This window comes from Phymastichus coffea, unplaced genomic scaffold, assembly GCF_024137745.1.
Source record: "Phymastichus coffea isolate CEN01 unplaced genomic scaffold, Cenicafe_Pcof_1.1 PCOF00075, whole genome shotgun sequence".
Classification (NCBI taxonomy): domain Eukaryota; kingdom Metazoa; phylum Arthropoda; class Insecta; order Hymenoptera; family Eulophidae; genus Phymastichus; species Phymastichus coffea.
This window is the reverse complement of record NW_026706886.1, coordinates 869256-1143604: the sequence shown is the minus strand read 5'-3', so window position 1 is coordinate 1143604 and position 274349 is coordinate 869256. Positions and strand designations below refer to the sequence as shown.

At 39.8% G+C, this 274349-nt stretch overlaps 34 protein-coding genes across 65 annotated transcripts; 17 read left to right on the top strand and 17 right to left on the bottom strand.

Moving 5' to 3' along the window:
- Nucleotides 1-51265: 51265 nt before the first annotated feature.
- LOC131668229 (protein dimmed-like) lies at nucleotides 51266-68448 on the top strand. 4 transcript variants are annotated; one of them, XM_058942198.1, is made up of 7 exons: nucleotides 51459-51556; nucleotides 55527-55630; nucleotides 55705-55894; nucleotides 59888-60020; nucleotides 60911-61099; nucleotides 61831-61967; nucleotides 63645-68447. In XM_058942198.1, the coding sequence occupies exons 4-7, from the start codon at nucleotides 59892-59894 to the stop codon at nucleotides 63802-63804; spliced, it is 615 nt and encodes a 204-aa protein (XP_058798181.1). In that variant the 5' UTR covers nucleotides 51459-51556; nucleotides 55527-55630; nucleotides 55705-55894; nucleotides 59888-59891; the 3' UTR covers nucleotides 63805-68447. The 4 variants fall into 4 exon arrangements, with proteins under 4 accessions (XP_058798182.1, XP_058798180.1, XP_058798183.1 ...); XM_058942199.1 differs by lacking the exon at nucleotides 55527-55630 and having other exon boundaries at nucleotides 51266-51556; nucleotides 55705-55890; nucleotides 63645-68448; XM_058942197.1 differs by lacking the exon at nucleotides 55527-55630 and having other exon boundaries at nucleotides 51266-51556.
- A 911-nt stretch (nucleotides 68449-69359) lies between these two features.
- Nucleotides 69360-72214, top strand: LOC131668199 (leucine-rich repeat protein SHOC-2-like). Of its 4 annotated transcripts, none has more exons than XM_058942149.1 (5): nucleotides 69360-69563; nucleotides 69923-71278; nucleotides 71354-71496; nucleotides 71575-71663; nucleotides 71731-72214. In XM_058942149.1, the coding sequence occupies exons 1-5, from the start codon at nucleotides 69540-69542 to the stop codon at nucleotides 71907-71909; spliced, it is 1791 nt and encodes a 596-aa protein (XP_058798132.1). In that variant the 5' UTR covers nucleotides 69360-69539; the 3' UTR covers nucleotides 71910-72214. The 4 variants fall into 4 exon arrangements, with proteins under 4 accessions (XP_058798132.1, XP_058798134.1, XP_058798131.1 ...); XM_058942151.1 differs by having other exon boundaries at nucleotides 69361-69563; nucleotides 69948-71278; nucleotides 71572-71663; XM_058942148.1 differs by having other exon boundaries at nucleotides 69361-69563; nucleotides 71572-71663.
- A 282-nt stretch (nucleotides 72215-72496) lies between these two features.
- Nucleotides 72497-74310, bottom strand: LOC131668192 (uncharacterized). The gene is made up of 2 exons (XM_058942135.1): nucleotides 74006-74310; nucleotides 72497-73548 (listed from the first exon to the last, which is right to left on the bottom strand). Exons 1-2 carry the CDS (start codon nucleotides 74187-74189, stop codon nucleotides 73199-73201), a joined length of 534 nt encoding a protein of 177 aa, XP_058798118.1. The 5' UTR covers nucleotides 74190-74310; the 3' UTR covers nucleotides 72497-73198.
- LOC131668191 (uncharacterized) lies at nucleotides 74191-76408 on the bottom strand. Its single transcript, XM_058942133.1, has 4 exons — nucleotides 75170-76408; nucleotides 74930-75111; nucleotides 74702-74855; nucleotides 74191-74548 (listed from the first exon to the last, which is right to left on the bottom strand). The coding sequence occupies exons 1-4, from the start codon at nucleotides 75364-75366 to the stop codon at nucleotides 74326-74328; spliced, it is 756 nt and encodes a 251-aa protein (XP_058798116.1). The 5' UTR covers nucleotides 75367-76408; the 3' UTR covers nucleotides 74191-74325.
- Nucleotides 76409-79274: 2866 nt separating this feature from the next.
- On the bottom strand, nucleotides 79275-84823 carry LOC131668193 (globin). Of its 2 annotated transcripts, none has more exons than XM_058942136.1 (4): nucleotides 84665-84823; nucleotides 82878-83034; nucleotides 81761-81986; nucleotides 79275-80242 (listed from the first exon to the last, which is right to left on the bottom strand). In XM_058942136.1, the coding sequence occupies exons 2-4, from the start codon at nucleotides 83030-83032 to the stop codon at nucleotides 80111-80113; spliced, it is 513 nt and encodes a 170-aa protein (XP_058798119.1). In that variant the 5' UTR covers nucleotides 83033-83034; nucleotides 84665-84823; the 3' UTR covers nucleotides 79275-80110. The 2 variants fall into 2 exon arrangements, with proteins under 2 accessions (XP_058798119.1, XP_058798120.1); XM_058942137.1 differs by lacking the exon at nucleotides 84665-84823 and adding an exon at nucleotides 83725-84519.
- An 871-nt stretch (nucleotides 84824-85694) lies between these two features.
- Nucleotides 85695-87992, top strand: LOC131668190 (guanine nucleotide-binding protein subunit beta-like protein 1). Its single transcript, XM_058942132.1, has 5 exons — nucleotides 85695-85874; nucleotides 86359-86636; nucleotides 86707-86885; nucleotides 86952-87282; nucleotides 87354-87992. Exons 2-5 carry the CDS (start codon nucleotides 86493-86495, stop codon nucleotides 87654-87656), a joined length of 957 nt encoding a protein of 318 aa, XP_058798115.1. The 5' UTR covers nucleotides 85695-85874; nucleotides 86359-86492; the 3' UTR covers nucleotides 87657-87992.
- Nucleotides 87993-88087: 95 nt separating this feature from the next.
- LOC131668246 (uncharacterized) lies at nucleotides 88088-89490 on the bottom strand. Of its 2 annotated transcripts, none has more exons than XM_058942263.1 (3): nucleotides 89149-89490; nucleotides 88254-88886; nucleotides 88088-88184 (listed from the first exon to the last, which is right to left on the bottom strand). In XM_058942263.1, the coding sequence occupies exons 2-3, from the start codon at nucleotides 88884-88886 to the stop codon at nucleotides 88152-88154; spliced, it is 666 nt and encodes a 221-aa protein (XP_058798246.1). In that variant the 5' UTR covers nucleotides 89149-89490; the 3' UTR covers nucleotides 88088-88151. The 2 variants fall into 2 exon arrangements, with proteins under 2 accessions (XP_058798246.1, XP_058798247.1); XM_058942264.1 differs by lacking the exon at nucleotides 89149-89490 and adding an exon at nucleotides 89034-89139.
- Nucleotides 89491-90660: 1170 nt separating this feature from the next.
- On the top strand, nucleotides 90661-92832 carry LOC131668245 (large ribosomal subunit protein eL18). 2 transcript variants are annotated; one of them, XM_058942262.1, is made up of 4 exons: nucleotides 90661-90679; nucleotides 91519-91605; nucleotides 92040-92246; nucleotides 92500-92832. In XM_058942262.1, the coding sequence occupies exons 1-4, from the start codon at nucleotides 90677-90679 to the stop codon at nucleotides 92767-92769; spliced, it is 567 nt and encodes a 188-aa protein (XP_058798245.1). In that variant the 5' UTR covers nucleotides 90661-90676; the 3' UTR covers nucleotides 92770-92832. The 2 variants fall into 2 exon arrangements, with proteins under 2 accessions (XP_058798245.1, XP_058798244.1); XM_058942261.1 differs by lacking the exon at nucleotides 90661-90679 and adding an exon at nucleotides 91311-91380.
- Nucleotides 92833-93507: 675 nt separating this feature from the next.
- On the top strand, nucleotides 93508-102185 carry LOC131668244 (monocyte to macrophage differentiation factor 2). Of its 3 annotated transcripts, none has more exons than XM_058942258.1 (5): nucleotides 93508-94167; nucleotides 96980-97160; nucleotides 98179-98418; nucleotides 98729-98990; nucleotides 99371-102185. In XM_058942258.1, exons 2-5 carry the CDS (start codon nucleotides 97087-97089, stop codon nucleotides 99587-99589), a joined length of 795 nt encoding a protein of 264 aa, XP_058798241.1. In that variant the 5' UTR covers nucleotides 93508-94167; nucleotides 96980-97086; the 3' UTR covers nucleotides 99590-102185. The 3 variants fall into 3 exon arrangements, with proteins under 3 accessions (XP_058798241.1, XP_058798243.1, XP_058798242.1); XM_058942260.1 differs by lacking the exon at nucleotides 93508-94167 and adding an exon at nucleotides 94285-94871; XM_058942259.1 differs by lacking the exon at nucleotides 93508-94167 and adding an exon at nucleotides 96552-96626.
- LOC131668243 (uncharacterized) lies at nucleotides 101818-105417 on the bottom strand. Of its 3 annotated transcripts, XM_058942256.1 has the most exons (8): nucleotides 105058-105417; nucleotides 103852-104132; nucleotides 103457-103718; nucleotides 103263-103385; nucleotides 103031-103192; nucleotides 102754-102960; nucleotides 102487-102683; nucleotides 101818-102411 (listed from the first exon to the last, which is right to left on the bottom strand). In XM_058942256.1, exons 2-8 carry the CDS (start codon nucleotides 104037-104039, stop codon nucleotides 102246-102248), a joined length of 1305 nt encoding a protein of 434 aa, XP_058798239.1. In that variant the 5' UTR covers nucleotides 104040-104132; nucleotides 105058-105417; the 3' UTR covers nucleotides 101818-102245. The 3 variants fall into 3 exon arrangements, with proteins under 3 accessions (XP_058798239.1, XP_058798238.1, XP_058798240.1); XM_058942255.1 differs by lacking the exon at nucleotides 105058-105417 and having other exon boundaries at nucleotides 103852-104320; XM_058942257.1 differs by lacking the exon at nucleotides 105058-105417 and having other exon boundaries at nucleotides 102769-102960; nucleotides 103852-104320.
- Nucleotides 105418-105542: 125 nt separating this feature from the next.
- On the top strand, nucleotides 105543-109642 carry LOC131668242 (actin nucleation-promoting factor WASL-like). Of its 3 annotated transcripts, none has more exons than XM_058942254.1 (6): nucleotides 105543-105915; nucleotides 106361-106628; nucleotides 106931-107230; nucleotides 107307-107598; nucleotides 107692-108036; nucleotides 108149-109642. In XM_058942254.1, the coding sequence occupies exons 2-6, from the start codon at nucleotides 106498-106500 to the stop codon at nucleotides 108401-108403; spliced, it is 1323 nt and encodes a 440-aa protein (XP_058798237.1). In that variant the 5' UTR covers nucleotides 105543-105915; nucleotides 106361-106497; the 3' UTR covers nucleotides 108404-109642. The 3 variants fall into 3 exon arrangements, with proteins under 3 accessions (XP_058798237.1, XP_058798236.1, XP_058798235.1); XM_058942253.1 differs by having other exon boundaries at nucleotides 106348-106628; XM_058942252.1 differs by having other exon boundaries at nucleotides 106336-106628.
- Nucleotides 109643-109771: 129 nt separating this feature from the next.
- On the bottom strand, nucleotides 109772-116098 carry LOC131668220 (zinc finger protein 267-like). 2 transcript variants are annotated; one of them, XR_009302250.1, is made up of 5 exons: nucleotides 115710-116098; nucleotides 115008-115430; nucleotides 113773-114933; nucleotides 112620-113701; nucleotides 109772-111558 (listed from the first exon to the last, which is right to left on the bottom strand). XR_009302250.1 is itself a non-coding variant. In XM_058942187.1 (4 exons), exons 1-4 carry the CDS (start codon nucleotides 115848-115850, stop codon nucleotides 112889-112891), a joined length of 2538 nt encoding a protein of 845 aa, XP_058798170.1. In that variant the 5' UTR covers nucleotides 115851-116098; the 3' UTR covers nucleotides 109772-112888. The 2 variants fall into 2 exon arrangements, 1 of the variants encoding a protein (XP_058798170.1); XM_058942187.1 differs by having other exon boundaries at nucleotides 109772-113701.
- Nucleotides 116099-116833: 735 nt separating this feature from the next.
- LOC131668221 (mortality factor 4-like protein 1) lies at nucleotides 116834-118457 on the top strand. The gene is made up of 6 exons (XM_058942188.1): nucleotides 116834-116976; nucleotides 117064-117181; nucleotides 117260-117562; nucleotides 117637-117855; nucleotides 117931-118103; nucleotides 118182-118457. The coding sequence occupies exons 1-6, from the start codon at nucleotides 116943-116945 to the stop codon at nucleotides 118349-118351; spliced, it is 1017 nt and encodes a 338-aa protein (XP_058798171.1). The 5' UTR covers nucleotides 116834-116942; the 3' UTR covers nucleotides 118352-118457.
- A 146-nt stretch (nucleotides 118458-118603) lies between these two features.
- LOC131668202 (ubiquitin-conjugating enzyme E2 G2) lies at nucleotides 118604-119838 on the top strand. Of its 2 annotated transcripts, XM_058942157.1 has the most exons (5): nucleotides 118604-118622; nucleotides 118711-118746; nucleotides 118824-118905; nucleotides 118991-119109; nucleotides 119175-119838. In XM_058942157.1, exons 2-5 carry the CDS (start codon nucleotides 118731-118733, stop codon nucleotides 119432-119434), a joined length of 477 nt encoding a protein of 158 aa, XP_058798140.1. In that variant the 5' UTR covers nucleotides 118604-118622; nucleotides 118711-118730; the 3' UTR covers nucleotides 119435-119838. The 2 variants fall into 2 exon arrangements, with proteins under 2 accessions (XP_058798140.1, XP_058798139.1); XM_058942156.1 differs by having other exon boundaries at nucleotides 118611-118746; nucleotides 119175-119833.
- An 84-nt stretch (nucleotides 119839-119922) lies between these two features.
- On the bottom strand, nucleotides 119923-129299 carry LOC131668200 (monocarboxylate transporter 10). 6 transcript variants are annotated; one of them, XM_058942152.1, is made up of 9 exons: nucleotides 126296-126749; nucleotides 125641-125920; nucleotides 125426-125562; nucleotides 122906-123331; nucleotides 122681-122825; nucleotides 122449-122614; nucleotides 122105-122351; nucleotides 121842-122003; nucleotides 119923-120497 (listed from the first exon to the last, which is right to left on the bottom strand). In XM_058942152.1, the coding sequence occupies exons 1-9, from the start codon at nucleotides 126579-126581 to the stop codon at nucleotides 120382-120384; spliced, it is 1965 nt and encodes a 654-aa protein (XP_058798135.1). In that variant the 5' UTR covers nucleotides 126582-126749; the 3' UTR covers nucleotides 119923-120381. The 6 variants fall into 6 exon arrangements, 3 of the variants coding, with proteins under 3 accessions (XP_058798135.1, XP_058798136.1, XP_058798137.1); XR_009302249.1 differs by having other exon boundaries at nucleotides 119926-120497; nucleotides 120896-122003; nucleotides 126296-126748; XM_058942153.1 differs by lacking the exon at nucleotides 126296-126749 and adding an exon at nucleotides 127423-127553 and having other exon boundaries at nucleotides 119927-120497.
- On the bottom strand, nucleotides 129224-130973 carry LOC131668201 (deoxyhypusine hydroxylase). The gene is made up of 4 exons (XM_058942155.1): nucleotides 130748-130973; nucleotides 130099-130399; nucleotides 129693-130016; nucleotides 129224-129620 (listed from the first exon to the last, which is right to left on the bottom strand). Exons 2-4 carry the CDS (start codon nucleotides 130376-130378, stop codon nucleotides 129310-129312), a joined length of 915 nt encoding a protein of 304 aa, XP_058798138.1. The 5' UTR covers nucleotides 130379-130399; nucleotides 130748-130973; the 3' UTR covers nucleotides 129224-129309.
- A 654-nt stretch (nucleotides 130974-131627) lies between these two features.
- On the top strand, nucleotides 131628-139008 carry LOC131668195 (tuberin). The gene is made up of 25 exons (XM_058942139.1): nucleotides 131628-131860; nucleotides 131943-132079; nucleotides 132176-132369; nucleotides 132438-132816; nucleotides 132886-133228; nucleotides 133298-133446; nucleotides 133519-133691; nucleotides 133763-133931; nucleotides 134011-134235; nucleotides 134297-134549; nucleotides 134627-134745; nucleotides 134819-134995; nucleotides 135069-135234; nucleotides 135305-135501; nucleotides 135565-135681; nucleotides 135756-135913; nucleotides 135996-136635; nucleotides 136692-136863; nucleotides 136924-137116; nucleotides 137181-137367; nucleotides 137443-137607; nucleotides 137671-137843; nucleotides 137913-138405; nucleotides 138482-138652; nucleotides 138716-139008. Exons 1-25 carry the CDS (start codon nucleotides 131782-131784, stop codon nucleotides 138938-138940), a joined length of 5454 nt encoding a protein of 1817 aa, XP_058798122.1. The 5' UTR covers nucleotides 131628-131781; the 3' UTR covers nucleotides 138941-139008.
- Nucleotides 139009-139204: 196 nt separating this feature from the next.
- Nucleotides 139205-140602, top strand: LOC131668216 (protein canopy 4). Its single transcript, XM_058942182.1, has 5 exons — nucleotides 139205-139445; nucleotides 139530-139656; nucleotides 139728-139862; nucleotides 139940-140104; nucleotides 140177-140602. Exons 1-5 carry the CDS (start codon nucleotides 139352-139354, stop codon nucleotides 140304-140306), a joined length of 651 nt encoding a protein of 216 aa, XP_058798165.1. The 5' UTR covers nucleotides 139205-139351; the 3' UTR covers nucleotides 140307-140602.
- An 879-nt stretch (nucleotides 140603-141481) lies between these two features.
- LOC131668224 (organic cation transporter protein-like) lies at nucleotides 141482-146984 on the bottom strand. Of its 2 annotated transcripts, XM_058942192.1 has the most exons (10): nucleotides 146851-146984; nucleotides 145589-145768; nucleotides 144884-145100; nucleotides 144054-144160; nucleotides 143806-143960; nucleotides 143546-143735; nucleotides 143351-143477; nucleotides 142813-143164; nucleotides 142555-142739; nucleotides 141482-142324 (listed from the first exon to the last, which is right to left on the bottom strand). In XM_058942192.1, the coding sequence occupies exons 2-10, from the start codon at nucleotides 145711-145713 to the stop codon at nucleotides 142133-142135; spliced, it is 1650 nt and encodes a 549-aa protein (XP_058798175.1). In that variant the 5' UTR covers nucleotides 145714-145768; nucleotides 146851-146984; the 3' UTR covers nucleotides 141482-142132. The 2 variants fall into 2 exon arrangements, with proteins under 2 accessions (XP_058798175.1, XP_058798174.1); XM_058942191.1 differs by lacking the exon at nucleotides 146851-146984 and having other exon boundaries at nucleotides 145589-146824.
- Nucleotides 146985-147773: 789 nt separating this feature from the next.
- Nucleotides 147774-151587, bottom strand: LOC131668225 (senecionine N-oxygenase-like). Its single transcript, XM_058942193.1, has 7 exons — nucleotides 151214-151587; nucleotides 150997-151135; nucleotides 150371-150629; nucleotides 150157-150260; nucleotides 149979-150066; nucleotides 149746-149909; nucleotides 147774-149526 (listed from the first exon to the last, which is right to left on the bottom strand). Exons 1-7 carry the CDS (start codon nucleotides 151402-151404, stop codon nucleotides 149203-149205), a joined length of 1269 nt encoding a protein of 422 aa, XP_058798176.1. The 5' UTR covers nucleotides 151405-151587; the 3' UTR covers nucleotides 147774-149202.
- Nucleotides 151588-152122: 535 nt separating this feature from the next.
- LOC131668236 (RNA exonuclease 4) lies at nucleotides 152123-153554 on the bottom strand. The gene is made up of 3 exons (XM_058942241.1): nucleotides 153425-153554; nucleotides 152991-153352; nucleotides 152123-152918 (listed from the first exon to the last, which is right to left on the bottom strand). Exons 2-3 carry the CDS (start codon nucleotides 153285-153287, stop codon nucleotides 152364-152366), a joined length of 852 nt encoding a protein of 283 aa, XP_058798224.1. The 5' UTR covers nucleotides 153288-153352; nucleotides 153425-153554; the 3' UTR covers nucleotides 152123-152363.
- A 335-nt stretch (nucleotides 153555-153889) lies between these two features.
- LOC131668235 (uncharacterized) lies at nucleotides 153890-157031 on the bottom strand. 4 transcript variants are annotated; one of them, XM_058942238.1, is made up of 9 exons: nucleotides 156927-157031; nucleotides 156634-156809; nucleotides 156337-156485; nucleotides 156193-156276; nucleotides 155570-156094; nucleotides 155280-155414; nucleotides 155121-155204; nucleotides 154943-155054; nucleotides 153938-154865 (listed from the first exon to the last, which is right to left on the bottom strand). In XM_058942238.1, exons 2-9 carry the CDS (start codon nucleotides 156763-156765, stop codon nucleotides 154719-154721), a joined length of 1368 nt encoding a protein of 455 aa, XP_058798221.1. In that variant the 5' UTR covers nucleotides 156766-156809; nucleotides 156927-157031; the 3' UTR covers nucleotides 153938-154718. The 4 variants fall into 4 exon arrangements, 3 of the variants coding, with proteins under 3 accessions (XP_058798223.1, XP_058798222.1, XP_058798221.1); XR_009302253.1 differs by having other exon boundaries at nucleotides 153942-154277; nucleotides 154367-154865; nucleotides 156634-156935; XM_058942240.1 differs by having other exon boundaries at nucleotides 153890-154865; nucleotides 156773-156942.
- A 201-nt stretch (nucleotides 157032-157232) lies between these two features.
- On the top strand, nucleotides 157233-160287 carry LOC131668234 (phosphatidylinositol 4-kinase type 2-alpha). The gene is made up of 7 exons (XM_058942237.1): nucleotides 157233-157372; nucleotides 158082-158492; nucleotides 158822-158940; nucleotides 159017-159509; nucleotides 159596-159858; nucleotides 159933-160072; nucleotides 160151-160287. The coding sequence occupies exons 2-7, from the start codon at nucleotides 158198-158200 to the stop codon at nucleotides 160242-160244; spliced, it is 1404 nt and encodes a 467-aa protein (XP_058798220.1). The 5' UTR covers nucleotides 157233-157372; nucleotides 158082-158197; the 3' UTR covers nucleotides 160245-160287.
- A 282-nt stretch (nucleotides 160288-160569) lies between these two features.
- LOC131668233 (signal transducer and activator of transcription 5B) lies at nucleotides 160570-173004 on the bottom strand. Of its 4 annotated transcripts, XR_009302252.1 has the most exons (11): nucleotides 172759-173004; nucleotides 171401-171552; nucleotides 171169-171328; nucleotides 170593-171080; nucleotides 169858-170479; nucleotides 169264-169783; nucleotides 169031-169186; nucleotides 168703-168925; nucleotides 166656-166823; nucleotides 160774-160894; nucleotides 160570-160699 (listed from the first exon to the last, which is right to left on the bottom strand). XR_009302252.1 is itself a non-coding variant. In XM_058942235.1 (10 exons), the coding sequence occupies exons 2-9, from the start codon at nucleotides 171526-171528 to the stop codon at nucleotides 166658-166660; spliced, it is 2463 nt and encodes an 820-aa protein (XP_058798218.1). In that variant the 5' UTR covers nucleotides 171529-171552; nucleotides 172759-173004; the 3' UTR covers nucleotides 163262-163276; nucleotides 166656-166657. The 4 variants fall into 4 exon arrangements, 3 of the variants coding, with proteins under 3 accessions (XP_058798218.1, XP_058798217.1, XP_058798219.1); XM_058942235.1 differs by lacking the exons at nucleotides 160570-160699; nucleotides 160774-160894 and adding an exon at nucleotides 163262-163276; XM_058942234.1 differs by lacking the exons at nucleotides 160570-160699; nucleotides 160774-160894 and having other exon boundaries at nucleotides 164848-166823; nucleotides 172759-173001.
- LOC131668217 (uncharacterized) lies at nucleotides 161281-163797 on the top strand. The gene is made up of 6 exons (XM_058942183.1): nucleotides 161281-161364; nucleotides 161432-161700; nucleotides 161758-162078; nucleotides 162535-162781; nucleotides 162837-163108; nucleotides 163459-163797. Exons 1-6 carry the CDS (start codon nucleotides 161281-161283, stop codon nucleotides 163709-163711), a joined length of 1446 nt encoding a protein of 481 aa, XP_058798166.1. The 3' UTR covers nucleotides 163712-163797.
- A 2004-nt stretch (nucleotides 173005-175008) lies between the features above and the next one.
- On the bottom strand, nucleotides 175009-177756 carry LOC131668210 (major facilitator superfamily domain-containing protein 10). Its single transcript, XM_058942177.1, has 8 exons — nucleotides 177234-177756; nucleotides 176815-177173; nucleotides 176487-176749; nucleotides 176111-176402; nucleotides 175827-176047; nucleotides 175664-175754; nucleotides 175454-175591; nucleotides 175009-175377 (listed from the first exon to the last, which is right to left on the bottom strand). The coding sequence occupies exons 2-8, from the start codon at nucleotides 177074-177076 to the stop codon at nucleotides 175289-175291; spliced, it is 1356 nt and encodes a 451-aa protein (XP_058798160.1). The 5' UTR covers nucleotides 177077-177173; nucleotides 177234-177756; the 3' UTR covers nucleotides 175009-175288.
- A 16041-nt stretch (nucleotides 177757-193797) lies between these two features.
- LOC131668222 (small ribosomal subunit protein mS39) lies at nucleotides 193798-196991 on the top strand. The gene is made up of 10 exons (XM_058942189.1): nucleotides 193798-193913; nucleotides 194057-194186; nucleotides 194270-194467; nucleotides 194547-194803; nucleotides 194955-195060; nucleotides 195143-195479; nucleotides 195572-195780; nucleotides 195853-196194; nucleotides 196268-196486; nucleotides 196553-196991. The coding sequence occupies exons 1-10, from the start codon at nucleotides 193882-193884 to the stop codon at nucleotides 196682-196684; spliced, it is 1962 nt and encodes a 653-aa protein (XP_058798172.1). The 5' UTR covers nucleotides 193798-193881; the 3' UTR covers nucleotides 196685-196991.
- A 285-nt stretch (nucleotides 196992-197276) lies between these two features.
- On the top strand, nucleotides 197277-200538 carry LOC131668212 (uncharacterized). 2 transcript variants are annotated; one of them, XM_058942180.1, is made up of 5 exons: nucleotides 197277-197432; nucleotides 198516-199018; nucleotides 199262-199592; nucleotides 199669-199877; nucleotides 199973-200538. In XM_058942180.1, the coding sequence occupies exons 1-5, from the start codon at nucleotides 197415-197417 to the stop codon at nucleotides 200199-200201; spliced, it is 1290 nt and encodes a 429-aa protein (XP_058798163.1). In that variant the 5' UTR covers nucleotides 197277-197414; the 3' UTR covers nucleotides 200202-200538. The 2 variants fall into 2 exon arrangements, with proteins under 2 accessions (XP_058798163.1, XP_058798162.1); XM_058942179.1 differs by having other exon boundaries at nucleotides 199666-199877; nucleotides 199973-200534.
- A 188-nt stretch (nucleotides 200539-200726) lies between these two features.
- On the bottom strand, nucleotides 200727-206206 carry LOC131668211 (SWI/SNF complex subunit SMARCC2). Its single transcript, XM_058942178.1, has 10 exons — nucleotides 206034-206206; nucleotides 205448-205567; nucleotides 205254-205367; nucleotides 204818-205182; nucleotides 204501-204719; nucleotides 204165-204424; nucleotides 203352-204088; nucleotides 202907-203213; nucleotides 202318-202784; nucleotides 200727-202072 (listed from the first exon to the last, which is right to left on the bottom strand). Exons 1-10 carry the CDS (start codon nucleotides 206148-206150, stop codon nucleotides 201509-201511), a joined length of 3270 nt encoding a protein of 1089 aa, XP_058798161.1. The 5' UTR covers nucleotides 206151-206206; the 3' UTR covers nucleotides 200727-201508.
- Nucleotides 206207-207013: 807 nt separating this feature from the next.
- Nucleotides 207014-210918, top strand: LOC131668183 (GTP-binding protein SAR1). Its single transcript, XM_058942120.1, has 6 exons — nucleotides 207014-207226; nucleotides 207782-207907; nucleotides 208826-208945; nucleotides 209177-209242; nucleotides 209320-209555; nucleotides 209739-210918. The coding sequence occupies exons 2-6, from the start codon at nucleotides 207865-207867 to the stop codon at nucleotides 209853-209855; spliced, it is 582 nt and encodes a 193-aa protein (XP_058798103.1). The 5' UTR covers nucleotides 207014-207226; nucleotides 207782-207864; the 3' UTR covers nucleotides 209856-210918.
- Nucleotides 210919-211092: 174 nt separating this feature from the next.
- LOC131668182 (3-hydroxyisobutyryl-CoA hydrolase, mitochondrial) lies at nucleotides 211093-213344 on the bottom strand. The gene is made up of 8 exons (XM_058942119.1): nucleotides 212920-213344; nucleotides 212758-212839; nucleotides 212458-212498; nucleotides 212142-212383; nucleotides 211834-212075; nucleotides 211549-211765; nucleotides 211293-211480; nucleotides 211093-211232 (listed from the first exon to the last, which is right to left on the bottom strand). Exons 1-8 carry the CDS (start codon nucleotides 212920-212922, stop codon nucleotides 211093-211095), a joined length of 1155 nt encoding a protein of 384 aa, XP_058798102.1. The 5' UTR covers nucleotides 212923-213344.
- Nucleotides 213345-214632: 1288 nt separating this feature from the next.
- Nucleotides 214633-221430, top strand: LOC131668238 (eukaryotic peptide chain release factor GTP-binding subunit ERF3A). The gene is made up of 7 exons (XM_058942243.1): nucleotides 214633-215673; nucleotides 216664-216857; nucleotides 217133-217259; nucleotides 217339-217801; nucleotides 217957-218263; nucleotides 218340-218772; nucleotides 218994-221430. Exons 1-7 carry the CDS (start codon nucleotides 215367-215369, stop codon nucleotides 219035-219037), a joined length of 1875 nt encoding a protein of 624 aa, XP_058798226.1. The 5' UTR covers nucleotides 214633-215366; the 3' UTR covers nucleotides 219038-221430.
- A 782-nt stretch (nucleotides 221431-222212) lies between these two features.
- Nucleotides 222213-226023, top strand: LOC131668237 (sorting nexin-14-like). Its single transcript, XM_058942242.1, has 10 exons — nucleotides 222213-222609; nucleotides 222697-222925; nucleotides 223010-223393; nucleotides 223472-223784; nucleotides 223847-224002; nucleotides 224097-224221; nucleotides 224297-224361; nucleotides 224430-224852; nucleotides 224922-225346; nucleotides 225422-226023. Exons 1-10 carry the CDS (start codon nucleotides 222533-222535, stop codon nucleotides 225826-225828), a joined length of 2604 nt encoding a protein of 867 aa, XP_058798225.1. The 5' UTR covers nucleotides 222213-222532; the 3' UTR covers nucleotides 225829-226023.
- Nucleotides 226024-226226: 203 nt separating this feature from the next.
- Nucleotides 226227-235041, bottom strand: LOC131668239 (facilitated trehalose transporter Tret1). 2 transcript variants are annotated; one of them, XM_058942244.1, is made up of 3 exons: nucleotides 228594-229834; nucleotides 226927-228193; nucleotides 226227-226858 (listed from the first exon to the last, which is right to left on the bottom strand). In XM_058942244.1, exons 1-3 carry the CDS (start codon nucleotides 228648-228650, stop codon nucleotides 226599-226601), a joined length of 1584 nt encoding a protein of 527 aa, XP_058798227.1. In that variant the 5' UTR covers nucleotides 228651-229834; the 3' UTR covers nucleotides 226227-226598. The 2 variants fall into 2 exon arrangements, with proteins under 2 accessions (XP_058798227.1, XP_058798228.1); XM_058942245.1 differs by lacking the exon at nucleotides 228594-229834 and adding an exon at nucleotides 234792-235041 and having other exon boundaries at nucleotides 226231-226858.
- Between the last annotated feature and the right edge of the window lie 39308 nt (nucleotides 235042-274349).

Below are 274349 nucleotides of genomic sequence, written 5' to 3'. Positions count from 1 at the left end.
GAAACGGAATCCTTGCGCGCGCGCGAGGGAAAGGTGCCTTCGTACGTTTATCTACGCTCTTAGAGGAATTTCGCAAGCAAGCGTACGTTGCATGCGTAATCTAAGCTAAATTTTAGCCCAAATTTGTCAATGTGTGGCCTTGCGCCGTGTGCTTTTGCAAAATTAAAACCGCGGGCGTACGTATAGTCGTGATCTATATGAAGTAGCTTTTGATTGATGATTATCGTAAGCTCGGACAATGCACTACTCAAAACTTATGCTTAACTTGGCGTCAGCTGTTACTATTCTGTTTATATCGCCTGCACATGCTGAGTTCGGAAATTTTTCTCAGCGGTTAATTATAATCCCTTCAAACGTTTTTTTCCAACTCAGCGACGTTGCGTTGAATTAACGTCGGTCACCCTCACTTATATTAATTATCTTTGCGCCTGCAAATCACTGTCAATCTTCCTAAAGTCAAAATTTCAACCTTGCGGCTGAAATGAAACCTCTGCAACAATTCAAGTTTCGTGTATATTCTGGAAAAAATCATTGAGAACGGATTTAATTACGTGATCGACGGACACCTCCTTCAAGGTTAGTTGAAAAAAATCACTTATTAACATCGTTCGTGCAACATTTAAAAATTCCCACCTTGTGCATTACAACCAATTTTATCAACTTTTACAATCACGTTGATATTTTATTAGTTTTTCCGGATATAGAATCATTTGGAATCCAAATCAAATGATTCAAAGAAAAAGATTTGGGAGTAATGAGTTTTAATGATTATATCACAGAATTGAACAAGTTCTTACCCCAAAATCAACTATCTATAACGGATAAAGCGAAATTCTTATCCATAACGAACTCAGCACTTTTTTTCGTGAGCAATTTTAACAAGGGTCGGCTTATCAGACTGTAAAAATTCATCGTGTTCTTTAAAAAGCCTTGCCAAATAAACAATTTTTGCGCTTATGCGTAACGTTCATTTAATTATCCCACGTTACTGAAATCGAGACTTGTAAATTAAAATACCTCGAGAGATACGTAAAACAATATACCTTAGCAGTAATATGGAAATTGCAACATATAAAGGAATTAACAGAGATTACTTGATACCTATTTTAGATGATCATGCTGTTTATGCGTTCTTCGACACCAAATGTCTTTCAACGATTATGAACAAATTGGACAATTCTTAGTAGAAATTCCAAGTTAAATATAATTAACACAGAAATTTGGATCCCCTATTAGAAAGAATTTATAAGTCTCATGTATATTGAGTTATTTGAAATTTAATACTAATATGGTGCGTGAATAGTGAACAAATAAAAGATATGGATTTATTTTTTATTATAATTTTATCTAATATAATTAGGCTCGTATTTATCCGGCATAAAAACCCCAGTCATAAGTAGGGAAAAGCCATCTAAATATAAGCAAATACAGTCGACGAATGTACAGAGTTATGCTACTTATTATAGTTAATACATTTCGGCAGGCTCGCTTTGCCTGTGAATGGCCATTCAAGTTATAGACTACTCGCTTACCACACGACGCTAATTGCACCTTGTGCGAGAAGGAAGGTCGTCTCCTAGAGCAGCACAGTGCCAACGTCTTGGTCACGGGCACGGCCCGCACTATGCTGCCCCTAAAGTAGGGCCGAGTTGCTGCTGTCTGAGCTGCCCAGGGTCGGAGACGCCTCAGAGGATATCACGTATATCCTCAGCTAGGCCTACGGATGCCGGTAGCCCTTGTTGCGATCGTGGGTTCGACAGGTCACAAGATAAAATGCACGATACTGCAGGAACTCGCACTCACATTCAACACACACGTTACCCGTGAAGGCTAGCACGATAAACTAACACAACGACGTAACAATTGAAAGCAGCAGTTAACTGAGCGCAACTAGGTGACTGAAAATAATGCGACGAGGTGCTGAGATAGAGCTACGAGGTGTAAGGATCGAGTTCTCGAGAGCTACTGCTGCTTCCTCCTTCCTGAAGAAGGATCAGAGTTTTCTCCAGCATTGGGCCTGTTCGTGGAGACAATTAAAAAAAAGCAAGGTTTATAGTGCCGAATTTCCCTCCGAACGTTTACCTGCGCGACAATTGCTGGACGACCATACCGCCTGTTTTCTTTTGTATCGCGCGCGCACCGCTGGAACTGCCGCACGTGTTAATATTCTGGGTTTTCCCCATCCGCAAAAAAAGAGAGAAAACATTAAGCGACAAAGGACCGAATCTCTAAATAAACTTTCACATTTACAACCGCCAAAAAAAATTGTTATAAATTATTACTCGCTACTTTCGTGCTATGCACATGGAACGCAGATGCCGCGAACAGATTAATTACTTAGAAACTACACAGGGATCTCGGGATATTAATCAATTGGCGTTTATTCCTATAGAAGAGTAATCCAATCAAGTTTTAAATCACATAACCATCACGTAACAATAAAGTTGTCTTTGTTTTTTGAATGTAGATCTTCTCCGGTATCGTCATCGAGCCCTAAAATTCGCTCGGTCGACACGTAGCTAATTAGGCAAAGAGATGCGGCGGTACATATAACGTATATATGTAAAGAATGTATGCCTTTGAAACTTACTAATTAGCCTCTCTTCTCTACACCCTTAGCGATTTCGGCAAACTGCACTGCCGACGAGGTACTCTTTCAGCATTGTAATCCTCTCGCGTCACTTTAATTAGCCTCCGCGAGATTTTTTCCGACCCTCAGTATTCGGACAGAAATTAGTCTGGCACGGCAAAAATTTGGCGTAGGTGATATGTTCAGTTGCAATTCGTGGGACGCTTGTAATCTATTTTTTTATATTATTATTCGTTTTAAAGGCACGCAAAATGCCTTAACGATGATTTTAACGAAATGGCCAGTTACCAAATAAAAAATCAATCTGATTTTAGTTTAATAAAGCGATAAGTGAATGTGCCTCTTATTCAAGATTTCAAGATATGAAACAATCGATCGAATGCATAAGAATCGCAGTTTCGAAATAGCTAGCAAGATTTTTATATTTTTTTCCGCCTTAACATGCATGCGCGCAATATCGCGCTGTAAAACCGAGGAAATAACGCGCGCGTGCCTCGGCAATATTTAACTTTTAAGCGAAACGTGTCTCTCGCGTTTAGTCTATAAAGGCCGCCGTTCTAATTCGCTCGGTGTATTTGTGCTGTATGCCACTCGCCAAATGCATTTCTCCGCAACGACGATGGGACACACGCGGAATTATCCATTACGCTAATTAGACGAGAGGGAGAGAGAGAGAGCGAGCGAATGCAGCGTCACCGGCTCGGAAATCGCATCATCGGCTAGGCACGTAGTTCTCAACGCTCCGTCGCCATCAAGCTTCATTTGTTACGGGATATAACGATGATTTCGTTGAACTGCACGCTATTGATTTCGCGACACGCGAGCTTACTTCGTGATGTCATATTCAACGAATGATCGTCCTTTGCGCACACGGTAAGATGGCAAATAAACTTTTTGCTGGCTCATTGTCGTAAGCAAAGACTACTTCGTATTACGAAGTTTTCTTCAAATTAATATACGTTATGATGCAACAGAAACTGCATTGAGAATATTTCATCATGATGATAGAAACTACGTATGAAATATTGAGAAGCCGTTGTAAGATTTTAGTTATAAAAACAAAAACAAAGTGTAAGCAACGCTCAAGAGGTTTTCTACAATCGTGGTTACAATTCAGTTGTAGCTGAAGCTAATGGATGATTTACCGATAATAAGTTGACCAAAATGTGCATCAAGAAGCTCGCTTGGAGAGTTGTACGAATACTTATCGCGTACTAAGCACCAGGACGTAATGATCCTCGCGGAAAACATCCTATTAATAGACTTATGACGTAGTTGTGGCTTCAAATCTCTGTTTGAATTTTTCGCGTGGGCACGTGTTGCAAAAAGAGTGGGCAGTTAGTCCAGGGTTGACTGAGCATTCGGAGAGACATAGAGAGATTTGTAGCTTATCTGTCAACTGGAGCTTGACTCTCCTGGATGGCGAAAAAGCCTCGCCCTTTTTATGCTGGTTTGCTGGCAAGAGTTGACGACGCACATCCGCCCTCGTGATTGTTAAATAGGCAGAAGTTCGTTTTGTAAACTATTTGTATCGCAATGCATTTGCGATAGACTTGCGTGCTTTCCGTAGCAAGTTGCTGGTCTCTCATGTCCTACTTAGGCTTATTCATAAATGGTAGGCTTGACAGTAGAGGGGAGAACACTGCTCGCTCTTGGTTTATTTTTGGAATCCGTGCGAGCGATGGATAACATTATCTTGAGACTCCTCTTTTCACCTGCGTGTGCGTGTGTATGCGCCTATAAAATAAATGTTTAAACACAATTGTTCGATCGATCAAACGATTTCGTCATGACATGACATATTAATTATTCTATCCAGTTTATTTCAATGTAACGAAGTAATCCGATAGCTCGGATTAGAACGAGAAAATATGAAAAGGCGAAAAGAGAGAAAAAAAAGTCAAGTGCTTACGTAATAATACAACTAAATAAGCTACGCGCGCGTGGCAAAGTGAAATTGATAGATAAGCAAAGTGTCTTGATTCCCGCAGCGGCCGTATGATTTCGCTTTACGTAATTGCGGTCAATAACCCATTGGAAATCTTCTGCTGTAAGTCGTTCAACGCGAGCGAATTGACGAACGATCTGAAAGGACTTTTAATAAGCGCTGACGACGACGCGCTGATTGTAAAAGATGCGATGCAATTTGTCAAAGGCATGCGTAATCGTTGTCTCTCGAACGAAAATTCGCGCACTGAACTTTCGGCGCACAGCCGAGAGAGTTTTCCGTCGTATCATCGAAGCCAATTTTCCTCGCGCTTTTCTTCCGCGCACGCTGATTTGCATATTTGACGCTCGTCATTTATAAACTTGTTTTCAAGCGAAAACTTTCTCTGCGCGGCGATTCGCGATTACGCGCGGAGCTACATCGTCCGTCGTCGTTGCGAGACTGACCGTGTACATTTTTCTTTTTCAACTCATTACCCTCGAGACGCCTTTTTTCTTTCCTTCTTTCTTTATTTTCTTAACGGAATGCTCTCAAGTATTAAAATTTCAAACTGTTTATGCAACGTCAAGATGTTTGCTTAAAAACGTCAGCTATACTTAACTGGCTGTTAACATTTTAAGGGAGGTGCACCACATGTAAATCTCGACGATTTTAAGGCGAAACATTCAGATGAAAGTCCCCAACGATTTTTTTCAATTTCAACACATTCGGCCGCAACATTTATTTATCGGCAATTTCATGGCAAATACTTATCTCCGCTGCATGTGCAATTGTTGCTACCTGGATTTTAAGACGTTCAATAAATTAACCAATTTATCGTCGCAACTTTCGCGGTCATTGCAATAGTAGGAAGTTTCGACTTTTTTTTATTTAGCCTTTTTGGAGCAGAAAAGCTGTCGGAATGTTTAAAAGTGTTCCAAGAATCTCTTAATGCTCCAGCGAATATTTGTTCACTGAAATTTATTGTCCGAAAATTACAACGGTATAGTTTTTACGACTGCACTCCGCGGGAATCGGCTGATCGGTTATGCCGCCGCGCAACGTATTTTGTCTTTCGTAATCGGTCTCTGGCTGAAATTCACCTCTCTTTTTAGCATAAGTCATTTTTTTTACCATTCCAGTCTTGCGATGATATAATTGTAACTCGGCTTACAAGCTCGTACGAGCCCGCGCGCGATTTCTCGCGATGAGAATCGAGTTCGATAAGCGCGCGCCGAGTCTCTCATCGTTTCGTTACAATCTGCCAGCATCGCGCTCAAAATTTGCATTTAGTTTGTAATGGTATAAATTGCGAGAATAATGTTTCATCAAGGTTGCCGACTAAAACTGCGCAGGCAAGATTTTAAATTTAAGCATACCAGTGTAATTAGCATAAAGGACTATCGCGCTATCAGCACACGCGGGAACCTCGAAAACACGGTAAGAAGTGAATAAATCATTTGTTTTTAAGAAAAAAAGCAACCATTACCATAGCCTCCTTCGTGCACACATACAGCGGAAGAAATTCCGTGCTCACAGCCAATAAATTACGGCCGTCAAACTGCGAGTATACATGTTGAAACGTATGTTATAGTTAGCGTAGGCTACTTGAATTTCAGGCTCAAATACATTTATATATTATCTTTTTTATCGGATAATTGATTGCAACAATCGTAAATGATACAGTAGCCGCGTGTTTTATCGTTCCAGCTGAATTTTCAGCGTTTACCGAAATAATAGTCCGCCGCCGTGTGCGCGAGCATGAGATATACGAGTATACGCGTGTTGCACGCTCTCGAAGAGGCGGTTCGCGTCGTCGACGTTTCGATCGAGTGTGTTTCGACGACAGACGGGTCGCACTTTAATGGATTCCTTATCTGCCGGCGAGCACGCTCACAAACATTCGCCAGGAATATCGAATTTCTCCGCGAATAAACTCGCTTCCCTCTCTCTTCCACTGAAATTCATTTTTGCTTCTAGATATATATATATATACATATATATATCTCTCTTTTTCCGCCAGCTAGCACTTGAGTGAGACTAATAAAGATACTTGTAATTGAGAAAAAAGCTGGCGGTCCGTGATCGATCCTTTTCATTTTTTTAATAATAATTGGTAGACGATTGTTCTCGATTCGAGTTTTGCTGCGAGGAGAGAGATCAAGGCTCTTTTCTGAATTAACGGCTCGGTTTTATAGCGCTGGAAAAGTACTGATTACTGGTTATATCGAGGAAAAAAGTACACGCCCGATGATACTGCAATTCGGATTTCACTCGTAAAGAATCGCGCTCTCTCACGGGCGACACACGTTCGCCTTTCCGCGCAATTAATTATGCCACTGATCAAAATCAATCGGGGCTTTATTAACGAGACGCAACGAAAACCTTCGATCGTAAAAGCATTTTTTTTTTCCTTTTTCCCTCCAGGTGCGTCACCGCGCATATCACATCTCAATTTGGAACAGCCGATAAAAATGCACGACGTGGCAACGAAGAAAAGAAAGAAGCAAACCAACAAATCGCCCGAGCATTTCGTCAAACGACAATGGCATTTCGAGCGCGGCAATTGCGTGCCACCTGACGCGCAGCTGCGCTGATTCAATGTTTCATCGGCGGTATAAGTGCATTGCTCACGCGATCCGCGATCAGTTCGACGCATCGTTGGCCCCGGTGACGTTTCCGTGTCGCCGAAAAGAGGGAAAAAGGGAGCAGCCAGCGAGAAATCGAGACGACGAGCGAGATTTCAGCGTCGGAAAGCGCGAAGGAACGTATGAAGAATGTTGAACGAACTGCGCGTACATACAATGCGTAAATTATTCCACGCGCTTTGCTTTCTTTTTTTTTGCCTACGTCCGAATTTACGAGAATTCGCGATTGATTAAAACTGGCCTATAAAGGACCGTCGTAACTCTTAGCAAGTTTTCATCGTAAATTCGAAAATTATTAAGGTGTTATCGATTGACAAACGGCGCACGAGAGAGAAAGAGAGCCTTTTGTAATTAGTCATTTTCCATGCGTATTAACATATTTTAGCTGTATAGCAGAAGAATGAGCTTACCGCGCAATGAAATTATTCAAGTGCGCTGTGGCCGAAGTGTAAATTATGCGGGGGTATTCGAGAAAAAGAGTAATGTCTTTTTTCGAGGTGAAAGTTACAACCCAACCGCCGCCTTTTAAAGCATAATAATTATGAAGCTGTGGAAAATAAAATTGCATATAATTTAATTACCACGGGACGGTCGTATACATATAAATAAGAAAGAAATCTCATTCCCCAAGTTTGATACATTTTTTAAGTCGATACAAACTGCCGCGCAAATGCGCAAATGGAAAATTTCTCTTTTTGAAAGAGAAAGAGAAGGAAAAAAGACAACCGACTAAAGGATTCGCGCGCTCATGGAAAAATATGGTCGTGGTTTAATATTTATTATCCGAGTCTTTAACGATACTCTTGTAAAACACTAATTATTTCGAATTGTTGCGAAAGTACTTGACATAAATCACCGCTAACTATTAGAAACTTCCTTATATTTTTTAAAATAAAAATATCACATGCCTCACAACAGATACAGACATTATCATGTCCAATATATTTGGCAACCGCAGCGAAATTACTATATTGTTAATAAACTATAAAAAGAAATACCTGCATGCAATTAACGTGTGCTTTTTATAATGAGCTTCGCGTAACAAGGAAATTCATACGGCAAATTAATCGATTTTCAAAAGCCCCATCTTAATGTGTAAAAAATTAATCTCATTCTTCGCAAGCAATTATCTGTGCCGAGATAACTGCCAATATATCAGTCAGCCGTAGCATATACATGCACCACACTATTTATCTCTCGTCCAAAGCGTAACGAATGCGCCACCGCTGCGGATTGCGCAAGGTGCGTGCACATCCTACGTGCAACTCGGAGAGCCTTTCGCGCCCACGTGGAAAATGGGATCGCGAAAGAGAACCAAGGCATCCCACGCCGCGAGGACGATTAGCATCCGCGAAACATCGACGGAAAGCCATAGCGACTGTGAACGTTGATTGTCCGCGCGCGAAACTCGATCGTCGGATGTGATTTAGCGATGCGAGAGCTCAAAAACGAAAAATGATACGCGGATCAAGCAGAAAGAAAAGGAGGCAGAGACGAGTGTCCGGCGACGTGTAAGCGCGCGTATAGAACGAGCGCTCGCGTGCAGGCCGCTTTCTTCGCGGAGGTGACATCCGGATTCCGCGAACGTGTTACATACGTAAATCGGATTTCCAATTTCATCGGACACTAACGCACTTAGCGCGCACTTTTCCAGCTCGCCTTTTTACAGTGCGTCATTTGCAAACGCGTTTAATAAGGATACGCGTGTATACCTGCTCGGGAAATTTTACTTTCGCGGAAGCCCCGGAACATTGGTTTTTCAGCGCACTTGCGTGCCGGAAAAGAGCGGACTTGGTTTCGCTTTCGAAATCAGAATATTTAGCCGAATCCTGTGACCTGAATAATCCGCGCGCGGCCGATATCATTCACGAATTCACCCTTTCCTTTTCACTCAAGTTCGTGCAAAAATTTCACCTCGCGCGCGCGACGTGCCGGCCGTTAAAGTCCATTTCACGCGTCGGGTCGCCAATCTCCGATCGCATCCCATTCTCCGGTATGTGCGAGAAGAAGCCCAGGAATTTCGATGGTGTGTTTTATATTCTCCGATCTCGCGAGTTACCTTAGAATGCTAATAAATGCCTACCAAAAAGTACATCGCGAAAATAATGATCGGCTTCCGGAATATCTGCGGGAGTCGTTAATAAAGAGCTCGTAATCGTAGCTCTGCTCGAGCACGATGAAAAAAGAGGAAAGTACGCGTTGCCCTGTAAACATCGGACCAATTTCTCCGCAGCCGTTACGACGGAAGAAAAGTGCATTCTTCTCGATAGTCCAATTATGATGAAACAAACGAAACTAATGTATAAAATGCAGCTCGAAGCTGCTGTCCATTGTGTTATCAATCGTGACAATAATGAATTCTTCCTCAGGCGCGTCCACTCGTTGTTCTTGTAGGATTGCACGGTCCGCTCGGAAGCTGAGAATCAGAACAATGTTCCCGATAGCGATATCGCTAGACCTGCAAAAGAAATGAGAGTACTGTAACTGGAAAACACGCTTCAATATTTATGGATACACGGAAAAATGAAGAAACTTTATAGAAATCAATATGATAAATACAACACGGCGAAGAAAAGCTTGCCGAAGTTGTCGAGATACTAATCTGCGCCTTGTTCCCGATTACGTAAAACAATAGCGGTAAATCAATCAGAAGACTCGTAGTTAGTCGTAGATATTTCATGGTTTTAATGAGCCGGGGCGCGTGCTGCCCACTATCAATCGAAAGCCGACTGGGCCTACAGGGAATCATCGCAATTTTCACTTTGCGCTGGAAAAAGAATTCGACGTCGAGATCGTAATTCCCCTCGCGCGGTCGTTAAAATATCTCGGCGCGCAGCGTCGACGGCGAGTCGCGCATATTCTCGCGTCTAATTAACGCAGAAGAGTGTAAATCGATTGCGCGCGTGCCGGGCGTGGCCGCGCGAAAAACAGTCAAGTGGCGAAATAGAACGGCGCGCGCGTGACAGTGCTCGTTACGCGGTCGGCTCGTAGGACAGGCCCACAAAACGACGGGCGCCTCTAATCGTTCGGGCCGCGGCTCCAGATGCGAATTAAGTAGGCGAGCGCGGCTTGCTTAATATCGCGCGGCGCGTCGGAGGAATCCGAGAAATCGCTATAAGCTGTTGCGCGCGCTCGCCAGCTCGTTTCAATTAGGCCGCGCTGCGTGCCTGTTGCGTGTGGTAATGGCGTTGAAAGAGTTATTATCCCCGGCCAAATTGCGGATTACAACGCGAGAAAAGGTTTGCGCGGCTGACCGCATTCGACTGTTACTACTTGATTTTCATCTTTTTTTTGCCGCTTGCGTCGAGTGTGCGATGCGACAGAGGCATTCTTCGTTTTCTTATCTCGCAGGTATACACCAATTATCGTATAATTATGTGTTGAGAAACGCTTTATACAGCGGCACGTATGATGCTTACCTTGTCTGGAATAAAAATTGTATTTCTCGTTAATCGATTGAAAAAGTGGTATTATCTTTCGTAATGTCACAGGAATTTGGAAGTGAACATTTTTAATTGTTTACTTTTATGGAGATTTTTTTCTTGTTTTCGCTAAATTTTCATAAAATTTATTGCCATCGATGTGATATTTCAATTTTTACGTTCCATGTATATTTAAAATAAGTTTGGTTTATTTACCGAAGAATTATCACTGTCCACATGTTTTGTAAATAATGCAAAGATATATCACAACGATGCGGTCGAATGCCGCGAACTCCAGGAAAACAAATATAAACAATGTAAAGTGAAAAGTACATAATTGTGAAACTTGTAAAAAGAATGTGAGATGAAAAGTTTTGTTGGCAAAACATTGCAACTGCGCGACGATTGATTGCCAAATGATACATGATTACGAATGAAAGACGCGAAGTTACGCAACGACGAAATTCTGCTCGAGTTTATAATGATATTGTCGTTACGGGCCCGAACGCTGTAACAATAACGTAACATTGATCGATGACAATAGTCAATGGACGCGCGGAGAAAAAAGCAGAACGCGTCCGCAAGATGTTTACAATTGCGCCAAAGTTGTGTAGCAGCGAAATTAATGAAAAGCGTTGGAAACTCAATACCGAAATCGATTAAACGCACCTCGCTCTCTCTCTCTCTCTCTCTCTCACTCTCACTCAATCTCTCGATTTCTCTCCATTTATCTCAACCTCGTGCGTTGTTTACAATGACGATGTAAAAACGTGGAGGTCATTTGGATTGGATTCCGAAGCCTAATTCGAACGGATCTAATCTGGAATTGGATCGACAAAAGTAATGAATCGAGCTAACTTTCACGTTAGAGAAAGAGACCTACACGCAGCAAGAAAAACATTTAGGCGGTGCGTGGGAGTTGCTTGGCAATCCGGCTTATTAAAAACAAAAACACACAAGTTTACAAGAATATTAATAACTCAATATATCAGACGCCTGCATTTGCACATTATGAATGGTAGTCCGTTCGCGTGCTCGGCTAGTTTTCTACTTTGACGTTTACAACTTTGATATGCTGGCAATTAAAACCGAACGAATCTCGCATTATCAATCAGTCAACGGATTAATTTAATCTAGTTTTAAATTCAACATTTACTTTTTCGACTGCGAAGCAGTCATCAGGAATTTCAAATTGCCGCTCATTTGCGGGCGTACAGATAAGTGCGAGCACGTCAGTGATGAATCATTTTTAAATTATCAGGATACAAGACTGACGGTCAAATTGTGCGAAGCAAAAATCTACAAGTATTTCAGTTTTGTTGTATCGAAGATAATACAGCTAGCAGTGTGCGTGCGCGTGTTTATATGACAGATACGTTAAAAAGACAAAATCATCGCGACGATTCATTACTCAGTGCCATGTTTTCATATGTTAATCAGGCGTTCTTATTGATCTCATAGTCTTTTTTGTTTACTACTGGAAAGTAACGCCGTAGAAATGGCCGTGCAATGCACCAGGAAAGATACGCCTTCACCGCAGATCTCGTGAGTAATATGAAGTATGTCGTCAGTTTTCTTGAATTTGTCGTATGACTCACACAAATAAAGTATCTACCTCCTCTTTTAACCTCAGCAAAGTTATCGCGAAATGACAATTTATCAGTATCGTCTTTGTATCGGTCTTGCACTACATACACATTCTCCGACATTTGCTAAGAAATTTATTTATCTCTTGCGAGTTTTATTAAGTATTTTTGGAAGAGCTTACTACAGATATTTTTCTAAAAAGATGGGTGCTCGATTTTCATCGCATAGTAGCGATAAATCAACCAAACAGTCGTCTGATATTATGGTTCAGAGTGACGTCAAGTCCATTGTTACATTGGTATTGAAACTCACAAAAGATGGTACGTTGAAAATCAAGCTGTACGAAAGTTAATTAGATATTATTTCAGTTAATTATTTTATCATAACAGTATCAATATCGAAAGGGATACTAGATGAAATTCATACTTCTAATGATGTAAGACAGAAGATTCAGGGACTTCGAAATCAATTGTAAATATCAATGTATAGATATGGGTGTTTTATTTTTAATTTAAAGTAAAAACTAAGCTTTTTTAAATCTTGATTTCGCATCGCTTTTTCTCATTTTTTTTCGTTATCTTAGTAATCGAATTGGGCACGACATTGATGAAATTGTCAAAAATATCAAAGAGGTCCAACAACGTTTGGTTCAGGCTGGAAACGCACAGAATGGATTATTAAGAGACTTGCAATATCTAATGAAGGTTAACATAGTATGATTTTATTATAATTGCATTTTGAGCCGGACTTTAATAACCATACTATTTGCAGTCCCTAAATAGCTTGAAGGATGAAAATGCAAGTCTTTCGAGAAAAGCGGACGAACTGCATAATAGGTTATTAGAGACAGAAGCAGCTCTGATCAAACAGAAATAGGGCAGATATTAAAATATTTAAAAAGAATTTGAAAAGTAGTATCATTCGGTGATTCAAAATTATTAAATTACAAAAATTACAAAAATTTCTAATAAATATAATAACCGATGAAAATGTGAATTTTGCATGGTTTAAAAAGCAAAGGAACTATTATATGCAGTGTAACGACCATTTTTTACAAGTAACCAAATTCACGTCAATTACATGAATTTTGTTTTTATGACCTACATAGTGAATTAACTACAGCAAAACGGAAAACTGATAAGCTAGTTCGGTTGGTACAAGTAGCAGATCAAACGCAAATTATGCCCGGATTATCCACGCCCGTATGGCAATATGAAAAAATTATTGTGCAATTTTTGACATGCTTATGATCAATATACCAAAGTTAATTATGTTACTATCTGTCGCTATTTTTCGGGATTACGTAACCTTATGCATGATAATTATTAGAACTTATTGTAAATTTGAAAGTAGTTCTCGAATGTTGAAAGCGCGTTTGGCTTTCTTATAGCCCAAATATCAAACAGATTTCCAAAAACGATAGCAGTGTGCGTTTTCTTTTAGAAATCGATTTTACGATCTATATATTTTCCATCTCGTCTACTCAGCAATTTTACAGTATCGAGTGAATATTTGCTAAATGCCGTTTGTGTAGTTGCAGATGTATGACCTCAATTCACGAGCCGGCAAAAAATTGTGTAGCTCTTATCGAACGCGAGCATCCCACAACGTCGAATGAACAAGCTCGCGAATCCCCTAAAAAAAATAAAAGTTCAAATGCAGGTGTAATCCAATAGAGTCTACAGCGGTGTCATAAAGATAAAGACCCGCATGCATAATTATTCACTCTGACGTTATACAGCTCGGTCGGTCTGTCGCGCGCGTGACCGAGCAATCTATTACAAACCAAATTTATATAACGTTCGTGTACATATGCACGCGTGCGCGGGGGCCTCAATTTCATTGATACACCCGCGCGCGGTTCGCTGCTTATAGGTGTCGAGATTTGTTTATCGCTACTGCATGCTGCGATTCCAGCGTATAGCTTGTAAATTTTCTGCGCGTACAGATAATACGCTATTTATGAACTTCGCTGACAATCGATGTGGTTATTTTTTTTTTTATTTTCAATCTTGACGGCTTCCATTCTACCGAAGCGATTTTCAGGACCTTCTTGGACGGCTTCTTTCTCTGCTCGGAAACTAAGAAGAAAGCGCAGGAATATTTCTTAACCTGAAAATTATTATTAAATTATTGAAGAGTACAAGGAAATGTTTCGACGTGAAAAATCAAGTTGTCGAATGATTTTCAATCACGAAAAAAACACAAAAAGACAAAACTAATATCAGGACGTGTTCTGAAAACCTTGAAATGCTGATAGTTGATAAGACAAGCACGTGAATGATGGTGGGACGATTTTATAACATCAAGAATTTGTTTATTTATTTGTGAAAGTAGATTCAACTTTAGACTGGCTAACAGTACTGAAGTCATATTGCACTTTAAATATTTCAAAATTGAGGAATTATCGATACCAATCAATCTATTGATCGTAGACAATGCCTCATTGAAAGTAGAATGAGACTATTTTTAAGTACGAGCCATTTTCTGTTTGTAGCTTCGGGCAGATTAAAATTAGGTCTCATTTGAATAAAACCAGATGCTAATATGTATAATGACTATTCTCATCGAGAGAAATGTCCAGTCTAATTCTGGCGATTGGTTCAAAAAATCGCCTGCGGTTATCGCTATTAAATATGCACGATTAACTTTTTCAACGCTATATTCAAATGAAGCTTTTTTCTCGGTCTCTTGTAGCGGTGAAATCAATTGAAAGTCGAGAAATGGCGAGTTGGAGCGCATTTTTCTTCACGGCTATATACGCCATACGCAATTACCTGCGGTATCAAAGGCAAGCGACTTTTTGTAAAAACAACGAGCTCAATTTTTCAAACTCAGAAACGCATCTCGAGTACACATGCACTTTTTTCTGCATTCAATTAGCTGGCACTTACCGTCGGCTCCGCCTTTTTTTATTCATAATCGAAGGAAGTGATTTTTATCGTGGTAATTTGTCCACTCCTTTGTATTGCTAATTTTTAAGATCGATATATGTCAGCTTGTCAGAATGTCTTTGTATTGAGGATATTCGTTCGCCACAATGCAGTTTATTGAGCATTGCGCGCGATTGGTCGTTGCTTTTTAATTGAAACTTTTATGTCACTGAGCTTGTACGCGAAGAGCTCGTACACGCGGACACCTTTACTTTGAGTTATGGAAATTAAGATTTTTTGTATGGTTTTTCAAAAGGCTATAGTGTTAATTGAGCAAAAGGGCATTTTCTTATTTTTCTTGGGATTTTTTTTTTAATTTTACGACCTGCGAGAAGTGTTGTAAAGTAATACTTTACGTGCCACTATAATTTTAGCGAAAAATAAATGAACAAAACCGAGATTTTTCGCAGAACAACACTCAAGGATCGCTTCGTTATAAGCCTTTCGCTCACTTTGCCGAGTGCGTAGCTTGTTCAGATATTACATGGTACTTTCCAAAACCACACTATCTGTATCCGGAGCGAGTATGTATGGATAATGACAAAAGAATTTACACGAAGAAGAGGTATATCGAAATAAATACCTGCATTTGCTGCAGGATTGTGGTTCAATAAAATACGATGCACGCGACGAAATGGATGTTTGTTCTTCGGGGGAAATGGTTCGGTACACTCAGTAGGTCACGCTCGCTTAGATGAATGTGCTCGCGGAGCAAATTAAATAATGCGGCCAAATTTGTAAACGTAACACGCCCCGAATTTTCAACCGCAGAGGATAATTAATGCACACTTTCGTGATTATCTGCTCGACTGCACAGAATGTGGATTTTCCTTTTTCTGTAACTAAGACGTCAAAAGAAGTGAATGCAACCAGAAAGTTAGACACCAATTTTCACAAGATGATGTGATCTTTAATTATTATCATCAACGATGTACTGTCATTCTATTTCTACACGAAATTAGAGTCTGGCTGTTAAAGATAAGATTCTTATTCATTAGTCACATAATCAAGTACAACCTTTTAAAAATAATTTCGAAAATGACTTATTACTGCATAATTTACTTTCAGTAATTTTTCGGGTGACAAAGACGTACAACCATACCCGTATGGAGTATATATTTAAGAACTTGAACTCCTTTATCTGATTTGACTTTAAAACTTATGTTCAATCATTCATTTCCTTTTTTTCGAAAGTACAAAGTTATATTATACAGAAGACAATGATAAATTACCAAAGAAGATTCATTAACCATTATTTCCATTTATCACAGTGCAAAAGATATGCAAATGTGGCAAATATGGTAATCAAGGGTCGCGACAGCGGCCTGCGGCATGAATGCCGAAGGCGCGACTACGCGACTATAGACGCAACAGCTAGAAATTTTGTTATTTCTTCTTTTCCATTTTAACTCACTCTATATTAACATCATAAAGACATCAAGTTTCTTCTCGTGGTTCGAAAATCAGCAACTCATTTTCAAGCTAATACCTGGAAATTCTGAAATATGAAAATAAAAGAGTTAAGCAAAAAATAAGAGCGATTATCGAGCTATACGAGCGTAAGTCAAAAGGACAACCACGTTGAAGCAGTTGCATCTCGTTACTTTCCACTTGATTTCGACACGACGAAAGGAAACGAAGAAGTCCTCGCTCGCTCTTTCTCTCTCCCCTTGTTTTGCTTTTTCCTCCCTACTTTCTCGAGGCCGAGGAACCGGATTGTCCGCGATTGCAATTGACGCGTGGGGCGAGTTGTCCTTGCGTACTGTGGACAGCAGCCCTCGATCGAGTAAAGTCTTAATAGCCCAAAAATTTCAGTAAATTCTTCTGTTTTTTTTTCCTTCCTTTTCTGCAATGTCGACTGCAAGTCGAACGAGGCCGTAATTTCAGATGCGGCGCCGTCTCTTTCTCCCGGTTGCGCGTGTGTGAATTTGATGAAAAACCTGTTCCAAGCGGATGGAAGGGACAGCGAGCAGGCATCGAAAGTTACATTCGATGAGCAACGCCCTCGAAAGAAAGGTCTTGCTTTATTTTCTTCTTATTTTTCAAATATTTATTTTCTTTTTCTCTTCTTGTTATTCGAAAGTTGAAGGGTGACAATATCAAATAGACACTTGGCCGTATAATTAATTTCAATTTTTCTCTGTACGTACCTCAAAGAATTGTTGGCATAGTCACGTTTCTCAATTATCTTCTTAATTTTAAGCAGAATTTTAAGCAGGCTTAATTCAGAAAAATTATCAGTCGATTGTAAGCTCAACGAGTAACATCTTGCATCTTTCGAGTTCTTCTTACGCAATTCACAGCCTATACTTAACCGCGTCGAATTTCATGATAATAAAATTCGAAGAGTTTCGCCTTTCCTGTCTTGTCAAAGTGCATATAGCCTTTAAAAGCCTACACTCAATTCCAATTAGCGAAAGCCACGTTAAAAACCGTCAATCAAACTCCTTTAATAATCCAAATAAACTCAGTTCGGAGCATTTCATCGAAAGAACCGTATGTACGAGTACACTTGAAAGCTACACGTGAACGCCTCTGGTAATTGGGAGAAATTCATCTGGCGCTCGAAAGAGAGCAGAAAAAAGGGAGTAAGAAAAAAAATCGGGCGTCGCCTAATGTGGGCGATAAAGGAACGCGTACACCTGTACGGGGTCAGCGACCGGCCGGTTTTTTTCGGGGCCAACGCGCATATCGTTAAAACATCGAATGGTTGATGACCTCAGCAGCACGGTAAAGCTGCCAGGTTGGTAACTCGCGCCCCCACGCGCGTCTTTCTCGCACGCTATATTTGTTGATGTTTGATCTGCCTTGTAATTGAAATTTATCGCGAGCGCTTTTAATTGACTTTATGTATCGCGTTGCAGGCCAAAAAAATATGTCCTCATGCCTGATCCTTAAGTGATAAGTTAATTGTGCGTGGGTTCAAATTGCACGATTACGAGGCATAAAATAAACAGTGCCAAAATTTGCCAACACTTGGAAGAAATTGCGACAGACTTTAATTTCCTACGGAAATGAATATTAATTAGGATTTTGCAAAAAAATATAAAAATTAGAGAGGCTTCTTAGAGAGAATGTCCGAACGAGGATTTTCGAATTCACAAATTTGAATTTCAAAAAAGTCTGCAAAAACGAGAAGCTCTAGAAAATTCTAATTTATTACAAAGAAATCCTGTAATACAGGTGGTCCAAAAAATATTACGGTGTTACAAAACCGTTTATGAAACGCGTGCTTAAAATATATTATCAAACTCTTCATTCTTTTACCGTACGTGAATAAATATGGCTCGATGAATAACATTAATCGATACTACTGTTACCACTAGATGAATCGCCTATGCTTTCAATCTTGAGAAAGTTTATTATCACACATACTTATATATCGTATTTCGACAAGATTTGCAAAAGACCTAGGACGAACTTGCTGTCGTATTATTTCTTCTCTATCTACGGCTAGATCTATATAAGTTATTGATATTATAAGAAGGTTGGAACTGGTTAAATTCTATCAAAATTCTTTAAGCAGAAAGGTGTAGTCATTAATACCGATTAGAAGAAGACGTTTATCGCTCTATAAAGCTATTAATGAACTAAGTCCCAGTTTTTTTTCTTTTCGACTTGCAAATGATTCAGCATCTGACTCAAGTTTGACCTTGAATTTTTTACTCCATAAAAATAAATTTTGATATTTGAAATACACGTCGTATCCAGTAGCTTGGCATACATTTCGTCTGATATTGACCCAAAGTAAAACGGAGAATAAAACTTTCGAAGCCGGAATGGATCATGCAATTCAATCCGAGAAATCTGGATCTGTGTTCTTTTTTAACTGTCAATCAAAAATTAAAGAAACTGGAACGGAGACTTTGCCAGCAAAATCCGCACTTCCTTTTTCTAATTCGTTGCTTATCGACAGGTTGTTATTAAAAGCATTAGAATGGTAACACTTGATAAAGCGAACTTTATCAAAGGCTCGTCTATTAAAGCGTGGCCGCGTGTATATAATTACACATCCGCCGGAGATCTCGCGCGGTAGTGTGTTTACGACATTGCAAATTAACTTCGATTTAAAAGAACGCCACGCGTTTATTAATCTATTAATGATAGGCTATTAATAGACTTTGAACTTTCTACGATCATTTTTACCTTTTATTTTGCACGGTTCGTGTGTGTGCAAAGCTGCGAGGAGTGAAATATTATCGAATGGCGTGAAAGTCTGTGTAATTGGTTTTTGGTCATATACCTTTGATCTTTCCATTAGAAAATCAGTTGTGCAACGAAAAAATTCGAAAAATACGTTATCAGATTGCTCTTATCGACACTCAATTATACTCGGCTACTAGAAAGCGAATGAAAAAGGAGAGTATATATGTGTTACAAACAATTAAACGATTAAATTAAGAGAGAGAGAAAGAGAAAGAGAGAAAAGATCACGGAGTGATCTTTATCAATCGAAAATTGTTAGCAATATTGCGTTAAGCCTGATAAAGATTAAGACGAGTGTCAAGAACAGTGGAGAAAACCGATCGATCAAAAAGTGATTGACGCTCGACCGGCTTCCGGGCGCTACGCAAGCACTTATTTCTGATTGATGATATTAATTAGTATTGTCGCGTTTTATTTTCTTCATTTGAACGAATCGACTGCAACATTTTTCAACGACAAATGCTGTTTATCGAGAGATAGAGAGAAATCATCTATTGCTTTTTTTTTTGTTTTTTTTTTTTTTTTTTTAATGTGCCTCGAATCGCAAATCATTGAAGATATATCGCTAATTAGACCAACGCTTTATTCAATAAATCCCCGATATCTAAAAGGATTTTTCGCCAATTTCTAATCAAGTGCAATTGGCTCAGCAGTCAAACTTGATCAGGTTCATTGTTATCGGGGACGCACATGCATTGTCCTTAAACCAATTGTTGAACATTTTTCAACGCAAATTAAACAAACATCGTCGACTGACGTAAGAGAATTTTCCTGCTTGACGCAGATGTTTGTACACTTAAATATGTCTAGCAGAGTCAGTGAGCTTAGCTATAATACTTGAACGCGGTGGCCAGTTTGTGGCTTGTCTAACTTGTCGCGCGTTCACGCTTGAAATGCTCGCAACTGACGTGTCAATTTCGTTGGCTTGCCGCCATACTTACCTACCCTCGTAATATGCCATTTTCCATTATACAAATTCAGCGCTTTTTAGAGGAGATTTTAAATGAAAATTATTGCAATTCTAGTGAGCAAGCTTGGGCAAGGCTCTTTAAAAATGTTGTTTGAAAAAAGAATTAAAGAATTCTTTATTTTTCCTTGTAATTATGTAATGTATGGTAAACAAAATGTGCGGATATTGTTTGATAATGCTTCATTGATTTGTCGTTGGAAATAGCTTAATTATATTTATTTGGGTTTAGAAATTTTTTAATGTCCGTCCACACACTTAATGTGATCCAGTTGTTCTAATCTTCAAGAAAAATACGTGTAGCGGTACAGTTTCATTTGTGTGTCAATCTTCATTGAAACCGTTATAAACAGAGACATCGCGAACACGTTGTATGAAAAAAACATTTATCTGAAATGTCACGTGAAAGAAATGACATCGCCCGGCAATTGCGCATTGAACTTTCTCAAACTCTCTCACAGCTGACAATGCCGCGAAGAGTCCCTAGAAAAAAAAAGTAATCTTGCATAAACAGCGAAATCGTCGTAATTGATGAATGCATTAATCCGCAAAATAAAGCATTTTCAATGCTTGTAAAGACAAGTTTTAGTGATAATTAACAGTGGGCATAATTCAGAATCATGCGGCGTAATCAGCTATAAACTGAAAATGATTAACGGAACTATTGAGAAGAAAAGCAACAAAAAAACAGTTGGCTTACATACCAAGTAGTTTCGTTCGCAGCCGCGAAGCTAATTATTCGAAATGATAGCGGCGATCGCGCGCGAGTTTTCGCATGAACAAGCATAATTCTCCAACCGCTCATAGAAAGTTGTCTTTGTTATGGCAGTTATAAATACAATCTCGCTGTGCCACACGACACGAAAAAAAAGATAGATATATACGTGTATATGATCGGAAGGGAAAAAAAATCAATTTGATATAAATAGTAGTTTCGCTCGAAGCGTAACGGCTTGCACTTTCACCGTGGAGATAATAATAACTTTCGTTTGTTATTCGCGCGAAATATAATATATCGTTTATCAGTTTTCTGCGCAAAACTTTCACGGATGATAATCCGGGATAGGGCTCTTTTTTTTCGAGAAGAAAAAACCGGACGCATGCGCATAGATACACTTCGATTGCAGCAGCCATGGCAGCAAACGGCCTTGCCGCTGCTACATGCATTATACCACGCCCTGTTCTGGCATTCTCCTCTCGAATGTTGCTCCTACTACTAGCACCGCTTTACATATCTCGGCTAACTACGTTGTCTCGAATAGTCCGAAGGAAGGGAGGCGAGAAGTTTGGCTTACGCGAGCTATATGTCTCGTCGAAGAGTCGCTCACCTGCCGATGCTTTAAAATCAGATTGCTGATTTTCAAGGGGGATTAAGATGCGCGCAAGCTGTTCCGTGTGCATCACTGGCAATCCTTCAAAATCAATGACTTCCCTATGCGCAGATAATGCGCACTTCCATTCGTTTGATTTCATTTTGCTTGAAACCTAATGAGTTGAGAGGTTTCGGTTATACTTTCTAAGCATTGGCGCGTGAACGCATTTGCATGTATCCACACTGCGGTTAAATAACGTGGCGTCTGAACCGAGCAAGGAACTCGGCGCACGAAAAATCTTGCTCCTTGCAAGGGAAAATACATAAATACAAAGCCGGAAAAATTATGGGTGCGAGAAGAAATGGGAGCGCGTAACAAAGGAAAGAAGGAGATGGCGCGGGGTGAAACCTTCTCTCGAGGAGGAAAGTGAAAGAGGAAAAGGCGCGTGTGTTCACACTGCACGGCACACAATGGTCGAGAGAACTGCTGCATTGTGCACATCCCATGTTGTACGGCACGTGACACGTCGTAAAGATCTAGGCACACTCCTCTCTCCATTGCGTTCGGTAGATTTTTATTCGGTAATGCGATAACGGAACAACGTGGCATCTTTTTCCCTGTACGACGGTGCCGCTTCCATTGTCTTATCGCCGACGCGTGTACTTGACGTCTACTGATCCTGATCTAATTAAAAAGGTATGCGAGCTACAATTCTAAGATTCGCATGCCGATTTGTTTTGAGCGCGCGATAGACGCGCGCAAAAGAAAAAAGACAACAGCTCGCTTCAAGTTCAATGAATTGTGCAAATATTCGCTTTGCGCTATCGGTTACACAACAACACGATAAGGCTCGCATCAAAAATATGCTAAGCCAAATGACGGACTACGATGGTTACGTAACCGCGGCGTGATGCAGACTATTTGGCGGCAAATTAAAATTCTTGTGCCCCGCCAGGCAGCTTCCAGGATGTTTCGCGTACGCAAATCTTAGTAAATGGTGGTGGGCCTTTACAATGCCTCGCTCTCTCGCAGCGCATAAGAATCTCATTGTGTTTTATTATGGGACATATATTACTTCTAAATTATGCACAAATTCCTGCTGGTTTTATCGTGTCTATTTGTCTGGCTCGATTAGCTCTCTTGATTGATTGATGGCGAATTTCGCGAATTCTCTCGACGATTTAAAAATAACTAATTTCCATTGAAGTTTATTACTATACCAAAGTTAGTCATCTCTATTACCTCTTCGTCGGTTCAATACTATTTCATTCATAATCAATGCTCCGCTGAATTTTCATTTGAGCTATAATTAATATAATTATGATCGATCGATCGAACGAAACTTCCGTGCTTTTCACTCAAAATAAATATTTCAGATGGCAATTAACGTCAGACGTGGAGGTCGATATGTGTCTACAGCTAGCAATGATTTTCTAATTATTTTTTAAAGAGTGCGACATTAATACGACTGACATAAATTATTATGTTCATCGGATTTAATCAATAACACAACATATTATAGGAATACAAAGGTGATGTTTTGCTAACTTTTCGGCAACTATGTGAGCGCACGATGTAACAATGGTGTAGCTTGCTTTGGGATAACTATAGGTCCACTCGCTTCTGATAGAATTATTGCATAAAATACTATTTTCGTAATTAAAAAAAAAGAACTATTGCATGAGTTTCATAAAGTGAATTAATCGCTGGTGGCTTTCAGCTACTTTGCAATTGTAAAAAAGCCACATCATAAATCTTTCGAAAATAGCTAACTGAGTTTTGAATATTCCAGCGTTAATTTTCGAAAGTTCTATTTTTATATTTTCAAATTTTCACACCTCGACTCCATATACAAACAATAAACACTTCATTTTTTTGTATTAAAGTCAACGGATATATATTTATATAATTCAGGTAACAATTTTCGAAGATCAGAAAGGAAGCCAATGACAGATACTAGCCGACGGCAAAAAATCACTCTCCACGCCCTGATGAAAAGTCATTTTGCATAATGATCCAGCTAAAGAATTTTACGACACCAGGTACGTCGCCTATTGCATGACGTAATGAGCCAGAGAGAAAAGAAGTAAAACCATACGTGTTCGATTATCGTAGACACTTACATAAAAAAAGAGAGCATAACGAATGGTTGAGGATCGCAACGACGTTTAAAATAATAACCAAACGCGATACGCATAGCTTTTATAATTATTAATTTTCAGTTGCAACAAAGAATGCAACTAGTAAATATTTGACGACACACCGCGACACGAAACATATGTATACGCGTAATTCAGTACTGTGAAAAAATCCAATTAATTACGAAAGCGGAACGTGTGGGTGCGTTAAACATAATGACAATAGTATTAACATTCAATTGGCTTTGTGCGAAAGTTGGCCTTTAATGTACTCGGGATGCAATTACTTTTCGGAGCACGCATATAAATAACGTAGAGAAATTTTTTTTCCGGTACCTCGATTGTTCCGTTATAGTAAGTGTTCGGTTTCGATTTATATGGTACGTTTATTTTGAAATTTCAATTTAAGGTGTAGAGGCTTATTTCATGATTTGTGAACGCGAGTAAAATATTTTTTAATTAAATTACTTTGACGGTCAACTTATTTTCAATAGGCGCTTTTACTTTTAAACTGCGCTTCGAGTCAACGTTTACAGCTGTAAAATGCGACATTTCATTGCTAAATTTGGTATTTTGAGTAAATATTTTGCAAACAGTAATTTGTGCAGTGATCAGCAAAAAAGTGCGCGACTACCGAGAAAAGGCACCTGCACATTTCGAAGTAGCAAACACATCACGGGCAACGATAGCTTCTTGAAAAATTATCCATATCGCTCTGGACTGTCTCATTACGCTCGGTAAATACTCCTTTCGGATGTACGTAATGTAAGCACAATACAAAAAAAAAAAAAAAAAAAAAATACCAAACAGCGAAAAAAGAACTTGGATTCGTGACTTTCACACCGACTTATTGGGTTATTGTAGCCTCGGCAAACGTATTAAGTATCATTAATCAGGGATTTTCGAGGAGGAATTACTCGGAAGAAAAAAAAGAAGGTGGGGACAGCTTGTAGTGATTCTCACGCGAAGGCTTTCTTGGCACTGTGCTTATACAATAACGCCATGGGCACTCGAAATTCAAAACAAAAAACCATCGTGCACGATACTTTTATCATTTTCTCTTTGACTGATTTACGTACCTCGTGAAATTGATTTGATGAAGTTTTTTATGCACACCTTGTCCTTCGCGGGTTTTACAATAAAATTTCAAGTTGAACGGGTATTTTCAAAGGTGTCATATGTGTGAGCTTTCGCATTTCTTGACAACAAACGTTGACAAGTCGTATAATGATCAAGGCTATCTAGCGACCACTCAGAGTTGTAAACGTACAAATAGAAAGACATCGTTATTGGCTATTAGCGCGTTTACGCGTAGATAAGCTGAAATAGACGAAACTAGTCGGTGACACTTTTACACGCAGCATCATAACAAACGATTCGTCTAAATAAAAAATAAATAGAAATACTCCTCGGCAGTCTATCGATTGGCTACCGTAAGCAAAAGCTTCTCTCGTCGCATTAGAATATAAAATATACAATGTAAACGAGCGCTGATCGTTTTGATCGGCCGTTCACTTCTGAATAGCGATGCAGCACGATTCCATGAGATACTGCAAGGGGACTCGTACCAACGACACGTGCGAATGCAAACGCCACCCTCTCTACCTGCTTTTTGTACGAAATCTCTCTCGGAAGAAAAAAGAAAGCTCGACTCGTCCACGTGCACTGGAAGGAAAGGCGAGCCGCTGCTGAACTCTCCCCCTCTGTTCGCAGAGAGCGAGGTAGCCCCGAGGTCCTTGACCCAGATTAATACACGTGCTCTCTCGACTCTTGCGGCTACTCTGGCGAACGCCGATTTATATCACCTCTGTAACAGCAACAAAACCCACAGGGCTCGTACTGTTATTATTTTTCGAAGGATCGCCTGGACGTAGGATTTCCGTTTCAAATTTATTTTTCTAGTAACAGCGTGAAGCTTTGCTTTTTCTTCTTTTTTCTTATTGTATTAGAGGATTTCAAATAGAATTTCTTAGCGTTGTCGAATAGGTGTAAACTTGGAATGATGACATACCGTGTTTGTAAAATTACATGATTTCTCTCTTTTGCAGAGAAAGAAATGCTTACATGTTTGCGACAATATAATTTACGATGGTGTTGTTTTAGTTGTTAAAATTGTTTACAATTTTTCGATGTGAAAGTTCAATTTTATGTGCCACTGACGATACACATAAAAATAAAATGTCGTTAAAAGAGCATCAAATACAATTTTATAGCATTCAATATTCATTTACATGCAGAATTTATTAATCAAAGTGACTTTATTACATGTTTTAACGTATTTTATGTAATCTATTTTAATTGATATGTTTATCGAGATAAAAATGAGGAAAACGACGGAAGAAAATATTATCAGTAAGAATCGATTCCATGGATAGCAATCATTAAAGATACTCATAATTAAAAACAATTTATTTACTCACATAAGTTCAGATGTTCGACAGCATAAATGACACGTGTGCCATCATTTTTGTATAGACATCACAACACCAATGAACTGTCAATACACTTGATCAAACTTACTGTTTGCAAAAAAGAATATTAATAAAAACTTAAATATTTGACGAACGTCAGGGTCATATATTTTTCTGATAACATCAATTACGACAGTAGTCGACAAATTATTTGCGTTGTCTATTGCATATCTGGATTAATAGACAGGATGTCTAGCAATATTATCATATTTAACAGGCAAGATGACAACGCTATCTATGCCGTTGAAAAATATTTTCCGACTTAAATATATATATATACATATATATTGCCCGTTTAATTTACACACATTCAAACGTGTAAATTACCCAGTTGATATAGTTTTTTTATTATTTCTCCCCTCTTTCACGCTCGTATACATGAAGCAGACAAAACAAATATCGAAGCGAAATGAATAATTGAACTCGGCACGTTTCGTAATGTCTTTTTACCTGCGCGCAAGCAGCCCGAAAAAGAAAAAAAAGACACACAGCGCACGCGAGTACATCTCTCGCGTGCGGTTACGTAAAACTCGAGCATCAAGAACCATCGGGTCGTTTTTTCCTTCTTTCTTTTCAATGCCAAATCCTCCTTTGTGAAAGTTCAGCCGACCAAAATCAATCGAATTTTCCTCGCATCGATCAGCGTTACGTAATTGCGTGCAAACGTCGCTCATTAGAACCCTCCGAACAGGCACATCAATTCTCTTGGATTAAGCGGATAAAAAAGGTTCGTCTCCGGAATAATGAGAATCGATACGCGTGTCTCGCAATAGCGCCAGGCTCGGCGATCCCGTCGAAGCCACAGAAAAATTGAAAAATCGGAAAATGCCGCTTCGCCATTATTGAGCGCTGCAGAAGATGCATGCGTGTGCATGAATTGCCGTGGAGAATATTAGCGGGACATGCGCCATTTATTACGAATCGGGCACTCACGTCATGGAGAACCTTGGCGAAAAACACCTGTGTTCACGAGCTAGTAATGAGGCAAGCAATAGAAAAATTTACGGAAGAATTACCGTCACCGTCGCCAAGTCGTAAAACTTTCGCGTGTCTTTGCTAGTGTATTTCTTTTTCTTTTTGCTGCTGCTGTTTAAACGAAATGCTCGTGAAATACGACGCGAACGCGCATGATGCACGTTCAATAATTGCCATTCAAAATGTTTGCACAGACGAGTGACTTTATTATTGAGAATAATACTTTGGCTCGTTTTATTTTTATGAACTGTCGAGTAAAATTAATGTGCGAAGCGAACGTCGATCGCAGCAACAGCCAAGGGGGCCGAAGTTGCAAAGATGCCACGCCGAATCGTGAAAACTGGTTTGGCGCTGCGGTGGAGCAAAAGATTCTTGTCAAGTTTGTAAAAGTTCGGACAAGATAAGGGATAAAGGCTTGAGATTCTTTCCTCGTAGTTTTTGCAGATGATTCATATGCCGATTGTACGCGTCTTGAGGTCGCACTTAGACCTTCGACTGTAAGGAACAAGAAGGTGAGATGAATAAACGCCTTTTTTCAATTGTGTTTCATGAAATAAGATGGTAAATCGGTGCAAAAAGCGTGTGACTCTTGCATAAAATTAATCGGTGAAGGCCTGCGTTTCATATCCGTTTTCTTGAATTGCCATTTTAATTTAAGTTATTGCAGTCGAAATTTTTCAAGAGGGTAGCAAAAAGCACAAACTTGTTTCATTACACAAAGAGCCAACGAGATAGATCTACTCATTTGAATATTTACCGAGTCCAGTTATAGTGAAAATTTCATTATCTGAAATATAAAATTCCGAAGGCGAAGATAAAAAATTGGTATTTTTATTTAAAACATCGTAAAGTAAATTTTATTCGTCAGAGCAAACGATATGTTTGTTCAGTTGGCGCAGAAAAATATAATTGAGATAACGATGCAAAGTTCGCTCGTGTTTTTTCTCTCCTTGAAAATACTTAACGACGCTATCAAAGTTTATTTTCCTCAAAACTTTTTAACCGAATTCTCCCAATGATTCTTGAGAATACCAATTCAAAAAATAAAAAAGCAACGAAGGTATAATGATCAGCACACTAATTATGCGGAAACAACAATTCTATGAATGTCACTAATAGTACAACTTACGTCAATATTTAGAATGACATTAATTGATACAGTCTTTTCTTATCATATGCAAAACTCATTCGAACTACTCGACTTCTAAGAATTGATTTTTCCTTCAAAGTTTAAGCGCAACCAGAAAAGTTTTCAATAATTATCCTGGTAAACCAAGAAAAAAATATTTTAACTGTTTTATTAAATATTTACCAATATTTCGAATACTTGTTAGTGCGAATCAGAAAACCGTGAGTTCCTCCTCCCAAGTTCCTGTAACGTGCGTGCATCAATTAAAATTAAAAAGTATAATGTTGATGCGAGCACAAAATTCGGCGTCTCGCTTTTATTTCCAACCGTAATGTCCGAGAGAACTGGATTATCTTCGTTTTTAACGCCGCGAGATAACGCGGAAAGTTTGTACATAAAAGTGACGCGCGCGCTCGAACACCATAATGACTTGTTTTTATTCCACCTGCAGCAAGGTAACACGAAAATTTCGTCAATTTTAATTGTATATTGGTACGAAATTTTGAGGTAGCGAACTGCAGGTGTGTATATTGGTATATAGCGAGGCCGTTGCTCGTTTAATGAAATCGATGCCGCGAGACTTCCAAAAAACAGATTGACATTTGAAAATTTGGTTGCTTTTCTGTTTTTTTTTTTTTGACATTGCCGCATGTGTCGATCAAAATTATGTAGTTAGCAATGACTAACGTAATTCAACATGTTTCGAGCAGAGGAACAGGATTTTCAATTCGAGCTTGAGGCTCTTTAGTGTACACTTTTTTTTGAAAGGACTGGAACTGTAATTAAAATCGAGTTGCTAAGGTAAAAGCAGGTTTTTCTTTCTACAGACGAAAGTAGTCATGTGAGTTTAATTGTTCATCAAAAACTAATTTAAATTGTTTATAGAAAAATAATCACTCTATATTCTCAAAGTGTAATAATCGTACTTGATGACCGTGCTACCATGTAATGCCTCACAAAATTAATGAATATACTTTTTGTTTTTAAAAGCACCGTTGGAAAACATCCTTAACGCGACTTTCTACAAGTTTCTTATAAAAAAAGTCATATATTTCGTAAAAATACTACAGTCGGATTGTCGACATAAATAAATGTTTTGCATAGCATCCACCTTCTAAATTTCCTTTATCTTCGCACTCAATTCCAGCAGGGATTGCACATGACAAAACTATAAATGAGGGCAAACTCTGTCTCTCACGCCTCTTGTACGTGCGAACCTCGGCTGTTCCATTTTCGGAACTCGTATCGTACGAGTTAACCCTCGCTACAAAGGCCACCAAGCGCCAAAAGGCAGTTTCTCATTCCCGAAATAAAATACAAAAAAAGAAAAAAAAAGATATCTGACGCTATATGCTCGTCTCCTTCGCGTGCACCGCGAATACCGATGCGGGAGCACGCTACCGATGACATTGGGAGTAACAAGGGAGCGAGCTTTCGATTTGATTTTGTTTTTTATCACTGATGCGAATGACGCTCGCACGGAGAAAAATTAATTGGGAGGAACGGCATTTGTCGTGGGAAACATTGGAAGGATTTCACATAAATAATTGGTTTAATCGTTGTCTTCGTACGACTTTTGGCGACACACCTCGCTGCAATATTAATCGTATATAAGGGACTCGAACTTCGCGGAAATTTATTGACGCAAACGATGCGTATTGGGGGAAAAAAATATCTGTCTTATCGCAACGAGATAATTATACTTGGACCCCGTCTAAGGACGATAATTCTCGAAAAGCTGCCGACGTGGAAAGAGGCCATCAATTACCCCGGCGATGCACAAACAAACGGTAAATCTCTCTTTCTCGAAGCTATGCAGGCTGTTGATTTTCTTTACTTTCTGAAATCGAATTGCATAAACTACTCGGTGAAGTCTCGAGAAAGAGAGCTACCTGCAATCTGATTTCGCCATCTGTACAGAACGCGATTTACACTGACGTCATTCGCACGCACTTAACAATCGGCGCCGCGGCGCAGGGCGCGAGAGGCAAAATGAAAAAAAAACCAAGAGAGAAATTGGGGCGAATCTGGCCAAGTTTTGCTCTCTCTCTCTCTCTCTCTCTCTCTCTCTCTCTCTCTCTCTCTCTCTCTCTCTTCTGCAGTGAGAATGATAATAACGCTGGACGTGTCGCGCACTCGCACACAATCAATTAACCCGGATCTTTCGAACAGCTCGAGAGAACCTGTTTATAGGGATAAATAGGTCGAGCGAAATTACTTCGGCGAATTTAAAATGCCGCCTTTAAGTGCGCAGGTGTGTGTGTGTGTGTCTGTGTGTGTGTATACCCGTGTGTATGTTGATGCTAACGTACAATAAGATTGGAATTTATCGCTTATTCTTGTTCTATCCTACAACTTTATATTGCATTTTATTATGGAGTTATAAAATATTTTTTTGTTGCTGAATATTTCTGTTTCAAGTAACCAAGTCCATACAGCCGCCGATTGAGCAATGCATATCCGTAATAATTTTTTTACCGTCATGAAAAGCTAGCGTTTTTGAAAATGGCCGTAGCAACCTTCAAGGCAACGATTATCATAAAAATTACAGTTTTATCAGCTGCAAAAATACGCGCACGATATACAGTCTCTTTACGAACTAGATGTGAATTTGTTGTAACTTTGCACGAATTAGTCAAACATCAACGTCCAATCAAAAATGCCGATAGCCGCAGCATACAAAATTTACTGCTACAAATTGGAATTTCCAACTGAGCATTTTTCGAATTCGCGTGCGCGCGCGCATGCCAACTATCGTCCAGCAGGGAAAAAAAGGGAATTCATCTTGATACACAGTTATGCGTTTAGACGGCCGACTGCCAAACTAGATATTCGAGTTGCGCCTATAGGCGCTTTTTTCTCTTTCCTTTCTCCGAGCAGTCGCTAATCAGTATTTATATAAGCGCGCGACCAGGATAGTTATCGGCCGATGATTATCCGAAAATGTCTTGTGATACGCTCTCTATCCCTCGAAATATCGCATGCACTCGGAAAGAAAAAAAAACGCATTCTAATCAATCTCTACGACGCATTCATCAAATCTTGCATGAAATCTTAGTGCTTTTGTCGTTTCACCCGCGATGCATCTCAATCAATCATTGTATATACGAAGAACACTGTAACAATGGCTAACTATGCAACACAATCGTCACTACCAAGCCGCAGAGAGCGAAGAAAAGAGTGATCCTAATCTTGGACGCCGCGAGAAAGTCAGGAAATACTTGGGCATTAATTGTGACACTTGTAGTTATTTAACGATCCATTGATCATGAAGTTGCGCCAATCCTCGTTCATGATTTTTTCAGATCTGTATCCTCCATCGAAGCGCTGAATATTTTGTCCCGATATTCTGTCTCTGACTTTTTTTCTACAAACGCGCATTTTAATAGCTTGCCAAGACTCGTCTTCTCTTTGGAATTCTATATTCCAAAAATAGATTATACGACCCAAATACAAGTTAATTCTTTAACAAAAAAAAAAAGAAAGAGATATCTTACGTGAGCTTCATGCAATTTTAGATTACTTTAAATAAATAAATGAACATGTAAAGCACACATACCAATGAGCTGTCGGATGAGTATCAACAGAACGTGGAGTGAAAGATGATGGCTTACTCTAATGCAAATCGTTATGCGGTTACATAACAGCTTAATCTTAAAGGTACTATAATCCAGACATTTTAAAAAGCTACACTACGGATTTATGTAGTTTACGCTTATAAAATGCCTCGATTACGGTGCTAATACATGCACAAATCAAAAAAAGTATCCACGTAATCTGAATACGAATGAGAAAGTTGAATTAAAAGGTGCAAGAGTAGCATGCACAGCAAATTGGATAAGTACACGAGGACAATTTCGCCGACAAAAATAATAACAATAATTTACCGCGTACCTGTTGATTATCACACTCCGGCAAAAGAAGTGATATACGCACACAACCTTCGCAGTTCCGGCAGATAAATCAGTAGTCTCTCGCAGTACGGCTGAACCCTATAACTCAGCCTGGTGCGAACAACGAGGAATGCGAGCTTTTTGTCAATACACGCGATCAATCAGAGTAGCTGCTAGCAGAGTATCCGCGTTTCATCCTCGGCACCCATAATAATACCTCATGTGTGTATACTTTCGGCGTGTACATCTATCTTTTATCGGGAGATTGAATAAATCTACAGGTCAATCGATTTATGCATTCGAGATTTATAAGGAGAAAGCCAACACAATTGACTTCGCATTTATACCTCAGGCGGATGATAAACGAGAGGTATAGCCATTATACACACACAAGCATCGTGTTTTTTTATTCGTCTGCCAGAGTTACTAGGTCGCGCGTAAACAATCGGAGTATCCATCATGTAACTGTAATTCGGACAAGGATTCGGCCTCCAATACAGAGTATGGTTTGTAAAATTGACAAAGGAAGCATTTGTTATCCAACAACGCGTTACGCATCGAGAGATGTTTAAAGAAAAGCGGGGGAGGATGATCATAGTCGAGGAATGTAGCTTTGCATGACTGATTCAAGTCTGCTTAGATTGTTCGAAAGTTTGTTATTGATATATATGAGAAGCTACAGGCTTGCGCGCGCTCGTAATTGTCGATGCTTCTGTGGTGTTTCATGTGAATTATTGCAAGATTAGGAATACGTTGAATCTTCGTTGATGAGCTTCTGGTATTAAAAAGCTTTCGCTTTGATGACTATTTTTATTGACACAAGTTTATATTGCAATGCGCAGCATTAGCAATGTAACTTTCCTTATACCATGTCTAAATTTATTCGCCGTTAATACCTATAATATTTTTACGCGAGTGTACGTTTAATAATTAATTTTAATTAGCTAAAGAGCCAGAACTTACGAAAAAATAATTAATCTCCATTCGATAAAGGAGAAAAAAACTCACAGTAATAATGCATCATTCGAATCTCCCTTGCCGTCAACCCCAGCATCCTTGTCGCAAAGCGGAACTGGTTACCTCGCTCGACGACGCAAAGACATTTCTGTATATATCTCGAACTCATACATCATTTTTATCTGCAAATTCTCCCTGGCAATATAGAAATTCGTTCGTAATTTACGATTTTCCTCTAGATGCACTCTATAATCCGATTGTAAAAGATTTACGTAATGTACGACATGTACATGTACACAGAGAGGACCACCAGCGACAACAAAAAGGACTATAGAAGCGAACTTTTGTTTTGCCGTCTAGAGCTGTGATGATGATGATGATGATGATGATGATGATGATGATGCGCTATAGTCGAACAATGAGTGGAATTTCTGAATCGGCAAGAGAGACAGAGACAGAGAGAGAGAGAGAGAGAGAGAGAGCAGACAATGACGCATTATACTCGGAAAAAAGTCTCGTTGGGCAACTGCGTTGATGACGACTACGACGCGCGCGATTCTGACGCGAAAGAAAGCGATTACGGCTATTGTGAGTGTCGAGCGTGTGTATTATAACCTACGTCATGCGAGCGGGCGCTGCTATAGGCGAGATAGATGCGGTGCTCGCTTCAGCTTCGGATACTCAGCTGAGATCATACTGTGAACGAATCGTTTGCTATTCCTCTGTCAGATACTTTTTCGTTAATAACAAGCTCGCCAACTTTATCATGTCGTTTCTTACTTTGGCTGCCTTTGCAAAAACACCTTGAATAAAAACACTCGTCTCACCTTGTCAATCTACGCCAAGTTAAAGATACTCGTATAGAAGCTTATATAGCTTTATTTCTTGGTTCCTTATTCAATACATTGGAAAAAGCATTTGACAGAAACGGTATCAAAACAGCTTTATACATCCTGCGACCAAGCTAATTATTTCGTTCTTTTTTCGCAACAGATAACCGCAATCGAGCTACAAAACGTGCCTCGTGATTCGCGTCCTACATCGCGTTCCGCAAACAAACGTGCAATTATTTACCCGCACCAGATACATGTATACACATGCACACTCCGCAATTTCGGCTTTTTTTATCGCTCCATCGCCAAACAAAAAAAAGCAAGAAATTTACAAGCTCATCGTAAAATTATACTACATCCTCCTTAAACTTTAAAGCAAATTCATTACAAATGCATTCGCGCGAAATTGCCGAAAAAATATCGGCACGAGTGTCGAAGGCAGAAACATGCATAAAGCTTACGCAAGTCTCTCGGCGCGCATCGCGAATAATAAAAGCTCGCCCGGCTTTTATATATATCCACCGTATATATCGGGAGAGAAAGAGAGAGAGAGAGAGAGAGAGAGAGAGAGCTCCCCGCTAGGAGAGCAGTGGAGCAAGCGGACGCGATTCCCTTTCACTATGTACTCCGCGGATACTTGTCCACTTGTCGACATAGGCGCTCTCTCAGCTCAGCGCGCGGCTAAAGTCATTATCGTAACGGATTCGATGATTCTCTCTCTGTACACCGCCTCCGGCATGCGTGACTCTCTCCCGCGAGTGTAGTTTCGTGCACGCTGATCGATGCTCGCTCCGCGTAGTTTATTATTTTAGTATATTTTTTTTGGCCTTTATTTACTCTCACACGACAAAAATAACGTATTTATGTTAGTAACCAAGGTTTCACCGAACCGCTGCAGCTAGGAATATTCATGACGTGCTGCTTTTAATAGCTCGTCGTATGCAAATCATCGGTGTCTGTTGTATGTAGGTAAAGAGGGAAAAATTGCCGGTGATTTTATCATAATTATCCTATCGTGTGAGCAAGGAGGGGGGGGGGGGCGAAGCTGGAAAAACCCTCCATTATTTTATTCGTCATTTGAGAGAGTGTCTATCGTTAAGAGTAATTTTCAATCCAGGTATTCATAATAGTTGTGAGTCACTGCTGCGCAGAGCTTTTGTACGCCTTTGGTCTGAACTATACGCGGAATAAATCTTTTTCGGAGGTTGTGCAAATGAAGCAGCTTATGCAAAACACATCATCTTTGCCGCTTGTAAAACTTTTTGATTAATAAACGAGCTCGTTATTTTCACTTTCGAGAATGCATTGCGTATTCATCATTCGCATAAAGTTGTTACAGGTCTGACACGTAAATTTTCAACAGCAGCTGAAAACTTAAATGAGAAATAGAAAACTCTGGATGCTGATAATTACTTACACGGTTATGCACTTATGAAATACAGCGATAAGCTGAAAATTCGTATAACACCTGTGGCATGCGCCATATAAAAGATATGTGTACGTAAGAACGAACGAACGAACGAAGAAAAAATGTAAAGCGTGTCGCGTCCATTTCTCACTCAATCGCGTTGTCTCCACTCCTCCCACGAGAAGCTTCCGTTATACATGCCAAAGAAGAATTTGAAAGTCGATTGGTGCCCGGCCAAGTGGAGTAATTACGCGTTTCTATAAAAAGAAAGAAAGAAAAAAAAAGAAAACTTTCGATCTCGATTCGGTGTTATCGCGACGAGCGGACAAAAACTTAGCCCCAATTTTCCAGCTGTATACCTGACGAGCAAACCGACGAACAAAGACTGACAAGCGATTGCGGCAGAACTGTGCCGCCGTCGCTTCCGTGTTGCACGGCTGCTCGCAGAGAGCTTGCGTGCAAAGAGATACTTTACGACGGCGCTTCGTAATCGAAACTCTTTGCAGCTCCGCGAGGAGCATATGCGCGTGTGCGTATCTCATTTTGTCTTTAATGCGAACCAATTCGTTTGATGATCGCGGCCGCATATGAGGAGCGCGTTCAATTAAACGCCTTGCGCGCGCTGTGATTAAGTTATAGCTCGACTGAAAAACTGGAGCGCCGCGCGGGCAAATTTACAACTTGAAAAGCGCCATTACCGAAGTGTTGAAGTTCGTTAATCATTTCGACGGTGCGGCGAGATTCATTAGCGCGAGGATAATTATTTGGAAATAAGTGTTTTTGCGCGGCCCACGAATTGCACTCTCGAGCAAGATATAAACCTTGACTTTCGAAAGCAAGCGGTCAGTTAAACCGGGAAGTAAGGATGGAAAAAAGCCAATTTTCCGAAATTCCAACCGCAACGGTAGAAGCAGGCAGCGGTGGCAGCGGTGGCAGCGGCGGCAGCGGCGGCAGCGGCGGCAGCGACGGCGACCCGTCGACTTTCTAATCGAATTTTCACTCTGCGATAAAGTGAATAGGCCAAGCCGATCAGAAATTTAACAACAGCCCATGGCAAAGTCCCAGAGGCGACAGAGTGAAATCAGGCTTCTCTTCTTATCGCTTTGGCGAATGTAGCGAGTGAGCGAGAGAGGAAGGGAAAGAAAAAGAGATCGAGCGGGCCGTACTATAATACCGTTGCCTCGAGGGGATACCCCAAGTGGCCTATCAGCGCAATCGCGCCATCTCGAGCTTCTCTCTCGCCGCAATTAGACTAATTATTCTTTTAGTTTCGGGCCACTGACTTCCCGGCTCGCTTCTCGCTACGAGACACAAGGAAAAAAAATTATAATCAACACTACTATTACGTCCAATATCCCTATGCATCCGTCTGTATATTTAGGATCAAGGACTTTTCAATAGTTTTGATATTTTTTTGCGATCTTGAATCACGGGTACAATTATTTGTGAAAATATCAGAGAGTGAGAGCGCGAGGGAGAAAGAGAGAGAAGAGAAAAGAAAAATTTAAATCCGAGAAAGCCGCGATGGAAACGCATCCGTATGAATAAAACGAATCCTTTTGGCTTATAAACGGCGGGTTATCTTATACGCGAAGCTCGTTACTCAATCGCGTCCTTTCACAGATAAGCGGTGCGCGGCGAAAAACCCGTTGGCAAGGCCTTCGATAAACTTTTACTCTCTGTCTCTTACACACACACACACACACACACACACACACACACACACACACACACACACACACACACACACACAATAGAAGCCCGAAACGAGAGCGCGCAAGCTCGTTATCTTGATGCAAAGGCGGATCTCGAACTCTCTCGCGCGAGTGCGCTGACTTTTGCCACCAACGCACGCGTTATGAGCGATTGACCAACCGATAGCCTAATGGAACGGAGAGGGATTAATAATTTTGTGACTTGTGCGTTATTCGTGACAGGTTTTTCTTTTCTTTTCTGTTTCTAGCCAACGCGTGGCGTAATGGCTAATGGTTTGTCATTTTTATGGTAAAGTCGCGCCGTGCACGCGCAGTTATACTTTAGTCTTTAACGGACAATGGCTTTTAATACGTTTTACCAGCAACTTCACTCGAAGATTTGTTGCTCTTTATTGAAGGTAAAGTGAATAATTTGCGTTTTTGCGGCTTCAGTGAATTCTATCTCATTCTCATCGGTCTATTAGCCAAATTAGCCAAAGAAGTATTCCGTGAAAATGAACCATCTGCACACGCATAAAAGAAACGTCAAACTCGCAGACGGCACATACACGTGGAGTAATTGAAACAGAATGGTGGAAAGAGAAAGTATTGTATGCAGAGGATATATTCCAATTGAATTCCTCGAAACCACGCGACAAATAAATCAACTGCAGACAGGATCTCGCAACATTGCCATAAAAAAATGAAAATTCGCGCGTAACTGGGGGGGTAAAAGCAGTCAAAGGGAAAAGTCTGATTTTATCCTGCACACGATCGCAAGCGCAAGGCATAAAGAAACAAGCCAAAACGCGAAAAACTTTTGCCCGTGACTGATTACGCCTGTATAAGTACGCTTTCTTTGCCGACGACGACAAATTACGATGCGATACCCTTGCCCGATAGTTTCCAACGGCCGCGGCGGCGAAGGTACCGCACACGGCAATCTTTACGATCGACGCGCTCGCGCGCTGTTTCTACGTGTGTGTGTGTGCGTGTGTGTGCATGAAATTATCGAGGAAAGTCTCGAAGATTGTCCGCGATTCCGCGTATGGCGGCTGCTCTTTTTTTCCGTTTCGCGCTTGATTTTCCAAGGCGCGATTTTTACCGCTTTCCACGCTGCGCGTAAGATTTTTCAATGTGACCGCGCGACAACGTTCGCGGAAACTTGCGTTGCATTCCCGCTTGGCTTTCCGATGAATAATTAAATTGGCTTTCAAGATTCATTAGCATTCCCTTTGACTCTTACAATCCGATGTGCGTTTACCCGCGTGAAACGCACAAAATGCAAAACAGTTTTCATCGCGACCGTCGTAAAAATTTGGAAACTCCTCATTGTCTCATCGACACGAGAAAAGTTTTCGTTAACTCGGCGTCTTAGACGAGGCAAAGGATGCGCGTGCATTCTACATCCCACAACAAAGAGGAATTTCGCTTCTGTGAAATATGCTCATTAATTGAAGAGACCTAATGCAAGATATACGCACACTCGAAGTCATTAACACAGAAAATTAATACGCCGCGCAATTCACGCTATCGAAAACGTACAACGTATTGTTAAAGAAGGTTTTCACAAAAGTTCGCGAACGCAATCGTCGACTCAGAAAATTCGGTGAAGTACCGCCAGTCGATTGCAGTATGTTTTCTTTTCCGTAATTTCACAAGACTTACACGAGTATGTTTATCACTCGCAGTAGATATCGAAAGTTTATTATTGTTTGTGCACGAGGAAAGGTACGGAGAGAGATGACAAAACCTAAATCATTTACTCATTGAACGATAAAAGAGGCGTGCGTGTACCGTTTTATTTGCAAGTGATGTTACACACTATATTCGCTGCAAATTAGTTTCAAAATAACTCGTTCGTTGATTGACGCGTTGACGGATTTTTGCCGATAGCGATTATTCGTTTCCTGGCATCGAACGCAATACATCCTTATCTAGCGTGGCGAATCTTTACAACGGTGAATTTCTTAGTGAATTCTCGATAATGCTGTATCGTAAAATCACTGCTCGATATCATCATCTTAACGTCGCGGCGTCAGCTTCTCGAAGATCATCTAAGTTTTGCTGAAAGTTTCTTTTTTTCGGCGCTTTATCGTTGACAGCTGACCAAAGAAACGTGTATTCGAAACAAGCCAACAAACTATCATTTATTCAATAATACGAGAGAGAGAGAGAAAAGGCGCAAAGAAATACAAAGAAGAGAGAGACGCGATATTATCAGGGAAATAACTATTTGCGTAACATTTCCCGAGCGGCGAAGGTTACGCCGATAATCCTCGTCCGCGTATAACTTACGATTCGCGCGCGTGAAACTAGACAAGGAGTTTTTCCGTGTAGGCGTTTTGTTGATTCTGACGCGCACTTAGAGCCAACTTTCTACGTAAGACAACGAGCGCCTCGGATTAGCTTCCAGGTGAAGTGAAAGAGTCTCGAAGCTCTTCGAAGTGTATATTCCAGCTGATTTGTTAACTGACGTCAAAAGGCCGCGTGATTTCGTCTAGGAACGCCGCCGTCGCCGCCGCCGCCGCCGCCGCCGCACCGTAAGTGTTACTTTTACTTCGGTGAAGGCTGAGTGGAGAATCGGGTCGAGCGCGTAGAGCATTACATTGTACCTCAGCTGCCGATATGCCGCTCGAAGTTGGAGTCTATATAGCTGCACTGACGAAAATCGCGGCTCGATGAGAACCTCTTGGTTTTACTTATTTTACTTGAACACTTTCTTCCGATTGCAGTTGTGTCTAAACTCATGTTAAATGCGTTTTTGTTTCGAGTGATTAATCATCTTTGAAGAACTATCGATACGCTTCATCCGAAACGGGCTTTTTATTTAAATTAAACGAAATAGAGAGGAGGGAGATTATTTTGCCTCGCGGAAAATGCGAAGAGCGAAGATTCACATTTTGAAGCTTCATTGCGACCTGTTGCACGCTCAAACTAACTGCCAATTTCTAAGTTTCTCATTCGTCGTAAAGTTTTTCAAACATTAACGAAAAGCGTGCGAATATTTGATTTGCTAATAATCAACTCATTTGCCTTTCCAAGGCGCGCTTTCGCGCATTACGGTCGTGTCATAAACCTTATACAACGCTGTAGCTCGAAACTCGCTAAGACATAGTATATTCAGAAAGCTACATCGCAACCTATCCGATTGCACTTTTCTCGCGCAATCGGAATTTTAAAGATTAACGATAAGCGATGCTCTCGACTTACTCAAGTACCATAAAATCACTCAATATTAGCCACGCAGCGTTTACAGACGCACACGTGCACACCTCCTGAGATTCATATACAGAAGACGAGAGTGAAAATAAGGTAATATCAATTAGTTACTGAATCTTCAACTTCTAGTTAAAAATGCAGTTTGCATAAGTCGCTATTATCCCTAAATAGAAGAGAGAGGGAGAGAGAGAGAGAAAGCAACAACGCTACAGAAAACGAAAGTCCATATAGGCGATAAATCATCAGCTGAATTAATGTATGCGAGCGAGAGACTATCTACACACGCGAGATAAGTGTCAAGTACTTCCAGCTCGTTGAACGAGCTGTGCTTGTAATTACAGCGCGGAAGGTCAGGGCTCGAGCATCGATGCGAACACGGAAAAACTCCCCGGCGAGATTTCTCTAGTCCGATTAACTTGACGTTCGCGCGTTGCCTTTTTTTTCACTTCTTGGGACGTTGCACAAACGGCCAATTGGTGTATACCTTGTGTCTATATTTTGCAAGCGGTTTTTCGACAAGAGAAGAAAGATTGAAGCGAGTGTAATTATGATTAATTGGTTCGAATTTTATAGTTTCGGCCGCGGAGCTCTATATAAAATTTACGAGAATCGTTCATCGAAGCGGATAATGCATGGATAGATTTTTAAGATTTGTTGAATATACTTGCGAATGGCGCCACCTTTTTCGGTTGGTTCATTATTAATTCTTGAAGACATGGCAGTGAATAGCGGGAAGGCGTTTAAGACGTATGGTAATGAAAGAGTCGAAACAATTAAGCATCTTTCAAGTGAGCTTTCAAAATGTTACGCAAACTTTTCGCGAATCTTACAATGTATCAGTAATTCGAAGAATATTTAATGGTGAGAAAATGTAATACTACATTGATATAATCAGTGCTCTTTTGTTGCAATCTTGGGAATTTACTTTTAAAAACCTATAATTGTCTGATAATTGCCGCAAATAAAATTTTACACCACGCGGTTTATATGCCATTACCAGCTCAACTTCCAAAGTTTTCTGGATTCCATAATTCAAGAATATTATACTTCACGTTCATTTGATCAAGGAATTCATGTTTTTTCTTAACTTAACAACTGCAATTAAGTCAGACACAATCACATTTATTCGTAATATCAGATATTCAATTTTACATTCTGTAATCGTGATGATTGCCTAAAATAAAACTTTCGAACATTGTCTTCAGTCTGCTTTAAAATTCACAAACCGATTTAGGTAGAATTTTACGTTCAGATTTGAAGTTTTTTACTATTTTAGACTGATCGAAAGCGACGGTTTTTTCGGTATTCACTCTTAAACTTCAAATTCGAATGAAATAAATGTAATCGCGCAATAATTCGTGTCTGTCTGGTGAGTGAAGCTAAAAAGCCATCTGTCATTACGAAAACATCGAAGCAGCAAGGAGAAGTGTAATCTGGGCCAATCCGAATGACGTATTTTCATATGCAGAGGCGCACTCGAGAAAATTAACCGAAAGGGAGCAGCCGGATCTCAGAGCGCAGCGGCGCAGCCGCGCAGAAGTTGAGTATTTTTTTGGATGACGTTAATTAGAGCGCGTGAAAGTGCTCGAAAAATATAATACGAATGAGAAAAAAGAAACGAGAGCGTGATAGAGCCGTCGAGACAAAGGAGCAGCGGAAATACGCAGAAAAAAACTCGAAGGGGGAGAAGCGTCGGCGCGAAAGATTGATGAAGAAATCAGGATCTCACCGAGGCGCTAAAAACTCACCAAGCGATATGTAAGCTCTCACTGCGATGTGCTTCCGATCCCACCGAGTTTTATCTTACATTTGCACCTATGCTCTTACCGCTGAAAATTTTCTCCAAGCCCAATCCACTCTGCGTGGCGCGTTCAATAAAGACGTTCTATGTTAGCATTGGAAAGTTTTTGATTGCTATGTTATTATCCACTAATCTGACTTGAATTTGATTATAAATTTTTTGTACGTGCAAAAGGTTGTTTGCAGTGTCGTAAAAATTTAATAGTACATATTTATAGTCGGATCATTATTTGGCATGACAAGACCATCATCGCACACGAAACAATCAAATTCGATTTATTTTAATTAGAGGAAATAACTTATGTCATGCAGCCACTTTTGAATGACATATATCAGTGCGTATTTTGAGTGGCCTTGCTATAAATTTTTTGTTTTTGCATAAACTTCAATTGAAAAGCACTTCCCAAAATTTATTTTTAAGAAGACTGCAATTTTTGTATTGGATATTTCATTGAAAAGGACGCTCGTCAATCTGACTACAACTGACAGGGTCGTATTAAAATGAAATTATCAGTGTCGCCATCATCAGAAGTCAGAACTTGAAGTGAAGAAATTCTGCAGTCATTTGTCATAAAACTAGAAAGTGAAGCATAAAAATAGACTGTGATTCAATAATCGAAATGTAACGTATAAATCTCAGCTACCCTGAAACAAAACTAAAATAATCTTTTCTGAAAATTCAATGAACAGGAATAAAATTTACCCAGAAAGAAAGCGAGAGAGAGAGAGAGAGAAGAAAGCAATGGCAGGATCAACGCGAGAGAAGGCCTTGACCCGTAGAGACAGAACGGCTCGTTGAAGTATGTATTCCATACTCTCCCATAGACATACACTCGAGTCAAAGGACGACGACGGTGGCGGAATGTCGAGAGAAAGAGAGAACCCGTTGCTCGGCCGCATAGCTCGCAACATAGCGTATAACCTAATAATCCGCGCTGCACGCCACCGTCGCTGCTTTTTCGACTCGAGAGAAAGAGAAAAAGAGAGATGCCAGCCTGGCTTTGCGTAATCGCCACTCTCCAACAACAAGGGGGAATCGATCATTATTCTCTCTTGCAACTATTGCTACGCTTGCCAAACGCGCGAAAGGAACGCTTTTCAAATCATTTTTCCCGACTTTCTTCCTACTGCGGTGCTGCCTTTTAGTGAATTTTCGCTTTACGACTCCACCGTTAATTCGTTGCTATTTGCGATGGCAGAAAAAAAAAAAGAAAAAGAGAAAGAAAAAGTAACCGAGAGCCTTTTTCTGCGTGGATATATAATGGATTATAGTTGCCAGTGATTTGAAGTTCTTTGGCTTTTATTTTCGGAGCTACACTTTGCTAATAGTTGCGTGTTAGAGAACTCGGGAGTTTTGAAAAATACTTTGAGAGGAATGAATTTTAATGTGTGCATGTCGTGTTGTGACTTTTTACGCGCGGATAGTTAAATATGTTTTTTGGGCTTGGAGCCATTGCAATAATGCCGTGACGAAACATCAGTTCGTAAGGATTCTATTGAAAGTAATACTTGTAAATTAGTGTTTGTTTCGCAAAAGAAATGAAGCACTTTTTGTTTACACTTGAACTATCGTAATCAACGCGAGAATCGACCACGACAAAAAATACACAGCCGATATTTCACTGTGTAATTTTTCGGCGCTCTCGCCGTGTAATTTCGCAATTAAATCGCTGGTACATCTCGCGGCAGAAAAGAATTGAGATACCGGTTACACCTGACGATTAAGTGGTCTCGTTGGCCCGAGAAATTAATGGACTTGACTTCTCTTTACTTTCATCGCAACAAGATTGGCAGAGCGAAGTATAATTGAAGGGATGTGCTTCCGATATCTGACGGACATCCGTCGATGTGACGCTCTTGATTTATTAATGACTTACTCGCGACTGCGCGCTTTCGCCGGACATAGCTGGCATCTTAAAAAAGAGAAAATTTGTGTATCGATCGTACGAAAACAGCGCGCGATACCTATCCTTCTGTATCGATCAGCGTAGATAATCCTTGCAGCAAAACTCTACTTCGACGATTCGAAAGAAAAAAAGCTCGATCGCTATCTCGGTGCGACAATTATTAAGAGCGATAACACAGCTTGATGACATTCATCGATGACAACTCAGTCTATCGATACACGTGAAGACATCACCAGCTATCGAAAATATTTATCCGACAAAGGTGTTGCGCGCAGAACGCACGTGTGCTACCAAACAATTAGAAATCTCTCAACATCCGCTTCAATTACAAGTCAACTTTTTTCTTTACGTAAGCGAGACATTTCTCTCTCTTTCTCTCTCTCTCTTTCCATTGATTATTTTAAATGAACTAGGCATTTATAGTCGCTAACAGGTGTTCATTCGTAATTTTTACGACTTTGTGCAGGTCGCGGCAATAACTTTGAATTGCACGCTCGCTCACGTTTCATATTTTCGTACAACCAAACGCAAGTGAGCCACGCGAAAATTTCGTTGTACAAATTGGTCGAAGCCAAGAGAAACATTTTTTCTTTTTTATTTGACTTGTTTGTGATGAAAGATACGTGTTCTTGACAATTTTTCGTTATCGATTCGGTGCGCTGCACGCAATCATTGACAAAAAAAAAAGAACGAGATAAGACTGAAATGTGTCTAATAAATATTGATGACAATGACAAAAAAATTGATGATTGTCTTTCAGTTAAGTAATATTCCATTTGTTTGAGTGCTAAACAATCTAAAATTGTTAATAAATTTCTTTCAAAATCTACACTACAGTCTTGTAGGTCCACATACTAATAAAAAAATAGAATTCTGATCGACTCCGTGAAAACAATCGAGACTCGGTAAAAAAGGCCCAAAACGTGTGTGTGTATATATAAGTATGAAACTACGTAGAAACAAGCGAAATATGCAGTCGGACGATAGGGAAAACGTTCAGAGCAGATTCGTCTCGTCGATAAACGGCTTTCGAAAATCCTGGCGCCCGAAATGAAGGAAAAAAAAAGTGAACTAAAAATTTTCGCGCGACTAGGGCAAGGCTGTTCTCTTTCGCAAACTCCGCGATTCCGCGAAATAAGAGGCTTTTTTTCTTTTTCGTACAATTAATAACAAATCGGCAAGGGCTTGATTTACGGGAGTCTTAGCCGCGTTGTGTCATTAGCTGAAGTCGTTGGTAATTGGCGGCGACGACAAATCAATTATATTTCAGCCGCGCGGCGCCCAATTACACTTGTCGCGTGATTTTCTGTTACAGCTCGCTTGGGAACGCGGCCGCCGAGGCTTTTCCAATCGGATAATTCCGATAGACCTGCGCGCGCCGCGCCGTTGATCATTGCCCAACTCGCGGCCGCCGACACCCGACAACTTTCTCGTGTGACAGACAACGCGCAGGAGAAATGGCTGGATGTATAATCCCTTGTGCGATTAGACCCGTTGCGGAATATCGCCCCTCTTATCTGTAACAATGGACGGGATGTCGCAGACATACACACACACGCATTGCCGTTTCTACGTCATTTCATGAATTTCTCTTTTATTATATATATATACGCCGCACACTGTGGTATTATATTAAAATATCAAAAAATTATATTCAAAATAAAATATCTCAACTTAGAATTGACCGATTTTGATAAAATCGAGTTCAATGTAAAGCTAATTACTTATAGAATACAGGAAAACCTACAACGAGTGTCGAAATAGATTTCCTATCCTTCAAAAAGTTCGTAGAAATGCAAAATTTTTTGAGGCTGTAGATCTTTAGAGTAAAAATTAAAAATAATTGTATTTAATAAGAAAATATAAATTTAAAGATAATTTACTGAATAAATAGAAGTTGAAATTCATCGTATATTTTTATAGAATTTTTAAGTACTTTAAACACCCAGAAGTATAATTAAAAGTTCAATACTGTGATTTCCTTTGTGTGGCTTATTAAATACTTTTCAACTATCGGCCAAACAGAATTTTCATATTTAAATACAATTTTACCACCAAGAATTTGTTATTACCTGACATTTGATGAATTTCAACTTCTATTTATTCAGTAAATTATCTTTAAACTTATATTTTCTTATTAAAAACAATTATTTTTAATTTTTACTCTAAAGATCTACAGCCTCAAAAAATTTTGCATTTCCACGAACTTTTTGAAGGATAGGAAATCTATTTCGACACTCGTTGTAGGTTTTCCTGTATTCTATAAGTAATTAGCTTTACATTGAAATCGATTTTATCAAAATCGGTCAATTCTAAGTTGAGATATTTCATTTTGAATATAATTTTTTGATATTTTAGTATAATACCACAGTTGTGCGCCGGGGGTGTTGGTCTTTTCATTAATTTTTTTAAAGGGTGGGGGTTGTATTGTGTGATCGTAAAGAATCGTGCTATCTCATGGAAGGAGCAAATAGATCGGCTTTCACTTTTCAAAATGGACTTCGGTTTTCCTTATGGCGAAACCTATCAATTTTAGGTTTTTTTTAATAATTATAAGTTTAAAAAGTATCAATGGTATCCTGCAAATAGAGTACTGCGTTGATAATTTTAACAACTCTTATAATAACTTGATGTATTTTTTGAAACGAACTTAAAGTGAAAATTATGATAAAAAAAATAGCAATTTCTATGCAGTCCACGTAATTGATATTTTCCTCGAAGTTGTTATATTTGATAGTTTTTTTGAGTGGATAAAAATAAACTGTTTTTCACTGCTCCAAATTCTTTCTTCGTATACGGCTGATTTATCAGGAGCAATGAAACATCGAACTACGTCTATGATAAATGGCTCTTGCAAACAATTCTTTGGCATGACAAGCGACTGGACACGTTCGTTCTTTGTTTTCGAAAAGTTGATTGTAACCAGCAATTCGAAATTGGAAATAACATGATCTGTAGTGTACACGTATAAAAAATCAAAACCGCAACGAATTGTATATATAAGTCGACGAAGGAACGTCATCGACCTGATCGCAGCAGCCAGGCGCACGTGCCGGACTTTCTTTTCCTCGTATCGAGCAATATCGATTTTATTACGATGATATACCTCCCGCTGGCCGAATATTGGTTTGGGCGATTGCTCGTTGCAATACGCGGCGTCCGTTATCGTCGTCGTCGTCGTCGTCGTCGTCGTCGTCGTCGTCGTCATTGTCGTGAGTGCTAATTCGTTTTCACTTCTCACCGCCGCGTGGGTCACTGGGGGCACACTCTCATTACGTGCGCGCGTCGACCGATTATCGTGTTTGCTTAAAGCGGTTATGATGGAAAATTAATGAGCGCAACTCGCGCGAGGTTAATGAATGCGAGATTGCTCCGCTTAAAAAACTCTGAAGGCCTTCCATAAAGCCCTGATTTACGCGCGCCCTGTGCACTTTACGCGAATCAATGCCTTAATGGCATCGATACCAATTGAAAAACTAAACGACTCGAACGGTCGAATCGCCTCGATTATATATCGAGGGTACCTCAACAGCGAGGCTGGAATTCAACCGACACGATCAATTAAATCCGAAGGTAAAAATCATTTCTCACGATGGCCTTTTGATATACACCCAGCTTCGTGACAAAGTGCGTGCACGCTCGCTCACTTTTGCACTTGGACGGCGTAATGGACTTCCCTCTTTTTCTTTTCTCGTTCGTTGAACAATGAGCCGCGCGACGTTTCTCAAAGATAGACCTGTCGCGTTTGCCCACGAAAAAAAAAGTTGACGCACGCACGATTAATTTGCATTGAGAGTAACGCGTCAGCAAACTGAATTAAAAAGAGAAATTGGCAGACTTCTTATCTTCCTTTGCTGACGCTCGTGGTCATTTCTGATTTTAGTGAAAAGTGCGTTATACGGTCCTTTTTTTATTTCTGATTTGCGTATAGTTCGGACGCTTTCGGTTAAAAACCGTAGGCGTCCAATTCGTATTTCAATAGAAAACAGCAACAACAAAATTCTCAACTGCGAGAGTAGATTCATCCGAGTCTATACGGGTCGTTACGAAAAACTTCTCTTCGCGAAACTCGTATAATAACGACAAAAAAAAACTCGAATTGATAAAAGGCCGCCTCGAAGCAATTCCCTCGGTTGAAAAGTGATTCGAAAAGAAAGAAAAACAGCAGCAGCAGAACGAATTGTCAATCTATCGGGAAGAACAGCGCGATCGTAAATAACGTGGCAGAGGAGGGAAATTGATATGGACTATAGCGCGGCGGCAGGCAGCAACGGTGTTTCGCAACTCCCCATGAAATATATCGGCAATCATGCGCAGCGCGTTTCTGCGATCTTTATGCGCGCTGAAAAATTCATTGTGGAGGAAGCGAAGATTGATTCTGATCGATACCCGCGCGCGCTCGCTCTGCTTTCCCCGAATTTATCAATCAACTCTACGAGAACGTAGTCGGAAGGTTCGCCTTCACATCAATCACGCGTTAACCATCGACCACTGCGATTAGATACGTTGATGCAACCGTGCACTCGCGCTCATTTTTACATCTACTTCATTTTCGTTTTCTCTTGTTCTGCTGCACGGCCTTAAATTACTTTTCGGAGCTTTCCTTCCCGGGAATCACAATTGACCTTGCACGTGTAACTTCAAATGCGCTTTGAATGCCTGCACTCAAAATTAACGCGAAGATATAAACGTTTTGAACTTTCTTACACCGACGACTGCCAGCTTCTAATGCTCCAAACTGAAGGAACAATATAGTTTGGATTAATTATTATTTTCTCCGTTTACTTATGATTTTTAACCTAAAATTTCCCACATTGTACATTCAACAGACGTATAGCCACCAGCATTAGTCAATATCTTATCAGCTACATTTTCCAAGTTTCGAGCAAGAAAAAAAAATGTGTTCTTTTTTTGCGCACACAATAACATTTACCAAAGCTCTATTTCGCAAAAAAAGATCCTTCAATGTGCCTGTTGCGCAATTAATGCGGTGGCACGCTCGCACGTCTCTCTCCTTCTCTCTCTCTAATTTTATTTTTTAAGGCGCCATTAACATGTACGTAGCGCAGCCAGCGCACACACGTTTCTTTTCAGCCACAGAAAAACGTCCGTTTAACGGTTCCCAAAGTCACGACGCGCTTCTATCGAACGCTCTACGCGCAAAAATTAAGCCGTCCTTTACGCGATGATTTTGAAAATGTGCACCGCGATAAAAGAATAAAAATGATGACTACACGCCAAGTCTAAATAGTCGGTATCCTCGAGAAAAGCTATATATTCTAGCGTCGAAAAAGTAATATTTTAAAGTTTTATAACAACCTATTCGCGATCTTAATAAGTCAGTCAGCGCCGAGTTCTTAATGTCTGCGGGCGCAAAACATTGTTACTATGGAGGTGTCCGCTTCCATTTGATCACGAGAGGATATACACATGTTACCTTGACACTATAATATCGAGGTTGTAAACAGTTTCTCGTGGAAAAAAAATCCTGCTTCATTATCTCTTCGTTAGGCTTCATTATTTGCTAAATTTGGCTTGACGCAGGGAAATTCAATTCTGTTTACAACAAAGGGTTTTTCCATCTACATTAGACGTGGCTGTATCAGACTGCGCAAATTTCAACTGTACAAATGAAGCGTAAAACAAAGCTGCAAAGACTTTTCTTTTGATGAAATCCATCGCCGTAATGGATCAAGCCCCCTTCTGCATGACAAATCCTATCACTTAATAATTTCCTACTTCAACAATCAGCATTTGCAACAATCCCAATACCACGCGAACGCCGAGTTATTAACGATTAGCCATGAATGGAAAAATTCATTCTTAAGCGTGACAAAATATTTGCGTACATCGACATCGACGGTAAGCCTGCCAAAAAGTACGCACAGGTCATTAACACCGCGACATAATCCCAACTCGCTTGCAAAAAGTAAAGAGAACGAAAAAAAAACGATCAAACTCCGATCGAAGAAGGATTCGTTCCCACGCAGCATCCCCCCGAAAAGTTGCAGGTGCGCACCGCGGAGTTGTATGAGACAACGCGCGCGCACGTACACACACAGGTGAACCCGGAGGTAGAAAGAGAGAGATAGAGAGAGAGAGAGAGAGAGAGAGAGAGAGAGAGAGAGAGCAAAAGAGAAACTGGTTTAAAGGAACGCCGTGTGGCGAGGAGTGAGGGACCTCCTTCGCCTCGCCGCCGTGTCGCTGTCCCCAACGAATATACATTCGGCGGGGGCCGTTGTGCACTTTTTCCACTCGCTACCGTTCCTCCGAATGGCTTTCTTTCTCGTTCGCGCGCAAACCACCCAACGAAACATCACCAGCCGAACATTAATTTCAACGTTCGCCTGATTTTCGATGTAAAATTTTTTTTATTGTTTCAATGTCGCGCGCACTCGTGCAATCGCGTCAATCCATCGCACAATACTTTCTCGGCACAGCGTTCCTTCTCTCTCTCTCTCTCTCGCTCTCTCTCTCTCCTCGAGCCTCGGCTATCGTGCTTTTTTATGGGACGAGCTACTTTCTGCGGGATTCCCCAGGTATCGCGGAATTGTAGCAAACGCTCACACCGAGAATACTTAATTAGGTGGGTATTTCTGCGAGACGAAACTAATCGATCATAAGGAAATTGCACAACGCGTTTATTATGAAATCTATTCATAGAACGATCTTGCGTATGTATAGATTCCGAGCGGTTATTTCAGAAAATGAGATATACACGACGCACTGCCGCCTTATCGTCATCAGATTACACGAGACGAATTGCGATGCCCCAAATGTTCACTTGCCTACGTAACAATCTTATCTGTCCCAGCTAAGTAAGCTTGTTTTCAAACACCATCTGAAAAGCAAAGAAAAAATAAATAAAATAAAAGAATGGACGACAGTTAAAAGCATCACCCTGTCTCGCGCAAAAGCCTCTCACTTTCGCCCCTCACCTTCGCGCGAGTAAAAAAAGCTCTTTCTCCCATTGAACAAAGTGGAGACGAGGCCGTAAGCGTACGATCCACCGCCACCGCCGCCGCTGCCGCCGCCGCCGCCGCTTCGTCGTCGGCGCTCGAGGAGAGGGACATACCGGCTCCGTAAGTCTTGGGTATAAAGTACAAAGTGGTAGGGGTCTCTCTCTCTCTCTCTCTCTCTCTCTCTCTCTCTCTCTCTCTCTCTCTCTCTCTCTCTCTTTCGATCGAGCGGCGAACAACCGCAACAAGTAGTCGTTTACAGTTATAGTCAGTCCGTATCGGGCGCTCGCTCAGCTGGGACACACTAGTCTCTGACGCGAGCGCGTGCGTACCATTTTTCTTTTTTTTTCCTCTGCTGACCGCTCTCTCTCTCTCTCTTTCTTTCGCTCTCTGGCATTTGCGGCCGAAATTCGACAAAGGCAACGCGGTCAGCGGCAAAAACTCGGCGCTCGATTGGTCAGTGCTCCGTTCGGCCGCGTGTGACAACTAAGTGCGCGAGTGCGTCGGCCGTAGTACAACAAACACACGAAGAAGAACGGAAGAACTGCATTTGGTCGTCGCTGGCTGCTCGGACACGGTACGGCTCTCGAGGCGCAAAGGCCCGCCACTTGCCTAGAAATCGCAATTTCACCCGTTGCAAAACTGTCAGACGGCACGAGACTTTCATGCGCCCGCACTCGGCTGTCCCCGACGCTCGTGGAAACGCACAGCGAGGCTCGGTTTTCTCTTCTCGTCCCCGCAGCGCGCGCGCGACCGAGAGAGAGAGAAAAGAGTCGACGCTCGAGTTTAATCCGCCTAATCTTATTTGTCCGGCCTGCGTCTTGGTGCGCGCTCGCTGAATACGTGGACGAGCGCGGCACTGCTATCGTTCGAGCCGCGATTGTGAATGATTTATGCAATCTGCCAACACGCGCGCGGGCACGCGGCTTTTCCGTCGCCAATGTCGCGAGCATTATACGCTTACTTGATTTCGACAAAAAAGTACTGTCTGCGTGCGCGCGTTGCGATACCGTTATATAGACGGTTTAAATGGCCGGCAGGAAATCGAACGGTGAATCAAGTGCGCCTATGTGTCTCGTGCCCGTCTGTGTTCGCGTGCGAATGTGTGCGTGTCGTTAATTGATAGGTGCGATAAAAAACTTTTGCATACGAGAAGAACAACAAAAAAGAAGAAAAAAGTAATTGCGTGGAAAAAAAATTTTGTTTTCTCTCGCCACAGCGAGCTGGACTAAGCTCTTCGCTTCTGATTATTCGCCCGTCATGTCGCCTTTACATAATTCCGCCTGATTTGGTTATCTACATATATATGCGCACGTTCAGCTCGTTCGGCCGTGTCTTCTTTTTTTCTTCTTCTTCATCGCGATCATCGAGACGCCTACTCTTTGGAAATTCTCTCGCTTGCTTTTTATTCGTCAGTAAACGAGAAACTTGATATCGGCGACTGGCTAAAGTTAGTGGGTTATATGCGAATGACGTTTTCATACTTCTATTCGTCGATTCTGCCACAAACTTTCCGTTTAAGTTTTCGATATTAAAATTGCGACATTCGCGTATGTATGTACACGAATTTCAAAAATAAATAACTAAACGCGACGTTGGCCAATTACGTGTATGTAAAATTTCAAAGAAAAGCATCGCATGTACATTCAAATCTCAATTAGAATGCAACACACTGATACTACGAAGAATTCTCTTGATAGAAAGATTCTCTGTGCTACTCGCGACAGCTTAATTCTATAAACAAGCTACTTGTACGCAAGCAAAATGCACGGAAACACACTAAAACAGAAAGAAAGGGGGAGAAAGAGACAATGATTATTCCACTGTAGATGTGAAATTTGAAGAGGTAGTTTAAATATAGCTTAAGATTTCTTTGCACAGCTTCAGCTGTTACCTTCTGTACACACGTGGACTTGGAAAACGTCAATCTAAAGAAACGAGAATATTTTCAAACTGAAGAAATGAAAAAATAGGTGGCTGCCTCGTCCGAAGATTTCGCTATCAGGGAAAAACGCCGGTTGTTGGCCGCGAGTGCGCGTTACGTCAGACGCTCTTTCTCGTGGTAGCGCACACACATATATGTATACACACGGCTGTGCCGCGCAAAGTCACTCGGTGAATGTCGAGAGATAGCGACTCGCTGCGACTGGACTTGACGCTCGGCGCTCGGCGCTCGGCGGAGTCTCCTCTCTTTTAATGGCTCGTGCGGATTCCGGACGTGCAAATATGTACACGAGCTCGCCGGCTTTTCCAGCTGACATTGCACGGGAAAATCGTTCGGAGAAAATTCACCTTCGCGCGGCGCGCAGTTTTTTTTTTCTCTCTCGCCCGCGGTGAAACGTTGCACAGCCGTTGTTGTTGTTGTTGTTGTCGTCGTTGTTAGTAGTGATGCCGGCGAGACAAGCCATTTCCTTTTTTTTATCGCACCTAGATTTTCTTCGCGATTAGTAATTTCGCCGTGATTGCGCATGCCACCGACTATGAGTCGCCCATTTTGACGTAAACCTAAAATGAGGGGACTACGTGCGCATCAATGGTATTATCGATTTTTACAGTGTCCGAAGGAAAACAAACACGGACGCTCGGGCGTTTGCCGTTCGAAAAGAATATCGGAACTCGTTAAACTCACCAACTTTGTACGTACGAATCAAGATCGCGGGGAAGTCGGAGCTCTTAGAAAGTCATAAGTATTTCTCTTTTTTCCTTATTTTTCAGTGTCCTTCGTTTGTCAGATAAGAAAAAACTAATTGTTCATCTATAGTATAAATGATATAGGTATATATGCATTCCGGCGGGAATGAGACATTTTAACGAAGTAACCGTGCGCTAATGTTGACGTTGTAAAAATGCGCAATGAGCTGAAACGCAGCTGAGAATTCCTCGTTTGCTTTATTGATAATTATTCATTTGCTCGCTCTCGAAAAATCTTATCGTTCACACTTGCGAAACCCTCTCGAATCTCATTGCAACCGCGTGCTTTTTTTTATCGCGCTCGCTTGCATTATTCAAATTCGAAGCCTTGAGAGAAAGAAAAAAAAACGTAACAGGCAGAGAGAAAATGAACATTGAGCATTCACGAAAACCAGTTTCGTTTCTGTCTAATTTTCGCACGTGACGGTTATTACGCTTTGTCGTGCGGATTTGCAGTTAATTGCATGCCCGACGTTCGGACATTATCATTTCGCTCTGCCTTTTAATCCAACAGATCAAATTTCGATTTACTCCTACGTAGCGTGCGAGATTACTTGATCTATCAGTTTCTGTTATTATTCACAACTGGGAAGAACGCGAATATTTAGTTTTTGGATGTGACGAAAAACGTACACGTTTAATTGACGATTCGACGCATGCGGGAGTGAAACGTGCAATTTTCGAGCGCCTGTAATTATCGAAAGTGGTTTTTGCACAACGCATGATTTTTTTCGACCGATCCTTTTTATAACTTTGTTCCCATGCCGCGCAAGATAATTATCAGTTTGTGTGAGAATTCGCGTGTATCGAAAAGTTATAATCTCTCTTATGGAAAAACTCTCAATTACAATGCGTAGGAAATTCACTTGGTTACAAAGCTTAATTACATCTCACGTAACTCGAACGCATGATCCAGCATTTCATTGGAAATTATAAATTTATTTTTTTTTATTACCGTCGTAATAAATAACAAAACTGTCAAAAAAAACTAATGAAGTGTGAAATGGTCTTTTAATTACGATCGCTGTATATATACCAGCAACATTCCAACATGTTCTTTAACACACATATTTAAACAGCTTGCAGAGCATTTCTTTTCTTTTTAAATCGTGAATTTCCGTTCACGACCGATAGAAAAAAAGATATACTGTTTTATCTTCGGTTCATTAAATTTTTAGGCCAATCGAATCTACGTAGAATGTATCTCATCACTTTTTGCGTACAGAAAATTTTTTGGAAATAAAGCATCCAGGAGTCGTCGTTTATCCGTCGACGAAGTCCAGTCGAAGCGAGTAGCCGTATAAAGAAAAGTGCGTTGATCGCACGATCTTGGACACGATCGGCGTCGTAGCGCAGAAGACGCGCGCGAAGAGGAAAAGAGCGAGCGATCGCGAAGGGAGTTTTCGCAATCTCCATTAGCGAAGAATGCCGAGCGCGCGCGGCGTGCTTCGCACGAAAATGAAAGTACTCCATTTCTCGGCGGCGCGCCGAGCGTCGCGACAGCGAAAGGCGGAAAAGCCGCCGTAGCCTTTAATACTCCGCGGCGATCTGACACACGCGCGCGCGGTCACGCACGCGCACATGCACGTGCACGCAAAGGAGATTTGCTTCATTCATTGATTAACATTGAAGCACTCGAATCGCGTTAATTAAGATAAATATACAGTGTACACATAGATTTTTAACTTGATCATTGACAGCGAAAGCGTCAGCTTATTTTTTTCTTTTCAAAGAAGAGGAAACGGATGTGCGCAATCACGCAAGATTTCACTCTCTCTCTCTCTCTGGCATTTTTTCAAAGTCACCGAGTTAATTAACCGACGATGTCGCTATCGTGTTTATGTTTTTTATTCTAGTGCAGCGGTTGCTAAAGATAAAGACGAGAGGGCAAAGTAATCTCGATGCGTGATAAGCCACAAGGCAGCATTCTTCGATTCTCAAATCCGTCCTCTCCCTAAAAGTAAAATAAGCCTCTGCGCGCATTGCCGGTTGCAGAATCATTAATGCGTCTGCTTGTCTCTTTTGTTGCTTCAGATATGAGGATCGAGGAAGATCGGTGAGCGAGGAAAAAAACAGTGTTTTGAGTGTGTGCGGAGGAGGAAAATCCAAAGACGCTTCGCGAGAATTTCAAGTTCATCGGATGCTCTCCTCGAGATAAGCGTGACGATCTCGAGAGAACGGCAGTCGTCGAAAACTTGTCTTTCTCTTTTCCTTCGCTCTGTAGGTGAGTTTTCGTCGTTATCTTTTTCTTGATTACATTTATAATTTACGACTGACGTGACGACAAAAATCATGGCAAATAATAGAGGGAAAGTCGATTAAATAAAAAACGAGCTGCCAATTCTTCCTTAAAATGGCGCGCGTTCGCGGTTGGCGTATTAGCGCAAAAAATTGTGATTTTTAATTGCGGGCGCGCGCATCGCGACTGAAGGATAAACAATGAATTTCCTTATCTGACAAACGAAGGACACTGAAAAATAAGGAAAAAAAGAGAAATAGTGTGTTGCGCGACGCAATAATCTATGTGATACAAATTTAAGTGGGTCGTATTAAGCAATTGTTTATTTTTCATCGTTTCATCGCAATCGTCTCCATGTTTTCTTTTTCGAATAATAAAAGTATTATACGTATAGCGTGCTTTTTTCCGCCCAAACGCACGTCGTTTGCGCACGTCGTGACGATCGTGCAGCTGTTCGCTCGTGTACATAGATAAACCGAACTCGCGTCTTTTTGTCTCAGAGCGAAGAAGACAAGAAAAAGAACTCTAACGGCCGTCGCTAGCTTCAAATGAAAGACGCGGCTCGAGCAGCGCTGGAAAAAGATTAATTAACATTTGAATCGGCCTGCCCGTTATCGAACGAATAGCAGTCGATCCAGCAAACGCAATAAGTCGTACAAACGTATGCGTATGCGCGCACGTATACGAGTTCGTCGGTTTATCAAATCGCCATGTCCCGCGAGCGAATCTTTGAGAGCTTTTCGTTATTGCGCCTCGCGTTCGATACGCGTTATCAATTTGTGCTTGATGCCAAAGATGACGTTCCTGTCTTTATTTAGATTCTCGTAGATTTTGCTGCTTTGCTCTCGTCAAACTTTTACTTCTTCCTAGATTAACTATTGTAAGGCGCTGCTTTGCTGAGCGTTAATTTCATACCTATCGTAAATGCGCTGCGTTCTCGAAATAATTGCGCTAGATATAACGACGACAACGAGCAACTTGAAAGTAATTAAAAAGGAAAGTTGAAAGTCACATAATTGGCGCCTGATAAAAGATAAAGTTTCATTCAAAAGGAGACCAGGTTTGTTTCAATTTTGCTCGTCCAAGTTCTCCATCGCTGAAAAGTGAGATGACAAGCGCAAACGCATACCATCAATTTACAGCCAAAAGAAACAGCTTAACGATGTTTCGCTGATACACATAAAAAAGGAAGTGTTTTGAAACGTCTACTATATAATCCAGCAGGTCAGTCGCTTATAGCTCCGCGCAATGAGCAAACAGTTTTTGCTCTAGCAAGTAGTTAAACTGAGAACTGACCCGAATGTATAACCATTACGACACTCTCTCTCTCTCTCTCTCTCTCTCTCTCTCTCTCTCTCTCTCGAGAAAATGAGATAGTCATTCACAAAGAATCGAAAGACGAGGGAGCAAGACAGGCAGCAGAAAAACAAAACAAAAAACATGGAGACGTCACGCGGAGAGAATACAAGCGCAACGCGCACGGGACGCTGGCGAAGTGGGACGACACGCGCTGCGACGCGCGAAAAACCAAAGGAATGCAAATACAAGCAATATTCGTGAATTCTGCTGATACAAAGGCTTCGAGGTAAAGAATCAGAATGACAGACTTTCCCGACGGCGACGACGCTGCGTGGCGTGTACAGAAGCGCGCGAGCGAACGACTTCATAATAGGGACACACGCGAGAGGGCATATATATAGCGGCTTCCTCGTTAAAAACGCATTACGACGAATAGAAATCGTCCATGATGATTCACGCTACAGCGAGCGTTGTTGTGATTGAGACTTAGATACATAGCTGGCTGTTTTTGTATAGCTACCACCCGCTCGGCACCGAATCCGAGTTGTGTTTGGACAACCTTCTTATTTTTCGCTGTCGCTCGATGAATTTCCAACATTCAGCAGCACTGCCATTTCCGTTTTATACAGCCTCGAAGGTCACGAAAGGTCAGGTGCGATTAGCCCCAACTTCCATAGAAATTTCGTGCTCTGAATATTCAGTAGTTTGGCTGCTTCGAGCTTCGGAAACCAATGTCTGACTGGCTTTCACATCAAAAGGTAGGCCGAGCTTGACATCGTTTCGTTCAGATCCGACGAGAGATGGTGGCAATCTTTGATCGCACGGTCACGCTATATCGGTAGCACCGTCGATAAAAAAGAAAAACATTTCGAGTGCTAATCTTGGATAAGTCCTTGCAACTCGTGTGCAAGTCGAAAACCGCAGGTGATTCTGAACGTTCGGTGACGCTCGACGTTCGTCGTCAAGCAAGAACCGATGCGTTTCGTAGAGTGGAGCACAAAATACACGTGACTTTATCGGTAATTTTCTCATACATCGATGTCATTCGATTGGCGGCGATAGTTTCTTTTATTTTTTTGTCCCGTAAAGCCTTATCAACGCCGAAGCCATGCACACACAGCGCAGGATTTATTAAAGAGCGGCGGGGGGGGGGGGGGGGGGGAGAGAAATGTATCGCTATCAGTTTCGTGATGCCGAGCGACATCCACAATATACATACATATGAGAATACGCGCGCGATCGCCGAGTGAATTTTTATTTGAATTCGTTATCGCGCGCGAGCGAGGCGATAAAGCGAATAAAAAATGTGCGGGCGTGTGCCACTGAAAGAAGTGATAGGCGCGAGCGAGACTGGCCACTGGTAGACACTAGAAATCACAAACTAGACAGATAACGACGCATCGTCGTCCTGCGACGATCATTACGAGACTTCTGTATATAATAGAGCGTAGAAGTGACATCAATACCGTGACTGAGAAAAAAAATGAGTTATAAATTCTTATCAAACTGTGAAACGCCATTTCGATTCCGAAAAAAAAATGAGCACGTCAGCAGAAAGTTAAGATCCTGAAATACGACATTACGAATTTCGCGAGCTCTTGTCTCTGCGCGGGCAAAGAGAAATGCCTGAGGCGCGTCGTCATCCTTGAGAGGCCGCGCCGCTCTCTGTTACGCGCGCGCGGGAATTCCCGCGGCGGCAGCGAAATTTCAAGAAACGCTCGGAACCCGCGGCTAGGGCAAGAGTAACGAGGCATTCACGCGCGCCGTAGCGTTGTATTCCTCTTCTCGTTTTTTTTCTTGCAGAGAGAGAGAGAGAGAGAGAGAGAGAGAGAGAGAGATCGGTGTTGTTTTGACGCGCAGCCTCCGCATTCCCCTCCCACCCCCCTCCGCTTTTCCTGAAGATTCACGGCCAAGGTCGTGCGTCGAAATAGCGTAATGTCGATGAACTCTCGATGCCTTGACCTACTTGAAAGCCGACGAAAAGAATGAAAATGCGCGCGCAAGCTCCGTCTGCCCACGAATCGATCGAAGATCCGGCGAGCTACGGAGTCGCGCGCCAGAGAGGATTGCTTTATTCGATTTCGCTCGTACAGCCTCGTTCGAGCGTTTATACGCGTAAGCGAGAGACGTCCTTTTCTTTGAAGGTTGCGTAACGACCGTTCGAAGCTCGAGTGGACAATGCAACGCGATGATTCGGTCGTTTATATAGGTCTTATGTGAAAACCGATTACTAGGATGATCGGATAGAGAAGAACATCTTTTTCCGCAGCAGAGCATTGAAATTCGCAAAATTAGACTACGGCAGTTTCTCCGATAAGAGTAGATTACGTCGATAAAAGAGAAGCCTCTATTGACTTTGAAAGGCTGATTTTCCTCTCTGCCTACCTCGAGACAAGCAAAGAGTCTTCCAATAAATTACGTAAATGAACTCGCTTGAAAAAGCAGATTTGCGATGAGCGGCCTGCAGCACGGCAAAATTATGCACACTTGGAAAAACTTTCTACTTTGAATGCAGCGGCGCGTTAAAATATTTCTCAATGTAAATCCAAGCGAAAAACGAAAGTGACGCGCGCGCCCGCGGATAATCCGTCGGTGAGAAATTGGCGCGACGTGGCCGCGGGCGAGGCGCGATCGGCCGAGCGCACTGAGCGCACCACTCACGAATGGCCATGCTTGCAGGATAATGCGAAATCTAGAGAGGTTATCAGCAGGCAGCGATCAGGACTCAGTCGATCAGGAGATGTACATCGACCTGGACGACGCCTCCGTGGACTCGCTGAGCGGTAAACGAGGCCGTCACCACGTCGCCGAGGTATCCATGCATAACATTACAGATTGCACGCACACGCGCCGCCTCTTTTCGTCCACTATCGAAACTCATTATGCACCCGCTCCACATTCTCTACACTTCCTTCCGCTTGTATATCGCGCTCTTCGTCCTCGTCACGCTTTAACCTGCATTATTTTTCCATTTTTACGTTCTTGCTGAAAAAGATGAAGACAAAAACAAGCAAATTTATACCTCGCTGGCCGACGGATGGATCGTAAAAATCTCGACTTTACGTAGCGTGATTTTTAATTAAAAAGGCAGCTTCTCTCCGAAAAAGAGTTATGGAAGCGCGCGCGCGCGCGCAGCCTGCGAGAAGGAGAGCCTTGGCCAAAGATTTCATTGGCCGATACGCGCGCCAAGCGTCAAAAGTTTTACGACAATTTTTACGCCAATTTTTACGCCAATTTTTACGCCAATTTTTACGCCAATTTTTACGCCAATTTTTACGCCAATTTTTACGCCAAGATTGCGCGCGCGTTTCGATGCGCGCAAACTCGGCTACATTACGCGGAATAATGTCAGTGTCGCGGAAAGCCTGTGCGCCTTCATTACTTTGAATGTATCATTGCAACGAAATACATGCCTCCGGCGCGTGCGCGCGCGCGTGACTCACACACGCGCTCGGTTATTAGCGGACTTTCGATGTTATTCCTGCCTGAAATTAGCGAGCGCGGAAAACGCTCGTCTCTCGCTCGAGCATTGCAAACACAAGCGTTTCCTCGCCAATTATTTTTCCACGGCGATCGTTTTGCTTGCTTCTCACTTGTGAGCCGAGGCGCGCTCGGAAATGCCGATCGACCGGTCAAGCTGGATCGCCAGCAGCCCGCTTATGCGCTCGCGACTCAGACGGCACATTGCTTATCGGCACGCAGGTGGGCGACGAGAGCGACAGCAGCGGCAGCGAGCGTGGCCCGAAACGAGTGAAGCGGCGCAGTCGAGGTGGCCCGCCAACGACCCGCAGACGAAAGAGCGGCATCTCGGCACGCGAGCGAACCCTCAGGCGGCTTGAGAGCAATGAGCGCGAACGCATGAGGATGCACTCGCTCAACGACGCATTCGAGGTATATATGCTTCTTCGCTCTCTTCTCCGCTTGCCTTATTCGCGCGGAACACTACTTGCTTTCTTTCTCTCTCTTTTTCTATTTTTTCTTTCTTTCTTTTATTTATTTCATTTTTTTTTAATTGTACTTTCTTTCTGACGTGAAAAGATTTTTGTACGGTCCAAGCTCGCATTTCACCAGATTTGCATTTTGGTCTCACGACGCATTCAGAAACGATTTCTAAATTTTTTTCTCTCGGAATTTGCATTTTAAATCGCGGCGTTTTGAAATTTGGAACGCTTTGAAAGGCCAACGAGATGCGATACGCCTAGCGCCTAGCCAAACGAAAAAAGATGCTCTGTGATTGACACGCGTATAAGTACCTCGAATATACCGTTAAACAAAAATCATATCTGTCCGACGTACAATAGAAAGATAAATGAACGTGTTACTACATATACTACATATACCGATACCAGGATCTTATAGCTCTCGAAACGCACTGTTTCCCCTGTCTCTTATCTATTTTGCCACTGAAATTAGCAACGTGTTTCTTTGAATTAATATTCACGAGAGTCGATGCGAGCGTGATGTAAGAATGTACGCGCGTAAAGGTATACAGTATTCCCTCGGGTAGAGGATGTACAGTCGATAAATCACATGGCGAACGAGATCGGCAACCTGCGAAAAGAGAAAAATAACCCACAGAAGAATTCACGCACACTGACGGCTGTATGATATTGTTTGAACAGCAACTACGAGAAGTGATACCGCACGTAAAAATGGAGAGGAAGCTCAGCAAAATCGAAACGCTCACGCTCGCCAAGAATTACATAATGGCACTGACGAACGTCATATGCGAGATGCGTGGTGAAGAGCAACCTTACACGTAAGTCCATAAACTGTCACACTAAAATTGGAATTTATCGTTGTCGGCAGCGGCGCGACCGATAAAGGTGCGCTACGGGAGGTCGCGTTCGACCGGGAGACACACAGAGGCATGGAAAAAAAAAAAAATACATGAAAAAAAATTGATATTCCCGTGATAACCTGATTATCGGGGAAACTTTCAAGATCGTCTTGTCGTGATAATACATCCCAGGAAAATACAGCTGAACCCGAGCGAGCGCGAGCTCTAATGCCGCAGCGGCACACGCGAAGATAATGAGAATTTATCGATCGAGTGTGTTTTTTCTCTTTTCTTTCCTGTGCGTTCGCCTTCGCGAAGAGATTTCGTCATTGCGTCAGTAAAAAAAGAACAGGGACAGACTTTGATGGCCGATTAATCAAAAAATTAATTATCGCGCCGCTCGAATCGATAGCGCGCCAACATCGTCGTGGCGTGGCTCCTTATTTTCACGCCCACGCGCTTTGCAGCCGCGCAATGAAATTCGGAAGACAAAAAAATTATTGCAAGGGCTTTCAAATGCCGCTCACTGATAATATTGCCAAGCTTTGTCGGACGATGTATAATTCATTGTCGCTCGCGCTGTCGAAATTAATCGGCGAACGCGTCAAATAAACACAAGCAGCCGGCTAATTCTGTAGCTGCGGGTCGTTGCAGAGAAAAGCAGAATCTCTTACAACGTTCGCATCTCGCTATTATTATCCGTTGCTGTTAATTAGCCAAGGAATATTCCTTCTGTGACCGTGCAAAAGCGAGTTTTGCAATGATCGACGCTTGTCATTGAATTTCCAACTTCTGTGAACGAAAATGGTTAGGATTCAACTTTTCTTCTTTTAAAATGTTTCTTTGCTTAGCAACTTCTCTAAATTATAAATTGCTGAAATTACTAGAATTGAATAAGATTGTTTTTTCAGTTCAAAGTGGACGATACTGCGTGCAAAAATGTAGCTTTGAGACATGACTGAAAAGAATTTCACTTGATGTATAATATGACTGACAGATTCTAATTAAGCTCCTATTTGAGTGAAATATATTAACATCGCTTTCCTAATATTAGATGGCGTCCTACTTGGTTTCATACTACAATCGAGCAAACTTGAAATCTTTTTAATAGACACAAAGAATTAACAAGAAATTGTAATGATATATACAAGAATTTTTATAGACTATCTGTCATTCTGTTTATTAGAAGGCTCTACATATTCTCTTTTTACAGTTTATTTTATTTACAGTATTATTTTACGAATAAAGAATTTCTAAGAATAAAATTTCAATTTTTCTAAAAATTTCCAAAAAGATATGATGATTGTAATAATTCCTAAAATTCCAATCGTAGCGGAAAATCAGCCAGATTCACCGGACGTATTTATAGCATGAGTTTTCTATTATATTAATAATAAATGACGTTGAGTATTAGTGAAAATAATTGGTATCTTGATGAACTTCGACAACCAAACGCACGAGTGCGAACGAAATCCGGGAAGCCCGACAAAAAAGCTGCCTCGCGTAACCGAGAATCTTGCCCTTATCAGCAAGTGCCGATAAACTCCTAACACTGTAACCGCTATCTGTCGAACGAAATGGGAAAAAGACAAGAAACGAGTCTGTCATCAAGCTAAGCGAGTTGGAATAAACAAAAATACTCTTTCTATTTGTTAGATTCGTGGACGGTGAGTGTGGCTCGAGCAGTGGTGACAGTAGCACCGGCCAGCTGGAATTAAGTGGCAATGACGAGCAACCTGAAGAAGCGTCGCCGGCATCTCATCACGAGACCAATAACAACAGCCTGCTACACGAGGATCTCGAGCGCAGGATATAAATAAAAACATTTGTGTGCAAAAAAGTGTTGTTCGACGAGGCGAAACGATAAACTGTGATAACAAATCGCCTCCAGTGCTCACACGCAAACGCATACCCAAGCACACCCATACATGTAATATTACATATATTATACATTCCTCCATAAACCGTGGTGGCCCTCCCCCTCCCCCGAAAAAATGGAAAAAAAGTGCAAAAACCCGTCCAAAAGCCCCGATGAAAAAAAAGTGAAAAAAAAAAAATAATATATAAATATTATATTATATTTAGTATAATAACCAGAGATGGACAGAGAGAAAGAAAGAGATAGAGTGTCGGCCGTGTGACGGACATTCCACGATAATCGTCATCATCGGATTCCGACTCGCGCGTTGTAACGGTTCCGAAAAGCGCGCCTTCGTATATATACGGCGTCAATGAACTTCTCTTGAACGACGCGAGCAAAGCGACTAAACCGGAGGATGGTGGAATGCGGCGGCGGCGGTGGCGGCGGCGGTGGCGGCGGCGGTGGCGGCGGCGGATGCCGGTTAAAACTCCTCGTGCCGCGGAGAGGGAAAAATAATTTTTTTTCTAATTTTATATAAATAAACAGACGCCGCTGTATACGATCGCACATTGATCTGTGTGTATTATACGTGCGCGCGCCTGCGTGGTTGATTTATATGTTAGGACTTGTTAAGGAGCGCGCGATATTGTTGTACGTCGATTGCATAATGTGCGAAGAGTTTTTTCTCTTAGATTATTACTATTACTATCATTCTTCTTTTTGCAGAGCAATAGAAATTGTATATTCTGAGGCTCGATTTCCTTTCATTTTTATTATTTATGCAATCAGTTTCTCATTTTTATTATTCATCTTCTCCTGAATGCTGAACATTCGACAATGCACCTTCGGTGCTTAGTTACCAAGACTCGAGCAGAACGATGTACTTCAACGAAGCAAAAAATAATTACATTCTGACGCGCAACGCGAATGATGCATGTGAATAACTATAGAAACGTAATGAATTTTTTTTTGTTCGTCTTCCTTTTTCATATTTTTATACTTGTAAATGAAAAAAGATGATATATATATTTGATTAAGGATATCGAGAGAAAAAACACTACTTTTCCAAGAAGGTGCAAACATACACAAACATACATATACATACATGGATATTAGCAAAAATTGCTGAATCTTTCGAAATGGAGAAACATGTTTGTGAAGTATTTTTAAATTGATAATGGATTGAAGTGATATTTTTCTTCCGATGAAAAACAAAAAAAATCTCTTGAGATATTCGAACGTTGAACGCTAAATCGATATTTAAATTATTTTCGTGTGCGGAAAATTGTACACGGTTTTATCGTACACACAAACTATTATGCACAATAACGTGGCGCGAATCAAAGAGTATCAATTCTTACACTATGTTACTGTGCACAATCATTTTTCTGTACAATAAAACCGTGCACGCCATTATTTTCGTATTTTATTTTTGTTATCCTCTTCAACTTTTCGACAACGATTGTTGCTTGAGTAATTATGTTAGTTCTTGATTGATTATTCTTTGTTAGCATTCAGTTTGCGGAAAGATCACGAATTGCATGTTTTTCCGCACATTATCGCTTCACCATTGTACAAAATATATCATTTAAATTTTTAAGCGAATTATCATCACCGAAAAACACATAATTTATGCATATTATCAAATAAAGAAATGCGTGCGATCATATTTACTTCTTCTTTTTTTTTCTGTTCGTCAATATTTTATTATCTTGTCAAAGTAACTATTGCGGAGTTAATATAATCTATTCAAATTCTAATATTTGTTGACGGAGGCGATAACTCCTGAATGGACGTGTAAATGAATTATGTATTATTTCTATCCTCAGCAAATGACGTAGCTTCAGCCTTATCATACTCTTTTTTTTTTCTTTTTTGTTTCAACGTCTGAAAATCCAGTCTGTATCATTATTCAAACCATTCCCGTGTAATAATTACTGAAAAAATTATTTTTTCAATTCGACGAAACAAAATGTTGTTAAAACGCTGTAATTGTTAGACGAAGAAACTGTGAATGTGTGCCTTGTCTCGCGTGTACAAAGCTGTACTCCATTAATCGCCAAGAGAGAGAGAGAGAGAGAGAGATAAAAGCTGTCTGGTGTACATAATAAATAAACGAAGTGTATTCTAGGAAAATTAATCGACTGCGAGGGACGATGTAAATTTATCGATTTTATTTTTCGATAAATAAGCTCACACCTGGCTTGAGCATTATACGCGTTGCTCGACAGTTTGCGTCTTCATAATTGTTCGCCGAGTGTCAGCTTCCCTTCTGATGCGATATCAATTAGCGGCCCCGAAGAACTAAATTTTTTCCTTATAATCGTGCCGTGTGTTAAGTACTTATTCTTCTCTGCCTCTCGTCTGGTTACTTATATATGCCAGAAACACGAGTTTCTTCTTTTTTTTTTTATCGCTCTGACTAATTGGAAAATTTTCGAGCTGTTGTGATTATCTTTATAGCGTTTCTCGCTTTAGTATTTATTGAAGAAAATTAATATCATCGACAAAATTTTACCACTTGCATTGCTTTTCCTTTTGTTACTCTGTGCGTCGTCTAATAAACATCCAGCATGCAACTAACGTGATTAGAATGTGAAAACTCCGCGCAAAAACGTTTCATTATCGCTTGTTGATTTTACGTCTAATAAGAATTATGAGCTAATTATATTTTTATCGAAATGCACAGCATTTTGCTTTCAAGACAATAATTCAAACAGTGGCCAAAAATATATATATATATATATATATATATATATATACATACATACATATATATATATATGCATTTTCGTTCGATTTAAAAAAGATAAATGTATTCTCGATCGACGATTATCTAAACTAATTACACACTTCGATTCGCATGTAAATTTCGTGAATGTACACAACATTAAGGAAGCTACATTTCCTTGAGTTGTATAGTATAATGTGTGCGTGTGCGTGTGTGTATGTGTGTAATGCAGCGACCGCGAAAATTTCTCATGTACACACGCGGAGGTGAAAGCGGCAGTGCCGCGTATACGTGAAGAAAAAAATATGTATAATCGCGCCGTTCGTAACGTTGCGAAAACCACGCGAGGAAATCCGCTTGGAAAAAAGAGTGACCTCAGAGTGAATAAAAAAAGAATTCTAAAAGGATTATGTAAGACTGCTGTGAGATAAAAGAAAAAAAAAGATGACTGACGATCATATGTTGCATATGTCCGTCTGTGTGTGTGAATTAGCGGATGATTGACCGCGGGAGAATCCGCCCATGCTAGCGAGAAAAATAAAAATGCATGCGTTGTGATGAAATTTTAATTTAAGCCGCCCCTCAACGAGAGTTTTAAGATTGACACGATGTACTCAGATTATGTCTATGTAGGTCTTAACGACAACAATTGTGCGATGTGTATGTGTATCAAGACGCGACAAAAAGATTTTAAAAAAAGAAGCCTGATCGTGAAAAAGGTTTGTGTGTGTGTGTATTCCTTTCGTTCTTTTTACTTGTGCGCTTACTCGGCTAACGAAACACACACATCGACGAAAAAAAAATACGTCGAAAATTACCATCATTCCTAGTAACTCTCAAAGCAGTCACTCTATGAAAATGCTCGTATCACACACATACATATACAGCGATTAATTATACACACAGAGATAGTATAAAAAAACGGTTTTCTTATTAGAAATAATATATATCTGCTATGCGTAAAACTTCGATGTGCCTTAAGTTACTAAAATAACTGGTAATTTTACATGTAATATCATAAAATATCTTCCTCGAGTTCGATTTCTGGTAAAGAGAGTCATCTTCGATTTATATATATATCTACACACATACACACACACGCGTGCGCGCGCGCACACACGCACGCACACACACACAGAGACACACACACACACACATAAATATAGAGAACTGTCATACCGGATGTATAATTTTATGCTTCGATAAAATAAACACAAATTATTAAAATAAGTAGCCTACAAGGCGAAGAAAAGATCCTAAGCATATGTAAATGTAACGCGCGCGAGAATAAATTTACATAAAAAATCATTGATTATTTCGAGAAAAGAGTGAAAAAAACCTATTTCATTTTCGCTGTATTCCTTTCTCATTTTTTTGTCTTTATATGGATTTTTTATTTTAAATTATTTCATGCGCTTCTCATCCTTTTTTCTCTTTTTATTTTCTCTCATTATCAATGTGTTTTTTGAAGGAGGAAGACGGCATATTCCTATTCTGAATATATTACAAATATACGAATTTCATCGTAACTGTTGCTTAATAAAGTGCAAAATATGTTTTTTTCTTTACACGAGTATTTTATTCAAATATCCTTTGAGTCCTATTACCTAGATTGAAACGTATTAATTTTTTCAGCTGATGTATCGGTTTGGATCATAGCACCATTATATTTTATTTAACAAATAATGAAAACTACTGTTTCATCAATTTATTTTTATTTATAATATTGCAACGATTTCAATCGTTTTGAAAAACACGCTCTATGACCCTCTTCTGATTAACAATACAATAATATAATGAACATTTATTATGGACTGTTAAAAGTTTTTGTAAATAATCTATTAACACTCACCGAAGGGTTAACAACGAGTACAATTGATATGAAACATATACTCGCGCGTAATATAAGTATGTACATGTATGTTGAACTAAAGACTGAAGGTAGTGATACCAAATTAACGATTATGAAATTACAATTTAATTAACTATCACTTTCAATCTGACCTCGTGGACTCAGCGAAACATATTCATCAATAAAATATTTGTAACATTGTTTTAATTTGTTTGTATCTAATTGTTTGTTGATTTTTCTTTTTATTAAAGACTATTTCCGAAAAACGTTATGTACATACTTATTGATTTCTGTATTTAAAATTTTTACGTTACTTAAATTAACATTATGGTCCGTGTTCGCTGAATGTTCCACTAAGGCTGAATTTTTATTTTTATTAATACCATCTTTATTATGTTCGAATAATTTCTTATTCAGCGGTCTACAAACATTGGACCCATACACTATTACACTGTAAATAATCAATCTTATAGACAATATTAATTGAATTGTTTTTTATTTAATTTTATTCATTATCAGCTGCCGTTTTATAAATTTTTAATTTACTTATCGTTTAAAAATGAAATTTGAAGACAATCCTCAAATTAACGAGCTAAAGTCACTTATATCGAATTTTGGATGCTAGTCAGTATTTAAATATAAACTCAATTGCTTTTGGTTTGATGAATAAGTACAATTAAAGTTTATAATTGTTAACAGAAATAAGTATTCATTAAATAAAAATATTTGAAAAATGAGGATTAATAATAATAATTTTTATTGATTTCGATATTTTACCTGGAGCTACTATCGTTTGTAGCTGAAGTTTGGAAAATGGTGTAAAAAAAAATAAATCAGAATATCAGAGAAAGAAGTTAGGTTTTATTTGAAATCGGCGCCACTTTAGTACTCAGGACTGTGGAGTTGGAGTTGGCTGTTATTGGAATTGGAGTCACCGCCTCGCCGGTCGGGGTTGGCCGGTGTCGGCGGTGTCTGCGAGTGCGAAGTCTGGACTCTGGAGTATTAACACTACTGACACCTTTCAAAGAATGTTTCAACCAACTTTTGAATCTTTTTGTTTGGTAAATATAACGTACATACAAATAGTTTTTGAAGTGGAATAACTTGATGATTCCTTCTTTTTTGGACGAGGTATGTACATATTTATGAAATCTTTGTTACACATGCTTCTGTTAATTTGAAGAAAAGTACGCCTTCAATTCCCACGCACTATTTTTCGTACAAAAATTTCCGATATTTCTTTTTTTCACACAGTTTTTTCGGATATTTCTTTTTATCATGATTTTTGCTGTAAAATTTCATTATTACTAACCTGTAGCTTTGATGTACAAGTTGTGTATCTAAATAAACCCGAAATATTTTCTTGTCTTTTTTTCATTGAAAATGTAAACAATAATTTTTACTCTAGGTTAGAAATACTGCTTGAATGATCATCCATACTTTTGCTGACTTTTGAATAATCTTATTTTTCATTTTATCAAGGAATATAGATACTTAAGAGTCTACATTTTTTAGAAATGCCGCCATTCCAAAAACCACGTAGTTTTAAACAAGATACCTTTTTGTTGGAAGCTGTAAATGCTAATGAAAGTCTAAAAAATGATGTACAGGTTGTTGAAGATTTAACTCAAAAACAACAGAATACTTCAGATTCAAATAAGCCAGAGACCAATATAGTAAAATGTATATCAAAAACTGTAGAGCAATATTCAAGTCATCTAACTGAATTGGAGCTGTCGAATCAGAATTTGCATGATTTATCTGATCTGTTCAAGTCTATTGGCAATTTGAAAAAGTTGTATATCCATGACAGTTTGTTAGTTGAGTTACCTGATTCCATTAAGGAATTGAAGAATTTGCATGAATTAAACTTAAGTCAAAATGAACTGAAAGAGCTTCCAGAAACTATAAGTAATTTAAAACATCTGGAAAAACTAATTCTTACTCACAATCATCTGAAAACATTACCACTATCTTATGCTAAGTTGCAGTTACTCAGAGAACTAGATCTCTCAGATAACAATTTTCAATGTCTTCCAAAATGTATAGCAAATGGATTAGGAACATTGAGGATATTGAATATTTCTGAAAATCCTCATGTGCAAGTGAATGTTATTCCTAGCAGTAAATATTTGGAAAAATTTATAGCCAGAAATAATAAAAATTGTGGTACTTTCCCAGATTGGATTTTGAACTCAAAGTTTTTTAATATGAAAGAGTTCAATTTAGATAACACACAATTTGATATTTATACATTTAATGGAAAGGAAGGAGATTTATACTATACAAAACTGTCAATGACTTCATCAAATTTATCAAGTTCATATTTAGATATGATGATTGAACACATGATCAACCTTCGAATTATTAATGTAGGTAATGAAAACATTCAAGGATCTGGGAATGTTTTTAACTGCATACCGATTCAGAGTTTTAGAAATCCACATTTTATTACGGAAATAAATTTTCGAAGAACAGGTCTTGGCACTGTACCCACTGCAATAAATCAGTTATGTAATTTGAAAACATTAGATCTAGGATTGAACACTATTTCATGGTTCCCAGATGAATTCTATGAACTACAGAAGTTAGAATATCTAAAACTTGATGGAAACCATTTCATTTTGTTCTCAGATAAGATTGGCAATTTAATATCCATTAAAGAAATTCATGCAGAGAATAACTCATTAGAAACATTACCAGAATCATTTCAGAATTTAAAAAATCTCAAATTAATTGATTTCTACAATAATAAATTTAATGAGATTCCAGAAATACTTGGTAAAATAGAATCTTTGAAAGGTTTGGATGTTGAGTTCAATTATTTTACAACTACTGATATAAAAGTAATTGGATTTTATTTTACATGCCAAAATGAATATTTTTATTTTCAGTACATGATAGAATATATTCTATTATAGGTTGGGAATACTGATTATTCAACATTAAAAGAGTTTTTACGAAAAAAAAAATGTATTGATAATAGGAATACAGGAGTTTCTAAACAAGATTCATCTTCAGACGAACATTCTAGTAGCTGCATTGGTTCGTTTACTGATTCTAGGTAAATCAGTGGAAACATTTTATCAGTGTAAATATATGTAATTGCATTTCAAAACCATTTCTTAATAATTTCTAGTAGTGAAGATAAAGATCCATTTTATATATCATGTGATTCCGAGGAAAATTGGGATATTACTACAGATACAGATGATGAGTTTGAACCTAATAGTAAGTTTTCCTTTAATTTAATTATATTCAGGAAATACAATGAAAATAATATGTTTATTAATTCCAGGTTTGGAAATAAATTACAACGAACATTCGAAAGAATATTTGAAAGCCAATTTTGCTCCATTGGGCTTCTGTCCAGCAGACCTTCATTCAGTGTCCATTCGTCAGGAGGTGGCATCTATGCAGGCTTATGGTTCTATACCTTCTTACAAAATAGTAGAAGGTCAATTCGATGATGCTTGAACGATAAAATCTAATTGTAAAAAACGCGCCATATTTTTATGTATGCAAATATGTTTGTTAGTTTTTAAAAAACTGATTTTATTTTAATTATGTGAAATAACTCCGATTACACTAATTGCGCTTAAGTATAAATTACAGAGTACAAATTATTTATTAAATTAAGTGATTATGTTATTAAGATTAAATCATATGTGTTCATTAGAACTAAATAAGGTGAATGCTATGATATAAGTATGAGGAAAGAAGATAATTTATAGAATTATATATATATATATACATGTCCAATGTACAGAACAATATTATAAAACCTTACAAATACATTTTTTTATTTTTTTAATCTATGGAATTATTAATTTTCTGATTTTCTCTGCAATTATTTTAAATCTAATTGACTTCTATAATTTTGTCATTTAAATATAAAATACAGTAACTATAAATGTCATAGAAGTAAAAATCAAGTTGAAAATATTAATTTTTATAGATCTTTGTTTTAATTCTATTCAGTGAATTATATTATTTCTTATTTATATTATATTAAAGCAATTCAATTAAAATGTTAGTACAAAAGATTTGGATTTGCTCAAAAAGTCATATCAAGTTTTAATGCAATCTTGATATATGTAAAAATTCTAAGTTTTTATTCTCTCGTAGAACTTAATTATAGAACACTAAGCGTTCATCATCTCGTCTATTTCGTGCATAACAGTATTTATAGCTTGTCCATTCAAAACTAAATAAAAATGAAAGTAAGAAAACAAATAAAAACATCAATAGGCCGAAAATTGAAAAAGTTTATGGTCACAGCAAGGAAAGCAAAAAGAGAGGCGTTGATTGAAATCCTCTCAACCAAGTACACACGCGCGCGCACAGACACACGCACGCACACACACACAAAACACGACCTTGTCCCCTAGCGGCGGCGCCCTCGTGTTCTCGTGGTCAAGGTCGGCTCCGTCAAATCGTTCTCTTCGCAAGCGCGCAATTGCGCTTGCAGCCATGTATGTCTCAACAGAGCATAGAGTAGAACAAGCTCTCTCTCTTTCCAAAAAATTGAGGCCACGTGTGCGCGTATCAGTTGATCGATAGCAGCTTTCCATTGTCGACTGATACTACTTCCTCATTGTCGTCGCACCAAGCGAATTTGTCGATAACGAGTGCACCGGCAACGAAGACCGAAGTGAATAATAGCAGATAAAACAGACCGATCATTAGCATTTCGATCATCATCCAGAAATCCTCGTCACTCCAATCATCGTCGATCTCTTGCAGCTCTGCTGCACTAGTCGTCGCTACCAAGCCACTACGAATATTGGAGTAATGACAGTGGTAGGCTCTGACGGAAATTGACATCTATCTATTTGCCATGTTCTATTCGTATGTAGAAATTTCTCTCGTATAACGTACGTCGTTTCGCTGCTCATGGTTGTCACGTCGGGAAATGGCTCATTGATGGATCGTAGCAGATCTTTGCCGAGCTCACGGAAGGTTGTTTTACCGAGCCAATCTGCCAAATCACGACGACCCAACTGACGTAATCGACGCTCTAAAAGCTCGTGCGACTGGCCGAGGCCTTCCGATACTCTGGAATTCCAGTGCAACAGCAGCCGCAGGCAAGACATGTCTTCGCCGATGTTGCTCTCTCATCAATGCCAATACTCGTTAGTTTTATGTTCGTTTGAGGGAACTCGACGGATTATTGATTCGCACCAAACGGCCTTTTTATCACCGCGTTATTTTAACTCTGCGAACAAAGTTTCTGGAAAAAGCTCGTCGAGAGCTTACGACGTCGCGAAATACCAGTACAACCGTTAATTTTATGATTGCTCAGACGAATTGAAAATTTTTATACAGTAACAAACTACGTTTTATCGCTGCGCTCATTTAATTTATCGAACAGCGTGAACATGAATCTAACAGAAACAAAGATTCAAGTATTGTTTCAGATTTGTATTTTGAAATGATTGTCTGACCACTCTCTGACAATAACTACTTAACTCAACTCGCGAAAAATTCACGTTGCGAAAAAGAAGAAAAAGATAGAATGTAAGCTTGATTTTGTAGTTGAAGCTTAAAGTGAGCTAAAAAGCTATGTATACCAGCGTCTTCCAAATTCTCTGGCAATTCATAGTTGTGATAATGAAGAGCGGCGACGAGTCGACGACACTCTTGAAGGTCTAGACGAGCTGCCAAGTATTCCAACTCGGAGAGGTTAACGTCTATTGTGCCGTGGACCGAGGTGATCGACACCACTGTAACTATTAGCCACAAATCGATTTTCATGTTTGAATTTTAAATGGCCAACGAGTACTTATATGGTTAGGAGTGCAGTGAGAATAAATAAATAAAACAATTGATTGTGTTGTATAACTTTATTGGCTTATCAAATAAAAGTACGCATAGTAAAGTAATCTAAAATTCATTTGCGACGTCTCTTGCCGGATTTGGTTCTTTTCTTCTTGCAGCAAGGTGAGCAACCTACGGGTGTGGGCGATTCCTCTTGGGCCATAGTCGTCCGACTGTCCTGAGTGGCAGTGTTGATCAGTCTTGGAGGATTCTTGTTTTTTTTAGATTGCTTGGAAGACAATTTGTTTGACGCTTGATATGGGTATTCTCCTTCCTCCACGTCGAATAAATTCACTCTGCACGAAGCATTTTAATAAATTTGTCAGGATTATTGTTTAGACGCTTGCCACTAATACAATGACCTTTGTCAAGAAAAATTATCGTAAAAATGAATTTCTTGACGTGACGCGTTTGCATTTGGATATAACAACGGCAACAACGGCGCTTACTTGGAAGGATTTTTTTTGCGCTTTCCCGGCCAGCATCTCTTGCAGCAGGCAACCAAGCGATTTCTCAAAAAAATCGCGCAGCAGCAGGCGAGAAGGACAATAACGCCGAGGGCACCGAGGACAAATGAAAGTCGTAATTTCGAGCACAGGTGCTCTGCGCAAAAACCATCGCTGGTGCGATTTACTCTTGCTTACTTTGAAATTTATCGCCCGGTTAATTAAACTTACCGAGCGTCGGGTTTACTTTGGAGTCCTCGTGTGCCTTCATCTTGCGCCTCTTGTCCTTGCGATGACTCTTCTTTTTTGTGTTGTGCTTCGGAGCTTTTCTCGCTTCGATGGAATCTTCACCGCCACCGTCGTCGTCGTCGTCGTCGTCGTCGTCGTTGTCATCATCGTCGCCGTCGTCTACCCTTCATCGTCATCACCATCGATTACTCTTCAATCTAGCTTGAACAACAACACTCTTACATGGAATGTGTCTTGCTAGTGCTACCCTTATGTCGAAGTTTCGGCTTCACATCAAGACTCAAATCAAGATTCGAGTCCGTGCGCTTCTGCCGCGGTCTTTCAAAGTAGGTAGGTTCGAAAACCGGCCGTAATCGAACTGGACTGAAGTAGAAGTTACCCAGCGCCGAAGCTCTAGGTTGGCCGTTAACCATTAACATCTTCGATGAGAATTGAATCCTCGAGAAATTCGATTAGAGTTGGATTCTATTACAGGATACAATGTCACGAGTGATTTTAGTTCCGAGCTTGCACGAGAAATAAGCGATCATCATATTTATAAGTGCTTCAAAGCTCGTATAAATTATAGGTAGAGGTTAAGGATAAAGTGCTCCATCAAAATAAACTTTCTATATAAATAAATTGGATTTTCGATCGGCAGCTGCATTCAAGTAGTTTACAAAGTCGTAACCTCTTGCATAGCTAGCAGCCATGAGGTTACACCATTTTAATATTACTAGCTTTTTACTAAATATTATTGTATTTAGCCTATTTTAGAATTAGATATGCAAACTTTATGTTATTTTTATATTTTTGTTATAATTTTACTCAAGGTAAGTAAGTAACGCGAAAACCTCCTTTGTTATCAAAAATCTTACCATAAAGTATATTTGCTGTTGTAAACCCAATGTGTAGAAAACTCCTGCTAATGCAAAACACTAATTTCGCGATGTATTTTCACTTGTCAATGTGAAACCGACTTCTACCTGACGGAAAAAATGAATCTTCAAGTCTGTGGAGTAAACATTATACGAAATGGCGAAGAAAAATAGAAAAGTTCCACACGGTGATAATCCGGTTTTCTTTTTTGTGTGCACATGTGCAGAATCTCGAGGGAGCATCGGACGTAGAGGAGCAGCGGCGGCAGCAACAGCAGCAACAGCAACAGCAACAGCAGCAGCAGTCAAGGCACCTGTCGCGAAAATTGAATCCCACCGAGGCGACGAACTGCCAGGGGCAAGTCGCCGCTCATTGGCCCGACAAATTGCCAGGTAATGCTGCATCCCCGTGCGCCTTTCTTCTTCCGCAACAACCACAAACTTCATATTTTTCATGCTTTTGTGTCGCTAAAATGTCTGTCTCTAGCTCGGATTTCTTCCGATCTAATATTTGAATAATAGCATCGACTTTGTCAAATTAAAAACTTGCAGTGCGATATGGGTGCCTTTTGTAATTTGCACAGAAACGCGGGCAAAAGTTTTAAGTTGGACGCTGCATTCGCGCGTGACTGTATATATATATATATATATGTATATATATATATATATATATATATATATATATATATATATATATATATATATATATTTATTTATTTATTGCGTGCGATGGAAAGTTTCTGTCATGTGCCTATATGCCTCCGTGCGCTATGCGATAGCGAATATCCGACATAAATTTTTCATTTCGCGCAACTAGTTCTGCATTCGAATCAATCTGTGCGTGAATGAATCAAAAGGGACTGCTTCGTTGGTATATCATCTCGTCGAATCTTCCAATCAACTGATTGTCCGAATTTTGTTACGTCAGCACAGATCGATTGCGTTAACACTTTTAACTTTTGAACAAAGCTTGAAAAAAAGATCTCGCCTTTTCAAAACCTTTTCAAAACTGTCGGTTCATCCAAAACTTTAGATGGGTATGAATGAATAAAATGTGAAAATTGCCAGAGGACAAAGAGGCGTACATCGAGAGCGAGCAGCCTCGTGCGACACATCATCACGCGAGACGTCATCGACGCGAGACTCCAATGCACTTCGTAGTCCGGCTACCGGTGGAGCGAAACAATCGCATCCGTCGGCAACCAAGACACAGAGTCCGCAGGCGTCGTAAAAGAAAACGAAGCGACCCGTAAGATAAGTTCACTAAGCTCACATTCATCGCGTTAAACGAACGACAATAAAAAGCCACAATCGCCTGATTAGACCAATTCGTCGCACAGGTCCGTCGCGAACGACTTAATACCGTAAGTTTTGTGTGAGGTAATTTCGTTTGTGGAATGGCGCGATCTTCCAGATCTGACGTGGATGTACCTATGTATATAGCACCGGGCAAATTGAGATTGACGACGAAGAGGAGAACGATCTGGTTGACGCTAGTATGCTACAAGCGAACAATGCATCGGGCGAATCCAATCAGGCCAAAAGTCAGCTGGTCTTCACGATCCTTTCGAGCATTGTGGCTCTGGTACTCGCTGGATTGCTGCTAGCTTATCTCTACAGGCGCTCGCGTAATAAGAACGAGTGCGACCCTTTCTTCTGGTAATGAGCTGCCCTTCTTTTAGCTTGTAGTTTTTCACTTTTTTTTCTTCCAATCCAATCCAATCCAATTCTCACGGACGAATAGAGCTGACCGTAGATCGATTCTTTTTTCATTCGACTCATTAAATCAGTTACAGCTGTGGAGCACACATTGCAGTAGAAAGTACGCGATTTCTATTTTGATTCAATCTCGATTTACAATTCGAGCGCGCAATCTTGTTTTATTCGAACGTCGCGTTCTCTCAAACGAGAGTCTCGTCGGCGCGTTACTTTTGCCACGGCGCGACTGAATGGCTCGCAGCCAAATAATGACAAAGCCAATGAGCGCGAAAGATATCCGATCGCTCGGAGGCTACTGTTCGTTGGTACCTTTGTTCTACGTGCACGTACAGTCCCCCGGAAACGGGCCCTAATCTGGATGAGGTCGATCGATGCACCTGCTGCTCGGAAAGAATAGTGGATCAGTCGTCGTTCCGTCGCGTTTCACGTCCTTCGACTAGACGGAACTCACCAGCGCCGAAAAGCGCGAAGAGAGCGACGAATACAAAACGGGTTAAGAAGCCACCACCGCCGCCACCGCCGCCACCGCCGCCACCGCCGCCGAGGCTTAGCGAGGCTGAACTCAGACTTATCCAGAGTCGAATCGCTTGTATTCTGCGCGATGACTGCGCCGCTTGCCACTGCTGCAAGTGCGATACTGTCGCTGATATTGGTATATTCTTCTCTTTTTTACCATTTTTTCCGAGCTCTCACCAATTTTTTAAGAATCCACGATGCTTTTATGAACTGACTGTGTAAGTGATGCTTACATGGAATATTTTGGAGTTCTTTTTTTAGAAACACTTCAACCTCTTGACACGTACTATCAATGTCTATTTAGATATTCGTCGCAAGTTATTCCGTCTGGACTAGATAAGTATTCAGAATATATAGTCAACAGAGACAGCAAACTTACATTGAGCAAACTTGATTGTCAAAAACGTTATAAAAAAGAAACCCTATTTTCATGAAATTTTCAATAACCCAGCTGAGATCATAAACAAATGCCGAATTTAACAAAAATTAAGAAAAAACTCAACTCACAGAGCAGTCGAAGCGCAGTAAATTCAAGCTATTCCGTAAGAAGAAAAAGAAGATCAGCTTATGCAATGACGCCCGCTGCAGCGAGAACAAGGTAAAGTGTCTAACAAATCTGTGGAGCAACTGCAACTCGGACACGGCATCGTCGCGAGCGGTCGGTCACAGCGTTCACGAGCCACTGTTACCAAATCCATGCGCCAAACCTACGACGTCGCGTGGCCGTGAAAAAGCCAACTTGCGAATCAAGGAGTGAACGGAATGAAAAAAAAGAAAAGGTAAGATGTACTTCTATTATGCGGGTTATTGGCTTGCAGGAACTCTCATAATGATGACATGCACGTGCGAATGTGGTATATCCGCTATACGCTCCGAGTCGGAAGTACGTAATTCAAATAAATAGACGGATAGAGATATATAAAGTTTAGAACAAAGTTTATTAAAAAACACGTCGAATACATACACATAGCAGTACACAAAAAGTGAAGGTCCGTTTAAAAAAATAAATGTCCGATTCCCTTTTCTTTTATACTATTCAATCAATTAACAATTGCAAATAGCATTTATATTATACTTACGTAGGTATAGTGTGAATATACATATTACATATAGATATTTGCGCGTGTATGCGTACGTATGTGTGGGTGTGTGTATGTATGTGTATGTGTATGAGATAGTGTTGTTTAGCGACGAGACGTCGAAAGGCGAAGAACAAAAATTCTGTTTTTCTGCGAGTGTTGCGCGCGCGCGCGCGCGCGCGCGTGTGTGTGTGTGTGTGTGTGTGTGTGTGTGTGTGTGTGTGTGTGTGTGTGTGTGTGTAAGAGAAAGAGAGAGAGAGACGCGTGCGCGAGACAAAACAATAAGAGCTCGCTCTCTCTCTCTCTTTTCCTCCCTCTCTCCCTCTTTCTCGCTCTCGCTCCACGTCTCCCCCGCTCTCACTCTCTCATTCTCTCTCTCTTTCTGGCAACAAAAGTGTCGCGCAGGCATCTATTGTGCTCGAGAGTACAAAACGAAAGACGCAACAACGACGTATACATAGACACGCATACACACAACAGACGGGGATAATGGGAATAAGCGATTTCATCGATCGCTCGGTCAGAGAGAGACGGGGAATAGTAGATTACATGCCTAGGCCGGGAAAGTATTGGTAAGTTTGACAAGCGAGGCAAAGCCGATGTTGTCAAATACGTGCTGTGGGCTTGTCAATTTCGCTACCGGGGTGCGTATACTATTTTTTTCCCAGCGAGTCCGAAATTAGTATGTTACCGACCGAGTCTTTTTTTACACGAGCAACAAAACAGTGAAGTGGTATACTCTTCGCAAGAGCAATTAAACTTTATGTACAATAATTTTATGTAAAATAACAAGCAGCAAAATAGAGAGAGAACATCAAAGCTATGCATTTTCGATTTGTTTGATATATTTGTACAGAAACACGATAATTGCTTTTCTTTCATATTTTTGTGTGTACGAGTATGAAATAGAGACAGAGAGTGAGGAAGAAAGAGAGAGAGAGAGAGAGGGAGAGAAATGGGGGTGAAAGAGAAGGGTTTACGATGGGCCAACATTACGTGGAGTAAGCTGAAAATATAATGCTATACGCTGCATCCAACGTCTTGTTCCATGCCTCGGACGTCTCGGCCGTGAATTTGGCACCCAACTTCTGCCGTAGAACTTCCATCATAACTTCTTTCAAGTCCTGCAATCAAAATACATGCCAATTTACAATGCACCATTGCTTTTGAAATCGTCGAGCTTGCGGAAGTTCGCTAAAAGCTTTTTACTCTATAAAAACGTCAAGCTTAAAGTTACTTTGGGAACGAACGAAATGTTAAAAGCTCTTATTGAAAAATGCACGCAACGTCTTCGGCGAGGAAATGGTACGATAGAAATATGCTTGTGTGCATTGGAGAAAGGTTAGAGAAAATACTTGGCTGCATGAAATATTTTCAGAAATATTTGAGAGAAACTCGCCGAATGTTTCACTTGCTCCAGTCAACTCGAGAATTTACAAAAAAATGTCGTCTCGTTCGCGGGCGCCTGCTAGTTTCTCGCTCGCTTGCTCCGTCATTCACGTGATATCGAATGAAAATTTGTATAGTGTATTTTGAAATTCTTGCAAGCTCGTACGAACCGATAGACAATTGTAGCAATGCAAATGCTGCAACGATAGAAAGCTGCATATACGAACAACCGTACGAGGAGCAGCAGCAAGCCTTCCATCACGAATGCAACCATAAATCTTCACAAGGCAGCACGTCTATCGATTGTCAAATTGGAGCTTGTTGACGAATATGAGAAGCTTATAGACAGGAGCAAGAGTACCCCTACAGACTTGTGCATGGTCTTTGGGACGTAATAATTTAACGAGTTCTTCGCGAACTCAAGACGTCGGTACACACCTTCGCGATCATAAGGCCTTGTTTGCTTTTCTCATTTATCCTGATTAAAAAGTTTTTCGCGCGTCGTAACTTCTTCTCTCTTTTTTTATCTTCGCTACGGAGTTTTGATAAAGTTTGACCGTACGACCTCCACGAATAATAAGAGATCTTCTTATCGCGACGCGAGGGCTTGCTTCGCGTTTTCCTCCTGTTTATCGTGTTTATGTAAACGCTGTTTTCAAAAATTTTGGCTTTTTGAAGATGGCTGAAGTTGCATTTTAAAAATATCGAAAAATTGCGAGAATCGTTTCAAAAATTAAGCGTGCTTCGGCTACTTTTCCACTTACTTTGATGGCCCAACAAATATTTTTATTTTGTACGTATGCGAGATATTCGAATATGAAAAAGCTCAGTGCGCCAAGTTTCGACTTACTTCAAACTAGACATAAGATGAAATGTGAGGATCGTGATTTTTGTCACAGAAGTACATACGTTAAATTTATTTTTCCCTAACATAGTTTCACAAAAGATAAGACTAATTTAAAAATGCCTATTTATTACGAATTACGAAATGCCCACGGTGAGCGACGAAAATTTCGCGTTAGCTTGCCTCGTTCAAGGAAAAAGCAAACCTTTTATCGAGGCAAGCAACGAGTGCGAGAAACAGGAAGCTTACGATGGTGTTCTAAATGTAGAAACTAGTCAAGCCTAAGCTTTTTTTCAATTTATCTCAAGCGTCCATCAACGCGTGTGAAGAAACTCTCAATTATACCCGTCACACTAATAACCATGAAGTTGCATTGAGAATAATGGAGACAAGGAAAAGCGTAACTCACGAGGAACTGTTGCTTGGTTTGTCCGCGTTTGTTATGTTTCTCGCCGATGCTAACAAGGTTGGCTGCCAGGAGCTCCGTATCGTTCATCGAGTCGATCACGTTGCTCAGGGTTGTCACCACGGCGAGGCAGTGAGCTTGGAACTTTTTGTTCCCTGGCAGCTCGTCCAGCGGTACATCCTTGAAACCCGCGAAGTCTTGGTGGTAATCTGGATGCGCTTTGAAGAAGCTTCAAGCACACGTTACAATTAATTGTTTATAACTCCCAATTAGATGCGTACAGCAATCGATGTATTCAATTTTTTTTTTTTACTTTGTCGCATTTCCGCGATACGGTCTATTCTCGTGCCAGAGGGGTTGATTTATTTTTTCCCTCCGTGGCAAAGACTTGAGCTAACTTTCTTCATCCCTTGTCAACCGTGCACTTTCCACAAAGTTACACCGGATTCTACATTATAATACTCTTACAGTCTATTTGTCAAATTCAATTCAGTAACATTTTTTTATCGTTCGTAGTTGAAAAAGAAATGGTCGTGTCGAGAGCTTTGTGTGAAACATGCCTGTCAGTTGCATTTTCACAAAGCAAATCATTTATAATTGAATCATGCAAGTTATTGACTTTGTAAGTTTTAGCGCGGCGCAATAGAAGTTGCACAAAGAGATAAATATTCATGCACTAGACTCTATATCATCGATAATCAACTGCTATATCAATCCGATAGAATTTATCTACATAACATGCCGCAGTGTAAATACATATTATCGGCTAGTGTAGATTACGAAATTAACTCGCTAATACAATGACTATGAATGTTTATCATCTCGACAACTGCGACGCACCCCAAACGAAAATAATCAGCGGAAACGCGCGACGGAAAATTGTCAACGCATAATTCGCGCGTCGAAAGCTCTCGCGAGACTTTCCGCGCTTGCAATCTTTGTATAATCGACTCTCGACGAATTTTCCGTTCTCTAGCTCGGCCGACGTGTCGAGATTGCCGATGCAGCTTTCAGTTGCCAAACGCCTTGAAATCCGACGCGCTTGTCGAATATCAATTGGCGCGCGCCAATGACATAAACGCAGCTGCACATTAATAAGTCAATGAATAAAAATACTCACGCCGTCATGATAGCCACGCCACTGGCTATGGGATCTTTCCTGCAGAGTGCCCACGTGCTTTGGACAAGTTTCTTTTGGCGTCCGGTCAGTCCAGTTGCTGGATCGACGACATTGTCGTTAGCTGAACCCCAAAACAGGCTCAGTGACGAACCCATTTCTGCGAGACACAAGGTGCAACAAAATTGAACTTTGACAGAATTAGCTCGTGCGGTTGCGTGGTTTGCGCGGTCATTCAAGGATGCGGTGCAGTTTCCAGTCGCCGGATCGTGCAAAACTCGTTTTCGCGAACACGATATCTATGCTTAATTACGTTACCGCGAGGGAACTTTTCGTCTTAAATTATTCGCTATTTCTTTTTAAATCGACTGCATAATATTTTTTAATTTTTATTTTTGTTTTTGGGAGATGACAAATTAATTTGAAAAGTGAAATGTGTCGAATTACCAAAAAGCCGCTGTTAAAATAAAACTGCATTGATTAAATGACGGCCTATATAATTTTCATGCGTTTCAAATTGATCTTCCAACCTATCGAAAGCAAAATAGAGTCACGCTTGAATATTCTTTTTTGTTATACTTTCATGGAGTTTTTCGAAAGCAAGAAAATGATATTCATAGTAGAAAGCCCCTATTATTTTCATGGAAATCGAATAAAGTATCAGAAAATTGTATACGTCTACCTGACAAAGATTCAAAGGTCGGGCCTTCCGTAAAAACTCAATAAACGTACAGAAGGCGTATATAGAACGCACGAGAGCGGGAAATAAGAAAGTCTCGCATACAATAGAAGCTCATTCGCGAACTTGCATTCTCGAAAAGAAAGGTACACGAAAGAAAAAAATACATACAGGCAAAAGAACAAAGGCAGGTCGGGTGGAAAAAAGTCCTCTCTCGGGTGCAATCAAAGCGGCTCCTTAATTGAAATCGCGCAGATTTTGATTGGCACAATCAATGCACGCGTAGCGCGCGAGACCCATCGATCGGCCTCGGCAAATTGAATTTTTTTCTATCGCACTCTCGATAATTCTTCGTTTTTCGTTGCTAAAAGAAAAATACGAAAAAGAAGAGCCAAGCCGTCGAAAAGATCGTGAAGATCGACGGTTTATTGGACAAGAGGCTTTTGACGAGCACCAGACTATAACTAGCTACCACAGTACTGCACCGTGGAATTCGTCGACATTCCGTTGCTTGACAAGAGCAAATAATTAACCAGCGTCGAGAAGTTCCCTCGCCGCCCGAATAATTTCTTTTTTGATAGTTCGTGCACAAAGCGCGACTATGCCGCACGCTCGGTCAAAAGCGTGCGCTCAAAATCGAATTTGGCACACGCCGTGTGAAAAAAAAGCCGTTAGATATATGTTCGGGAAGAGATTCTCGCCTCGCTCGGGCGTAAACGCCACACGACAGAGGAATCTACTTTTCTTCATTTTCACGTGGCCATAGAACGAGTTATATTTGCACGTGAAATTTATATTCAAAACTATTTACGATGCAAGTTTCCTCGTGCGCGCAATCACGGTTTGTTTTATCTACACGTCTGACAATAACAAATTAAAGAGTATGATTTATCGCTTTCCTACGTCTACGAGTAGTATTAATTATCTTCACGTTCGGCGAACCCGTGTTGACCAATTGAGTCAATGCTTCGAATCACAAGCCACCAAAATTGGAAAGGGTAAGAATCGCGTGTAAATCGCGGTCACAAACGTTCACTTGATATTCACTAAAAAAAACAACAAATAAATAAATAAAAATAAAGCGACTCGCAGTCGGTTTTAAGATACTCACGTGTATGTGTGTGCACAAAATAGAAAGAGAGAGGAAAATGAAAGAGCACCGAGTGCAGTAGCGTGAGAGTACGAGTGGTACGCGCAGGCGAGCAGCAGCCCGCCGAGTGATGCGCGTCTTTTGCACTGGCCAACTCTCCGGCCGGCTTTTTCACCTCTCCCCACTCGCTCCCAGACGCGCTGATGCCGCCGCTCGCGCGTGCGACGCCAAGGAGAATTTGTAAAAACCGCCTACCTCTATAGCTTCGTGTGCGCGCACGTGTGCGCCTCTATTGAGATGTAACCCGCCGGGCCATCTCCAGCTTTTTCGACTTTTTTCTTCTCGCTTCACTTCTTTAAGCTTCCTCTTATTCCGCTTATTAGTCTTTTAATAAAACGCCAAAGCGTTCAAATCCTGTATACATTTTCGGATGAGGCGTCTATTATCTCAAATATGAATATGCATAAGCAGGTGAAAATTCAACAGTTTTAGAACTGTGAAGCTTCACGCAGCTTCTTGTACTTCCTAAAAATTAGATCTCGGGAACCAACTTTTCAAACTTCTTACTAAAATAATTGTTTATAAATATATATTATATTTATAATTATTTAATAATAATTGTTAGTGTAATTGTGTAACGCTATAAATGCAAAATGAAATAAAATATTTGCGAGTGCTTTCATAATATTCTTTTATAATGGATATTTATAATCCATTACCTAAATACTCATAATTACAATCATTTAAACGATTAAAGTATAATTAGAGCATAGCAATAAAACATGAGTTTCATATTTTTACATTAATGAAGGCACTAATTTCAATTTCAAAACGTAACGAAATTACGTTTAACGACTTAATAAAGTTTAGACTGCACCCTAAAATGAGCCTCAAACATAAAATTCATTTGAACACGTTCAATATCGAAATAATAAAATAAGACACTTTTAAATTTGCCGTGGAAAGTGTTGGCTTCGTAATGATTGGCCACGGAGCATCCTACGTCATCTAGGCACATACATGTGCACTTGCACCCGTATGTGAGTGAAAGAAGAGCCAGCGACGCTCGTTCAGCGAACAAAACAAACCGTGAACAGCCGCGGCGGAAGAAGGCGGGAGGTGAGACTGGCACGTCTCCTCTTCAACTAAAAATTCACCGAACATCAATGAAATCATGATCTGACAATTCTCAAAATTCACCGATTATCGTTCAGCGCGACTTATCTCTTTGGTAAGTGTTCCAATTTTCACGCGTAGCTGCATTCTAACAATCGCATTTCGCTCGAAGCGCAACGACTAAGCAAATATTGCCAGTCGCCATATTCTGCGATGTATTTACTTCGCTTAATCTTGATGGTTATTTTTAAATATCTAACGCGCTGTTTGTTTATTTGGGCGAGAATAGTAATTCGGCGCAAAAGATCTAATGATAATGCGGACATTGTACTTATTGTCAGTTGTTTACCAGTAACAGTGACATCGACTTTGTACGCCCGACTTAACTGACATTCCTGATTATTAATGCGCTGCAAAAGCCGGGCACATACGTAATTTTTTATTTAGCTCATAAAAACAAAAACTCTTAGTTTTTGTTGTTTTTTAGTCTTAGCGTGCTTTAATTGTTTGAAAACATTTTCTAATAAATAGCTAATGATTTTCAGTCATAAAATTTGCATAACTGATCTTGTAGTATGTATTCTATTTTTTTCTTGCAGGACATCACCATCCAGTTTGCCACCGTGTCAAGAGCCTCCCGTCTTCTGCCAAACGCCAGTTTCACAGGGAAACTTTGATCACCTGACGTGCCATTAAACATCCAAATAGCAAATTTATTAACAATCATTTAACAATGGCTATTCTTCCTCCGGACCCTGTTTACATCATGAGAGGTGATATGGGCCCTGTTCATAGTCTATTATTCAGAGTCTCACCATATGTCGAACATCTTTATGCTGGAGCTGAGAGTGGAAGAATTCATATTTGGGATTTAAGAGTATGTCAATGCCTAATATTTATAAACTTTATAGCTGATCTTGTTTTACTAAAACATTAATGACTTACAGAAAAATAAGGAAATTTTTAAGTTGGATGCTTCTAATGAACCTTGCTTAGCAATGCATATTATGAGTGATGAATGTCTTGTAACTGCGAGAAAGGGTGGAGCAATCAATTTGTGGAAACCTCAAAGTTCCAGCTGGACAATAAGTGAGACTATAGAAACAGATTATCGTGGCTTTTGCCGGTGAGCATTCAAATTTCAGCATTTATCAAGTTTGTTATGTAAAATATAACAAATTTATTTTTGTAGTGCTCAAGTATCATCTGAAGATGAATTGATTATACCACTTAATGACTCAAAAACTGGTTTATTTTCTTTGAAAACACTAAAGACAGAAATTGAACTAAATCCTTTGAGCCTTCCAAATGCAAAATCTCTTGGAATGGTAATGGCAATAAAACCATATATTGATGAATCTAAATATGTATTCATTGCTTATGATGGAGGATTAATTTATATGTGGGACCTGAGAACCAAGAAAATGTTATCATCGTTGGAAGTTGAACAATGCCCTATGGCTATTGACTTCAATGCAACTTTGATGCATGGAATTGTAGGAAGTCCTTGTGATAATTTGCAAGTATGATATCAAATTTGCAGTTGAAAAAAAAATTTTAGCCAAACTATTAATGAATGCATTTGTTGTTGCAGATATTTACATTATCAAACAGCAATGAGTTGTCTGAAAAAACAAGATTGCCTTTGAAAAATCCAGGTATATCTGCTATTGCAATTAGACCTGATGCAAAAATATTCGCCACTGGTGGGTGGGACAGTCGAATTAGAATTTATTCATGGAAAACGCTGCGCCCGCTCGTCGTTTTAGATCAGCACAAAGCTACTATCCATGATATCATCTATTCAACTTGCAGAGTTGAAGCTTATAACAGCAAATGTCTTATGGCTGTTGCTGGCAAAGATGGAAATATTTCTCTTTGGGACCTTTACAATTAATTGAAAACTGATTTAATAAAGAAATATTTTCTAAACAATTGATTTTTATAGTACAAATATGAAGAAAAGACTTATTAAAAGTTAGTTGGGAATTGCACAAACAATGAATATCGAAATGTAAAAATTATTGATTCTATTTTTTTTTTTGAGTCATTTTTTTATCCATGAATTTTGATTAACACTTTTCTTCTTAAAAAAATTCATGATCTGCAAATATGTAAGTGTTAACTTTTTTTTGATTTTGTAATTTATCTGAAGAAAATTTATTTTTTAGTTAAAATTCATTTATACAAAAAGAACAATATTTTAATATCATTGAAACCACCAATTAAAGAAATAAAGGGTCTTATTTTATAATTTGAAAATGTTAATACCTTATTAAAATTGAGTTTGTTTGGTTAAAATCGGTTAATGACAAAAGAAAAGAAATAAATATTTCAAGTTTTTATTCCACCTATCAAATTTTATTTACAATTTCCAATATATTTTCTTAATTTAGTACGGATTTCTTCTTTGATATTCCTCAAACTGTAAAAGAAATTAGTTATATAATTTATTATTTCAAAGATTAAATATACAAGGGTGGAAATATTTTACCATTTTCATAATGTTTTTGGGATCATAGTGCGATTGTACTCCAGCCTCCAACTGTGCATAACCTTCATCCAAGACAATTTTACGTTTTTCTAACTGTTCTATTAAAGAGATAAATTTTTCTCTCATTTCAGCCACTTTGATAGGATTAAACTCATTAAGTTCTTTTTTTTCTTCACATACACTAGCAAGTGCTTTTTTACAAAGTCTTATACAAAAATCAACACCACCACTTTGAAAAACAGCCTGACTATTTGTACTCTTTGATGATTCAAGTATTTGTTCTGCTTGAGAAATTACTATTTCATTCATATCAAAGAGCGAGTCATACCTGTGATTTTGATCTCTTTGTATTTGTGCTTCACATTCTTCTAAATCTTTTATTAATGATTGAAATTTGTCTTTTAATTGAGCTACTGTAGTAGCATCTTGCATATTAGATTCTTCTCTTTCTTGTAAGTCAGCATGAGATTTTTTGCAAAGTTCTAAGAAAGAATAAACAACTTCCCCATGGAAGGTAGTTCGAACACTTGTACTCTTGAATGATTTAACTATTTTCTCTGTTTCAGAAATTAATGTCTCATACAGTTGTAAGACCCAGTCATTTTTTTCACCATCAGCTCCTGGTTGTAACATCTGTAATTTAATTGTTATTTAAAATGCTTCTATTCAAACAATCTTCTATAATAGAAAAAAATATATTTCAAATTTCAAACAAAAGAGTAATATGAAAAGATTATAACAATATCTCTCTACATTTGCTTTTTATGCAAATATATCCACCTTTCTAATATAAACTATTTTTACTTTCTGAAGAATATCTGCTCTTCTCGAATTGTGAATTATTTAACTGATGATTAAGATTTTCTGGAAATATGCAAAATGTTTGATTACTTACGTTTGATACAGTATTCTACCTAATCGATTGCCACAAAATAGAAATAAAATTGTTTGTTGATGGATGTGAGGCACGTAGAGGTCAATATACGTTTGTAAGGAGTTCGTCTATCAATCGTTAGCACTTGCCAAGCATGGAAAATCAATTGAAAACTGTCTACATATAAATCTGTGAGGACCATGGAGGGTAGAGGGTGGTAGAGGGTGAAACAAGTGAATCTCTGTCATATATCAGGACAAAGATATGACGCGAGCTTAAAATTCGTCTGCTTAGTGTTTACGATTTTGACCGCTCGACATGCCGGATCAGGGGTCGCGGTCGAGAGCCGTAGGCGAGTAGACACGAAGTGGCCACGACTGCTGGCCGGCCGCAACACTATACAGTAAAATGGAGAAAAGTCAAATTTGTCGAATAGACTACACCTATTTTTTCATGCTTCTACGTATTGATTTCCTAATGTGGTATATAGTTTAAAAAATCTAGATTCTTTTCTATTATCCGAAAAAAGATTTACTTCGATAGCTTTTGATTTGAGAAAGTTATTTAAGTTTTCAGTAATGTTTTTCCGCCATTTTAAGATTCTTCTAACGCTTTGTATTATTTTTATACGTCTCTGGTACGATATATACGGCTCATGGTATTCCATGGGCTTTCATGGTATTTCAAGGTTTAATATAAGAAATTTTTTATATAACCCATATAATTACCCAACCCAACTTTATACAATCTCTTAGATTTTTGCAACATGGAAAACCTATAACCTACCTTTTTAAAAATTTTATATTTTTGGACTTAAACATTTTTCAGTTGATTTTATTGAACAACAAACATTTTTCGTAACAAATTTTTTGATATAAGAAATTTTCATATAATCCGAACCCAAATAACCCAATAACCTAACTTTTTGAAAATTCTATATTTTCGGATTTTTTATTACGATTACAGCATTATATTCAACAAAAAAGGTTGGAATAATATTATTCAAGGAAACCAATATAGTATGGAAAACTATTGATGTAGATTGAAGAATAAGTTAGAGTATAATAAAAAACATTGTATGATTATCATGCCTATTCGCCTGCAGAAGTTTACCTTTCTTGAAAGGTGTAGGGGTAAATAGAACATTACGATACAAGTGCGGGAAAGTAGATTCTTGCCTCATCTACCTTTCCACCCTCGCTTTGCTGGACATAAACGCCACACGAGACAAGAATCTACTTTCACGCACTTGTATCGTAATGTACATATTATAATCGTTTTGGTGAACATAAGTTTGTAGACATGAAAGTGCGCCAATCGTCATTCACAGAATTTCTCTAGAATTATTATACATACATTAATCAGTTCGACGTAGCGACAGATATATATACGTCATTGTATTTCTTACGCAGTATTTCTTACTCTCGACGCATGGGCACTACATTCTCTTTCTCTTCGTTCGCTTTCATCACGGCATTGGGTCGTCCAACGCTTCAACTGTGCTAACGGCTTTGTCAGGTTAAACTCGACGACCTTCAATAATCTTTTTATGGTAATTTTTGATAAATAGCGTGCAGCTGCACGATATGGCAACCGTATTATTTGCAATATTCGCGTATGCGCGTCAACTGTGAACTCTTTTTGTAGAATGTGTGGCTGGCAGCTCCAAAACTAATTTGAAAATTATTAAAAAACAATTTTATCAATTACAATAAAATGTTATAGTGCACATTTCTTGTATTTATCTATAATTACGTGATCAAAATAATGATAGTTGAGTTAAATGGAAAACATCAATTTTCAATTCACAAATTGAAAAAATGAACATTATTTACGCGCATGCCCTAGTCACTTATTTTGCGCTATCTCTTGCCTAAAGTTTTATTGTCAAATATAGTTTATCATACATTTTTATAAACTATATAAAGCTAATTGAAACTTTCCATTATTAAAATGAGAAGTTGTTAAAAATAAAAGGTAATCTTTTCAAACTACGTAGATGAATAAAACATAATTCATAACTAGATCTTCAAATTTGTTAAATTGTATTGGACAGTAAGGTCAGTTAAAAACAGATGCATAAAGATTTACTCATTAATCATTACCCAAGACCATTAATTTTCGCGCGCTTCCATTTGCACCATGTAAAAGCGCGCTCTGTCTTCCTTTATTCGGACTATCCGGTCCGATGCGCCGTTGCGCGAGCCGCTTGTGTGTTCGTAGCCGTCATTTCTTTTTCCAATCGTCAAAATGGTGAGCAGTTTGATATGTTTGCATGTGCTCGCGGAATCTACTTTTATCGCTTATTTTAAAATCCATCCGTGATTTTCAATGATATTTTTCGGAAGGGCAATTGTTTATTCAAAATGACAAATCTAATTTTTATTACAGGGTATTGACATAAATCACAAACACGACCGAAAGGTTCGACGAACAGAGCCCAAGTCCCAGGATGTCTACTTACGACTTCTCGTCAAGGTAAATTACTTTTTATAAACAATTATTATATTCCGATATTATCAGTCATCTATTATCTCAACACATAGTTTCGTAAAGTAGTGGTAGACTTGATTTATGTTTTGTTGTTGCGCTTATAGGTTAGTTCAAACATGTTTTTACGAGCCATATTACAATTGTTAATAACAAGTGACAACTCTTTAACGTGTCTGTGCTCTCAACTAAAGTAGACTACTTTTATTTAATTAAAAAATTTGATTTGCGAACACACATTGAATAAGGGATTTTTACCCTCTATTCAATTCAACTGTTCGCTAAAACAAAGTTAGTCTCCTATTCAGTCTTTCTGCTCTATATGAATGGCTGGCAAGCGATTGATACATCTTTTTAATTCAAAATTTCGTTTTTTGCAAAAAATTCAATTAACAGTTTGTAACTACTTGATTGTTATACAGTTGTACAGATTTCTGGCCCGGAGGACCAACTCCAAATTTAACAAAATCATCCTCAAGAGGCTGTTTATGAGCAGAATTCACCGCCCACCCATCTCTCTAGCTCGTGTAACCAGATTCATGAAAAAACCAGGTCGTGAGAACTCCATTGCTGTTATCGTAGGCACAATCACTGATGATGCCAGAATTTTCGAGGTCCCTAAACTGACTGTAAGTCTAACAATGATTAATCATTAATCATTTTTGCGAACAGCACTCTGTGTCTGAGCCATTTATGCTCTTATCCAATTTGAACGTTCGCTAGAGTAAAATCAGTCTCCTATTCAGTCTCTCTGTCAATGCAGTGAGATCATTATTATGGCTGGTACATATTTACATTAATTCTTTTTAATTCTGAGTCTGTCATAAATATACATGACAATTTGATGAAATATCATTGACTACAACACTTTGTTTATTGTAGGTATGTGCACTTCGTGTCACAGATAAGGCACGTAGTCGCATCTTGAAGGCTGGTGGTGAGATAATCACATTCGACCAATTAGCTTTGCGCTCACCGATCGGTAGCAAGACTGTATTGATTCAAGGACCACGCAAATCGCGTGAAGCTGTGAAACACTTTGGGCCTGCTCCTGGTGTACCACACTCACATACCAAGCCATTAGTACGCTCGAAGGGACGTAAATTCGAAAGGGCACGTGGTCGCAGGCGCAGCTGTGGTTACAAGAAGTAATCCGTTTTTGCGCGTTGTAAGTGAAAAAGGCGGAAAATAAAACAAGAAGGTGTTTACAGAAAACTTTAAATGTATATTTGGCCTTATTATCTCTAAGTTGTACATATATGTCATGAACCATTTGGAGCTCTCTTATTTTCATGTTATCATATTCGACGATATTAGATTATCATCGTGATGGAAGCTGAACCATCTTTATTTTTCGTTGCTGAATCGAACTTTGCCTGGGCTTGTTAAAGGCGATGTCGTTATTACATTAAGATTGATCAGACAACTGCATCTCCTCTGCAAATTTTGCTCCTTAATATACATTCAATCTGAGCTCGTGATTAATCATAAAATGTTCAATTGTTCGACAAACCTGACGTATACGAGTGTTGATATTTTATCTCTTACTACCATGTTTGTCTTTGAATAACCACAAAAGCAAGATGAGAATTGTCATGAATATATGTAATAATTTTGTTCTGTTTCGTATTTTTCTTCTCTCTCAACATCTATGTAATCAATGTAATCATAATAACTTGTCTTAGGAAATGTAGGAATTTGGAAAAAGAAATTTGCTTGATAATTTCTTATGATTAGAAGTCAAATGATTTTGTTATAATACGCATTTCTTTTGCGTTTTCTTCGGCTTATTTGACAATTGCTTCCCACTTGATCTTCTTATCCTCGCGTTTCTTCAGTCATCTCCGAAACAGAAAGAGAAACTCTGCAAGCCGGTAATCGAATAAATAAATTTTGTTTGCTATAGAATATAGATATTTACGATTTAGACCACTTGAATTTATAAGTGTCGCCGCTCTAGTGTCGGTTGCGTGTACTTTTAGCGTTCGATTCACATTACATGTCACATCACAGCCCTAATTCACACACACAGACACATACACACACGCATACCCATATGTATGCAATAATAAATCTTGTTAGTAATGCGCCCTATGGTAGCGATCGTATAAAGTTGTAATATATATGATGTAAATACGTATGTCACATCATTATGAAAACTTCGGAATTCCACCACCCTGTCTATCAATGCAAAACCATTGGCGCTACTGTCAATGTACACGAATGAGACGTCGGCGGCTGCTGCTGATGAGATCTGTGAATCGTGGCTGGCGGCTAGTAGCTTGTAGTGACAACAACGAAGAGTGCAGAAGTCGCGTGCGCTGTACATACATACTATTAAAGAAATGTAGTGGTTTACTTGTCGTGTTGCTTGTCCTTTAAGCAGTTCCCGTGTAGTTTTTAGAATACCCTAAGGTATTCCAAAACCCGCGGTAGTTTTTTTTTGTTTCGTTTGGTTCAGCCTCTCTCACTTATTGTCACATATCCACCTCCTGAAGCCAAAGATATCTATACTTTCTGACAGACATAATGGGTGTCTTTTTCAGTGAGGTGAATAAGCATTGTTTTTTTCCCTTTTTTCTTTGACGATGTCAAGGTTGCAAGAGAGGACGATGCGTGAAAGGAGCAGCGCCGAGAAGACGAAGGAGAGAGAGAGAGAGAGAGAGAGAGAGAGAGAGAGAGAGAGAGAGAGAGCGCGCGTGTGTATGGCTGGCAGGTCGATATGTACATACGACGAAACGCCTTTTGATCTTTGTGATATGCTATGTACTGCGCGTAAGCGAAAGTGATGTTTCTCAGTGCGCTTTTCTACTGCTCGCGTTCGTCTGCTAGAGACACTAAACGTGAAGCTTCTCGTAACGGCTGCTCCTAAATGAAAAGAGAAACTATCTCGCGTCAGAAGCGATAAGTCCTAGAGCGATGTATTTCGTGAATTTTCATCCGACAGATTAGTTTTCAAGCAAATGTCCGTTTGGCTTCTTTTTGGCACGAGGCACGCGCGCGTCTGATATGTAGTTATCGAAAATAGACGAAGTCGCACGTGGACATTAGGAGAAGGGAAGGATGGTACACGTGATTTTCACACGAGGGCTTTGCAAGCTATATGTACGTACGACCGCTAACCACAGATTATATTGAATGATTGTAGAGCGCGAATGCCAATCATCATTTTCAATCGGACAGCGAATTTCTCTCGTGAATACCTGCGTCAGTCTCTCGCGCGTTTTCCATTTGGTAACGTGTAGCGTCTCGAGGTAAGGATTTAATCCTTCGGTTGAACTATTTATACTTTTTCTCTTCTTTTATTTTTCCCGAATGAAGTTTATGCGTTCAATCCGTGGCTCTGTATTTTAATAATTAAACGTCAAACAAGTATCATTTGCATTCTTAACTGGGAAATTCTTTCACGGATACGTTCTCATGGACGTCCAGTGCCATGCTACGTAAATTAATGTTTACTCGAACTTTTAAAAATCATAAAACAACTTTCATACCGGCAGTGCGGGTATTCGCCAGTTAAACTGAAAAATTGCAATTTTATCAATTTCATTTTCATCGGATATTATTTATATTCTCGTATGAAGTGCAATTCAATATAATTGCTAGCAGACGCAAACGAGCACTCGAGAGATTCTAACGAGGCTCATTGAAAGAATAAGACAAACTTAGTTTTGATTGATAAAACACGATAACAAGGTCTCGTTGAACTAATTTGCCACTTTGTTAAAAATTCCCATTACTTACAGTAGAACGAAATTCATTTCTCGATTACCGCAAAAAAACTGGAAGTCGCGAACAATTAGAGCGCTTACCGTGTGTTCAATCTGACCCAATAAAAACTCCGCTCACTCGCTACATAGACGTCGCGATTGCTGTCCATTATGTAAATGAGCAAATCCTCGAGGAAAGAGAGAGAGAGAGAGACAAACTGTTGTCGTGGTCGTCCCACAAGCGTTATCAATCAACCTGTACGTTCAAAAAAAAGCGAAGAAAGTTCAAGGCTTTCGGCACACGCGTACGTCACTGCGAATGAGGCACCGCTGCAGGCAGGAACACATGTACGTTCGATCGGCGCGGCCTTGTCCCGCGCGCCGGGCAGGAAGCTTTTGTACTTACAACTATAGGCCGATAAGCCACTTGGCCTATTGTGCGCTGACTTTTTTCTATCTCAAAGTCAAGATCTCGCCGTGCAACGCACCAGCGACGACATTTAACGTTACGATTTGACTTAACTCAACATCGCTAAACTTGAATTTTTCAGGCGTCGCGAGGATTGTTATGAGCGAATTGGCCGCCCGCGCTGCGACTTCATTATGTATTTATACGAGTTAAAGCTTAACGAGCTTTCGCTCGAAATGTCCCTAGAAATTGGACTTTGGCTCGCCGCTCGAGATGTGTGATAATTAGCGCGGACGTGCGATAAACTCACCAAGACCATTGCGGCTGTAATCTTATCTATTGTTGATTAATATCTAGTCACAATTTAATTAAAAAAAACAAGCTAACGTGATTACCTACCCCTCGAAACTTTTGTATACGTAAAAAAGTTGACGTTACGTATACGAACAAACCCATTGTTCGAATGCAATAACGTAGACATCAATCAATGGAGGTGTATTCGATAACTGAATTACAAAGTGCGAGCTTTCACTGCGATGTCAATGCATGGTACGGTACACGTTCAGCGCAAACTTTCGCAACTGATCTCCAATACGGGGGCACACAAACAAGTCGGGCAAGGCGTGCAGCAGAAGCTCGAACTCGGCGAGGCAGTTACGTAAATCAGGCGTAATCTCAGAAGAGGAGAGCGGTCAGTAGATGCGGCCCGCGGGCGTTCGAGCTTGTTTTCTACCTACACCTATAACGCTGCACGTACACGCTCTCTATACGGCGCGGCTTGGCGGCGGCGAACGCTTATTTTCGAACGGCAGTCGCGCGCTGGCACGCGCACTCGTCGGTTTGCTCTCTCTCTCTCCTCTCTCTCTCTCTCTCTCTCTCAATTGTCCGGGGTAGGCTGATTTTTCGTTGCCTCGAAGTGCGATCGCTGTCCCGTTTCCTTTCGGTCACGAATTACCGTTCAACCGACAAATTACAGTCGTCCACTCGCGACGTTACGGCATTCGCGGCGACAGGGCTGCTGAAGCGCATTTCAGCCGTGATCAGACACACGATCGCGCGCGAGAACATCACTACGAGCTTTTCTGAATGAACGCAAATAGCTGTGCGTCGATCGATAATTGAAGCGCGTTGCAAGCTAATTATAAAGTCACATCCGATAAAGGACAAAGCGACGTTCGCGGCTACCTCGACTGTGAAACCAATCTCAAGTGTGATTATATAGAATCCCGTTTCTTCTTCGCAGGCTGCCTGAACACTCGGCGCACGCGGCGCGCCGGCAAGCTTCACAGGCGGACGCATAAATGCTCTCTTATTATGCTGGCAGTGACTTAAGCCAAGAGTGGAAGAAAGATGATGGACGGTTCGTCGTACGAGCAGTTCAACTTGGCCGTTAAGAGCATCCTGCCGATGCATCGGCTCAAGCAGTGAGTTCTTGTTCCTTCGATTTTCGTAGCTCGCCAATTCACCGCCGACTGTCTTGCGTGCATAGATAACGCTTAAAAAAATAGAGGCTTATCTATCGCCCGTGCTTCTCTCTCTCTCTCTCTTCCTATGCTAAGATCGCAAACACATTAAAAACTGATACATCTCAGTATGCTATATAGCTCCTCGAGCTCCGCCGCCGAGAGACTTGAGAAGCTTCTTTTGTTAGTTGTGCAATCTTTTTGCGCCAATCGATATTGCAATTTGCGCATTTTTCTTTTACCCGAGTAGCATATTCGCCATTAATTTGTGGCGCATTGGCATTCTTTGATAGCCTATTGAATCTCGCGATGAAGATTCGTCTTACATCGCCGCGACTGAACGTTGCAGACACAGACGACTGCGTCGGTTGCGCAACACACGCGAGCTAACGCAGCAGCGAATGAAAAGAGCACGCAAATACAATAAAAAAATACTAATAAATAGAACAAAAAAAAACGCACGCGCACGCGAAGTAAATGAAGTCGAGGTTAATTACGCTGTGTTCGATCGACCGCGGAGTGTTTGATTCTCGATAGGAGCTATACAGTTGCACCCTAACCACGATGTGTCGAACATTTTCTTTTCTATTCACTTAATGATTTACGTCAAACTACCTTCACCAAGTAAAAAGCAATGAATAAGGGGTGCTTCGATACAAAAGTACACACACGCGCACAATCGAATTTGCCGTACGCGCAAAAATAATCGATGAAACGAGCTCGCGTAACTGCAGGGTATCATTGGGCTGTTGTACATCGAAATACCAAAGCTCAACGAAAAGAAAACTTTGCCAGATGAGCAAGTTACGGACGATCGGCATCGACATTCTCATCCGTTATGTTGACGTTGGAGCCGCGTTCGTTGGAAAACTTGGTTGTCAAAGTAGCCGGCAACAATAGGTCGGCTATTTGAACAACTCGCGTATGCTCGAGTGCACGCGAAACAGTTCAACAAGTCACTGTTTGTTTTGATCGACAGAGTGCAATGGATGAACCAGCCGACGAAAGAGGCCTACGTGCCCACGTACGTGGAGCACGTGGCCAACGTGATAACCCACGGTGTTTGGATAGTGCCGGCGCTGCTCGCCGCTCTCGAGCTCGTCGTCAGAGCGTCCACTTGGCCAAAATTGCTATCGGCCCTCATCTACGGCAGCTCCCTGCTCCTCCTGTTCACCGTCTCGACCGTCTTCCACAGCATTCATTATTACTTTCACAAGGGGTGAGCTTCTTTCTCCGATCGCGCTTGACCACTGCTAATAATCAGTTCAACTGATTATTCGTCCGCCATTTGTCTGGGATTTTCCGAGATGAATGACCCGAGTAACGCAGCTTTTTGCGCGTCGTCGACTTATTTTGTGGGGACGATTGACACGCGAAGCAGCAATGACACTCTCTGACCCGACGAAGCGCTTCCCGCGAGCGCAAGTGATAGTGCTACACGCGCTCGCGCACACATATGTATATGAACTGGCGTCGCCGACGCAAATGAACCTCTCGACCGCGGAAAAACAAACGATGAATTATTGCAGGAAATTCATGAGCTTGAAAGACGTGCTGCACCGTTGCGACCGAGCGATGATTTACGTATTCATCGCAGCCACGTACTTTCCTTGGCTGAACCACGAGCCGTTCCAAGGTGACGTGCTGCTGCCGACGATGCGCATTCTCGTCTGGATCATGGCCGCGGTTGGGATACTCTACCAACAGATCTTTCACGAGCGTTACAAGTGGCTGGAGACTGTATTTTACCTCATCATGGGCATCGGGCCAAGCTTCGCTGTCATCGGCATTGTGAGTTGCATCTCTACGTGCTTTCTCTTTCGCTGGCGGACAAGTTTTCGGGCAAAGTGCGAACGGAGCGAGATACAACTGCAAGGCTGCGTCGATAAGTCACGGCTTCGTCCTGCTTGATCTCTCGCGCGGGACCGGCTGCCCTTCCGACCGGGTGATGTTCGTCTGCTTTCAAATGACGACCTCGATCGCTTGGATTAGCGTGTCAGAGTGACATGGAATATTTTAAGCTCTCGAGCCCTTTTCGAGTCCTCGCGATTGTTGCTACACATTCGCCACTCTCTTTTTCTTTCGCGACGAGCTTTGAAAATGAGTTTGCGAAACCAAGTCGTAAAAATAAGGATTATCAAATCAATTAACGCTTGCTTTTTTCCTTCTAGAGTGAGTACAACGACATACCAGAATTGAAGTTAGGTGGATTAGCCTACCTTCTAGGTATAGTATTTTTCAAATCAGACGGCCGTATCCCGTTCGCCCACGCGATTTGGCATTTGTTCGTGGTGATAGGAGCGGGCTTCCACTATCACGCGATACGCCAACATCTTTACCCGGATGAGCTCGCTGTAGACTCGAAACTCTACTCGCATGCCGAACTCTAGGGAATTGCCATTATGTATGCCAAAGACGCCAGCTGCTTTCAGGCTGCGCCTCCTCGAGCCACGGAAATTGCAAATTCCCCCTCCCCCTCCTCCCTCCCTCCCTCCCTCCCTCCCTCCCTCCCTCCCTCTCTTCGCCACCCACCCATTCTTCAAGACTGATGGGCTCTGAATCTAGTGTCTTCGGGATCAAAGTGATATTTTTTTTTAAGTTTTGTGCTTCCCTTTAATTAGCTCCTCTTTTGCTTTCAAAACATGTGAGTAGTTGATACTATAGAATGCATTTGAGTAGTCGATTGATAAATGTCGCTGAAGGGATCATGAGACATTCACATGTGTCATTTATCAATTCAATACAAATTTACGGAATATACGAAACGCTACGGTTGTTTCCTCTCCGTGATTAGTGGGAAATTTGCAATTTCCCATTGTAATTTCTAGAGCCAAGTTCGAATATTAAGCTGCGCAGATCAAACAACAAATAAAAAAATATACTCTAGCAAGAAACCATGTAGACGACCCGTATTGTACAAAATTTTTCTTCCGTTGATGTGGTCTGTTTTACTACTTTTATAAAGTCAACGATCGAGCCGACTAAACATATTGCTCCACGGAATTGTTCGAATCATTCCAGAATGTACTTGAGAGATGATATGTGATCTAATAATGGAATGTTTACTCACTTGGCTCGTATGAAATGTTTCATCTTGCGACATACGAATACTAAAATCAAAATCAATCATGGGATGTTAGCTAGCTGAACTGTCATTTGAAATCAATAGAAGGAGCAACATTTTTCTAAAACCTCTAGGTTGAAGCATAGTTATATATAAATAAATTGACGTAATATTGGTACAAATTAAGATGAAATTCAAAGAGAGATCATAATTTAGTTAGAATGCAGCTTTTGATGAAATATTTATTATTTGTTCTGTGTACAAAGAATATTTGTAAGATTGGATTTTGGAATATTACTTTTTACGGAAGAAATTTATTGATCTTTTATTGTAAATTCTCGATAGGTAGGAATATTAACTAGACCACTTGAGAGTGAAACCAATATAGAAAAATGCGAATGCAAGCTATTTCTAAAAAAAGCTATTGAATCGTTAAAAATGTAGAACAAATATCTTTATAAATTCATATTAACAAAAATATGATTCTTATATCCATGTCATTCGAAGAAGTAACTTTCATCCTCAAGTAAATATTATTCAAAATACTCTTAAATCTAATAAAATTTATGGAATTGATTGCAAGCATATAAAAAATCTTGCGATAGAGGTAGTTAGATTAGTACTAGTTCTACATCTCAATTATTCTTTCATCGATGTTTTCGTAAAAATTTAATGGTTGTAAATGAAGATTTGCATTTTGGTATAGTAACATTAATAGCAAATATTAGTTTTATTCGTTCGAAAAGATGCATTTTTAAATAGATATTGTATTGGTGTGACGATTATAATTTATGTTATAAAAAACGAGACATTATCATGAGGACTTGAGTGACATTTCGAGAAATTAAATGTTGTCGTTTTTCGTAACATCAAAAATTGTGCAATCTATGGCACTAATTGCATTATCACATTCATTATAAAATATAATGTTGCAGAAAAATATATAAAAGCGTTAAATTAGAAATTATTTTTAAGTTTTATTAATAAAAATGAAGTTATCTTCAGTCACACCTACGCAATTTTTATTTAAATCGAATACTTACTTATTTTTGTATATTATTCATGAACGGTTCAGAGTACTGAGGACAAGTACTGAAAATACGACTTTAGAATTGTTATTTGAAAAGATACAAAGGAACACAAGTCCGTACTGAAAATGCAAATTAAATAAAAATACAGTTTGTAGTATACTTAGAAACGGACTAAAAGATCGATGAGCAATAGTACAAGAATAATAGATAAAAAGGCGATCATATGAAAAATATTCAACCTATATTTTGATGAAAAGTTTTGATGGTGAACACAATACTCTTATTTCATACTGTCGCGTTTTCTTCGAAATACGCGTTTAAGTTCATAGAATTATTTATAATTAATATAAGTATTTTGTCTTATTCAGTTATGAGAATACTTATGTATAGGAATTTTGACGTAATGATAAATTAGGAATAATTGATCTATTTATTTGATAATTAATTCGAGTTTCGCAAAATAATTGTGTGCGAAAAAGTAAATAAACTTTATATCAAAATTAAATTATTTATAAAATATGTGATATAGTTTACGATGTACGTCTATTTTTTTTTTGAAATCACTTATTGAAAAGAAAAGTAACGACTTTAATATGATCATGCATTTTTAAATTGATTTTGTAACTACCACAGGAACCTATAAAAGGTACTGAAATTGATGAAAATAAAGACAAAGCTACGGTTGTTATTACTTTATTACCTTTAATAAATTCACAACCCATGATTTTGTCACAATATCTACTTTATGTTACACAATATAAAAACTGTCTTATTCGTTAATTTTTAGGATGATTTTCTACTAACTACAATAGTAATTTATTGCACTGATGCTTAAGAAATATCGGAAGTAATTCAATAAACATTCATATCAAACATACATATTTTACGAACTTATTTTTACGTTATTATAATGAAATACACTAGATTTAAAAATATTCTTATGCTTACAAATTATATTTCACTGAAAGATGAAATCAAAATAACTTCAGGCCTTTGAATTTTAAAGTTTTGTAATCCTTCTTTTGTTACTGATGTGCCAGTGACATCGAGATATAATAAACTAGGTCCATGATTACAAAAGTGTTGTAAAGTTTGATCTGTCACTCCTTGATAATTTCTACATAGAAATTAATTCTTTTTTAATTTCGGTATTTATCACTTAAAAAATTGTTTTTTTTCTCCTTGAACTTACCTTATAACTAATTTTTTTAAATATGGATTGGTTGAACTGCGTACTCTTCCATGAAGTAGTTGCACTTGTTCAAGATGCTGAACAACTTCTTGATTGTTTTCACTGCCGTGATAACTTAACGAACATATAGATCTGTCAGTAACATGACATCTGTCATCATTTGCATGATTTAATTCAACATTGTTTTCTTGAACAATCTGAAAATATAATCATTTTCAACAAACATCAATGTTTCAAAAATATAGCAGGGTAGAATTATATACATACTTGTATAGCTGGTACATTTTCTTGATTAATTGCTTGAGGTCTTGGTAATTGAACTAATAATACATGCCGATTTTGATGCTGAGCCTCTGGAACATGTAATGTAGTTTCTTCACTGGGACACTCTAAATACATTTCTGTCAGAGTTGATATATGACTGAAACTACTTACAACACTGTCTCCAATAAATGTGTCTCTTACATCTAATATCTAAAGGTAAGAATGTGAACTATTATTCGCTATTGAATTAAGTGAACTGAATATTGTAATGGTTATTTACCTGAAGTTTCTTCAGTCCAACTTTAGTTGCAATACTTGCATAAGCTATATCTTCACCTAATCCATGACATGAATTCATCCTAACTTCTTTCAAATTTGGTATTTTACTGATAGCCATTAATGAATGGTTAGTAACCCACAGGCAATTTGAAAGCACCAGACACTAAAATGCATCAATGGTTAGTAAAAAATGTTCAAAATATATATTTTTCACAAACAATAAAGTAACATACAGTTAAACTAGGTATATGAAGATGTATATTATTAAGATAAGATTTATCATTAGAAAAATTTTGTATATGGCAACCTTCTAATGATAATTTCTTCAATGTTCTAGGAAAATGTTGAATTTGTATCTGTAAACATAAAATGAACTCAGAAATATTTTAATAAAATCAATTTTAACATAATTTTAACATAACCATACCTGGTGACGATTGATATAATAATCTTCAATAATTAAATCTTCAAGTTTAGGACATTTGGAGGCAACTATATTCAGAAAATTTAAATGAAGCTCTGATAGTTCACTAGCACCTATATTACCACGAATAAATAATAATTTTGTCGCTGGTTGCATAAATGTTTCATATTTATCCAAGTCTGATGCAGATAAATGTGTATCACTCAAATCAAGACTCTTCCATAAAGTTCGATCGCAGCAGAGTCTATTGAATCTTGTACAGCACCTAAAATATCACAAAAATTCATTCTATATTATCTGATTTTATTCATAAATTGTAATAAAGTATTTTATAGGTTACTAGGAAATTTTTAAAAAAACGTGAAGTCTATAAAGTTCTATTTTTATAATTTACTTACAAATAAAGCGACATTAAATCTACTGCTGAAACGAATTTAAAAATATGTAGCACAACATCGTCTGACAAATCTAATAAACCCCGGTACTTGTTTTCTTTTTCTTCTTGAATAATTTTAGGGCGTTTAATATCGGGATAGAACATTTGTATCTCATGTGGCTCGGGGCTTTCAGATTTCGTACGTTTCATAGTGCTTGCCAATTTGTTCAGATGATTAGAAACAATTATTTCAAATATTGCAAACGATGACACCAAAACACAAAATTGTTCAAATCGTATAACCTTAAAGAATCATTGTTAACGAGTTCTCATTTTGAACAACACCATATTAAATTAATTGTAAATAATGACTTTTAATATGAAAGTGCATTATCCATTTACAAATTGGAGCATTTGAAGTGAGTGTTTGGTAGTTTTTTAAAGGTCAACAAACACTAGATAAATGCTACGCGGGCATATACTACGACGGAAAGAGGGGATGAAATACTACTAGAAAATGTGTATTGTACACAATATACTGTACAAATCACAGAAGCAAGAGCTATAGTATTGTCCGACCGAAACGTAGCATCAGCGCCGACTAGTGGTCATAATTAAAAATAAGCATTTAAATTCAATCAATTGGCATAACAAGTTCCTTTGATTACGAGTGAAAAGTGAATATGTTTATGAAAAAAAGTTTAAAAAATTATCGCGATAACTAATCGAAATAGTATAAGCTTCTTGGCATAATTTATAATATATTAAAATCGTATTTTAGTTAAAAGAATTTTTATTAATAAAAACTAGAATTGAGTCAGTGATTTACTGTTTCATTTCTTAGCAAGTAAGAAAACTATCCAATAATGCTGATTCAATATAAACTTCGTTGCAGAGAAATCGCACATTGTATGATTGTATCTGCTCCTAAGAAGAATGCCTAAATATACTCTAATCATTTTTAAATATAAAAAGTACATTTTCTCTTGCTTGCATTTGTATGCATGCTTATTTCAGCATACAGTGCATTTTATTTCACTTCAAATGCACTAATTTCATTGAATAATACTCCTGAATTGACACAAAGTTTATCTTACATTATCTTTTTCTGCTTTACTATTTTTCTTATTATAAATCATATTTATAGACTATATATATTTCATTATGTATACTTTATGATTTTTAAATATGAAACGGTTACGCGGAAAGTAAATACAAAACATTTTACCTAAATTATGCTTAATTTATCAACTGAAGACATCTGACTTTCAATTGTTGCCAACCGTAATTTTAAAATAATCTCATTACTTTGATCTAAATACATTGTAACTTGCAACAAATTAATTTGATCATCAAACGCACTTAGTGAAGTTCGATCATAATTATATGAGGCGTGTTTAAAGATATTTTTCATGTAATACATGAAATAGTACCGCAACAAGTTGCGGTACTACATGTAAAATATCGTCGAACGAGCTAGGTAAAATATAATTATACTTGACTTGTTAGTAATCTCGACGTGTAGCTCATTTCTGTTACTTTAATTCTTAATTATTTCCAATCACAAAACGCAAAAGTTGCTGGCGGCGCTGCGCATAGGCCTCGTAAGACTCAGGAGTGACAAGACTGACAAGAGTTAAGACCAAGATGCAAACTGACATGATTGGTATCTCTGAAATGGTTAGCCAACTTCACTGTGCCCGTGGAAATTATCTCCTTGCCCCCCTAGTTCTTTAACACGAAGTCGTTAGGCTCAAGGGGGGTTTGACGTCTGTTCGTCGCTGTGTATAATTGTCGTCGTCATCGCTGTTTAATCTTGTATTAAATTACCACGAGTGAATATACAAGATAGGTGGGCAAGAAGCACGACAATGGACGCGAAACCGTCAAGTCGTGATCGTGAACGAAGAGAACACTGATTCATCGTCGTCGTCGTCGTCGTCGTCGCCGTCGCAAGGGAAAATAATCATCGACGAAGGATAAGAGGACGATGAAGTCAGGCAACGTGAACGAGCATAGGGGTTCGGTGCTCTTGAAGCCCGAGGAAAACGACCAAGTATTCCGGTTACTCGGTAATCGTTGCCAGGTAAGAGTTCTGTCGAAACATTTTCAAGGTGAGAATTGATTTCCACATTGCACGTCCAGACAGAGAGATCGGTTTTTTAATGGATCAATGAGCACTTTTATTGGCTTTGATTGATATGAGTTTCATATTCCTGTGTGGGTGTTTGTTTTTTGTGTCATTTAATGGGTGTGTTGTAAAAGTATAATGATAAATAAAATTTGATAAGAAGTGGCGACTTGTTTTATCACTATTTACATCTTTTATTGTGATGCTGGAGCATTGTCATTGAAATAACAACTTGATGAGTCGCTTGGTTAGCCTTAACGTGTCATGCATTTAAATGGCCAATTCTTTTGGCTTACTCTTGGATCATAGTTTGTGATAAGAATCTGTTTTTAATTTGTTTGATGTTTTCGTAATTGTTTTAACATGTATTAATAGGATTATTTTCAGTGCCTTGCTGCAGGTATTATACAGTTGTACTTGACAGAGTCTCCAAGACACAATGAGTGGATTAAAAAGAATACAGGGATTATTACTTTGATTCGTGACACATCAAAACGCAGCTTTTTTCTGAGGCTGTACTGTATTCAAAGGAAAGCCATGTTATGGGAGCATGAAGTTTATAATTCCATGGATTACAAAGCTCCTGTAAATTACTTTCATACTTTTGAAGCAGAAGACTGTATGGCTGGTTTTAATTTTGCTAGTGAAACTGATGCTATTGTTTTAAGGTATGTTTGTGATATATTGATTAAATAATAATCAGAATATATAATCAGAATTAACTTTATTGATGTGTATTTTTATTCAAAATTAATGAAACCTACAAGGTAGATCATATTTATCAAAATGATAAGCTTCCAGATTATTGGTTCATAATTATCTTCATATTTTGATAAGGGAATTTAGGTTAAGAGTCTTGTTAGTGATTACTGAAACTTAATATAATTGTTGTTTATTAAAGTCATTGATGTTATTAATTTTATCATTATCTAACAAAATAGTTTATTTGAAATATGTTTTCATTATACAGGAACATTTTAATTGAAAAATTAAATGCAAAAGCAAGGCGTAGGAATGAAAGGCATTCTAAAATGGAAATAGATAATCAGAGAGGATTGACACTTCCTAACAAAAATCAAAGTATAAGCACACCTTCTTTAGGTTTTACACCTAATGCTCCTGACAATTATTCTAATGGAAGTCCTATGACGATTAATGTTAATAGAAGCATGTCAAACATTTCAATGAGTAAATCTAAAAAGAAAAAGAGAAATCAAGAGGCTAAAAAAAAATTGACGGCTAATGATATTGGCTTGCCATTTAACTTTAGGTATGTAAATTACATGTAGTGAAAAAAGTAAGGATGAAATAATTGTAATAATTTATCAATTTTTGTTTTTATGTAGACATGTGGAACATGTTGGAACAGATATGAATGATTGTAAGATTGTGGATCCAGAGTTAAAGGCATTTTTTGATAAAGTAGGAATTAAAGAGAGTCATTTAGAACACAAAGAGACAAGAGATTTTATTTATGATTTTATAAACAAAAACGGAGGAATGAATGCTGTTAAAAAAGAAATAGTACCATCATCCTCATCTCCTATTGTACAACATCAAGTGCCAAAATCTCAGCCAAAATCAGAACCACCTCCTGTTCCAGTTAGAACAATACCAGTTAGCACAACTCTGAACAATGTGAGTAATATTTATTTTATAAATACAAAATCTGAAACGTTAAAATACTTTCTTATCGTTCAATTCTAAACCATTAACTAATGTTAATTAAAGAGTCATCAAAGGAAAGCTCCACCTTTGCCGCCTCAAAATCAAACGCAGAATCATAATCCTCCGCCGCCACCACCAAATGTGCCACCCACAGTTCACCGGTCACTTCCAGCAAGGCCAACACCTCCTCCAGCGCCAGCACCAGCGCCAGCGGTAGTAATGCCACCTCCACCTCCACCACCGCCGATGCCCCAGGATCAACCCAATCCTCCGCCTCCACCTCCACTATTACCTAACATAAGTCGTAGTCCAGAAGATAATAGTGACAGTAACGGTGCCAATCATAGCAAGACTCTTGACCCACACTCGATGCTGATGGAGTCAATCCAGAAAGGCATTTCCCTCAAGGTAAAGAAGTTGTGACTTTTTATGAGTACAACTTTCATTTTTCTTTAATTAATACATTAATTAAAAAACTAGTCAGAATTTTTTATTTTGAATTATACTATACTATTTACAGAAAGTAAACATAGAAGAAACGAAATCACCACCTCCTAAAGACGCAAGGAGTAACTTATTGGAGGAGATTCGCAAAGGAATAACGTTAAAGCCAGTAGAGAATGAGCCAAGGCCAAATAGTGCTACACCGAACCTAACGGAGGGCGGACTAGCGGCGGCACTTACGAGGGCATTGGCCGAGCGCTCAAGAGCAATGTACAGTGAGAGTGAGGACTCGAGTGACTTTAGTGATAACGACGAGGAATGGGATGATTAGTGCTTTTCGCATGCAATCCATACTGGTTAGCCTGCGTCAGACAGTGGACCATCATCGAATAATTTTTATTTCTTTGTCTTTTCTTCTAAGAAGCTCCCACTTTTTAAATTCATTGAAGTTTTAATTATTACAATTTTATGTAATATAAAAGTGAAATTTAAAGGAGCGTACTAATGATATACAAGTAGATTTACTACAAGTCACTAATGTTTGGATACGAAATGAAATTTCTTGTAGGTATTAACCATTCTATAGATTTGTGCGAGTCGCGATGCATACGGATTTGACAGAGCATTTCTCTTTTAACTAGCGTCGATACCGCAAAAAATAAAAGAAACGTAACGGTTGTTATAAATAATAAGACTCATATTGATGTCTAATGATTTTTTCAAGTTGTCACCAGTTCTGATAAGTATTATTTATATCGTTGTTTAAACCGCTAAAATGGATCTTTGAATATGTATATTAAACATGTTTATTTAATTCCATTGTACACCGAAACGAATTCTGTTCTGTACATTTTATATTATATATATTAAAAGAAATATGAACACATAAATAATGTTTAACTGAATACAATCTGTAAATCTATGAGCAATGAACAAAGGAATAACGCAATGTAATTGTTAGCTAATGATGACTAATGAGAAAGAAAATTTTTAAGATTTAGTGCCCATTACTAAAAGAAAAAAGAGATCATCTATACTTTGTCTAGTAATTTTAAGAAAGTTAAAGTGATGCGCTTTGCTATATACTTTGCCTGTCAGTGCCTCAAATTTCTGTTTCCTAAATTGTGCGTACCTTTACGCAGGATTCTGCGTAAACGTCGTGTGATCACGACGACCTACATTACAATTCAATTCAAAATTGATATTGTGTAATATCTATGTAACATCGTTGCACCTTCAGTAAAGAATTTCAAAACTATGGAAATTGTACGTGGTGGTGAAATCGATTGGCCTAAATGTAAAATTGACCTACCAGATGAAAAAAAATGTAAGCGCACCTAGTTTATCATTTACATTAACGTGTTTTCAAATGTAATATAATTTATAGGCAATGTTCGAGGCGTTTCACTAGTCTTTGAATTCATTGGCAAACGCGATAATCCATTAAATTTTGGACTCGTGGACATATAGAAAAATACTATAAATAGTTTATACAATGCATTCATATTATTTGTTATATGTATAATACATCAATTTTATTAATTTTATTAGTTAATAAAGGCTTTATGAATTCCAATTTATATTTGCTCATTGTATTTCTCATTGAATTGCAATCCAAAATTTCATTCTCATAAAAATGAAAAAAAATAGCATTTAGGAATACAGTAATAAATATTCAAACTTATGTGGAATTAAATCTATTTCTCTATTTAATGACTACAATATATTACACAGTATATTTTTAATCTTTGGTCTTACAATAATTTACACAAATATGCAAATTTAACTCTACTACTCTTTCATGTCTTACATTTTAATTTTGTAGATTTTTTCGGTTTTTAAACAGTTATAACTTATGGCCGAAATTTTTATCGAAAAGCTAATTTTTTACATGCAGTATGAGTTCATCATGACAATTTTCGTTCGCGTTTATTTTGTATTTTTTTTTTAACACATGACCGTTTAAGAACCAAAATAAATCTCTTAATCAGTCGCGTCTACAAATGTATAAGAATTTACAACGCAATATTGAAATTTAATAGGCGATGCGTGAGTCCATTAATCACGAATTATCTTTAAAAATAAAACTATTTTGCTGTTCTTTTTCTGTATTTTTTATAACGCAGGGAACATGTTACCGTCTTTTTGCATTCTTTATTTTTTCGCGGAATGCAATTGAAAAATCGATACTTTAATGCTTGCTCCTATTTTTTATTCATTTAGAATAATCATCTTTCTTATTATAAATAATAATCGCGATCAACTTCTTTCATTAGAAATTTCATTTCTATTTGAAGCTGAAAATGGCAATCGACTTTATATAAAGTTATACATTTTTAAGCTTAAAATTAAAGATTTATTTTATGAAATGCATACAAAAAAAATTCAAAGTGCTCATGAAAAGCTAAAAAAAACTGAATTAAAAATGTTATGCTGTAAATGATAGTGTAATACAAAACTCATAAACGATAAAAAACAATTTCGTAAATATACATCAATTTCTAAGTCGCGACACTTTTGATATTAGCAAAATCTATGGATACTTACAATGACATTTAATCATTTTTAACGTCTGCTCAGTGAGATTCGTACTACATATACTTTACCTGAAATTTCATAAAAAATAATATTATACCCTCGGTTTTAATGGTTTTTCTACTGTGAAAAAAGTATTTTTTTCTTGCGAAAAATACACATACTGTGGGTATAAGTCTTTGATAGCCTAAGCCACATAATGGCAAACAATGTCTCTTGGAAAAGAAAAATTTATAAATTAGTTCAATAAAAAAATACGTGTACAACAATAGTCAATTTATCGCCTTAGTTAATTAGTGCGTTAATGCAAACTTGCACGTACATATATGAGAGACAAAGCTATAGAAAGCTGAAAATGTCATTTTTCCTTTAAAGTCAAGTAGTTTGAGTCCTAGAACTTGTGATTTTCACTAATTAACCCGCAAAATTTACAGACTAAAAAATTTCTTTTATGTTTATGATTCAAATCCATCGATATTGCGATTATCAATGCAATTACAATGTTTTGGATGGAATTTATACGTAAAACGCTTCAAAAAATAATATGTCGTCTTTGAAAAAAATTTTACCAAATGTTGTTAGTTGTGACAGTGGTAATTACTGAAAATCACAAGTAGATTTTATTGTTAATTTCAAAATTTTACAAAATACTGTGTTACACAAGAACAATATTTTTATCAAACTTGGTACACGATTATAAATAGTTTTTTTTTCATTACTACAGATTTTGAATTGAATTTTTTAAACTACATTTTAACTCGTAAGTATACAGGTGTTTGGCATCTCCCTGAACCGCGTGTTTCAGTAATAAATTAATAAATCTTATAATTATGGTCAGCTAAGACTCATTCAAAAAAGATACTTAACGTTTACAAAGATTAAATATATAAACCATGTGTAATCTTCGTTCAAAATGCAATATATTGGAGCGTATCGTTCCGTTTATGCATACTGGAAAAATATATTACAACATGATATATAGCACCAGCTATAACTCGAGTTTTTAGTTTTACAAACTAAAAACTTTTTCTCTGTTTAGTATACCAACTGACAGCTGAATAATTCAAGTCAAGATTCTTTTATAAAGCTAGCTTAAAAAGAAATGTAAATTTTTTATTATACAACTTTCATTTTAAACTTTTCATCTGTATAATATATAATAAATCTGTAGTAAAAAATGTACAATTCTCATTTGTGTGAGGAACTCTTGACTCGAAATACCAGTGTCAGTTTCATGCAGATCGATAAATTAATGTGTCTGTCATTATTTTTTTCTTTTTTTAGGTAAAACATTTCCTCTGCACTCTAGGAAACATCAATTCGTTCTGATTTATAACACTTGTGTATAATACAGATTTGTTAAAATATATCAATCTTTCGTATGTATAGAATTCCCTTAAGACACTAAAAATCGACAATTTATAAATGTGTTTTTTTCTGTGATTACTCTAGATAGTTATAGGTTTTCGCCTAATACAGACTAATTGATTAATATTTGCAATTTTCTGTACTTATATGAAAAATTAAAGATCTAGGTATACTCATTCCGTTATTGTAAAAATTTAAAAATACTGAACAAAGAAAACATTTTCGAGTTCATAGAAGTTATTGAATGATCGTTGAAAAATTCTCCTTTCAATGTCAAAAATTTGTTTCGTTTTCTAGCCACACATGTCTAAAGTAATATTTTTAAAACTTCCGCTATAATTGAGATAACTCATAGGTTGCACGCCCATCTCTTATCTTACATTCCCCGAGCGACAGGCAGTCATAAATAATTTTGTCGATAAAAAACATCGAAATAGAATAAGCCTAAAGTTATATAAAAAATAAACAATCGCAATTGGAAGAATTCAACAGCCTTTCAAATTAAAGTAAAAAAATATGGTATAATAACGTGATTTACCCAAAATCTCTAGCGTCTAAACTCTAACAGTATTCCATGGATAGCAACTTTTCTAAATACACATTGTTCTCGCTCGCAAAATTTGCTTAATAAAATTAGTACGTACACATTTTTTAGCGATCCAAACTAAACCATTCGTGTGCATGTATTTAAACGAATAAAGAATAAAAACCTAGAAAAAAAAGGAGAAACAATATGGAGAAACAACTAGCTTGAGAGCAAATGAAGTCACTGTACCAGTAGAGATTCAGAGTAGACAGTGGTAACATTTCGGATCGGAAGCGTGCCCGTTAAGTTCTTTACCCCTTAAACAACGACGATCTTGTGATTGTTGCCGTTGGGCAAAAGAACGTAATAGACACGCTTCCCCTTATCTCATTGAAATTGTGATACGTTCCCTTGATAGTGACTGCTGTCAAAGGTGTTTCCTTGCTGCTGCTGCTGCTGTTGCTGTTGCTGCTGTTCTGCTCTGTCTACAACACCCTGAATCTCAATAACTGAAGGATTAGTGGCTTGATGCTGAGTGCCATTACTCATACTAGCACTGGTAATGTCCCTAGTTACACTCAATTCGCTGCTAGTTGTAGCTTGTTGTTGCTGCTGCTGTTGTTGCTGCTGCTGCTGCACCTGTTGCTGCTGACTATTATTCTGTCCATTATTAGTTTTGGAACGGTGCCTGAGCTTGTGCGTGGTGAGGTACTGTTTCACAGAAAACGCTTTATGGCAGATGTCACACTTGTAGGGCAACGGGTCTTGGGCACAATTCAGTCCGTCCACGGCCGCTGGCGCATGAGTCGTCAAGTGCATTAGGTAATAATGTTTGACGACAAATGACTTACCGCAAGTCTCGCAAATATATGGTCCTGACATGCCGTGAGTCTTACGGTGTTTATGAAGGTTGTCTTTGCGCGAGAAACTCTTGCCGCACACTTCGCACTCGTGCATTTTTTGACCGGTGTGTGATACCAGATGACGAACCAAGTGCTCTTTACGACTGAAAGCTTTTGCACAGGTCGTACATACGTAGGGCCGTTCTCCGGTGTGAAGCTTGCGATGCTGGAAAAGATGTTCTTTCCGTTTGAACGGCTTATTGCACACATCGCAGCTGAATGGGTTGCCTTGTACGTTATTGCTTATTTGCTGGATATTTTCTTCTTTGATATTGCTACCCGTCATTTCTCTCACCTGCTGTAAAAACAAAAATCCGAAACGTTATTCGCGCGAACATTAGTTTGCATAAACTTATTTAATCAGCTTACCTCGTTCAACAAATTTGCCGTGCAATCATGGCTGTTCATCTGATTGATCGAATTGAAAGTCTTGCCACATTCGCGACAGGCTATTTGTCTTTGTGGAGTTTGCTGCGAAATCGCCTGAGGATTGACGGTGACAAGAGGGGTTTGTTGATCAGATCCTGATCGGATTCGTAAAAACTCAGATATATGGCTGATGGAAGTACGTGTCATTGCGTCTTCGGCTACAACAGTAGCAGCGTTATTCTTCACAAAGTCTTTGAGCTCCTTGGCCTCGTCGCGAGACACTTGTGACGTCAACGAATCTTTGAAGCCTAGGCTCAAGAACACTTCTGGTGTCGCTTGTACCGTAGTGAATGTTTGTTGATTTTGGTGATTTACAATTACAGCCTCGTTCTTTTGTTGTTCCACAGCTGCTACTTGCAAACTTTCGTTGACGTCTTCAGTCTTTAAGATAATGTTGCTACGATGGACTTCCACCTGTTGTTGCTGTTCTTGAGCAGTCGTCACGTGAATATGCTGTTGCTGTTGCTGCTGCTGTTGTTGTTGCTGCTGCTGCTGCTGATGCTGCTGCTGTTGTTGTTGTTGTTGTTGCTGCTGCTGCTGCTGCTGTTGCTGCTGCTGCTGCTGCTGCTGCTGCTGCTGCTGCTGCTGTTGCTGCTGCTGCTGCTGCTGCTGCTGCTGCTGGTGCTGTTGCTGCTGATGCTGGTGATGATGATGCTGTTGCTGTTTCTCTATGTGATGTATATGTCTTTGCTTTTCAAACTGTTCACGGTGTTGTCTCTGCAATTGCTGCTGAATTTGTTGTGTGATATGTTGTTGAGTTGCATTTTGTTGCTCCTGTTGATTTACATTGACTGTGTTCACGTGACTCTGTTGCTGTTGCTGCTGCTGTTGGCTGACTTGTTGACTAGCTTGATTGGATGGCTGCTGAGATAGCTGTCTCAGCGTTTGTACCTGTTGCTGGATTATTTGATTTTGGCTCTGTATTTGGTTTTGCACTTGAATCTGAGTGGGTTGAGGCTGTGGCTGCTGCTGTTGCTCCACTATTTGATTTTGAGTTTGATTCTGTTGAGGTTGCATCTGTTGTGACGTTTGTTGCTGGTAGCTGTAATGAGTTTCGGCTGTGGCTTCCACTACTGCAGCAGCTACGTTTCCCGATTGCATCTGAAATTAATAGATATGTGATAGCAATGAAAATATTATGAATACCATAGAGTTGTTATATGATTATTAATTACCTGCATTGCACATTTATATTGTTGGACCCGAGCTTGTACTCCACTAATAATTTGCAGGTTTGAAGCATTGATGTTACTAACAAGAACTTGCTGAGGATGAGCTTGTGTCTGATCATTGATGATTTGAGTACTGGTGGTAGTAGGTACAATAGTTGTAGGTACTACTATTTTCTCTACGACTCCTAAGGGATCTTCTTCTTGACGTGGTTCCTCAGTGCTTATTGGTGGTTTCTCCTCTTTTATTGTACTTTTTACATAAACTTTGCCCTCTTTCAGAAAGTCTTCTGAAAATCTTAAGGAGGTAAAATAAGATTCTAGCATACTCTCTGCTTGGACCACTGTGTCTCTAAATTCAATGTAACTTTCTAGCTTCTTCACACACTCCATGCAAACAATTTTTGGCAACGAGTCTTCCTCCACAACCTGGAATTGTTTCAAAAAATGATTAATCATAAATAATTAAGAATACTTGACAGATCACTCCAAATAATCAACTTCTCATCGCTTATTAAAGAATAAACGACTAACGCGTTCGCGGAGCAACAAGTTGTAAAAAAAAGGCAGCTTATTTCAGACTCAATAAGAGTAGGTACGCCAAGGTCGAAACAATCGATCGACATGAAAATCGATTTCCCTATAGCAGCCGTAAGAGAGATAAAGCGAGTAGCCCCACAACAAATAATAAAGTTGTCGCGCTATTACCTGCACCGGAAGGTAGGTTTGGATCTTGTTCTGCAATTGCCTTCGGCGTCCTTCTTCGAGGAAGATGTTCATTTTACTGCCTTCAGTGCTGGTGCACAGCCGGCAAAGCTCGTAATAGTTGACCCGGCGGTATCCCGACATTCTGTTGCTTCTGTGGGTGCTGCCGTCGAATAGCGTCCTCGCCGCCGGCGAAACTCACTATAAACTCGCGCGCCGCGCACACACTACACGCACTATGCACACTGGAACGCACGCAACGTAAGTCACACGCGTTCGCAACGATATACCTTGATTACGGGCATCGGTCGGCCAACTATGGTGGTAATTTTCGAGGCGATCTCAGGTTGACGGATATCAGCCCACCTAAGGTGATAACCTGCATCAGCGACTCGCGGCCATTTGCAATGTGCAATCACCGCCTGCTGTCTCTGTCTCTCTCTTTCTCTATCTGTAGACTGTATGTACCTACGTGTGTGTGTGTGTGCGTTTCGCGCCGATGACGCTCGGCGGGGGCGGCGCGCCGTAGTCCTATGTCGCTGTGGGAGGGGCGGACTATTATTCGACGTTGGCATATAATATCTTTCAATTCGACGCACGCATTGCATTGTGTGTGCAAATATGCTTGGTGGCAGTTTTTTATTGCTGCGGGACCACAAGACTTTTCTGACGATGCAAACATTTTATTTCTTTTTGATCGTTTTTCTTTTCTTGTTTTTTTACAAACTTTACAGAAATTATTTATTTTATGAATTTCTCCTAATAGACAGTATTTGCATTAAACTTTTTATCTCAATTCAACCGTAATATGTTACTTATTTTATCTATTTGAGCCAATGTTTATTTGTATAAAAAGTGTCGATCAATCATGATCTTTATTGATAACTGAATTTAATGTTTTATTTATTTTACCATTTTAATATAGCAATATCTAGATTCAAAACGAAACTGAATTGATCAATAAAAATACGTTACTATAAATTGTCAAGCAATCTAGATTATAAATTACTGTTACTTTGGTGGAATAAGTAAAAATAACATGTTACATATCTTACAAGTTTAAGCTTGGCGCGTAAAAAATACCGCCACAATATATAATAAACGTGCGGCAATATAAAGATGGCCGATCCGATAACTCGTTCCTCTGTTGTTTGTTTATGTTGTTCGTAGTTGTTAATTGTTTTTTATAAGAAAAAATTATTAAGTATTAACTTTAATACAAAATATTTATTAACAATGACTGCTTCTTCTGTTAATAAGTTTGAAGAAGGTATGAATTTAAATAAAATGTTGATTTTTTCGTAATAACCGTTTCGTTTTCAAAAATTATTATGAAATAAATGTTTGAAACTCACAGGTGAAAGAGTCTTGTGTTTTCACGGGCCATTAATTTATGAAGCAAAGTGTTTAAAAGTTGACATAACAAAAGAAAATCAAGTTAAATATCTTATTCATTACGCTGGATGGAACAAAAAGTGAGGTTACCACTTATTCAATAACGTAAACAAAGGACAACTTTATAATTTGATAAATATTTTTTATCTTTGATGCAGCTGGGATGAATGGGTTCCAGAAAGTAGAGTTTTAAAATATAATGATTCTAATTGTCAACGCCAAAAAGATGTTCAAAGAGCCCATGCTGCCCAACAAAGTGCCCAAAAAGGAAAAAAGTCCAATGTTCTTTCAAAAGTTAGTTTAAAGAATCGAGATGGTGGAAAAGATAAAGATTCTGAAAGTCGAACGAGTACTCCTACGCAATTAAATGATCGTGCAAACAATAGGTATCAAAAGAACAGTGGATCTATTACTCCTACTTCTAATGATTCTTCGTCAGATGGTGTTAGGAGAAAAAGAAGGTAATTTTCTGATATATTGATTCATTTCAATTAATAAATTTATAAATTATAATAGATTCATTGCAATTTTTCAGTCGTATTGACCCAACTGTTGAAACAGAAGAACAGTTTTTATCAAAAGTTGAGATTAAAGTTAAAATTCCAGATGAATTAAAACCATGGCTTGTAGATGATTGGGATGCTATTAGTAGACAAAGAAAATTAGTTATTTTGCCTGCTAGACATAATGTTGATAAGATTTTAGATGATTATACGAAATTTAAAATCTCTAGTAAAACAAATAATCCAAATAAGTATGCTAATAACGTTTTTTCTTTTAATTTAACCCTTATAATGGTTTTTTTACTCAATACCTTTTCTTTCCACAGAGAAGTTGCTGTTTTAGAAGTTATAAGAGGTCTGCGTGAATATTTTAATGTTATGCTTGGAACACAATTATTATATAGATGGGAAAGGCAACAGTATGGAGATATCATGATTGAGAAACCTAATACTTCTGCTAGCCAAATTTATGGGGCCTTCCATTTGTTAAGATTATTTGGTAAGACTTTTTTTAATGAATAATAATATATATAGTTGGTAACTTGAGGGTTGTATTTAAATTATCTTTATTATTCAGTAAAACTTGGCAGTATGCTATCCTACACTCCACTGGATGAAAAAAGTATCCAATTATTACTCGCACATATTCACGATTTTTTAAGGTTTTTACATAAGAATAGTAGTGATTATTTTAGTCTCCAAGATTTTGCCACTGCTCCACCAGAATATCACCGAAAATGCACTTGAATTTATATAATTAGGTTTTATTATGAACAATTGACATTTTTATACGTTTAAACTTAATTGTAAATAAGTTATTAAATATTTGACAATACATCGAGCTGTTTTTTGATTAACTGAATTTTGTCGAATTTATTAATCCATTTATTATATACCAATAAAATTATACATTTTTTTACTGTTTTCACGTTAAATTTTCATTTTTGCGCGCCTTCGCCACAGATCAGCTGATGAGTGTCTGTCTATAACCTCCAAAATTGTCAATATCAACAATCACGTAAACGCAATTATTTTTGTTTTACCTAGATTTATTTATTTGAAGAATTTCGAAAATTATACTTTTGTTAACATTTATGTAATGGCAGGTTCTGCTTTGAGACGGTTAATGGCTGAATACAAACGTAAAGCATTACTTCAATTATAATATATTTACCTTTCAAATTCTAAATGAATAACAATGCAATTAAACAAATTATAGAGTTGAGTATAAATCCTCCTGAAGGAATATTGGCAGGGCCAGTAAATGAGGAAAATTTCTTTGAATGGGAAGCTTTAATTACGTGCGTTTTCTCAAATTATTTTATTTGTGTATACACATAATTTGATTAATATTTATTTCTAAAATCTGAAACAAATTTTATTTAGAGGACCTGAAGGAACTTGCTTTGAAGGTGGTGTATTTCCAGCTAAGCTAATTTTTCCTCCAGATTATCCTTTAAGTCCTCCAAAGATGCAATTCACATGTGAAATATTTCACCCAAATAGTAAGATTCACAATTTATTTTTCTTGTAATGTTATGGAGTATATTTCATAGTTTTTATTATACAGTTTACTCTGATGGTCGAGTTTGCATTAGTATTTTGCATGCACCTGGGGATGATCCTATGGGATATGAAAGTAGCGCCGAAAGGTGGAGTCCTGTACAAAGCGTTGAAAAGATTTTATTAAGTGTTGTGAGCATGTTGGCTGAACCAAATGATGAAAGTGGTGCCAATGTTGATGCAGCAAAAATGTGGAGAGAGAATAGAACAGAATTTGAAAGGATAGCACAAAAATTAGTTCGTAAAACACTTGGGATTTCAATTTGAAATTTTTTGGTATGAATTGCTGATAAAAGATACATATATTTTTCCAAACTATAAAATGTGATGATTTTATTAAAATGCATATCTTTGTAGAAACATTTTGTGTACTTTTGGTTGATGTTAAAATCAAATAATGTCAGCTTGAATCGAAAGATAGAAATTTATCAGTTTTAATGTATAGCTTCTAAAAACAATATTTCCATTTAATTTGTTTCAATATTTTCAGAAAAAATATGAAATTGTTACAAATTATAGTTATAAAATTAGTTAAGGATCTTACTTTTAATACAATAGCACCACCTCTACAATTTGCTATTGCAGCTTATGCTATTCATATAGCATAATGATTGAAAAATATAAAACTGTTTGTGAAGAAGGGAAATGTTAGGGTTTATTATATTGTAAGTTCAATTTTAAATATATTATATACCATGCAACAGTTTTTATACTTTATTTTCAAAAAACAATTTGCAATTATATCATTCTCCAAATAACATTCGCTACTTATTCTCACATATTATACATATAGCAATTATCTAGTAATTATTACATAAAAAAGAGTAAAATTAAACTTGATATAAAAAAGAAGCTTGAGTCGATTACAATTAAAATTAATAGTTGTTTGTTCCAAACAAAATACATACTACTCCCCTTAATCGCCTTGTTTGCAAAGTTAAAAAGAAAATGCCGGAGTATACATGAGATTCGCAAAATCACTATTGATTCGTTGAAAAAGGCGGGTAATGATATGCGTCTCAAAGAAATAGAAAAAGTATTTAAATAGAATAGTAACACTGACCACAATATTATGATAGAAAAGCTGTCAGAATAACGGTTGTCGCATTTAAACGAAAAATGCAAAACTGAATGAACATATAATAGCATCCCTAACATTTAGATATTTTGTCTCTCGCGCGCACACGAATCACACAGCATCGTCATCATCATCATCACAGGTTCCAGATCGAATCGTCCAAGTGTCTGAATCTTGTCTGACGATCGTTAAGTAAAGGCGAGCACTCGTCATTGGGTTGCTGATCGTCCCTGAAGCAAACTTGCCGGCATCCTACGAAACAGTTTGTAGCACACCAGCAATGAGTATTTTTTTCTCTGTAACGTGTGTGTGTGTGTTTTTTTACTTTGTTTTTTACTTTGTTGCGTATATACTTGACGTGCTTCTTGTGTGTGAGTGTGCGTGAGATGACCCCGTCGTGCGCGCACATGCTTTGTTTTTTTTCGTTCCTCGTTGGTGCTGCAGCGGCTCGAGAAAGATTGCGTGGTCGGAAGTACGGCAACGTGTGTAATCGATTCGATATGCAATCTTTCTTGGCGCGGGCGTACAAAAGAATTACAAGTGCGTTGGCTGCTGACGATCGGCAACATGTATTATTGACGATGATAATGAGGCGCAGTATTGTGGTGATAATAATGTCTCCATATGCAAATATATTTATAACAACTTACAATTATGCGCCGGCTGCTCGAGACAATCACGCTCCGTGTGTGAGATAGGTTCGCAATACAAATGATGCATATTATTCCAAGTGTTATTGTGCAAAGAAGTAATATCATATATACCCTTTTTCGGTTCTTTCGCATTGCTTACAAGATCATTGAGATCCATCAATATCACTCATGCTTTTGCACTTCATCTGTGGTTGTAACGTTATCGAGTTGCAAAGAAAGATGTTATTTTTGAAGCTTCTATGGACTTACGTTATAAAAAAAAGTTAATGACAACCGTTGACCGAAGCTCACAAGCATAAATGATGAAAAGAGAAGAAAACCTCTTATAGGGTCCTGAAAATACTCTGTACTCTAAATACTACGTGATTTTCACCATCTAAAGGCGATTTATACGCAAATACTCTTAATTTTCTCTTTTTAGCGAACACTTAATTTACACTCATTCTATAAATACCATCAAAAATCATCTCTCTTGAAAATAGTCACTTATTCTTCGCGAAAGCAAGCTCAATGAAATGAAGCCTCGTGCATCGCACTTTTCAATTGAACGATTCAATTAGCGACATTTCATAATTGTCCCCAAAGACGATTAAAAAATATTTTTCTCTTGATAAAAATCGATGAATCATGCTTGCGCTCGTGTCTTTCGCACGGGCGCTTTACGTGTCATCTATAAAAAATACCCAGAGCGGTGCGCAAAAACTCTTTCGCATCGAAATTGGCGGCGCACATTTCATTGATGGTTCTGTGAAAACTGCCTCGCACAGTTGCATTATTTCCGTCGTGTCGCGTTCATATGGGGCAATAAATGGCGCCTTGACGCGAGCTAGCTTGGACACGTCCAAAAGAATCGATCGTTACTTCCATTCGACTGAAGCGGCGTGAACGAATAAAAGGGATAGCGAGCGGCTCGTTTGCTTTTGCTTACGGGCGTGAGACTAACCGTTCTGGCTCAAAGGATCGGCTATGAATTGCTTGGCCTGCACAGCCACTTCTTCGTCGAGCGCTTTGGCCGCTTGGTCCCTCACGCGGTAGACCAGCATCATCGCCAAGGCACCCATGATGGGCGGCACTCCTGCCAGCAGGAATGGCAATCGATACGATTCTGCAACGAGACGTTCGTTCATATGTCTGTCGTTCGTCATATGTCTGTCAAAGTGGGATCGTCGAGCGAGCGGCGGCAGAGAGAATAAAAACGATAATTACGCGTGTGATCGTAGATCATGCCGGCGACCGGTGGTCCAACGGTCAGCGGCACCGAGCACAACCCCAGCAGGAATCCGATGGCCTGAGAGGCGCCTTTCTCCCCGCAAATGTCGAAGGCAATGGGTCCAAGCAGAGAAATGAAGCAGCCGTCGAACAGTCCCATGCCGAGTAGTATCGCGACGAGGCAGGGGAAGGAGGTGGTGAACGGAAGCATCATCGTCAAAATGCCGATGCTCACGAAGGATATCTGCAACGCGAGCGGAGGCGCGGCTTCTTCATTTCTATTTCTGCCTCCCGATCGAATGATCGAATACCCTCGTGAACTCGCGAACCACCAACATTACCTGCTGCAGGAGTATTCTGTTGACCCTCGGCAAGTCGGCGATGTAGCCGAAGATGAGTCGGCCGATTCCGGAAGTGATGCCGATACACATCACCGGGATCTTGTCGTCGCTCTCCGGGAAGTTCACTCGAACGAACTTTCCTATGTGGACGTAGGGTACGAAGTACCTGCAGGCAGAGCGTTGTTCGGACGGCTCGCGCTAAAGCAGAGCTGTTACTTTCGGCGCAACTTACCCGAAGAGGGCGATGGGGATCGCGCACGCCCAGACGACGTACTTCTTTCTCTTCCAAATCGACTTATTGATTAGCTCCTTGATCATGTCGACGAACCTCTTCTTTCTCTCGATCACTTGGGACTCGTCGGGCGACAGTGCCGCACCTACGAGATACAACACGACGATCACCGATCTCGGACGTTCGTCGCGTGTCGATCGCTTTTGCAATCTTCTGAAAACTCACTCTGTATGGGCTTGAAGAGTATCGCCGCCAACATGACGGCCCCGCACAGCACAGCGAGGCTCCTGAAGGTGCCCTCGAGGCCGTAATTCTTGAGCAGGTAGCCCATCAGGTAGGGCAGAATGGTGGTAAACACCGAGCTACCGGCAGTGACGATGCCGTTGACCAAACCCAAACGCCTCTTGAAGTAATGCCCGAGAATCACCAGGCTAGGCGTGTACGATAAACTCGCGCCTACCCCGTAGATCACGCCGTAGGTCAGATAAAGGCACACCACGTTGTCGGCAATCAGCGACGAGATGTACATGCCGCTGGCGGTCAAAGCACCGCCGAGGAACGTCGTCAGCTGGATGCCGATTTTGTCTGTCAGGATACCGGAAATCGGCGACAGGAAGAATGTCGCGCCGATCGTCAACGAACCCACCAACGCTGCATATTCGGATGTCGAAAGATTTTTTTATGTAGCTACAATAGGATTTCATGTAAGTAGCACTATCAGTCACCGGGGCTCAGTTCAAACCACCATCAGTCGTAATATTTATAAGCAGATTCATATCAATGGTATTCTGTGATAAGTAAAACAGTTATAAATCCGGTATCAAGTAGACGGACCGGTATAGCAGTATCCACATTAATTTTTCACATTCAACAAGGACAATTAATGAATCGGAATAAAAGCGATGATTAGCCGTGCGTTATTTTACTGTTATTCAAAGCTACATTGGACTTTGGAAAATGTCGGCAAACCTGTATATTACAAAGCGATATAATTTATAAAAAAGAATAATATAAAGTTTCCCGATCGAAATTCCAACTGAGACGATAATTGCATCTGCAACATATTGAATTTATCACTTTCGTGTATTTCAATCAATTTTATTGCCTACGAGATAACTAAATTTCAGCTCGGAAAATGTCGCTTCAGTAAAGCCGATCAATGAAAAAAATCCGATAAATTTCGTCTCTCTCTCTCTCTCTCTCTCTCTCTCTCTCTCTCTCTCTTTTGCAACGCCGATAAACTGACGCAAAAATTGCAATCTATGCGTTACGAACGCGATGCGACGCTCACGCAGCGCCGCGCAAACGATTGCGATGCACGTCATTTCATTGTTATTCTAGCCGCGATTACTACGATAGAATTGTAAGCCATTCATAACTTTTGAAATATACATTTTTTCAAAATATGACAAGAGACCTTTTCTTCTTAAAATCAGCTGAATTGTCTGTAAAACATTGTCCAGATCGAAAAAACTACTTATTCCCAATTTGTTTAAACGATTAAGATTCAAACAAAATGTAGCATTTATTTATTTACTTATTTTCCACGAAGTAATCGACATATTTGGATTCAGCGGGTCAAAATACATATAGAAGTGCACATTTTATTTGCTTGGATATAAACGGCGACCTACCCGCCTTCTGAACTAGTATAGAGAAGCTTTTTAAGCGATGATCCATCAATTTATACTTTTGATCCTTGTCCGACAAAGTCCCTGATTGACAGTATAACGTTAATAGAGCAAAGTTACAAAAATCAATTGACGTTCGGTCTGTTATGAATGACGATTCGAACGAGCGCACTAATGTTTGTTATGCTTAATAGATTTACAACTGTTCTACTTAGACAATCGATTGCATCTGCCCTGTTTATGATTGATCGCGTTCAATGTCAAGCATTCTTTCCCGAGTAATTGTCATGCGTGCGAACAACGATCGGCTCGACGATTTCAACGGTGGAATTTGTCGTGAACGTACGGTCGGTCGATGTCACGTTTTCGCATGCTCGTAATTCAAGTGAATTATCAATTCACAGAAAGTATAGCCGCAAGCGCGACGAATAAAAGTACCAGCGGAGATAATCGAGCAGAGCCAAAATAAGATCAAGATGCCACATCCGATAAAGCACGTCGAATGCGACAATTGATAATCGAAGCGTTTCCGAGAAGAAGAGCGAGCGCAGTTTTACGTGCCCGCGCGATACGGATAAATTCGATTAATTGACGATTACGTGGGCGGTGATCTTTGCGAACGGTGATTAACCCGTCAGCTCAATCGTTTCCTTCGCCGCATCAATACTCTCGTGGTCCGCTGCCTCGAATATACGTCGTCGTCGAAACTACTCGGTCGGCCGAAAAGAACCCGCGTAGCGACGTAGCGTCGGCAGTCAATCGACGAGGCTCTCTTGACTGACCTCGCCGCTGACAATGATCATTTCACTGATTTGCCATCAAAGCGGTGCCGAGAAAGTCCAATTGCCGAATGGTCGTCTCGCGCCTGACGCGTGATTGATGCCCATCCGTTCAATGAGCGGCAACACTGTGCGCGTAGCTCTCCGTTAATTATGCGTCGGCAGCGAATGAAATTAGGTGCGTGCGGACCCGATATAAATTCCGCGAAGAACGCGCCGCCGCGATCGCGCGCCAAACGGACCCGCTGGCTCGGTGACGGAGAACGCGATCGCTATGCGACTGTCGGGGGAGGCGCATCGGTGGCTTGGGCGATCGACCGACGGTCGGAGCTTACCGGCTTTCGTGGAGGCTTCATCCTCGCCGGCCGATTTCAGTCGCTGCTGCAGCTCCGTGTAGATGAGCGAGTAGCTGTTGATGATGCTGAACAGCACGCCGTTGATCACGAAGCTGCCCAGCATGATGGACCAGGCCCTGAGTTTGGTCAAGGAGAAGCTCGTGTAGTGGTCGGCAATCTCGCCACGCCGCTGCCATCGAAAAGCAAGAACGAACCTGAGGCCGCCGTCGGGTGGCTCGTTGGGGGATCTCCTGCTGCCATTGGCTTCCTGCGCCTTGCTCGTGGCGTCGATGCTCATGGAGACGGCGCGGCCATTCTCCTGCGTGGCGCGCGATCCGACGATCACGGGCTTCTTGTCGTCGCGGCTCGCCTCGTCCTCGCCGAGCAGCGTCGCCTCCCGATGGCCGTTCTTCTCGCCGTCGCCATCGACGTCCAGCAAGTCCGCCGTCGTCATCGTCCTTGGCGCCCGTTGGCTGCTGCTGCAGGCCAACGAACCTGCGGCACACGCAGACGCGTTCGTTCTTTGCCGTGCGCTTCGTCTGTGCGGCTAAATTATATCCGCGGAGGGGATCGTTTTCGGTGGCAACTGGAGGCGCGAGATGCAACGCAGATTGATCGAGTCGTCCTCTGAGTCGCACCGCTGGTCGAGAACTTTTAACCGTAGTTACGTATTAAGGCTCTCTTACACGAGGGCGGAAAAACGTTCGAGCGGCAGCGGACACCCCTGAAGGAGAAAATTTGTCCGCCAGTGTCAACCGACAATTTTCCGTCCGACAGCGGACAGACTTTCTCTTTTTGGGGCGTCCGCTGCCGCTTGAATGTTTTTCCGCTCCCACGTGGTCTCACTTCTGACGAGTAGAAAACCGTTACCGCGTTGTCCAAACAGAAATGAAGCCCAGCGGTCGGAAATTGTCCGATGGACAAGGCGCGGCGAAAGGCAGTGACGACGATCCGACAGGCGATTTTGGCTCGGTGGTGCCGGGAAAGGACGCCGTACCGCGAGAAATGTCGATTCAACGATCACTTTGGCCGTGGCCGTGCGACCCGTGGTATATATATCACTCGTCATGTACCGCGACGCGCACGTCCTCTCTCTCTCTCTCTCTCTCTCTCGCCCTCTCTTCCGTACCACGATAATTGACGAAACAGCGGTCATCGCTCTTGTGGACAGGTGTACGCATCGCTTGCGAATGGTGACCTTGCAGCGCAACGCGAGATTCTAGCCCGACCATCGTTCCGGCAATGTGGGGCTCTGTTTTCCATGCACGCTCGTTCGCTCGCTTTCGATAAGCCGCGCGCGCACGTGCTGCGCGTGTGACTTTGAACCCGGCGTTAATAATCTCCCTGATACAATTTGACGTCGAGGGTCCACGAGGAGCGACGATTTAGTTGCCGATATCAAATTTGCGTTGGAGGCACACTATCGCAGCAGCGCTCGCAAGCCGAACTTCGTGTTGCATCATTGCTCGACAGTCGTATTACTTCCTGATTCGATGCCGTGCGCGTGCGATTCTGTGCGTCGAATTCATCGAGCGTTTTCGTCGTGCTCTTCTTTCGCTACTCTTCAATATTCGACGCTCGCGAGCTTAACAGGAAAACTTGGCGACTGACCAAGAGATAAGTAGGCGCGCCGCTAATATCAGCTCACGCGGGTAGCTTTTAATGGCAATCGCCAGGCAAACCGGCAGCCATAATCGACTCGAATATTTATGCATATTTGACGGGCCGCATGTCACGTTCCGCGCGCGCGCGTTGTTGGCATTCTTCGGCAACGCTCTTTCGGCCGCGATTGTCTTGCCGAAATGCGGAAATTCATAGGAATAGAATGGTCAAAATAAGCCGTTGTTCGTCGCGCGAACGCAGAAGCGCCGACGCGTCGTCCAACCGCGGGAAACGAGAGGCAGCGGCGGAGATGCGAGCGCGCGCAATGACCGTCGGGCCGCGTGGAAGCTTCTTCGATGCGGCGCGACGGTGGCCCGCAAACGATCGCTACTCACAGTGAGGGGACTTGTGCGCGGCGAGAGGCTCAGCAGCGCATCTCCGGCAAAAGCTCCGCTGGACTAGGGGTCGGCGCGCGAGCGGCAGCGGCGGCAGCACCAAACTGTGCTGCTGCGGATAGACTGACGCCTGCGCGACCAAGCGACCGAGCGACGACCACCGCGCGTCGCGGGAATTTCGCACCGAGCCGCGCGGGGCAGCGCGCGAGCGCTCGAGCGCCGGCCTCATAGATACATCGCCGGCGCGGAAGAAAGGCCGGCCGGATAAAAATAGACGAGGAAAGAGCTATTAGCAAGCTCGCCTTACGATGGACGGTTGCGGCTCTGCGTGTGTCTCCGTTCACTGTGCGCGACGACTTTATCAAAGCGCCTTGTTTAATAAACAAACGCGTAAACAATCTCGTTGTAGCGGGACTTTGCCTCTATCGCTCTGGGGCGTCGTGTATCAATTGCAAAAAATGCTCTTCAGATTATGCAGTATACATTGTCGTTACGATTAAAGCTCGACTTTGACGACCACGCGCATGCAAAGGAGATGCGATCGGTGCACTAAGCTGCCGTTAAAGCGAGGCAACCGTTTGCGATCTTCGCGAGAATCACGTTCAGGTGCAATGACATCGGTTCATTGCTTCGATTCGTTCAGCGAGAAACGAGAACATTAATTTGATTAGCGCGTCAATTACGTAATTACATTTAAGTGTACGCCTCGTCGGAGCTCTCTTTTCAATGATGCCTTGCTGAAAAGCATATACCAATATACAGCAACTGTCTCTCTTTATTTTAGTAGAAGAATCGTAACTCTATTGAATCGACTGAAAAGCGAGATACTCGTAAGAAAACGCACACCCATTCTGCCTATTCAAGCCTATAAAGCTAATAATGTGGCATCCAAAGCGAATACGCCAGTACTCAACAAGTATCGATGTCTAGGCGTCGGCCAGCAAACGTCGCATGCAGAAGGAAAAAAAGTCGACGTGGCGTGTCTACTATGGGTGTGCATGCACGCGTGGATGTACGGCAAAGCCAAACGTGTGCGCAAATAATGCCGCAAGCCAAACGCACGCATAAAGCTACGCTCTTGAAACTCGAGAGCCTTGCGCTGCAGCGCAGAAGGAAAAGCTGCTGGCGTAAGCTTATTTTAGTCGGAAACGCCGCAGGCCGCTCGATGAATGCGATGGTTTGTTGACATACTTAGTGCGAAGGGAAAATGTGCGGCAATTCTTTTCTTGGGCGGACGTTTACATATTGCAATTACAAGCGGCCAGCAGCTGCTGATTGCTCGGCGAGGCCTCTCCGTTTCTTTTTACGATTAGATATTAGAGGAAAGTTTTTTCGCGATTGGTATCAGATCGATAACGAAGATTGGATCGGCATGATTGTTGCGCAAAGCGCTCGATTAAGTTAAATAAGCGTGATAATTCATTTTAATAAACAGCACGAGCCAACTTGCTAATTATCTACGCGAGTAATAACTTTACGCTTATTAAAATGGGCCATCATCTTTATCTGTACCCGATTGTGTAATCAAATTCTAAATTGATTCATTCGTTATTTGAGAATTAATGTAAACAAATATAAAAAATTGGCTAACAACATCATGCAAGTGCAACTTACAGGATACGAAAATGCAATTAACTATAGTACTGATTTATGCAGTAAATAATGAAAGAATATGCCGGTATTACCGAAGATTTGGTAATTGTTTTTTTTTTTCTTTTTGTTTACCATTAAAGGCGCTTGTCAGTATTAACTTATACTTTTTAATATTTTTTATGTAATTAAAAAAATTAATACAAAATTATGATCTTAAATAATGATTTTAAACAAAAATAACTGTTACAATATTATCTTACATTCGTAAAAATTGATCGTGAAAATGAAAGGTCATCACGAAATTACTTCTGATAATCCATTTGCATACTGAAATTCAGAATTATTTTCATATTCACACATATCCAAAGCGATAACGCAGCTTTCACGAACGACGCGTTTTTCGTCTTCCAAATATTTTTTTAAAATATCAAAACAGTATGGTGTAGCAATAGCACCCAGAGCTTCAGCACACTCATGCCGAACCATTTCATTTTCATGTGGATCTTCCAAAGATTCTTTCAAATGAGGTATACTGACTTCTTCTTGTAGTTGACCAAGTACAAATGCAACTTCATGTCGAAATAATGCACTGCCTGCCTTTAAACCTACAAAAATTTCCAATTTAACCTTCTACCGCAGGTCATAATGTTTTCAATATAATTACTGTAGATGCTAACCTTTTGCAAGTGCAAGAATACTTTCTTCGGTTCTCAAATTCCTCAATGAAAACATTGCTCTATACCTATCAAACAAAGATGCCTTTTCATCCAAAAGTACTTCTGTAAGTTCCTTCACATTTCTTGTTTCAGCAGGAGGAGCTGGATCGACTGAGGCATAAGGATTTTCAGATAGATTTTGTTCTCTATTTTTTGTTCCATTAATCCACTGTAATCTTTTCACAGCAAGTTCACAAGTTTCAGCAACTTCAATGGTTGGGTCTTTACTGTACTCTTCTAATACAGGTATAACACTAGTTTCTCCAATTGCTCCTAATGCCTCTCCTACCATAATTTAATGTTCTTTTTATGAAAGCATTCATTTCAATTGACTTAAAATAACAGATTTAAATAAAATAATACTAACCAGCTTCATGACGCACCATTGGTTCTTGATCTTTGTCTTTCAATACTTGTACAAGAACAGGTATAGCTCGTGTATCTTGCATTTGACCCAAACAATATGCTAACTCATGTTTTAATAGTTCTGAAGTATCACTAAAAGCTTTTGTAATTTGTTCAATTGCTAATTGTCCTCCTACATTTTTTAATGTAAACAGAGCACGGAACCTCTCCTTCAGAGGTCGAGTTTGATCATTTAAAAGATTACCTACAGATATGACCTTTTTGTCTGGGATGAATATCATTGTGATTATGACTTCAATGAACTGTGAAATAACAAAAATGGATTCTATTTAGCCAATGTATATTTAATGAAAATGGAATACTGCCTGGCATGTGAATCTCTAAATCTTTCTATGCGATTCTCGTATAATTCATAGTTTCGTTTTGATTGAGGAAATTTTGAGTTATAGGTATATTTGTCATTCATGTGCAAAGTGCATATGGAACATTAAAATGAGCAAGCATGTTAAGTGTAAAAAACTATGTTTATCTATGATCTACGTAATAGTGCATCTATTTTAAATTTGGTATAATCTCTAAGTCAAACGTTTATTACATTTTCATATACATATTGTAATATATTGATCGGTAAACCGATTGATTCAACTAACCTTATCAACACACGTGATTTGATTTCATTGAATATGCAACTGCATATATTATGCAATTCGCAACATAAACCAATAATAACTTGGAAATTAGGTTCTCAAAAGAGAATAGAAAGAAAATTAACTTAAGCGGTATTATAAAACAAATAGCCACCACTGATTCAACGACTGTCACCGTATATTTCTCTTACTAGCAGTAGGCAGTAACCACATAATTATATCATGAAGAGTGAAGACTGAAGACTGTGTATAGGTAGTGAGGGCTGATGGGCGATAGCTATCACTATATAGACCAGACGTCACGCGACACTATGAAGTTGTCAAATGATATCAAAATTACCAATTTTCAATTTGGAATTTTTTATCTTTAATTAGAAAATAAGTAGAGCTACTAACGTGATATATCTATATTATTACTGAAACGAGACTATATTGCTGTTATTGCTACTCAACATGCTGTTGAAAAATTTTAGAAATAATAATAATGAATTTCTTAAACTTATATTAGAGATGGCAAAGCTCAATCGGTACCAGCATTGCCGCTGGAAAAATTTTTTTTAGGGTCCCTAAAAATTATCCCTTTTGTGAAAAATTTTTCCAACAACAACGCTGATCAGTAAAATAAATAAACGCTGCAGCCATTAGACTCAGTTAGCTCAGACTATATTTTATTTATGATTTTCTTCTAAAAATCGTCTAATTGAAAGTCTAATTATTTTCTGAAAATTAAAGTAAAAAAAAGTGAAATTTGTACTGTACTGTAGCCTATGCACGAACTTTTCGAACGAATTTTATAGCTCCATCTACTGGATCTTGAGCTGACCTATACTAGCAGAGAGAACAGCAAAAAAAAAATAACTTAGTCAATGAAGGTTAGGCTTAAAGCAAAGGGCTCCCGTAGGTTCACCCCTGCAGTTAACCCGAAGTGGGTGTAGGATATACCCTAATATATCCTAGCACTGGGTTGGTGTATCGTGAACTATGTTCATCTTTTTTAGCCCTCATAAATTTAAGTTTTCTATGTCATTCGTTGAATAATGTCCAAAATGAGAGCCCAAGACAAGGACAATAAAACTCTCCCTGATAAACTTAAACAATTTTTTCGCTTGAATAAAGGTAAATCCCTAGATAAAAGAACAAAATCGTATATTTTGTACAAATTACATTTTAATTTTATAAAACAACCTTTATTACTTAGGAAATTTCAAAAGTAGAGAAGATATTACACTCACTCATGCTGTCGAAAAAGAAATTAGCTCCAATAGTCCAATTCATAATCGTACAAAGGCTATTAAAGACTTAAGTGAAGCAGTACTAAATAATCAATGGGAAGATGTAAGTTTTTCTCTTGATAATTATATAAGTCATATTATTTTAGAATGTTCTTATTGTGTGACCAATTTATTGAAACTTTAATGTGATCGTTTACAGTGTGCAGCAGAAAAATTGTGGTTTCTTGTTCAAGATTTACTTGGGCAGGATATTCCTAAGGAGCATAGACATATTACTTTAAATTTTTTAAAATGTCTGATTCAAGGACAATATTCAAGACTTTCACCTCTTATGAGAGTAAAATTTTTTAAGGTAATTAAGGAGCATGAAATTTCAGAAGATTTAGGATTAAGGTAATTATTCATCTGTCAATAAAAAGAAAAATCATGGTCATTGTAATATAATTAAATACTTATTCCAGATTAGAGTTATTGCAGAGCTTAACAGACAATGGGAAAGATATTGTGCACTTAGAAGAAAAAATGGCTCCTTTCCTTTTAGAGTGGATGCCCATAATAACAGGAGCAGATGGTAAAAGAGGTGCAGAGTTTTTGTCACTGCTAGTCAATATCATCAAGTTCAATTCCGCTTGCATAGATGAAGATATGATATCAGGATTTGTTCAGTACATTTGCCATTTGTGTTACTACAGCAATAACACAGAAGTTGTATCCGCAAGCTTGGAAGCCCTTGATGCTATTGTGTGTTACAGCAAATTACAGCCTGACTCTCTGCAAACGTTTATTATTGCTTTATGTCGTAGTGTTAATGTTGAATGTTATTGTCAAATTAGTTGGAAAGTAAGTGTTTCACTTAATTTTACTCAGTTTTTAACCTATCCTATTTACATCATTGTTTACAAATTGCAGATAATGCGTAATTTGTTAGGAACACACATGGGTCATTCGGCACTGTACAAAATGTGCTATTTACTTCAAGAGCCCAATTTCCAAAAAGATGTGAGGCTTCTACGAGGGGCTGTTTTTTATATAAATATGGGCCTATGGGGTGCTCATAGAATCCCTAAATTAAAATGTACACCGTCATCTGTTTTACCATCGTTTTATCAAGCTTTACTCTGTAATCATCCTATAGTTATGTATGAAGTAACGTTATCTATTCAGAGACTGGTCAACAAATATGGTAACGAACTTGAACAGCCAACCTGGAGCATTATTTTGAATATTATTGAACAAGTTATTGCACATACAGGTGACTAATAGCTTTACTGTAATTCCATGTAGAATAGTTTAGTTTCTAAATTAAAAATTCTTTTTTTAGAAAGTAGTAACCAGCCAGCAACCAAGCAAGTTTCGACAAGTTTGCACGAAACAATTAACAGCATTGAAAATTTGCTTGATTGTAATCATTACAATGGGAATGTTCAAAGATTTTATGAACTTGTTGAACGTTGTTCTGATGCTAGATCAGTAAGCTTATGAATTAAAATAAATGTATATTTTACTAAAACCGCTTTTACTCAGGATATACATGTTTGGCAGGAATGTTCAGTTCTCAAGCTTATTGACTATAGAGCTTCAATGATTGGACCAACTTATCATTTGTGGCAATCAAAATTGAGTTCGTTACTTGAGCGTTATTACAAAATTGAAACGAGAACTAATATTAGACTAAAAGTTCTTGATGTTCTGGCCAACGTTATCCAAATAAACAGGTAAGGATTTTCAATTTTTCAAAGCAAGTAAATTTTATTAAATACTCTTTTAATATTCAAATATTAATCAGATCTAGATATGAAGACGAAATGATAGAACGCATTGTAATACCCCACTTGCAACATGTTGAAATAGACCCTGATGTTTTTATTCGTCATTTTGCTGCTCGCCTATTAGTTGACTTATGTCTCGAATGTGAATCAAAAAGATGCCTAGAATTGCTTGATATATTAGAAAGAGTAAATATCATCTACAAATTGCACAAAACATACATAACATATATGTACAGAAGCCAATTTTTCTTATTTTATTTCTTAGATAATAAATAAGCCATTCAGCTTAGAGACCCCCATACAAATTGACACAGACATCAAAGATGTTAAAACGGGCATTACTGGAGTAATCAAAATTCTCACTCAGAAAGTATACAGTTTACCGTCGAGTCACGCTATCCGCGCATACCAAGTACTTGTAAATCATTTAGAATTACATTATCAAGATCTTAAGGAAATTTTTCGAGAAGTGTCTACAATTCGATACTTGGTATGTAAAATAATATACATCTCCAGTCAAAGATTTTTTAATTTTCCAACGTTGTCTTTAGATTTTCGAATGCTTTTTGAAAGCGAGAGCAAATGCACTTGGTCATCTTGGTTTTCAAAATTCAATAACGGGAACAGTGGGTCGCTATAGCCCTTATTTAGTCATAGAAAATGCTGCTCTTACAACAAGTAACACTGGAGCTAGTCCACCTCCAGCAAGTCCTGTTCCCATGCAAAGTGGATCTTCTCAAATTACAACGATATCGCTGGCCTACGCTTGCAAGGCTGTGACTACGGCAATCAAGCAGGAGAAAGGTGTTGTTATTTTTTCAAGTACTGATTGTGGTTCAAATATTAGTTTGGTCAGATGCTCATTAAATTTTTTTTCGTAGATTGGAAAGTTTTGCAATTAATACTAAAGGAGCTACCTCAATTATTACAAAATCGATCATTAATTTTGTCTCGTCACAGTAACGATATCGGCTCTCTAGCATGCGCACTATGCTCCATGGTATATTGACATATAAAAAATTAAACCCTGTTTTACGGTATGACTAAAGTAATAGAATAATTTTTCTTTATAGATCGACGATAAGACTTTCAGACCAGCAGACTCTCTGCAAAATGTATTATACAATGTCCCTCCAAAATTTACTTTCTCCGAGTTTCGCGTACAATTTTTTCCTGTCCTAGCGTCTTGTACATCTTACCACGCACATTTTGATTTAAATACTCAGCAGCGTTTAATAAAATGCTTTGAAGTAAGTCGTTTATCCTTCGTTTGCTTGGTTTAGTAATTTTTCTTCTAAACTAATTCAACATTTATTATTACAGGATGGATTACGTACAACATGCGCAAGCCAATGTGTTACAAGCCTGATGACTTGCGCTCTTGAAATGAGGGATGCAATGAGCAAACTTGTTTCGAATGTTTTGTTGAGCTTGTCTAAAATATCTGATACTGTTCACATTGCTATTCCAATTTTAGAATTTCTCTCGAGTGAGTATTTACAAATACTAGGTCTGAATTGAAAGATTAATTTTTTAAATGACGATTTAATTCTCTATAGCACTAACGCGACTTCCAAAGGTCTATGCAAATTTTACTGACGACCAATATATGTCGATATTTGCCATAATGCTGCCTTACATAAAACCAACAAAATACAATCATTACACTGTATCGCTGGCTCATCATGTTATAGCTGTATGGTTTTTGAAATGTCGTCTTCCTTTCAGACGTAATTTCGCTGAATACATTACCAAGGTAAGAATATTTTTTTTATTTTGTGGTAAGGAATGTGTATTAAATTAGATATGCTTTGCCCAGGGTCTGAAACAAAACGCTCAAATGCTTTTGCAAGAAGGAAACATATCAAAGCCAGATGTCAGCCTTAGCAACGAAGATTCATCCAATAGAAAACGTAGCTCTAGTTTGACTGAACAAGTGAGTAAAAATATTCATTATTTATCCGTAACGTTTGGAATACTAAAAATATTGACTAATATTTTGATTGTCAGGGAAGCAGAGCAAGAAAGTTTATCAGAGAAAATAGAGCTTTGGATTTGAAGCCACCGATAGACAAAACACTCATGAACTTCCATGTTGAGCTTACGGAAACTTGTATAGATTTGATGGCGCGCTATTCATACTGTATGTATTCTGCTCGCCCAAAAAGGTTTGTAATCAGTTTTATTCTTCCTTTATAATATATCTTAGTATTCGCTCCATTTCTAATCTAAGTAAAACCTGTTCTATAGACTATTAGCCGCAGACTTTCTTTTGAAAGACGGCAATTCGCTTACGTGGATTCTTGGCAATAAGTTGATAACGATAACAACAAGTGGCTGCAGTAACAAGGCTATGCGTGGTCCCTTGTGCGACAATTGCTGGGCTGCTTGTAAAGCTCACCCAGCAGACCAGACGCGTTCCAGTCACTCGAGTCTTCTTCGCGCTTCGAGTATCGACGGAACCCGTGAAGACAAATTGTCACGTCAATCGTCGGGTGGTCATGCAAGCTCCAGTGCCAACACTGCTTGCAACTCACCCACAGAGGAAAGCAAGCGATCGCTCGATGAAGTCGATTCTAGCAAAATTAAAGATGAAGAGCAACAACAGCAACAGCAAAGCGAGTCTCAGAAACTCGAACAGATGATGAATGCCGATAAGCAAGAGGAACATCAGCCATGCGCTTGCTGGTGTCAGGGATGGGCGGAGATATACGTGAGAAGGCCAACCGGAGAGATGTCGTGGATTATGAGGATACAGAATTCTATTCATATGGACACACCATACGATCTACCGCTGGACAACATCACAGCGCTATATATGCCTACAACTGAGATGTTTCCCCAGAAAAGCCAAGATCAAGCGTTTGAGTTTCCTGAAGATGAGATTCTGGTAAGTTTTGATAGTTGGCTCAATCAAAATAAAATTGATAATCAAATTTGACGTAGTTTGCGGCGGAAAAGATAGTCGATACGGCTCCATCAGAAGCAAGCAACATTTCTAGGTCTGGCAATTCATCTACCACTGGACCAATCGATATTCCAGGATCTCCTGCAAGGCCCAGTCCGTCCAGACCTAGTCCTCGTGATAGTCTTGAAAGTTTAGAGGAAGGCGAGGAAGGTGGGTAAAGTAAAATATATAGGCAAAATTATATCTTATATTTTCATTTATTTATTTTAGAATCAAGAAAATCACGTAATCCAGTACGTAGGTCGAACTCCAGTCCCGAAATGAGTTCCAACTGGAAGAATCCATTTTTAAGTAAAGAGAAGCTGAGCATACCACAGGATAGAGACGATAATGCTGATTCGGATGTTAAGACTGAAGCTGATCTGAAGAAACACTTAAAAAATACTTATTCCAAAGATATGAGGTATGTTTTTCTGTTAAGCCAAAGTGATTGAATATTTTATTATAGCGTATTCGTCATACTACAGAGTTAGCTGCGAGGCGATACCGGAAGAAATATCTGGTATGGGCACTACACCACCATCAACTGAAAATTCTGGAGAACAGCATCCCTCAGGATTATTGTCGCAAAAATCTTATCCAGGTGCGAACGCCGTTCCGCAAACAACGACTACTTCGAGTAACACAGTACCTCCGTCGCCTACAACGAGTTTAGTAAGTATAGTTCGAAAATTAATTAAATCATTTTGCTATGAAATAGTTTGTAAACGAGAGTATTCTTTTCAATAGCCTCCAACGAATCTACTCACGTCACAGTCGCAGCTTAACACCAAACCACCGCAATCGCCTACACAAGTTTACTCCAGATTAACGAGCTTAGATTCAAGCCACAATCGACAGTCTTGGGTTGGTGACTCAAAACCTCCTATTGGTCGAAATCTTTTTATGGACAAAGTAGGTTTGATTACTCGTATTTTCAAAATATAGAAGTCATAATTGATTTATTGCAATACACAGTTTAGAGAAGATAAGGCAGATCCATCGGCATTACCGCCACTCGGTTTTCGAGATCGCGGCCACACGATTTCTGTCATGAGCCCGGCAAAGATCAGACGAAATAATTCGCCTCGTATGAAAGATTCACCGGCACAAATGAATTTGCCCAATAATAGGAGTAGTGTCAATCCTAGGTAAGTTATTTCGAGATTTTTATTTGTTACCCAAACGGAGTAAATTAATTATATGTATTTATATTACAGCTCGGTGTTTTTACAACTTTATCATTCGGCACACTTTGGACCAAATTCAGAAAAGCCGCTATTAGTTCCTCAAGCCAATGCACTTTTGCAAACATCTATTACAAACCTGGACAGGATACAACCATATGAAACTCACAAGATCGGAGTGCTTTACGTTGGCTCAGGACAAGCGCAAAATGAGATTGAGATTTTAGCGAATCAGCATGGGTCATTTCGTTACGCACAGTTTTTGCAAAGTCTTGGTACGCTCATACGACTGAAGGATGCTGGTGAAAGTATCTTTCTCGGTGGACTTGATCGCAATGGCGAGAACGGAACTTTCGCATACATTTGGCAGGACGATGTGACTCAGGTGGCTTTCCATGTGGCAACTTTGATGCCTAGCAAGGCTAGTGATCCTAAGTGCACTTCAAAGAAACAGCACATTGGGAATAATTATGTTTCAATTGTATATAATGAGAGCGGTGAACCGTACAATATACAGACTGTCAAGGTAAATTCTGAAATTCCGAATAGCTCTACAAATTTTGATGGCATAATCATAATTCTTCGGTTATTTATTATTTCAGGGGCAATTTAATTATGCTTGCGTTGTAATTCAACCACTAGATCACGGAACTAACATAGTGACAGTACAAGCACGAGATGAGCTTAAAGAACACATTGGCCACAGTGAACCTAAAGTAATTTCCGATCAAAATTTAGCTATTCTGTCCCGTCAATTGGCTCTTCATGCAAATGTGAGTATTTTTATTTTTATAATAATCAAAATTTTTGACGAAAATTTAATTGGATTTTTTTAGCTGGCTTCAATGGTTTGTTCTTCTTTAAAACAACAAGATCGCAATCCTTATGCTTCAAATTGGTTGGAGCGTCTACGTCACATAAAGCGTTTGAGAAAACGTATTTTAGAAGATCTGCTCAGAAAAAATCCAAGCGACAATGGAATTAAAAATACCCTAGAGGAAGAAGATAAGTTGAGAATTGTGGACGATATTGTACAAGACTTCACAGATTTCACAACTTGAACGGATTGTTTTTGTAAAATAAGTTATTTAGTGTTTTTTCATTTTATGATGTATGCGAAAACGTTGAATGCCGGACTGAGTTAGATTTATTTATTATCAAATAATAAAATAATTATTTTTCTCACAATTTTAATATTATTGTTATTACTTCAAAGTTAAAGATACTGCAGGATGTTGTGGGGATGACCATCTTTTTATCTAAAATCTACCAGATAATAATTGCGTCGGTTTGTATGCTTGCGATGTCGGCATTGTCGGCAAGTTTTGAGAGACGAACAGTATACAGTAGTGTAGTATAGATAGATTATATGCCGCATACGCATAACCTCTTGTCCTTGCGATTTCTGATTTTCTGATTACTAAAAAAGTGTAAACATTTGAAAATTTTACTTGTTTAGTTTTGTTATAAACATGTTTGTATTATTTATATTATCGTTGTTGGTTAGTACAATTTATTGTGGACCGGAAGAGTTAGAAGGAGTAAAATATGCAGATAAATGCGAAGGTTTATTTTTGTTTTGATAAATTTTTTCTAAGAATGATAACTCTAATAATGATAAAATTATCACTAAACTTTCTTATCACACAGTCTGTAGAGTAGTTGCTACAGAACTGGAAGCAAGATTAGATGAAACAGGAAAAACTAGTGATGTTTTAGAAATTGGATATTCAGTTGACGATGTTGCTCCAAAAAAGAGAAAAGAATACAAAAAATCGTAATTAACATTTAGGACAAACAAATTTATTTAATTCAATTGAAATATACTAAAATAAATATCATTTTCAGAGAGCTAAGATTGATAGAATCATTGGAAAATGTATGCGAGAGAATTTTAGAGTACAATATTCATAAAGAAAGGACTGATAGTACAAGATTTGCTAAAGGAATGAGTCAAACTTTCAAAACTTTACATGGTCTAGTGTATGTTCATATGTACTCATTTATTTATCAATATTTATAATTTTCTATATAATTGTTATTGTATTTTCAACTTTCAGTGACAAAGGTGTTAAAGTAGAACTAGGTATACCATATGAATTATGGGATAATCCCTCAGCTGAAATAACAGATCTGAAAACTAAATGTGAGGATTTACTTGAAAACCATGAGTCAGATATTGAAGAATGGTATTATCACCATCAAGGAGATATTGCTTTAACTAAGTAAGATGATTATTGTTGCTTAAGTTCTGTACATAGTTTGTAATAGAATTAATATTGAATAATTTATTTCAGATATTTATGCTCAGAAAGAGCTTTAAAAGAAAGTGATGACTCTTGCCTAAAAGATAAAGGGGATGTAGAAAGTTCTGATGTTTCAAAAGAAGAAAAGAAATCACAAAAGAAAGTTCCAGATGAGTTGTAAACTATTCACTATTATGATTTACTTAGAATACTTGAATTTTATGACTTTGAAACATGACAGTTTATCCAGCACTGCTTATGTGCAATATGAGAGTTAATTACCATGTGATAGTATTTTATATTTATAAGATTCAAGATCTCTTTACATAATTAGATCATTCCAGGAACAACATTCATTTAGAAACATTTTTAAATGCCATCTATATAATTCAATCACGAGTATTCCTGTTTAATATCTTATTTTATTAACAACAAAATACAACTTTTCAAGAAGTAATTTCACAGATCAATTTTTCTTTCATTCTACTTTAAAACTTCAACATTTTCTTGTCTCTTTTCACCTTTTACCCAAACTCGCTTGCCTCTTAATGCCCTCAATCTTTGATACTCTTCTTTGAAATCTTGATGTTCATCACGGAAAAGACCATACCATCTAAGATTTTTCATTAAAACATGCGATTCTCTTAGCCGTGGATAGTACTGTACAATTTCTTCTCTCTTATTAACAGGCTTCTCGCTGAATAGTTTGACAACTTTCATCGATTTGGAATTTGTATCTCGCACAACTTCTCCAAATATTCTGTTACTAAGACGATTCATACGCTTTGCGTAATTCGTTGTGATATTCGCGAGGTCAACGTACTTGCTCATTGTTTTTCCTAAGTTATCAAATTTTATCAGTGGCTTGTTAATATTTTCTAGGTTAGAATAGCTTCATTGGAATTTTCGAAGGCTGTTGAATCGATTGATTGACAACTCGGTCATCGACGACTGAAATAGTAATATAGTAATATTTTTAAATAAAATAATTTAATGTTATTTTTTTAAATACATAATATTGCAATAAAATAAACGTTATATATACCCAACAAGTAAATATGCAGGCAAGTGCAGCAGACTGATACTTTTATCTAACATCTCATCTGCAAATTTAAAAAGTATCTAGTATCTAATCTGTTTAACGCGCGCCAGTAGAATTATTTTACGTAACATTAACATTAAAATTTTAATCCAAAACTTGTAAATTAATTACAAATCCCGTTCCAATGTAGGTTTAATTGAACTGAAAATAAATAAAATCCATTGTTGATCCTATATTAATAGTTGAGAGGTAAGAAATATGAAAGTGAATATTTTTATTCAAAATATTTATTTTACAATAAATGTTAACATTATTCCATCATCATTCACTAAATGATCGTTTGATTATCGAAACTATAGAATGTTTATTATCTTTGACAAAAAATCTGTCTAAACTGGTCAATGTTTATTCACGCGCAACAGGAATAATATATCATTCGTTCAACAGTTTCTTTACACGATATGCGTTTTAATTCAAGCATACTTTTGCACTCGGAAAAATTTGAAGTTTCATGTTGGTAATTATGTTATCAATTTTGTTGTAGCATCGTTTACGCAATCAAAAAAAAACGTAGACAATTGTAAATAAAGGGAGAGAGAGAGAGAGAGAGAAACAGAGAGAAACAGTTGAAATTACAAATTCAGTCGACTTTAATAGAATCAACGAAATCATTCTAATTGAAATAGGAAGGCACGAACATCGTGGTCATCCGCGACAGAATGCTTACAAGCGTAATACTGAATGAGTCGTTAACCACATAAATCAACATGTCTGCCAATACCGGCAGCTCGCGTTAAAAAGAATGTCTTTATAGTCGGCACTGGAGTTCATGGCGCGTAGCAAGGTCACAGTCAACGGAACGATTCAACGATGAACGCATACTGTCCGCTCTTTCGCACTAGAACCCAAGAAAAATCCTCATGCGCGATGATCGTCATCTTGTTCGCATTGGCAGTCGAGCGGGGTCAAGCAGATGAAATCGCCGATTCCTTTTCCGGTTTGTCCGCGTCCTTTCTCAAGCCCACGACTTCGGCTTCCTCGATGGTGTCGGGTAGTTTGGTACCCAGGGTCTCCGGGAAATTGAGCGACAAGAGGCCAGCCGTCAAACTCATGCTTCCGAAAAGTAACAGCGGCAGCCCCTCGTAGATGTACTTCGCCTGTCGACATAGCATTCGCCCATGAATATTTCATCGGGCGACTTCTCTACGGGCGTTGCGCTGATGAATAATTTGTTGCAACATTCGAAGCGTATTCTTGCACAAGCATTCGCGTCGCTGTTCAAGCGGGGCATAATTTATCGGTCTGTTACCTAATGCCAGTTGGTTTCTGATGCACGCGTCGTTAGATTTCGCCACCTAACAATTGGAAACGAGTGAAACCAACGTACCAACAGAGGCGTCTGAGGCGCCAAAATAGATCCGATGCGACCGGTCATGCTGCAAAAGCCCAAAAGTGAATGCCTCAAGGTCGTGGGGAACAATTCCGTGGTATACACGTACGAGGTGTTAAAGGCCATGGTGATGCAGCCTTTGCCGCAGATGTAAATGACGAGCGCGACAGTGGCCCAGATACCTGAAAGAAACGTTGAATTGTGATGCCTCGCGTGTGATCGGTCGCTCGGCCGAGGCGTCGGTCAGAAGCTCACCGCTGTCGGATTTAGGGAAGAACTGAATGACCAGACAGAATACGCCGCTGAGCAAGAAAGCACCGCAGAGCGTGGGCTTGCGGCCCAACTTGTTGAGCAAGGGCAACACGAGGATGTTGCCGGGAATCTCAATGGCACTGACGAGGATGAAGTTGACGTACTTGTTGCCGGCGAACTCGGTGGAGTTGAGCGACAAGCCGTAATAGACGAAGGTGTTGGTCAGCCAGCAAAACGAGCAGATGAGCAGTCGGACGAGGATCTTGGGGCTCTTGAAGATCTGCGCGACGCGAGCTTCCGGCTTGTTGTCGGCCAGCTCGGTCGATTTCTCGAGCCTCTTCGTCTCCTCCTCTTTCTGCGAATCGGTTGGACGGCAAACGTGAGCGGAATGCCAATGCGGCGTCGGATTTTCATTGATCTATCCGGCCGGGGACAAGGGGCAACGCAGCCTATGCCGCTCGACGCCACATGACGCCACATGACGCCACATGACGCCACATGACGCAACATGACGACACCGGTTTTACGCGGGAACACTTACGCTCTTCTCGCTGTCCACGCTCTTCAGCTCCATGAAGGCGTCCTCGGAGATGTTGAGCTTGTTCACTCGAGCCATTTTCCGGTAGACTTTATCGGCCAGGTCGCGCTTGTCGTTCGCCAGAAGCCACCTTTAACGAGTCGTTGGTTATATCCATTGCGACAAGCCAATCAGTCGACTATGCTCGATGATAAATACCTGACCGATTCGGGCAAAACGAAATTGAGCAGAATGACCAGCAGCCCAGGACCGTAGATGACCCTCATGAGGAGCCTCCAGTTCCTCGTCCACATGGCCGCGAGGCCCAGCCACATTTCGCCGATGGCGTAGATGCACGAGATCACCGTGCTACCGAGGATCCTCTTTTCGACTCCCGTCATCTCCATCGCTGCAACGCACAGCGTCGTATTATTCGAGAAATGGCCGGGCCAAGCCAACGACAATTCCCAAATCCGTACCGTAAATGAATCCGGAGCTGTAGATGCCCGCGGCGAAACAGGCGTCAACGAACTCGAACACGGCGAACATCCAGTAGTTGACGGAAAACGAGTGCACTAAACCGCTGAGTCCAGCGAGGCACGTGATGGTCGTGAGCACCTTGCGCCTGCCGTATCTAGGTGAAAGGGACGTTTCGGTCAAACACACCTCGAATCTTACTCTTTTCACGGGGGCGGAAGGGACGTTTTCATTTGTCTTTTAATATTACTTGTCCGAAAAGGTTGATGCGAAGGTCAATCCAACCAGTTGGCCCAGGTTGTTCAGTGTGCCGATGAGGGTCAGCTTCCACTTGTTTGCGTCGCATGTTATGCCCCACTGCGAAAAAACCCATTTACCCGTTTACTTGTAGCCTTTGACACGCTTGAGCAAACTGATTGTACGCGTATAGACACTGAATTAACGCCGCAAACAACTGTAGATATGTACAATGAAAAAAAATTTTTTCGATTTATTTTCCAAATGAAGCTAATACGGAACTACGGGTTACAGTCAAAGCTATTGAATTGTCTCGCATAGAAGCCCAATTAAGCTTGAAATACACCGCGCAGGTCTCGTTCGCGACATTGAAGGCCAGGTATATGATTTTTGCATTACTGCCGCACGATTTACTTCTCTCGAAATAAAAGCAAAAAGTTTTAGAATTAATAAGCAACGTGATTTTTGTCAAGTATGACTGATGTTGTGTGCAATTGTGTCGTTATTTTTGAAAATTGTGCTTTTGAAGCTCAACCAAGAAGAAGCGATTTATTTTTACGCGTGTACGGTACGAAATTTCAAGGTCGACCAAATGAAAGTTTTGCCCGTCGAAACTAAGATAATCTGCCATACGTAAAGTTCGCAAGTGCTTGTGAATCTTGAGCCGATTAGAGTCAAATCTAAAATTATAAAAAAAGAAGGAGGAAATGGTAATTAATGCGTGGAGAGAGAATCGTCGAGACCTGTTTTTCTTCGCAACAAGAATGTCAAGGCTTGCCGATAGCCACAGTCGTTAGCTCAAGGCTCGCCGCGCGAAATGTCGAGCAAAGGCCGCGCACGCACCTCATTGTGTATGGTGAGTTCGTCGGGGTCGTAAAGCCACTGGTCGCAGGGAATCAGCCGGTCCCTTTCGAAGAAATCCGGGCTCGCGCAGTCCTGCGCGCCCTGCCGGGCGCTCCTCGCGTAGCGCATGCAGTTCTCCTCGGGCAGCGAGTCGTTCAGCCAGAATTGAGCCGCGAGCGGCGTGCCGTCGGCGCGCTCGCACTCCGGCACCAGACACCTGCGCCGTGTGCATGTTTTCCAACGTGTGCCTCATCAGTATCCTCGTCTCGCGCGCGCTTTCGCGAGCGTCGCCGACTGCTCGATTGCGACACCGTGGCAGAGACCAACGACCAGTCGCGCTTTTCCCATTGGACAAACAGCGCCGATAAGATAATCGGATAACCCACGCTTCGCGAGATGCCCGTGTAGATCGCCGTTCGAATCGTCTGACCCGGAAAAGAAAAATGCGTCCAAGGCGTCGATACAAGCTGCTTTCGGTCGATCGGGAACGGCATGTTCAAATCATTTTGCAAATAGCACGTCGTCACTATTCAAATAGCGCGTATTCCGATACACCGATTCGAGTATTTTTTTGCTCTCCGTAGTAAGATTTGCCCGATGAGCAAGCGTTAACGAGTTTTTTATGCATCGCGTACACGCAGCAGTCGAGCGCGCTTTCACGAAGAGCGCAGCGAGACGTCGACGAGGCGACCGCGGACACAATACCTGTACTTGACTTCGCCGGCGGTGAACACATAGTCGAGGGTGAATCCCGCCGACAGTATGAGGGGCAGTGTGATGAGCACGTAAATGGTCAGCTGGTACTTGCCGAACTTGTCGATGTCGTGCATGTTGCTGGATAGCGCTCGGGCGGTGGGCTCTCCGTCGCTGGATCTCGATCCGCCGCTAAAGATCCGCAAATCGAGCATCGATTAATTTCGGCGACGCTCTCGCGGAATCGCTGCTGGCTAGTGGCATCGCGCCTCGCGTGCGCCGTGAGCGCGCGACGCAGGTGAACGACTGAGAGGTGCATCCATCGATCAGCGTGCACGCACGCCCCTTTGCGTGTGGCTTGCGATGACATGCGCAGAGGCCGGCGCGGGCCGGCGCGGGTCGGCGCGGGCCGGGCGCACGGACGCGAGCGCGTCTCTCGTCCTAACGAACGACTTCGGATTTGAAAAGCAGCCTCGGCGGCGTATAGCCCAGCGCGTAGATTGTCGTCTAATAAATGCGCTTACCGCCAACTCAATGGCGGTCCATAATGCGTTTGATTCAACGCCAATTAAGTATTTATCAACGCTGCTCTTTGTCGTCGCGTATACGTATATACGTATACGCGTCCGGCCGGATCCGACCCGTTTCCCACTTTGAGCCGTGCACAATGAATATATTACTGATGCAAAAGTTAGCGAGCTTTCGCAATCACTGCCGCATTCACGCCTGAATTCAAATTCAATCTTGCGACTTAATTGCTCGCCTCGTCGCCGTACGCGTTCACGTCGCTTTTCCAGACGAGCACGTCGGCGGGGTAGAACGCGCGAACAGCGAACCCTTGAAATCGCGCCAGCGCAGCTCGGGCGAAAGCAGAGAGAGAGAGAGAGAGAGAGAGAGAGGCGCGCGCGAGCTTCGCTCGGTCGGCTCGCGGAAATCGTGCCACTGACACGCGCGCTCGCGCGACCGGCAACAATAGCAATCAACATTTCCGATTCGTCACGGCAGCGCGCGACGGACAAAGTGCTTTATTCGCACGCGACGCAGCGCCAGGCGAACGCCGTCGAGCGGTCCATTCGCCGGCACTGCGAGGCGACGATACCCAGCGAACGAATTGCAATATTCCGCCGCGTGAAGGCCGGAACGGGAGGTTGGAATTGCAGAGCAGCCTCCGACTGGCACGTCCACTATATCGCGCTGTCGATGAGCGCGGGAACCGCGCGAAATCTAATCTCGGGGCGCCGAGGCAAAGAGTATACTTGCGTGCTGAGACTCACGGCTGTCCGTACGTCCGAAGCTGGCGGTGACCGCGCGCGCGGCGGTGGCGGCGGCGGCTGCTGCTGCTTTTTCGCGCTTTCGGAAGCACGCGGTTGTGGCGTGCGCGCCGATCAGCGCTCGCTACACCAACAGACTGCGAGCTGCGCTGAGCCCGACGACTCTCTGGCACACCGGACGATGCGTGTCAAAGCCGCGTCGCGACTACACTCCGTCTCCTCCCTCTTTCTCCGCATCTTATTTTGGAGCGCCTTTATCATCTCGCTCCCCCCGCTCCCAGCCAATTCCACGTGCTGCTTCTTCGTGCTTCTCTATATCTTCGAGGGAGAGTCGACACTGCACGACCACGACATTTGCCAGGCTCTCGTTTTTTTCCGTTTCTTCTTCCTGTTTTTTTTTCTTTTTCTCTGAAATTAACGAGAAAACTCCCGACCTGCAGCATTCTTTCGAGGAAAACGGAGGACATTGTTCGTTCGGTGCTTATTGAGTCTGAGACGCAGTGTTCGATAAACGTTGAGCAAGCGTACAATTATTTCGAACAATAATCAGCTTGTTGCGCGATGATTTTCACCTTTCATAGTGCCTTTCCTCTCTCTCTCTCTCTCTCTCTCTCGCTCGCAAGACATGCCATTTCACCGACGCAACTGGATAACTTACTCGAGCCGGAGAGAACGGAGCGCGAAGTAGAACGACAGGGTCGAGGGTGGAAAACGAGTCGCGACCTAAGCTCAGAGAATCGGCAGACCGCTCGCCTCTGCTCTAACGTTAATGTGCTTTGCGTCGATGCCTCGATCAAATGAATTATCTTATCAGCGCGACCGCAACTCGGTTATCGCGCGTCCAATGCTGCTAACGCGCATTTACACAGGCTACCATTTCGCGCTTCTGGGTCACTGACTGTGGATATTCGCCGCGGCGAGCGTGCGTCTGCCACTCCGTCTCGATCCGAGGCGCAGCCGAAAGCCGAGACTTTCGCTGAGTTGATTGTCGTCCGGCCGGCGACCAATCCAAGACACGCCGAGCCGAGTCCGACACTCATCCGATTCGCTCGCGACGCTCAATGCAACTGGTCTTCGCGCGTACTCCACAGCAACGCGAGCTCGGACCAAGATACCGAGGCCGTCGTCCGCTCCGCGGAACGAGATGGACCGCGAATACGCCGTGGCTGCTCGCCGAGTGCCGAACGCGGTGTGCGCGCTCGCGGCGCCTCTCGGGCGGCGTACGGCCGCGCGTCAGTTTCCGCGGCTCGTGCCGCCGCCAATTCGCAGCTTCTTTCTCGATTACGCTCGGCGTGGGCGTTTCTCCCATTCGCACGCGTCATCCTTCGCCAATTTGCATTGTTCGCAGCGTTTCGATCGAAACAATAGCATTTGCTCGGATCTCGTTGTTTTCGTGAAGCGAGGAAGGACAGGCGATCGAGCTTCGCGAATCGCTAATAATCGTCGGCTGGTGTAAATTCATCGACGAGATCGAGCGAGGAATGTAACTATAGTGTTTACCGATCGACGACGAGCTTCTTTTTTTTCTTCTTCTTGGCATGTAATCGCAGCGCGAGGCTTCGACGTGCTTTTCCAACATTTCGCGCGCACGTAGCGAAATATTTTTCTCCTTCCGAGTGAGTCCGATCTCTTGATATACCGGGCACTCGTGCAAGGTAAGACTAGCAGACGCCAATTAGAGGGATACGATTCGCATCGATGGGAAGCGGCTGCTTTGCATTTTTCCTATTTGCACCGGTTGTCCTTCCTAACTCCTCCGTTTTCTCTCAACTTGACTGGCTCGACGAATCGTACATCCGTGTGAAGTGTACATTACGAGCCACGTCGTGACTCGGGTATCGATTATTCAGCGCGTTTACTCGCGCCACTCTCTGCCCACCGAGAGCGCGGTAGAGCAAACCAACGCGCAGGGGGGACGACCATCGGCAGGCGGCGAGAGGCGCGCTCGCTCGCGTCAAAGGGAAAAGAACGTTGGTCAAAGTTGCACGCGGCATTATCGAATTGGAGCAAGTACACAGCGAGAGGGCAATTGACCGACGGCGCTGTTGAGACGCGCTCGCTCGCTCGCAATTGTATCAATCGAGCCGATACAATTTAATTACTCGCGCGCGCGCGCCTGTGAGTTGTCCGTGTCCCGGCGCGCGATTCGTTTATTGGGATTGATATTATTGCGTTTCAGCTGCGTCGGCGCGTTGCTCAATCAAGTTGCTCGGTAATGGGTCACCGTTTCGGCGGCGACCGCGAAGCGTGCAGTGGGACTGAAAGACAAGCTCGTCATAGTCAAGCAAAGTTTTTATCGATACAGATTCGCGTGCTGCGGTCGACGCGATTGGCCCGCCCCAGCAGAGAGGCCAGCTAAGCGGCGACATCGAGCTGAACGTAATTCTCATCGTCGACGATCTCGTAGCGATCCTCCCTGTAATGCACAAGGTCGTCGAGAAATCGCTTGCTACTCTCGTTGTGCAGTTTGGTCAGCACGGCCGGCAAGCGACGCAAGCCCGCCGAATCCGCGAGGTCGTCGTAGTAGGCTCCTTGCAGCGCTCCCATCATGTGGAATTGACGCTTGCTCAGCTGCTGCTCGCCGAAACGCCTTTCCTGTTCTCTCGCCTCGTCGGCCAACATTTCATCGCGGCTCGGCAAGTCGCGCTGCTTTTGCCAGAATCTCAGCACGAAACGCACCTGCGGAATTTCGAGTACACTTTAGTACGAGCGCTCGCTTATTTCGAACAATACAATATGTCAGTAAATGATTCGAGGATCTTATCGCGCTATTAATCAAATACTCTCCAGACATCATCGATCATTTTTAGGTATAGCCATTCAGACTTATTTTCTTGACATTATGGATTATAAAATCACAGTAGTTTAAAAACGAAAATTGCTCGAGCGTTAATGTACCTGCAGATCAAACATGCTAAACGCACAAACGTAAAACGGAAGCCCAATGAAAGCTAGAGTGGGATTGTCGATGGCGATAACGTGCTTCCAGAGGGGTGTCACCCAATTCGAGTCGACCTGCACTCCGCAATGATCCGCCAAAAACGGGAAGCTGTACTTGTAGCCTGCAATTAGTCAACTATCAGAAATTCAGCGTCAACAAGCCTTGGTCGACTTTCTCTAAGATCACACACCGGTACAATAAAACACGATGTCCGCTTGCTCCTCGGTGCCGTCTTCGAAAACGGCAGACTTCTCTTTCAGCTCGACTACGTCTTTATGCTGTTTGCGTTGGGTGAAATTCAATGGACACGTTGTGAAATGGGATTTCGTTCGACTAGCGTTTGCCGACAAAAACTACCTAAATCTTACTTGTACGACGTTGTCTGGAAACTTGGTCAAGATCGTCTCCTTCAGATGATGGCTGAGTATCACGTGCTTCGCCTTGCGAGATATTTCCAAGGCCAAGTCCATGCCTGCGTTGGATCAACAAGGACGTACGTGTGTGCGTGTCAAATCGAACATTGCTTTCAATGGAAAATTCAAATGAAATTTTCGCGCTGGCTCCCTTGAGAAAAGAGCTTACCAGAGGGTCCAGCGCCAAAAACGACGACGCGCTTGCCAGCGAAGCCATCCGGCTTGCGGTAATCGTGACTGTGCAGCTGCTGTCCCCGGAAAACCTCGCGACCTTTCAGATCGGGCAGCGATGGCTCAAAGTAATGGCCATTGCATATCATCACCCCATCAAAATGCTCTTCTAAGATCGCGTCGAGTCGCAAATCGCGAACTCGCAACTTCCACTTGTTCTCTGACGTTCGTTCGACCAGCTCGACGTTGTGCAGCAACTGGCGACGTAACAACTCATTGTTGTTTAAAGTTGAATTGTGCTCGCGAAAAGATATCGCGGCACACTTATCTATACAAGAGTGTAAATCTAACCGACGTAATCATCCCGTTAAGCTCGTCAATAGACTAACTATGCTAAAAGTTATTCACGAAGTATTCGTGTTGCGCTTATTGTTTAAGTTTGGACGATCTCTACCAAATGAATTCCCAGGCAGTATATTTGTCGCAACCCACAGTTGACAAGCTTATTCACGACAATAGCTATATTTATTCAAATGTAGACAAACGAAGTAAACTTATTCTGAAGCGCTGCGTAATCAGTACGATGGAATCTATTAACTGGAACGATAATCAAAACGAACTTACCCGAATGTTATCCCGGAGATTAAAGTGGTCACAGTAATCGTTAAGGAAAGCCAAAATTTCCGTACGATGAAGATAACTCTTTGGATTTGCGGGAATCGGATAGTCTGGGTAGCCCATCACTTCTTTCGGCAGGTTCGTTCTGCACGGTGCAACCAAGTCTTTCAAAACCGCACTCGAGAGATATCGAGCTGATGATGATTACTCCAAGTGACCTTACCTGAGGCTATCGTACATGCTCGAGTGTATCGGCAATCCGTACACGTCCTTGCCCGTCTCGGGTACGTAAACCCAAGTGCCACCGACTTCGTTGCTCCTCTCGTAGCATAGGAAATCAACTTTTCCTGCAGCACTGCATTGCCTGAGTGCCGCAAGACCAGCAGCCCCGGCGCCAATCACCGCGATCCTCATTCTCGAAGTTTACGCGCGACAATGAAGTCTGCTTATATAGCCGAGCCAACACTGCGAGACTTTGGCTTTGATAACGACTGATGACGATTTGAAAGAAAAAAAAAACAGTCTCGGAGGTCAAGAGCCTCGAGTGTGGTAATAGATTTTGCTTGAGAACTAGCGCGCACGATTTACTCTCTCGCACAACATATTGGATGAGCTTATATTTTTATTGTTGAATTTCTATATGAGAACGATGAAATAGAGTGCGCCAGTGATTACTTGGCTTATGTTCTAACGAATTATTTGAATTTCGAAACGAAAGTTACTTTACCACTTTTTCTTATTGTGTTCTCTCGATCATGTTTGTTTTTGGCTCAACTACCGTAATATATTGTACCGGATGGAAAAAAACACTGCAATTATTATAAAATGCGACAGTGTTTATTTTGAGAAAGTAATTAAACTTATATAAAAAAGCAATAGTATTTTTTCGCCCCGCTAGCTGTAGATTTTTTAAGTAGAATTAAAATCCGCTGTCAGAGCTTCATCTGCTCAACAAAAGTAATAGTTTACTTAGCTAACGCGTTTTGTAACTTTTACATTTAAAATCAATTATTTTCCTTTACGAGCGTGTTTAGTTTATAAACCTCATACGATAAAAAATGCATTTGATAATTTATTCTAGATCATGAAAATTTAATGAAAGTTTAATGGATAATTAATCAAAAGGCAAATAGAAGAATTTAAAGATGATCTGAATTTTAATGAAATGCAATCCAAATTTCAAATATAAATTTGAAATAATTTCAAGCATTTGTGCATCACGTAACAAGGACAAATAAAAATATAAAGCCTATTTGTCTGAATTAAAATTAATTAATACAAGTACTGAACTATATAAAAATACGTTTTAATAATGTACATATGCACACATTCTTACAAATTAGTTTAAAATAAATTTGTTGTCAAGGCTAAGGTTATTTTTTTCTTATTTCATTTTCCCATTTTTTTCTGAACAGTTGATATATCTGCATGGCTGTTCGTGCATCCTCAATAGAATTGTGTTCTCCTGATTGTACATCTACGCCTAGCAATTCAGATGCTAGTTTTTTTAAACTAGGAGTGTTTCCTAATGTAATCTTACGGAACAGTTTGTACCTTGACGTATCTCTTTGGGATCGCTTAGGATGAGTCAGAAATAAGACTGATAAATCATTATGAAGACCATGTCCAACAAGTATGCGCCCTTTAAGAATTTCTGATACCTCCTTTTGAATTTTTTTGAAGTCTTCACCATTTGTCAGATGATGTGGTCTTATGCCACTAACAGGAGTTCTATAGTCTACAATCTCTTCAGTTGGTTTAACATATTTGTCATAAATGCATATCCCATTTCGGTTCACAATTGACACACGAGCAAGCATACTGTCAGTTCCATCTCCTATTCCTACCATTTCACAGTCTAAGGCAACTGCTCTTGTCAATAAATTCTGAGGCTGAACATTTTTTTCAGGTTCTTTTGTATTCGCTATCTGTTTTCAAATCCAGAAAAAATTAGTCATAAATTATAATAATTGCAAACAATAAAGCAGACAATATTTTACCTGATTAACATTACTGATACAGGTATGTTCTGCATTTTTTCGACTATGCTTATAGTAGTGTTTCTTCTTCATTGATATTTTCTTTTTGAATTCTGAATTGTTTGAAGACTGCTCATTTGTTGATGTTTCTGCTATCAAATTCTTAAATCTTTGCCAGTTAGATCCAGGTACTCGAAGGCCAATAGTAGCATCTTTCTTACTGACATCTACATCTTTCTTAGTAATTACATCAGTCTCCTTTAATGAGTTCTTTGTTGCATTATTGTTAATTTTCGCATTTACAGTTTCGGATACCATTTTCCTAGGTTAATTTTTTAATAACAGACTCTATTATCTTGCACTTCAAACGTTGCATTTATAGACTACAACAGGAAACAGTCAACAATAACTGATAATTAACTATTTAACAAAATAATCTTCATTTAATATAATACCATTCAAGTTAATATTTAATAACATTTTTCTTTTAACATAAGCACTGTTGTTTTAATGCGCATATGGTTTTAAATTTTTTACAATATGCAATCCAATATGTCTTGTTCTTGTATTCCATTCAATAACCTCAAAAATTAAGCCGTTACGTTCCCGGAAAACGCTAGCTGCAACCAATGACGGCCAATCTCCTCTGGCGAAGGGTTCAAATATTCATTCGTGCCAATTAATAAATAATTTTATATTTAAAAATTATTTCCATAAATCATTTCAACAATACAATGAAGTAAAGTATATCTATAATGAAACGATAGATTTGTAATAAAAAGTAAAACTAACAACAAATTTCATGATTTTTAAATTTATTTAAAATATGAAAACTTGATTCAACCGTACACACAAATGTTTATTATACTTATAATTATAATATAAATTTACTGAAAGGTCATTAACCAAGGAGTAAAACATTAATCAAGGAAAGTATGAAAAACCTAAATGAAGGAGTTTATTTCAGGGAAAAGAGAAATAAATATTTGAATTCAAAGTTATTTAGGTTAGATATCAGGCAGATCTGTTTAGAAAAGTTCAAACTACAGATCATTGAAGAATTTATTAATATAAGTACTGTTTTATATTTTGTATTGTGGTTTATGATATCCACTGATTGTATGTATACGTATCTTGTCCTTGTTAAATAACTTCCAAAATTGAACCGTATGCTAAGTTAGGTTAATTTGATGACGGTGGGTCTTTTATATTGAGACTTCGATGTGCCAACACTCATGTGTAAATTTTTTTAAGAACGTTATAGTGAGAGGGGAATCTTAGTATCGAAATTGCGTCTCGATACTGGACCTACAATTTAATGGTTAATAATTTACATTATTTTGGCTCAGTGGAATCCGAACCACTGCGACAACCATGGTGTTGATTTTGATACATACACTTTTTTTGGGAAAAACCATTGGTTTCCCCACCAGGAATTGAACAAGTCTTTCGCATGGAAAATCCTGTGTTCTATCCTCTGAGTCACTGTCGCTCTTTTGAGCCGTATGCTACGCTTGCATCTGCGCACTCCACTATTTTGTTATTTTAAATTATTAAATGTTATTATTCATTTTCGATGATTATGTGTAAAATAAATATTGTACTCAATCATTGTATAAATATGGTACATAATTAATTGAATGTATTTTATAAACAAAGTTTACAACTTAGAACTAATTTGTATTGAAACGAAATAAATAATTAAGAATTGTAGACAATTTGCAGATCAGAGTAATTTGCTTTGTAATTTTATTTATATGAACGATTCAAGTGCAGTTTTCTGTCGTATATGAATATTTTTTCAATATCTTTCGGTAACTTAAAGGTTTCAATTTTTGGTAATAATACTCTGCGGTAATGGTTATTTAATGACTCAGAAGTTCTGTCTTGTAAATACTGAAATTAAAATCAAAATCATATAATACCTTTTAAAATTACTTTTAGCTAATAAGAATTATTAGAAAAAAATTTACCCCATCCTCAATCATTTCTATCCATGGTTTACGACTTGTACCATTCTGAATTTTACCATTTTTTATTAAATAGGCAATCATTAGTCTTTTTTCCATATACGTATAATCTCGTCTAATAAAATTTTGTTAAATCAATTAAAAATAAATCAATAATCTATTAGAAAAATAAATACGTTACCCTCGACCACGGTGTTTGATTTTTAGGCATTTATAATGTGAATTTCTCTTTTCTGGAGTTGGTAAGTACAACCACCATTCTTCCCTAAGTGAAATTACAAAATTCTTTATGTAAAAAGAAACTTATAATGATTTGCAGTAAAAATCAAAATTATTGTACCGGTTCATGTTTTTATTTAGGTTTTGAATAAAATTTTGTTCTGTATCTGATGATGATTTATTTGAAGAAGATTTGTCACTGAGTATTATTTCTGATGAACTAGATGATAATTTTTGACGTTTATTTTTTCTTTTTCTATAATAAAAATATTCATCTGGAGTATTTTTTCATTGTAAAATTATACCATATATTTTTATTTTGTATAATTTTACTATATGTATTGATAATAATCATTCGGAGAAGTAAATTGACAAAACAAATTAATTTCATTAATAAATAATTTATCTTACCTAGTTAAACATTCTATATCTGAATCACTACTACTTGTATTTGAGCTGTTGGATATTGTTCTTATTCTTTTCCATCTATCAATACTAATTGGTTTATTTACTTCTGGCTTTTTCAAAACTTGCCTTGAGCAGCTTGGTTGAACATGATTAACATTGGATATGATTTCTATAATTTCACTCTTACTTGAATCATTGTTGGTTTCATTTGCCTTATTTTCTCGAGAGATACCATTTGTGAGTGATTGAACAGAAATATGATTTTCATCATCAGTCTGAGAATTATCCGAATTTTCATTTAAATGTAAACTGTTGTTTTGTTGTACAAGAGATACATCATTTACTCTTTCCATTGATTTCTTCAATTTCAAATTATTAATTTTTTTAATGTATAAATGTAGTTTTTGGTTGAACTCATGAATATTTGCTTTATTAGTTTCTTTAGTATCTTGAGTGGAAGAAAATTTATTTTTTTTGAGTAATTCTGTTTTTACAATGCATAATTTACAAATACATTGATTGAGAAGGCTATAAAGATGTATAAATTGAAAATAAAGTTGATACAACGTCAATATCATTGAGTGCATTTTATATATGGTAAATATAATAAACAAGTATTTATTTACCTCATACATGTTTTTTTCAAAATGTATCTTGCATTCATGCAACAAAATCTTGATTGATTTGTATTTTGTATCAAGTTACTGAACCTGTTAAAAAAAACTATAGTTTACACTAATATTCAGTAGAATAAAAGCTGTTTATTTTACTTGTAATCTTCAATTTTTAGTGGTTCTTTGGCTAATATGGAATTCAGTAAATAGCTCAATGAGTAGTAGTGTCCTTTCTCATCTAAAGATGTACTTAAGGTATCTGTAAGTATGTATTGTGATTCATCAGATACTTTTGCACCCATGCTCTGAAAATGTATATAAAATCATGAATATTTCAAATAACTTAAAAATCACCCGTCACAATTTTGTATTTTAGAAATACTATAAGGCATAGCGGCAAAAAAACTGCTAATTAAGCAATGACATGTATAATTTATTAATATAATCAATAACCTTTACAAGTTTTTCAAATTTTTCTTGGATATCGGGTTGTAAACCTTCAAACTTGAACGTATAATTTTCAAAAAAATAAGGATGTTTGAAGGCAAAATTTTTTTCTTTTAGCAGAGTCAAGATCCGATCCATGCCTCACCATATATTTTTAAATTTTGGTATAAAACGTCATCAACCTGAAATTACATAAACCACAACACAATAGAAACAAAAATAACTTTCATCAAAGACAATACGGCTTTTTAAGTATATTGTTGACAACAACAGAACGAGTAAAAACGGCGCCACTGTACACGAGCATTTTCAAGTCGTAATTCGTAAAATCCAGCAAATCCACGCTGCTTGGTGGCTAATAAAATGGCCGTCGTGGAAAAATCGTGCAATCAGCTGATAGTGTCTGCTGCTGGGTTGAATGTTATAATTGTCTGGGCTTGATAAACCGTGAAATAGAAACGTTAGTGCCTGCTGTTTGCATCTAAAAAATTTTCAAGTGTCAATATAGCATAGTGTATGACAGCAGATAGTGTTGCTAAGGATTATCATTATTGACAAATCAGTATTTGTCGTGGCGATCGAAATGAGGAAAGGATAAATCGTCGGAAGGAGAGAGGAAAGAAATAAAACTCATTCACACATGTTATTGGCTCGGGCGCAACGCCGCCCATACGTAACAACAAACTCTTCTCGCGTGCGTCATTGACAGGTGGAACAAACATAACGACGGCAAGATAAAAAAGAGGTATAAAGTGTATGAGATATATCCGATGGGGGCGAATAAAATTCACGCCTATGTTATTGTATGGTTTCTTCACGGTTTTTTCAAAATCAGAGGGTTGTGGGTATAAAGAGATTGAGAAAGCGAGAGCTGTTTCGATACAGTGTTATATCGTACATTTTTTACTTTCTATACATATGATTAAGATACATGAATAAACAGGTGTTGATATTTTAATTATTATACTATAGTAAGAAACTTGTGTCACTTATGTATGTTCATCCGTTAATTTGTATGAGTTGTTAGGTAACTTGCTTATGAGTAATTGACATATATATTGAATTACAATATCAAGTTCTTACTCACATCAGTCTTGTTCTACTTTGTCTATTCAAAAGAAAGAGCATATTTATTTCTAGTTGTATAAACTTTACAAAAAACTTCTTAATCCAATGCCATTATTCTCTTTTGAATATAGTAATGAAATAGAATATCAACAAGAACTAACACTGTACAACAAACAACTAAGTGCTTGAGTATTTAAAATCAATTAAGATAACATAAGTTATTTAAATAGTTTATTTTGGCAGTTTGGAAGACTTGCACTTAAGCATAAGGAAAATTTATTGTTAGCTCATAAAGAATCAACTTATTTTAGTTATCATTATTTTTTTTTACTTACATTGAAATAAGAATACAGTTTTTATTGTATTTTTTTTTTGATCAATTTCAGATGCAAGATATCTAGTATCAGAGACACTTGATAACAAGGTGGAATTAACTGGTTCTGAAACTCCGAAAAAATCTCTGTTTGGAAATCTAACCAAACTAAAGAGGACCTTGGCTGTGATGAGCGACTCAGAACAGCGTCAACTGCATGTGCCTTATAGAGAATACAATAGTCACAACAATACTAATCCTGCGACATTGGTTGAAACAGATGCTCTTGTAGATATAACAGTGACTCCAAGTAGTAACGTATTATTAGCTAATGGTGAACCTTTACCTCTCTTACCAGAGGTCGATTTTGCTCCAAGTTCGAGTGCAGACCAATCAGCAACCATTGATTCACCTGGAATTGACCGGGAGAGCCAACCTCTCCTTGGTCGACTAGAATTGGATGAAACTTACAATCGATTTCCAGGTATAATTGCTAAATAAGCATTTCTAAATTGATAGTATTTCATTGCATTATAATAAAAGCTTTAAGAGTTAATAGAAAATGAAAATGAACGAAATTTGTTCTTGATTGATACAAAGTATTTAAAGAATAAGTAACTAAACTAAAATATACATGTAAAAGATGGAGAGTTACATAAGCAGCAAAAAAAAATGTATCTAGAGATTAGTATTTATTTTATGTAGTTTATGATAAAATAATAATAGTACAGATAACATTAGTTTCTTAAAGTAATGTATATTTTTCAGATCTTACAAGCACAGTAAATTAAAAATATAAATTTACTTTTGCAGATGACCCACAATTTTCAGAGCTGGTATGGCAGGCTGAGTGTGCAATAGATAATGGAATATATCCACAAAGGATATACCAAGGCTCTAGTGGAAGTTATTTTGTTAAAAATCCTGAAGGAGTGAGATATGCATTTTTATATCTTTTTCAAACTACTTTTTTAAAAATATTCAATGATCTGTAATAAATAATTTTAGAAAAATATCGGAGTATTCAAGCCCAAAGACGAAGAGCCGTACGGGCGACTGAATCCTAAGTGGACGAAATGGATGCACAAGCTATGCTGTCCGTGCTGTTTTGGACGAAGTTGTTTAATTCCAAATCAAGGTTACCTCAGTGAAGCAGGAGCAAGTTTAGTAGATCGCAAACTCGGTTTGGGTGTGGTGCCGAATACAAGGGTCGTTAAACTCGTAAGCCGGACCTTTAATTACTTGAGGATCGATAGAGAAAAGGCTCGCATGAAGCAGGCAATTATGGACCAATTTCCAGCAGTAGCCTCGCATTTTCATAGAATAGGATTACCACCGAAAATTGGCTCGTTTCAAGTATTTGTCGAGGGCTATAAAGACGCCGACTTCTGGCTCAGGAGATGGGAAAGCGAACCACCGCCACCACGTTTAGCTCAACAGTTTCAGTTGCAGTTCGAACGTCTAGTCGTCTTAGACTACATTATTAGAAATACAGACAGAGGTAAATAAAATAAAAACATCTGCGATTTACCTCGTGTAAAAGTCTAAAAAGACTACGTGTTAATTCATCTTCCACTTTTATTTTAGGTAATGACAATTGGTTAATCAAATACAACGCTGGTTCGTCGAAAAATGGAGTGGAAGGTGAAGTGAAAATAGCGGCGATAGACAATGGATTGGCGTTTCCATTCAAGCATCCCGACTCGTGGCGTGCATATCCTTATCATTGGGCTTGGCTGAGCCAGGCGAAACTTCCCTTCAGTGAAACTATTCGAGAGCTGGTCTTACCGCAGCTTTCAGATCAGAATTTTGTACAAGACTTGTGTGATGATTTATATTTGTTGTTTAAAGTATGTATGTGTAGAATTGTATCATTTTTTCTGATCTGTGAGGCTACTTACCTTTTTTTCTATTTGCGATGCAGCAAGATAAAGGGTTTGATCGACATCATTTTGATAAACAAATGAGTGTAATGCGAGGCCAAATTTTAAATCTCCAACAAGCACTGAAGGATTCTAAAAGTCCAGTACAACTTGTTCAAATGCCAGCTGTTATTGTTGAAAAGTAAAAGACTTGCTATTCTATTTTATACTGAAGTTACTAAATATATATTTTAACTATTTTATTTTTGTGTAATTTTAGAGCCAAAGAAAATGGAACACCAAGGCTGTTTTCATTCTCCGACCCATTAATCCAGCGCTTCCAGAACAAAAGTCCATTCTTTTCATGGTGTTGATCAATCAAATACTGTCTTTATTCGTTTCCTTCCATTATTATCTTTTTCTCTATTTTGAATACCTAAATTAGTATAATAGAGCGACGAATATTGTGTGGACTTTTATAATTGTGTTTTGGCTACGATTTTGTAATGTAATTTTTTTTTACAGTGTCTCGATAATTATCGTTTCATGTAGCTTTAAAGTTTATTATTTTTATTATTTGTATCATATTATTTTAGACCCATCTTTATAGCATTAAAGTTGACTTGATAGTTGGAATATAAATGTACATTTATATAAAACATGTTTATTTTGAATTAGTTTTCGTTATGTGTTTAAGATAAACAAATTAATTTTCATGGAAGACGTTTCAATTATCAATTATGAAAAGGCTCCAACAAATTTTTAGATTGATTGTATTTACAGAGCAACGAAGAGAGTTTTGTAGACTATGTGCCAATTGGTTATTTACCTAAAAAAAGAAAAAAGCGAACAATCCTTCAATTTGCTTTCTATATAATATGTTTAGCATTGATTTTTGGGTACCTTGCAGATCAAGGAGCGGACAAATGTGAAGTGTGTAAGAACTTGTATAAATTTCCAAAGATTAAAGCGTGGGTACAGATCTGTTTCCTAATTTAAATCAATTCTTAGGCAGAGAATTTACCTGTAAAAAAATTTTAGCCTACAAATTGCGCTGCGCTATAGAATTTTTGATATGTACATATCGTTAAACAAACTAACTCTAGCTTATTTTACTGATAATGGTAATATGTGAAAAAAGAAATGATGATATTATGTTAAAGAATTAATAACTATACAAAATATAACACGATTAATTTGACACGATAATTGAACTATTTGTTTATCTGCCACCACAGTATCTCTGTCACTAATCAAATGTTTTGATCATATATATATACACACGTAGTTGTCGTTTTGTACGTATACTTATGATTTCCAGATAACCTTTATCGATGTTTCATGTACCTTGTGATTCATTTTTCGTTACTTTGATTGTAAAATAACACTTATTTTCACGCGAAAAAGAACATGGAGGTCGTAGAAATTTGTCAAGAAAAGAAATTCTGCCCCCCAAAATCAATTAATCACAAGAAAAGTCCTGCGTCAATCAGAGTAATATTTTCTTTTTAAAATCGTTCTCGCTTGCGATCTATAAATATCCTTTGTTTGCAATGGTTAGTGTACGAAAAAATACGTTCAACCGCCGCGAGTGCAGCCTTTCAAGCCTCAGGTATCGTACTGTCCACCGAAAAATCCTGTCGATACGAAGACGACTTATCACACGTCGTTTGATCAAGAAGGCAAAGTCCAAGCTCGACCACAACCTTTCAAGCCATGCCACAACATCAATTTACCTGACGCTAAATTCGTCGACGACACGACGACCCATCTAAGCTATAAGCCAGTTCAAAGGATTTACAAAGAAAAGCCAATCCTGCCTCGTCAAAGGTACATGAATGTGCGATTGTTTTTTAACTTGACTTAATAAGATATGTGCGCAAATAGAATATGCCCGCAGCAGGGACCAATGGAGAACGTGACGACCATCCGCAAGGATTTTGCTCCAAAATGCGCACCACGAGCCGAGAAAATTGTCCCTTGCGGTCACATCAGAACGAGCACGGGTTTGTTCGAGACAAAAACTACGAGCCTGCTGTCCTACGTGAATCCTGGCCCTGTCGATCCCGTTACAAATTTTAAACCTCAGCTGCAATACTGTCAACCCAAAGAACGGACCGCTCAAGAAACCACGCAAAAGCTCAGCTATTTGCCGTACGAAGTAGGCAAGAAAGAGAATTACCCATGGGGCAAGAAACCGTGCTACAAGTATTGTTTCTCTAGCTATTATTACTATAATAATTTCTGCATTTTTAGTTCGGTTTTTAATTCGAGCAAAGCATTTCATTCCTGCATGAGAGAGAGAGAGAGAGAGAGAGAGTGCGCGCGTGCGTGCGTGCGGGTGCGTGGCGATGCAAATGGACTCGATCGATATTCGGTGAAGTGATCTCTTTCTTGTTTTGCCGAGAGTCGACTGCACATTGACCTTATTGGAAATCAATAGCTTGAGAGTGAACAGGGCGCTTTCCAAGCGCGAGTACGCTATTTATTCAACTGAGCCTACATCTTCATTGAATCGATAGATATAACGACTTGTCGAATTATCAATTGATTGTGGAGACGAACTTGTCATCGGCGCGTCCTTGTCCCGAATAAGCGAGTGCGCCTAAACTGCCGCGCGCAGGGTGTCGTTGGCCATTTCTAAAGATGCGAAAATGATCGAAGGGCGCCGGAGATATCGATGGCCGGCGAGACGACCTATAAGAAAAGTTACCACGAGAACAAAGCGCCACGCGAGAAGCCGATAATCCCAAAGGAAGTAGGTGTGTTCCCGCGCGGCAGGGAATTCCTCGAGGGAACCGTGTACAAGGAGAGCTTCCTTCCCTGCCGCAGCGAGCTCGTGACGCCCATTGTCCCCTGCGGCAATATCAGCCTGGCCAACGATAGAATGTCCGTCGACACCACCAACAAGGTAGCGAGCGCACGACGACACGCGCGCGCAATGATTAACCGGCGCCTCTCGCCAGCTGAGTTTCCAGCAAGTCAAGGCCGAGAAGCGCAAGCCCATTTTGCCAAGGCCGCGTATTTGCGGTGTCACGGGGCCCATGCCGAGCGACACCACCAACCGACTGTCCTACACACTGAAAATCGGCAAGAGACCCAATCTTGCCGTGCCCTGCGGTCACATTCGTACGGCTAAACAACCGCTTGACGCCAAAACCACCACCAAATTATCGTACGTCAGCCCTGGACAGACGCAGCAGTTCCCCAACTTCAGACCCGTCTTTAAGTACTGCAAGTACGTCATCATCTTTTTGCTTTTTCTTCTTGTCGTCGCTCTCTGTCTCAACTTTTTTTCCGAACATGACAAATACTGCGACCAGCATCGAAACAGCTTTTTTTGCTGAATCATACGTTTTACTCACTTATCATTACTCGAGATAACGCGTACTCGTTCGACACTTGCCTGTAACAAACAATGACAAACTTTAGTCACTCAATGAATAATGTCTTTTTTGAGCGCGCGGATCAAATAAAAATGATCAATCTGCGGAATTTGGTTGAAAACCGAACGCACAACGAAGCACGCAAACAAAAATATTTTTATGAAAAAATCGTCTTTTTTCTCGCTCGATCAAATCAACGTAGACCCGAGGAGAAGATAGAAGCTGACACGGTGAACAAATTGTCCTATCAGCAGTGGTCGATTGGGCCGAAGGAGAAATTGCCTTGGGCCGAAAAGCCACGTTACTGCAAGCCCAACGAAAAAATGCCTAGCGATACGATTTACCATCGAAGCTTCCCACCGCCTGGACACTTCGTCGACGAGTCCGAGCCTTCGCGAGAAGAGTGCCAGTGCGCGTCAGAAGGCGAAGACGGCCGCGACGGAAACGTGTCGTGAACTTCTTTCTGACGAGATGTCATTTTCAAAATTCAATGCATTCGAAAGACAAATTGTAATGCCGCAACCGAAAATCCGGCAGCATTACGACCGAACAAAGAGACAAAAGAGACAAATTTCACTCTAGACGTTCATTTTCCATCCGAGCTGAGAAAACGACCGAGGGACACGCGTTTCGCAAGGCGCCACACTCCCCTCTCTGCGTATACCTGCTTGGCGCGAGCGCGAAAAGAGCGGCATGGTGTCCGTCTGGTGCTGCTTACTGTTGCGGCACAGGATTTACAGGCCACCCACGTAAGGGGACCAGTGAGAGAGCAATAGCAGGGGGTAGAGCGAGCCTATTGGAAAAGCCGACCGTTTTTCTCTATTCTGCATCCGACATTCTTGTCTGCAGGCTACGCGTTGCTATGCGCTTCTTTTCCCAGGCCGACAGAAATACTTTTCGGACCATTGTTGCTATTCCAGGCACAAACTTAATAACATTATTTTTGATTATTCTCGCCGATTCTCATTTATTTTGGAGCACACTCCGATTTTCATTTATCTCATTTTTGAAGCATATATTTATACACTTATAACAACACTCTATAAACAAGAGTTCTCCTATACAAAGAGTCGCGAGTAAGAAACCAGTGTTTATCTAAACATCTTAATGCCCGGCAGCATTATAGTCCGCCTCGTTGCCCACGCTCACGTTCTTAAATTCTTTCCTTAGAAAGTGTTTTGGATTAAATGTTGTATCTGAACACGTCTGGAAGGCTACTACACTAGTTTTACATTGTAATGCAAAGATCGTTCGTTACAAGCTCGATGATACGGAGATAAAACTGCGTTACTTTCTATGTTAGACATGCCATGATTAAATAATTTTTTTAGATATAATTTCTTTGAAATAACAGCAATTTAACATTTACCTAAAAGCCTACAAATATTCGTTTCAATTATAACATCGTAAATATCGTAAATAAATCATGCCCATGGAAAAGTCACGTAAAAATAGATGCAGTTAGATCGAAGACTTTTTAAAGCAATCTATACCTACAATTTTAATTTTCTAGAGATACAAGTAAATGTATCGCTAAAATTATATGTAAAAAGGAGGGAAAATGACAAACTTGAACGAAAGTTGATATTCTCTATTCACTGTTTATTGTCCAAACGTACATCTGTGCATAAAAAAAAAACAAAAAAAACAAGAAGAAATAATGATTGATGATTTGAGGTACATCGACAGCAAGAGATAAATCTCGCTGGTGAACGTCAAACTTTATGTATCAAACGAAACACAACGAGTGCGCATAAATTGCTACATCTATCAGTATTTGTCTTGTTTATTAAACGACAGATTTGTTAGTTTCACATACAATGGCTTATCTTATCGATAAAAGTACACCCATACAACGGCTCGACATAATCTTTATATCCATAGGCTTAAAAATGCGCGTTGAAAGTGAAAAAACAAAATAGAATGAAACATGTTGGAGACTTCGCATTGTCGCGTCGTTACAATTATTCTAAAAACTACAAACTAGAAATTGTAAAATTAGTTGTGCTTATCCAACTAAAGTATCTCTCTTGAAAAATATACTATAAAGAAAAACGTATAGACCCTGATATCTCGGCGTCCTTTATACTTTCTTAGTAATTTGTCATATACAGCCTATCGGCTTATACATATACAATTAACAATTCAAAAATTCTTTTTATATACTGTACACATCCAAACAGATTTTTCATCGTTATTTTTTTTCGTATTCTTGGTTAATATTTTACCTTGTAATGCACATCTAACGTTTTCCTCTTATTTTAAACATTATATCAATATCCAACAGCCTCTCTAAAAAATTAGGTTAGTCGCAAACTCAAGTGTCGCGTGTCTTCTACCGGCAATGCTCGTAAGGCACATACATTTCAAGTCCTTTTTTTCAATCAAATTGCACAATTGAGTCACAATGTTCCTTGAGTCTTTCTGGGATTGTGTCGATTCCTAATGTAAAATCATAGAAAAACTTTCGATTGCATATCTCTCAAAATTTCGCGTAAATTTCTTAACTTGCAATGAAATAATGTTGAAAACAAGCATATCTATCCGTCGTTCTATTATTTTTTTGCTTATAATTCAAAAATACGCCAATACGAGTAATTTTGTTGATCTCTAATACGTTCTTTCGTTGTTAGCTTGCTTAAACATTTATACTACATCAATATACATTAAATGTTTGTAGAACATCGAGATCATTATGACAGGCTTCCTGTTTTATTTGTATATTTGAAATTCCATGACGTCAATATAAGTATATATAATCCTCTACATAAAACGTGTATATTATTATCAAAGTCGTTTATCACGTGCAATATGTAGCGTTGCTATTTAGGCACTAAAGAAAATAACACAACAAGTGACTTGCTAAACATCACATTAGCAACTGGGATACAAAGGCAAAGTAAAATATAATTAAAGTACAAATCATTTGCTTTTGTGTAATTGTTAAGAAAAAATTGAAATACAAACTAGAAAAAAAGAGAATAATCATTATTCAGCAGAGCATCAACAATATTGCACGTTTTTCAACATACTCGGGTAATAAATAATGCCATCCGGAGCTGATAATATTCTGCTGAGAACTGCTTAATATTAATGATAACAGGAATAAAAAAGTGTCTGCTACGTGCTACTACTCGTTATCTTTGTCTCGCTGGCGCACAATAACCTATGTTGATTAAGTAAACGTAATACTTATCCGTTACGTACCTAAAAAAATCTCACGCATCTTAAATACTAGAAGAAAGAGAAAAAACAAGAAGGATAAACGAAAATGCAAGAAACTCTAACTGCAACAATATCAATATCGAACAAGCACATCAGCCTTCAACGAAACAAAGGACGACGCCAACGTGTGTATAATCAATAACAAACTGTTGGTTGAATTGTTTTTAAGGATACCTCTACTGGGGCTTGTAAGACTGCATGAACTCGAAGTTGCCAAAGCTGCTAAGCTGATCCAAGTTGAGGTTCTCATCGATAGATGCCAACTCGCCTTGATTCATCAGGTCGACGTAGTCCATGTCCGCGTTTGTCCTTACCGACGACTGGCCGAGGCCCGGAGCATAGCTGCGCATTTTGGAAAAGTTAAGCACAACCCCAATCACTGGCAATTTTTTTTTTTCAAACTACTTTTCTAGACAAAATCAATTTGCAAAAGAGGAACAAACTGCCCGATCAGCCGGTACAACACGAGTACACATTATGATATGTTTGCGCAAGCAACCACAATGGGAAAAACTGCATAGTCGCGATTTATGAATGTAGATGATTGAAAAAAAAAAGATTTAAAGTCCATGATAAGAGGATAAGTATAAACGCTACGACACAAAAAGGCTCGTGTGTGCAAATGTATAATATGTGAAAAGACGTAATAAACAAAAACAGAAAAGGAATGCGCTCATCTCTACTCGATTGCCAGTCAACGCTTGATTAATGCGAGTAGTGATTGGAGTTGCCTTTTTCTCTTACTCTTTTCCAATAATGACAATGTGGTTGTACCGGCTTGCTCCAGGCCTTTGCTTGCCTCGCGCGTTAAAGCACGCGCGCTTGTACTTGAATATTATATATATGTATATCACTATACGACGAGCGACTATATGTGAAAACGATGTGTATATTTGCTGATTGATTATGATAGTTGAAAGTACATTAACATTCATTAAAGATTAGTATAAACATTCAACACGCTAATGCTTTTGTTTAGACAACGATGTCAAGTTTTCTCGTTTTATTTTTCAAGCCATGGATAAGCCGATTGATATTATTTGAGAGGGGGATTTGCTGAGTGAATTTGATATGTCGACATGAAACATGAATTCGACGTATAAGTGATAGATTATAATGTATATTTTGATCAGACTTAATTACTAGGATCTCAAAGAGAGATACTTTTATTTTATTATGTATTTATAAACTATCGAGTAAATTTAACTCGAATTCATCAATAGCTCGTTTGGTTAAATTCTTTCGTTATAATTTGATGGGTAATATTTTCCGATACTATTTAAAATCACAGTTCATAAATTTCCTTTAGAGAATAAATCGTTTCTGCAAGATATGAAAACATTTTAATTGACAATTTTTTTTCTTTGTTCTGAATAGATGATTCTTCAAACTCATTCAATATAATTTGTTTCTTAAATATTGCGATAAGCCTGATATCAACTACAAAATATATTAACTACGTAGAAATCATTATGTAAACACCTTATAAAAAAAGTACAGAATCAATAGAAAATTAGCGATGTCAAAAAGTTTCATCGCTGTATAATAATCGCAAAGTTATATACTTATATGTTTAGAAAAAAAATCATCGAAAAATGAGAATACTGACGCAGTATTTGGATCAACGTTTACAGCTATGAAGTTGCGCAAAGTTTTATTACTTATCACTGCATGTCGATTACGAAGTAAGTTTGACACGATGCGAACATCTTACTGGAATTCAAAATTCTGTTTAAAAAGAATCTCTTTATAACAAGATACTGTTTGTCTTAATAATTATTGTCTGTATCAATAATGTAAAGTCCTTACAAAATTACCGATCATAGATATTAAATAGTACAAATTCGCGTAAGTATAAAAAATTAATCAATATAGAAAAATCCATTTTTAGTACTCAATTTTGCGACCGAAAATTAATTTCCTAAGGCATGAAAAATCAACGACACTCAATCACAGTAGTAACAAAATAATCAATGAAAGATAAACGAATAACAATTTTGATTGATCAATAACGTCCACTCGAACTCAATAAAATACGAATTAATAATAAAACATATAGCCTACAAGGCTTTTTATAAAGATAATAATGCAATAATTTAAAGCAAAAAGGGGCCCAAAACTTTAGCGCATCTTCATAAATTGAGAATCGAAGGCAGTTTGTTCTGTCTGAATGGATGTTATGTAGCGGTTATAGCTTGCTGGCTACATCCACGGCACTGACCTAGAAGCGACCGAAGGTGTGTCTCTGGTGACCGACGAATCCGGACTGTGAGCCAAATACATGCTTGATGGCGTCGACGGGTAGCTAACACCGTGTCCTTGGCTTCCAGCACCACTACCCACTGAATGCGATGGTGTCGATCCACCTATTCCTGGTCCGCTCCAGCCCGGAACGTGCGTTACTAAGAACGGCTTTACATAACCTTTGGTAAATTGTTGATTTTCTGCAAAAACAAAAATGAAATAGGAACAAAAAATAGGAAGTCATGATTAATCAATAATTACACATTCAGTATCTTTCGTATTATTGCTGGCGAAAGAGTGTTTACCTGTGAACGGTGTATAATACTTAGAGAATGCCTGATCCTTAGATAAATCAGGATAAAGATAGAGCAGATGCTGTAGATCAGATACTCTGTCAGCCAAGCTTCTTATCGCGAAATCTTTGCTGGTAAACGGTTGTAGCATAAAAACTTCCGTGGATTCTATAATAAAAAAGAAGCATGAGTTAATTTGTATTTGACGTCTAAAGTATCTTGGTTATAAATACGCGAAATTTTACCTCCAACCCAGGCGATAGTTACGCCACCAAGTTCCGAGTCTGAGAATCTCATGAGAAATGTGCCGGATGCACAATTCGATAACATTTCCTCTGCTTGCTTCTTTCTAACAAAACCAAGTATATAACCATCGTTCCAAGGTCCTTTGAGGTGTTCCCTTGTAAGTTTCATCACAGCGTAAAACCATTCCCAGAATGTGAAATTTCTCTCAGGTAAAGGTTCTTTGCAAAACTGCGCCCAACTGAGCAGCAAATTTGAATAATCTTGACAGCCCGAACTGCTACCTCGGAAAGCTTTCTCTGCCAAAAATCGCAGATTGTCGTCGGTAAGGGCTCTTCCGGTTGCCGATTTGAACTTGATGTTAAGGGCCTCGGCTACTTGGCACCACGGCACTTTGTCAGGAACTGCAAATGGATCACGGCCAGGTTCAGCAAACGCGTTGTCCCACGTGACTGTTGCCCATGCATGAGGCTCTTGATTGCCATGTACTATTACCACTACAGGGAGACTCAGTGTCCAGACCTAAAATTAACAATTCATATACCAATAGTTGTTATTGAATACATTGAGAAATATTTTGAGAGATGTTTACGCACCTGGAAGACAAGCTCGCCTCCGCCGACGCTAAATTGCGACTGGAAGAGTAAGGAAAACTTTTCGTCCATGACGGATTCAGTGCCTTTTTTCTCAGTTCTTTTGATTTTCTTCAACTGCATGTTGCGGAAACTAACCGATAACTGTCTCGTTGCCTGATGATATTCCATAGTGCCGGTATTATTCAAGATTTCTCCGCTAGCTTCGCCTTTGTTGCCCATCTTATCACTTTTAAGCAACGCGTTAGCTTGAACCTCACTGATGATACTAACTTTAACTTGCGGTGGTGTCATATGAACGTTAAGCTTACCACCCACCAAAAGTCTTACGGTACTTGTGAAACGTGTGTTCGTCTTCATTACTTGAGGCGGTTGCTTTTCAATGATGAAGGTACTTGTAACCAAAGAACTAAGCAGTTGGGTTACCTGGGAATTCAAGGATGGCCATACATCTTGAACGCCGGGAGGCTCCAGTGCAAGCTTTTGCTTAAGACGTTCAGCTTCCTTCACCTGTTGTCGGTTCAACCAAATCAACTCGGCAAGACTTTCGCACCACTCTTGAATGGCATCTAAGTTGCTAGTAAACATGGCACCATTTCCAGCTAATTGCTGATCTCTCTTCCACCTACAGTAATGTGAATAACAAAGGGTATATAAACTCGTGAGTTTAAATCATGTATTCTTTATTAAATAATTTTCCTTCTTAAATAACTTATGAACTCTATATTAAATACATACCGAATTAATTCGTCATCCAACACTCTTGATTGCAGGAGATTAAGTTTGCTGATTGAATCTTTCAACTTATCAGCTAGAGTCAAACGCAGTTGGAGTAACATTGTGACCTTGTGATTCAAGTTTTGCTCCTGCTGTTCTTTTTGTCTACGATACTTTTTTTCTATTTCAATGGTTTGCTGATTTTGTGGTTGTGTAGAGATGCTTTGTAAATGGGCATTCAACTTTGTGCAGTCATGATAAGCAATAGCAAAAGACTCTTGTTCCTGCTCCATTTTTCGCAAATCTTCTCCTGTTTCCTGGGTTCTACGCCTCAGTGAATCCAATTGTTGTGCTATCTCTGCATGAGAATCACCCATTAGACTTCTGTTTCCAGCCATGTTCATTAGAGTACCACTGAGATTTTCCACTTGAGATACTAGATTCATTTCTGTCCCTAGGCAATGTCTAATTATTTTAAAAAGTGCTACAGGATGTGAGGTATATCTCTGCTGTGAAAAAATAATATCTTCAAGGTTAATTATGCACAGTAAGGATAGCATAAACATGATCTCTGTTTCTCATCTAGTCAAAACTTACTCTAAAATTTTTGGCTGCCTCCATCAACTTAATTCTTGTCAAAAAGAGATCATCTGTGTTGCTTAACGAAGCAGCTTTGGTTTCTAACTCTTGGATAAGAGATTCGACAAGGTTGGCAATGTATTGTTCGTATTGTGGATTGTCTGGTTCAATGTCAGTCCTGTAAAAAATAGCAGACACACGTCATTTTAATATTTAATTGAGGCATTTTTCAAATATTTGAGATACATACCACATTTTTTCTTCAATCCACGTTGATAAGAAGTGCCGTACCTCTATTGGGAAATGCTCGCCGTAGACCGATCGTACTTTCTGTAATGCCTCTGGGGGCAATTGCTGTGCTTTTGCCCACAGTGCCATTTTAGCGAGTTTCAATTACTAACGCTGAAACGTATCAGAAGATTGTTAATCACTTTATTGTCAGTTATGAATTATTAAAGTATTCGAAAAATAATAATCGCACGAGCATCGCGAATGTTACCGATATCGATCGTGATTTACGTGTGTTAGTAGTACAACTCATTAAAACTTCACTACTCTATGCGGCCTATACTAGGCGCATGTAATAAACAAACAAAACTGTACACCGAATAAATATTTGTCGAATGGTCGAATGCGAAAAAATGAGAAAAGAGAGAAAAAATTCCATTCCATCGAATTACATAATTGCACTCCGGTATCCTTCTTTTACGAGTCGGTAGCGCGACAGCGTATATTGTGACGCAGATGGGTTTGACAAGTGTCGCTTTCACCCTCGCTCAAGATGCTTCGCCGCCACGAAAGGCAAGGACGCGGCTCGCGCCAAATGTCGCGCGCGCGTACGGAGAAAAAAGAATCTTGAAAAAGTTATTTCGCAAGCGCGACTGGTTATTTTTTTGGTAACTTCGCCTTCACTACACACACAAACACACACACACACACACACACACTTTACAAACACATACACATACACTTTTTTCTTTCTCTCGATTTTTTCTTCAAAATATTTACTTGCTCTATGTGGAAGATTGGAGTATTTTAACTGCCGTGAAAATTGCGCAACTAACGTCATCACCTGATAAAACACGATTCGTCGTTTGAAATAGAACAATTAAAAAACGACAATCGATCAAGTGCGTTGGAACTTATCATATTCTTACACATACATACACTTATACTGCCCCTTATCTATATTTCTTTCTGTCTCTGAGAAAAGGATTAGCACATGCAAATGTGTACACGTTCTAAGAATTCCGATAAAGAAAAAAAGGGGAAAAAAAGCACTTTCTCTCCCTTTTGCGGGCGTATGTTTTTCTAGCGGTGCAAAAATCACCAAACGCACTCGCGGATGCCAATGGCATTACGAGGAAAAAGCTTCAAGCGAGCAAGCAAGCAAGCAATGAGTCGGAGCAGCGCGAGTGCGAGAGCGAGAAAGAGAGAGACGGCATAGCGAGTCGTAAAAACCCAGAGAATCTCACGTACGTATAGCTCGGTGCATGACGTGCTCTCTCTTTCTCTCTCTCACTCGCGCGGCTTGGTGTGTAATCTATTTTTGGAGCTATATTTTATATACACTTTACACTGCACAAATTCACATACACTAACACTCACCTACGAAAGGGGCAAGGATCACCACCACAATTCTCTTGTTAGGTCGTCCCGGGTGAGTAATAATTGTACGTCGTTTTAATGTAAAAAGGATGAACGTGCGTGCGCACGTTGCGGCTCACCTCGTAGACATCGACTGGCGGCGCGGGCGGACGGCCGAGTTGTGCGGGCCAGTAGCGCGCGCGGCGGGAAGAGAGCCGATTCCTAGAAATTCGTACCCCGAGCTCGTAGTGGCGGGGGAGCTCTTAACAGAGTGGGAGTGCATCACGTGACCATTCAAGCTCAGGCTGAATTCACATTGTTATACAGCTACGGAGTAGCAGGACCTTTCTATAAACACTATAGTACACGAAGGGGGTGCGTATATATTCTGACTAAATAGCTACCGGCTCATCGTTGCTTGTACCCGGCGCATTGTTTGTTCACGCAGCATTGTTCTACTTGACAAACAGGTAATTTATGTTTTCTTTCTTCACGTAATGAATTTTCGCGCTTGGCTCGATAGAAATTCACTTTCATGAGCTTCATTTTTCACGGATATTGAAATTTGCGCAATCCAAACGTGTGACAAAACACGTAAAAACGGGGTTTCGAATTAATTATAAAAAAGAAATTTATAATGTGTTCTCTGCAGTTTATTCATTTGAAATTTATGAGCATGCAAATACGATTTACAATGAAAAACTTTCTCGGGAACGATCAATAAACATACCGTTGATGTTTGTTGCGTTTTGCATTAAAAAAATCGTTATTGAGAATCTGCTTTATTAGAGTGTAATTAGCTTTCCGAGAATCGTAACGAAGTATGCGGGTATTTTTAATAAATGTTTTCGAAAAGTACGACAGCTCCAAAGCAATGGAAAACATAAGTATAGGGACGTATTTTTTTTGATGAGCGAGCGAAAGATAAAAAACTATACTTCGAGGTCAACCGTGAAAAAACAGCCTTTAGTCCCTTGAAAAAACCCGATGCTTTAAAGATCCTCCTTCGCTAAAAAAATAAAAGGCGGTAAACCATTGGGTTCCAAACTTTCCTCAGATCTCTCTCATTATGAGAAAAAAGAAAAGGAAGAGAGCGAAAGAGGCAACCGGCAAAGCCGTCCAGGGTCATCACATGCAACAAGCGCCCCGCAGAGTAGTGTCTTTTGCTTTCTTCCCTCACCGTTGCAGATTAGGTCTGAGGAAACGGATGGGGCGCATGCGCCAAGAGCGAGAGGCGAGATGCTTTTCAAGGAATGACAATTACCCCTCCCCTGGCTCGTACACACGCACACTGTGACGTCCGTTCTTGCTGCAGCCAGATTCCTTCTCCGTTTTCTACGTGTTTATTTGAATAAACTCGCTGGCTCATTGGCTATGTAGCTATACTGCCAAGCGCTTTTTCGTTATTGATTGTCCACTACGAGCCCCGTTTCGCCTGGTATAAGCTGCACAGGTGCAAGATATTGATTATTGGCCTCCCGTATAGTTGCCCACGAGAACTGGTGCTCATCATTATGTAACGCGTGCCGTTCTGCCGATGGCTGGCCACTGGCTAACTTTAGTTTTGTTTGTTGAGCCTCTCGGGTTTCCGCAACAGGCGCACATGTATTTTCGATTTCCGACTCTCCCCCTCCCCCCCTTATATAAGTCAACAGGACTGCGTCATAGCGTTCTTTTTACATATTTTTTATATACTACAAATTCGCTATTTATAATGCTATATTTCACGCCAACAGAAATTAATTTTATCGCGGCTGACTAATGTTCGTTTATTATAAAAGGCCATTGACTCTATTTTATGATTTGACTTAACATTTTATAAAGCCTTTTTAAAAAATATCGCACAAACAATTCACTCTTACTGTTATTAATGTCGGCCTCTTAGTTATTCGAATGAATATAGACCCTTACAGAAAAATCAACCCGTGCATAAGCGTATAGTGTTTAAAAATTCTGTCTATATTCGTTGGTTATTTAAAGTTTTTTCATTAAAACAAAAATTATTCTCATAAATAATATATAAAACTCAAGCTGAACGATTTTGTTTGCAAAAAAACTATTAAAATTAATTTCAATTAAATTTCATGGAATAGGATTTTATCAGAAAATACTGTATAAAACTTTCTTTATTATTTAACACTTTTATAAAATTGTTATTATGTTCATAATAAAATAATGTTACAAACACTAATACACTATGTTCACAGCTTTTCGTAAATTTTTTACTTTTTGTAATAATTATCAATAATACATGCATATAAATACTGTATATTTAAAAGACTTTGTTTTGTAAAATCTCTACATTTTTTAGTCTTTTTGTGTAATATTGCAATTTCTCATTTAGAACTACTTTAATATATTTTTATAAAAGTTTAACAATCTCAACTTGATAAAAGTTTATATAAAATTAATAAATCCTTTTAAATCAAATGATATATGAAGTATTTGAATTTAAGTAGACAACTTTATATTTAATTATTTAGATTTGATGAAAATGATTTTGAGTTTGAATGAATGAGACGCTTTCAAGGCACAATGTCTAAACAAAATATTACGTTATGTTCCTCAATATTATTGGAGGTATGATTAAAGCAACAGCTCCAATTAAGTAAGATGTACAGCTACCAAGACTCCAAAATGCTAAAATAAAAGTAATATAAATATAAATAAAGAAATCATTCATGATATTTTTAAGAACAAAATGTTACAATTTTACCGATTGATGCGACCACAGGTCCACAAGCTCGTGCTAATGCTCCAAGAGACCTAAATATTCCAGTTATAATACCTTTTTGATTCTCTGGTCCAACTTTACTTACTAAAGTCATCATGCAAGTCACAATCATAGCAGTAGCTAAATTAAAATGCAAATATTTGAAATGCAAATTAGCTATCAGAAAAAATTGTGTTCCAAAAGACGACTTACAAACTGCAAAAAGAAATATTCCAAAATAAAGCATCATCAAATCTTTAGCAATGCCAATACAAACAAATGATGGCACAGCAAGCCATAATCCCTGAATAACAATATATTTAGTTATCAAAGAAATTCCGACAGTGAACATAAATTAAGAATTGCTAATTCATACCAATTCTATTACAGCTTTTGTTTTGTGCTCTGGAACTTGTCTGACCCAAGTTCCCTGCAGTAAAGCCATAATGGTACCAATACCAAGGAACATCCAGCCTTGTTGCATCCTCGAAAAACCAAACGAGTAATGAGTCAAGAAAGTAAGAGTAAACTCAAGGCCACTGTAGATAAAAAGATATAAAAAGTAGGTTTTACCCAAACTTCTTAATTGTTGGAGTTCTAAAAATATATTCATCATTTAATTGTAATATACAATTTATTGCCCAGAAAATAAAATTTTACCTGTATTAGTCAAATCAGTGACTCCATTAAATTGAAATAAATCAATTGGATTGATATATACAATTGCTCCAGAAATACCATTGACCAGTGATTTTGCTCTATTTTTAATTGGCAGAGTTTCTTTCATGTTTATTGCAACATAGAATAAGTCACACATTGACAAAAAAAAAGCAAACATAGCTGGTAATGCATACCATTGACTTTCTCTGCTACCAATTGACATTTTTGCAAACATTGCACCAATCATTGGCCCCAAAACAAAACCAACTGAGAATGCAATGCCTACCAGTGCCTTAAATGAAATGAAAATTGCTGTTGTAATCAAATTCTTTGAATGAAATATTTGTCACTCATCTGAATGGAATTTTTCAGTTACCATAGCTCTTCCTCTAGTGGCTGCAGAAGTTGCATCGCTAATAATTGCCATGGACAAACTAATATTGCCTTTGCTAATGCCGCCAATTATTCTGGCTATGATGAATAAGCCAAAATTACTGGAAAAAGCCCACAACAAGTAAGACAATGCTATGCCAGTGAGACAAAGCATCATGAGAGGTTTTCTTCCGTAAACATCTGAAAGTCCTCCAACAATGGGTGTTCCAAGGAATTGTAACAGAGAATACATGGATCCCAGAAAACCTGAGGTAAAATATAAAAATTAATTTAACATTATTAACTTCTTAAATATATTGTTTAATATATACCTCCAAATAATACTGAATTAATATTTTCTGGAGCATTAAGTAGAGAACTTAGTTTGTGTATTTTGTTCAAAAAAACTGAATACAATCCGTTTCCACTATCAACACTTTCATAGTGGTCTAGTAGTGCAGGAAAAAGTGGCAGTATCATAGTAAAAGCTAATAAATCTAACAATAATGATATAAATATAACGCGGACTGTTTTTGAATCATCTTTACTTTCATATTCTTTTTCTTTGCTGGAATTTGAAGTTACTGTAGTCATGGTGATGATTCTTAATACTTATATGCAAAATACTGTATGTAAATACTTGTTACACAGCTTTCAAGGCACTACAATTGAATTTCTCTGTAAAGATTCTCTGGAAAATAATCGATTAACTAATAAAAACTGAAGATGACAGATAAAAGTTGGTAAGTACCTGTTTCCGGCTGACATTGGAATTCCGCGAATCTATTGTGCCGATCGCATGGCTAGTCACGTTCGCCGATAGCAAAACGATGTTGTCACGCTGATAACGACGGTGAAGCTGTCAGCACGACAGTGCAACCGCGGAGGTGAATTCGTCAATAAATGTTGCGTGGCACAGACACTGTGTAAATGTAACGGCTAAAAGTGAAAGGCCCTTCAACATTTTTTTTCATTTAACCTATTTTTCCCCCCGCCTTTTTCTTGCACAACTCTGTACTCCCCATACTTTCTCGCGCGATCTTTTCTTTTGGTAATGTGTGTATATACTTTCTTTGACACGACGATCAGCTGTTCTAGATTTACCGGTCGGTAAATTGGCCGATCTAATAAATTGCAATCACCGAATTTATGAAGCTTCGGTTGCATATGCACATACGCTTCCATACAAAACGCACGATTTCAGTGGAATCGCTAGAAGTTTGAGGTTATAGTTACTAATGCCAATATGATGCAAATAGCTGCGCGAAAATGAACTAAACAAACTGTAGGACTACTGAACATCTTTAAATTTGAACGCCTATGATTTATTTAATTTATTTGATTGGCTGTTGGCATCATGTTGGCATTAGTAACTATAACCCCAAGCTTTTAGTGATACCACTGGAATCGTGCGCTTCGTACAGAAGCGTAAATAGATATGCAACCGGGGCCTGAATTATAAAATGTCACGAAAATAGAGCATTCTTTTCTTGTTATCTCGTTGGAATATTTTTTTAAGTTGTTAGATTTATGAAGTTTATTGTCTCATTGTGGGAAATAAAAGTTAATTAAAACATTTGACATTTTGTACTATTTGGATGTGTGATTTCATAAGAGGGTGGAATTTAATTATAATCTCGTTCAGCATTTGTTCTAAACATTTTTGCTAAACGTGAAATATTCATCGTAAAGATATTGCCGTTTTCTAAATTCTAAAACACTATTTATAACACCAATTTTTAGCTTGATTAGCAGTACCAAATCAAAACTAAAATAACATGTAAATTGTATTGTAAACAAATAAGATAAATTCTGAGATTACACATGTAAGTATTTACGGAACTAATTCAGTAATAATTAAAAAAGTTATTTTTTTGCAAGTAAACAGATAGTAATATACTAAGATATTAAAAAATATCGCATATACCATCCTAAATATCTTCATTATACCATGCGAGCATAGTGGTCAATGCATCAAGTTCAGCCTGTCTCACCTAGATAACGCCATCATCGCATTCTCCAAGAAAAAAGTCGAATTCAACTTTGCCCTTGTTCATTTTCATTAAAAATAAAAATCAAAACAAAATCTTTTATCATCAAAGTCTTTCGATGAGTCTAAAAAACCAAGATTTTGCCATAAAAGAAAGTGAAAGTTAGTTAAGCGAAGAATCAGCACGCAACGAAAACGGTACACAGTTGCTTTTGCTCGTTTATTCAGGGCCCGCAGAGAGCAAACCAGTGAAGCGAGAAATAGCCGGCGTTCGCGAAGAGCGCGAGCGAGAGAGAGAAAAGGGCGCAACCGTAGGTCGCATTATGTGCGTCGCGAACTTCCGGTAAACGCTCACATACACACACACACACACACGCGCGCGCGTGCGCGCGCGCACACGCACGTATAAACACAAACGTGTAGGCTCACTTCCTCGGGGCCGAACAAAGATCTTTACAAACCTCGCGCTGCAACCCAACGTCAATCCCCGAGAAAAAGAGATCGCCTTTGAAAAAAGCTATATGCAATTTAATACCCGATGTGCACACATATGACGCATACATACTCCCTCGTATATGTGCGTGTGTTTTTGTTTTGTCGAGTCGTCCGCATTTACACGAGTATAACGTGGAATGTCGAGTGTGTTTATGAATTGCTCGCAACGTCGATGGGAATTTAATGGTATTAGAATATGCGTGCACAAATTTTTACGGAAAGTTCTACGACAGCACTCGAAGAAGAAATACAGGGAACGATATTTTTCTTGTCTTATGGACTTTGGCTTTCTGACCTAATCGACACTTTGCCCTGATATATCAAACGAACGTTTCTTTGTCATACCTTATCGATATGCGTTTCATTGAATGCTTACGCGGATTAACGGCTTTTCAATTCGATTGGCACAAACGATTTTTTCTATAACAAAGCTCTTATCAACGATCGATTAATGTGAACCGAATAGATGCGATAATATAGAAAGCCACTCTCGGAGAATTCGTTACACACGTGGTGCGATCTCGAAATAAGCGAAAAAGATCTGTATACCTGGGTCTCCTATGATTTCATTCGCGTGGATGATCATTGGGGCGAAATGATGCAAATGAGTGCGACCTTGGTATAGGAGAAAGAAAAGTCTGTCGCTGTATTACCGTTACAAGATTCCTCGTGCAGTCTTTCTTCTTTGTCGTGAGTCCAAATGAAAATTTCAACGAAATATTTTCCGGGCGACCTAGTCTCTTCTAAAATTCTCTCAGTCTTTCCTCAAGTAGAATCAGAAGGTATTTTTTTGTATGAAGTAACCCTTCTAGTAAGAGGTGAAACCTTATCTCTTAGAACGCGTGCTCTCTGTGTTATATTTCATTGCGAGCACTCTTTTTTATGCTCGGATTATTTTTAGGTGTATAGAGGCAAGCTGAATGAATGAATGGCTAGTACGTGGCTCTTGAAATGACTTTGAGTGAAGTAATAAAAATAATAAAAGTAGATCGAGTAGATTCCATTTGTCGTCGTTTTCGCTTGTTTTCAAAGCGTTGTTATTTTGAGGAATGCGTATCGCATCGAGTTAAGTATTATAACAAACATTCAAATAGAAATTGATCGTGAATTTAAAACTTACAGAAATATAAACGTAAACTTATATCGCGCCCTTTAAAAACATCGAATTCTTTATTCGAGAAAATTTCCTCTGTCAATTCAAAATAATACGCCAGGTATTTCAACTTATCTTCACATTCTTTTCACCAAATAGATTTTCAATAATTCAAATCTCGACACGTAAGTCTATCAATTTCTAAAGATCTAAGTCATTGTGATGATATACAACAAAAAAGTAAAACTACTGAACGTTTCTCGTCGAAGTTCCTCGACCAGATCCTCAGCACGTGTAGTGTCGACCTAATGGAAGCATCTCACTTTTAGCTGCATCGCGGGACACACACACGCGCACGCGTAAAAGCTCACGCACACGAAGCAAAAGAAAGAGAGAGAGAGAGAGAGAGAGAGAGAGAGAGAGAGAGAGAGAGAGAGAGAGAGAGAGAGAGAGAGAGAGAGAGGCAGGTGGCTGTACGGCTTCAATTTTCGAGCTGGGCCGGGCACTCTCTGCTTGCCATCTGGGGCCTTCTTCTACTTGGGCTGTTTTTCAAGTCGCATCGTGATTCTGCTCGCGCGATGTCTGTTATGCAGCCTGAGACTCGTTTTCTTTTTCTCCAATGAGGGGGTTTTTCTTTCTTTTTTTTTTCAGAGTAGAGTATACGTGCGTGCACATACGCGTACCTATCAATGTGATTTAGATCTAGATTTTCTTTTATTTAAAAGTTTCCTTTGCGCGGAGAACGACTTTTATATCTGGAAAAGCTACTAAATGGATTTTCAACGAGGAGCATGTGTGTTTGAGGTAGTTATTTTTTTAAATATTGATATAATTACGGTGTATAATGCAGCATTAAGTCGGCAAAATCAAATGGCGACATTTGTTAGACTTGAAAGTGGACTTTATTATAGGTTTCCTATTCCATTTTGTATAAAATCGGCAGAAAAGCGTACAAAATTTGATATCTACGTCTACCACTCCATAAATTACTATTGTTTATTTTTATGAAATTGTATTTGCGATTGGTGGCTTAAAATAAGTATATGACAACTTGATCGAATGCAATACTCTTGAACAGATCGAGATTGCATCGGGGTTCCTCTGACCGAGTCGACCTCTGCTTGTAGGAATGTAGTATCGCTTGCTTAGGTTGCACGGTGGCTAGAAGATTAAAGAGGAATCTCTTTATTTCTGTTGGACGCCGTATCTTTTTTGCCGTTTTCACAGTAATATTATACCTATAATAACTCGTAGTGAAATTTCATCCGATTTCGCAACCTGCATCAAGTAAATCAACACAAACGTGCAAAATCAACAAAAACTTTTTCAAGCTCGAACTGCGGGCAAAAACCTTTTCGCGTAATCGCGCAGACTGCATCAACCCCCTTCCCACTCATTCTTCTCTCTCTCTCTCTCTCTCTCTCTCTCTCTCTCTCTCTCACTCTGTCTCTTTCTTTTCGTTGCATCCAACCAAATTTCAAGTATATACCAGACTATGGAGTTCCTGTGTGTGCGTTTTTTTTTTACGGGCGACGATGCCGGGCGCGCAGGTGCTCGGCGCGCACTTTTCAATTGCACTCTCCTTCGCCTGTTCTCTCGTGGAGGAAGTGCAACGATGATTTTTGCGCGCTGCGTTCATTTCTACGAGTGTGCCGCGCGGACTGGGTTCATTCTTTCAGATGACGAAAGAAAGTATATCGCTTTTAACACCGTCGTGAATAGTACACCGAAAGAAATATCGCGTAAAAATTACCGAGCTTGTCACGGTCAAGCTGGAGCGAAATAGTAGTTTATGAAGCTTTATGAATATAAGCATAAAAATTGTTCAACACTCCAAGAAATATAGTTCCGTACTCTAATTTTTAATTATGGTAAACTGCAAAATTTCACATGGTAAAACCGTGGCGCTGCGGTAGTGCCATTCGCGCAGCACGAGCAAAAACACTTGTTATTGTTGTATGTTCTTGAATTGAGGACAAAGTAAAAAATTTAATTAAGTAACTGAACAACCGATAATGAAAAACTATCTTATAAATAAAAATTCTTTTCCGATAGGTGTGAATCAAAAAATTTTCGGATTTGTTCAACGTTTTTATAACCTTCAACATCGTAATACTTTGAACCGGATCTGTTTTATTGATCAGGAGTTACGAGTTTGGAGAGTAGGGGAATTTTCACTGTGACGGTTCTGTATATTTTATTCAGACCATGAGAACAATTTTAAGAAAATTCATAATTTTTATGCGATATCACTTAAAATTTGTAAAGCAGTCATAGTGTCCTAGCTTTACCGTAATGCATTATAATTTTTATGTTAAAAATCATCGTAGTTTTTATGAAACATTTCTTTCCGTGTAAATGTTATTCGATTTCTGACGTTCTTCATTTTATTTTTCCTGTTTGCTCGAAAGGAATTGGACGCAATCAGTTTGTCGCGAGTCGTCGTTATTTTATTTTTTCATATTTTGTCATTTGTATGATCAAAACACATTACTCGCCCATCTGTTTACGAACTTATTATGCTACGATTTTAATTAATCGAGAAATGTTCACCGTCCAAAAAAAATAAAAATTTCCCGTATCTATGATCCAATGCATATCCAATCAGATATCGACCTTATCGATCATTAAAGTTGTATAATAATACCGGCGCCAGGTGAAAAATTTCCAAACATCGTAATGTAAAAAATTTTAAAATTCCATACTTTGATCGCCCCCGAGCGTAACTTTTCGATCAGCGAGAAAGAGAGAAAGAGAGAGAGAGAGAGAGAGAGAGAGAGAGAGAGAGAGAGAGAGAGAGAGAGAGAGAGAGAGAGAGAGAGAGAGAGAGAGAGAGAATGAGTGCGTAACGCGTAATTCGATCGGCTGTTGTCACAAAGCAACAATGTGCGGCAGCATTGAGAAGCTGGCTCCTCCTCATCAAAGTGCCATCCCCTCGTAAAACTTGTCACACTTATTCTCTTGTTCACGGGCGGCAAAATTTATGAGCGCGAGATGCTGGGCAACACTCCAAATAAAGAAAAGACCAGATGCAGCAGTGAGCAAGCATGCAAATTTTCCGAACATATTTGCGGAAAATCTGTACTTCCGTCTCCCGCTGCAATTTTTCGCAGGTATGTGTGTGTATGTGTGTGAGTGCGCGCGCGCATATATAGTATGGCAAACAGCAGCTGCCGAGGGCAAGGTGCATTTGTAACCATCTTGCGCGCGAGTCGCACACGTGTGAAGGAAAGGAAAAACCGGCTGCGCGCAGCAGCGTTGGGGTGACTTTAACCCTGTTGCTACGCTCTGCGCGCAGTTGTACTACTCGTATTTCACGTTCTGTAAGTAGAGAGAAAAAAGAAAGAGAAACCGTGCACGCGTATCGAGCTATGATTTGTCAAGTTCGCATGGGAGGGTCATTACGAAATACGCGAGTCGTTGAAATTTTTTCGAGCTGTCGACAAGCAAATTATACGTTACACGTTTGACACTGAAATGAAAATTGTTATTCAAACCTATTATTTGTTTAAGCTTCTTGAATAAGCGATGAACGATGTATGTCAAAAAAAAATTATCAACCGATCGTCCCAGACGCGAAAAAAGAAAAAAAATCTCTCAATAGTCGATTTACTTCGCATAATGTTCAGCGAACCCATGTCGTTCAGCAGATATAACAAAGTTTTATCGAAACAAGACGTAAACCAACAATGGGTGAAAAAGAAGAAGCAAAGCCCCTTTTTCTTTTTGGCCACAGGCAAAAGTTAAAGTCAGCTCGTAGCCGCTGCTGCTGCTGCTGCATTTACGCCAGGTTGCTCGCGAGTCGGACACAAAGGAAAAAAGAAAGAAAGAGAGAGAGAGAAGCTTGGCAGCAGTATACGCGCGCGCGTCCTCACACACACAAACTCAGAAGGCGGGAAATGGAGGTCCAAGATAAAACCGAGGAAAGAGCCGTGGCACGCGCGCACCACACACGTACGCGTGCACACATGGGCGGCGGGTATGTAAGCGGCAGATGCGCGCGATTCCTCGCTACCAGCTGCTCTCTCTCTCTCTCTCTCTCTCTCTCTCTCTCTCTCTCTGTCCTCCTACAAGTGGTGCTCAATCATCCCCGCACGCGTCAAACTAACACAAAGCGCATCCAGGGAACTTTTCCGGCGCGTATGCGCTGGTTCGGCTTTTCATGCGTACAGGGGAGGCTTTTAATTGACCGCCGGCTTCGCGAGCTAACGAAGAATTTCCTGTTTGCTTGAGCGCGCGCTTATGGCGCTTTTTTCCTCGATCAATTACGAAGGGGGATTCTACGCAGAGAGCAGAAGCAAATTGCGGCTGCTTTTTTTTCCTTTCGAGGAAGAAGGGTTGTGGGTCGGAACGCCGTTGCTAAGCGGTTTGCGAACTTTCGAAAAGTTTTCGCGCGTTCACCTCGAGCTTCAAATGCTCCGGATATGCGTTCTTCATTTTCAATGCGTAAAAGTCACGACGAAGATTTCCAAAAGCATTTGGGGTTCTCGATGAAATTTCGCGAACCGTTTTCTCGTTTAACAAGACGATCGAACGAAGTGATCAATCTAAAATTATAGTAGTATTAATTATTGCAGATAATTTGTAGGGCTGAATGGATCAAAATTGATTTAATTAAAATAATGCACTTTCTAGTCGTCTTTCGAAAGTAGATCGTTTACGTAAAAATCAATAGCTATCAGCGCATTGTTTTCTTTATTCCGGAAATTTGCGGTGGGAATGGCAAGACGTAAGATTCTAATGATTCTCAAATATTGAACTTCGATTACTTGCTTTTCTTTACTAAAGAATAGAAAAAATACCACAAAAACTGATGTAATGAAAGTAAGTCACGTCGTAGTCTAGCTCGTTGAGTGCAAGTGCTATATACACCGAGGGTGCAGAGGGCGAGAGTAAAAAGAACAAGTTAACCTCGATGAGTCGTACGTGACTGTTTAGCGTCGATTAGTCGCGCGCGCGAAATAATTTTTTGACAAGTGCACGGCAGCGTCACACTTGCAAATACAGGTACAACTAAGCCTTTCTCCTCTACGGCAATGGCTACGTGCATAGCTAGCTGAAAAAAATCTGACTTTCTTTGTTGGCGCGTTCCGATCGCGCGAAATCGCTCGCTCGCCTGGCCGCCTCACGTACAGTCGGCTGGCTTTCCTGAAGTCTCAATACTAACGAGGCATCCTTCGCACGAGTGGCCAAGCATCCGCAGTCTAGAACAGTGCGAGAAAGACGAAATGACGAAAAAGTCGCTTAGCAGCCAGTGGAGCGAATGATGATTCTCGCGCTAATAAAATTTAATCGATAGCCCATGGAACGACGGATAGGCGTGAAAGGGATCGCGGCCAACAGTGTTTCGCAGATATACGAACAATGTCTTTCGCATACAACGGAACCATACGTGTTATAGTCGCGGGGATTAGCCGAGAGCCCGTGACGAGGCCTTTTTCCGCTGATTTTTCATTGTTTGCTTCACGTAAGTGTAGACTTCTGTTTGATATGTATAAGGCAATCATTGTCGCAGCAGGCCGCTCGCTCGCGCGCTAAGGCAGTGATGAATTATCAATCGTTATTGTTAAGCTTCGTACGGTTTTTTAGCAGATTGGGTTTACAGGCTTCAAAGCCAAACAAAGCTTCTCGCTCGAGAGATATACACCAATTGACTTTTAGTAAGTTACGTGTACTTTGGCTGCGCATAAAATGTGCCGCTTCGAAGCGAAGTGTACGTGCATTATCGGGCGCTAGAGCACCGTGGGCGTGGGTCTTCTGATTAAAAGCTCGTGCGCGCAGTCGGAGAGTAAAACGTCGCGTCCTCCCTCGATAAGCAAGCACAGGAAAGCGCCGGAGAGGTGGAACACGCGCGCGGGCCACATCCGAGAACTGACAGAAATCGCAACGGTCGCCGCTCGCTCGCGTTAATTACAACGGCAGTGTGTTGAGCTGGATGCAACGCAACTGTCCCTCCTGCTCTCTCCGGCGAGACAATAAAGGCGACCCGTCCTATCTCTATATCTGTATACCTGTGCAGCTTTCTCTCTCGCTCTCTCGGCAATGCATCGAAGCGAAGAAAGAGGAGGAAATCCAGGACAGCTGATACACTTTTTGGCGGGCTTTCTACCCTGATCGCGCGAGCATTACAAAGGAGAGGGAACCGCCGCTGCACAGGGGTGAGAGTGCGGCAGAGCCTACCTATATACACTCGGACGCGTAGACGGAGATTGTTGCGGCACGTGTGCCTAGCGCGCCCGCAGGAACTTTGGCGCGAGAGTACTTTCCGAGGTTTCGGCCGTTGCGTCTGGCTTGTCACGATAAGCAGGTTTCTTTCTACGATGAAAAAAGAAAGAAAAACAAAAAATTCTTCATTCTGGCATGTCTTTTATATATGCTGAATTTACGATGGAGAGTTTCGTATTGCGCTTACAGTTTATCAAACGTGTTTACCTTTTGACATTGCTATTGTAGCTTTTCCATGTGATTTTGCTTGACATTGTATTTAGTCTGCGTCGATTTTTCAAGTGTTGTCTATATAAAAAAACACGCCAAGACTTTTTCAAATGCTAATAGAAATAAAACCTCGGAGTTGTTCGTTAACGATAGTATTTTCAATAGCTGCATTAGCTTATCGTTTATGAAAGGAATGTCAAACTACATCGTTTCTTGAAAATAACAACAGATGGACACCACCGCGTGACTTTGAATAATTTCAATTTTCTGTGTAGTAACGAAAAAAATCATTCGTAGTTGAATCAAATCAACCGCTCATATCAGTGTCAAACAATTAAAAAAAGCCGTAATTATGCTACGATGACACGATATAAACAGCCGTACAGCTCTCGAAAGTAACTGAAATATCCCCAAAGCAGAGTCCAAAAAAAAAGAGACAACCCCCTTTAACCGTTGATTTTTCTTAGCACGGTCGCGTTCCCTTAGCAACATCGCTTGCGCGGTTGCAAAAGTTTCAAGGCCAGCAGTCTTGCCGGCACGTGTGTAAGGGCAGCGCAGTAGGCAGCGAGCGAGGGGTAAGATTTTCGCGCTCAACAAAGGGGGCTCTTGGGTTGCTCGCGCGGGAATAAAGCTACCCCCACTCGGTCAAGGGCCCGAGGGCCCGGCCGGCAAATAAAGCCAGCGGTGCATCTGGTCGGCAACGCCAGTTTGCCCGTGGACGCCGAGCCGAACTCTTCTCTTCGTTCGAGTACGATCAGTGCGCTTCTCTGTTTTCTGCGGCTGCTGCTATTGTTATTTGGTTCAGTGCGTGCGTGCGTGATGTCTGTGTGTATGTGTGTGTGTGTGTGTAAGAGAGAGAGAGAGAGAGAGAGAGAAAGAGCGGACACTATGCGTATAAAGCTTGTATAACGATAAAAGGTTTCGGCAGGCGGCGGCGTGTAATCGGATACGACCAAACGAGCGCCGGCAGAGAGAGAGAAGGAAAAAATTAAGTGTATCGACGAGGAATGATTTCTTTTTTTCGGAAGAACTGTCCTTGAGAGCAGCAGAGCGCGAGCCTTGCCGCTCACACACACGTTTATTTTTTGTCTGTGATATATACTTACATCGCGCGCGACCACGACCTTTGTTTTTCAATGTTTTCGTGTATGTTAGCTTTACATTGCTCGATTTTCCAAGAAATAACAAAAACAATAACAGCATGAGAGAAACACGACAGATAGAGAGCTTGCGCAAGTTATGCAACAAAGAGTGCGACTTGTACACACACGTGGAATGTGCTAAAACGTTGTGTACGGTATTACACAAACTCCCACTCGGACGACTGGTTCGCGCGCTTCTTTTATTTTGGCCTTTTTCTCCTCTCTTCCTTTCTGACAGTCGAAAATCGTGCGTTTACATAATACGAATCAATCGCCGGCTTCAGTACAAAGGACGTCAAAGAAAGAAAGTTTCTCTCTCGGGCTAATAACGTGATTACGGGCATCCCCTGGTGCAGCATGCGTCACACGCACCGCGCGAGCGAAAGGAGCGCGTGAGAGCGAGAGAGGGGGGCGGAGAGAGGGGGAGGCAATGAGTAATCGAGGGGGGATAAAGGGAGCGCTCGGCGGCTTTGGCTCTGCGACGCTGTTCCGCTAACTCGCTGCTTGCTCAGTCTTGCGTCGTCTTTTGTTGGGTGCGCGCGTTTTTATCATTCCTCGAAGAAAGTAGACGAAGAAAAAAAGTATAAAACAGGGAAGAAGCTATATACCTGCGCTGCTGCTGAACCGAAGCAAATAATAGGTCGCACAAACCGTCCCGTGTACGCATGATTTGTGATGCGAGAGAGAGAGAGAGAGAGAGAAAAAGAAAGAAAAAGAAAGAAAAAAAGGAAAAAACGTGGCTCCCTCCAAGGCCGGAGATTCTTCCTTTGTGCGCGCCCATTTTTCGTCACGTGCTTGCGGCAAGCAAAGAAAAAAATACCTACGGCACATGCATGAGAAGAGAAGAAAGAAGAGTGCGAGTTCTCGTTCGTTGCATGGAAGATAGGTCGAGATCGGTGGCAATGTTTCGCTCAGGCTTTCAACCTCAATATTGCACTTGTCCCGGCCTATCGGAATGCTCTTAATTTCATCACTCAAAGATTTCTTCAAGCAGTATCATTGGTGTGTCGATGCTGTGTCATGAAACATTAAACGGCCCTCAGGCAGGTAAGGACGAAGGCATTATTTGTGTATTTGACATCAAATTGCACTCGTCCCGGCCTGCCGGAGTATGGCTGTGATACTCGACGATTTTCACACATCATGACAAGTGTTAACGCACATGCGGCTACGATGAGAGGCGAGAAAGCCGGTTGGCCGCGTGCGACCACGTGCGTCCTCCACCGCCGCTTGATTCACAAGCGCAGAGGTTACGTGATCATTCTGGATTTTTCTTTTTCGTCTTTTTCTCTGCCTACCTTTCCTCTCAAAATCTTGAAGAGTATTTACTGGAGCTTTCTTAGCCGTGTCCAGGTATTTATTCTTGTGTGCCTTTTTTCTGTTTACGCGAAAATCTTTTGTTATTCTCTGCGGCTTGAAACCGCTCAAATCTCTCGTATTTGTTTTTCTAGATCTACGTATTGCAAATTATCGACATTTTGATGTAGCACAATGTAGGATACAATGATGAAACGCAAATCTATGTTACGGAATTCGCATCACAACGAAACAGCCGCGAAAATTAATCGTGTTCTCACTAACGGCTACTGCAAGGGGCTAGTAATAAAAATATTTAATTAAGCATAAAGTCAAGGAAAAAGAAGACGAGTCAAGAGGGTAAAAATGGCAGATCGGCAGCATCCCTCCTCTTCATTGTCATGCAGATCTGGCTGACGAAGTCTCTGACGGTCAGTTCAACTCTCGAAGAGAAACGAGCGCGAGCGAGGTTTCCGGCGTCGTGGGAACGCCTGCGAACGCTTGCTCTCTCTCTCTCTCTCTCGCCTTTGTGCGCGCGCTCTCGTTTATTTTTCGTCTCTCTCCTTTTTTCTCCTCTCTTTTCTCCAGCATCCTTCCCTCCCCGCGGGCTCTACACAACAGCTCGAAAGGCGCGTTTTCTGGAAACTCGTTCTTCCCTTTGTCAACCCTTCCCGCAGAGACCGTGCGGGAAGGTCGTCGCATTACAAAATAAAAAGCGAGCTTTTATGCCTACGAGAAGACACGTAACTTGGCTCTCGTATAATAATCTCGCGTTTTGCGCTCGGAATGCTCCTCGTCTTTCTTGTTTCTAAGCGTAAACAAAGTGCCGAAAACGCCGGAAAAACTAATCGCAGTTACGCATCCTCCCATGGCCACTGCGACATAAGCGCAGCAGCGAGATAGGGTGGGCTGTATGCTTAGGTTTTTCTGGTGGGGATGCAGGCAACAAAGGATCCGCTACTGCCGCTGCTGTATTTTTTCATTAACGGTCGCTTTGCCACGTGGAGTAGAGAGAGATAGAACGAGCGCGTACGTGTCGAAGGGGGAATACGAGAGATACGCACTAGTTTTTCGGGGGGGTTGCAGGTTCAGTAGGTCCCCCTTCCTCGTTCTTTGTGGTCCGCTCGTGTGCACTGCACGGTGTGTGCGTATGTGTGAAAGTGGGTCAATCGGGCGCTCGCGCCAACAGGACCAACTCCGAGGGGGCGAGAGATTTTTCGGGAGTAACGCTTTTTTTATCTTTCGCGGATACTCGGTTCAGTGTTGCGCGGAAAAAGACCGAAGCGAGTGCGCGTTCAGGTTGCGCGCACCCTTTAGGGATTTGTTTTATTGTGCTGCGAGTGAATCACCACGTAAGCCTACTGTTATAAGCAGATCAGTACACAAAATTGTAAAATTCTATTGGGAGAACAGCTAATGCTGATCCACTTGAATTGACATTGTCAATACGTTTGTTCGGAATACCATGCTTTTATTTGCCATGTCGCGGCAGAGTGTCCTTTAGTTTGAATAAAAAATAGTGTCTCTTATCGAACAAAGACATGCAGTCGTGGTTAAATATGAGAAAAACTCGAAGACGAGCCCTTTGCACAGAACAGGAAGAAGAAAAAAAATGGACTGAACCCGAAGAAAAATGTTCGTCATTGTGTGTCTCGGGGAGAGCACGCGGGTCAACTGGTACGCGCACATATGAATTCTTCCCTCTGTGAGAAAGGGAGGAGAGAAACTTGATCAAAGGCCGGAAAGAAAGAGCAGCAGTTACAGTTGGTGCGCGCGAAAAAAAGCTCATACAAATCCAGTTCTCTCTCTCGGTCGTCCATTCACGCAAAGGTCCCACGGTTGCATGCACCTGGTTATGTATAAACGATAAGACCCTGCGCGATTATTACTTTCTTCTCTTGCTTCGTCTCTGCTGGTTAGCGAAGAAGAAAAAGAAGGGGGTTTTCAGCGAGGTATTTTTTGCCGATCGATAGGCGGGCATCGAAGCACGTGCGGGGAAACAAAGGGACTTTCCCGCAAGGGTGAGCCGCGCTAGAGCAGGCATATGATGATTGCAGTGGCGCTCGATGGGAAAAGCTCGACGACACTAACGCTTTGTTTTGTAGGGGTCGGATTGGCGTTTTATTGCACTCCTGTTGCTGCTGCTGCTGCTACTGCTACTGCTTCTGCTGTTGCCCCCTTGATCAATGGACCGCTGCCGGCGATGGCTTTTATCCGTGCGATGTAGCGGGGGAGTTTCATCTATTGGCCATTGTTTCCCTAAGGCTGTGTATCGCTGCGGTGTTGGGTGCCAATCCGACTTTATCGAATAATATACTGTGGATTCACTATCAATTTGCGACCTATTAATAAAGAAGAAAGTCCCTTTTTTCATTGATGATTAAATGTTGACTTATTCCCGACGTATTCTCCTAATGTTGCTACAACTCAAAGAAAAATAAATGCAATGCTGCCATGCAGCCTCGAAGACGTATTTCATAATGTCCCTCGTAAAACGTTATACTGCAATAAAAGTGGCGTATACGATGGCAATAATCGTATCATCGTACAACCATACTAACTGGTCACTAATAAAACTGCCATACCAACAAAGGAAAAAAGCAAGCGGTTCATTATGAATTTCCATACAAAAAACTTCCTTCCTATTTGTTCCTTTTTTCGCATATCAAAGAGCGAAGACGTGCTCACATTCATATGCTAAAGCGACAATGAAATTGGCGCTGAGAGAAACGGATTCCCTACATATCTCACGGGCGCAACGAGGGGGAAAGAACGCCCTTCTAGCAACTCTTTCAAATTAAAATCCATGCGCCGCCGAAGAAACTAGACTCTCGCGGAGGCGGCTTTCCAAGCGATGAGTACCGCCTCTCTTTCTTTCTCTCTCTCTCTCTCTCTCTCTCCCTCTATCTCTATCTCTCTCTCTCTTTATCTCTGTCTTTGATGGTGTAACGGTCGAGATTGAGCGATTTCGATGCAATTTTTTTATTGTGCACGGGACTCTCGTTTTTGTCTTCATGGGGTCTTCATGGTATAATTTTACGAAGTACTTATTGGGTATTTTAAGACGTTTTTAAAAAATACTACTGATTATCTCGATTGCTGCGGCGAGTCAAAAGCTTAATCAGCTGAGATACAACGTAGAATGATTCGAGCTTATTTAAATCTCTATTTTAATTTATCAAGTAGATTATAATAATATGACAATAGAACTGAATAGCAAAATTAGGAATATAAGTTGAAGATCAGACTAACTCACTATACATTCAGTATAGATGCGCAAGTGATTGTAAAAATATTAACAAAGTATTAATGTAAATAGAAAATGATACTGACACAAAAGTAAACATTTATTCATTCTACAATCTATATATAAGCTTTTTGCCTATTGTAGCAAATTGACTTAAGTACTTTTCATGAAATATAAACTGATAGGCGAGTAGGTAGAAAATAGTCGTCAGTCTAACCTTGCATTGGAGCATTTCATAAAATCAATCGTTAATATGTTAATACGCAGATGAATCACAGTTTGTTTAATTCTAATAATTTTTACTATGTGTAACTATATTATATTATATAAACCCGTCGATCCAATGGGTCCTAAAATCATAATTGTACTGCATGAATTATATATATACATATATATAATTTTTTTTCGGAAAATCGGCGCTTCAAGTATAGATGCAAGTAGTTCATTGGAGACTTAGCAGAAATAATAAACATTACTAGAATTAAATAAACTTTGGTTAATCCATGTATTAATATATTAACGATTAGTTTCATGAACTATTAATGCAAGTTCAGATTAATGATTATTTTCTTCATACTCGCCTATTACTTTACATTTCTTAAAATGTCTCAGGAAGGAGGAGGAAAAGATATTTATATTACAGTTTAAGAAGCTGAGAAACACATTGAAGATAGAAACAAATTAAAATGGACTGAATGGAAAAAATTTTTCTTTTATTTATATTTTAACAAATTACATCTATTATTAATTAAATAAAAATTAATTTAAACAATAATTAAAAGTTAAAAAATTAGAATCCAATAGTTTATTCAATTACTGTAATTTATGAATCGAATTATAAAAAAAATTAATAAAATAATTGTTAATCTAAACTCTCCTCTTACCGATGCGAAAACAGCCCGACACAAATAACATTTTATAAAAAAAAATAATTACATCTCACGTATGTCTAATTGTACTTCTCGAAAAAATAATTATTTGTTATTGTACCATTATATTTCTCATAAAAAATAAAAAATATCGTTATCGATAATTCACCTCCTATTTATTCACATAAAAGAAAGATAAATTCACAGAAAAATTGTACCTTCTGTAGTCTAAATTGTACCATCAGTACAATTCAATAAATTTGTTTCTAAAAGAAAACATAGGACAATTACAAAGCTCTACGCCTGCGCAAAGTGCATTTCCGGATGACATCCTTGTAAGTTGTAACAATTAGTGGTAATTTGTAATCGTCCTATTATTTCTTTTAGAAACAAATTTATAGAATTGTACTGATAGTACAATTTAGACTACAGAAGGTACAATTTTTCTGTGAATTTATTTTTGCTTAATTATGTCTTATGTGAATAAATAGGAGGTGAATTATCGATAACGATATTTTTTATTTTTTATGAGAAATATAGTGGTACAATAACAAATAATTATTTTTTCGAGAAGTACAATTAGACATACGTGAGATGTGATCATTTTTTTTTAATAAATGTTATTTGTGTCGGGCTGTTTTCGCATCGGTCTCCTCTTGCAAATTTTATATCGAATATCACGCTATGCGATAATAAGTATATTGGTTGGTACTATGGTATGGAAACCTAACCTTAATTGATCATCAGTGCATTTCGTGGTGCGGGTGCACTGAGTGCGGGTGTGTGTTTATTTTTGTTAATATTAGTTTTAATAAAAGTAACAGTGATCAAAATGAATACACTAATGACAAGGATTATTGACAGGTATTATCTAAGAATAAAATATTATTTATGATCATTGAACAGTATTTTTTCCTTGAAAGTTCATTGATGTAGTAAAATAATAATTAGCGTTTGCGAGCAATTTTCAACATATTTTCAAATGTTTCATTTAAATTTTACTTTAGGACAACTATTAGAAATGCAGTTCTAAAGCTTTCATCATTATCATCTTCATCTGCTGCTTCTTCAGCAAAGAAAAAAATTGAGATTCAAATTCCAACAAGAATAGAACGAGGGCCAACGGATATACTAAAGGTACTTTTTAAACATTACTTTACTTTTTAACATTGGTACAGTCTGAATTGATTAATAGTTGTAATATTGCATATTTAATTTAGGCCTTAGATTCCACCATTCAGCGTGATACAAATAGTGCTGAATACAAATATATAGATGATCCTTATTTGATTCCAACGTCACTTTCAAAAAAGAGAACCTTTTCTCTTGCTAAGGAATCAGGCAAAAAAGCTGCAATGTGGGTACTTGAAGAACATGCTGATCTTTTGAAAAGCAATCTTTCAGAACCTTTAGTAAAGGTTTGAGTCACAATTAATTAATTTTTCAAATTTTTTATGAGGGTAGATATAATAATTTAAATATAACAAATCTTTCTAGGCATTTTTACCTCCAGAAAAATTTATGAATAAAAATGAAGTAACAGAAGATACTATTTACGAATTAATAAATCAAGGTCAATTTTCTCAAGCTTACAAAGTTTATACCATGCTGGAAAATGATGTTTCAAAGCAAACAAAGCAAGCTATTTTGGAATTATTGTGTTTTTACAACAGTAAATTGGATCAGATTCCAGAAAAATTTTTGGAAGAAAGATCATACCAAGTGGAAGATGGTAAACGACATTCTAAGTGGAAGTGAGTATCTTTTTATCATAAAAATTTGTTACAACTTTTCTTACAACAAAAGTTCAATTAAAAAGTTTGTCATAATAACAAAATCTTAAATTAATCAACTTTCTGAATGAAAATAATAAATTTATTTAAATTTTTTAAATAAATTTTTCAGGAGTTCTCCAGAAGTAGAAAAACTATTTGCAGAACTGTCCCAAGACAAAGCAACAGTTTCTGCTGCATACAATGCTGTTATCTGTGGAACAGCTAAGTACATGAAGGTGTTTTTTTATTTAACTTGATAAATCTAATCTCCTCTCTAATTATATATTTCATAATTCAACAGTTATAATTTTCTTGCAGTTTGACGTAGCATATAATTATTACGATAAGTGTTTAGTTGATAATATACCTCTGTCTGTCACATCTTTCAACTACATAATGCAATTAGTTCCTTTATTGAAAGATAGTACTGATACTCGAAAAATTTTAATTCAAAGTATTCTAAATACTATGATGAAGAGAAATGTTATGCCAAATCTACAAACGTTAAATGCTGCTTTATACAGTATATCAGTTATTCAATCTCAAGAGGCAGCAAAACAATTAGCTAAAGAGCTACTGGCAGAATTTAAATTGATTGGAATAAAACCTAGTCTTGGAAGTTATTATTATCTTTTACAAATTTTTTATCGTCCAAGTAAGTGACAAGATCATTATAAAAATTTGATACTTTTTTTATGTTAGTAAAGTGCAAAATAATTTGTGACTTTAATTAATTAATAATTACAGGTGGCCCAGGTAGTTCCATATTACTTGAAATTTTGGCAGAATTAGAAAAAAAAGAAGAATTAGAAATTAGAGATGTTGCTGACATAAATTTCTTTGTTCATGCAATGGAAGTAGCATTACAACATATGCACGATCTAGATGCTGGTCATCGTCTTCACAAGCTTTTAGTGACTAAAAATAATTACAGATTAATTGGAGGAAGATTGAAAGTACGTTTAGGTCCAATATGTTTTTTTTATTTTAATAAAAATGTTATATTTCTGTAATCATTTATATTTTAGGAAAGTGTTTACTACCGTAATTATTTACTGCTTATTTTATCAAGCATGTCATTTGACGAGTTTATGGGAATTTATAATCGTCTCGTGCCACACATTTATATTCCTGAACCAGGAGTAATGAGAGAAATCCTTGAGATGTTAGAAATCAATGGAAAAGACATAGCCATGGAATTTCTACCCAAATTCTTATCACAAATTATACAATTCGATATGTTAGATCGACATATGATTATGAAAGTAGCTTTCAAGCTTATGTGTAGTCACAAAATTATTCCAGAAAATTATCCAAACCTACAACAGCAGTATGCAAACTTTGCTTGGACGCTATGGACTCACATTGAAGTAAGTATCAATATATCTCTGTATTTCAAATCAACAATCACTTCTCAGAAACTTAACTTTTTTTACTGTATAGGAAGTAAGTACATACAGATTACAGCGACAACTATGGCCAGCAGATATATTTGGATACATGGCAGTTCTATTGCTTCGTAATAACGAGTTTGAGAAGATGCTGAAGGTTCTGAATTTTCTTGCTGAATCACGAGATGGTGTAATTGGTACTATACAAAGTAAATTATTGGAAGAAATATTCGAATGTTGCATCGTTCGGGGTCACGTAATAGGAGCACTGGTAAGTCAGTGGTTTTCTCTCACAAAATAAATAATTTTTGCAATTACCAAATGGCTATAATTTCAGGACGCGGTGAAATACGCTGAAAATTTCGGGATATTGGACGTCAATTCAATGGTTGAAACTATCAAAAAGAGTTTACCTATGAGTCAAAGTCAGGAAAAACAACTGATTAATATAGTGGGAGCTGGAAAATAATTTGTGGGCAAAGTTGCAAACGAATTACTGCATTATAGAAAGTCGTGAAATTTTGTAAAAATATATTATTTGTAAACAAACAATTAACTATGTAACAATCATATATAATGCAGTTATTCGAGCACAAAACAAACATTCTTTTTATATAAACTGTACCGTATAATCGTTGATAGTTTTTCACTTCGTCAAATCATGTAAATACAACATAGCACTTAAATTGTTACCTACGTTTAGTTAATTACATATAAAAAGAACACGAAATAAACTACGCAAAAATTTACAATTCGTAATATGTAGAGTACTTTATTCTCTCTTGGTCTACGCGCACTATCATGAAAGAAATTGAAATAAAATGCGTGATTGGCATGCTATCAATGTCCTTGTCCTTTGGAGCCGAACTCGCTTCTTCCATCTCCCCCCCTCTCTCTCTCTCTCATTCTCTCTCGGCGCTCTTTTACTATCGTATGTCTCTGGGGCTCAGTGATTAAGTAAATTAAGTAATACCATCGTTTGGTAGGCAGAGAGTAGTAGCCCATTGCAAGTTAAATGCCCATTTCCTGCATTGGGTCGTCGTCGTCGTCGTGGTCGTCAGCAGCAGCAGTGGGTAGAGCCCCCAACGTCCCGCTTTAAAGCTCGGCGCTCGAATGCTAGTCTAGTGGCGCGTTTCCTTGCGAGCTCTCGACACTTCGAGCCGCTCAAAGAGATCGCCGTTGCTTATTGCAGTAGGATCATGGATGACCAAAACAGAGTAAGTATTGATCATAAAATATATAAATTATTTTTTTTTGTAGCGCTGCAACGTGTTTATTTATGTATGAAGTGAGCCATTTCCCGGATGATCGAGGTGATCGAAAGTGCGTTTAAACTTGTGGATTTTTTGGAAACTCACGTTTTTTAGATTATCAGAGATCACCGATTTTATTAGTGTAAAAATAGAAAATAAGTGAGGAAAATCATATGAATTAGTGTTTTATTCATTAGTAAAAACTTAAATGTTTACTTTAATAATTACCAGTATTTTTTCCGAAACCATTCAAAAATAAATACGCATAAAATAAAATCCTCAGCTGTATACGTTAATTACTTATTAGTACAAGTCGAATAGGCGTAAATATTTTGCAGTATTTCATAAAGTTTTTTATATATGCGACGAGCCGCAATTGAGACCGGTAATTTCTCATTGAAGAATAGTTTTTGGCCCCTCGCGCGTAAAACAGAGCGGCTATATAACAATTTCAATATCATTTAGAGCTGAGGTCATAATAGGCATTGCATTGAATAGCTATGATACGGAAGAGAGAGAGAGCGAGAGAGAGAGAGAGAGAGCAAGATGATTTCGAATTAAATGCGTGTATGCTCAAATATCTCGGTTAATTAACAATTCATCATTCCGTGACCTACTGCAGCCGTTTACTTTTCTCCTTGTTTTTCGTTTACCAAAGGCGCTCGAAACAATATTCATCGTCCTACTTCTGTCAGAAAAAACATTCGTTCAGCTGACGATTCGTGAAGCCGTTCAATGATAAATCAAGCACGTTATAACATTACGTGTATGCGTATGCAACAATAGCGAATAGCGCAAGATAAATACAGGAGCACTCGTTTTCTGGTTCAGTTTCTGACCAGATTTTCAAAATCCAATGCTAATTTGAAGGAAAAACTGTAAGAAGTCGTACAGACGTCCCGAAAAAAGGATTCGACGTGTTCTTTTTAATTCGTAAATTGTCTGAAAATTATTCTAAGCTTCGTACGTGAGCGTCATAGATCACGATATCCATGTGCATTTGGCGTAGAAAAATAACGAGAGGGGGAAATTTTGACAAAACCGCAGAACGTGAGCGTGCGATTGGACCTGGAGATGATCCGTGAGCTTATCGCCGAAGAAGATCCAGACGTGGAGGTGCTGGAGTTGGACGAGTCGCCGGGCTCCGGGCGCGGCGATAATTACACGTCCATGCTGTACCGTCTGGGCGTAAAGGGCCGCAGACGCTCAAACAGCGAGCCGTGGGAGAAGTCCATAATCTACAAAGTGCTGCCAGACTCGAAGGAGCTCCGCGACGCCTACAAGAACGAGCTGCTGTTCATGAACGAGGTGGTGTTCTACACGAAAGTGTGGCCGGCTCTGATGGATTTGCAGAGCAACGGGCGCAGGGTCTTCGACGGGTTGGCCAAAGTTTACATCGCCAAGCCCGACTTGATTGCCATGGAAGACCTCAAGGCCAAAGGCTTTAAGATGGCCGATAGAAAGAAGGGCTTGCAGGTGGACAAGCTGAAAGCCGTGCTGAAAGCTCTGGCTGGCTTTCACGCGCTCAGTTTGACTCTGCGAGAGTCGAGGTAAGCGTCAGCCGCTACGCGAAGGCTCCGGGAGAGAAGGGAGGTTTGTCGTCCTGGAAAGCAGCTGGATCGCAATTCGAATCGATCGCAATCGACAAGCGACAAGCGACAAGCGACGAGCCACGAGCGACGAGCGCAGTGCCTCGATCGCGAGCCAGAGCACCGGTGACGACAAGCCTCCCGCTTGGTCCGAGCGCAAAGCCGCAACGCACACGGCGATGAATATCGAGCGCTGCATCGAAGGCCAGAGGTGTTCGCGAGGCTGTCGGGCAGCGACGCCACCCAGTCCGTGCAGGAGACGCTGTTTCGGGTGGAGAACGAGGACTGGTACCGGCAGTACTATCGCACGGCCACGTCCAACGCGCTGAAGATGGTCTCGGAGACGCTGCCGGCGGACGTGAAGCCGAGCCGCAGCGAGATCCTGGCCAAGTTCAAGGACTTCCTCGGCGAGGACAAGTTCTTCCGCACGATGTGCGAGCTGGCCGCGCAGCAGGGCCCGCTCACGGTCTTCTGCCACGGCGACTGCTGGACCAACAATTTCTTGTTCAAGGAGAAGACCTCGCACGACTCCGAGGTGCGCCTTCACACGCGATACTCCGAAGCGCCTGCCGCTTACTTGACGCGCGAGTCTCGCTTGTTCTGTTTAGCAGGCGGTCTGCCTGGTGGACTTCCAGCTGATGCGCGTCGGCTCGCTGGCCCTCGATCTGGCCTACTTGCTCTACTGCTGCACCACCGGCCAAGTGCGCAGAGTGTTCATGACTCAATTGCTGCAGCACTATCATCGCCACCTCATGTCCGCGCTCTACGTCCTTGATCCGGCTGCCGAGGCGACCAGAGATCCCGCCACCATGTGGAGCCTGTGAGTATCCTTTGAGCAGACGCGCTCCACGCGCTCCACGCGCTCGATGGGAATTCAATTGACTCGAATGCACGATTAACGAACGATACCGCCAGGTTGACCGAGGAGATGCGACGCTGCGGTCGCTTCGGATTGGGCTTGGCGCTCGATATCCTGCCGATCAGCACGTGCACGAGCGACCAGGCGCCCGATCTTTACGTGGCCCACAAAGACGACGTGCCCGATGAGGAGGGCCGAGCCTTGGCTCCACCGCCCGGCGGAGCGGAGTGTGCTCGCCTCATGACCGATCTGGTCGTCGAGCTCGTACGCAATCGAGCTCTCTAAACAAATGTTTTTCCCTCGATCGCCGAATCACCTTGTATCATAATGGCGTTATTTTACTAACAAGCAAATTGCCGTACGTTAGTTACTCTCTTTACGCACCGATACTTCTTTTGGCTCGTTATTTTGATAAAAACTTGTACGCAGCACTTGAGACACGTATACCCCATAGTAGATGTACCGTCTAGTCAGAAGAAAATCATCAATTGCTCGAGTAATCATTTTCTGTAAAGGTTCGAAACGAAGCATTCCAGTTAGTATTATGTCTACGTCTGGTATCATAAAATTTAATTAACAAATTAATATGCCAAAATAGCCTAGTTACATTGTACATAAATAATAAATACTTACAACAACTATTTTTCATACTTATTATTATCAATGTTAATTACTGTGAAGCAACATTACTCAAGGATATAGTCTATATGGATTGGTAAATAGATTGAAAATACGTAATTTTATTAATAGTATATTATATAGGATTGTTAGGTCGATTACAATTCTAATTACTTGTACTGCAAAGTGCAGAACCCGCAAAAATAATTCTAAATAAAATAATAAACGCCTGTTTTCACGGCCACTGTTCAGACCTTAATCATTATCCACTATCCGACTCGAGGAGATCGTCTTTCATAGTCCTTAAATAACATTAAATTCACATTTATTTATTTTCTCATTTCTTATACAAATAAGTTGACTCTCTCTTCTGCTAATAATTACTCTCAAAACAATATGAAGTATCAAATATGTGAAAAGCATTTAGAATTTCTATAAAGTTACATACTGATCAAACAAATTAATCCCTCTCGCAATCTCAATCATTCTCAACTTTCACTCACTTGTTACAAAAAGAAATTTAGTACAAACTACCCTTTTTTGTCGTTTAAATGTCCTCATTCAAATCTTTCTATGGGTCGGATGTTCACGTGAAAGTCAAGTTAAAATTCAATTGCACGTTCAGTGTTTGTCAAAGAAACGCGACATCAGTTGGTCTCGAATCTTACAATAAGCATTTAGGTGTCACCAAATGAAAAAATCTCTTAAAATGTTAAATAAAAACGATTTGGTATTGAAAAGACACAATTAACATAGTATTACAAAATTTGAGCCAGAAAGAAAAAAAATACTCTACGAGCTTAAGATCTGTAAAAAATATCTACAATAATAAAACGGAATGACACAGAACGCTGTCATTAACGCGCAATGATTATCCTTAGCTCACGTTTACAACACACGTCGGCCCAACACTCGCCGAAGAAACTCCAGCTTTCTCACTGTACAACTCTCATTTTCGCCACTGATCGTCGCTTTTACGCCCCTTGCTGTGGAGGTGTATGTGGCTGCTGCGTTTGTGGACTTGGTGGCTGTTGCTGACCTGGTGGTGGCACCGGTGGTTGCTGCATAATAGGTGGCTGTTGTTGACCTGGCTGCATCATTTGTGGATTGCTATTAGGCGGCCACGTTGGTGGATGATGGTTTGGAGGACCTTGATGTTGCTGTTGCTGTTGCTGCTGCTGTTGTTGCTGCTGTTGCTGTTGTTGCTGCTGCTGCATTTGTTCTTGAGCCAGTCGCTGGTGAGCTTGTTGCCTTGCCCTGAATTCAGCTGCTTTCAATTGTTCCAAATGGAACTGTTGACGTTCTGTAATTAACTGTTGGCGCTGATATTCAAGACCCTCGCGTTCGCGCTCCATTGTTGTCTCAAGTTCTTCGAAATGTCGAAGCTTGATCTCGAGCTTTTTCATTTGAGTCTCCACGAGAAGTGCTACAAGTGATTTAATTTTCCTTTCTTCTACAGCGGCCAGATGCTTGGCTTTGACCGCTGCTGCCGCCAGAGCTGCTGCTGCTGCCGACTGCAACTGTGCATCTCTAACAACCTGTGAAAATACAAGGAACATTCGTTTAATAATAACATCATCTCATAAATACGAATTCAAAAGCTTACGAAATTTGGTTCAAAGTAAATGTCAAAATCCATGAGTTGAAATAACATATTAATTTTTTTTGATTTACGAAATATAAATTGCTAATGAGAGAAGAGAACAGAAAAAAATTAAAAAATCTTTTTCGTTTTAATTTTAGAAAAGTAGAATCTCACATACAGACAAGATGAAATTCTTACTTTATCTTTCGGCTTCTCCTTGGATTCGGACGTTTCTTCGCCGTCAGTTTTTTCTTTAATTTCACTTTCTTCAGGCTCTTTCGTATCCATCTCCATTTTTTCACTTTCCAACTGTGGTGCTGCAGTATCTGTTGAAGCACCCATAGTAGGTTGCTCGTTACCATCTCCCTCGAGAGTTTCAGCCGCTTCTTTCTTCGGCATTGCCGTAGCAGCTGAAGGAGCATTGCCGTCAGCCAATGCTTCATTACTTTCTCCCGTCGATGTTTCTGATGCAGCAGCAGTAGTAGTATCAGCTTCTTCTTTAGGTTTATCGATGGCTTCAGACTTTTTGCCCTCGGGAGGAGTTGTGGCTGAGGATGGAGACGATGGAGTCGTTTGACCATCTTTGTTCGTATCTTCCGGTGGTTCGGGTGGTCCTGTACCTGCGATGCCTGATTGTGCAAGACCGGCAGCTGGATCGAATCTGCCTGAAAAATTAAAATTTTCAATCGTTATTGAACATCACAAAAATCTTAACACTTTGTTTATACATTAATTATTAAATAGAAAAATATAATAATCATATATTTCTCTATAAATGTACACTTACCATCAGCAACAGTAGCCTGAACATTTTTCAAATGTTGGTCGAGCAGAGCAGCAGGTACCTGGTCTTTAATCGCAGCAAACTCTTCCATGGCAGCCTTTGCTGCACTAGCTGCTACCCTGGGATCTACCACCGAAGCCAAAAATGCAACAGTGCTCATCACAGGATTACCAGCTTTGGAGAAAGGTATAGGTTGATATGCCAAGGGACCAAGACCTTCTGGTTCTTCCAAATATGGATCTTCAATAGGCAATCGCAGGAAATGCAGGATACATTCATCTTGAGTCCTTGAACCAACGTGCTCGCAAACCTGTAATATGTAAGAATTATTATAAAAGAATAAAAACCATCTCGTGATCTAGTATTGCAAACAATTTAAAAAATTTTGTATAAAAAAAATCTAAAGTTAACTTAATGTTGAATCGATTAAACATATAGTTATCCGTACCTTATTCCAATCATCCTTGTGCAATTCCAAAGCTTCAAGCAACAATAGTGTCTCCTGTTCTGTCCATTCACGTGTAGCACCAGCAGCTTGCTTATTTTTCAAAACAGGTGGCTTCCTCGTGTATTGGTCAAGCTTCAGACCAAAATTGGCCATTGCTCCAGCAACTGGAATTTTCTCGTCAATGGTGGGTTTCTTTTCAAGATCGAGCAATGTCTTTGCCGCTGATGGTTGAGGTGTTTTAGGAGGATTCGGGTTAACTGGAGCCAAGCCAGATGGTGTATCTGACAATACATGGAAGTGCGAAGTAGGTGGTGGTCCCATAGGTGTCGGCCTTGAATCAGCATCCACTTGATAATTGATCAGACCCCACTGCTCAAGAAAAGCGTGTACACGCATGATAGCGCACACATCACCAGCTAAATTGCGTCTGCAGGCTGTGGAGGTGATGTATTCGGTAGGATTGAGACGATAAGTGTCGATCATGAAATTTCTGTAAGCGAGGTAAATTTCTGGCGTCTTAGACTTGTTCTTGCCGTTGAAAAACTCTGAAAGCGCTCGTTTTTCAATCATGTGGATGGAGTTGTAGTCAAACCACGCTGAATAGCTCGGAATGACGATGTGATGGGTCTGCTCTGTGACGTTATCTTCAGGCTCATCACTCTTACTGCCGTCCCCTCTTTCCTTACTTGTATCACGTTCTTCCCTATCTTGCGAATTTTGCGAATTAGTTTTATCACCTGAAATTAAACATAAAAATAAATTATTATAAGTCTTCTGCTGGAATATTGATTGAAATATTCAGTGAAATTTTACCATCGACTGGTTCATCCAAATCAGCCATGTTTCCCGACTTAAGTGGCTGCATATCATTGTCCTGCTTTTTGCTAGACATTATTCCTGAGCTGCTATTCTGTCCAGAATTTGATGCGTTCGAATTCGAATTTATAACTTCTGTTATTCTAGGTTCTGATGGAGGATCCTCCATTCCTTGTGTAAGATCTTCTTCTTCATCTCCACCGCGAGATTTTTTCGGACCAGATATTCCTCCTTGCGTGCCACTAGGAGCTCTACCACTATGAAGTAATAAAAAAATGAATGTTTATCTTAAATAATTTATGAATATTAAGTTTTATTCATCTAAAATCTTACCTTTTTCTTTTACCAAGTTTTGGCGGTGGAGTCGGCGACTTTTTCCTCTTTTGCTTTTTGCCTGATGCAGGTGTTGGAGCCATTAAATCTTCAACTGAAAGTCTATATTTGTGCACTTTTTTCTGCCCACTATCATCTACTTCATAATCCTCTTCATTCATCCACTCATTATACTGTTCTAAGTCTAGAGCCCAATTAGCATTTACCTTATATGTCGACCTAAAAAAATACAAGTATTCATTTATTAAAATCAATAAAGATATAAATGTAATAGAGATGTAGATATAAAACAATTGTTAAAAATGTTTTCTACATACTTTGTTGGAGCACTACCTAAGCCAATTTCTGGGAAATCCCATGGAAGATCTATATTTGACCAAGAATCATAACTATCTGGCACATAATAGTAATGCATTAAAACTGCTCGATCCTTTCTAAATGCAGGTCTTGCATATTCTTCTTCATCGGGATCAAGTGGAGGATAAATTATATGAGTTGCATCACTTTCATTCTCGGTTAGAGTTCCTTGGTGTCGACGAATTATTTCTTTTACTTTAGCTGTAGTACTTTTATCCACTTCTGGTGTCACATATACATTGGGTACCGTTAAGCACCTACTCTGAACTAATGCTCGTTCAATAGCAGTAAGCATTTCCAGCATACGATCTATGCGAGTACCAGACTGAAATAAAGATAGATTTAATATAATTATTTTTAGGAGTCTTGATATATTTTTATGAAACAATCTTATACCTTTCCAACAGGAAAATCAAATCGCCTCCATCCTTGTTCTTGCTTAAACCTAAATGCTGTTAACAAAATTTGACATAGCCCACCACCTGACTTGAAATCTAAGAAACATTTCATCTAAGAAGAAAAATATATATTATGAAATTTATGAAAATCTTATTAAAATGTTATAATTTTTCTGAAAGATGTATACATACAGGGATCTTTATCATGTGAGGTTTAGTCACATTTTTTCCAAGATTATCTTCTTGAAATTGTAAAATTTGTACAACAAGGGTTGATAAGCTCTTATTTGTTGGTGGATCTGTCTGTATGTACTGTGAAGGTCAAACCTTATTAATTAATAAATTGAATCCATTTTGGACATTTGGTACTTGAATTGATACTTGACGATATTTGAATTGATTCAAATTATATGCAAAATATTTCGCTTTCAAAATTGACAATATTTATTTCATATTTTTTGTAATCATGAGTGTAGTAGGGCAAAAAAAATGAAAGAAAAAAAAGCCAAATCCAAGACGTGGAAGTAGTTAAGAGAATCGTTTGCGTACACAATGTAGACACGACAGGCAGCGCGACATATAGGTTATGCTCCCATTTTAACGCGTCCGGTAAATTATGCTTTATCAACTCACTGAAAATTTGCGATGATTTTAACTTGCAAATTGAACATAGAGAACGTAAATATACAAATAGATTATGAAAGAAAAATAGAAAATGAAGAGTAAAAGCTTGGATATCACAATGCCGGAACGCGGGAGGACGACAATGAATACTGACCTTTTTGGCATTTTTGAGAAGCCACTGCTTGACGGTGTCGAACTGCGCAAGGATCTCCGGCGAGTCAAAAAATTTAAGATTTGGGCTGCCGTCCTTTTTAGGGCCCAGCGACATCATCTTAACACGTTAATATTTCGCCCTGGGAAGTCTAGGACAACGCCGACACGCACTGACTGAAGAAACAACGCCGCTCTAAACTTCGAGTCGAGTGCTATGGATATGTGTGTGTGTATGCGCGCGCTTGTATATGTGGTCCCCGCGCTGACACAAACGTAAGGTAAGTGCGCGGGAAATTTTATCTTAACAAATGTTGCATTCTTACCACTCTACTCTTTATCATATTTCAAAATGGTCAGAAATATTTTATAAAAGAAGTAGATAATATTTATATGCAATAATAATTTTTAAAATTTATTTAAAAATCGCAATTAAAATCTTAACATTCTTTCGACTATCATAAGTCTAAGAAAAATAATTATGATAAAAAAAATGCTGAAGGTTACAAACCTTGTATAATAATAAACAAGATAAAATATTTCATATTATGTATACCTAATTTTTTTGCTTTAACTTATATACTCAAAATAACCTATCTCAGTGTATACCAATTCATTGATGGAATCCAATCGTAATTTTCCTGTGACGCTGTCGACTTTTTATTTTTATATTTTTTCTGTTATCTCATTTGTAAATATAATTAATAATTGTCAATTAAAATTTAATCTCAAAGTTATTGTTTAATTAAATATTTCTATATTTGATGTATCTTTTAAGTGGTGTATAAAGTGTACTGTTTATAAATATTCCCAATTACTATACTAGTTGCAAAGCATTTTTTTAAATCGTTTGTAAAATTGAATCGATGTTTTCTTCGCGCCTTTATGTGGCGCTACTGTACTGGCGCAAATTACGTTTGCGTTTGTATAGGACTATGTGTATGTGCGCCCCATTTCTCTGGCGACCCGCGGATATGGCCGCCAGCAGGATACGAGTATTAGTGAACGTCAGCAGAGCGGCGCTCTTGGTTCGGTGGAGTAGTGGTGTGTGATATACGTGTGTACCGTGGGTTAGAACCTGAGTGCAGACTGCAGAGTACACCGCGCGCTGCAGCCAGCTAACTCCTAGGAGGAAAACCGTGCCACCGTGCCGACCGATTGTCGTGCTTTCCTCCTGGACCCGTCCGCCTTGCCCAAGTAGGTTCTGTGTAGCATCGTCAACGTCATCGCCGTGGCCTTCAACTCGTGCTTTGAAAAGCTCGTGACTGTTGCGGCGTCGTCGAAACTCGAAGGGCGTAACCTTCTGCTTGAGCGTGTATTTTTTGAGCATACTTTAACATTATTCGCGGTGAATCATTATGAGGTTAAACCCAGCCAGCCTGTGGGTTATTTGAGCATTTCTTCATCGGAGCGCTCACGCAGCTGATGGGAGAGGGGTGCAGGCATAATTCTTTCACTCTCTTAACCTTTCCGCGAGTCGAGGAATAGCCAAGCATCTTGACGCAAGTGCGACGTGTCCCAAGGCTCTCGCGCTGCCTATCTCCATCTCTTTCCCGCTATTCGTACTTATCATCACGTTGTTTAACGTAAACAGTTGTCAGCACGTGAATTTGAGAGGCGAGTGACCACCTAGCAATGAAAAAAAATATCTTGAGTGCGCGCGCGTGTGTGCTATGAAACGAGTATGTGTGAGTGAGAAAATCACGAATTTCCGTCTCGCGCGTACACTCAGCTACGTGTCTTTTGTTGCAGAGTCATCGGGACAACGACGAGAGTTAGCTGCCTCAGTAGCAACACGTTGAAACGAGCGTTGTCGCCAACATAAGCCTGGAAGCATGTTTATCTGGGACTGGTTCACCGGGGTTCTCGGATACCTTGGTAAGTTTAACTTTTGGCTGACAAACTGATCTTTTTTTACGCGTAAACTGCTAGTTAATGCCAACCAGCTATATCGCGGTCTCAGTTGTTATATACGTACATTCTCCACTCATTTATTGTTGTCAAGCAGCACTCGTGAAATTTTCCATTGGATCGCGATTGTGGCAACTTCTTCCTACCTTTTATTTCGTAATCAGCACCTTTATCAAAGATAATTATTAGGGAGGTAAAATATTGATAAGGCCATAACTCGTAGAAAATGAACCATAATCATAATCAACTTCGTCTCCGGTGGAACACACGAGTTATGGGGTTGCTTATTATGGTTTTACTTCCCGTGATGTATATTCTATTCTTTATACCAGGGTGGTCCCGAAGTGCAAGTTCCCGCCCGCTGACACGAAAAAGTAATGATATAGATCATTACAACAATGTTAACATCACTGTACATAGAGTTTTATAATCTATTCCAAGGCCAAGAACTTACAATTTCTTTATCAAAGTATCTTTAGAAAAAGCACATGAGTATCACTTATCTCACTACTGAAATTGAGTATAAGAAAGATAGTTCTAATGGCATATAGTTTGATTATAGTTTCACCTTTAGAAAATTTAAGAATATAATATTTATGAATAGTTAAAATAGAAGCATTTGCTTTAAAATACATTTTCAACTGTCCGTGAGAATAAGGTATTATTATTTTGGCATAGACACATAAATGAGATATACAAGATCTGTAGGTTTCCAAGTGCCAATATGTCGTGGAAGATTTGCTATTCTTGGCTTATCCAATTCTGGTCGCCATTCATTAGTGAATACATCAGTTGCTGAAAATTTGCTAGACCCAGTAGCAGTTGAACCTCAGTGTAAGTAGATTTGTGAACATATGCATGATGTTTGTGTTATTCGCTTTACAGGCCTATGGAAGAAGAGTGGTAAACTGTTGTTTCTTGGACTGGATAATGCTGGAAAAACAACATTACTCCACATGCTTAAAGATGATCGACTCGCACAACATGTACCCACATTGCATCCAAGTAACTAACTTTTATACTAACTGTTATATTACTTTAATGAATTATTAAATAATAGTCTTAACTACTTTTGTTAGTTTTATATTGAGTATGAGAACAATAATATGACTGTTGATTTTATAAATTTTATATTATGTTATTCTTAGATGCATAGTAATAAAATTTAAAACTTAAAATTTGCAAGCATTAATATCCAAATACTTAATTCTAAATAATATTCTTTCTTTGTTTCAGCATCTGAAGAATTATCTATTGGTAACATGAGGTTTACAACCTTTGATCTTGGTGGTCACACTCAAGGCATGTACACAGTCATTGATATCTGAATCACTTGGTGATTTGTATATTTTGTTATTCATTTCCTTCATATCTTATAGCAAGGAGAGTCTGGAAAGACTACTTTCCAGCTGTAGATGCAATAGTTTTTTTAGTAGATGCAAGTGACAGATCACGGTTACCAGAATCTAGAGCAGAGTTGGATGCCCTCTTGACAGATGAGCAACTGAGTGCGTGCCCAGTGCTTGTTCTTGGTAACAAAATTGATAAACCAGGTGCAGCATCTGAAGATGAACTTAGACAATTCTTCAATCTTTTTGGACAAACGACTGGAAAGGTTATTACTGTTTATTTTAGTTTAATTGACAATTCATAGTGTCCATCCATTAATATTTTCGTTGATTGTAGTACAACTAGTAAAAAATAATTTTTAAAAGTGATTGGCTATTTTTTGTTTTAAAGTTAAACTTTTGTCATACAGTGTCTAAGAAAATGACAGTTTTTATTTCTATAATTTTAGGGTAAAATTCCACGCAGTGATATTGCAGGCCGCCCATTGGAATTATTCATGTGTTCGGTACTGAAGAGGCAAGGCTACGGTGAAGGTTTTCGCTGGCTTGCGCAGTACATAGACTGAACGCACGTAACGGAAATATACACTTCAACTCCCTAGTAATTCATAATTTCAAGTTTCGGTACATTCTTCATACGAGGCGTTAGTACGACAGGATAAATTTAATTTTTACGGAAAAATCGATATCGTTAATTAGATGAGGTGAGGGTTTTTGGTGAATTCAAAACACAAGTCAGGAACATTGTGTATGATGGTGGTGATGATGATGACGCTGTTTAACTGTAGTTGTAAGATTGATTCCTGTGGTATTAAGGCCGCCACGACTCGAGATAATTCTTTACAGTGAAAATGAATTCTAAAGAATTCTTTGAAATTTTTATTCTAAATAAAAATCTACTTCAGTAAAAACTGTCGCACGCTAAGGAGTGGTTGAAACATTTTGATAATGAAAATCGCTAATAAAGTAATTATTTAAGAAGTCCAGATATCTTTACAGCTTATTTTATTACATATGCTATAAAGCAGATTATAAGAGTTTTAAATGCTTTCATAAAGTTACTTTTTTATCCATAGAATACGTAATTCGCAACAACTTCGTTGCACATACACGTTATTGATTCGTGTTATCGATTGTAAAATGAAACCTAAATATTTTTAACGTACTAATAATTTAACTGATATTAAATGTTGTTTACTACTTTTTATTGTATCAATATTGTTTTAGTTCATTAATTCAACAATGGATGACATTCACTGTTTATGGTATTTTTCAAAAACTTTGGGATTTTGGTTATAGTACACATACTTAGATTTATAAAAAAAACCTAAATTCATTTTTCAATTCCAATTTCTGACAACTTATTTGAAGATAGTTAAACTATCACATAAATTTTCCAATTATAACGTGGAACCATTTCTATTTTGCGTGAGAGACATCTAATTTTAGCCAATTTTCTTGATTGTTACTTTAAACAAACGAATATGCGAGTGAGTACACGAACTAGCAAGAATTATTGTAAAAAGACAATTGATGCTTTATGTTGATTGTGTGATTGATTTACTCAGTAATGACTGATATATATTTGTGCATCTGCAATAGTTATAAGGTACTTAACGAGCATTATTTCCTTGGTTCATTTTACATGAATAAAAATAATGTTTTATACTAGCAGCATTTAATTTGTCTATTTAACTAACAATTAATATTGCCATAAAATATAAACATTTAATTTGTAGAGGTGAAATGAAAATAGTCGACGTAAAAAATATATAAAACTTCATTTTGTACACTTTTCAACATTTACAATTTAGAGATTACTAATTCAAGTTCGGCATGTAAAGGTTCGAATCGAGATTTCACAAATGTATTTGATACCTCCTCCAAAGCTCTAGGATTCCAAATTGGATTTTGATCTTTATCTATCAACAGCGCTCTTACACCTATGAAAATATTTTAGTAATTAACCAAACCAAGTACAACAATGACGTCAATGAATTTACCTTCAGCAAAGTCACTGTCTTTGTCAAGGCTGTGATAGGCAAGACGATATTCCATAATTAAAGCTTCCGCTAAACTCTTTTTGCTACCTTCTTCAATAGCTTTTTTCGTTATCTTCAACGCAGTTGGCGACATTTTATGTAACATTGCAACGAGGTTCTTCGCAAATTCTGAGTTTTTTTCCTTAAGCCTGTTCACAATTATATGGTTGAGTAACATAGTTTTTTTAATTTTACGTAGGCGTTTAGAAAAAAATACCTTTTAATGATGCCTTCAACCGTAGGAGTAGAAAAACATTCATTTATTAAGTCGATGTGTGGAGCCAAACTGAATTTTTGCTTTACATTTTCAAGCAAATAAGGTTTCAAAACAGCATCAATATTCGAGTTTTCCGACAACAATTCGGTTGTTACATCCTCGAGTTTATCGGAAGACACATAATGAGTGGCGATACCAGCATGTAGTACATCGACACCTTTGAAAAATAATAATAATAATAATCAGTATTCGTTTGATAAATGCACAGGATTTGAGGATTATTACCTTTCAATCGGTATCCTGTTAATCCAAGAAACATGCCAAGTTTACCCTGCAGTCTCGGTAAGAAATAAGTACCTCCGACGTCGGGAAACAGTCCGATAGCAGTTTCGGGCATGGCAAATAAAGTCTTCTCGGTGGCAATTCTATACTTGCCGTGCACAGACAAACCGACACCTCCCCCCATCGTTATACCGTGGATAAGCGCAACGTAGGGCTTCTTGTAAGTGCCAATAAGATGGTTTAAACTGTCGATGATTCCAACGTTTGATAATATTTACGGGAATGTGCTTTTGCTCAACAGGCGAACTCACGTGTATTCTTCTCTAAAGAAGTTTTCACCTAATTTGGATCCAAAGGGTTTGCTCAAAGGAAGGACTATGGACTTAACATCACCTCCGGCGCAAAAAGCTTTATCACCTATTCCTTTGATTATTACTAAATCCTTAGTACTTTCCCATTTTTTCAAAACTGGAAAAATTTTCTGCACCATCGACAAATTCAAAGCATTGAGGGCTTTTGGACGATTTAATGTGATCACTCCGCTTTTACCCACCTATTATTTTTATATGTATTATCGTTATAGTTGATTCCGATTTCGTGGAGCTTACGAATTTATATACTACTTACATCTTCAAAAAGAACATCATTTTCTTCTTCTGGGGTAGGAGCTGCAATATTTTTGTTACAGATTGTTAGTATCTTGATTAGAATTTTTAAAATTAATAAAATATTTTTAGCTTTTTTGATAAAGTAAAAATAAATTGTGTTTATTTAGTTTGAGACTTTGTATTTGATGACAATAAAAAAGTAAAAGTCAAACAGAATATCATAGAATAACTGAATTTTGAGGATAATCAAACAGCAAAAGTACTTAAATGCGATACCATAACACGCATGCAAAGTAACTGTAAACAATAGAATAACTACCTGTTTCACTTTGCGCGGAAAACATTCTGGAAGAAACGATAGTTCTGCCCATGTATTTCAATCTCAAGGCTGCGCTTTTGATCTATACGATTACAAAAACCATCGCGCATAATCAGCATAATCGGTAGCGAAGATGAGTTGACTGATTTTTTATTCACTCACCATTATTTCCGGCGATGTATGAAACTCTAACCAACAGAATATCTAAAAGTTTCAGTAATTATGCTAATTGATTTTAAATAATTCACGTGATATCCAACTTGGCACTATAACTGTAGTGAATGTGGCACAAGATATAGGTTAAGTTCGATGTAACAACAGTGTCGATCTCAATGATTTAGAAATTAAGTCTCTAATAATCGTGTTATTAAGTAGGAATACCGGCTAACTGAACTATCATAAAATGCTCCCTTTTGCCAGTCACTCATATGGCACAACGTGCATGCTCCGTCTTGTGTTCGTGCTGCAGCTGGTTTAGCTGGGTTTAGCGAACTTTTACTCTATCTACTGGCAGTTGGTGAAAATAGAGTGATACGTGGGTTAATCGGATCTTACGAGAGATAATGATTAAACAGATAAAAAAGCGAATAATTGACGTCTAAAGTTTTTTAAAATAAAATATTAATAATATTTTTTACTAATTTTTTTCAGACACCTTTAGTTAAACCTTTGGTCCCTTATCAAAAGCTTGCGCTTTACGTTAGTATTTTCAATAGCTATTTTTGCGAAATTGGTGAGATTTTAAACAAATGTATGTATTTTTGGAACAGAGAAGCACTCACTCATCAAATGCTATTGCAAATTGTTCGAATTTTCCGATAGCAGCTTGCGTAGCTCCGATATTACCGGAAACATAAGTTATAACGATACCGGTTACTAGTGGTACAGTCGTCGCCTTTGACAATGATGTTTGATAAAACAACAAAAAGAATAGTTCAATCCAATTAGTTACGCCATAGGTTATTTGCTCATTGCTTCCCTTTAAACTGATATTCGGTTAACCGAAGTAACGTAACATCTCTAATATTTGCACCGCCACTTCTGAAAAATGAAAACTTTCTACAAGTAAAAAGTACGATATCTATTGTCATTGAAGAAGTATGAATTTACCGTAGGAATTCCTTAGAAATGGAAAGTAAACAACTGCGATTACTGTATAAAAGAAATCTAGATTGAGCACGCGCAAAAGTACGAATATCTAATTTTACAGAACCATCTGCAAAGTAGCAGCAGCGCTTGCGTGTTGTCGCTTTAATGTCTTTGTTTCATATTTATGCACACCATGCTTTCCACGTGTATATCAGACTGTAATTAGTACAACAATTAAAACAATAGCAATTTTACGATTAATCTTTATTTCGAACTGTAGCAAGTCTTTTGCATTTAAGTTTTGTGCATATCTATGGAATAATTAAATGCCCTGACTGCGAGATGTTGCAATAATTGAACGAATACACGTTAATTAGCAAATTAAGACATAATATTATTCCGATCAATACGTAATTTATTAAAATCTGTATAGAAAACATTACAAATGAATAGGGTTAACATTTTTACGGACAACTATTCATTGAATAAAAAAAATTTTTGCTGTAAATGTGGCCTATCTGTGTATAACTTTGAATTTTAGCAAAAAACATTTGGTAGGGACAATCGTCGCGAATCTGGATATTACACGATTCGCTTATCATTTGCTATTGAAGGAGAATTACGCTATACATAATTATGCTCGCGTTTATGTATCCAGCGACCTTTCTCATAAAAAAATTAATTGACTCTCAATTACGTCGACAGAGGTAGACTATATAATTTTCGAAGCGCGATTTGGTATAATCGAGTATAGTCGGTGAAAAAAGTCGTAGTACTTAAAATAATGGGTAGTTTTTTGGAGTGAGAGAAAGAGTAAAAAACGTGGCAACAATGCGGCAGCCAGTAGAACTACCGGGGAATGCCATATATATTTTCGATAGCGCGCTAGAGGACATAGCATTTCAAAAGTTTTGGCGCCACTGAAAATCGCCTGTCGATTGGCCAGGGCCAAAATGTCGGAAGTTCATTTCCAATCTACGTGGCGATTAGCGAGAGCGGAGTTAGTGAAGGGTATCTAGTGCGCAGAGTGAGAGAGTGAGAGAGAGAGAGAAAGAGAGAGAGAGAGAGAGAGAGAGAGAGAGAGAGAGAGAGAGAGAGAGAGAGAGAGAGAGAGAGAGAGAGAAAGAAAGAGAAAATGAGAGAGAGCGTGGCCGCTACTATACACGGGCAGAAGTGAACAACGTGCAGCTGCAGCGTGAGTGCGTGCTCTGACCAACGCAGTTTCCGGCGGACTTTTCTATACGCAGCCAGTTACACGAGAGCCAAGTTGTGTGCACGCTTGTAGAGCAGGCTCAGGCACGCAGCGAAAACGGGTTAACGGTATAACACGCACGGTGAGAGCGCTGCTCCCGCAGAGAGAGAGAGAGGAGTAGAGTACGAGTGTGAGGGACAGGGGCAAAGGAGATAAAGAGAGAGAGAGAGAGAGAGAGAGAGACAGCGCGAACGTGACGAACGCGAACGAGCGAGAGGAGTGAGTGAGTGGTGAGAAAGAGAAGGTAGGAAGGAAGGTCTTCCCCGCGATGGCGAACAGCGTAGCGCCGGACTCGTGGGAGCAGCAGGCTGACTGCGACGAAGCGGCAGCGACTAAATCCGTCGAGAGCAAGTTCTCCACGCTCAACGTCAACGCTGCCGAATTCGTGCCTTCGTTTTGCATGCCGGCGGCAGCTACAACTACTCCTGCAGCTGCCACTACACAGCAGTTCCAACCATCGTCGGACGAGCAGCCACAACCAGTAGCAGCAGCAGCAGCAGCAGCACCAACGGTAACGACTCCACAGCAGGACCTTTCGCCAGCCGCGCCCGACATGCCGCCCGAGACCCATCACGGTGAGTATACCTTTACGCAAGCACGCCTCGTGCTCTGCACGTCCTGCTTTTTGAGGTTGGGCCACGCAACATCGGGGATGGCAGCTTGCTCGTACATCGTGGCGCCCGGCTATCGCACGTAGACAGTCAGACTCTAGAGGGTTAACTTAAATTTCTCCATTTTCATGCGCTCTCACTTTTGGACATTTTGAGGGAAACGCGACTTCATGTGTTCTTGGCGTATCGGGCTCTCTTTTCATCGGCGCGCGCGCGCTCTCCCTTTCTCTCGTATGACCACTATCTATCTTTTTCACACACGCGTGCCAAGTTTCATTTTTCCAACTTAACCGAAAAATAGAAATTTATACTTATTAATGTTATCTAGCCAAATAATCGTGCCGTCGGGGTGTACCAATGAAAAGAAAGACTGCTTTGCTTGTGTAGTTTGCCTGTTCCATACGTTCAATATTCGTAATGCATATTTACCGGGACGAATCACCAATGTTACTCGTATTAAATTTTAGGAAGCAACTGTTACGGTTTCAACGTTGAGAATAAGCTATGTACCATATTGTTCTATATTTTTGCAAATGAATCATTGTGCTCTCACATGTGGAATTAATTGTACAGATCTGTAGATTTTCCTTGATACCTTTACACACCGATTGATTGTTACCTACTTGAAAGTCGATCAATCAATGGATAATTACTGATTTTCTATTGCTCCACTGAGAATCGATCAAGATCTTTTTAATTTTCTAAATTTCCAACTTCCTCATCAAACATATTTTTCTTTATTGATTTAGAGATATTTATATAAGTAATTTTGGCTATGTGATTAATTCTATTGAATGTAAATTTTTTCCTTTTCTCATTCATAATTTTTTGTGAAATTGTTGAATGTAACCTACAACAGGACAGTCTTTGATGAGTTAATAATCTATCTAGCAATATAAAATCAATTTAACTTAATTTAAAAATAACCAAAACCATATTGTGTGTTAAATGTAGACACAGACACACCAACAGTTCCACCTGACCCAGCTGCAACTCGAAATGAAGAGCCACCTGCTGGAGGAGGAGCACCGCCTCCTGCCAACTCAAATGCAGGATCTACAAATGCAAGTCCTGAACACCAACCAGCAGACTCATGGGAAGAGGCCGCAGTGGATGGAGATCCCCTTCTGACTCCCGAAAATGAAGAGGCGAGTAGAAAAAAATTAGCGCTTATGTAACATATGCTTAATAGTGTTAATGCAATACTTGGAAGGTTTGATAAAAGCTTGTGACTTCAAGAACTTTTCAAATATACAATATTAAGATAACAACAAATTTCTTATAAATAGTTCACTTTTATATTTAGCACTCAGAAATTGTATATTTTTTATGTTGCATAAATGAGTAGAAAAATAATTCTTGATAACTGATTCTCTAGTCAATTGCTTTCTGATATATATTTAACAATATTTTGTAATTACAGGCTGAAGGTGATATTGAAGAAGATGAGGAAGCGGTAGTGAGAGTGCCAAAGAAGAAAGTCGTTAAAGTTGCAGAAGACACAAAGAGTAAAAAAGAGCATGTTAATGTTGTTTTCATTGGTCATGTAGGTGAGTCGGTCAAACCTTAAACTCAAATAAGGGCTTTTAACAAAATATGTAAATGAATTAATTTTTATTAATCTAATAGATGCTGGAAAGTCTACGATTGGTGGTCAAATAATGGCACTGACAGGAATGGTGGACAAAAGAACACTGGAAAAGTACGAAAGGGAGGCAAAGGAACGAAGTCGAGAGACGTGGTACTTAAGTTGGGCATTGGACACCAACCAAGAAGAGCGTGAAAAGGGAAAAACAGTGGAAGTTGGCCGGGCATACTTTGAAACTGAACGCAAGCATTTCACAATACTTGATGCTCCTGGTCACAAGAGTTTTGTGCCCAACATGATTGGTGGTGCTGCTCAAGCTGATCTCGCCGTTCTTGTGATTTCCGCAAGGAAAGGAGAATTCGAGACTGGATTTGACAGGGGCGGGCAGACTAGGGAACACGCTATGCTTGCCAAAACCGCCGGTGTCAAGCATCTCGTCGTTCTCGTCAATAAGATGGATGATCCTACCGTTGAATGGGATGAGACGAGATATAACGAATGCAGGTGACTTTTTAAACTCGTTTTTATTTTCTTGCACGCAGTTACTGCCATTATCTTTGAGTCACTTCTGACCTCGACGTGATAACTTTATAAATGAAAGCTTATTCAAAATGAATAATCTAATTGAGACAAAACTAATTATATAATTTTATTTTCAGAGACAAAATTTTACCTTACCTCCGTAAATTAGGATTCAGTCCTTCAAAGGATCTCACATTTATGCCTGTCTCAGGTCAACTTGGATTGGGATTAAAAGATCCAGTTTCCGAAACAATTTGTAACTGGTACAAGGGTCCAGCTTTCATACCTTTCATAGACTCTCTTCCTTCGCTTAATCGTAAGAATAATGGACCATTTATCATGCCTATTGTTGATAAATATAAGGATATGGGCACTGTTGTCATGGGTAAAGTAGAAGCAGGTGAAGCCAAAAAAGGACAATCGCTTCTCGTGATGCCTAATAGGGTAAATATTTTATCATTGTTGCAGATATAATTTTGTTTTTAAAATCATTGAATAATATAATTATTTTGTTTCCTAGACGGCAGTAGTGGTAGACCAGCTGTGGTCTGACGACGAGGAAGTGACGTCGGTAGGACCAGGTGAAAACGTGAAAGTCAAGTTGAAAGGTATCGAAGAAGAAGACGTGAGCCCAGGATTTGTTTTATGCGATAATAACAATCCGATTAAAACGGGAAAAGTCTTTGACGCCCAAGTGGTCATCCTAGAACATAAGAGTATCATCTGTGCTGGTTACAGTGCCGTGATGCACATTCATTGTGCGGCCGAGGAGGTCACGGTTAAAACTCTGCTTTGTTTAGTGGATAAGAAGACGGGTGAAAAGAGCAAGACGCGGCCGAGGTTCGTCAAACAAGATCAAGTCGCGATTATGCGAATTGAGTGTGCTGGAGTTATATGCCTTGAAATATTTAAACTATTTCCTCAGATGGGAAGATTTACCCTCAGGGATGAAAGTAAGTCAGCCAATCTACTATTAAAACATAATTCAAATCTATCTTCGTATTTTATTAAAGTATTCACATTCGCGATTTCGATTAGAAGTTATACAACAAAATTTAAACAGTGATTTCGAAACGTAATATAATTGCAATGTTGAAAACGGGTATTTTAATAATAATATTTAAGAATTACGTTGTAAGACGAGTATTGTTTCATGTAAACATTTTATTTTTAGATAAAACAATTGCCATTGGCAAGGTGCTGAAGGTATTCGAGTAAATCAGCTCACTTTTTGCCATGAAGAGGGGGAACACTTACAGTGTGACGAAAATGTGAAAGCAACGATAGGAAGCTGAACACTTGGTATAATAATAAAAAATAAAGAAAAATACAGCGGTCACGTCGATTACTCGTGGAACACTGACATATGTACACATATACTGTCGCGTACGCACTTACACTCGACACCAATTTATACCTTACTGATGAGATTTTTGGATCGGAATAAGTAAAGAGGTAAATGCGAATTATATATATTATATATACGAAGAAAATATATAAAAACCTGAAATCCAGGCCACTTTTAATCGCATCAAATAGGAAAAAATGTCGATTGAAGGCTGCATGGTTTTCTTGAGAAACAACATTTTGAGCGTTGAGTGATATTTCATGTAAAGGGATATTAATACATAATGATAAATTAGTAACAAAGTTTTTTCAATAACGTGAAGACGATATTTTTGTTTTTCAGAGTTTCGCTAATTAAACGTAAAAAAAATATTATCGACGAAAAAAAAACATTACTCTAAGGGTTTATTATTATTATTAATATTATATTGATTATGATTATCTTGAATTTGATGGGTAAGCGAGGCATCTCGCTTCAATTAGTTAATACCTCACGCAATGTATGATTTATTTTTATCATATTATTATCATTATTAATAATAATTATTATTGTACTGTTTCTTATTTTATTGTCATTAAAAAACGAAAATGAGAAAAAGTCTATTTTATTTTGTTTTCAATATTTATGGTTTTCAATGTCTTGGCCTTTCATTTTGTTAACAAAAATAAAATCATATTTACAATCAACTGTAAAAAGACTTGAATGCTCACTTGTTATAAAATTTCTGATATTTCTGGAAAATGCATATAAAGCAGTGAATGGGATAAAAAACGGTACTAAGTTTCGATTCACATTGCAAAGTGATAGACGATAAAATTTAGTCTCAGCAAGCTTTTGTTTAGGTGATCGTCCCAACAGGCTTGTTATAAATCATGCGTAAGTTGCCAGTGTAAAACTTTTTACTATTGCCATTTGTTATTACGCGTGACTAGCGTTTAAAAGAATTTTTTGTTCATGAACAACAAAAGTGCGTTTTTAATGATTCATTAAACATTTCACGCAAAGGTTTTTATCTTGACATTGTATAAGACTCGTAATTTTCTGATTTCGCCGTTGTTGGATAATAATAAGTAACTATAATCGTGTTTTAACTATAATTTCTTTGTATAACTGCAAATACGTTCATTTATACTGTTTTTTGTAAAATGACGAATCGGAGTATATTTAAACATCACTCTTTAATGCTTCGTATTGCTAAAGAGTGAAAGAAAAATGGATTAGTTTTAGAAATTCAGATTGAAACCTTTGCGTTTGTAATTATAATAACAATAGTGATAATTGAAGAAAAAAATGAAATTCTCCGCTCGTTCCAAAGTTTTAGATTGTGATGGCAGTAAAAGTAAAGGAAGAGAAAATGAAAATATAAATAGTGTAATCTGGAAATATTTGTAAAGTATGTGGATCGGATTACGGGCCCATTGTTATTATTGAATATTATTAATTGAACTAATATTAGTTGATACAATTGTGAACTACCAATAATGCTAAAGTTTAAAATACAGTAGGGTGCGATGGTAAGAAATTAAAAATAAAATAAAAAAATTAAGAAAGATCTATAGAAAGGTTTTACAGTAATGAAAACGGAATAAGTAGATTTCCGAGAGGCTTAGCACACACAACAATCCGAGGTCACATGTATATTTTTATATATATAATTGCGCTAACAGTCAAGTCGGTCGATTCAATTTATTTCATTCTTTAAACACATACACTTCACTTCGTCAATCGTAAAGATGTGCTGTCCTAACGTATTCGCATTGTCCCGATACATTCTTATTGAAATAGATTTATTTCAAACGAATGTGACGAGGATGAAGCAATATACTACGAATTTTCGTATATTATATAATTTTCTTCATTTACAAAAAAAAGTGTAAAGCTATTTTGAGTAAGTTTAAAATCATGTAAACTAATGGTGTCCTTATTATTAAACAAAAAGAAATACATAAGCTTCCAATGTATCGGTGAACACTTCTTTCTACACAAAAGCAAAATTAAACATTTAAATGACAAATGAAAAAAAAACTAAGAAGACACACGTGTCTCTTGAAAATAGAATTATATTGTAAAATGCAATTTTTATGAAATATATAACAAGAACAATACTATATGGTACGAAAAGGATCCTGAACATAAATTTCATCGCATACATCGTCGCAAGTCGTAGCTTTCATGCTGCCTCGTCTATATCATTGTTTCGTACGCAAAAAATGAAAGCTTTTAAAATGCATTTTAATGTTGTAAATAATAAAGATATTTTATAGCAGGAATTTTTTGATATTTTTTTCTTCCTTCTGTATGATTGTATTTGTTTATAGATAATATCAAGCCGTTAATATTTTATAACGTAGTATTTAACAGATACTACTTGATGTTTATAAAAGTAAGACGATTATTATCGTAATTTAGTTTTAAAAAATATACGTAGAGATGTATTGTTTAAACAAAATTTTTTATTCTACAGTAGAATTTTATTATTTCTTACAATAAAATTAAATGTTTATATATATTTATTTCAATTCTTAAATATTGTTCAACAAAGTAGTATTAATTTTAATATAAAATAGTTACATGTTAAACAAAAAGAGATTCTCATTCTTCAATTACATGAAGAACTTATGAGGAAAACTGAAAATATACAGATAAAAGAAGAGAGATAGTTATAATAAAAAACTAGTTGTCAATCTGTTGCTCAATCCTGGTACACGTTCGATGTTCGTTGTTCGACGTCTGGTGTCTCCTTAAGTAGAAAGTCCCTTTGTCTAACTTTCGTTAACATCCAAGTGAATTATCTACGTTGAAATTAAAATAAGTAAGACAAAAAACATTTGGTTCATTTGAATTATAATTTTCCTTACTCTGATTTTTGAACAATTATTTATTATTAAATAAAAAAAAATTGTTTTTACAAAGTAATTCAATATTTTTCAATCAGGAATAATACTAATATTCTTCCCTTTTTTTAAGAATGTAGAAGTATTCTTTCCCTCTTTAACTAAGCCATATCGTACATATGTTAATAATAAGTTACGGATTATGCGTTTGCGCAGTTGGTTCTGTAACTTGTGAATATATCGTCAGTAAGCAGAACGTTATCAGGTTTTATCAAATTTATAACTCTAATATTTCAAATTAAATATTCAATCGAACGTTCTCGTCAAAATGTTTAAAATCGTAAATACCGTGACGATTTTGTTGTATTCTGTGTGTTTAATTTAATAATAAGAAATCACAATGCATTTTTCTTTTATCTACTGGAAGAATGGGTGATAGTGAACTGTTGCACACATCAATAATGAAATGATAAGAAACAATGCATAAACTGTCTTTAAGACGGATTCGTCGTAGATGATTTAGTTTACAAAATGTTTTATGATAAAGTATGCTGTTCTTTAGCATCGATTGCCCTGATCTTTGTAATCATTACCGTTATTTTTGACAGGTTAGTTTTATTGTTTCTACTTGTATCAATAGAGTTATTTTTTTTATTGTTATTTAGTATAACTTATTATATTTTTTATAATTTCAGCTTTTTTTGGGCAGTTTTTCTCTCTGCTCTGTACATAATTGGATTATTTTGGGGAGTACAATTAATTTCATTTATTCAAAGTACTTCTACTTCAAGCAGTAACACTAAGTCCACCAATGATGAATTATGCAGAGTTTGTGGTAACAATCAGTGTAAAAGGCATAGCAAATTACCACATTTAAATCCTATACCAAAAGTTCCAAAGGGATTTGATGTGGCTTTAGAAAATGTAAGCTTTGTTTCAAACAATTTTATTAATAACTTTTTCTCTTTTGTTATGGTAACTTTTAATTATTGATACAAACTGTTTTAGTTTTTAGAAGAGATACTACAAACATATGTGTGCGCATGGTATTCTGCTGTATCATCGAATGAAGCTTTTGTTCAACAATTGAGATTAGCTATTGCTACAACTATAACAAACATCAGCAGTCGTTTATTTAGAGCTGATCTTTCAAGCATTATTTTTAAAAATTTGATTCCAATTGCTATTAATCATGCAAAAAATTATCAAGAGTTGAAGAAGAAAGCTAAAGAGCTAGGAGGTAATCCTACTGATTACGTAGCTGACTTTCTAGAGTCAAAAATACATCCTGCAGCTTATTCAAGAGAGGCAGAATTGAATTATCTGAGAGGAATAACTGCTATGTTGTTGCCATGTCTATTACCTGCTACTCATATTTCTACAAATAACCAAGTGAATATTGCTTGAAAAGTTCATGTTTGAAAATAATAATATTATTATATGTGGTCCTGACATTCATTTGAATTTTAGGTCCTTCTGAGAGAAGTTTTAGCCAATTGGGTTTTGTTACCAGCCATCGATGCTCTTGCTGATCCAGATAATCTTAATATGTTAATTTCTTTATGTACTCATCATAAAGGAAAATTTGATCAATCCATAGATACTATGTATGTTCCTATGCTTCAAACATGGATTTCCAAACGGCAATCTTTGCAAAATTTGATGAATCCACTGAAGCCTTCATTGGAAGAAGTACTAAATGATCCTGAATTACTGTACATGTTTATGCAACATATTAAAGACTCTGGATTAGTAACTTTACTGCAATTTTGTTTAGATATTGGTAAATTTTAGCTGGAAATGTGAATGAATTAAAATTTTTTAACTAATTATCAATTATTTCAGGTGACTTGAGTAAAAGAATGTTAAATCCTGAAATGACACTAATGACTGAAGAGACTTTGTATAATGATGCCAAGAAAATATATTCTATTTACCTAGATCCTGAGAGCATAGATTTTTTAAATTTGCCTATGTACATTTCACAAGGCATGAAAGAAAGTAAATATCTAACTTTTTTTGCTTTTGTTTTTTGAAAAACAAAGCATGTTGTTTTGATTAGCTATTAATTTTTTATCTATTTTTGCGAGATTAGTTTTAGACCTTGGACCCAAAAAGGTACAAGAATTTAGAACGTCGCGTCCTCTATACGATGCTCATCAAGAAGCTCACACATTGTTAGAGAATACTTGGCTACCATCATTTCATCATACTTATCAAGTAGTGGCTTACCAATTTAAATCATATTCAAAACATTCGATTTTTAAGGAATATTAATGAATATTTTTATTGCAGATGTACAAATTTTTATGTGGTTCACAAGTCACAAACACTTCTGTAAAAGCCAACTCGCAAAATAGGTAACTAGTTCTTTATTTGCAAACTGAAAATCATTGATTAGAATTAACGCGTTTAATTTTTTTGACAGTAACGTAAGTAGTAGCATTGGTGTAGGTGCTCGATTGACGAATCAGTTAGGCAAGATTCGAGGAGTTTTAAGAGCTTCAGCAGTGGATGGAGCGCCGTTTCATCCGCCAAGCGTGTACCAAGCAGAGGAGGCTAACGGCACACCGCGTATTTCCGGAGGTGAGGCGAATCTGCAAATGTCGACGAGCCGTGATCTTACAACTTGGCGCGTTACTGTACCTAACGTCGACGGTGGAGGCCCACAGCCTCTTTATGTGGTGGCAGTGCATAGTGTTTCCGAGGACAAGTCGTGGACAGTGCTTCGAAGGGATCAAGATTTCTACGCATTAAGAGCAAAATTATCTGAATTTCATGGGGACAAGGAACTTAACGATTCACCACTACCTACAAGGAAAAATCCTCATCCGTCTTTGACTGCGAATAGGTGAGTGCAGAAGTAGTTAAGATTTTGTTATGCAATGTAGAACTGCAAAAATAAATAATGAAATTACAGGCAGAGATATGAGGATTTCCTTCAGAAACTGCTGTCTAAGCCGACCCTTCGAAACAGCGAGTTACTTCATGCATTTCTGACATCGTCAAATTTAAAGCCTTACTTTACGAATTTCAGTACTCCAGATATAGGTGTATTATATCAAAATATGGCTCATAAGTTGAGAAAAGAAAAAGGTCAGCATTTGGATAAGTTCATGAGCACATTTCTTGCCTCAACCAGTCTCAAGCATGAGCTACCTGACGTAGGAATTGAGCTTTCGGGAGATAACAACTTTCACGACACTCAAAAAAGAGGATGGAATCGGCTCAGGTCCGGACCATTCAAAGATAATTTGAGTCTCAACTCGAAAGTCAAAAACTTTCCTTACATTGTAAATAATATAGAGCATACTACAGGTGCTTGTTTTTGTATTGCCGAAGCAAGTGAGTTTCAAGTTACTTCAAACTTTATTTTTTAATCTGCAAAATCATTCGAATCAGGATGTTTCTTACTTTTAGTGGGCAGTTTATTAGAGTTGTCACCAATGATATGTCGTATTATTTGGGTTATAACGTCGGCGATCCGTGCGAGTATAGATCCTTTTGTAAATAAATGGTTTTACGAGATGATAGTGAAGTTATTAAGTGGTGGCAGGGCGGCAATGGTAGTGCAACTGCTGCACTCAGCCATATTTAGCAATGAAGCCAAACATCCCTCGTCAAAGATACCAGCTGAAGTGTATTATAATGAGGCGAGAAGTGGACTTCATAACCTTGTACCGCAATGGTTTCTCTGTATACATTCCAAGTGGTGTGAATTAATGGATTCGCTACTCGAGCCCATTCAACATGCTGCGTTTAACAAGCATTTGGCCTACATGCTTGTCGACCATCTTCTGGTGAATCTGTTTCCCGAGCTCACGTGAATACAACTTGTGAATGATATATAACTTTTTTTGTTTTCGTATAAATACACGATGATATTAAATTAACGCACATTAAATCAAAGTGATTACTTGATCGTTCGCGGTGTATCTTTCGAACAGCATTTAAAAAACGTGATATTTTTAAAAGAGATATTTAGTTTTATTTATTTTTTCTTCTTGTCGTCTTACTCGATGTTGTATTTGTATAGCGGTGGAAATTTTATAATGGTACAGTCACGTCGTTGTTCTTAACTATTTATGTACATAATAAATACATTTTCACAATTGAAATCTATCTTTTCTTTAGCTTAAACATTCTGTTCTAGCTTTGACAATAGAGAGTAGGATATAGTAGAATAAGCAAGAAAAACATAAGAGCAGAGTTTTTGAGTAAGAATAATCTATATTTACAATATCTTTGTACAAAGTCTGTACAAGTTCGTTAAATTATTAATCAAACTAATATACGTAAATTGTAAATAAAAATAATATCTAAAAAGTTTCCGACTTATACAACAAACGGTTTATTAAGCTACGCTGGACAAAACGACAGTTTATACGCCGCTATGCAAGCGAAGTCAGTCTTTCGTGCGCTGATCTGTGCAATACTCAATTGTCATCGAAACATATCACGCAGTCTCTCGTTCACATCTGGATCACATGTATCTGTGTTTGATTTTCATGGTTTGTTTGACATTAGTTCCAGGACACTATAGAAGAGTAGTCGCTGCTGGATACCAGCCGTCGGTTCGTTTGAATAAGGCGCTTTCTCAGTCGGAAAACGCTTTAACAGAGTCACGCCTGGGCGATGACGACACACCACCACCAAGTTCGAACTGAATTTCCTCGAGGGTCTTGCCTTTTGTTTCCGGTACCATGAAGAACACGAAGAACGTGCCAGCTAAGCACACAGCGGCAAAGAGCCAGAAACACGTGTAAGCACCTGCTGCTTGCTCCAATGGAGTGTAATACTTGGTCACAATGAAGGCCATCAACCAGTTGAACAGACACGCGCTGCTTCCGGCGATACCTGTAAAAACATTTCAATTAACGTCAGTTATTGTGTTTCATCAAGGTTCTTTGAAGGTCTAAAATTACCTTTGACAGTCGACGAGAAAATCTCGCCCATCATCATCCAGGGAATGGGTCCGAAACCCATGGAGAACAGAAAGATGAAAGTACAGATGGAGACCAGAGGCAACCAAGTGATGTTGGTAACGTCGTATTTAGAGTCGTCCAAGTAAAAGTAGATTCCCATGATGAGAGTGGTGGCGAACATGGCAAAAATCGAAGTGAGCAGTAAAATTCTCCTTCCAAGTCTGTCGACGATTAAAGTACTCAAGAATACCGCCACGACTTGAATGACACCAACGATGATCGTTGCAGTATTCGCGTTTAAATCTTTGTTAGCTTTATCGAAAATCTGTCCTGAGTAAAAGATTATTGCGTTAACACCGCTGAGTTGTTGGAAGAACATCAGACCAAAGCCAATGATGAGGGCTTTGACGGCAGCCTTCGTTCGGATCGCTTCCACGAAGGACGTTCTACTTCTTTCCTGCTCAGCAAGGATGTCGATCTGCGCTTGGATTTCCGGCTCGACATTGTACCTTGGACCTCGAAGCCTGATGAGACTTGCCCTCGCAGCATCTTCGTCGCCTTTCTTCAGGTAGTAGATCGGTGTCTCGGGCATGAAGAAGAACACGCAGAAAAATACCAAAGGAATTGCCGCCGAAACGAGCGACAGGTAGAACATGCTGATAGCCGGCCCAAGACCGTAAGACACCAGGATTCCAACGGTCAACATCAGTTGAAAGTACGAGCCCAGCGTACCTCTGATGCTGCTCTCGGCGATTTCTGCTGTGTACATGGGTGCTGTCACGCAGAATGCTCCGCCAGCCAGACCAGTTATGAATCGACCAATGTAGAACATAGTCAGCGAGTTGGCGAAGATGATGAGCAGCCAGCCAATGGTGAACGGCACCACAAGGATCAACATCGCGGTTTTTCGGCCGATCATGTCGCAGATGATGCCGATCGGCACGCAAATCGTCGCCGCGCCGAGGGTCACGAATGAGCCGATCCATGAGAAATCCTCCGCCGTGATGACAATATCGTACTCTTCGGAAATCCTGACGCCTTTTTCACCTGCGACCGACGACCAGCCAAGCACCATACCCATCGCCAAGGCCCCGAGAGTCGCCGCGATGCCGGCCATATACTGTGGCAGCTTCTTCGCTGCCGCGACATTGCGATCTCCCGAATTGGAGACGAGAGTCTGCTGAGAAATTCCGATGTTCTTTTCCACCATGATTCTGTTACGGCTGCTTGATTGCTGAGCTCCAAGCAGAGGCGTCGCCTCGCTGTCCTGCAATCAGACAATTTTAATCGTTCCGTTATCGAAGAGCACAGCGGCTGATATTTTGGAGGCTGAGTTTGGGACAAACAAGCGCGAATCGCTATGCGGACGAAAGTGTATTCAGATGTAGATCGTAACGATCGCCAATTAGCCTGCGCGCGTGCAGTTGTGCGGAAGGAGCGAGAGGAGGACGAGCGGCTGCACGGTGGTCCATTGTTATCGGCAAAATAAAGAACTCGCAGGCGTCGCGCAACTGCGTGGCGCACTTGGTAGCATTTCTCGCCGCGCAAGCTGGTCGCCGATCGAACGTTCGCTCGTTCAATCGCGTCGGCCCGTCCAACGGGATTCTTCGACAAGGCAGTGCGTTCGTACGAGTGCGCTCGATTGGACTTGCTATTTTCGTACGTACCACCATTGCGCTGCTCGTAGCAGCTGACGCGATGCCATCGTAATCGTCGTCGCGCATCTTCGTTTATTCTTGAGTACTATCCGACTTTACGCTGCTATAAGGTCCTAATCGACGACGCGAGCGGCTGTTGCCGTGCAGTCATGTCGACCAACTGTTTCTCTGGCCGTGGCTTCGCCTTTCGCTGCCTGCTACTGTGCTCTCTGCGCGAATGACGGCACGCGTTCGCAGCGCACGCACGCCCAGACAAACGCTTGTGTGAGTGAATGCGACGACTCCCCCGGTCAGTAGGCAACCCCGCGTACTCGTGGCGCGCTCGGTGCATTAGTTAATTGGCGCGCTCGATTCGGTTTGCACTCGTGACTCGATTGCTTTTTGCGAATCGCTTTGCATTGTCTTATCAATCCGTGACGCACGCGAAGCGAGCCGACGCAGTTTATCCGAATTTTTTCCATTTTCTTATAGTCACTGTTTGCGAGCGTTGCGTGACAAGGAATGCCGAGTTTTCGGTTTGTTCATATATGGCTTCTTGTATACGTGACAGAATGACAGTTTATTTGTCAACTCGTCGAGCTCCTATTTCATGATTAAGCCTGCGGACGACATTAATGCGTTTGATCCAGTTTTTCGGAAAAATAAATTATTTCAATAATGTTCCGACAGAAAACTATCTGCTCTATTTCAGATGTCCACGCAGTTTCTCGATAGCGATGATTGCCGCTGGTTATTTCCTTCCAATAATGAACACATGAATATTAGCGTGGAAAGAGTCGTTCAGCTAAAGAAATTCTTTTTAACGTGTGTCGCGCGTACAATTTGCATGGCGCACAATTAAAAAATACAGAGTAGAGCAATTTTCCTTTAGAAATTTTGCGAGAGAGGCAAAAATATTATGAGGAAAATCGTTTTTTAGTGTAATTTTACGTGAATTATGGCTGAGCGTGGCGAAATGACATTTTTTATATTTAAAAATCGTAACGAGTATTAATGTTTATAGTTAATAACATTTAAAATTGTAACTACGTTCACGCGTTATCTCGATCATTAACGAAACGAGCGAAACCGAACAAAAAAATTCGCCAACGAGTATAGTTTGCGTTTTTATACTTTATTGCATAATCAGCCGTAGAGAAGTTGATAATTTGCGCGGCACGGCGCCTTGATGGGAGCACTCGCTAAGGTCGTACAAACCCGTACCCTGCGAGTCGTCTTTCAGACGGCCGCGTTCTCGCCACGATCAATATTCTTATTTTAAGAGCAAACATTATCTTTCGCAAGGAGTGTTAATGCGTTTCTCTCTCTCTCTCTCTCTCTCTCTCTCTCTCTCTCTCTCTCTCTCTCCCCTCTCCCCCTCTTTCTCTCTTTCTCTGTCGCTCTCTCGGCTGGTACTGCAGCAGCGATGCAACGGTAAAGGGCAAATCGAGCTTGCCGCGCTAATGCATAGGGAACGCGGAGAAAAATCGATGCGAAGAGCTATATGTGGGAAACGCCTCGCAATCGGCGACCCATCCCGCGTCGACATAATCAATGCACACGCGTGGCTGACTTGGCTATTTCACTGGTAGCGCTGTGCATTGTGCTCCACCATCCCCCTCCCCCAGCTCGAAACCTAGCGGAGCTTGCAATTAAATGTCATGACGGATCGACGCGACTCTCGATATTTATAGACTTTTAATTGCTTCTCCACGAGGCGCGGACAGATATTTGCGCAGGAGATCACGAGAAGGGAGGCGAGTGGAATTGCAGTAAGGAAAATTGGGGGAAACAAAGCGAAAGGAAAAAATGCGAGCGTCGACGTCGGTTGATTTGCAGCTGGCTCGGATCGGAATGGTTTTTCGCGCCACAAGCCTCGTACGGCCGCGGAGATGTACACCGACAGGCGGACGGCTAATGGAGTAGCGATGCGGGCAATAATTTATTGGGAGGAAATGTACCTCGCGCCAATAAGGCGCGCGAGCGCTCTGCAGCGGAAGCCGCGGACTTGTAATGAAATACTCGCGCGATCATGCCGCACGAAGATGCACGCGGGCGCGCGCACGCCGGCGCTTTAATACAAATCACGGAATATGAATAGTAATTTGGCGCGCGCGAGGCAATTCCAATTCCGCATTTCGCCGCGGGCAGAGCGGCGCGCGACGTTTAATCGGGAACGCGAGCGAGCGTGCAGCCCTTTCAGTGGCAATTTGCTCTCGCTCTCGTGTTTCCGCGTGGTTTGCCACCCGGGGAATTCATAGTCTTGCCCGGCCCGATTGCCGTGACGCTCGATCGACCTCGAAGAGATGGCAAATTCACGATCGTTCGATCGTGCTTCTGCATAAGTGTGAGAACAAAAGAAACGCCTATCGGTTCCGCCTTCGATTGTTTCCTATTTTTTTCCTTTTTTTTTTTTTGAAATTCTAATGCAAGCCTGATGAGCTTTCTTCGTTTGTTCTTTCATGAGGCTCCACTTGCACCGTATAGATAGATTGGATTTTAAGTTCCAACGGCACGGCCTTTACGTGCTTCCGCTGCTTTCTGCATCACGACTTTTCGTCATTGCTCGTATCGTGGTCTCTGAGCGATGCATCATTCATGACTTAGATCCGCGATAAAAAGGAACGCCCGCAACATCCTCATACTTCGACTTTTAATGATCCGAAGGAAGATCTTTCAAACAATTTAAACTACTTTTCCTTTTTTTTCAATGCCGATTTTAATCTCGAAGGCTAAGTGCAATTTTTTCGTTCCCTCAACTTTTCACTTCCGTATAATCGTTTCAGTTCTTGATAAGAACAAAGAAATTATTTTTTTCCTACAAAAGTTTTCGTTCAGGCTGATGAAATGACGCGATTAAGAAATTGCAGTTAGTAAAAAGTCATTGACGTTGTTTTAATTTTGCACTTTAATAGTTACGTTCGCGCTGATATTATTAATTTCCTACTCATTTTTTTTATCTCTATCAAATAGGTAATTACACGCATATATAAATATATGTTCTTTGTCGCCGTAGACAAGTATATTCAAATATTATTTACTGGAAAGTCTCGATTAAAACAAGCATGCAACAGTTTCAGACCATAATGAAAGAACAAACAATTGCTTCTGACATATCTGACGACTTTCTGGGTAAACTTTCCTCTTCGTATCCGTCAATCGCTATGTTTGCAAAAGACTGAACGCAATCGCGAATCTTCCTTACGCGACGCCTCGTACGATGTGATAGGAAAGAAGCCCGTGGTAAGCGCAAAAAGCTTAAAACACAGAGAGGGAGGTTCATTAATGCAACTCACGCGCGATCACTCCGCTTACGTAAGGCACGTGCGTTCATTCCGACGAAAGCACGTGTATTTTTGTTCTTTTCCATCGTGGGGACAGATGGATAATCAAGGTGTCGAGATGCAATCAAACAGATAATACCCGTTTCCGTAGATCATCCTCGTGCATTTGTCCGGGGATGTTTGCTTTATTCTTCCGCGTAGTTGGAAAATACATATTGCCCAACTATTAGCGGTATGTTTACGCACGAATTACGGAGATGAGGTATTTATGCACCGAGCACGCTTTATCGGAATAAGTAGCTGGGAGGAAATTGTATAATTCGCATTTTATCATTGTCTCTCTTGTTTGTGAAAAAAAAAAAAAAAAAAACAATGGGAGCCGAAATACGTGGCTTGGAACGCTTTAATTGCACGAAAAAAGAAAAAAATATATACGGCATGTCCTGACGCCACACACGACTACTTCCTGCTCCCTCGCGTCTGCCGCCTTTTGATTTTCTTACGTAACGCGTCCGATTAATCGCGTTTCCGCGAGTCGCGAATTTTGCAAACACCTCTCGGCATTGTTTCAACATTAACTACACTCAAACTTTGTCGTGCGCGGCATTTCCTCGAATGTAAACGTTGTTACAACAAGTTTCATCACGCCACGGCGAGAAACTCGCGTGTGCGTCGGACACATTTCCCCGCTTTTGGATCAAGTTATCCCTCGCAAGCCACACGACTTGTCATTTGTCAAAGTACTTGCGCAATTCGCGCGTGCAACTGCATACGTATACTCTGTAACCGAATTGGCTTTGTTATCTCGCGCGCATCTCTGCCGCCGACAGATTATCACTTTACTCGAGCTCTTTCTTACGTGGGCGCGTCACGCGAGATAAGCTGCAAATTCGGCAATCGTGCTATTTTTCACCGTCGCTCGGTAAATAATGAACGAGCGCGAACTGGAATGTCTTTTGAATTGTCGACGGATGAATTTCCGCGAGAACGATAGAAGGGCGCAGGCAGCGAACGACACTGTCCAGCGCGGAGATTGGCTGTCGACATGTAATTGAAGCAGGATTATCAGCGATTTGGGTGCACGGTTGCCGTTCGACAAGCTAACCCCTCGAGTAACGCGCGGCTCCTTTCCTTTTGATGTCGCTGACGCGCTGGGTCGAGTTGAAAGGAAACTGGGTCAGCGTGCTTATCAAACTGGACGTTACGCAATAGTCTGGCACTGCGAGGTAGCGGATTCCGAAAATCCAAGTAACCCGCCCTTACGCGCGCAGCGAAATACGATTACGCGCGGGGGCGGGAAAAGTGGGTCGTCTCCGATCGATGTAGCTGCTACTGGGTTGCCAGGATTTCGCGTCCCTTTCTTCCTTCGTCGAGCAGAAGCGCGTCTCCGTATCGTCCTCGATGGATCTAAATTACTTTCGGCCTTTTTTTTCCGTCGTATCCCTTCCACTCGCGAGATTGGTATCGGTATATCGGTCGCGAGACTCAATCACTTAACTGATATAGTTGGATGTGTTTGGTGTACGTGGGGAATTCTTTGTCGGCAGGTAAGCTCGCGGAATTTCATTTGGGTATCATTGTTAGCGGGGAAGAACCTATTGGAAAAAAGTCTTTTGATATTGGATTCGCGAGTCGGATGCAAGCGTGAGTGTACTCCGCGCGTTCGACCTAATTTACTCTCGTATTAAGAGGCATGCGCTCATGACAAACGGAGTTTCGCAAATGTAGCAAGTTGGAACGAGAAAAAAATGCAGTTCGCCGAGAGGCTGTAACATGAATTTGTATTACATCCGGCTGCAATCGCGGCACTACGTCTTTTTTAATTAAAATTTTCAACTGATTTTTTTTCCGTTCCCTCACCCGAGTTTCTCAACGCGCCTTTCTATGAAAACTCGACTACTGCATTTTCACGGCGGATACGAAAAACCATGCATTGCTATTCCAAAAGTAAAGCTTGAGAAAGAGAGAGAGGCTCCTTTTCACGTGGATGCAATAATGCGCACAGTTAAGAGGTCATTGACGAAATGTATTCATAAGTGAGAAGCTTCGAGGAGGTAGGCTTGCCATTGTCGAAAGTCGCGCGATTGAATTCATTTTCGCAACTCGCGCGATCATTCTATACATGCCTTTTTTTCAGTTCAAGTATCGCGTTTCACTGCATTCGCGTAGCACAGATTCACAGATGGTTATATCGTTAACTCTCGAGTGTCATTAATGGGAAATACCTTATTTCATAAGTTTGTTTGCAAAAAAAAATAACGATCGAAACGCGAGAAATCGACGAAAATCGGACAAAAGCGCAGTCGACCGATCGATAATTTTCTCGACACCTGATAAGCGCGTCGCGGAACAAATAACATAAACAACGCCAAGCGAAATAACAGCTCGCTTAACTGGTCAACCAATAACTGATCTTGGAACAGAAAAAAAAGCACCTGAAAAAAACCTCTTGGTATGGATCGATGCACACGTAGATTTCGCTTTCCAAATACCCGCCTGAACGTTTCGTTGCCGAGCTTGCGCGAAGATTTCGGAAAAGTGCAAGTGAAGCATGACAAGCGGTCGGTAATAAAAAAAAAGTGGCGTTGAATGTGTTTTTTCTCTGCTGTTATTATTCAATCCCCCCTCTTCTTCTTCTTCTTTTTTGTGTAATGAGGTTAGTGTAATAAACTAAATAACGATATTAATGAGTCGGTGGTCACTCAAGCGCGCTAGATGAGATGGTACGTCTCTACCGATTTCGCAAAAAGTAAGAAAAAAAAGTTAAGTGAATTGGCTTCCGTTGCATCACGGAGCGAAAAGCTTGCACTGCGAACAGACGTCCGATGGAAGAAGAGGATCGACACTTGTCGCGAATAAAATTTGCAAAAGCACTGTCGTCCGCCGCGAGAAACGAAAGCCACATCACAGAGTGGACAAAGAGCTCGAGTGGGACAAAAGCTACCTTTTGCTGTAGTCTCGAGTTGTCTTTGCCGCCGATCCTTGGGCTGCTCTTGCAAGCTGGCGCTTCGATCGGTTAGCGTCGAGAGAGAAAACAAAACTAGGCACACTGTTCTACTTGCTTCTCATAACGGGAACCGCAAAACCACGTCCGTCGACGATTTGTTGTTGTGTTGTTGTTGTTGTGTTTCTCGATTGGCGTGACAAAAAGAAAGAGAAAACGCGTGCGGTTCGATGCACACTGAATCGCTCACACACGCGGCTGACGCTTTTAAATCCAAAGGGAAATACCCCCTCCTACTTACTATACACTTGTGTGCTCGTTGCTGTTGGCGCGTCAAGCGCCGTTGCTCTCTCTCTCTCTCTCTCTCTCTCCAATGGATTTATCAGACCGAGAGGATGATGAGCGTCTACACGACGGCTCGGCGCCAACCTTGCCAACCAACCCCTACTCGCTTTGCCTTCGGGGGTAGGTCGCGTGCATAGTCTCCCCGATGTTAGGTGGGGTAGCCTTCCAACTTGTTTTCTTCTTTATCCATTCCCATTTTCGGTGGTTTGATTCAATGTCAAGGCCGACGTTTTTGCGTCATTCTTCTGTTTTTTCCTTATCTTTCTTTCCGCGGGGCAAGCTTTCTTTTTCTCGTTATGCAAAGGAAAAGAGGAGATCTTGGATCGTAACTCGCGCATTTCCATTCTTACATTTGCATTATGAATCGTACGAAAGCCAACGTTAGTAGTTTTTTTTATTGTTTGGTTTTGGAAATGAAGATGCTTGTTTTGGGAAAACATTGTGTATTTTCGAATGCAAATTGGCATTCACTCGATACTTATGTTTCGTGCGACAAGAATAACGTTGGAGCATTCGTTTTTTTTTGTAATTCTTTTCAGCCGTGGCAGCACAATGGCAAAGTTTCGTTACGAGTACAAGTTACGGCAACTTGAAATTGTAATAGAAAAAAAATGTTGAATGATTATTTTCAACGGTTATTCTCGTCTTTATTGTCGTCTCGTATTGTTTGTTTCGCAAAGCAACCACAAAAATATCTATTTAAATTTTCCATTGCAGAAAAAAAATATTTTACCACGAGACCGATAAATTTCATGAAATCGGAAATATTGAGTTTCAAAACAGATCCATACGAAGAGTATACCTTGAAAATAGACGATACGATACGAATATAACGAAGGCGATCGCGATGACGAAGTTATCCGCACCCTTCTTGCGAAAAATAGCACGTTTTTATTTTCGCGTGGTAGCCTTCGACGCGATTAGAATTATTATAAATTCGCGCGCTACTTCATCTTGCATGACGCACGTGGGGTCCTCGCACATACGAGAGGTATTCTTTCTCCTGGCATATAGTTTGGCTTTCCTCTCGCCGTTGTCGTATTCGCACTTGTCATCACCTGGAATAACCAAGAAAGTGGGTTCTCTTTCCTTTTCGTCGATTGTATTTTTCCCCAAGCATGTATTTATCACAATGTTCTTGACATGGATCAATCGCTTCGGAATGCAGCTTTGTTTATTTTTTTTCCCGCCTCTTCTTACTTATTTTTCAGCCTTTATCAGGCGCTATTGACAATTACACTCGACGCACGAAAATCGCTCGTAGCTATGTGTGACAAATTTTGTTAAGGCACGAATGGAATGACGAACTCTCTATCGCAACTCTAACCAAATAAACCTGTTAGATAGTAGCTATCAAAATAAGAGAAGACTGGATTCCCGTGCGTTCCATTTTTTTCAAATCGCGTTTGTTGAAACAAGTGTCGCAATTTCATTTTCTCGGAAGAATTTCAAATAATAATTAACGTTGTTTTTCATTGAACGTCTTGGTAACCTCGTGGTTAGCATACAATTCTAGGTTTCTCGCGGCCGAATTCCCCGACGGTTATTATATAAGTTTAACGTCCTGCCTCACGGGATTGTGCTTTTCAATTGACAGCTTCGACGACTGTACATTGATAACCAAACCGACGGATAGTTGTTTGCGTTTACAAATGTAACCATGTAAATTTTTACCCTGTTTTTTATTTTTTTTATTTTTTTTAATAAGAGAATGTTTCACTCAATAGCCATCTCTGAGAATTGCTGGAATAACCTTGTCCATCGCATAAAGAATGCAGGAGACGAGTGCTTTCGGTCTCTCGCGAGGATAATAAAAATTTTTTTTTGGCTGATTAGTATTATAATCACTAAAAGACCGCTTACTCGAACGTCAGTACACTAAAATTACGAGATAAAGTTTCGACAAAAATTATTATCTAATCGACGACGTTGCATAATAGTCACAACTTTGTTGCCTACGCACTTTGCTTAATGGTCCACTTTTTTTCACTATGTCGCGGAAACTTGATGCGCAACTTGAAAACAAATATGATAAAAAAGAAGCGCGCGAGTTTCAATCTGGGAAAGTTTGGGTGGATAGCTTTCGACGTGCGAAACTTTTTTGCAGAGCGACGATTCGTCCAAGCGCAAATGGCAACAAAGTGGACGGCGACGACGACGACGACGACGACGGAGAAGCCGGAAAATTCCTTTTGCCCAATCGAAGTTGCAACGATAAACGACGAGCTACAGAGAGAGAGAGAGAGAGAGAGAGAGAGAGAGAGAGAGAGAGAGAGAGAGAAAGAGAGGGGGGGGGGGGGCAAGATACTAATCAGTTAGACGTTGAACGAGTTCGATCGTTTTTTATCGGACGTTTAATCAGTACAGTGGAACCCAGTTGGCTAAGAAAAATAGACTTTCAGCGTAAAAAAGGAAATGTATCTCTGGCGCTAAGTGATAAACTGAGACTGACTTGTAGAACATATTTTTTTAATTCGATAGAAAAAACAAAAGAAGTCGTTTTCTACAAATATGTCATTACACTTTTCCAATATATGTTGTAATTTTTGTCAACATTTAAGCTTCGAAATCGAAAGATACAAAAGCTACTCTCCTTTTAGCAATTCGTCATACAAAAATTCCCACTTGAGAGTGTAAGTGACCCTCTATTCACCTCTAAAAGGCGTGCAAAGTGCGCCTCGGTCATCGTGCGGCACCCGTAAAACGAGCGAACGATAAAATGTGCGTGCTGGTGTGCGAGTACAGCAGCCAGTCGTGGAAATACGCGTATGCAAATTCACGACCGAAAGGGGTTGAGATAATGATCGGCAGGACTCGCCCTTGGCCGTCGTCGTAGGTTGAGCTTAATTTGATAGAGGCATGCTTTTTTGCCCTTAAGACGATGTATGATCGTGCGTGAACTTTCCATTTCTTATCCGAGTTCCGAGTTCCATTGCTTTGAGTGAAGAGAAAATTATTTTAATTGCATTGTAAACTCTGTGCAATTTAGTTTGGTAGATCGTACGAATGTTGTAAGTAATTGTTGCGAATTTTGAGTGACGTATCCTTGAAAGTTCAAGTTCAAGTGATAACGTGAATAAATGACTTTGTTGATTGCATTGTAAAATATTATTACTATTTCTATATAATGGACTATGATATACTCTAGAATATTGTGCATTTTATATTCTATTAAAAACTTCGAAGAGCGTTCAAGTTTGCCTTGATAATTTAATTTTTATATTATATTGTTAGATAAAATATCAAGCAATACGTATTGATTTTTTTCAGAGGCAAGATTATCCATTATTCTAAAAAAATACAAACTGGTCTAATGCAAATTTTTTCATCATCGATCAAATATATTTACTCAAGCTCATTGCTTTGATTCATCACCTATGCGTCAACGTACGAAAAAAAGGGAAACAAACCAAACACAATCAGCCTCTGATTTCCTTCGCAAAGGAAAAAAGAAAACAGAGAAAGATCTTTTCTGTCTTGCGGTCGACCAAATAGAAGTCCGGGGACGAGCCTCCGATGACGTGCAGCCTTGATTTCCTCGCGTGTCATCTACCTGCGCGGGAACACGTCTAGTAATAATAATAAACCGAGAAGGAGAAGAAGACGACGAGGAGGAAAAAAAAACACGAGTTGCGGCATCGATCGTTGCATAAAGAGCGGCGTCCAAGGAAAAGGGCATTAAGTGCATTCTACTTGCTGCTCTCTTTTGCAGCTTTTATAAAAGCATTAGCTGATTAAAAGGCCTTGCCTATCTTTTTTCACAGCCGGGGCGAGCGAGTGGCAGTTTGAGCGACGTTTTTTCCTTTTATTGTTTTTCATTTTGCCGCGCGTCTCTCACTCGTTTACCCTTTTTTTTTATAGATACGAGAAACGAGGGATAGGTATTAGCTTCGGAAAGGAAAGTCAATCTCTCTCTCTTTCTTTCTCTCTCTCTCTCTCTCTCTCTCTCTCTCTTTTGCTGCTAAAACGATTGGATTTTCTAGCTTTTGTCCGCAAGAGATACGTCGATTGGCAGACGTTTGTTAAACTTTTAGATCTTTTCTTCAATGCGATGCGCATTGCCGATCGCTAAGTTTCATTGAAATGATTGTGTCCACGGTGCAAACTATCGGAAAATTTTGATAACAAGTAGCTCCAGTGACAGCGGCTCTCAGACCCTTGAGCAGATTTTTTATTCTATTTGTTCAATTCGCTAGACTATCAAAATATTATCTTCGTTAAGAAAGCTGCGTAACTACGAAAAGTAATCCGAGACAGTTGGGAAAAAAATTGGGCGGCTGGATACCTCAATCAAGGCTGAAACTCGATTAAAGCGTCTGAGTGGTATCGTCAAAAAAACATGGTCCAGGCGTCCGCAGCTTCATTAACGCCGCTCGACTTGTCGTCTAATAGCCGCCAGGAGCTAATCGTGTCTCGTCCCCGAAAAACTATATACGTAAAACCTATTTCTGCTAAGTTGACCGGGCTTTACTATTTCGTCGCGTCGACGCGGGTCGTAAAAAAGCCGCGCCTACCGTGGTTGCTTTCAAGTTCACCGAGCGCTCCTGCTGAGGTAATCGTACAAGTATGCAACGACTCGCCTTGATTAATGCGAATCAACAATAATGACCGTGCACACTTACAGTCTTTTAGTTTCGCTGTGCTTTGCACGCGAATCGTATTTTGGTGGTTTCGTTTCTACTGAATTGATTTTTACCGACGTTTTTTTTATTTGTTTTTATTGGCATGGTTGACACGTACATTTTTTTTTCTACGGCAGCGTAACTTTGAATAAACTGTCTTTTTAGATAAATTGATGGAAAGTCAAATATTTCTTAGATAAATGAAGTTGTACGGCGACATTATTTCTTGAGCTTGCAGAAAAGAAACGGGCGTAGTTTCAATTCTAGTTAATAGAATGGCACAAGAGCGAGTTCTAATATTGAATAGTCGAGTATAATAGGGAAACGACACGAAAGATTCAACATTTATTTATCTTCGTAATTAAAATAGTTTTAGCTTGTTACGATTGTGCGGTGAAAGGGAATGATGCATGTAATTAATTTTTATGGCTTTACTTGTATTTAATACGTTTCATTATACACGAGCATTGACCATAGAGCTCGCAGATTTGCGAGATAGGGAATTCATATGTGCCTCCCACTGATTTACATTCAAGCGAGAGCGTGTATAGGCATTCGCTTGGATGAGCTTAGCGGATGAGAGAGGAGCGTGAATTAATCTCTTTATTTGCAATGATGCCGTGGGAAATAAACGTATTGTATGTTATATAATTTGAATGCACTTCGGCGTTCTTAGTGTATGTAATTAGAATTTTCAAATAAACTTCCAGTACAATGACATGAGATACTTTTATTCTGGATAACGAATTTACCCCATTTGAAAGTTAATATCTAGTTGGAGAGATTTACTTCGAAGATTGCATCATGCTGCAGCAATATTATTATCATGAAAGTACATTAGCAGAAATTTCCAATGACGTTGACGCGATGGAATAATTCTACGTGTAAATCTATTAGAAAAACAATTATCGGACTCAAAGATTACATTTTGTATAAATGACTTAACAGTTAAGTCAAGAAATCATAGGACAATTAGTCGTTCAGAACTATCATAATTGTCTGATTGTTACGCTTCTTTTATTCTCTGCCCGGTAAAACGTCGATGTCTTTTTTGCCACTTTAAAAGTCGATTAATCAGCAGAAATCTCGAGGTCAGTGTAGTGACTTTTCATACCCTTCTTTTTGATGACTATCGGTCTTTACTATTGATACGGATTCCGATTTCCGGAAAATTGTAGATAAGTCGCTTATAGCGTCTCTTTTTTCTCAGAGAACACAGCGCTAAAGAAAAAGGAAATCAATTGATAAATATGGATTCGAAAAATTTAAAATCATTTCGAGATTGAATTAATACACATAAGGATAGTCAAGATAATTTAATCATATTCTCAGATTCATTGCCTGAATTGGCACAACGAAAAATATATTGTATTTTTCTGAATACTTCATTATCCCAAAGTCCATGGTAAGCATCACCCCGAGGATTTCCAGACTCGAGGAACAAGAATAAATTCGACGAAATTTATTTGCGAAAAATTGATTCACCGCAGAGCTTATCGAGTTTATAAAAGAAATAACAATTCGTGGAATACGATCCAAGGACAAGAAGACGCTGCTACCGCGTACGCCCTTATTTCATTGACCTGCCTGCCAGATGGCTATATTTTCTTTAATTAGCTCACTCGTTTAACGAGCTGAAGGAATCAACTATGCGCGCAATGAATATAGATGGATCACTTCGTTAGCCGAATTATCAGAGCGTGTATACACGACACGTCGAGTGCCAATGACTTGTTCTTTCCTTTTTATCGTCGTTGTTTACAGATCTGTTGCGAGTGCCATATAATTGGTTCTCTTGTCCTGTGCAGCTTCGTACTTATAGCTTTACTTGCTTTCAATTTGTGCCGCGAACGCCGATTCAATACAGCTCGATACTTTCCGTCAATAAATTCGAAACGTCGATCGATATTGACATTAGTCAATTATCTTCGAAGAGTTTTATTACGATTCTAGCTGCATGCCCCCGCGATCACAAATTGCCGCCTTGTGTCCACCTACGCGATGTGTTTTTGTTGCTTGAACTATAAAAGTAATTGAAAAATGACGTATATTAAATTAGCAGAGCACAGATCTGTTGGGATAATCGCAGAGATATCCCGTTGGAAAATGCGCTGTAAAAGTTAAAAGTAAAGCCGTAAAATGCACTTCGATGACGCGTCGCTTTGACCTTGCTCGTGAAAACACGTAACTTAACGGTCCGTAACCACAAAAAGGGCGTGATGCTGTCTTGATTTTTTTGCGTCTCTCGAGTGCTTCTTTCTCCGCTGCGCAGATCGAGGCGGCTGTATATAGAAAGTGTAACGTAACGGTTCTTTTCGCGTCCATAGATTTTCTATTAGTGCTCGTGAAAGGTAGTTTTCCAGATTTGCCGTATTAAGCTGTTGCACTGCACGCGGCGATCTTTCAATGCATCGCGATTGTTACTTCATTGGCTTTCGCGCCAGCATAGATCGCACGCTGTGATCGGCTCGTTTTTCCTCGAGATCTTATAATTCCATCGATAAATTGTTGGCACTTATCGTCTGCGACTGCTTTTGTTATAAATAATATCGCTTATACGCATGATTAATGATGTTAAGAAGCAGTCGAGGCAGCATGTAATGTACGTTATCTATTCGGCTGATTCAATGTGTGCTTTTTGACAAATGCAAATCTCCGCTGATTGGGTTATCTAATCTGCATTATACTGATTACAGTGCAATATCGAATTTGAAATTGTCAAATATTCCAACAAACCCACTGGCGAATTAAGCAATTAAGCACGCTCGGCTGATTTGGGAATAGTATCGATTTTCCGAAAATCTCAATTGGCAGGTGAGCAATTTCGTAGAAATAAGTAGGATTGCCCGTACAAAACTGCGCAGTCCAATTAACGAGGGAATCCGTTGGATCTGGCGAGCGAAAAAGGCAGCTCGCAGCCAGCGAGACGCGTAAATCGAGCGTCAATCAAGGCGCGTCCCCAAACACAGTACGCTCGTATAACTGGTATAAGCGCTGGAACAATAAAGGAGCCGGGATACGTACGTGCTCGTCCCGCGTCAAGGCTCTCTTGGCGCAGGTGTTGTTCGCGCGCTGCGTACACGCGACACGCTTCCGCGAGCTTAGCGCAATTACCCGTGCGTACGTGTACGCACGGCGTACTCGAGGCTCTTGGCTTCGATTGTGTCGCTCGATGCCGCTTGGCTTTCGCTCGCGGCTGATTATTTTTCAGACGCGAGCCGAGTTTATCCGAGGCGTTTTTCCACAAGGTTCACGGGAAATCCTGTCAGCGCGATGCATTTTACAACGCTACGGGAAACTATATTGCTGGGAGTACCGATGAATCATGGCCGTGACAGGATAAAAACAATCAGTTCCTTCGAGGATTCCCCTTGCATTTTATTACGACTCGCCAATTTCAAACGTTGCTCTCGCGCGTCTCACCTGCGCGACTGATCGCCAAGGCCTCTGGCCCGCTAAAAGTTAGTCGACAAATAGAAAAACCGAGCTCGGCAAACTTCCAGTTTTATTAATATTCAACGCGCCTCTGGCAAAACTATCCGAGAAAAAAACAATCTTGATATGCAGGCCGCGATTTTTTAATTAAACTTTTACAAAGGACTTTCCTCATCCGACGGCGCGTTTTTGAGATATTAACCTGTGTACGCGTTACATGTCACGCGCTTCTATTATGGAATTACCAAACTTTGCGCCATACCAACTTATATATATATATATATATATATATATATATATATATATATATTCGTATAGTATCGATTTTTTCTTCATACCGAAGAGTCTCTCGACGCCAAAAAACTTTTCCTATCCATTAGATCAAATTTCCAACTTTGCTTGTTTTTTTTTTCTTTATTACAAAGATTGAGTCAACTCCGTTTTTTTATCAACGACATACAAATATGACGCTTCCTCTTCTCTCACACTTGGCTCAATTTACGTGACTGATAGAAAAAGTAGGCTAATAAACATAGATTTACGGAGTATTAGCCATGCCGCTTTTATCTTGGGATCAAGAAAAAAAATCACGTTTTACTGTCAGATAACTTGTTATTTTTTCCCCGCAAGTTACATGGCAAGATTAATGCATTTTTATACCGATTCTATCAATGGTCAAACTTTGTATTGTACTATAATGACCACCTTATTTTTACGGCAAACTTCCGCGTTCTCGACGATCAGACGGCGAGTACTTATGACCTTTTACCCGTGTTTACTTAATGATTTTGAAGTGACAGTAAATCACGAAAAGGATTTCCCACTGAGTGCACGGAAAACAACTGATCTGATACGCACTCGACTGCTTTGACGTAGTCATGGACAGATAGTTAATAATTGTTCGGCGGATTTAATCAAACTTTATAACTAAAATTGACATTCGGTTTTCCCGTGAGGAACACACGCGAAGTACACGCGTTTTCTCTCGAGTTACATCTATGCTAAACTCGAATAGATTATTCAAACTGCAAAACAAACGCATGCATGCACTTGCGTTTACCTTTGGAATTGCGCCGGAAAACTTCATTACTGCTTTCGCCACGACGGGAACATAACTAATTATCGATACTTTGAGAGTAGCCCCAAGTTATATTTGCAGATACGTCCGCGTATTGTTTCATTGCAAAACGGAAGATTATTTGCTTGTGCTAGTTGAGATTCGCTTAATTAATACGAGAGTACGTAGTCGTTTGTGTCCACGCGACGGAATATGTACCGCAGATAATCGTCGGTTTACGAGGTCGCGTGCTCGATAACTGCTCGTGAGCTCTTTTTCATAGAGAAATGCGAATGTACGCAACTAGTGACCATGATTTATCCGACACAAAGAACGCGGTGTGCCAATATTTTTAGCGATGGGAATATACGCGTGGATTCCTCAAATAAGCTACGTATCGTTCAGTTTTCATACAATTAAGGATCGCTAACTGTCACGCACTCTTCAACATTGCCTGGATCTGAATCGTCTCTATAATTGAATCATTCCATCCAAAATAAAAAAACTCTCTGCCTTGATTCCACTCCAATGACAGACGATCCCCATGCGCCGACAATGCCACTTTGTACAGGTAAAAAAACACACAGAGGCAATGGAGGGAGGGGGGGTGTATAATTACGAGTCGCAGTCGTTCATTGTTCGACTGGGATTTTCGGCTGGCGGCTGATCTTTTATTTTGCCATTGCATTGTGTGCTCGACGATGTATCACCGATCTCTTTTGTGTGCTCCCAAGCCCTCCTCTAATTAATTCCTCTGTTCGACGGCCGATTGGTTTTTGAGGGCCGATTGGCTTTGCCGCCCTATCGTACGTGGGTTTCCGCTTTTGCTTGTATATTTTCTGCCGTTTGGCCTTTTGTTCATGGGGCTTTGGACTTGCACACAAGGAATGCCGGATGATGTTGACTTTTCAGCACGGCCTGTTGGTCCCCCCTGGTTGTTTTTCCAGAGAAACATATTTTATAATTTGCTCAGTGAACAAGAGAAATTCGATTTTTCGGAAAGGCTTGACTGTATCCAGTTTGAGCGTTAGTGTATTGCTTACTGTGTTGTTTTTCTTACCGTACACATTCTATTATGTTAAAAATGGTAAATACATTTTATTGGACAAGTTATGGCCGCATATTAATGTTTGCTTATGATCTCTACTCATAAATACGTAATAATATTCAGTATTCATACGATTCTATGAGGATTATTTATCATTTCCCATATGTAAATATTAGAAAGAGGTTTCCAGGGTAAGAGTTTTATGCAAAGGATTAGTTGTTATGCGTTTGTCAACAGCAGCTTGCATGCTGAAGTATATTTAAAGTAATCGATCGCCACAGTGGTTGTCACTAGAATCTACTACGTTGGTAAGTGAAAATTTATAATTTATAAATGTCCGTGCATGTTTTATAAAAATATGTGAATTATGAGAAAATTTGTCGATAAAAAGTGAGGATGCGCTTGTAGTTTCACCGGTTTACTATTTAGATCAGAATTCTTCATAAATGAATGTAATAATTTGCCCTTAACAGTTTGTCATGCCTTTGAATAAGCATCTGATTAAATTGATCCGTGATAAAAAAAACAATGAAGCTGAATTGGTTTTAGCGGTCACGCATTCTGTGGCAACACTTACCGACAAGACAGGAAATACTTTACTTCGCTATGCTGCTTTATATGGTAACGAAGTCATAACGAAGTATCTCATCGACATAGATTGTGAGGTTGACGCACCATTGAGATTTTGCTACTAGCCAATGCCGATATCAACATTGTCGATGGCGTGGCAATAGTGCGTTGAACGTGGTATCTGATTTCGCAGATATCGTTTCACTAGAGGCAATGAAGATGTTCCTTTGACGTTTTCGGACAACCTATAGACAACATTATTCGATGGGCTATCGAAGCAAATCGATCGATGAAGAAGCAGTTCAATTTGAACAAGCGACGTTACGAGGATATGATAAATACCAGAATCTACGAGTCCACGACGTTGTTCGGTATTTCGATCACGCTAACAATAGACGATTGGTTCTAAATTTAGCCAGATTCCTATCACGACAAGATTATTCAGAGGCGACTGACTGATGCTATTATGAAGAACGCTCAGAAGAAAAAGGCTACTGTGATCTTCGTAGAATGGCGAGATGGAGTTGTAGTAATCCACAACTGGTTGACATTGAAAGAATTATTGTAGAAACCAGCTTAAAAATATTGGCATGGTTCTTCCTACAATAATAAATAAATGTGCTAACCAGCCACGAATTGATTCGCTTGTTCTTCGTTGTAGATCGAATAATTGGAATTGAACCCGTGGAAGGTATGTATGGCGCCAGCTAAATCATACTGGCGACTCCAATGAGGCAGATGCATCAAGCCAATAGGGTGGCGAGGACGCTCGCACGATTATTGATTCGGACTCTCAGTGGAAAAGTTTAAATCGCCTCGCGCTGCGCCGTCTTTCCTATTTCTCTCGCTTCGGCAGCCGCTAATTTCCCATTTGAATTTATCACGCCTACCGCTTAATTTGCCTCCATATTCATTAATCCTCTCCTCCCTCCTCTCTCTCTCTCTCTCTCTCTCTCTCTCTCTCTCTCTCTCTCTCCCGTTCTCCGGCAATTGCATAACGAAAAGAATTGCTTTCCCGTCGACTTCGTCCCGAGAATGGATGCTCGGAAATCGGTATTTAATCGACAGCGGAGGAATTTCTCGATTCGATGAGCTGCTTGTAATCTTAGTTCACACTTTTACGATATATTACTCGGGTGTCGATAATGTTTTTTTTTGTATTCCGTACTTCATTTGACATAAAATAGGAAGGTGATCGAGAAAAAATACTGTGCATAGCGTGTATTTAATACATCTTTAATTATCTTTAATACAATCTCGCAGCCATTGTTTAACATGGATTAATAACAAAAAGCCGTGATTGATCCTTAGATTATTTTGCGGTATTATAGTGATTGGTCATCGATGACGTATATTTCTTCAATTACTTTTCATAGTACAACTATTGAGATGAATGAGAAAACAGCCAATTAATCTTATCAACAAATGAATGATGATATATTTGGTGTGGCTTTTACAATATTTTTCTCAACTTTGTGTACCGTTTATGATGGGATTATATAATATGAGGGTGAGCGATCAAATGGATTAAAAAATGCTGATTGAGAGTTGAAGTACTTTTCATAATAAAATTGCGTTCAATGTCAATTGCGAATGCGCGAGCGAGTTGATAAGTATGACGCTTTCATTAATATTGCTATCGACAAATTATTTTTTCCTATATATTTTTTACAATTTGCTATCAATGTTAGCAATAAAATCTGGTTTGACAGTGATTGAAAACATAACTGAATCACGTAATTATCGACGATAAGAAAGTACAGCTAATTTATTTAATAACTAAGAAAATAATGCAATATGTGGTTCCAGTAAACTGAACTTTTGAAAGGAAAATAAAAAGCGATAAATCTATGTTGCAATTTACGCCGCATCGCCATCAAGTAAACAAACGATAAAACATAATTATTTCGCCTGCAGGGAGGTTAACATTTGCATTATTCCGTGACCTTATCAATCAGCCATACAACCAAGTGCAGCGATGCGTATATCGGACATTAAATGCCCATTGCAATAACGATATCATTATCTTGTGTTTACTCTCTCGTTCACGACGTTAAACTAGGTCCACGCGCCGTGTATCGTGCAACAATGCAGGTGAGGATTACACGAGTTTGACACTGAGAGATGTGCGTTCGCGTGAAGCGAGAGAAAAATAAAGGACCGACACGCGTTCGAAATAAAAGTTACGAACGAATTTTTTTGTTCCACGCCTCGCAGGGACACGAAAGAATTCGACGCGCTGATTGGGCAACGAATCGTGTCTTAGGAAAGAAGCTACTCGAAAGGAGGCACGTCCTCGAGTGTTATTTCTTTTATTTCTTTTTTACGTAGTTTAAAAGGCAATCTTCATGTTATTAAAATGCAATTGTGCGAGATAAGTCGAGTGCGAAGACGCTTCGAACATTATCGGCCGAGAAACATGAAAAAATGTCTATTATCTCGAGCGTAAAAAGAAAAAAAAACGCACGTGTACAGGTCCGCTATCTTGGGGCGCAAAACTTGCGGACTGAAACGTGACTGCCAGTGGAAATGAGTAAAATAATTATATTCAAAGCGAGTAGAAGAATAAACGACAAATAAACGGCAAATCGACGACAATTGCCCCGCATTACGATGTTTATCTATGTATACAGCAAGCCAACGACTACGACGCTTCGCACACGCACCTACCATCAAAGCCCTTACGTAACAATCAAAGCCATTCGCGTACACGAAAAGCGATAGGAGTCGCGCGATACACACTCCCCCTTTACTATAGGTTTTTTCTGGCGCGTGCACTTAAACACCATGGGGTATCTCTCTCTCTCTCTCTCTCTCTCTCTCTCGTTCATATGCTAACGAGGCCAATATCGCAACAACTGCTATACACGTGACACGAGAACCGCGAGCTCGCTCTCTTTCCAGATGGACTACCCGACGATAAGGTTGTTAAGGTCTCTCGCTCATTTCATGTTCTTAACAACTTTATTATGCGTCAATTGAGCGCGCGCGCGACGATAACCACAGTTTCTATTAGCTTTTCTGGAATTGCGTGTGTGTTTTTCTTTTTTTCAAACGTCGTACGCGGAATAATTGAAGCTTTTAATAACCTCATTGTGTACGCGAGCGAACAAACTGAGAGAATTAATAAAGAGCGTTATTTAATTGGATAATCCTCATCCGTCGCGAGAAAGAAAACGTTCGGTAATTAACCGAGCGATCAAGCTTTCGCACGACATACGACGTTAATTATCTCGTAGAATAATATAAGCCAGAAGAACGATTTGCAGCTGGACTCGCAAACATGGCAAAAAAAAACATTTAATCGCATCGGGAAACAAAACTTTGCCGCTGCTGTTTTTTTTTCTCAGCGTACACAGAGTCTCGTCAAGCTGAAGATAAAGTTCTCCCGCGGATGTCATCGAACTCCAACGTACGCTTCATGAATTTCAAAGGCCGATAAAAAAAAATTCGATTATCAATGACGGCGCGCGCGAGTGACGTTAATGCACGTCGTGCATTCTTTTTCCTCGCATCTAATTTTCGCCCGCTCACGAATCTGCGTCACGGGCAGAGCGTGTTAGCGCAAACATAGACTATTTATCTCCATACGTGAACGCGTACCAGCGAGCGCTGCACTTTGGATCGTCGATGGCGATAAAAATGCGTAGGCGTATTTCCAATAAGCCTCTTTTTTCACTCTCTCTCTCTCTTTGGCGCATTAGCATGCTAGGCGCAATATTTTCTGCTCGTGCTCTCACGTATATCCGTATTTTTTCGGGATGCACGAAGTATATATTCACGCGCGCTCGTGGTATCTTTTTAACATTAGGCTCGACGTAGGCGGGCGTCTCTCGTAACGTAATATCGCCAGCAAAAGCCTCTGGAGTGGTGTACGCGCATGTGTACTTTTTTTTTTTGGCAAGCGTGAGGTAAATATTATTGCCACCGAGGCTTCGGGCTCCAACCTGTAATTGAATTCAACGCTTTTCCTCTATTTCTTTTTTACATCGAGACACCTGATCGAATTTTGATACACCGAATTAAAGCACCTCGTTCGTGTTGCCGTGTTTTTATTCAATTCAGTCGCGCGCGATAAATTTTCAATTGGATGTGTAGCAGTACGATACGTATCTCTTACGTGAATTACCTTGTTTTTGTGAAGAACGCCAATTTCAAGCGCATTTATAATAAATCTTGCCCGCCGAAGATTCAAAGAGATCTATTGGTAATTATCTTCAATGACGCGTTTTTCTTCCAAGTACGAGTTCTTCTTTGATTTATGATTTATTATTTATTGGTAAGAGTCAAGTGCCAGCATCTGAATATCAATAGTGGTCTGCATGATCGTAATTTTTGTTTATTATGCGGTCAACAGCGTACATCTGAAACATTGATGAATGATGAATTTGAAGCGAGCCAAGGTCTTGAGAAAACGAGATATTATCAATTATTTTCTTCTTATTCACATTCATAACGAACTTTTATTATAAACAACAGGTAGACAGTAAAAATTGTAGATATTTTATAAGCTTTGTGGTAGTGTGAGGTGTAAGCAAATGAAAATATGTGTAATATACGAAATTCATGCCCAATTAAAATTCCACAACGCTACAACGTGTGAAATTCGGTGGGCACAATATGACATATTTGAAATTTCCAAAAGTTATCGATAGAAAATCACTGGAGATGCAATAAAAATTGAGCAAAGTTGTAACAGGGCTCTACGTTACCTATCAAGTCAGAGATCGCGGTTCAAGATCACTCGCACAGAGGCCGACGGCGGTCCGACGAGCGCGATACTTCACCGCCAGTCGATACAACGCTCCGCGGCAAAAAGCTCGACGCTATTCATTGTTGATTCAGGCGCGAGTATTCGCAGAGATATGTGTGCGTTTCGTTGACGCTCGGGCCCGCCTGCGAGTTTCCATTATGCAGCGTGTCGCGCGTTTCCAGTTCAGTTTCGTTTTTCATTTCTCGGTTATTTATATCCTCACTGGCGCCGATGGCCTCGGAAATGTCTAGCGTCCAACGGATAATTTCGGCTCGCTCGCAAGGATGCGCGTGAATGCACCGCTAGAGCTCGTGAAAATGTTTTCTTTTTGCTTACGTCTGTACGCTTCGCGAACTTTGGTGCTGTTGGCTCTGGTGCTGCAACCAGTGAGTTTGTAAGTTGGCAGCGTTTACGAGGGATGCGAGTTGCATCTGGTACCGGAACAAAAAGAACCTCGGGCAGTACGTGATAAGCAAGTTGCTCGGTAATCTCGTCGATGATGGTCGAGCACGCGAAAGAAAGAAGTCTAATAACGCCTCGGCGAGGCCGCTCTCTCCTTTGCATGGACTCTATCTCCGGCGTTCCGCCTCGCAGGAAAGCTTATCGCTAACCGAGCACGCCAAATCGCCTGGGTCCCTTTTATACTTTCCTTCTTTGCGCGGCTGTTGTTTTTTTTATTTTTTTTTCTTTATTTTTTCTTTTTTTTCTTTTTTTTTTATGACGGCTCGTGAGGTGCGATTTTTCTTCGCGTGTCGCTCGCTCGAGTGAAAACAATGGGCGACGCGCGGACGTTGCCGAGGGTGTTTTGATTTCTTTTGCTCTGCCTTCGTTTCCTTCCTCTTGGACGACGGCTGTTCGCATTGCGTGAGATGTCTCTGGGCTTGACTTTTTCCTTTCTATTTCTCGTCTTGTAATTGTTGTCTCGAAGGAAGTAAAAAGAAAATGACGCCAGACTTTGTTGGTTACAAATTGTTTTTTTTTTTTCAAATCTTTCCTGTGATTTGCTCGTTTATTATTGAGTCTCGGAGTTATTGCAATGACTGGCCAAACATACACGATTTAATATTCATGCATTCGTAGAAAAATGTGTAAAAAATAACTTAATAAAATATTATTTTATTATTTGTCCCGGTGTGGTCTATTTATTTGTTTACGATTTACTATTTGCGTCGAAATCTGCAGTAACTTTAATATAAGCTGTCACTGATCGAAAATCGATCCACAGAATCCTATGTGTAAGCATTTGAATTTCAAAATGCGTTGCAGAAGCCTAGAAATTCAATTCTCTGGCACGTTAATCGAATTTATCAATTTTTCAAGCAGCGTTTGTCGACCGACGAAAATCAAGCCTCCGCGTCGTTGAAACAACAAAGAAAACTAAAAACAGAGCAATGAAAAAGGCCAGTCGCTGCTCAGCTAAGCGAAAATATTTATCCTTGGCTTTCAGGTGGCCACATTGTGCTCATCTCTCTCTCTCTCTCTCTCTCTTTCTTTTTCTCTCTTTTTTTTTCGTCCCTCTCATCGTTCGCTCGCGCACAGACAATTAATTCCTCCCCGCACGTTCGCTCGCGAGACTCCCGAGATATCAAAAGCTCGCGGGAGCGCAAAGGGACTTGGGCCGTCTGTGTGTATCGGAGTCCCTGAGGCATCAATTACGGGCCGCGCAAGCGACATCGCAATTAAAATGCAAAATTTAACGATCTGTCTCTCTATCTCTCTCTCTCTCTCTGGCGAATCCGCTTTTGTCGTCGCGAGTGAACGCTTTTCCTCTCTCTTTTTAATAGTCCCAGCATGTCATTGACGTGAAAAACGAATGACGCGCGCGACCGAGAAGATCGCGTTTGTTTTCCTCGTTAGCGGCGCGCATGGAGCTTGCGAGCTCTCTTTTGCTGTCTGCAGTCTGGCTACCTGTCCCGCCGGGCAATAATGCGTGGTATTCTGCTATTTTTCCATTTAATGTTTCGCGCTTTTTAGATAGGCAGACCGTAGATGAAGAGCCATTGAAAGCCGCGCCAAGTACATTTTTTTGCATCTTCGACGATGTTCCGTAATATCATTTTTTCGTGATGAAATTTAATTCATTAAATAATCCATTAACTGTTTCCACGTGAAATTCAATGATCGTCGCGCATTTGTTAAAACGCTCAGTAGCGATGGGCGCACATTGAAAGCGCTTATCGTATACGACAGCTCAGACACCTCAATCTTCGCCACTAAAGCCATTTTGCCGTGGCAGCTCTCTCTCTCTCTCTCTCTCTCTCTCTGGCACACGCGCGTGCGCACACAAAAGAAAGATGCGTGTGTGTATCGCTGGCGCTGTGCGGGCGAGTGACGTGCCGGCGCCGGCGAGGATGCTGGCGGGCGGCGATGCATCGCGTCGTAAACTGGCGCTTGCGAGCGCGAGATACGAGCGATAGATGATGTCGCGCCGGAAGGAGCTAACGCGACAGAATGGCCCCGTAATTAAAACTTTACGAGGGAAGATGCGCGAGCGAGCGTTGCGTCGCGTCGCGTCGACATTAATTGTCTTCTGCCACCGCTGCCTCGCTGAGTCGTCGATTTTTATGAGTTTCGACGAGACTCGCGTGTATGAATAATAAGTTGCTCGATGCGATAAGTGAGCTGTCGGGCCGTTGTCGGAGGATTATTGATGCGATCGGGACCAGATCGATAATACGCCGCGAGTCGCGCACACTTTCGAGATCGGATAGTGTTATGCGAGCGCCGCTGGACTTTTCGGATGTATATTATCTACTTCTCGCTGCGAGTTCATTATAATAGACTAATTTTAGACTTGCATAATTCAAAGCTTCAATAGTCTTGACGGCTAGTTTAAATTTTGATACGTAATAATTATACCGTGTTTTGCACAAATGTTGAATGCAGATTTAATATGCGCCTTATTTTTGACGCGAATGCCATTCACGTCAGTATTATATTACTTGATGCTCTGAGCTTACACCTATTCGACTTATTTATCACGTTCTCTTCTTGCTTTTATCACGAGCGATCCCGGTAAAAATACAACGATATGTATACTTTCAATTCGACGCTTTTCCGCAATGGAAATACAACACACCTCTGGCGTATATATTTCGTGATCTATCTGAGCTTTCTTGGAGGCAATTAAAAATAAGCTTGGCCTTTTATAAAAGACATGGTTATAAAACCATTCCGAATAGAAAATATCTTGAGGTAGATATCTTTCTTTCTCTCTCTCTCTCTCTCTCTCTCTCTGTCTGAAAAGCCAGCCCACTCAATTACAGGCAGTAAAAAGAGCCGCGCGGGCGAAATCGAAAAACATCAAAGCAGCGGGAGCAGCAGCACGAGACGCGATCGCCGAGCGACGATAAGTCTCGAAAAAAATGCCCGAGAGCACATGCAAAGTACACGACAGCAGCTCTGCCCGTAATTTTTCACTCAGGGGTGTGGTATATAGGCGACATTCCAGTCGCGAAAGAAAAAAACCTAGAAACGGAAGGCTCGCGGAAACGACTCAAAAACCGTGCTGTCAACGACCAGGAGAACAATGGGTTCTCGAGGTTGCTCGCGGTAGTGCCGGGGCGCCATGTGCGTCGGAATGCGACTCCGTTCATTTCTCTCTCCTCTCCCTCCCCGCCCCCGTCGAATTTCATTAGGCGCGCGGCGAGTCGGAAATCGACAAAAACGTCGTCCGCGTCTCGAAGAATTTGAGCGCGAGAGAGCCATTCGTTTTCGCAGGGGCTCGCCAATTATTCCTGCTTTCACGCTCGATATTTCTTGACTTACGGCCCGTCGAGCAGGCTTATACGCATAACAGTCGTTTGCACTCGGATGCGCCCCGCTCCCTCCCCCGCCTCTTCTGGACGCGTGTCTCGCGCTGAAAGGGCTGTTGTCAGGGGCCGCTTCTTGGGTTGCGCCTCGGCATCGGTTCTTCTTTCGTTGTCGCTGCAAGCCATTAGGAGGGTCGGCACCGGAACGATCGTTAACCCAGGAATAAATTATGAACGCTGAGCGAGGTTGCGTCTAGGTGCAAGCGGCTCGAGTGGCGCTCACCACAGTAGAACAGTCCTCGCTCGGTCAGGCACTCTGCACGAGTCGCGACTTAGCCATGGCACGCCAACCTTTAACCGAGCGAAGGCTTGCCGGCGATTAATTAACCTATTTTCTCGTAATTGTTCGTTTCAATCGTTGTCTCTCTATGACCAAATGTTATTCCGAATTCGCATGCCATGACGGAACACACGATAATATAGATGCAGGCAACATCGTCCTAAATACCTCGAATTTCACAACGTACGTACATTGTAAATTCCGATAGCTGCAGTACATACAATCCGATCACCTTTACAAAGCGAAATAGTTGGATAACAGGCATTTCCGTGCTATTTCCGAACGGCATGCTCATCCAATATGACCCAGTCTTGAATAAACACCTGCTGACATTTATCGGAGTGGTGTAAAACGAGGTGTACTCTCAAAGCAGTCGCTGCAACCATTGTGTAATTAGCAAGTCTTGTACACGCACGAAAGCTTGCAGACCTAGAAACAGCTAATCCGTCGTGTCGGGGCAATTATTTTGGGGCCAGCCAAAGTAAAAGTGTGGGTGTGTGTGTGTGTGTGTGTGTGTGCGTTCTTGCAGTCGACTGGACTGAAAGTTCCAGTCGAGAGGGTCTCGCGGGTTTAGGGTGCATGTCATTAACTCTCTCTCTCTCTCTCTCTCTCTCAGTTTCTCACGCGCGGGCGAGCATTCGAGCGCAGCTTTTGTCTCTCCTTCTCTCTGTGCTCAAGCTTTCGATTCGCTGTGTGGTTTCGCGTGTATGCGTTTTTGTTTGTAGTTCAATGCCCGTAACAGCGTCGAACATTCTTCGCAGACCGGATAAAAGTTAAATCTGCTCAAAAATGCAATTACGCGTCGCGAACGTGCACGTACACGCACGAGAGCCATTTAATTACATTAGCCAAGGCTAAGCTCTCTTGCCTTTCATCTTGGCACCCACGCGCCACGTACGTATTATACATCCCGGCGACGAGAGTCTGCGATGCTCTCTAGGTTTGCGCGCATCGAGTACTAACTAGTCGCTAGGATTTCCAGCAGGTTCGTGTAATACAGATATTGGAAAGAATTTTTCATTTTATTTATATATTTTTGTCAAGAGCTTGTCGACATTTTTATGGAGCGACTTGATGAGGGTTTAATTAATGAAGGTAGACGGTCAGGGAGAGAGAGGACGGTGGAATCGTTTCGACGTTTGTCTTTTCAAGCGCGAAATTGCGGGATAATGCAGGCAACGGACGAGGAGCTCGAGCGAGCGAGAGAGCCGCCTCTTAGGAAACAAAGAATAAATTTTCACGAAATTTTCATAAATTAGGGAACAAATTCTATCTGCTGCAAACTGCCCCGCGGAAGGGCTGACAGAGAAGAGCAAGAAGCAATTCAGCTGGAAGTAACTTAATGCATATACACTGTGCATCTTCTAATGTATTTTTTTTAAAGAATAAAGCGGCATAATAGAAGGCGATTCCAGATAAACTGCTAATGATTTTTATTTTTGAATGCGATTTGTTACGGAAAGAGGATAATTCTGAGAAAGTAATACTACATTTTATTGTAGCAGTAATGATCAGAACGAAAAGATACAAAAGCCTTTTTCACTCTGTATTTGCTGAAGTAGCCAGTAACCACGAAACTATAAAACAGCGTCGCGAGTTCAATGAACAAATGAGTTTTATTCCAAGGAAAAGAGGAGAGGAACCACGTTTAATACTCGGCAAGCTCACGCCAAAGGCTACGGAAAATTGCGCGAGCGGAAAGAGCGTCGTTTGAGAATTAAGACTCCGAGTGAACGTCTGGCTGCTTATTTTCTCTTTTACCGTACCTTGGAAGGAAAACCGAGAGAAAGAGTCGGCCGCAATAACGCATCAGAGAAGAAGTCAAGGTACCGACGCGCGAATAGAATTAGCTCGTGTATCTCGCATGACAATTTTGCTTGATTATCGTGCGTGCGTACTATCCTTTGTACACGGATGCCGCGAGCTATGGCTTTACTTTTGTTTGCAGCTCTGTGTTTACATGTTACGCTGTGTTGCTGCTGAGAGAATATTGCGCAGGATTTACTTCTCGTTTGCTTTATGACGGAAAAATAGCTTGGTTTTCTTTTTGGCCTATTTATTGTGAAGGAATATGCTTATCAAGTCGAGTGCAGAATTATGTATACAAGAACATGTGGCACATGTCTGGGCAATCATCTGTATACGCTTTAATTGTAATGAAAAATACGAGGAGGGGGAAGGAGGATGAAAAAACATTGCAACATTCTTCGCTTACAAGAATCGGAGTGGATTTCAGTGTATGAGTATTATGTAGTAGATATAATTTATGTTTAATTAGAGAAAGATAAACTTTTTTCAATTGAATACATGAAAACCGCATTGATGTATAAATAAAATAAATGGAAAGATGAGTAATTGAAAGATAAGTATTCCAATTGAAAAGCTTAATCGAACATAATGACACGAAGGATTTTTGAACGTTAAAAAGCTTCATTGATAATAAACATAGAAAAAAGTGAGTTTGGAGCGAAAATTCATGAGAAAAAAAACGGAAAAAAAAGAAAATTTGGTATAAATCGTGGTGTGGGAAACCACGCGTCGACGTTCAATCCGCCATGTAAAAATCAATAGCCCATAAGGATGTGGTGTGCGCGCGCGGTAAAAAAGGAGGCAATATCCGGCTGCAGTTTTCTGTGGGCTTGCGCTGCGCGCAAAGGGCAATTACCCCAATGGTTTTCTTGCAGCGTGTAAAGCAGATTAGCGGGCAGTTTTTTTTTTTCGGGTAAAAAGCGAGGCGGAGAGCTTTCTCTTTTGAGCTGGCATAAGTTGATTGATTACTCTTGGGGGCAAAAGCAGCAGTCCCCCCTTCCTCTCTGGCCCTCTCTTCTCCCTTGGGGACGCGACGCCCGGCTCTTTAACGACACGCAGATTAACATGTCCGACTAACGAGCTCGACGACGTCGTCGCTGGGTCTTCGGCGAACGATAGGCCAGCGCTGCGCGAACTTTGATCGACGCGGCGAGAAAGATCGAGGGTGATATACCGACTGGTTGGCTATGAGACAGATCCCTTTTACACGGCGATACGCCGTGACTTTTACTTTCTATTGATATCTCTGTCCGAGGACCTGGCTGTAAGTTTGTTTGAAACGCGTGATAAGCTACGCACGTACAGTTTCTCTTAGATCAATTTCACAGCTTCATTGATCGTTATCAAGACAGGCTGAATTATCATGGGAAAGATTATGAATTGACAATCGATTTACGACCGTCGCCGAATATTCATACCCGTGTAACTCGTAACGTTTGCCGAGATGAATATATTGATAGTTTTCTCAGGCCAAATGCTCGGCAATCACTTATCTGCGAAATATTAATTGCGTCTAGACGAATATTGTTGACTTAAACATGATTTCAATTAATGTAAGTGCTGATGCATCAAGACCTGTCGTTGTCAATCTCAGCGCTAACACGCCGACTTTCAATTCAAAAATCATTTTTGCTAGTCTGTTGCACTGCCACCTTCAATATTAAGCTCTAACGGGATAACGAGGGCCAGTTTAACAATTGAAACTTGTTCGGGCCAATTAATATGCCTAATAAAATATTACATCCGAGCGCTGTATTTCAACTTGAAACGCGGGCAATTTTTCGGCGTCGAGTGGCAAGGCAACGTATCTCTTTTCAGGCGTGCTGTGCAGGATCAGAAGTTCGCCGCAAGTTGCTGCCGTCGTCGTCGCGCTCACGATACCAGTTCCAACTGCACGTCGCAGCGAGTTAGAGCGCGGATTATTTATGTTGATTGATAATCGTGCGCCAGCGTCGCCAAGATTATCCCCCTCCCCCTCTCGAAGCTTTCCGTGTTGCTCGTCAATTTCTAGTATCGCGCGAGACCTCGCTGCTCCTGCTGCCACTTTATTCGAGCTATGAAGAAAACTCCTGTCGTTTTCTACATTTATGCTGTATTTGTAACCAATGCCTTACGTTACTGCCTCTTTTGCGGTTACATCGCCAAGTTTCTTTGCAATCTTACCTAGAAATCGTTTATTGTTCACTGGCAATCACGTGAATTTCATTGCATAAATCTCTCGTGCATCAATGAATTGTTGATTATAGCTGTCAGGCTCTTCAATCCGAATTTTCCCTCTTATATCCTCACTCACAGAGCGTGTAGCTCAATCGAACGCAAATTGACGTTACATGTTAGAAATCTTTATCGCTGTTTTAAAAGTGACAGCTCGACCGATCACTTACACTTTGCCAGTAATCTGATTTGCTGCAAATAGAACGTTGCAATTATTCCCTCGTGCCTTTTTTTCGCATCACGTGCGCGCATTTCGCCGTTCAGCTGAGCGAGACTCGTAAAAGGAATTCCTTGTTCGCCGGTGATTATCAAGGATTATCGAAGGGATCCTCGACGCGTCCCGTACGAAAAGTCCCGCGTCATTTTACTACTCGCCTCGCGCTGCTGGCGCTGCCTCTGGAGAGCACTGAAAATTTATCGATTCTTGCTTTGTGAGACGGACAAAATACGGTGTAGATTCGCTGATGGCTCACTGCGAGCTTCGATTTTTTCTTTAGAGCTTTAAATTGAGTTGTCGTGTTCTTTTTATTGTATTAAAAAATCGAATGATAATGTTGGAATTATGCTAGTAATATTATTAAGGTATTTACTTTTATTCTTTCGTTTATCGGTTTGGTGTAATGAAGTTAGTCGAAAAGTTTAATAGAGTGGACGAAATAAATTGTTGGAAATGAATCCATACTGTAACAGAGTACTACACTTCGTAAAAAGCACTCTAATAATTTGTGCCAATTCAAGATAAATATTTTTCTAATAAAAAATGTAGCTATTCCAAACGTTAATTATTTTTGTTTTCAATCATCTACACATAAAATAAGGTAGTGGTTCCACTACATGATTGTCTAATATTTTCCAATACTTTTGATAAAATAAATAATAAATATAGCAGCTGATAAATGCGTAGATATATTCACAACAGAAAATTGATTGCAAGTGTTGCTGATTGTTATCACAATAGCAGACTGGTTAATAGCCGAGCCTTAACATGTAAATACATTTGGGACATTTGCAGACGAGATTGTAGTAGAGTAATTAGTTTGAAATACGCTTAATGAGTAAATGTACGAATATAAGTATATTTTCCAGGAGTCAAATCCAAAACATAAAAATAATAATACAGTATTAAAATAATTGAAAAGATGATTACTTCCTGTTTCAAATTATTTCTATTCACGTTTCCGCTATAACAATTCGAGCGTTTGAATGATTTATATTTTTCACGAGATTTTTCAGCGTTTAAAGCAGTTTCATTGTCGCGAAGCATCATAAGAAATTTTGAAAAGGCAATTGATTTAACTGACTGAGCGCGAGCGCGAGCGTACGTGACGTCAGCGGGGAGAAGGGTTGCGATTGTTATCGAGGATCCGCACGGAAGCGTACTTTTCGAAATGGAATTCTTCAGGACTACAGCAGAATTGACAAATTGGGTCGTGCATGGCAAAATCAACAAACGGGGAGAGGGCATCGTTAGCGCCCTACATGCATTCCCTTCAACTCGCGTCGCGCATTCGGAATTAGTGTAGCGTGCACTTCAAAGAGAAACAGAGGCTGCTTTTATTAAATTGCGGAACGCGAGATAGCTGGTGACGCTGCCATTCGGGCCAAGTCGCCTCGAATTCCCGACCGAGATTTACGTGATTTCGCCTCGAAATTTTTCATTAAGGCGCATGTCTCTCCCACTGACGAGAGGCTAACGATATCCCAGGGCGCGCGTGACGCGATTTGCATAATTTGGAGGCGAGACCAGGGACACGTCTTCTCAACCTTCTTCCGAGCTTTTTATTTGTTTCAATCGAACTAGCAGCGTCTTTAATTTGCCGTTGAAGGATGGCTAACAGCCTGTCCCGCCGTGTTGAAACGACATCCAAGACGATGGCATTAGCGCTTCAAATCCGTGTGCCGTTATATATCCAGAACCATTTCTATTTGCGTCTGTTACAAATGAAACACCTCTGATGTGATTAAACAGCTCGCTGGATTAAAATATCGACATAGAATTTGGTGGCAAAACGAATATTCGCTTATTAATAGGCGCAGAGAAAAAACTCCAAACCATCATTCTGCATTAAAGCTCTCTTCCTCGAAGAGCACATTGTTCGCGAGTGAAGCCCCTGCTAATTTCAAGTGAATTTATACTTTGTCCACAAATAGCATGGCTCCTCTTGCTCTCCTATAGATTTATTTTGCAGCAGTGAGCTTTTAACATTCAATAATAACCTATGGTCGGCGAGCTGGCGTCTAGACGCTCTATAAAAAAGGTCCAATCTCATTAGTTTAGCCGAATGAGCGCGAGCAAAGTTGACTTGTTACGTACAGGGTTTACGCCAGTTTTAACTTAATGGCTCGTTTTTGATGTATTCGCGCTGTAAGTTTCATGCGTTTTGATCTCGCACGCGGTAATTGGATTAATTTCAATACTGCGAAAGTCTCGAACGGACGCATATCAAAGTAGATGACTGTGATTAACGTGTGCATATTAATTGCCATTTATTGCTGAAAAAGAGATCGTCGGCTGACTGCTAGGCCAGAAAAATTGAATTTGAAACGTGTTCTATAGGGGCCAATTAGAAAATCATCGTTAGAATTGAAAAGTAAATCATCAAAGGACAGAAAGGACGTAAAACCTCGTGCCAATATCTTTGATCTAAAATGAAAGGGGTGGGCTGAGAGGACTCGGAATCGTCGCCGAAAAAAAAGCTGACAATTAACCGTGCCACGTCGGCTATATCTGCCGTAACAAAGCTCTCGAGGATAGGCAGGGGGTACGGGGCCAGGGAGCCAGATCAAAGAGCGCAAATGATTTTATCATTGGCCACGAGAGCGCGCGTAACTTGTTTACCTCGAAAACATAATTGGCAAGTACGCTCGTGTGTTTCTCTCCGTCGACGGTCAATACGCAAGCTTGAAGTTGTCGCGTGTCGGAGCTTAACGATCGTTTAGTAGGCTTGCAAATGATATGCAGCTCTGAAAAGCTAGCGCTGAAATAACCGCGCGCGCGCGACCACCTCTCACGGTCAAAGTGATTTAGGGTAGCAATTCAGACTGCTTTATGGCTTTTAAATTGTCTTGATTAGTTTTACGGGTGCGATAGTCTCTTGCCGAGCTAATGAGTATTAACGGGGCTGTTTTCTATCCTGGCCGCGCGTCCACCCCTTTTGCTTTGAATTATGCATCGGATGGACACATGCGCCGACTCTCTTGTCCGTCGAATTACTATTAATAGAATCCATCTGCTCTCTTCTCGTTACGCGTTTCATTATTTTACGGAACGTGCCTGCATTGTACACGTCTAAATTATATGTTTTCTTCTCTGGCTATTCAGTTCGCATTAAATCGCAATGAAACGTTAAAAAGCAGCAAGATATCGGTATACGTTCATTAATTTGCCTCCAACTATGAGCAAACAAATCAAGAGGTTCGGTAAGGGAGAAAGAGCTCGAATGCTCATTTACAAGTCCAAGTCGAGAGCAGAAAAAGCAACGTTAGATATGAAGCCGCGCGCGCGTCCGAGAGGAAAAAGGAGGAGGCAATATAAACGATGACAAGACAAATCGCACGCACATCTCAATGAAAGCGCGAGAGAAAAAGCGGAATGTCCATCCTGGGCAACGCAACGACTAGCATTTTTTCCCATTGCACGAGCACACGCAGACTCGGCGAGCGAGAGAGATGCAGTAGAGGTTGGGTATTACGATGCGCACTTGATCTTCCGAGCGTGCGGAATGTTCATTTAGCCCTTTCGGGGCACAGCTCGTGCGCAGGCTGCGTGTGGCTGGCGCGATGGCAATAAGATCCATCTCTGCTGCTAACTGGCCACTAGCAGCAGTCGATCTCCGCTACGTCGACTACCGCCAGCCCCGAATCATTCATTAGCCCCGCGCGCCAGCCAGCTAGCCAGCAGCGACAGATGGATCGGCCATACTAGACTCGCCCATTATAAATGTCAATCACGCGCGCATCCAACGTACACAGGCATACACTGGCCTGGACCTTGTGCGTGACAAATTGCAAACGAACCGGAGGGGAACAACCGCCGACTTGCACACGGCTACTGGACTTTCCCTTTTAATGCTGATTGCTTAGAACGACGAGAGATGACAAGTGGGCGCTGGACCATTGTTGCAGTTTCATTAAAGCTTATACTTACTTTGCTTCTTCTTCTGTCTTCTTTTGTCAAGCTTGCGCTGATTGCTTTGGCAAACGGCAAGTGGATTTTTCTGCTATCGGAGACGCCGCAAAGGTTGCCTAGTCGTTCTCCTCGCAAAACTAATTGCACAGCTAGTAATGCACATTTACGAGCGACTCGATGTTTATTCGCGCCGTACGTCCCAATTTATTTGTTTTCCCGTTGACTCGGGTATAGTATTTGCCGACAAGTCAGCAAAGAGACTGTTCGCGAAAAAACTACAGCAATGTTGGTTCTTTCCAAAATCACTATTTCTTGGGAAATGTCCTCTAAACGGACGCGGGTCAATGTCCAAAATACTACCAAGAAAAACAAACACCGCCCTAATAATGTACATTCAGCCCGATATTTTCAACTGAATACACATCTAATGGTGCCATTCAACGCATACTTTATGTGTCCCTCTGATTACAACTCGTCTATTCATCCTACTGTGCGCGTACCGTCGATGCACGCGTTCTCCTCGTAGCCGATACGTGTAATTTCACAAACGACGCCTCTTGACTGCGAGCGCGCGCGTGCTCTGATCACGGCTAGAATGTCGAGTGGCGTATTATTTCTTGCGCGCTGTGGATCAATCAGACGCCGGGAATGCATTGTGTTTCGCTCTCTCTCTCTCTCTCTCTCTCTCTCTCTCTCTCTCTCTCTCTCTCTCTCTCTCTCTCTCTCTCTCTCTTGAGTGCCTCTTTAATTAAATCAGCGCGCACGTGCTTCACTTTGAAAATCAGTGTCTTGATTATTTGATTCTTGCCAAGGCTCCGTTTGAAGTCTCAACAGCGAGGATAATCTCGTTTCGCTAAATTTCCTTCATTTTTGTTATCTTTCTATCCGCGCGCGTTGCGCGCATCAATAGCGTAAAGATCGTCGAATCCCGATGAAAAGCTAGGCGAGCCGGGAAAAGATATTTTGCCGAACGCACCTTATACTCCGTCAGTCATAAGGTAAATGCGCGCGCGAGCGACTTCTCGTTATAGCCTCGAGCTGTCTGGCGCTTTTCATTCGCCAGATGAAAAGAACGCCGGCAGATAACTTTCCAACTAAAAGTTACGGCGAATGGAAAAGAGACTTCTCTTTTTCTTCTTCTTACCACGGAGACCGGAGATTGATTCTTCCGTGAGTCTGCCTTATTTTTTCCCTTTGCACGCCTCTCGTCATTTAATAAAAGCCCCATAAAGTTTAGCGGTAGTTTTATTCTAAATTTTAGATTAACGCGCGCGCTCGTTGTTACGGACGAAGCGCGCACGCTTGTCTACGTTGCGCGCTAAGTTTGGCTTTAATACGAAGTTGGCCTACTGACTCGTTGTGTCTTCGGTGAGCGGGGGGGAATTCGGGACGCTTCAGAAGTATATAATTTATTACGCGGCAACGAGGCGCGCCGCTTGCCGGGCTCGATAAAAATACGAGGTACGACTCGTTGTACGGCTAGGAAAAAGAAAATTTCGCCACGGTACAGACCGAAAATGTGTCCGAAGTAACGAAAGCGTCCGAGAGTAAAATATCATTTGGAGAATAATTTACTCAGCATTCTCCGAAAGCGAAGTGTACACAAACTAATCGCAGGGTCATACGAAACGCCCAACATTTATCCCCACATAAATTAAGCTTCGCCCGCGTAATATGCATATCACAGACGCTATTTTAGGAGTGTTATTTTACATTCAGCATAAATTGAAGCTCGAGCTAGCGCAAGAGAAAAAAACAGCGAGCAATAAAGTTTTGCAGGGCCAGAAAATAAGAAGGTGCGCACACACGCGTATTGGTTATCAGATAATTTGAATTGTGCGCATAACAACGTGCGCGGCATTATCAGGATTAATCTAGCGAAAGAGTCGAGACCCATGTATTTGTTGACTTATCGCAATGCGAGCAGATGCTATCGCACACCCCTATGGCCAGTTGCTCAACCAAGCGTGCACGTACCCTTCTCTCTCTCTCTCTCTCGCTCTGTGTATAATGAGAGGATTGTTTACCAAAGGCCTCCCCAACTCTCTCTCCCTCTCTCTCTCTCTTTCTCGACTAATATACACTTTTTGAGCGGCTCGTCTTTCCGCCAATTAGCAATGCACTGGGGAGTTGGAGTTGGACCTCTCCTTCAGAAAATATAGCTGTATATCATGACTCTTCTTCCCTCGTTTCGATTTGTTCGATGTGGGTCAGCGCCACGGCTAACGATCATTCGATACGTATAGCTAAACTTTGCCGGGATCTTCATCGTAACGATCTTTTTACCTCTTCTCCCTCGTAACGGGCACGGAAGAAAAGAGAATAAGAGATTTGATGAACAAAGTGATGAGGCAACGTGAAATCACTGAGTTGCGAAACTTACAGCTGACGCAACGGATTTCTGCGTGTTCCCGAGCCTCGTTCGGTCGCTTGACCAGCTCGACGTCATTATACTCTCTGCCGTGCGCGCGTTCTAGTTTGCCCGTCGAGATTGCGTTTGATTTGGAAAAAAGAAACTTTCCCACGGGCGCGGACTTTGTTTTCTATACGGGATTTGTTGGTGTTAGATTGCTCTCTATGTAAAACGAGACTTTGAAATTTAAGTTGCTGAATGTGGGAATAGTTCGCGTCCGAGTTTTCGGCTTTTAATAATGCGCTCTCCGCGATTGTGCTCTTTCTATTTTTTTCCGTACCCAAAGCGCGAGAATGCATGATATGTATCGATCAAAAGTTTTTTCACGTGTGCATGTGTGCTTCGGTATACGTAGTTTTACAAGTGGGTAACGAGATTTTTTTTTATCGGTTCAGGCGGTCGTTACGATATCTTCCGCATAACGAGGTAATTTTTTGTTTGGCTTTGTCCGGCAATGTTTTCCTTTTCGGTATTTGAAAATAGTCTCTCCGTGGATTTCCGCTAGCCGACAATCTGCGTAGGCAAAAATAAAGGGAAATTACGGGTGGTGGGCGCATAACTGCCAGTTAAATTATTTAAAAACTTCGTAGCGATGAAGAAAAAAAATGCTGCAATGAATTTACGGCTGCTTAATCGCGCTACAGCGAGGTTGAACTAATTGAATTTCTCGATATAACCGAGAGCGAGCGGGTAATAAAAATCGTGCTCGCACGCGTCTAATTATCGAGGAACTCCCTTTGCGAAGCAATACGCGAACGCACGAGTCGAAACTTTTCCCTCCCTTCTATTCGCAAACATTGCGGAATCCATAACGAGCGAGAGTCTCTTGGCATTTTTTTCTTTCTTTTTCTTTTTTTTTTGGATTGCTTTTATGTCGTTTCATCGGTTGTTCCCTCTGCCGTCGACTCTCCCAATTATCGGCAGACACACCATTCGGGATCAACAGTCCGTGATATCTTGAAGCTCGCCCCGGCAAATTGTCCGAAAATCGTGGCACTGCTGGTGCCGACAATGGCCAAACTTTTCGTCAGCTCGCGTCAAAGCGTTGTTGGACTCGAAGCCGATAAGAGCTCTCCACTGCGGCATCGTTTCTTTTGTAATGATCGGCAGCGTGCGACAGCCTCGTTTGTCGCCGAGTTCGCGAAGAGGAACCAGTGCTTTCTCACGTTCAAAAATTCTTCGCCAATATCAGTTCTCACTCCACTCGCTGTTTATTCTTTTATCGATTTGCTTTTTGTCGAGACAGATAGAACGGCGTGTGCAAACGTTATCAACCGGCGTACCAAGGTACGACAATTATCAGTCACCGATTTGAGTAATTACCTCGTTTACGCGAGAGCTGTTATTAATGTCCATTATGCAAATTCTCAGCAGCGTATTAGCATTGATTATTCGAACATCCGAGTTAATGTTAGTATAATCGTTTCGCCTCTTAACATAATTCGAATGAAATGTCAAACGCGATAATATGATTCGCAAACGATCGTCGACGCGACAATTACGAAAAAATAATCTTAATCGTAATATGCCACACATATAGTTGGCGAGAAAGGCTCGTTCGCATGACGCAGATTATCTTTCTCGCGTACGTGCCGTCTGATTAGTCACGTTCGTCGACTGTGTGTTAAAGTTTCGCAGCTTATTATTGGAGGAAATCGCGGAAAGAATAGAGATCTTCAAAAGACTTGTCGAGCGTAAGTATGCGACTTGACGTATGTAGGCGAGCGTTTAATGAGGCGACTCGCCGAGAAAGTTAGGCTTCGATTAAGTATGCGGTTCGAGGGAAGAGGAGACTCGCTATATCGCGGGATGCCAAAAGCCACTCGAACTAGTACACGAGGAAGAAAGATGGTTTCTTCTACTAAGGTGGTTTAGCTTGCACACCGCTATTAATTAAAGTAACAGCGCCGCCTCGCCTATGTGCTTTCTCTCTCTTTTTCTCTCTCTCTCACACACACACACACACACACACACACACACACACACACACACACGCACACGCAGTCACTTTCGCTTTACTAGAGCTTTTCCGTGAACTGACAGAGTGCGTTGAGTAATTTTGATTTGCCGCGCTGGGTGTCTGGCTCGGTTGAGACGAAGGTCTCACCAAACTTTGGTCTTTACTACTTGCAGTATTTAACCTTTGTAATAATTGCTTTCGGTCAGTGATGAATATCGAAAACGCGAGCTAACGGTAAACATTAGCTTAGAAAATGTGTACGCGTTGAGCGATTCGCAGCTTCCAGTAACGTTTCGACGAGGAATAAAAAAATTCAAAAAACTGTATTACCGAGGGGTACGTTTAGCTGGAGAAACAGCTTTATTAAAAATCAAGTCATGCACCCGTGTTTCTCGTCCGCGCGTCAGAGGAGCGATAAATTAATACACGTCCCCCTACCCTTTTAACCCCGATTTTTTTTCGCTCGTTCGAAAATTCAACAATCGAGCGAAGGCCCTCTTCGCTAGACAGGCGATTTGTCACTCTTCAGCGAGATGAAACGTGCACACCCTCGCGCAACGCGCGTGAAAAATTGTTTTCCAGCACGTGTTTTGCACGGCAGCTTTGGTAATTTGTAGCTCTTTTGCTTGCTTTTTGACGAAGAGAGAGAGAGAGAGAGAGAGAGAGAGAGAGAGAGAGAGAGAGAGAGAGAGAGAGAGAGAGAGAGAGAGAGAGAGAATAGCTTGTATACAATCAAGTGGAGTGCGACGCCGATAAATAGTGGACGTAAGAGCGTCGCTTAAAAGCGAAAAAAATAAAGTATATACCCTGTCTCGTTGGGGTAAGTTGGATCACTTAGCGCACGACGTCTTGGGTCATGAAGTTTAGGATGGTGCATGCGCGTCGCAAATTGGCAAGCAAGCGAGAGCCGTTAACTACGCCGAGCAAGTGGATTAAGCGATTAAGTGACCCCGCGCGAGTGCGAGCGCTTCTTCCATCCGAGCTATATACGCTGCTTCGTTAGCATTCTCCCTCTCTCTCTCTCTCTCTCTCTCGGTCTCCTGATAGGTGAGTGCGCGATCTTTGAGCCTTTTTAATCAGCCTCGACTAATCGGCCTCGTTACTCCTGCTCTCTGTTTGCTTTTATCGACGAGCGCGAATCTACATCTCGTATAGGCGGGCATAGATCAACCAGACTTTATCTCTGTCGGGATTTCGGTGATGTTTGCTCGACTTCATTTTTTTCCTCCGGCCAGAGACAGAGCACTGGCTCATCCATTTGGATTTGCTCTTTCGATCTCTCCGTTTTGGCGGGAAGGTCCATCGATCATTAAAATATATCTCGTACTGCGTCAATATATAAATGTACGTGAGTCAAAGCAAGGGAATAAGTTTCCGCAGTCACTCACGGATATAAGCGTGTGCGAAAACACATCTCCGACGATGATAATCCACTGGGAAAACTCCTGGCGTTTAATCCCTGCTGCGCATGCTCCCGCGCGAACTGCATAATAAGGTCGCGCTGCGTCGATGTAGAAATTGCCTTCAGCCAAAGTGTCCATTGCTATAACTTGGCGGGTTAGACTTGTGCAGTCGTCATACTAGTACGCGATACATACGGAATAAACTCGCGATCGAGTATCACGAAAGTTTTCTGCGTTGCTCACGGGCTAACTCACGTGTTGCTTGGTCAGAGGCCGTCGCGCAAATAACGGCACCACGTGCGTTCGGTGAGCGCGAGTCACTTGTAATCGAAAAAAGCCACGAGTTCGACCTATACCGAATCGACAGTTATTGATCGCTCTGTCGATAGCTTCGGCGTGCATATACCGCGCCAATATAGCTAGCCTGTAGATCGCCATTCAACTCTTCGCTCGTCTCGTATACTTGTATTTATACTCGTGGCAAGCTTTCATTTCCAAAACGTCACTGTGGCATCGATTATTCAACATCCGAAATAAACTTTCGGGGTAACAAAAGCCACAATGACGATAATTATCCACGGTGCGCGCTCGTTCATTCATCCGTGCTTGGTTCATTCATCGATTTATCCGGGCTTATATACGTCACACGCACACGCGCGCGCGCTTGCACACGGCTGCGGATTTCTAATTGTTATTCATCGTTTGGCCGATGCGCTCGCTTGATTGTAATCGCGTGCCGGGAATCGCGTTAAATATCAGCGAGCGAATCATTGTGTTTTTTCATCCTTCTGATTGCACGTTTCGCTGAACAGCGTGACGCGCTCGCGTCTGTCTTTATCCTAACGAACGATTTTCCATTATCGGCTACGTCACGTATCGGCTGTTGGCCAAAAGCTACAGGCGATAGTCGAGCGTATTTAGCGTCGCAGCTACGGGGACAATCAGCGAGCAGCGACGACTCATTTGGCATTAGAATTTAATTTTCTTCGCGATGAAAGTTTAACCACTGACGCTGCTGGATTGCGCACTAAAAATACACGCGCGCGAGCAATAAGACGCTCGTAAATATTATGACTTGGCTCGTGCGCGCGGTATAGCGCGTCAGCCGCAGCAGGAGCAGAGCTAAATGAAACGAGGCAAATACACGCACACACACGTACACGTGGGCGCATCTTCGCCATCTTCGTTAAAGCAGAGGAATTTGTATCGGGGAGCTGCAGAGCGAATTACAGTTCTTAACAAGTTTTGCGCTGTAAGTGATCTAATCGCGAGGCTCGTCAGAGACCCTATATCAACCGGTCGGCTGATCAATTATCGATGAGAGCGAATGCGCGATGGATGAGTGCGAGATAGCCTCGTTAATTCCGCGAGCTTTTTCCTGAATAGCTCGCGGATGTGTACAGGCCGAAGGAAATGGCCAATTTATTCGGAATTTGGCGCTTCGATGCTTTGCTGGTTTTTTTTTTGAGAGAGGAAGGGAGGGAAAATATCGGAGTTTTCAATTCAATGGTGGTGGCGAATCGACGAGTGTATGGAAAAATGGATTTAATGGTTTGAACAAATATATTCCGTTTTAATAGCTTTATGCGATCGTTTTTTTTTTATTTTATTTTAAAAGATCAAAATTTTTTTAAATTCTTTTTCGCGGAAAATATGATATACGGTAGCTGTATAAAAGCAATGATCCAAATATTTTGCAATGGATTTTCGAAAAAGAAAATTTATACTCGAATAAAAGCCATAGGCGAGATATTAACTTTTTTCCTTTGCTGTGCTGAAGGGATTGTACCTAAACATAAAAGTTTTTAATATTCTTCCTTTAACAAGGTTGTAAAACTGTCTGGCGCCTGAGTTGTGGAATATAACTGTTATAAAACGTTATTAAGATTTCATATTCTTATACGGAATTTCATTACGCCTACGCGTGCTTCGAAAGCTCTGCAGCCATCAAATTTAAAATTAAAATCTTCGTCTACTAAAAAGTAACGTTTATATTCATTGGTGAAACAATTTGTTATTCGGGAGGTAGAGATAATTCGAATTGTTCTTAAATCGAGGCATTTCTACGTGGTCAAATCCATTTGGTTCCACAGTCTATCGAAGTTTAATCAAATTTTCGACAATTAATCATCGTCCGACACTCGATCATTGGAATCGGCGTGAATTTGGAAAAAATAGGCTTAGCACTTTTCCAACGAGAGAGGAGAAAAGCCATGCGTCATCGACTAATCGAAGAAAGGAAGGATGAAAAATACGACGACTTCATTAGGCTGATAGGGCCGATTAGCACATTAAGCAATCGATCGCATACGGATGTATACACATTTACATCGATCCGCACGATTGCCCTCATCATCTCGCGTACGTCTTCGCATTGTCGAGAAAAAGTCGCTGAGTCACCTTAATCAGAACTCCAATCGAGCGGAACACTTTCTAGTCTGCGATATTTTTTCGGGTGCTATTATGTGACTCAGCTACACGTAAAAGGGGGAGGCCGGCTACTGATTGACGATTAGCTCATGAGCGTCATACTTTTTGCGCGTTTGTTTTGGCTATGCGACGCGCAGTCGCAAAGTCGCGAATAGAGGGAAAACGAGCTTTATGATTAACTAATGGAAGTGGATGTGTATACGCGCGCGGGATGAATGACGGCAAATTGGGTTTGGCGATTTTGCTCTCTAAAGAGATTTGCCGGAAGAAAAAAAAAATTGCGCGACAACGTAATCTCGTCGCAAGCTTGTTTGCCCTTTCCATTTTTTCAATTGAATCTTGCGTCATTGCCCTCCAAGAGTCGCTTGGCGTCTGGAATATTACACAGCTTGGCGTTTGAATAATTAAACCTTGCGTCAATATCAATCTCCAAGGGCATTCACGAGACTGCATTAAAAATTTATTGGCACAATTTAGTCGTAAAAGTGGTCGTTTCTTTTGAAATTTGGTGTATTATTCGGAAATCGCTGCCGTGCCCATCTGCTTCCGAGCAATCAAAGCGGCGGCGCTCAATGAGGAATAAAAAGAGGGCGCGTCTGGAGAAACTTCAAAGCTATCGGTGATGAGAGGCATGCGGGCCCATGGCAAACACAAGGGCATGGGCGCCTGGATGACAAAGACGAACAGGAATATCCGAGGCGCGCGTGCGACGCGTGAAAATTTGGCGCACGATTCGCGTCACGTGCACCGGCCCCCTTTTGTCGGGATGCTGCGGCGGCGACGGCGGCGACGGCGGCGACGGCGGCGACGGCGGCAGCGGCGGCGACGGCGGCGGCGGCGTCCTTTGGCCGGATGAGAGCAAGCTTTCCCTAATTCCATAATACGTGCCACATGGGCAGTTTCCTCCTTCGGCTCCCCGCAGGCTGTTTGTCCACGATAATAATGATGATTGGTGAGTTCGCGAGCTACGAGAGCGGCCTACGCGAGGATTAATGATTAACGATGCGGCTACTATGATTCTCTCCAATTCGCTCCGGACAGTGAACTTTGCTAAGTAATATCGATTCCACTGTCCAGTTCTCAGCACACATTTCTCTCGCTTTACCGTCATTTTATTCAGTTTATTAATTTCATTTTACTGAGCGTTTCGTCTGCTTTTCTTTGCTCAATTATATCAGCACTGTTTAGACACGAATAACATAAATAAAAGAGATATTGCTTAGAAAAAGCCTCGAGCTATGATTGGCTTATCGTGACTCCCGTTGACCTAGCTATTAATTTGGATGACCGCTTAAAACATACATCTATGTGTTGTTTGATGCCAAAGTCTTCTCTTTGGCAAGAAAATGAGATTGAGATGACGTTTACTTTATCGCAGAAACTTTTCACAGCGAATTTGCGTAACTCCGTAATGAATAATTGAATTACCGTTATTTTCAATAATCGTCCATAAGTACAGATCAAAATTATACTTATTTAATTAAAAAATGCGGGAAAAATACGCAGCCATTGTAAGAAATCTAAGATCATCGGAACAGGCCATGAGAATAAAAAAAATAAAGCACTAAAGTAATAATAAAACAAATGTGGCTGTATACGCAGACATCGTAATTCCAGCTGTAGAGTCCGCAGGCACGCACGTCCCTTTGCGACGTTTGCCTCGATATATTTCAAGTCGTGCCGCACAATAAACGTGAAAGCGCATGGCGACTCGCGCGAACAGCAGTGGCCTTTCATATTCGGCGTCCAATTAGGAAAGTGGACTTGCTCATGCGTACGCGCAGAGTTGGCTTGGCGCGCACTGCGCCAATCGTTCGCGATTATTCCAATAGATAACCAAAGGCAAGAGCATTCAAGATTTATCATCGATGCGTTAAAGTAATTGATAGAGCGACCAGATTTGTGAGGCAAAAGGGTCTGCTAGTGAGAGAGAGCTTTCACGCCTGAATGAACGATGACCCTTGCTAGCTCTTGCCTATATTGCTACGATTATACGGGTTCGAGAGTTTGCTTTGTGGCTGTGATCTGCATGTATGTATACCAATATACAAACGTTGATCTACTTTTTTTCTTATTGGCTACACATGCAATGTTTTGTCGATGTTTGTCAGGCAATATTTCAAGATACTGCAAGAAATTTTCGAAAACTTTTCAGACTTTTGAGCTCAGAAAGTTCTTGATTCAAGATTCTCGTACACTTCGGCATAATTTTTAAATAAATTTTAAATTGAATTATTTTAATTTTTAATATTTTTTACTCATTATCAGAGACGAGATTCACTAGCTCATGTGCGTGTATGTGTGTATATATATAGATACACATATACATATACAAGCATATATCGATAAAGCCCCTTTTATTGTTGAGATAATCGAGACTTGAGATCGGACGAAGAACAATGCTAAAGCACTAAATGGAGCTGGTGAAACGAAGCTTCCACGGATAATGGGATAAAGTTGTAAGAAATTAGCAGGCGGCAGCAGGTTATTAGCACAAACAGCTTTGAAAGCTGCAAGAAACTTGAACTTTTCGTATCAAGTTGTCCGTGGAAAATTGAATTCCATCGCGGTCGTGTCGAGAAGCGGTTACGGCGGGCGGCGGCCCTTCTCGAGCGAAAATGGCGTTTGCCTACATTGAGCGTGCATATAGACGAAAACGCGTGTACGAGAGTATAGAGCGAACCCTCCTTAGTCTTGTTGTCCCCGGGGCTTCAGAGGCGCGTGTATCTACCTCCTTTGTGTGCGTCTGTGCCTCGCCTAGGTTCGAGTTTATCTTCGAGCATTTATATGTAAACAAGAGAGGAGACAATGTACAAGACATCTTTTCTTCTGCGATGCGTCCTTCTGATTGGCACTTATAGCTGATGATCACTCGATATTCCAATATTAATTATTAGAGCCACTAACTCGAATATTAGTCCTGCTCGATTATAAAAATTTCCTATCACAAGTATCGTCAATTCAATATGGCAGTCAGTAATGAGAACGACGGCGACTGGACACTGATGTATCATTCAAGTCTAAAATATACTTTTGAATGATTTTAATCATCGCGAATGTTTCATCAGTTGGGTTATCGACTGAGTTCAAGCGGCTCGAGAAGAGAAAAGAGCGAACTCAGCCCGCAACAACAACAAATGGGAGAAGCTTTAAAAAAAAAGCCAAGCGAGAGTTGCCGTATCACGGAACTTCAATTCTGCGCGGCTATATAGCTTGTCGCGGGAGTAGGTGCTATTTCGCTTTCTCCGACCAGCTTATCAGGATCGATAAAATTTTGC

Excerpts from the sequence above, each read along its gene's own strand:
- LOC131668229 (XM_058942200.1), top strand. The coding sequence starts at position 59,892 with ATGCGAAATCTAGAGAGGTTATCAGCAGGCAGCGATCAGGACTCAGTC. Across the intron at positions 60,021-60,910 it reads GCCGTCACCACGTCGCCGAG|GTGGGCGACGAGAGCGACAG; the intron begins GTATCCATGCAT and ends ATCGGCACGCAG. Across the intron at positions 61,968-63,644 it reads GGTGAAGAGCAACCTTACAC|ATTCGTGGACGGTGAGTGTG; the intron begins GTAAGTCCATAA and ends TCTATTTGTTAG.
- LOC131668199 (XM_058942148.1), top strand. The coding sequence starts at position 69,540 with ATGATTCCTTCTTTTTTGGACGAG. Across the intron at positions 69,564-69,922 it reads TTCCTTCTTTTTTGGACGAG|ATACTTAAGAGTCTACATTT; the intron begins GTATGTACATAT and ends CAAGGAATATAG. Across the intron at positions 71,497-71,571 it reads GGTTCGTTTACTGATTCTAG|TAGTGAAGATAAAGATCCAT; the intron begins GTAAATCAGTGG and ends AATAATTTCTAG.
- LOC131668192 (XM_058942135.1), bottom strand. The coding sequence starts at position 74,189 with ATGAAAATCGATTTGTGGCTAATAGTTACAGTGGTGTCGATCACCTCG. Across the intron at positions 73,549-74,005 it reads AGAGAATTTGGAAGACGCTG|AGAGCAACATCGGCGAAGAC; the intron begins GTATACATAGCT and ends GGCATTGATGAG.
- LOC131668191 (XM_058942133.1), bottom strand. The coding sequence starts at position 75,366 with ATGTTAATGGTTAACGGCCAACCTAGAGCTTCGGCGCTGGGTAACTTC. Across the intron at positions 75,112-75,169 it reads ACTAGCAAGACACATTCCAT|GGTAGACGACGGCGACGATG; the intron begins GTAAGAGTGTTG and ends ATGACGATGAAG. Across the intron at positions 74,549-74,701 it reads CGCAAAAAAAATCCTTCCAA|AGTGAATTTATTCGACGTGG; the intron begins GTAAGCGCCGTT and ends TGCTTCGTGCAG.
- LOC131668193 (XM_058942136.1), bottom strand. The coding sequence starts at position 83,032 with ATGGGTTCGTCACTGAGCCTGTTTTGGGGTTCAGCTAACGACAATGTC. Across the intron at positions 81,987-82,877 it reads GGCGTGGCTATCATGACGGC|CTTCTTCAAAGCGCATCCAG; the intron begins GTGAGTATTTTT and ends GTGTGCTTGAAG. Across the intron at positions 80,243-81,760 it reads AAACCAAGCAACAGTTCCTC|GACTTGAAAGAAGTTATGAT; the intron begins GTGAGTTACGCT and ends TTTTGATTGCAG.
- LOC131668190 (XM_058942132.1), top strand. The coding sequence starts at position 86,493 with ATGGCTATTCTTCCTCCGGACCCTGTTTACATCATGAGAGGTGATATG. Across the intron at positions 86,637-86,706 it reads TTCATATTTGGGATTTAAGA|AAAAATAAGGAAATTTTTAA; the intron begins GTATGTCAATGC and ends AATGACTTACAG. Across the intron at positions 86,886-86,951 it reads GATTATCGTGGCTTTTGCCG|TGCTCAAGTATCATCTGAAG; the intron begins GTGAGCATTCAA and ends TTATTTTTGTAG.
- LOC131668246 (XM_058942263.1), bottom strand. The coding sequence starts at position 88,886 with ATGTTACAACCAGGAGCTGATGGTGAAAAAAATGACTGGGTCTTACAA. Across the intron at positions 88,185-88,253 it reads CCAAAAACATTATGAAAATG|TTTGAGGAATATCAAAGAAG; the intron begins GTAAAATATTTC and ends TTTCTTTTACAG.
- LOC131668245 (XM_058942262.1), top strand. Across the intron at positions 91,606-92,039 it reads ACTTACGACTTCTCGTCAAG|TTGTACAGATTTCTGGCCCG; the intron begins GTAAATTACTTT and ends ATTGTTATACAG. Across the intron at positions 92,247-92,499 it reads TCGAGGTCCCTAAACTGACT|GTATGTGCACTTCGTGTCAC; the intron begins GTAAGTCTAACA and ends TGTTTATTGTAG.
- LOC131668244 (XM_058942258.1), top strand. The coding sequence starts at position 97,087 with ATGATGGACGGTTCGTCGTACGAGCAGTTCAACTTGGCCGTTAAGAGC. Across the intron at positions 97,161-98,178 it reads CCGATGCATCGGCTCAAGCA|AGTGCAATGGATGAACCAGC; the intron begins GTGAGTTCTTGT and ends TTTGATCGACAG. Across the intron at positions 98,419-98,728 it reads CATTATTACTTTCACAAGGG|GAAATTCATGAGCTTGAAAG; the intron begins GTGAGCTTCTTT and ends GAATTATTGCAG.
- LOC131668243 (XM_058942256.1), bottom strand. The coding sequence starts at position 104,039 with ATGAAACGTACGAAATCTGAAAGCCCCGAGCCACATGAGATACAAATG. Across the intron at positions 103,386-103,456 it reads ATTATATCAATCGTCACCAG|ATACAAATTCAACATTTTCC; the intron begins GTATGGTTATGT and ends TTATGTTTACAG. Across the intron at positions 102,412-102,486 it reads TTAAAAAAATTAGTTATAAG|AAATTATCAAGGAGTGACAG; the intron begins GTAAGTTCAAGG and ends ATTTCTATGTAG.
- LOC131668242 (XM_058942252.1), top strand. The coding sequence starts at position 105,820 with ATGAAGTCAGGCAACGTGAACGAGCATAGGGGTTCGGTGCTCTTGAAG. Across the intron at positions 105,916-106,335 it reads TACTCGGTAATCGTTGCCAG|GATTATTTTCAGTGCCTTGC; the intron begins GTAAGAGTTCTG and ends ATGTATTAATAG. Across the intron at positions 106,629-106,930 it reads ACTGATGCTATTGTTTTAAG|GAACATTTTAATTGAAAAAT; the intron begins GTATGTTTGTGA and ends TTCATTATACAG.
- LOC131668220 (XM_058942187.1), bottom strand. The coding sequence starts at position 115,850 with ATGTCGGGATACCGCCGGGTCAACTATTACGAGCTTTGCCGGCTGTGC. Across the intron at positions 115,431-115,709 it reads AAACCTACCTTCCGGTGCAG|GTTGTGGAGGAAGACTCGTT; the intron begins GTAATAGCGCGA and ends AAACAATTCCAG. Across the intron at positions 113,702-113,772 it reads CGGCAAATTTGTTGAACGAG|CAGGTGAGAGAAATGACGGG; the intron begins GTAAGCTGATTA and ends TTGTTTTTACAG.
- LOC131668221 (XM_058942188.1), top strand. The coding sequence starts at position 116,943 with ATGACTGCTTCTTCTGTTAATAAGTTTGAAGAAG. Across the intron at positions 117,182-117,259 it reads TACGCTGGATGGAACAAAAA|CTGGGATGAATGGGTTCCAG; the intron begins GTGAGGTTACCA and ends TCTTTGATGCAG. Across the intron at positions 117,856-117,930 it reads AAAACAAATAATCCAAATAA|AGAAGTTGCTGTTTTAGAAG; the intron begins GTATGCTAATAA and ends TTCTTTCCACAG.
- LOC131668202 (XM_058942156.1), top strand. The coding sequence starts at position 118,704 with ATGGCAGGTTCTGCTTTGAGACGGTTAATGGCTGAATACAAAC. Across the intron at positions 118,747-118,823 it reads GTTAATGGCTGAATACAAAC|AGTTGAGTATAAATCCTCCT; the intron begins GTAAAGCATTAC and ends AACAAATTATAG. Across the intron at positions 119,110-119,174 it reads TGAAATATTTCACCCAAATA|TTTACTCTGATGGTCGAGTT; the intron begins GTAAGATTCACA and ends TTTATTATACAG.
- LOC131668200 (XM_058942152.1), bottom strand. The coding sequence starts at position 126,581 with ATGACCGCTGTTTCGTCAATTATCGTGGTACGGAAGAGAGGGCGAGAG. Across the intron at positions 122,615-122,680 it reads ATCCCCATCGCCCTCTTCGG|GTACTTCGTACCCTACGTCC; the intron begins GTAAGTTGCGCC and ends CTCTGCCTGCAG. Across the intron at positions 122,004-122,104 it reads CATGATCTACGATCACACGC|AATCGTATCGATTGCCATTC; the intron begins GTAATTATCGTT and ends GTCTCGTTGCAG.
- LOC131668201 (XM_058942155.1), bottom strand. The coding sequence starts at position 130,378 with ATGATATTCATCCCAGACAAAAAGGTCATATCTGTAGGTAATCTTTTA. Across the intron at positions 130,017-130,098 it reads AATGGTGCGTCATGAAGCTG|GAGAGGCATTAGGAGCAATT; the intron begins GTTAGTATTATT and ends AAATTATGGTAG. Across the intron at positions 129,621-129,692 it reads TATTCTTGCACTTGCAAAAG|GTTTAAAGGCAGGCAGTGCA; the intron begins GTTAGCATCTAC and ends AAATTTTTGTAG.
- LOC131668195 (XM_058942139.1), top strand. The coding sequence starts at position 131,782 with ATGTCCAAAATGAGAGCCCAAGACAAGGACAATAAAACTCTCCCTGAT. Across the intron at positions 134,236-134,296 it reads TGTCTACAATTCGATACTTG|ATTTTCGAATGCTTTTTGAA; the intron begins GTATGTAAAATA and ends CGTTGTCTTTAG. Across the intron at positions 137,368-137,442 it reads CGTCGCCTACAACGAGTTTA|CCTCCAACGAATCTACTCAC; the intron begins GTAAGTATAGTT and ends TCTTTTCAATAG.
- LOC131668216 (XM_058942182.1), top strand. The coding sequence starts at position 139,352 with ATGTTTGTATTATTTATATTATCGTTGTTGGTTAGTACAATTTATTGT. Across the intron at positions 139,863-139,939 it reads AAAACTTTACATGGTCTAGT|TGACAAAGGTGTTAAAGTAG; the intron begins GTATGTTCATAT and ends TTCAACTTTCAG. Across the intron at positions 140,105-140,176 it reads GGAGATATTGCTTTAACTAA|ATATTTATGCTCAGAAAGAG; the intron begins GTAAGATGATTA and ends AATTTATTTCAG.
- LOC131668224 (XM_058942191.1), bottom strand. The coding sequence starts at position 145,791 with ATGCTCGATTTGCGGATCTTTAGCGGCGGATCGAGATCCAGCGACGGA. Across the intron at positions 144,161-144,883 it reads AACTCACCATACACAATGAG|TGGGGCATAACATGCGACGC; the intron begins GTGCGTGCGCGG and ends GTTTTTTCGCAG. Across the intron at positions 142,740-142,812 it reads CTTCCCTAAATCCGACAGCG|GTATCTGGGCCACTGTCGCG; the intron begins GTGAGCTTCTGA and ends CGTTTCTTTCAG.
- LOC131668225 (XM_058942193.1), bottom strand. The coding sequence starts at position 151,404 with ATGAGGATCGCGGTGATTGGCGCCGGGGCTGCTGGTCTTGCGGCACTC. Across the intron at positions 150,630-150,996 it reads ATCTCCGGGATAACATTCGG|TTGCTGCACAACGTCGAGCT; the intron begins GTAAGTTCGTTT and ends TTACGTCGCCAG. Across the intron at positions 149,910-149,978 it reads CATCGTGTTTTATTGTACCG|GCTACAAGTACAGCTTCCCG; the intron begins GTGTGTGATCTT and ends GACTAATTGCAG.
- LOC131668236 (XM_058942241.1), bottom strand. The coding sequence starts at position 153,287 with ATGGTATCCGAAACTGTAAATGCGAAAATTAACAATAATGCAACAAAG. Across the intron at positions 152,919-152,990 it reads GTATCAGTAATGTTAATCAG|ATAGCGAATACAAAAGAACC; the intron begins GTAAAATATTGT and ends ATTTGAAAACAG.
- LOC131668235 (XM_058942238.1), bottom strand. The coding sequence starts at position 156,765 with ATGGATCGGATCTTGACTCTGCTAAAAGAAAAAAATTTTGCCTTCAAA. Across the intron at positions 155,205-155,279 it reads CTAAATAAAAACATGAACCG|GGAAGAATGGTGGTTGTACT; the intron begins GTACAATAATTT and ends AATTTCACTTAG. Across the intron at positions 155,055-155,120 it reads ATCAAACACCGTGGTCGAGG|ACGAGATTATACGTATATGG; the intron begins GTAACGTATTTA and ends AAATTTTATTAG.
- LOC131668234 (XM_058942237.1), top strand. The coding sequence starts at position 158,198 with ATGAGCGACTCAGAACAGCGTCAACTGCATGTGCCTTATAGAGAATAC. Across the intron at positions 158,941-159,016 it reads TTGTTAAAAATCCTGAAGGA|AAAAATATCGGAGTATTCAA; the intron begins GTGAGATATGCA and ends AAATAATTTTAG. Across the intron at positions 159,510-159,595 it reads TATTAGAAATACAGACAGAG|GTAATGACAATTGGTTAATC; the intron begins GTAAATAAAATA and ends CTTTTATTTTAG.
- LOC131668217 (XM_058942183.1), top strand. The coding sequence starts at position 161,281 with ATGGAGGTCGTAGAAATTTGTCAAGAAAAGAAATTCTGCCCCCCAAAA. Across the intron at positions 161,365-161,431 it reads AAAGTCCTGCGTCAATCAGA|TGTACGAAAAAATACGTTCA; the intron begins GTAATATTTTCT and ends TGCAATGGTTAG. Across the intron at positions 162,079-162,534 it reads GGCAAGAAACCGTGCTACAA|GGCGCCGGAGATATCGATGG; the intron begins GTATTGTTTCTC and ends AAATGATCGAAG.
- LOC131668233 (XM_058942235.1), bottom strand. The coding sequence starts at position 171,528 with ATGGCACTGTGGGCAAAAGCACAGCAATTGCCCCCAGAGGCATTACAG. Across the intron at positions 171,329-171,400 it reads TGGATTGAAGAAAAAATGTG|GACTGACATTGAACCAGACA; the intron begins GTATGTATCTCA and ends TATTTTTTACAG. Across the intron at positions 169,187-169,263 it reads AACTATCGCCTGGGTTGGAG|AATCCACGGAAGTTTTTATG; the intron begins GTAAAATTTCGC and ends TTTTTATTATAG.
- LOC131668210 (XM_058942177.1), bottom strand. The coding sequence starts at position 177,076 with ATGACTACAGTAACTTCAAATTCCAGCAAAGAAAAAGAATATGAAAGT. Across the intron at positions 176,750-176,814 it reads TAATTCAGTATTATTTGGAG|GTTTTCTGGGATCCATGTAT; the intron begins GTATATATTAAA and ends ATTTTACCTCAG. Across the intron at positions 176,403-176,486 it reads CCACTAGAGGAAGAGCTATG|GCACTGGTAGGCATTGCATT; the intron begins GTAACTGAAAAA and ends ATTTCATTTAAG.
- LOC131668222 (XM_058942189.1), top strand. The coding sequence starts at position 193,882 with ATGAATACACTAATGACAAGGATTATTGACAG. Across the intron at positions 194,804-194,954 it reads AAACGACATTCTAAGTGGAA|GAGTTCTCCAGAAGTAGAAA; the intron begins GTGAGTATCTTT and ends TAAATTTTTCAG. Across the intron at positions 195,781-195,852 it reads TAATTGGAGGAAGATTGAAA|GAAAGTGTTTACTACCGTAA; the intron begins GTACGTTTAGGT and ends TTTATATTTTAG.
- LOC131668212 (XM_058942179.1), top strand. Across the intron at positions 199,019-199,261 it reads TTGACTCTGCGAGAGTCGAG|GCCAGAGGTGTTCGCGAGGC; the intron begins GTAAGCGTCAGC and ends GCTGCATCGAAG. Across the intron at positions 199,593-199,665 it reads AGACCTCGCACGACTCCGAG|CAGGCGGTCTGCCTGGTGGA; the intron begins GTGCGCCTTCAC and ends TGTTCTGTTTAG.
- LOC131668211 (XM_058942178.1), bottom strand. The coding sequence starts at position 206,150 with ATGATGTCGCTGGGCCCTAAAAAGGACGGCAGCCCAAATCTTAAATTT. Across the intron at positions 205,568-206,033 it reads TTCTCAAAAATGCCAAAAAG|TACATACAGACAGATCCACC; the intron begins GTCAGTATTCAT and ends TGACCTTCACAG. Across the intron at positions 203,214-203,351 it reads ACAAGGATGATTGGAATAAG|GTTTGCGAGCACGTTGGTTC; the intron begins GTACGGATAACT and ends TACATATTACAG.
- LOC131668183 (XM_058942120.1), top strand. The coding sequence starts at position 207,865 with ATGTTTATCTGGGACTGGTTCACCGGGGTTCTCGGATACCTTG. Across the intron at positions 208,946-209,176 it reads TGTACCCACATTGCATCCAA|CATCTGAAGAATTATCTATT; the intron begins GTAACTAACTTT and ends TCTTTGTTTCAG. Across the intron at positions 209,556-209,738 it reads TTGGACAAACGACTGGAAAG|GGTAAAATTCCACGCAGTGA; the intron begins GTTATTACTGTT and ends CTATAATTTTAG.
- LOC131668182 (XM_058942119.1), bottom strand. Across the intron at positions 212,384-212,457 it reads ATGATGTTCTTTTTGAAGAT|GTGGGTAAAAGCGGAGTGAT; the intron begins GTAAGTAGTATA and ends TAAAAATAATAG. Across the intron at positions 211,766-211,833 it reads AACAGGATACCGATTGAAAG|GTGTCGATGTACTACATGCT; the intron begins GTAATAATCCTC and ends TATTTTTCAAAG.
- LOC131668238 (XM_058942243.1), top strand. The coding sequence starts at position 215,367 with ATGGCGAACAGCGTAGCGCCGGACTCGTGGGAGCAGCAGGCTGACTGC. Across the intron at positions 216,858-217,132 it reads TGACTCCCGAAAATGAAGAG|GCTGAAGGTGATATTGAAGA; the intron begins GCGAGTAGAAAA and ends TTGTAATTACAG. Across the intron at positions 217,802-217,956 it reads ACGAGATATAACGAATGCAG|AGACAAAATTTTACCTTACC; the intron begins GTGACTTTTTAA and ends TTTTATTTTCAG.
- LOC131668237 (XM_058942242.1), top strand. The coding sequence starts at position 222,533 with ATGTTTTATGATAAAGTATGCTGTTCTTTAGCATCGATTGCCCTGATC. Across the intron at positions 223,394-223,471 it reads ATATTTCTACAAATAACCAA|GTCCTTCTGAGAGAAGTTTT; the intron begins GTGAATATTGCT and ends TTTGAATTTTAG. Across the intron at positions 224,222-224,296 it reads CATTTCATCATACTTATCAA|ATGTACAAATTTTTATGTGG; the intron begins GTAGTGGCTTAC and ends TTTTTATTGCAG.
- LOC131668239 (XM_058942244.1), bottom strand. The coding sequence starts at position 228,650 with ATGCGCGACGACGATTACGATGGCATCGCGTCAGCTGCTACGAGCAGC. Across the intron at positions 228,194-228,593 it reads CTACGAGCAGCGCAATGGTG|GACAGCGAGGCGACGCCTCT; the intron begins GTACGTACGAAA and ends GTCTGATTGCAG. Across the intron at positions 226,859-226,926 it reads TTTCTCGTCGACTGTCAAAG|GTATCGCCGGAAGCAGCGCG; the intron begins GTAATTTTAGAC and ends ATGTTTTTACAG.